This window comes from Aquarana catesbeiana, linkage group LG10, assembly GCF_042186555.1.
Source record: "Aquarana catesbeiana isolate 2022-GZ linkage group LG10, ASM4218655v1, whole genome shotgun sequence".
In the NCBI taxonomy this organism is placed as follows: Eukaryota; Metazoa; Chordata; class Amphibia; order Anura; family Ranidae; genus Aquarana; species Aquarana catesbeiana.
In genome coordinates this window covers 52,463,148-52,750,081 of record NC_133333.1, presented here as the reverse complement: position 1 = coordinate 52,750,081, position 286,934 = coordinate 52,463,148, and the positions used below count along the sequence as shown (strand labels likewise).

General features: G+C 43.3%; 4 protein-coding genes across 12 annotated transcripts; 3 read left to right on the top strand and 1 right to left on the bottom strand.

Moving 5' to 3' along the window:
• Nucleotides 1-31,127: 31,127 nt before the first annotated feature.
• LOC141110686 (interferon regulatory factor 3-like) lies at nucleotides 31,128-81,425 on the top strand. Its single transcript, XM_073602185.1, has 10 exons — nucleotides 31,128-31,270; nucleotides 41,192-41,390; nucleotides 45,252-45,429; nucleotides 48,249-48,343; nucleotides 53,280-53,334; nucleotides 57,679-57,831; nucleotides 59,506-59,589; nucleotides 67,647-68,009; nucleotides 70,476-70,594; nucleotides 78,695-81,425. Exons 2-10 carry the CDS (start codon nucleotides 41,226-41,228, stop codon nucleotides 78,869-78,871), a joined length of 1,389 nt encoding a protein of 462 aa, XP_073458286.1. The 5' UTR covers nucleotides 31,128-31,270; nucleotides 41,192-41,225; the 3' UTR covers nucleotides 78,872-81,425.
• A 10,901-nt stretch (nucleotides 81,426-92,326) lies between these two features.
• Nucleotides 92,327-146,890, top strand: LOC141110685 (interferon regulatory factor 3-like). Of its 3 annotated transcripts, XM_073602182.1 has the most exons (14): nucleotides 92,329-92,507; nucleotides 96,733-96,913; nucleotides 99,330-99,512; nucleotides 104,189-104,369; nucleotides 106,517-106,599; nucleotides 108,892-108,952; nucleotides 112,892-113,080; nucleotides 122,112-122,194; nucleotides 124,246-124,306; nucleotides 126,679-126,867; nucleotides 127,738-127,812; nucleotides 132,273-132,641; nucleotides 142,866-142,984; nucleotides 145,398-146,889. In XM_073602182.1, the coding sequence occupies exons 3-14, from the start codon at nucleotides 99,348-99,350 to the stop codon at nucleotides 145,557-145,559; spliced, it is 1,737 nt and encodes a 578-aa protein (XP_073458283.1). In that variant the 5' UTR covers nucleotides 92,329-92,507; nucleotides 96,733-96,913; nucleotides 99,330-99,347; the 3' UTR covers nucleotides 145,560-146,889. The 3 variants fall into 3 exon arrangements, with proteins under 3 accessions (XP_073458284.1, XP_073458283.1, XP_073458285.1); XM_073602183.1 differs by lacking the exon at nucleotides 96,733-96,913 and having other exon boundaries at nucleotides 92,327-92,507; nucleotides 145,398-146,890; XM_073602184.1 differs by lacking the exons at nucleotides 122,112-122,194; nucleotides 124,246-124,306; nucleotides 126,679-126,867 and having other exon boundaries at nucleotides 145,398-146,890.
• A 5,810-nt stretch (nucleotides 146,891-152,700) lies between these two features.
• Nucleotides 152,701-229,731, top strand: LOC141110684 (interferon regulatory factor 3-like). 5 transcript variants are annotated; one of them, XM_073602176.1, is made up of 9 exons: nucleotides 152,701-152,859; nucleotides 172,478-172,654; nucleotides 181,717-181,885; nucleotides 191,795-191,886; nucleotides 195,205-195,259; nucleotides 200,646-200,867; nucleotides 211,714-212,082; nucleotides 217,202-217,320; nucleotides 223,685-229,731. In XM_073602176.1, exons 2-9 carry the CDS (start codon nucleotides 172,496-172,498, stop codon nucleotides 223,844-223,846), a joined length of 1,347 nt encoding a protein of 448 aa, XP_073458277.1. In that variant the 5' UTR covers nucleotides 152,701-152,859; nucleotides 172,478-172,495; the 3' UTR covers nucleotides 223,847-229,731. The 5 variants fall into 5 exon arrangements, with proteins under 5 accessions (XP_073458277.1, XP_073458282.1, XP_073458278.1 ...); XM_073602177.1 differs by lacking the exon at nucleotides 152,701-152,859 and adding an exon at nucleotides 153,340-153,567; XM_073602180.1 differs by lacking the exon at nucleotides 152,701-152,859 and adding an exon at nucleotides 167,795-168,402.
• SCAF1 (SR-related CTD associated factor 1) lies at nucleotides 229,670-285,008 on the bottom strand. Of its 3 annotated transcripts, XM_073602175.1 has the most exons (12): nucleotides 284,723-285,007; nucleotides 281,872-282,068; nucleotides 280,983-281,037; nucleotides 267,434-267,543; nucleotides 262,292-262,422; nucleotides 257,316-257,440; nucleotides 252,549-256,112; nucleotides 249,372-249,454; nucleotides 243,850-244,128; nucleotides 241,673-241,801; nucleotides 238,874-239,038; nucleotides 229,670-234,001 (listed from the first exon to the last, which is right to left on the bottom strand). In XM_073602175.1, exons 2-12 carry the CDS (start codon nucleotides 282,043-282,045, stop codon nucleotides 233,984-233,986), a joined length of 4,833 nt encoding a protein of 1,610 aa, XP_073458276.1. In that variant the 5' UTR covers nucleotides 282,046-282,068; nucleotides 284,723-285,007; the 3' UTR covers nucleotides 229,670-233,983. The 3 variants fall into 3 exon arrangements, with proteins under 3 accessions (XP_073458276.1, XP_073458274.1, XP_073458275.1); XM_073602173.1 differs by lacking the exon at nucleotides 229,670-234,001 and having other exon boundaries at nucleotides 238,396-239,038; nucleotides 284,723-285,008; XM_073602174.1 differs by lacking the exon at nucleotides 229,670-234,001 and having other exon boundaries at nucleotides 238,396-239,038; nucleotides 284,841-285,008.
• Nucleotides 285,009-286,934: the final 1,926 nt, after the last annotated feature.

Genomic DNA, 286,934 nt, shown 5'->3' with positions numbered 1-286,934 from the left:
GCAATTATCAAAGTTCATGTGCCCTCTGACCTTCTGACTGCTTAAATAATGTTGGTTTACATATTTTGACTCTCACATGTCTCATTAGCGCTTCTCAAATTAGTCACATAACTACCAATTAAATGTGCAGTAACTGCTACACTTAAAGAGGTTGTAAACCTCCAAAAAAAAATTCCCCCCCCCCCCAAAAAAAAACCCTGCAAGACAAAGGCATAATGAACTAGTATGCATTGCGTACTAGCTCATTATGAAATACTTACCTTAGAGCGATGCCCTGGATCGGCAGCCGGCACACCGCTCACACAAGTTACTTCCAGGTTCCCGGGCTCCGGCTATGCAATTGGCCAGAGTCGCGATTACGCCACTCCCACGCATGCGTGCGAGTGCCACCGGTCACGGCACGGACCCTGAAGAAACGGCACAAGTGAGCCATTCCTTCAGTGCGCATGCACTGATGACATCGGCGGCAGCGTATATAGTATATATCACCTAAACGGTGCAAGTTTAGGTACAATTAAAGAGGAATACTTTACTTCCTCTTTAAAGTGGTTGCAAACCCTTAAGGTTTTTCACCTTAATGCAATTATGCATTAAGGTGAAAAACCTTTTCTGCTACAGCTGCCCCCCCAGCTGAGCACATCTGATCCAGCGATGTGCATGAGCATGGCGGCTCCTGCTGCTGTCTCTCTCCTCACTGGACAGATTTATAGCAGCAGGAGCCAATCTGTCCAAGCTCATGCACATCGCTGGATCAGATGGGATCAGGTAAGGAAAAAGAGAAGTCTGTCAATCAAATCCTGTGACACAGGAGTGGGGGAGGGACCAAGTTCCGCTGTCTGTCAATGGACATAGCAGGGGGACTCAGGAGCGAGCACGGCTTTCCCTGGGGTCACCCGATGAAGAGGAAGGATCTGGAGTGCCGGCGGGGGATCCCAGAAGAGGATCGGGGCTGCTCTGTGCAAAACCATTGCACAGAGCAGGTAAGTAAGTATAGGCATGTTTGTTATGTTATTTTTTAAACAAAGCTTTACAACCACTTTAAGTTATAAGTATAGGCAGTTTTTTTTATTGTAGATAGAGTGATAGGAACACCCTATTTTCATGTTTATGGTTATCACCGAAAATGAAAGAAAATCCAAAATTTTGGGTTTTTCCCAACACAGAAATAGAGGGGGAATCTTCCTTTGAGTATCGTCTTCGCCTTTAATTCTACTTTTTTTTTTTAACAAACAGATGTGCTTTATTAACAGATGCATGGTGCAAATCAATATACAGAGACAGTAGCTTTCCAGTTGCATATTTCATAAAGGTAATACAGTTAGAACGTAAACACGTAGGACAAGTCAGATGTTTGCAAGAACAAAAGACATCACAGTGTTCAGAACAAAACCGAAAAAATAATGCAAAGTATATATCGTTGCCAATAATACTTCCTATTTAAGAGAACAGAGTGTGACCATCACCCAAAGAAGATTCATCATTGTGCAGATCTCAAGTCAAGGTCCAAGAGGACCATACCTTCTCAAATTTCCAGTGACAACCCCTGTTGGAGTAGGTAATTTTGTATAGGGGTAAGGCTGCATCAACCAGAGCTTCCCAGGCAGACACCTCTGATGTGGCCAGAGATGCCCATTTTAACAGAATTTCATTTTTTGCATAGTACAGGAGATACGCTATGAGAAGCTTAGAATGATGGGAGCGTTGGTCGTCATCTGGGATTACCAAGAATGCTAAAGACAGAATAGGTACCAGGGTGAGTTGCAGTCTAATGCCCCGTACACACGATCAGAAATTCTGCCAGCAAAAGTCGGATGTGAGCTTTTGGTCAGAAATTCTGACCGTGTGTATGCTTCATCGGACTTTTGCTGGCAGAATTCCAGCCAGAAAAAGATTGAGAGCAGGTTCTCAATTTTTCGGTCGGAAAAAGTTCCTACCCAAAAATGCGTTTGTCTATATGCAATTCGGACGCACAAAAAAATCACGCATGCTCGGAAACAATTCGACCTATGCTCGGAAGCATTGAACTTCATTTTCTCGGCTTGTCGTAGTGTTGTACGTCACTGCGTTCTTGACGGTCGAAAGTTCAGAGAACTTTTGTGTGACCGTGTGCATCCAAGTCTTTTCTGACGGAATTTCTGATGATGTGTATGGGGCATAAGATTGATTTCAGTGAATACACCCTGCCAGTATGAAATAATCACTGGGCATTCCCAGAACATATGTATGTAGGAACCCGGGTGGAGTTTACAGCGAAGGAAGACGGTGTCCCTCTCAGGGAACAGTCTGTGCAATTTCTTGGGGGTATAGTATACTCAGTTAAGAAATGTAACTCGAATCAACTTATCTCTAGAGGAAACAAGTTTCAGTCCCTGTTCCAAGCTATCTTCCCAGTCTTCACTGTGTTCAGGGAGGGGATGTCTCCCTTCCAGTGGTCCCATAGCTACATAGTTACATAGTAGGTGAGGTTGAAAAAAGACATAAGTCAATCAAGTCCAACCTATGTGTGTGTTCAGTGCTTGCAACCTTTCTTCATAACTAAGATCCTCCAGACCCTTTATTAGCTTTGTTGCCCTTCTTTGTACTCGCTCTATTTCCAGTACATCCTTCCTGAGGAGTGGTGCCCAGAACTGGACAGCATACTCCAGGTGCGGCCGGACCAGAGCCTTGTAGAGTGGGAGAATTATCGCTTTATCCCTGGAGTTAATCCCTTTTTTTAATGCATGCCAATATTCTGTTTGCTTTGTTAGCAGCAGCTTGGCATTGCATTATCATCTACTAAGACCCCCAGGTCCTTTTCCATCCTAGATTCCCCCAGAGGTTCTCCCCCCAGTGTATAGATTACATTCATATTTTTGCCACCCAAATGCATTATTTTACATTTTTCTACATTAAACCTCATTTGCCATGTAGTTGCCCACCCCAATAATTTGTTCAGATCTTCTTGCAAGGTTTCCACATCCTGCGGAGAAGTTATTGCCCTGCTTTGCGTAGTATTGTCCGCAAATATAGAGATTGAACTGTTTACCCCATCCTCCAGGTCGTTTATGAACAAATTAAATAGGATAGGTCCCAGCACAGAACCCCGTGGGACCCCACTACCCACCCCTGACCATTTATCACCACCCTCTGAACTCACCCTTGTAGCCAGTTTTCAATCCATGTACTCACCCTATGGTCCATGCCATAGGGTGAGTACATGGATTGTACTCACCCTATGGCCAGTACATTTATGGGGAACTGTGTCAAATGCTTTTGCAAAATCCATATACACCACGTCTACGGGCCTTCCTTTATCTAGATGCGGACTCTGATGTAAGGGGGCTTTGTGCGGACTCTGATGTAAGGGGGCTCAGTGCGGACTCTGATGTAAGGGGGCTCAGTGCAGACTCTGATGTAAGGGACCTCTGTGCAGGCTCTGATGTAAGGGTCCTCTGTGCGAACTCTGATGTAAAGGACCTCTGTGCGGACTCTGATGTAAGGGGGCTCTGTGCGGACTCTGATGTAAGGGGGCTCAGTGCGGACTCTGATGTAAGGGGGCTCTGTGCGGACTCTGATGTAAGGGGGCTCTGTGCGGACTCTGATGTAAGGGGGCTCTGTGTGGACTCTGATGTAAGAGGGCTCTGTGCGGACTCTGATGTAAGGGGGCTCTGTGCGGACTCTGATGTAAGAGGGCTAGGTGCGGACTCTGATGTAAGGGGCTCTGTGCGGACTCTGATATAAGGGGGCTCTGTGTGGACTCTGATGTAAGGGAGATCTGTGCGGACTCTGATCTCTGATGTAAGGAAGCAGGGGACAGGGGGAGCTGGAGATCTGCACAGTGAGTAGAGAGTTAAAGGGGGGGGCATGATTGCAAGAACACTGTAATATAAAGGGGGATGCACTGTAAAGGGGCACTGTAAACATTACAGTGCAGTCACTTTTATATTTATATCAGTGTACCTGCACATTACAGAGTGGAGGACCTCCACCTCCCCATCCTTTGTAACCAGATGTCCTTCTGTCCTTCTTCATTCTTTATGGCACCAATATGGTCCCTTTTTTACTGTTTACATACTTAAAGCGGTGTTCCAGACTTTTTTTTTTTTTTTTTAAGTCAGCAACTACAAACACTGTAGCTGCTGAATTTTAATAAGGGCACTTACCTGCCGATCCGTCCATCGGATCGGGTGCCGACGCCGCCATTTCAACTAAGGGAAACCGGCAGTGGAGCCTTGCGTCTTCACTGCCCGTTTCCTACTCCGCATGCGCGAGTTGCACACACAGGTCCCAGAAGACAACAGGGGAGCTCGCCAAAGAGGAGGAAGTGACAGAACAGCTCTGAGGTCTAGGAAGAGGCAGATTAGGAAGACTGCCTAGCAACAGGGGTTTCTGTTAAAGTGGATGTAAACCCAATGTCATCCTTTCTAAACTACTGCCATAGGGGTTATCTATAAGGATATACATGCCTCCTGCCATAGGCGTGCGCAGGGGGTGTGCCAGGTGTGCCTGGGCACACCCTAATCACTCTGTGTGGCGCCGATTCCCCCTAATGCCTGGGCTTCCCCCTGTGTTGTGCCCCCCTACCACAGTGCTGCCAGCTTCCCTTCTCTCCTCTCCTCTCCTTTCCCCCCGGCTGCAGCGGGGGATGTTTCAGGTTGGAGAGCGGGGGGAAGGGGCTAATCAATATGACATATACTGGCCCCTTTCTTTTTTCAATGAAGACAGTGATCACACTCACTCACTGTGTTTAATCATAACTGAAGCATACTAAACTGTTTTTTACTATGCTTCAGTTTGTGAATGAACAGGAAGCTCAGCACAGAGCACTTCCTATTCATTCACAGTCCAATGCAGCTGAGGCTGCAGAGAAAGACATGTGTGTTTAAGATTTGGAGTGCACGCCCTAATGCAATAGGCTGCGCACACCTATGCCTCCTGCATGTATCTTTACCTGTCAAATGTCTCCCCCCTCTCTGTTATTAGACCCGAAAAACTCCATATTCTGTGGGTGGGTCTGTTGTCTGGAGCTCGGTGGGTGGAGTCGTGATGTCAGTAGACTCCCCGCCCTCCTCTACACTCCCCTTGTTAATATGCATTTTTCTCCTGTGTATTTCTTACATTGAACTTCTGCTATGATCTCTAACATCCAGTGAAAAGACAGGAAAGTAACCACATGACTTCAGCATGCCCAATTATGCTGAGGTGTGGAACATCCAATCCTGGCAGAGCAGCAGAAGGAAGGAGTGGGAGGGAATTAAAAAATAATGCATGTGTCTTAGGCTAGTGCACGAGATATGTAAATCACCTGTCACTCATAGCAAGGGGGAGTATTTGACAAAGTTTTTCTCTGTTTGTCAAGATTTACCTCACTGAACAATAAAAGATGATTGCTCAGAGATGGATTAACTCTTTGTGGCAAGACTGGGCTCAAATGATAGGAAATCGTACACTCTATATTATGACATAAAAAAAATTTCGGGTTTACATCCACTTTAAGTAAAAAAAATATTTTTTTTTCTATGTTTTTTAAATTTATTTCAAAGAAAATTTTAATGCATAAATGCTTTTTAGGGTGGACCTCCGCTTTAAAGAATTTATTGGGATTTTTTTTGCTCTCCTCCGCTATGTGTCTTTCTTTTTCTATCTTAGCCGCCCTAATTGCACCCTTACATTTCTTGTTACATTCTTTATAAAGTTTGAATGCTGATGATGATCCCTCAACCTTGTATTTTTTGAAGGCCTTCTCTTTTGCTTTTATATGCATTTTTCTACATTGGCGTTAAGCCATCCAGGACTTTTGTTCGCTCTTTTAAATGTATTATTCAATGGTTATTTATTACCCAATGGTTATTTATTACCCAATTTATTACCCTAAGCGAATGCCCTTATTTAATATGCTCTTAAAGCAAACCCATCTCTCCTACATGTTCTTTGTTCCTAAGTTTTTATCTCAATTTGTGTGATTTATACTGAAGCCAATTGACCTGTGATCGCTGTTTCCTAAATTTCCCTGTATTTCCACATCCTGTATTATTGGTAATCAGTAGATCTAGTAATGCTTTATTTCTAGTTGGTGCGTCTACCATCTGACCCATTAAATTGTCCTGCAAGACATTTAGGAACTGGCGAGCCTTAGACGAATGCGTGGTTCCCTCTGCCCAGTCTATGTCTGGATAATTCAAATCCCCCATTATGATAACACTTCCCATCCTTGCTTCTAATCCATATTGTGATAGGAGGTCCGCCTCCCCCTCCTCCCTCAGGTTACGGGGCCTGTAGCATACTCCCAGTATTATTTTCCCCTTAGCTTCACCTGTTTGGAGCTTTACCCATAAGGATTCCATCTCCTCCCTAGCTCCCTTAGTGATGTCATCTCTCACATTCACTTGTACATTATTCTTGATATACAGGCATACCCCTCCCCCTTTTTTACCCTCTCTATCCCTGCAATAAAGGATATACCCTTGAATGGTTGCCAGCCAATCATGAGAGCTGTTGAACCAAGTCTCTGAAATTCCCACAAAATCCAAATCCTCCTCGTACAACAGTATCTCTAGTTCACCCATCTTGTCCGCCAGACTCCTGGCATTGGTGAACATGCCACGTAGTTTTTCCCATTCTGGGTATGTTGCTGCATAGGAGGGCACCATAAAGGGATGATAATGGCTTATCTAGATTCCCCAGGGACAGAATTACTTCAAATATGATCTTTTTTAATAGTAGGAGACAAAGGGAACTGAGCCCCAACAGCATGACGCAGGTGGAAGTACCGAAACAACATCCAGCCCAGCGGACCGAACCTCTGAGACATTTGTGAGAAGCTTAATAGAGTACCTGTGGGCATAACATATCCAATGGTTTAAACCCCATAGCACACCCAGAGTTGGGGGTCCAGTATTGTACGAAGATGATGGAGTACAGGGTTACCCCACAAGGGTTGGGCAGGGGACAATTGGCCTGAGGTGTAAAAACGCCATGTAGCGGCCTTCCAAATTCTCAACGTTGGTGCGTGTAGGTCCCAGGACGAAACGTTGGGCCCGGTGGCCCCTGTAAATTAAGTCCTGGAGATCTATTAAAGATCCCAGAGAAGCTGCCTCCAAACAAATGGCGGCGTTAGCTCTAGATCCCTGGAACCACCATTATGCAGATACCAAAACCGCTGCCAAGAAATAAACCCGGAAATTTGGTAAAGCTAAGCCCCCCAACCTTGAAGGGAGAGACAATGTAGCTTTAGCTATGCGGGGGGGGGAGGCCCTATTCCATATAAAGGATATTAAACAACTATTTCTCCAAAGAAGGAAATGGGAACCCAGACCGGGCAATTGCGCAATATACAGTTGAAGCGTGGGAGAAGCATTATTTTAACCAGGTTTATTCGGCCTAGCAGGTTCAGTGGAAGCCCCAACCATGATGAGCAGCATGTTTTTAATGAAGCTAAAAGTAGCTGAAGGTTACGTTCAAAGAATTCCAATTTACGTCTAGTCACTAGTACACCCAAATGCCTGAATTCCTCAACCCATTCCCCGTAATGGGGAAGAGAGAGCCAGATCCATTGGTCTGTCATCAATCGGAAACAAGATAGATTTGGACCAATTAATCCGTATGCCAGAAAATTAGCCAAACGCATCAAAAATTTTCAGGGCTGCCGAGGGTGACGGGCCCGTATCGTTCAGGTGGAGCAGAGCATTGTCCACGTATAAGGACAGTTTCTCTTCCAGGTTTCCCACCCTCAGACCTCTGACGATTCCTTGATTAAATTGGTCAGGGGTTCCAAGGCCAGAGCAAATAAAGAGGGTGACAGTGGGCAGCCCTGCCGTGTACCCCTGTGAAGGGAGAATGTCTCAGACAACCAGTCATTGGTGCGGACCCACACCCTCGGTGCCCTATAGAGCCTCTGTAACCAACTGATGTATTTAGGGTCAAAACCATATCATCTCAAGACCTCCCAGAGATAGACCCACTCTATTGAGTCAAACGCCTTTTCTGCTTCAAGTGAGGCGATAACTCTGGTACCCTGATTATCATGGGAAATGGGAGGTTGAGGAAAAGGCATCTTAAATTAATGTCTGTTCCCTTGCCCGGCATGAACCCCGTCTGATCAACATGGATCAGGTCTTCAATAACAGTAGAGGGGTGATTCGCCAAGACCTTCACAAGGATTTTAGCATCAACGTTTAATAGCGATATCGGCCTATAGGAGGCACAATTCTGAGGGTCCTTACCGGGCTTGGGAATGAGCACAATAACCACCTCCTCCATAGACTCAGGGAGTGTGTCCAGGGAAGATGAGTCAGAAAAGAGGGTTGTGAGTTTGGGAGCCACAACTTCTGCAAATTTAGCAAAAAACTCAGTGGGAAACCCATCTGAGCCCGGTGTCTTGCCCGCCTGTAGTCTACTAATTGCCATTTGGACTTCTTCCAAGGTGATATCTGCATCTAAACATTCTCTGCCCACCTCATCCAGTGTTGAAAATACAATGGGATCTAAAAAGGTAACTAGTTCATCTTGCGAGTAACCCTGGTTAACCCTGGACCTATATAAGTCACCAAAAAACTGCATAAAATCCTTAATAAGATCTGCGGCCACTATAAAGTTTCCACCCGACTCCCTGATATTAGCAATACGTGTTGTTGGATTTTGTCTTTTAGCCAGCCAGGCCAGCAGACGACCATTCTTGCCTCCATATTCAAAAAAATTTTGTTGGGAGTGAAACGGGGCCTGGGGAGGAAACATACTCTGTCTCCAATCCTGCCGCCTCGGTCTCCAGAGATTCTAATTAACCCTTTTGAAGTGCCGCTATACGGGAGATGCCCTCCCAATCTATCCACACCTGGGCAAGGGACAAATTAAAGTCACCCATTAGGTAAATAGCTGGAGTGTCATAACTCAATACCAAAGGCATGATGTCATTCAGTGTGTTAATTGACGCTGGAGGGGGAAGATACACCCTCACAAATCACCATACTCTTGTCATATATCTTGGTATGCAGTATAATATATTTTCCATTTGGATCTGTACGCACCTCCAGTACTCTAAAGGGCAAGGACTTCCGAATCAAAATACTCACACCCCGGGCATAGATTGAGTAGGTTGCATGGAAATGCTCACCAACCCCGGGGGCGCCGAAGACCATTGATTTTAGAGCACTGGAGGTGGGTCTCTTGCAATATATAGACATGCGGTGTATACCTTAGGGACATTTAAAAACCAGGGACCGTTTCACTGACAAGTTGAGGCCCCGGACATTCCATGATATCATGATAAATCGCGACATAAGGGAATATGTATATATGGGGAGCCAGAAATGCATACGTTAAAGCTCATGAGTAGTATTGAGTGATATCCAGGTGTTATACATATTACATAAAAATAGTGAGTCATCACAGTGGAATTCAGGTACTGCAGTAACCAAAGGCACCAGGCAAAATAAAGCACAAAACAGGTAGAAAAGTAGAAAAAAACTTTTAAGGCAAAACTAACCCTCTCTCCTACTTCCCCCCAACTACAAGGAGCAAACGAACCCTCCCCCCCTCCCCACTACCCCATACCAAACATGGAGAGCATAAACCCCAAAACAGTTAGTCAAGCAAGGTAGAACCTAGAGGGGTGTGAGCCAGGTGGATCGGCTCACGTAGCAAGCAACTAGAGTGTACAAGAGATGCTGGCAGACAGTTAGCACAATGTGCTTGCAGTATTAATAACATTTCTCCTGGGCAGCAGTGTGAGTATGTCCAGGGTGAAAAATACAGGACAGCACTAGAATAGATTACCATATGGTACCAGGAGCCATCCTCCCCACAGGGGGGCGATAGTACGGATCTTCTGTATACTAAGAACAGTCTCTTGCAATGCAGGGTCACAAAAACCTAAACAATTAGGCTCCATTGGCCACAACAGAGCATCGGTTTTCTGTGTTAAGTGGCAACCCCAACCGGCAACAAGAAACATAGAGAACAAAAGAGAGGGGGGTAACCCCGTGTTACAACTCGTTCTTAGATTCAAAATAAAGGAAGGCAAACAGGTATGGAACCTCCTCCTCTAGATGGTCAGCGATGGGGAGGCAGGGTGTCAATCCAGGCTGATGCTTCCCACGGGGATGTAAAGAATCTAACCGATTCTCCGTCTTGAACCCATAGGCGTGCAGGGAACATGACACTATACTTGATGTTGTGGGCACGCAACGCTCCCTTCACCTGATCAAAGGACTTCCTGAGCTTCTAAATTTCAATGGAGTAATCTGGGAATATGAGCAGTTAGCTATTTTGGTAGGAAACTTCCTTCTGTAGCCGGGCGGCATAAAGCACCTCATCCCTATCCCGGAAATTGAGGAGTCTCAGTATCAGGGTACGAGGAGGGGATCCCAGGGGCCCAAGCCTGGGCGAAACCCGGTGTGCTCTTTTAATAGTGTAGTAAGGATAAAAGTGAGCGTTTGGTAGCAGGTTGCACAGAAAGTCCTCCACAAACACCGTGGGGTTAGTACCTTCCACCTCCTCCGCTAGCCCCGCAATGCGGAGATTATTTCTCCTGTCCAGAGCTTTGAGCTTAGTCTGTAGAGTGTGGAGAGCCGAAGAGTGCTCCGCTATCGTATCCTATGTGAGGTCTGCTCGGTACTCTGTCTTGGTGACATGGGACCGTTGTTTGTCCATGTCCTGTCGCATGACCCCCATCTCTAGCTGCACCTCTTCAAGCTTTGTAGTGAGCGTAGTTTGGCACAGAGTAATCGCTGATATGATGTCAGCCACAAAGTTCAGGTGAGGAGAGGCATCCAGCTCTGGCGGCTCCGTCTGCAACGCCATATTGGATTTCCGTGTAGCACAAGGCTACACACAAGCGGGAAGAGAAGGAGGTTTATTCTCCTCAGTCTTCGGAAACCCGGAGCCTTTTCCCCCTTCCAGACGTAGCCTGTGAGGAACGGCGTCTCATCTGGATGTGATCCTCTGTCCACAGGTGGTAATTATGCTTGAGAAGAGAATAAAAGCAGTTTTTGCCAGCAGAGCTCTGGAATAAGCAGCCACTCAGGTGGCCATCTTGGACACGCCGCCTTTAATTCTTTTAAACTTTAAAATTATTTTCAGAATTCACTTGGTAATTTAGTGCTCATAATTCACTTGGTAATTTAGTGCTGACACTTTTTCTGTAGCTCTTTTAACAACTTTGCCATCAAGGGATTTTGCAAGCAAATGTCCTTTCCAAATACGCATTAGTGTATGGGGTGGGAAAGGAAGGACAATATTGTAAGAATTTACAAACTCTATGCAGGTACTGTCCTTGGTGGAAATCAAACTCAGGACTGCCAAATAAGAAGAATGCCACAGCATGACCTATGTGGGATACACACTATAAGAAAATCAGGCGAAAATTATCATATGACAAAGGCTTTTTTTGTTGTATATTGTTTCTGATCATGTGCAGTCTTTCGTTTATGATTTTTCTAGTACGAAAATCGTATAAAAACATTACACAGTACAGCGAAAATCGTTTGTTCTGTTCCTGTACAAGAACATTTTGGAGCTTGTCCCTTCGAAAATTTTCATTCAGAGGGTCGGAATCGGCTGTAGATAGTTGTGTACACACTATAGGAAAATCGTATAAAAGTTCTGTGGATGAAAATTCTCACCCTAAAGCACTGCCCCCTTGGGGTCTGCTTGGATTTACCGGCTCATCTGCACCTTCATGACCCTGGGAACGTTCCAACCCACCTGACACTCTGGGTTCAGACATCTTTGCACCACCTTAAAGTAATAAGTAAATCACTCAATGAGTTAATATTCTATTAACGTATACTGAATAACTCAAGGAAGTTTTTGTTGCAAGAGGAGGGAATTGATCAACTGAACTTCGAATAACAGCCCTAGTTCAGAAGAAGAAATCCTCCACAATAATATACTTTAAAACAATCTGAAGATAACTGCGTCTTATATACACGTATGTACAATGGAGTACCACTTGAACATGACCTGAAAGGATAAACAAGAGTTAAGACATTATTTCTGGCCAGACTTCTAAAGTGGAGACCTAGGCCGGCCTTTTAAATTTTAATCCTAATGAGAGATCAATTGAATAAGAACAATATGAGGACCCTTTAAGTAGTAAAGGCAGTAATGTCCCAGTTACAGGCCTGATGGTCTTTGCTAGCAGTTGGAGCTTGTTAACAATATCCAATAAGGTGCAGTAACAAGCCAATAGTATTTCTTGGTAAGGTTGATGTGACAGGTGTATATATATATATATATATATATATATATATATACACACACACATATACTGTTCAAATAGAGATGCAGTAAAGTGTTTCCCCAGGGTGTCCCAGTGAAGCAACAAAGGAAGGTTTGTAAAGGTGGGCAATTGCCCTCTCACCAATGACAAGCCCCATTCAATGCCTTTGGAACAGTGATTCCTGAAGAGGCATCTTTGTAGCGTTTCCACTCATGCCGATCATCCGATGAACAGCCCAAAGCGCGTATCAGCATACCTCCCAACATTTTGAGATGGGAACGAGGGACACCTATTAGAAAATGTATGTAGGCATAGGACACACCCCCTGCCACACCTCCTTAAAAGAGAATTAACCAAAAAAAGTTAATTAAATCCACAAGGGCTGTTTTTTTAACAATACTATTCCTTAATATTGGCTTTTAAAATTTACAAATGCAAAAATTTAGAAATTGGATGAAAGGTTTAGCACTGGGAAACACTTTTTTGAAAGATAAAAAGTGCATTTTATATACAACTATAAAGATCAGACCAAAATGAGGGACAAATGAGGAGGAAAGAGGGACAGAGGCACATTGTTCCAAATCAGGGACAGTCCCTCCAAATCAGGGACAGTTGGGAGCTATGTATCAGGGTGATGCTGGATAGATGCCTGAAGATCAGCAAGCAGGGATAGGCCCTTCTCTGCTGGTTTGGAATCTTGTACACTGTGTGGTAAGCCACGACCTCACCCTCTCGGAACAGAGAGGTCCATCCACACCAGGCCCAGGAGGAAGAGAGCGTAGCGCGCGTCCCTGTTTTATTTTATGCCCTTCCCAGCATTCTCCCTGATGATAGCAAAGATCCCTGGGATATGAAGTCCGGGAGCATAATCATACCGAGTAATTGCCATTCTGAGGAACTACTAATCCCACAATCTCTTTGGGTCGGCTCACAGTTATGATGTAATTAGTGATGCTGGGCACTAGAGAGACAATACAGTACATAGAAACGGAGGGGAATCGCCATGCTTTGCAATTGTAGTCCACATTGCTACATCTGATTTTCTTATAGTGTGTATGAGCCCTTAGAAAATTACACTTTGTTTCCCAGTGTGGACTGTTCTCAAAAGAATAATGAAGTACGGTACAAGAAAGGAGATTTCAAAATAATAAAATGTCCTGGAACTAATAAAGATAAGATGGATTTCCTTATACTGGAGCTGTGTGCAGACCTCTTGTCTCTTATCTGAATAGCCTTGATAAAGAGACATAGACAGGAAGACAGAGGGTTCACAGGATCCTGATTTTAATAGGTTAATGTGTATTTAAAAAGGCTATTTCATGACTGTTAATTAAAAAGATGTTTACCTGATTACTACATTAAATGTCAGGGCAGACTGTGAGCACAGACCTATTAGGGGAAGGTTATCTCATGTCAATATATGGGAGAGGAGAATTCATCATATTTTATTGCTCTTTTTTAATTGGAGCATTTTGTATTCAGACTTGCTAATGATGAGATGTCTCAGTAGCACTTACTTGTGGCGAGATGTGCCGATCCTTGACCACCTTGCCACGAGGACCAACTACAATTTTCTCTTCAACATAATTGTAATCCAATGTCTAAAGCTGGCCATAGATGGATTGAAATTCAGCCAGTTCAGCAGGGACCAGCCGAGTATTGATCCATGTATGGCCATTTCTGGTCAACACAAGTCAATCTAACGATCAATTTTTGTTGAAGGGGAATGTTGGAAAACTTTTCTTGATCGCTGCTCTTAGCAGTATCTGGAGGCATGAAGGAAAGATTTTACATGAAGCAGCATGTAGGACATGGGGTACCCACCATCACAGGTAACTAATTGTTCTGGTGTTGTATCCCCCCAAAAAACTTCAGCTTTAAAAATGGTATGGTAAAACCCCTTATTGTTGGGTTTTTTGGGGGTTTTTTTGCCGTCTTTGCCTTATATATTGCACCAAATATTTCCAAAGTGAGAGGAAGTCCTCTTAGAGACAGTTATCACCCAAAGAGGCGTCCCCACTATCCTTGCTTCATTAACAACCAAAAAATGCTGCATTTGTCACCTTTTTCTGTCCCGGTGACAACAATGTGTGCGCAAAGGCCTGCAAAGTATTCAGTAGCGATCTATCCCTGCTGCTATTATTGCTATAATAAATCAGTTATCTTTGGGAGCCTGGTCCCCCTCTTGTCACTGGCAATGTTTATTGCTAAATTTCAGATTAGCCAATGCAGGTTGTGGTTTTGGGACACAGACACCTTATACATCCTGTTGCAGGCTGTCAGTAACATATACCTGTGTTTTATTAAAAGGCTCCAAATGTCCGTCCTGCCTGCCAGTGAAATCCAGGTGGGTCCTTATTGTTGCTATCTTTGCACCGTCTGTACAATTTTGTTGGTGGAAAATTGTACTAACAGTTCTCTCACTCTGGGTCCATACACCTACAACCAAACTGCTAGTTGAGTAGGATGCCATTCTCTAGTCATCAGTCCAAGTAGTTAGTACTGGGTGCTTCAGACTGTCTTGGGTGACATGACATCTAATCCTGCTTGTTCAAGCAACTGTAGTGGAAGGGAGCCATTTTAACAGTTTTAGGATGTAATTAAGGAGAAGTACAGCCAAAGCTCCTTTGACTGTACTTCTCCTGTGCATCACAGGAGTGCAGTTCATTCTGCACTCCTGTGACCCATTTACAGCAGACAGCCATCTGAAGCCCGCTGTCGGCTGCTGTTGCAGAGCCGGTCCAGGCTCGGGCAAGATTGCGACAATGAAGTCTGGATCTGGACCCGGCTTAGCCTCTCATCGAGCCACTGAGAGCCTGAGCCGGCTGCTCCTACCCCCTCCACAGCCCAGCACTCCAGTTAGCGAGGAGGGGGCAGAGCAGAGAGCTGGTGACTGACAGTGGCTGTGTTAGATTACTCGGTTTTAGGCCCCGTGTACACGGGGCGCTGCTAAATGCGTGTTCAGAGGCAGTTGGACGTTTTTTTCAACTTCCCCTAAACTCATTCAATGTTATCCTATGTGACCATGTACACAGTCTTGTTTATTGCCATTATTTTGCAGTTGCGTTTAACAGCGTTTCTTTGGAAGCAAAAAAATGGGTTCAGATGCAGAAGATTTCCACGTTTCAGACGCCAAACGCGGCTAAACCTGCGTTTAGCCGCGTTTGCGTTTATAAGCGTTTTTAAAGGTGCCCTATTTTTTTTTCATTAAACATCTAAAAAATTATGGCAAATGATGAAAAACCATTAAAAAAATATTTTTAAAATTTCATGCATTTACATGCCCTAATGAGCCCTTGATCCAATCCAATACACTACTAGCATTGCTGTTATCCGAAGTATAATTGGAATCTGACCCATATGTTGTTAGATTTGAACAAGCAACTTGTGGCAGGTGACGTGGAAAGGAGACAATCCACAACTTGTGGCAGGTGACGTGGCAAATGACAATCCGCAACTTGTGGCAGGTGACGTGGCAAGTGGACAATCCACAACTTGTGGCAGGTGACGTGGCAAGTGGACAATCCACAACTTGTGGCAGGTGACGTGGCAAGTGGACAATCCACAACTTGTGGCAGGTGACGTGGCAAATGACAATCCACAACTTGTGGCAGGTGACGTGGTACATGGACAATTCACAACTTGTGGCAGGTGACTCTGGACCTCTCACGCAATTTTCTACGTTGTTCTAGCCTCATCAAGAGCAATGTCAGGAGCATTTCCTCACATATGCTCATTATTGGATCCATTGCAAAAAAAAAAAGCACAGAAATAGAGGCAAATACAAGTAGACAACTGCTCTCTACCCTGCTGCTACTCACTCTGGTGAAAATGGCTGAAATAGTTAACTAACAATGTTCTTTGAGCTTGGGGAGGGTCTTAAATGAGGTAATCTTAATAAACGCTTCTAGACGCAAGCGCGGCTAAACGCAGCATGCAAACGCAGCTAAACGGGCGTTTTAAACGCAGATTTCAAGGTGTCAAAAAAATTTGTTCAGAGGACTTTGCCTCAGCGTCTCGTGTACATGGGGCCTTAGAGCTGGCGTGGGACAGATGCAGCATCAGACCGATGCTGCATCCACCTAGGTTAGTATGATTGTACAAAAAAGTCCATACTTCTCTTTTAATGAATATTATCTAAAAAAAAAAGTTCTCGAGCATATCTGCCTATAATTTAATAATGTTATTTAGCAAACACCAGTAATTTAAATAATGTGCAAACATAATAAATTATAATACGTATATGGTGGTGTTCTGCGCTTAGGACGGGCTTGTGACTGAACTGCAGCCCCCCAGATAAAGAAAGCCCCAAAGGTGCGATCCAGTAGTTATAAAATCTGAATTAGGGGATTGGCGCTGTTCACTAGTATGAGATAAAGAGATCCACTATAAACAAACTGCTACTCCAAGGAAAACATTTTACCCCAATTATAAATAAATGAAAAATGTAGCACAGTGTAAATGCTGTTAGAAAAATAAAAATAAGTGCTAGGAATGGTCACCAAAATGTGCAGACTACCCAAAGTAAAAAAGAATATAATACATAAAAAAATGGAACTCCAAACAATGAGTGATCGGTCAAGTGTGTGTAGAAAGTGGTTGTCAAAGTCCACTGAGAATGAATGATGTTTATGCAATAAAAAGTGCGATAAAAAATATAAGTGAGTTATACCTAAAAGTGGGGAAACACACTGTTGCCCACTATAAATAAGTGTGTATACTAGTGTAGCCAAATATTAAAAAATTATATTGTTTGAAAAAAATGTGTTGAAAAAAAATGAAAAAACACAAAACAAAAATAAAAAACAAAATAAACATAGGAAAAAAACAAAGTCCAGGTACCACAAAATTGTAATCAAAAAGCAACACAAAAACAACAGGTGCCGTGAATATTAGTTCTGTCGTTCAGTAAAACAGTTCTAGTGCAACAGGCTAGTGCATCTTCAGAGGTTACAGGTAAGTCCGTCCCAATAGTTGTATACTGTCCAGGGTGGAGTCCCCTCTAGTGCCCCCACTCACCAGAGTGCCCAACCCCTGCAGGGGTAATGAGCATGTAGATCCAAATCTGATGATCCAATCGGTCGGTGTCCCCCTCACCACCTTTTATCACTTGTGTCACCAGATCGTTCTCAGAGGACATCCATCCGGAACAGTTATCATATGCAGGGAAAAGAGAAGAGCCTCATAGTGTAATTCCGAAAGTAAATTTATTAAACTTAAGCTCACAACAGGAATGGATAAATAAAATCCGAAGATTAAAACAAATGGCACTCTGCCGGCTGACTCCACGTGAGAAGCCGCAGACAGAGCAGTGTAAGCGGCGTGCGTTCCACAGCCGTCTGCCGATGCCGGAAGTGCAGGACAACAACGAAAGGATAAAAAGACGTATGCGTACCAAGAGACCACGCCTTACGCGTTTCGTCATCAAGACGTCATCTGAGGCGCCTCAGATGACGTCTTGATGACGAAACGCCGCTTACACTGCTCTGTCTGCGGCTTCTCACGTGGAGTCAGCCGGCAGAGTGCCATTTGTTTTAATCTTCGGATTTTATTTATCCATTCCTGTTGTGAGCTTAAGTTTAATAAATTTACTTTCGGAATTACACTATGAGGCTCTTCTCTTTTCCCTGCATATGATAACTGTTCCGGATGGATGTCCTCTGAGAACGATCTGGTGACACAAGTGATAAAAGGTGGTGAGGGGGACACCGACCGATTGGATCATCAGATTTGGATCTACATGCTCATTACCCCTGCAGGGGTTGGGCACTCTGGTGAGTGGGGGCACTAGAGGGGACTCCACCCTGGACAGTATACAACTATTGGGACGGACTTACCTGTAACCTCTGAAGATGCACTAGCCTGTTGCACTAGAACTGTTTTACTGAACGACAGAACTAATATTCACGGCACCTGTTGTTTTTGTGTTGCTTTTTGATTACAATTTTGTGGTACCTGGACTTTGTTTTTTTCCTATGTTTATTTTGTTTTTTATTTTTGTTTTGTGTTTTTTCATTTTTTTTCAACACATTTTTTTCAAACAATATAATTTTTTAATATTTGGCTACACTAGTATACACACTTATTTATAGTGGGCAACAGTGTGTTTCCCCACTTTTAGGTATAACTCACTTATATTTTTTATCGCACTTTTTATTGCATAAACATCATTCATTCTCAGTGGACTTTGACAACCACTTTCTACACACACTTGACCGATCACTCATTGTTTGGAGTTCCATTTTTTTATGTATTATATTCTTTTTTACTTTGGGTAGTCTGCACATTTTGGTGACCATTCCTAGCACTTATTTTTATTTTTCTAACAGCATTTACACTGTGCTACATTTTTCATTTATTTATAATTGGGGTAAAATGTTTTCCTTGGAGTAGCAGTTTGTTTATAGTGGATCTCTTTATCTCATACTAGTGAACAGCGCCAATCCCCTAATTCAGATTTTATAATAAATTATAATGACTCCCAGTTTAGCTGTTGAGGAATCCCAAATATGGTAAAGTCATTAGGAATAATTCACCAATACGTGAGGCCAGTGCTGCTATTTACATATTGCTACAGAATACGTAGAAATACAATCTAAATAGTTACATAGTTAGTCATATAGAAAAAAGATACAAGTCTATCTAGTTCAACCAATAAAAGGGGGGGGGGGGGGGGGGGCGTCATACAATCTCATATACACAATCCTATACCCACAGATGATCCAGAGGAAGACAAAAAAAAAACTGCAAAGCATAATCCAATTTGCTCCAGCAGGGGAAAAAAATCCTTCCTGATCACCTGAGAGGGGGATTTTCCCTGGATCAAGTTTACCTATAAATGTTAGTACCCAGTTATATTATGTACATTTAGGAATTTAGTATGTACAATCTACATACTAGAGGGAACTGGCGGCCCTGGTATTTCTGACATTGGTGATGGTAATGCATATGGGAACGTTTGAATGTTTATGACCAATGTCAGGATAAATGGATGACCCCCTTTTCTTTTGAAAAGTATTGAGTTTTGCTCATTAATGCTACCACCAGCATGCATGTGATGCATTTATATTATAGATGTTGTGCATCTTTTAATATTTTATTTGTAATAAATTACATTTTAAGTGATGACATTGTTTTGTTTGATAGGTTACAATGCATCACAATAATATGAAAGAGTCACAGATGCTGCATCTGTCCCCCGCCAGCTATAAGACTGAGAACCAAGCAATTGAACACTACCGATTGTTCGGTTTCCAGCACTCCCTGAGCAGAGAGCTGGTGGCTGTCAGTGGAGTGCTGGGCTGTGGAGGGGGCGGGAGCAGCACCCAGCTCAGCCTCTCAGTGGCCCGCTGAGAGCTTGAGCTGCAGGCTCTCAGCGGCTCGCTGAGAGGCTAAGCCAGATGCTGATCCAGGCATATGGGTGAATCTTGACTTCATTGACATGATTTTGTCCAAGCCTGGACCGGCTCTGTGACATCAGCCAACAGCGGGCTTAAGCGGGTCACAAACGTGTGACTGAAAACAGGTCACAGAAGTGCAGAATGAATTGCACTCCTGTGATCTACAGGAGAAATATAGCCAAATGAGCTTTGGCTGTACTGCTACTTTAAATTGCATTTTTTTATTTTAAAGACCTAAACCTATTACTGTCCACCAGGGAGGTACTGCAATAACGATGGTATGAAACATTTCCTATAACTGCACAAAACATATCTGACACTTATATAATTTTGCCAAATAAGGTGTTTATCTGTATATGTATTAATATACAGCATTCACAAGATCAGCAGAAAGTGTTAGGAATAATGTAGAAAAATATCCAGTGACTTAAAGTGTACCAGTCATAAGTTAAGTATGGGGCTTGCCATAGCTGAGAGCCTTCTTCTAAGAATGCTAATTGCCTGGCAGTCATGCTGAAGCTTTGGCTTCCAAGTCATTTTGCAGGAATACATGGGAGATAAGGAAATCTGACTTTGTTTTTCTACATGTTTATGCCCATTCAGTGACTCACATTTATTAATGAAGGAAAATAAGAGTTTTAGGATGGTGGCCAGCAATAATGGCCTCCATATTTCTCCTACTTAAAAGAGAAATATGGGAATAAAAGTATGGGGAAAACAAACAAACATTCATACACACCTAGATGGCTGCAGCATCGATTCGGTGCTGTAGCTGTCCCACGCTGGCTCTACAGCGAGAACTGAGTAATCAAAGGCCGCTGATCGATCAGTTCTTGGTCTTCAGGTAGCAGGTGACTGTCAGTCATCGACTCTCTGCTCTCTCTCCCCCCATCAGCATTCACTGGAGCGTTGGGCTGTGGAGCGGGCAGGAGGGGCTGGCTGGCTCGGGCTTTCAGCGGTATGCTGGGAAGCTAAGCTAACTGCTGGTCAGGCATCTGGGCAGATCCCGACATTATTGTCAGGATCCTAACAGAGCCTGGACCAGCTCTGTGACATCAGCCATCAGCGGGCTTTAGCCCGCTGGTGGCTGAATATGTGTCACAGGAGTGCAGAACTAAAAAAGCTTTAGCCATATTTCTCATCTAAAGTATACCCACAATGGACTTCTCTGACTTGCACCCTCTTGGTTTCTTAAATGTGTAATTAAAAGCATTTTGTAATATCTGTTCGACAAGTACAAAAAAAAAATCTGTTAATCCTGCCATAGATCTTCTTGTGCTCTATGCCTGTGTTGCACTCTTATCAGTAACATTGTTCCTAGTTAACTTTGTGGACTACAGAACCTCTCCCCTTTATGTTATAGAGAAGAAAAGTGTGGAAGGTGTTTGTAGTTCTGTCCTAGGGTGTCAACGCTGCTCCTCTATAGATACAGTGCGGTGAGTGAACCTTGTGATCCTTGAACAGAAAATGTGTTACTGCCCGGATCACCAGGAGGTGAAAATAAAAGAAGGAAATCCTGAAAAAATAAATCATGCAGCCACCTCATCCAAGACTTGGTAAGATGCAGTATATTAATGCTTTGTTCTTAGATTTAGATATGCTTTAAAGCGGAGCTTCACCTTAAAAAAAAATATTAGAGCCAGCAGCTACAAATACTGCAGCTGCTGACTTTTAATAAATGGACACTTACCTGTCCCAGGGTCCAGCGATGTCGGCAGCCGAAGCTGATTGTTCGCTCGTCTCTCGGCTGCCCCCGCCGCCATCCTCGGTCAGGGAATCAGGAAGTGAAGTGTTGCGGCTTCACTGCCCGGTTCCCTACTGAGCATGCGTGAGTCGCGCTGCGCGTCTTTACTGGTCCCCGTTGGGTTCTTGGAACTGTGTGTTTCCCAGAACACAACGGGGGTGGGCTGGCATCTGCGGCTATTCTGCGGCTATCTATGCCCGGAAGTGGGTGCAGATACCTGTATTATACAGGTATCTGCACCCCCCTCCCCCCTGAAAGGTGCCAAATGTGGCAGCGGGAGGGGGGGAGGAATCTGATGAGCGTAAGTTCCACTTTAGGGTGGAACTCCGCTTTAAGTAATATGCAGTCATGGTATTATTGTCAATATTTGTATAGGCTAACACATTTTCCGTTACCCAGCCTGACATTTGTCTAATGAATCAAGCAATTTTTAAACATGTTTTCTCATCTTTTATTTACTTTATGACCTTGTGCTAATTAAGGTGGTGAATATTATAGAATAGCAAATAATGGAAGGTCTGTCATCATTCATCAGAGTGAACTTCATTATTTATTTTGTTAGGCAAATATTTGCTTCATCCAGTATAATAGTGGATTAAAAAGTAGTAGTTTACAAACTCACCATAATGCAGAGATGCCGTTGTCTTTCCATTGTAAAACATGTCACCTGGTAGGATCCAATGGAGATTCAAAGATTGGCGTCAGCCTACAATGTTAAAGAAGAATTATAGGCATTTTTTTTACATTTTGGATAGAGTAAGGGAGGGTTATAACCCCTGTTGGTTTATTGTTTGCCCTCTGTGCCCCATTGGGGAGATTTACCTTCACTTCCTGTCCCATAGCCAAAGCAGGAAGTTAGAGGAAATTCCGGCAAATTAGGAAAATCCATTGGGATCCCCAGGCCTTCAGAACTAGTGTCCACATTGGAAGATTTCCCCTCTATTACTTTTCTGGGGACAACCCAAAATTTGGGATTTTCTTCTACTTTCACTTTTTCAATACCAATGGTACGCAGGATGTATCACTTGCCCCTTTTCATCTGATAGGTATAACCTCTATAAAGGGAAAAAAATAACAATATTAAACCATTCTTACGGTACCTGGGAAGAGTACCTTCTATTGCTCTCAGCCTCTTCCAAATCTCCCAAATAATTTTTTAACTGCTGTAATCCGACTTCCTGGTAGAGGATGGCTATATTTGTTCTCCATGGTCCCACTATAAGGAAGAGCATAGCCTCCCTCACATTTTCACTCTGAAGATGGACTAGGACTATGGGATGTGTAGTGTGCCTAGAGCAGTGCACATGACTGCAACTAATGTACACTGCTAGTTGCAAGCAACAGAAAGTGAGGGGGGAAAGAAGGTTCAGGAGCTTACTGAGGATGTTACAAGGAGGCCAGAAAAACATAATTAGAAACAACTTAATGAAAATAGATTACAAGGCCATTAACCCATTTGTGCTGGCCACAGGGATGCCGGGAGGTGGGGTGGGGTGTGGTGGGACTTATGATCATGTGACCGCGGTGATTGGCTGTCACGGTGCTCACATGATCAGAAAGGCAAGTATGGAAAACTATTGGTGATTGCTATTTCAGATTCCCAGATACACCACATCCGTATATATATATGGAAAGCAAGAAATCCCCCTGGGGTGGGACTTTAAAAGAGTAATTAAAAAGTCAATTTATTTAGTAGATAATTATAAAATAGAAAACATGGAATACACATGACCTAAACAACTGGAAATGCATCATTACAAAGGTACATGGCGATACAGGTTGATATCCTTCACCCAACAGGTTTCAGAGTTTGTTATCTCCTTCATCAGGAAAGGCAAGTAGCGATCAGGAGCTTTCTGTTAGTGGGGTGGCACCGAGCAGCCGCATATTTGCGTGAAATGGTGTGAATACAGCCGTGCCAAAAGTGCACCCCTGCAGCTAACAAAAAGCTACCGTCTGCTACTTGCCATCAGGAGCTTTCCAATCATGTGACCGCTGTGACAGACAATCACATTGGTCACATGATCATAAACCCTGCCCAACCTTCCAGCGTCCTAAACCCCTTAAAGGACCAGGAGGCGCCAGCTCCTAGTGGTTAAGTATGGGGTGTATGGGTTACAAGTCGCATCACATTCTTTTTAATGGCACCCATTCAAATCGGCTTTAAGTTACAGCGACTTAAAGTTGGATCAAAATCGCACCAAAAGTAGCATCAAAGTCACGCACCAAAGTCGCACTGTAAATTGTGAGATATGCTAATGTAAGTGGAACCTCAAGAGCGAGAATCAAAGGATTCTGTACAAAATTGCCTAGACACTTGTCCTGATTTGCTAGTGCAAAGTTTCACATTATTATTTGTATAGTATTAGTGTAGTTACATTTTTATATTATATTATACTAGTAGTTGTAGTTATAGTAGAATCATTTATTTTAAAATGGATCTTATGCAAAGAGATTTCTCCAGTTAGATATTGATGGTGGCTTCTTATACTAAACCTAAGAGAAATATAGAAGTTTCCTTTTTTTACATGCTAGCTGCCTGACTCTCTCTGGGATCAATATTTTCCCAGTCAACGACGACCCAGAACACTCTTTTAAATTAGAAAGTCGGTGAAATGTCAGAAACTCCTGGTGTCAAGGATCATGAAAAAGGAGTGAGATGCGAGGCCAAAAATGTATTCACAATCAGTCATCTGGTGATCACAGAACACATTCCTCAACAATGTAGCCCCCAGGATTAAATCAATAAAAAAATCTACACACAGTATGACTTTTTCTGAATCACCTCCAGTCATTTACATTCCACTGGAAGACCTCTTGTGAGGAGGACAGGAACCTTATTAAATGTTTAGGCCACATACACACCCATCTCTTCTGGACAGGTAACAAACCGTGATGGCAAAAGCTTCTCTAAAACACCGCAATGGTCTCAACAATTCTTTACGAAACACAATACAAAATCCCTTATCAAAATCGTGCTTCTTGACACCTGGTCTGCATACTTGCTCCAGATAGCTTAATATCCAACTCTCCCTCATTTGGTGGGACTATCCCACTACAAAGCTCTCCTGAGCCAAAGATGGATTTTCTGGGAATTTCCACACTCTAAAGCCTCGTACACACAATGGGATTTTCCGCAGACAAAACCTCGGACTTTTGTTCGCAGGCGTGTACCTGGATTTTGTCTTGCATACCAACGGCAAGGAATTGTCGGCCAACAAACATGAAACGTAATGACGTACTACGTGGTTTTTCAGCTCTTTAGCGCCACCCTTTGGGCCCCATCTGCTAATTTCGTGTTAGTAGAAGTTTGAGTGTTGATTTGCACTTTTCATTTCACGCTTTTCATTTAGCGCATTTCAGTTTGCGCTTTTCATTTCGTGCTTTGCAATTCATTTCTGAGCGTCCGTTCGTCAACCAGCAATGTTGTGGAATCGGAGGAGATAACGTGTTATTTATCATTGGCCTTGGAGTTATTGCTTTGACCCAAGTCCAGTCCAGGAACAAGAGGAGGAGGAGTTCTTGGACCAAAAATTGGTTGCTTTATTAACCAGTTGCCGACCGCCTCACGCCGATGTACGTCGGCAGAATGGCACGGGCAGGCAGAATCACGTACCTGTACATAATCTGCCTCCCGCGGGCGGGGGGTCAGATCGGACCCCCCCGGTGCCCGAGGCGGCCGGCATTTGTTCGCGGGCGATGAGAGGTGAGGGGGAGGCCATCCATTCGTGGCCACCCCCTCCCGATCGCTACTGGTGAATGAAATCCTTCCTCTGCCTCTGTAATGTAAACAGAGGGAGAGGAAGTGATGTCATCCCTCCTTGAGCCGGTCTTTTTCTTTCCGGCGCCGAGGAGAGAAGACATCAATGTAAGTTACACCAACACTACACTAACAGTAGAACACACCAGGCACACTTTTCACCCCCCATCACCCCCCGATCACCCCCCTGTACCCCCTGTCACTATAAATGGAAAAAAACACCCACCATTTTAATCTGTAGGGCATTTGCTTTAAAAAATATATATATAATGTTTGGGGGTTCAAAGTAATTTTCTTACAAAAAAAATTATTTTTTCATGTAAACAAAAAGTGTCAGAAAGGGCTTTGTCTTCAAGTGGTTAGAACAGTGGGTAATGTGTGACATAAGCTTCTAAATGTTGTGCGTAAAATGCCAGGACAGTTCAAACCCCCCCAAATGACCCCATTTTGGAAAGTAGACACCCCAAGCTATTTGCTGAGAGGCATGTAGAGTCCATGGAATATTTTATATTGTGACACAAGTTGCAGGAAAAAGACAAATTTTTTTTTTTTTTTGCACAAAGTTGTCACTAAATGATATATTGCTCAAACATGCCATGGGAATATGTGAAATTACACCCCAAAATACATTCTGTTGCTTCTCCTGAGTACGGGGATACCACATGTGTGAGACTTTTTGGGAGCCTAGCCGCGTACGGGACCCCGAAAACCAAGCACCGCCTTCAGGCTTTCTAAGGGTGTAAATTTTTGATTTCACTCTTCACTGCCTATCACAGTTTTGGAGGCCATGGAATGCCCAGGTGGCACAACCCCCCCCCAAATGACCCCATTTTGGAAAGTAGACACCCCAAGCTATTTGCTGAGAGGTATAGTGAGTATTTTGCAGACCTCGCTTTTTGTCACAAAGTTTTGAAAATTGAAAAAAGAAAAAAACATTTTTTTCTTGTCTTTCTTCATTTTCAAAAACAAATGAGAGCTGCAAAATACTCACCATGCCTCTCAGCAAATAGCTTGGGGTGTCTACTTTCCAAAATGGGGTCATTTGGGGGGGTTTTGTGCTATCTTGGCATTTTATAGCCTTCGAAACTGTGATAGGTAGTGAGGAGTGAATCAAAAACTTACGCCCTTAGAAATCCTGAAGGCAGTGATTGGTTTTCGGGGCCCCGTACGCGGCTAGTCTCCCAAAAAGTCCCACACATGTGGTATCCCCATACTCAGGAGAAGCAGCAGAATGTATTTTGGGGTGTAATTCCACATATGCCCACGGCATGTTTGAGCAATATATCATTTAGTGACAACTTTATGCAAAAAAAAAAAAAAATTGTCACTTTTCCGCAACTTGTGTCAAAATATAAAATATCCCATGGACTCAACATGCCTCTCAGCAAATAGCTTGGGGTGTCTACTTTCCAAAATGGGGTAATTTGGGGGGGTTTTGTGCCATCTTGGCATTTTATGGCCTTCAAAACTGTGATAGGTAGTGAGGAGTGAAATCAAAAATGTACGTCCTTAGAAATCCTAGCAATATATCATTTAGTAACAACTTTTTTTTTTTTTTTGTCATTATTCAATCACTTGGGACAAAAAAAATTAATATTCAATGGGCTCAACATGCCTCTCAGCAATTTCCTTGGGGTATCTACTTTCCAAAATGGGGTCATTTGTGGGGGTTTTGTACTGCCCTGCCATTTTAGCACCTCAAGAAATGACATAGGCAGTCATAAATTAAAGGCTTTGTAAATTCCAGAAAATGTACTCTAGTTTGTAGGCGCTATAACTTTTGCGCAAACCAATAAAAATACACTTATTGACATTTTTTTTACCAAAGACATGTGGCCGAACACATTTTGGCCTAAATATATGACTAAAATTGAGTTTATTGGATTTTTTTAATAACAAAAATATCATTTGTTTTCAAAATTTTCGGTCTTTTTCCATTTATAGCGCAAAAAATAAAAATGGCAGAGGTGATCAAATACCATCAAAAGAAAGCTCTATTTGTGGGAAGAAAAGGATGCAAATTTCGTTTGGGTACAGCATTGCATGACCGCGCAATTAGCAGTTAAAGCGACGCAGTGCCAAATTGTAAAAAGTGCTCTGGTCAGTAAATCCTTCCGGGGCTAAAGTGGTTAATCGTGACCAATTATGTCATATGCCTATGCTGCGGGAGCTCCAGGAGAATAATCCAGATGTTTTTTGGAATTATCTCCGGATGACGGACCCCTGCTTTCACCAACTCTTGGCATTGTTGACCCCTATATTAAGAAATAGAACACATGCATGAGGCTTTTATTTTATTTTTTCGTATAATAATAACGATTTGGTTTGTTATATTTTCTATATTTTTGGATGCATAGAATGCACTTTTTGGTTAAGTTCTATTGGCAGATAGCATGTCTAATTTTATTTGTTTTGTTTTTTGTTTTTTTTTAATGCACAATAACAAAATTGTGGAGAATAATACTTGGCTATGTGTTTTACTTCAAATGACAGTTTGGGAGTAGGCAGTTACATTTTAAAAAATACAATGTAAAATTGACAAGGGACACCAACATAGTTGTATCTTTGATCTTAAAAACTACGGGATAATGGTGTTGTGGTAACTTGCCCAAAAAAAAAAAAAGCATAATAGTATTATTCTTGATATCACTAGAATAAAAAAACCTTTTAAAATTCGTTTGCAATAACTCCATCAGTATCACAAGCAAAACAGCTTCATTATTATCCCATTATAGAAGAAGAGAATGTGAGTTGCATTTCGAGATTTCATAATTTGCCACGTCACGAATGTTAATTCTCCATTACGAACACTAGTTTACAAGACCGACCGCTTCTGGCTCGTCCTTGCCTCCGAGCATGCGTGTTTGTCCTTTGAACTTTTGTCCAACAGACTTGTGTACACACGCTCGGAAAATCCGACAATAGACATTTATCCGCGGAAAGTTTTAAAACCTGTCATCCAACATTTGTCCACAGAAAATCCGACAACAATTTTCCAATGGAGCGTACGAACGATCGGATTTTCCGCCAACAGCCTGTCATCACACATTTCCCGTTGGAAAATCCGATCGCGTGTATGTGGCTTTAAGCTGCTGATGAGCCAAGCAAAATTTGGGAAGAACACTGTTCAGGTATTCTCACAGCAAGTGCAGGCTCTTTACAATACAGTAGAAGGCAGGAGAATTTTGTCCATCCACATTGTTTGGTGTGGACGGGGAAACCAATATATTTCTCTTATTCAGCCCATGGAGCTGAATGAAAGAAATTGTACAGTATAGGGCCAGGGTAACTGTTCGGATTCTGCAAGCCATGGCGTGCTCTCTGTGTTGGTTGTTTCCTTTTCTTCTCTGTAACCACAAAAATGTGGACCTTCGTTTCCAAATCTTCTCTGCGATGCACAAACTCAGAAACACTCAACTCTGAGCACTTCTGGTTTCAGAACTGTCAGATTTTGGCCGGTGCAGCTGGAAAAACAATAAATCAAGTACACCTTTAACAGGTAGAGTATAGAGGAGGCCTTGTGGTAAATGCCGATTGTGAAATCCGTATTGGGTATTGCAGCACACACTAGAAAAGAATAATTCTAGGGCCATCAGTTACGGTTAACACTAAATTGATGAGCTGTTTTCTTGTAAAAAAAAAAAAATGATGAGTTATACCGATTTTTTTAAAGTGGTCTTTAAAGTGGTTGTAAGAATTTATCCTGGTTGTAAACCCCGTTACACCACTTGTACCTACAGGTAAGCCTATAATAAGGCTTACCTGTAGGTACTGTAAATATCTCCTAAACTTGCACGGTTTAGAAGATATTTACCATATACGCTTGCGCCGACAATATCGCGCATTGCGCACTGAAGAAACGGCTTGCTCATGCCATTTCTTCAGCAGCATGCCATGACCGGTGGCTCCCTCACGCATGCCCGGGAGTGACGTCATCGCTGCTCCGGCCAATCACAGCGCCGGAGCCCGCGAACCCTGAAATAACTGCAGGAGACATGTTGCTGGTCACCGCGGTGTGCAGGCTGCTGCAACAGCTTCAGTCTAAGGTAAGTATTTTATAATGAGCTAGTATGTGATGCATACAAGCTCATTATGCCTTTGTTTTACAGGGGTTTTTTTTCTGTTTGTTTTTTGTTTGTTTTTATTATTATTTTCGGGTTTATAACCACTTTAAGCTTCACCTATGGTCAATTTTAGGTATAATAGTTTTTCACCATTTCGCAGACACATGCAATTTTAAGCCGTTGCCATATTTGGTATCAATTTAGTTGACCCAGTTTCATTGTATTTTACAGATGATTTGGAGTTTTTGTGGTGTTTGTGAGACCAAAAATTAAACACTTGCCATCCATAAGACATTTAAAGTGGTAGTAAACTCTGGATATTGATTTTAACCTCCAGGTAAGCTTATAATAAAGTTTACCTGAAGGTTCATTGAATATCTCCTAAACGTGCACTGTCTAGGAGATATTCACTTGGTTATCAGCTGATGACATTATCGGGCATGCGCTCTGAAGGAACGGCATACCCGTGGCTTTACTTCAGAGCTCTGTGCCATCGCTGTGACTCCTGCGTGCATGCGCGGGAGTGAAGTTATCACAGTTCGCCCATTCAAGCAGCCGCAGCCCATGTACCAGGAAGGAAGACCAGTTGAAAATGGAGGCCTCTGCAGCGGTCAGAGTGCACCGCTGGAGGGCTTTGTTTCAAGGTAAGTTTTTCATAACCTGCTAGCATGCAATACATACTACCACGCTATGGGGGTTATTTACTAAAGGAAAATCCACTATGCACTGTAAGTGCACTTGGAGGTAAAGTCGATGTAGATCTGAGGGGGACATGCAAGGAAAATAAAAAACAGCATTTTAGCTTGCACATGATTGGATTATAAAATCAGCAGAGCTTCCACTCATTTCAGATCTACCCCTCAGATTAAGAGAGGCTGCACTTCCAAGTGCACTTGCAGTGCAAAGTGGATTTGCCTTTCGTAAATAACACCTATGTCTTTACTTTGCAGGGAGAAAAATTTTTTATTTTTTTTTATTTTAAAAGTTTACTACCTCTTTAGAAAATGGTCCAGAATTCACGTGATTAAAACAAGCTCATAACTGTGCACTTTTACTGCGCTGTGTTTTTATAAAGAGAACCTGCCCCCTGTCTATGCTATCACACAGGGGGCTTGTTATCCCTAAAGTTATTTTTTTTAAAAAGGGCAAAAAATGTATATTATGATAATATAAAGCAACTCTATTGCTCCTGGCACACACATGTATGAAAACAGCGATTGCGCCACAATTTGCTCAATGCATCCCCATCTTTTATATTTTACCAACAAATTGGGTGTTATGTTGTGTTTGTGTGAATTCAAATTTTTGTGTTTTTTTTTTTTTTTTTTTACAGAAAATATACATTTGATAAACAGTTTTGCTAATATCATGCAACATAAAAAATACAACTATCGTCATTTTACTCTTCTTTCAGAAATAATATAATTGTTTGGGGGTTTTATGCAATTTTCCATGAAAAAAATATGTAGTGTGTGAAAAATTTAAAAAATTGCTATGGACGTGAAGAAATTTATTTGAGTGTATTTTTACAGCAAATATTGATTGGATAAACAGGTATGCAAAATAAAAACATTTAATTACCACAATTGAATTCTGTAAGTCAGAAAATATATAATGTTTTGTGCCTTAAAATTAATTTTCATGTAAAAAAATTGCCTTAAAAAAAAAAAAGAAAAAATGGTTAAAGACCACAGCTTAGAAAAACAAGGCAAATGTACAAATAAAATGTTTTCAGACCAATTCAAGGTTATCCTGAAATTAGTTTGAGATGTATGAGAAAAGTTAAAAATATTTTCACATTGACATTTTACATAAATGTAAAAACTGCTACATAACATTTGAATCAATTGCAATGCTACATTCCAAGTGCATCTAGAAAGCAAGAAAACTCAGAAGCAATTGTCTTTGTTCTTTTTCTTTTCTCTATTTTTCTGCACACATCTCAGGGAAATCCACAATGAGATCACTGTGTTTAGCCAACCAGATTGAAGCTGTGCAGTGACAGGGGCGGCCCAAAGAGGAAGGAGTTTACAGTAATTGAAACTGAAACCATAACCACCTCTGAGAGCTGAAGCAACCGTCTGCTGTCCACGCTAAGCTTTCAAGGTAAGATTGTATTATTATTATAAAATCAAAAAATATTTTCCATTAAGGGAACACTGATCTGATCTTTGTTCATGTATGCGGTTAAGCCTTTTGGAAAAATATTCTTTGATCACATGTTAGAAGGCAGCTGCATTCATCTGTACATGTTACAGACTAAATCTGTCCATTCATATCAAATGACAGCAGAACATTCGAGCAGGATCCAAATAATTGAAGTTGACTTTTTGGCCAGCTGTAAATATAATCAGGCGTGCTTAAAGAGGAGCTTCATTCAGATGTGTGCAAATTAATTGTTAGCAACTACAAAAACTGTAGCTGCTGACTTTTATCCACTTGCCTACTCAGCGCTTTCAACCCTTTCCTGCCCAGGCAAATTTTCAGCATTCCGTGCTGTCGCTCTTTGAATGACAATTGCGTGGGTAGTGCTACACCTTAAAAATATGTGGAAAAAGTTGCGCTACTGGTGAGACAAAGAAAAATACAAATCAGCAGCTAGCATCAACATTGTGATAAATTGTGTATAAAAATAAAAAATATAAAATACAGCGCTTATGAGAACACATACTCCCCAGGATGACCCTTATGCCGCGTACACACGACTGGACTTTACGGCATACTTGGTCCGGCGGACCGGAGTCCAGCGGACAATTCGATCGTGTGTGGGCTCCAGCGGACTTTTTTTCACCAAAAGTTCGACGGACCTAGAAATGAAACATGTTTCAAATCTTTCTGACGGACTCGAGTCCGGTCGAAAAGCCTGCTCGTCTGTATGCTAATCCGACGAACAAAAACCGACGCTAGGGCAGCTATTGGCTACTGGCTATGAACGTCCTTGTTTTAGTCCGGTTGTACGTCATCACGTACGAATCGGTCGGACCCGTTCCTCCCTCCCTCCTGAAAGGTGCCAAATGGGGTGCCGGAGGGGAGGAGGAGACAAATATCACTACTTGGGTCTTTTTTTGTATGCAAAACAAACAAAAAAAAGACCAATAATGCTGCGTAAAAACTGTTTTTCTTAGTTTCTGTTTTTAAATGTTGCAAATAAGTAATTTTTCTCCTTCATTAATGTGTGCTGATGAGGCTGCACTGATGGGCACTAATAGGCGGAGCTAATGGGCACTGATAGGCAGCACTGATGGGCATCACTGAGTGGCACTGATAGGCAGTACTAATGAGGAAACACTGATAGGTGGCACTGATAGGCAGTACTGATGAGGACACACTGATAGGTGGCACTGATAGGCAGTACTGATGAGGACACACTGATAGGTGGCACTGATAGGCAGTACTGATGAGGACACACTGATAGGTGGCACTGATAGGCAGTACTGATGAGGACACACTGATAGGTGGCACTGATAGGCAGTACTGATGAGGACACACTGATAGGTGGCACTGATAGGCAGTACTGATGAAGACACACTGATAGGTGGCACTGATAGGCAGTACTGATGAGGACACACTGATAGGTGGCACTGATAGGCAGTACTGATGAGGACACACTGATAGGTGGCACTGATAGGCAGTACTGATGAGGACACACTGATAGTGAGGCATTGATAGGCAGCACTGACGAGGAGACGCTGATAGGTTCCACTCATAGGCAGTACTGATGAGGACACACTGATAGTGGGGCACTGATAGGCAGCACTGATGGGCACTGATAGGCAGTACTGATGAGGACACACTGATAGGTGGCACTGATAGGCAGTACTGATGAGGACACACTGATAGGTGGCACTGATAGGCAGTACTGATGAGAACACATTGATAGTGAGGCATTGATAGGCAGCACTGACGAGGAGACACTGATAGGTTCCACTGATAGGCAGTACTGATGAGGACACACTGATAGTGGGGCACTGATAGGCAGCACTGATGGGCACTGATAGGCAGCACTGATGAGGACACACTGATAGGTGGCACTGATAGGCAGTACTGATGAGGACACACTGATAGGTGGCACTGATAGGCAGTACTGATGAGGACACACTGATAGGTGGCACTGATAGGCAGTACTGATGAAGACACACTGATAGGTGGCACTGATAGGCAGTACTGAAGAGGACACACTGATAGTGAGGCATTGATAGGCAGCACTGACGAGGAGACACTGATAGGTTCCACTGATAGGCAGTACTGATGAGGACACACTGATAGTGGGGCACTGATAGGCAGCACTGATGGGCACTGATAGGCAGCACTGATGAGGAGACACTGATAGGTGGCACTGATAGGCAGTACTGATGAGGACACACTGATAGTGAGGCACTGATAGGCAGCACTGATGAGGAGACACCGATAGTGAGGCACTGATAGGCAGCACTGATGGGCACTGATAGGCAGCACTGATGGGCACTGTTGAGGCTGCACTGATAATCAGGACACTAGAAGTCCCCTGTCACACTTGCCGGTTACCAGCTCTCCTCTCCTCACGCTGTAACAGCGCTCGAGGACAGGAAATGCTGATAATCGTCAAGCTTATTTACATGTGATCGGCTTTGATTTGTCTTTTACCCTGATCTGTGATCAGCTGTGTCCTAAGTTCACAGTGATCACAGAGCTTGCCAGATGCCTGCCACAGCGGAGGGCCTAGTTCTGGGAGGACATCAATTGACGCCCTCCCAGAACTGGACAAGCACACTGTAGCCGTCTTTTGGCTATAGCGCAATCAAGAACTGGTTAATAAACAGACATTCACCTGCCCAAGATCCTGCCCGGGGGGAGAAGACAATCCGAGCAGAAGTGGGAGCGAGTACCTGTCAAAACTAGGTACCCCCCCCCAAAAAAAATAATCCAAATATGGCAGAGGAGGGGGGAGGAGGAGGAAGAGTGGATCGTTCCTCTTTGGGTGAAGTTCTACTTTAAATTGCCAAAGGATTAATTTGTTTGTATAGCCAAACTTTTTCTTTGTTTTTCCCTATCATTTTAATTTTTTGCACTCTGTGTCTCACTGGGGAGATTTCCCTTCACTTCCTTTCAAGAGATGCAACAGAAAATAAGAGGAAATATCCCCATAGTAAGGGATTCCCCTTCTAAAGCTTCCTATGTTGCAGAAAAGGTTTAATATTGAAAAATACAAAATAACAATCTCGCTAATCAATTAATCAAATATATATATATATATATATATATATATATATATATATATATATATATATATATATATATATATATATACTGTATTAAGTGCTATGACACACTAAAAAATAAAGTGCAATGTGCCGAAATCGATAAACGACAAATCCACTGATTAAATAAATAAGTCTAATGAACATATAATCGCACTGATGAATTAAATGTACTGAGTGTTGCAACACACTAAAAAGAGCATAGAAAGTGCAATGTGCAAGAAAAATAAATACCAGATCCACCGAATTAATAAATAAATAAGTCCATAACATAATATCAAAAAGTCCAAGATGAATAGATGTGTATTCCTCCACAAGGTGATAAATACTGAATCTTCCGTGACACACCACAAGTAGTAATCAGGGGCTCTTACCGGATAGTAGAGACCACCTATCGCTAGGATGGTCAAACAAACAAGCAGAATAACCTCTGCGGGGTAATGGGGCAAAGCCCCTGAAGACATTAAAACAGCAGGTAAATCTTTCACTATAGCCTCCACTCACAGCGGTATCTCCAGATCATCCAAAGAAGTTTGATAGGGAGAAAGAAAGCTTCAATAGTGTGATACTATGCAAATAGTGTTTTATTGAAGAAAAAAGATGACTCTAGCATTGGGAGGAAACTATTTAATCTTAGGTTTCTAAAGAAGACACGTGGCCAGGGCCGACATCAGGGGGGTATAGCCATTACAACTGTAAGGGCCCGCCTGGGCCAGAAGAAGGCAGGATGGGTGAAGGGGACCACAGTGCAGAAACTGTGATCTCACAGTTTCTGCAGTTCTCATGTCACTGAGCTCAGGCATCGAGCTCTTTACTGCCACCTCTGGCTACTATGTGCATGTGCACCCCTCGTGTGACAGTGATCTGCCTGTACTATGCTTCTCAGCAACATGTCAGCTTTGTGAAAATGAGCTGGGACGTAGGAAGCCACAAGTAGGGGCTATGTAGGTAAGGGAGGGGGGCTGTTTGTGTACAGGGAGGGGCCAGAGGCTTGTGTGTGTACAGATTTGTGTATGTGGGGCTGCCATATATATATACAGGTGTATGTGTTGTGGCTGACATACAGTATCTCACAAAAGTGAGTACACCCCTCACATTTTTGTAAATATTTTATTATATCTTTTCATATGACAACACTGAGACCTGGTTCACACAGGGGTGACTTGTCAGGTGACTTAGCCGCCTGACAAGTCGCATTCCGTTCTGTACAATGGAACCGTTCTAATAAGAGCGACTCAAGTCGCTCCGACTTAGAAAAAGGTTCCTGTACTACTTTTGGTGCGACTTCAGGTGACTTGCATTGACTTCTATACAGAAGTCATTTTGCAAGTTGCCACTGAAGTCGTGTGTAGATCGCCTCTGTGAGTCGCGCTGCAAGTCATGCTGCCCCTGTGTGAACCGACTCTAAAGAAATGACACTTTGCTACATTGTAAAGTAGTGAGTGTACAGCTTGTATAACAGTGTAAATTTGCTGTCCCCTCAAAATAACTCAACACACAGCCATTAATGTCTAAACCGCTGGCAACAAAAATGAGTACACCCCTAAGTGAAAATGTCCAAATTGAGCCCAAAGTGTCAATATTTTGTGTGGCCACCATTATTTTCCAGCACTGCCTTAACCCTCTTGGGCATGGAGTTCACCAGAGCTTCACAGGTTGCCGCTGGAGTCCTCTTCCACTCCTCCATGACAACATCACGGAGCTGGTGGATGTTAAGGACCTTGCGCTCCTCCACCTTCTGTTTGAGGATGCCCCACAGATGGTCAATATGGTTTAAGTCTGGAGACATGCTTGGCCAGTCCATCACCTTTACCCTCAGTTTCTTTAGCAAGGCAGTGGTCATCTTGGAGATGTGTTTGGGTGTTGTTATCATGTTGGAATACTGCCCTGCGGCCCAGAGGGGATCATGCTCTGCTTCAGAAAGTCACAGTACATGTTGGCATTCATGGTTCCCTCAATGAACTGTAGTTCCCCAGTGCCAGCAGCACTCATGCAGCCCCAGATCATGACACTCCCACCACCATGCTTGACTGTAGGCAAGACACACTTGTCTTTGTACTCCTCACCTGGTTGCCGCCACACATGCTTGACACCATCTGAACCAAATAAGTTTATCTTTGTCTCATCAGACCACAGGTCATGGTTCCAGTAATCTATGTCCTTAGTCTGCTTGTCTTCAGAAAACTGTTTGCGGACTTTCTTGTGCATCACCTTTTGAAGAGGCTTCCTTCTGCGAGGACAGCCATGCAGAACAATTTGATGCAGTGTGCGGGGTATGGTCTGAGCACTGACAGGCTGACCCCCCACCCCTTCAACCTCTGCAGCAATGCTGGCAGCACTCATAAGTATATTTCCCAAAGACAACCTTTAGATATGAGCTGAGCACGTGCACGAAACTTCTTTGGTTGACCATGGCGAGGCCTGTTCTGAGTGGAACCTGTCCTGTTAAACCGCTGTATGGTCTTGGCCAGCCAGCTGCAGCTCAGTTTTAGGGTCTTGGCAATCTTAATACAGCCTAGGCCCTAGGCCATTTTTATGTAGAGCAACAATTGTTTTTTTCAGATCCTCAGAGAGTTATTTGCCATGAGGTGTCATGTTGAACTTCCAGTGACCAGTATGAGAGAGTGAGAGCGATAACACCAAATTTAACACACCTGCTCCCCTTTCACACATGAGACCTTGTACACTAACGAGTCACATGACACCGAGGAGAGAAAATGGTTAATTAGGCCCAATTTGGACAAATATCACTTAGGGATGTACTCACTTTTGTTGCCAGCGGTTTAGACATTAATGGCTGTGTGTTGAGTTATTTTGAGGGGACAGCAAATTTACACTGTTATACAAGCTGTACACTCACTACTTTACATTGTAGCAAAGTGTAATTTCTTCAGTGGTGTCACATGAAAAGATATAATAAAATATTTACAAAAATGTGAGGGGTGTACTCACTTTTGTGAGATACTGTACATACAGGTGTGTATGTGTGTGTGTGTGTGGGGGGGGCTGACATATATACAGGTGTGAGGGGGGCTGACAAATATACAGGTTTGGAGGGGGGGGGGGGGGCTGACAAATATACAGGTGTGTGGGGGGGGCTGACATATATACAGAATTGAGGGGGAGGCTGAGTGCGTAAAGGTGAGGTGGCTGGTGTGCGGATTCGGTAGGATGGCCCATAGGCAAGCCCTGGGGAATGTTGGTGGTCAGGCTCGGGGGGGAGGGGGGGCAGGCCTAAAGCTGTGAAAGGGGCCCAAAAATTTCTGATGGCTGCCTTGCACGCGGCCACACAATAAAGTTGGACGAGAAGCGGTTCAATCTTAAACTGTGTAAGGGATTCCTTACTGTTAGACCCCTTTCACACTGGGGTGGTTTGCAGGCGGTATTGTGCTAACAATACCGCCTGCAAACCGCCCCTAAACAGCCTCCGCTGTTTGTTCAGTGTGAAAGCCCAAGGGCTTTCACACTGAAGCGGTGCGCAGGCAGGGCGGTGAAAAAAGTCCTGCAAACCGCTTTTTTGGAGCGGTGAAGGAGCGGTGTATTCACCGCTCCTAAACCGCTCCTGCCCATTGAAATCAATGGGACAGCGCGGCTATACCGCTGCAATACCGCGGCTATAGCCGCGCTGTACGAGGGATTTTAACCCTTTTTCGGCCGCCAGCGGGGGTTAAAACCGCACCGCTAGCGGCTGAATACAGCTGCAAGAACGACGGTACAGCAGCGCTAAAAATAGCGCTGTTGTACCGCCGACGCCCCCACCGCCCCAGTGTGAAAGGGGCCTTAGAGCAGTGAGGATGTAGCACTTCTTTCCAAAGTTGGTGATGTCAGCAGGGAGTATAGATAATATAAAAAAAATGTTCTTAATGAACACAATGTACAGGGATATGGAAAATGGCAGTGACAAAAAAAAAAAACAACACACACTCTCAGGCTGAATTGGACGGACAGGTATCTTTATTTAACCACTTCAGCCCTGGAATGATTTACCCCCTTCCTGACCAAGCCCTTTTTTGCGATACAGCACTGCGTCACTTTAACTGACAAGTGCGCAGTCAAGCGATGTTGTACCCTAACAAAATTGACGTTCTTTTTTTACCACAAATAAAGCTTTCTTTTGATGATATTTGATTACCTCTGCGGTTTTTATTTTTTGCGCTATAAACAAAAAAAAGCAAACATTTAAAAAAAAAAAAGCAATATTTTTTACTTTTTGCTATAATAAATAACCCCAAAAAATGTATTAAAAAAAACAAATTTCTTCCTCAGTTTAGGCCGATATGTATTCTTCTACATGTTTTCGGTAAAAAAAAAATCGCAATAAGCGTATATTGATCGGTTTGCGAAAAAGTTATCGCGTCTACAAAATAGGGGATAGATTTATGGCATTTTTATTATAATTTTTTTTATTAGTAATGGCGGCAATCTGCGATTTTTATCGTGACTGTGTCATTGCAGCGGACAGATCGGACACTTTTGACACTATTTTGGGACCATTGTCATCTATACAGCGTTCAGTGCTATAAAAATGCACTGATTACTGTGTAAATGTCACTGGCAGGGAAGGGGTTAAACACTAGGGGGCGATCAAGGGGTCAAGTGTGTTCCCTGGGTGTGTTCTAACTGTAGGGGGGGTGGGCTCACTAGAACATGACAGAGATCACGGCTCCCAATCACTGGGAGCAGTAGATCCCTATCATGTTGCTAGGCAAAACAGGGAAATGCCTTGTTTACATAGGCATCTCCCCCTTCTGCCTCTCCGTGCCAGGATCGCGAGCCACCGGCAGACATCGAGTCCGTGGGACCCGCGGGCACGCGTGCCCGCTAGCCGCCGCCGAAGCGACATACGGGTTTGTGATTTCGCGCACCCTTGCAAATTTGCCGACGTATATCGGCGTAAGACGGTTGGCAAGTGGTTAACCTTACCAAGGAAGGAACTCGCCAGAAAAGGATGTTCCTTCCTGTATGTAGCATGGGCTACAAACAGTAAATTATTGATTCACCAAGCTGGCCAAAAGTAAAAGCTGGCCATACAAGGATCGAAGTTAGGCCAGTTCAGTAGACCAGCTGAATTTCGATCCATGTGTGGCCACTGTAGATGAACAGAAGTCAATCTACCAAGCAACTTCTGTTCAACCACCCTGACAGAATATTATCGCTCAATCATTGCCGCAGGAAATAGGCTAAAGAACTGATCTGTGTATTCTGAAAGCAGGGTTGTTTGTGGATGGGGGAATAAGGTCATTTTTTTCATTCAACCGACTGGTTGAACAAACAAAACTGACGCCCGTATAGGTAGCTTTATTGTGTAAAGTAATCGAATTACTGGAACTCTTCTTTAAGGCTTTCATACATGGCTTAAATTTCTGCCAATTCATGCTGATTCTGCCAAAATTCGAACCAAGGGTTCCCCTGATTGCACTACCTGGCTAAACAAAAGTTGATTGTTCAAAGGGTCCGGCAGAAAATTTGGAGCCAAGCAGCAGCTGCATCTTATTAGATGTACTGTAGGCACTGTTCAAGTATTCTAACTGGAGTCAGCTGTTATATAACAACAGCCAGCAGGGGAGATTCATAGATCCCTGTTGTTACCCTCAGGGTGAAATTTAAAAAATCTGGAAGTGTATGTCTAGCTTTGACATCGAACCATTTTTCCACAATGGAAGATTTCCATTACTGCTTACTCTGGTGGCAACTCTAAAATGTTGGCTTTTCCCATCACTTTATGTCTTGGCAACAATGGTCAATATTTTGATTGAAGGGGTGAGCTTTCCCAAAGGGGTCCCAGGTAGCAATGAAGACCTGGAAGTAGAAGAGGCACTGCAGTTAAATTATCAGTAGACTAATCTGATTGCAATAATGCACAGTGGCTCTGGTAAGGCCATTCTTAACAAAGGCTGGGCCTCCCTTAATCAAGGGGCCTAGAATAGAAAATTCAAGTGTACAAAGTACAATGAGTAAGGTCTAAGAATCCTAAAGCTGGGTAGACACTAGAAGTCTCTTTTCGCTCAACCCAGCGGGCTGGAAAAAAAAATATGGAGAGATCCCTATACTAACACAAGCGTTGTGGTGATCTCCCCTGATGTGCTGTTGTATTCTGAAAGGGGGAATGCCCAACCGCCAAAACACACTGATCAGCGCTCACAGCCATTGGGTGCCAGCGCTTGTCAGATGCTAGTCGGATGCTGGTTTTCCAGGATGCCCGTTCGACAGAAGCAGAAGAACAGATAGCCTAACCAGCCGATTTCTACCATTTTTTAGCCTTTAGACTTGTAATATTAACATTTGATCACAGAAACACAATGTAGAACAGTCAACAAATTTCTGGGGTTCATGCATCTCCCTCTTCTTTAGAGCTTAAGAATGGTGGGTACATTTGAGGAAATGAGTGTTCCATAAAAAAAGTGGCTATAACCAGGATCAGCAGATAAGATCCAATATGAATACAGCAAATAATTAATTCCTGGTGACTGTGCCACCCTTTATATTGATCCATCATGCTTAAGCCCTGAGGAAGGGGGAAATCCTTGAAACCTGAAATGGCTCGATGTTCCCATTTTTTTTAAACAAATATCAATATTAAGAGCTTTTGGGCAGTCAGACCTTTTGTTTGGGAATCTCATTGGACTTTGTTCAAAACTGTAGGAGAATTCTGAGACATTGGTTCCCAGCGTAGAGAAAGCTAAGGACCAGTGATGGAAATGGAACATTCTGAATCATCTATGGAGTTCTATGTTTAATATTTGTATGAATGTAAAAATATGGTTTACTAAGTAAAATCTCTTATGATCAGATTCCTTATACAGGAAAGCACACAGTTTGTGAGGATGAGCTTTCAGAAGCCACGTATAATTCCTTGGCTGGAAGAGCAGATCAACAGCCAGAGGTATCCAGGTCTCAGATGGACGAACTCGGAGCAGACACAGTTTGAGATACCATGGAAACATGGCCTAAGACAGGATAAATGTGAGGACGATGTGAAAATATTTGAGGTAAACTTGTCTCCTGACTTACACGAGGTGGGGGCTGCTGATGTTATTACCAAGTATGAAAGTAATAAGCTTATGAAAAAACGATATACCTGAAGTCAATGAATAACTTGCAAAGTCTGTGTTTTCCTATGCTCTTTGGAACTGTCCTATTACAAGGCTGCTGTACAATTTTTAGAATAAACCCAGCATCCTATATATGGTAATTAGTTTTACAAAAAATTTCTAATCCAAGTACCCAAAGATTTGAGAAAAAAGCAAGCTTGTGTGTCAGTTTTCGTTTGTGGGTAAGAACAAAGGATGCCAGACACCCAAAGCCAATCAGGATAGTGACCATCTTTGATGAAATGATCACTGGCAGCTGAAAGTTTCCCTCCCGTCGTCATTAAATTAATGTATGTTCTCAGCTGAGACTAGCCCAGAGAGAGGCAACCAGTAGGCAAAACTGAAAGCAGTCAGATTGTTTCTTCATGTCTGTCCATCCTCTAATATCTGTGCCCTTCCTAACACCTATAGGGCTTATACATATAGCCATTATTTCACAGCAAAAATTTTGTGTCAATTTTGTGACAAAGTATCCACATGTGTACCCATGGACGCATAAAAAAAAGCACCAGTATCACCTTACATTGAGGAAAACTGCTGCAAAGTTTTGGCGCTCCTGGCTGCCTAATGTGTCTTGAAAATGTTAAAAGAAAAATGCCCAGAAGAAAGCGCATCCCCGACTCTCATATACTTACCATACCCATGATCCTTTCCAGTTTCTTGTCCTCTGCAGCTGACACTGGCTGGGTCAGCAACGAGGGGAAGTGGCGATGTCACTCCCCCAGTCCAGTGCCCAGGAATAGGGACTGGCTCCTAGGCCCAGGCACCATCACAGAGGACCAGGTTACAAAAAAAAAAAGATATTTCAGTGTTTGGTAGATGCAGAAGGATTAAACAACCTGACAATTTCTTATAACTCTCAGAGACTTACTTGGTAAGGTATCTGCTCTTGAGTTCCTGAAACGGCACACTTAGTATGACCTCTGTAGCACTTATTCATGAAGAAGCTGCTGTTTCCTGGGTCCACTGTTCCCTGTGCCCACAACTCTGCAAGTAGTACCACACACTCTGACTTAACTGAGATGAAGAGGTAATATTTATTGCAAAATTATACAGTACCCCAACAGTTTAAAGGATAGGAAAATAGTAGGAATTTCTCAACAAATAGGTAAAACAATGGCAATAAGGATGTACAGTTGTTGACAAATGGGTGGAATAGAGAATAGTCCCTGAACCCTATACTAGGGGTAATCCAGCATAAAGGGAGTAGTACCACAATAGTAAAGCAAACTATATTAAACCCTTTTCCCCGCTGGCCAGCACGTTGGGTTCCAAATCTGATGTTGGAGCACTAATCATAAAGTTCTACCAAACACTGGTATAGGCACCTACACTGTGACCCACACGGGCAATGCTGTTCCTTTTAACAAGGTGTATTGGCCTTTCACTGACTCCTGTGGCAACAGATCACTTCTTTCCAGTCAATAACGGCAAAGTCTACAGCATTCTTTCCGAAAAATGGGCAGCAGGCTCAGTCAGCTAGAGTGATGATCTCAGGTATCAGAGAGTGTCCTCTGCAGTGCCTCTCCCTATCTCGGTGCAGTGGTAAGCTTCTCACGAGCAACCAGACACACACTTTCTCTCCCTTAATGTCCTCCTTGAATCTCCCAGAGCCCGGGAACAAACCTCCTCCTTTTCCTTCCCCCGAGAACTCCATTGACTCTGGAATCTGTAGTTCCTCTGCTTAGTCCACAAAGCAGGCATAGTCTGCATGGAAATACCTCTCTCAAAACCATCAGGTCCTCTCAGCATTCACAGCAGTTTAAGTAGTCCAGATCCTCTTCCTCTGTGTGGTGGGGGACTTACCAGGCTACACAAAGCCTTGTAACAACCACCTCCAATTACAGCTGTGCCTGTTCCTCTGTAAACATGGGCAGAGACAGCAGCAGAAACAATGAAACTGACAGCCAGATCAATGGCTTGATCCTAGACATTTGTTTGAATAGAAAGGGAGGCAGCTTTGTTGCAAACAAGTGTGCATTAAACATAACAAAGCATAGTGAAAAAATTGCTATCCTATAGTCCTAGAGTCCATACACTCTGAAGCGACACACCCACTTTTTCCACATATGTGTTTGGTAAGTGGTGCACATGGTACCCCACAAAGCCATCAAGATGTACCTTCCACTTACTTTCAAACATTGGCAACTCTAAATGAATGCAGCAGGAAATGCTGGAGCATACAGAATTTGGTGGGAAAACCCAAAACTCCCAGGTTGACATGAACAGAGTTGGGAATTATGACAGGGAGATCTCATTGTTGAAGTATTGAAGACACATGAGAAGCAAGGGTCTGACTCTATCCACCACTTATAAATAAAATATAATTTTTTGGTAGATTGTCAATGCTTTCTAAAAATTATAGGCAAACATGGCTTTCCCAAATGTAGACATTTGGTTAACCTGCACAGGGAATGTAGCAGCTGCAGTCTGATTGCTTGTTAAAGGCAACACAGGCAATTTGCCTCAGTTTATAACAGTAGTCTCCACATTTTCTAAACAAAGGACCAATTTACTGTGCTTCAGACTTCAGGGGGACCAGACCGTGGCCAGTGGGAGCAGAAACTGCCCCAGAATCAGTGTGAGCAGACCATGTGTCAGCCTTTGAGGTCAATTGAAGTAAAAAGTTATATAGCACCTGTGGTCAACAGGAGGAATAGGGCCCCATATTTGGCATTAGTAGAAGACACGCACCCACACTCACTCAGGTTGAACTGGATGGACTGGTGTCTTTATTCAACCTTACTAACTATGTAACTATGTATGTAACTATATGAATTCTACCCTATTACAGGTGTCAGTGGGAGGTATAGTGCCCAATTATTTACAGTATATCAGTGGAAGGGGTTATACCTCATTGTTGGTGCCAGTGGAAAGAATAGTGCGCCATTGTTGGTGTCAGTGGTAGGAAAAGTGCCCAATTGTTATTATCGGTGGGAGGAATTATGCCCTATAATTGGTGTCAGTGGAAGGATTAGTGTCCCATTGCTCGTGTCCGTGGGAAGAAAAGTATGACACTGTTTGTGTCAGTGGAAGGAATGGTACCTCACCGTTGGTGCCAGTGGATGGAATAGAACCTCATAGCAGTAGAAGGAACAGTGCCCTAAGGGTCTGAGAAGACAAGCAAAGGGCTGCAGTTTGGACACCACTGGTCTTTAAGAATCTTTATTTTTATTAGTTCTAAATTTGGTATATAAATATCACTAGAAGACTTATGACTCAATAACTCATTATTAGTTGATTATGTCCTGTTACATTTCAAGCACCACTTTATGCATGGACATACCGCCTTCGACCTTGGTCCATCCAGCTAGTATGGTGACCTGCTGAATAGGAGCCCTCCACAGACAGCTTAACTCTCCAAAAGGATATGGCAGTTTATTCCAGTGTAGTTTTACTTGTTAAAATGCAATACATGGAGACAAAGAGACAATAATCTTCTAAGCTTTGTGCCCACTATGTTGGCTGGTAGGTTACTGAGGGAACACGAACAAGAAGAAGAAGAAGAAGAAAGGGGTCTATCTAGGTACTATGCAAACTAGCCCCAACATATAGGGAAACTTGAATATACCATTTTGGACTTCAGTAATAACAAGTTGCAGTTACACAGAATTTCCACTTGATGTCACCACAAAACATTTATACATGCATAATGAAATCCAATGCAACAGTGGTGGATACATAAGTGTTTCATAACATTTATCATATTTGCACTTTTGCGGAAAAAATTAAGCAATAAATTGTTTCCTTGTTCCTCAGGCCTGGGCTATGGCCAGTGGTAGCTATAACCCCAACACAGACACAGCAAACCCAGCGGTATGGAAAAGGAATTTTCGCTCTGCTCTTAATAGAAAGAGTGAGATCCGTGTGTTCAAGGATAACAGCTCAGATTCTACTAACCCACATAAAATCTACGAGTTCAACAGAGTGGCCTCTGGTAAGTATAACTGGAACATTTCCATATTCTGTCGTGTTCCTTACTTTAACTATAGGTACATTTTTTTTTTAATGGAGACCTACTCTTAGAAAACTAAATGTCATCCAGATAGGACTGATGTCTACTTTAAAGTCCAACCCCAGGCTCATTGCTACCCATTGACCCTTTACTCGATGTGAGGCCCTCTCGCCAGCATCTTATTATTTTCTTTATTTACCTTTTTATGATGCCTTCTGGTTGGTCTTGTGATGATCTGGGTCCTCTTCCTCCTTGTTCTTGTCCTGGCGGCGGGTGGTCCTGCATGATGCAGAAAGCAGTGCTGATCTAATGACACCAGCATAGCTCACTGCACGACGTCCTGCACTCACAGTCTTTCCTCAGTCCTCCAGGTGACGCTGGGCATTATTCAGCCTGGAAGAATGTGGACATCTTGTGGCTAGGGGCTACGTTGGGGACAGTTTTGGATTTGTGGCTTGTTCACACCACAATGAACATGAATATACACAGAGAATACACGCATATTGATGTGCGATTTGTAACGCATCATGCTGTATTTCATAGTTGCCAACATTGTAAAAAAAAAAAGTGGGACGCTTTTTTGGCTGTAGGCGGAGCCGTACAATAATTAGGGGGCGGGGTATTCATTTGTAGGCGTGGTTTAGGAAACATATACAAGTGCGGGCGTGGTTTACGTGAAATAGTGGGCGTGGCTTTAATGGGCATGGCTCAAGAGGGTGTGTTTAGAGTCTGAGATGAATGAGGGATGGAGAGGGAAAGGGGGGAGAGGGAAAGGGGGAGAGGGGGAAGAGGGGGAAAGGGGGAGAGGGAAATGAGGAGACAGCAGCCCCAGATCCTACACAATAAAAATATGTGTATTCTAGAAAGTTTAACAATCAGCAGATAAAGATACTCCAAACACCTGGTGTTAGCATTTCAATCATCCTGATACCATGGTTGTTATGGTGTCAGGATGATTGAAGTGCATACAATGTCTCTGCCGGTCGCGGACCTCTAGTGGCGGCGGCGAAAATCCGTGAAGAACCGGATTTCTCGGGACACTTACCAGGACACAACAAATTCGGGAATGGAGTCTAAATCCCGGGAATGTCCCGGGAAATCCGGGACAGTTGGCAACTATGGTATTTTACTGCATGTTAAACTGTGATTTACATGTGTTTTTTTTTTTCTGTACAGGCCACATCAAGGTTTGAGATCTCAACTTGTTTTTCTTATTATTATAATAGGTGCAATTGTATTGCTGCGTGTTAAAATGTGTTTGTGTGCGATGCAGACATGCTGCATTTTTATACAACACAATGCAACACACCTATATAGAGTAAACAGGGCACAAAGAAAACAGTTGTTTTCTTTGTGTCCTTGAGCCTGCATCAGCACAGCCTAATGGACATGGTGTGAAAAAGCCCTGAAGGTGAGTGTGGACAGAAAACTAAATTAACATGGAGTTGAGCTTTAAGCTGTTATTACTGCTTTTCCAACTTCTTCTCTAAGCCTCAGTTCACACTAGAATGCGGTGCGGAAAACCCACGTTCCGTGCGCGTTTTCTGCACCACATTCAAATCGCACTGCCCCTGCGATCTGCAGCAGGTGTCAGTGCAATTTTAACCACTTCAGCTTCAGAAGATTTACCCCCCTTCATGACCAAGCCATTTTTTGCGATACGGCACTGTGTTACTTTAACTGACAATTGTAAAGTCGTGCGACGCTGTACCCAAATAAAATAAATAAATATGTCCTTTTTTTTCCACAAATGGAGCTTTCTTTTGACACTAATACAGTGATCAGTGCTAAAAATATGCACTGTCACTGTACTAATGACGCTGGCTGGGAAGGGGTTAACACCAGGGGCGATCAAAGGGTTAAATGTGTGCCTAGCTAGTGATTATGTGTACAGTGTGGCAGGTGCTTTTACTAGGTGAAGGCATGGATCCGTGTCCCTACAGGAACAGAGGATTCATGCCTTCCATACTGACAGACAGTGGCAGCTGGTGGAATATTTTTTTGGGGGGGGGGCAATCTGTCCGCTGCCGCCACCCGAACCCCCCCAGCCATAAGCCCACCCTTTTTTTAAGCCAATTATAGCATCAGGCTCTAATCTTGTGCTTCTAAAAATAAAAACCCCATTGGAATCCATGTGTCCAGCGCCCTGCATGTAGATTAGGGGCTGGGCGCATGGATTGGGGGGACAGCTCCCCTGCACCCCATATGGACGGGCCACCTCTGCTGACAGAACAGCAATCTGCCTTGTTTACATAGGCAGACTGTTGTTCTGCCTCTGTAACGAACGATCAGCGGTTGCCTGCGGACATCGAGTCCGCGGTACCCGCAGATCAGCTCCCGCTATGTATAATCACTTAGACCCCTTTCACACTGGGGCGGTTTGCAGTCGTTATTGCGTTAAAACGCTATTCGAGCGGTTTTAACCCTTTTTCGCCCGCCAGCGGGGGTTAAAACCGCACCGCTAGCAGCCGAATACAGCCGCAAAAGCGACGGTAAAACAGCGCTAAAAATAGCGCTGTTTTACCGCCGACGCCCCCACCGCCCCAGTGTGAAAGGAGCCTCAATGATTATATGTGCTCAGATTGCATCGTGCTGAATCGCATGTGAATTATACAGGGATGCGGTGCGGTTCCTGTGTGATTCATATGCGATTCATAGTGTGAACCGAGGCTAAAAGTTTTTTGTAAATTATGCAAATCCTAATAAAAGAAGTTGTAAATACACAGTATCCTTTTATTAGCTGTATGTAATATATATGTTTAGCATAAGACAGATACAATAATACCAATGTCCCATCACAGGTAATATCACCCCTGAAGATTTGTATTGCGGTGACAGTATCAGTCCATCTTCTCAACAACCTCCATTCAGTAGCCCAAGAAGCCAGTTCACTGTGGTTAGTAGATATACACCGGCAATTAAAATGTTTTCATCTTACCCATAAGGGTCCTTGCACATGGTACCGATCTATGAACATTAGATCACCCTGTGCACTGAAAGTGCACTTGGAAGTGCAGTCGCTGTAGATCTGAGGGGAAGATCTGAAATAAGGGGAATCTCTGCTGATTTTATCAGCCAATCATGTGCAAGCTAAAATGCTGTTTTTTATTTTCCTTGCATGTCCCCCTCAGATCTACAGCGACTGCACTTGAAAGTGCACTTGTAGTGCAAAGTGGATTTGCCTTTCATAAATAACCCCCAATCTATCTCTTTCCTTGCAGAAAGAGGGAAAAAAAGTGTGTGTAAAGTAAAATAAAAAAAAATAAATAGTGAAAAATAAAAGAAAAAAATAAAGAAAAAATACCCAGATCAAGGTTTGTGCCAAGGTTAGTGTTTGGGTCAAGTAAGGTCAAAGATAAGGGAAAGTATATTTTGGGCAAGATATTTTTTTCTTTTAATTAGCATCAGTGCTAGTTAGAGTACTTTCACACTGGCAGCGCCGGCCGTTAGCGCTAATGCGGCGCTCGTTTTAGCGGCGCTTTTGCAACACTTTTCGGCTGCTAGCGGGGCGATTTTTACCAAAATAAAAAAAGATTAGAAAAATTCCAGTTTTGCGGTGCTTTCAAAGCGCTTTTAAGGCACTTTCGTAACGCTGCCCATCTATTGCAATGGGCAGGGGGTTTTGGGAGCACTAAATACAGCGCTCCCAGCCCGCCCCAAAGATACTGCTTGCAGGATGCACCGCCCTGTTGTAAAAAGACACTGCACTGCATTGAACTGGAGGCGGTTTTCAGGCGCTTTTCAGAGGCTATTTCTAGTGCTAAAGCACCTAAAAACTGCCCCAGTGTGAAAGTAGTCTTATGCCCCGTACACACGATCGGACATTCCGACAACAATCCATCAGATTTTTTCCGACGGATGTTGGCTCAAACTTGTCTTGCATACGCACGGTCACACAAACTTGGTCGGAAATTCTGAACGTCAAGAACGCGGTGACGTACAACACGTACGATGACCCGAGAAAAATGAAGTTCTACAGCCAGTGCAGCTCTTCTGCTTGATTCCGAGCATGCGTGGCACTTTGTGCGTCAGAATTGTCTACACACGATCGGAAAATGTGCGATCGGAGCTTGTTGTCGGAAAATTTTAGAGCCAGCTCTCAAACTTTGTGTTTGGGAAATTCCGATGGAAAAAGTCCGATGGAGCCCACTCGGAATTTCCGACAACAAGCTCCGATCGCCCATTTACCGTCGGAAATTCCGAACGTGTGTACAGGGCATTAGTGTCAGTGTGTTTTAGGAAGAGCAGAAAAAAAAAGAGCAAAATGTGCACTATTGTTTCTGGTCTGTACTATGGGTAAAAACAACAACTGACATATACATATGTGGTATCCCTGCAATCATCAGGAGCAGGAGAATTTTTTTTGGGTTGTTCTTTGGTTGGGGTTAGGTTATGGTAGTAACAATAAAATATACAGCTAAATTAAAAAAAAAATACTTTTCTTACTATTGTAGGCCAGTTTTCCTTTGATAATAAAATAAATAAATAAATAAAATAAATCAGGAGATATCCATAACAATTTACTACCAAATGAAAGCCCAATTTGTCCTGAAAAAAACAAGGTATAATCCACCTGGATTCTGATGATATGTATGGTTTTACTAATACATGTAAAAATTGCAAAATTGTGCTTAGGCATTGAGATTTGTTAGGTGTGAAGGGGTTAACCTGCCCACAACAGTGTGCTAGTGTGGCAATCATGGGCTTAAAGCAGGCAGAGAGGAGGCAATACAGTGCCTCCTTGCCACCCGTCAAATGCTCTCTGAAGAGCGATCTAAATATATAAGGGGTCCATATAGTGAACTTGGTGTGGAGTTATTCACTTTACGGTTAACACTGAGGACAAGGGGTAACTCTTTACGCCTAGAGGAAAAGAGATTTCATCTCCAAATACGGAAAGGTTTCTTCACAGTAAGAGCTGTGAAAATGTGGAATAGACTCCCTCCAGAGGTAGTTCTGGCCAGCTCAGTAGATTGCTTTAAGAAAGGCCTGGATACTTTCCTAAATGTACATAATATAACTGGATACTGACATTTATAGGTAAAGTTGATCCAGGGAAAATCTGATTGCCTCTTGGGGGATCAGGAAGGAATTTTTTCCCCTGCTGTAGCAAATTGGAGCATGCTCTGCAGGGTTTTTTTGCCTTCCTCTGGATCAACTGTGGGTATAGGATTGGGTATATTGGATTGTACAATATTTTTTTTTTTGTTGTTTTTTTTTGTTTTTTTTGGTTGAACTGGATGGACTTGTGTCTTTTTTCAACCTGACTAACTATGTAACTATGTTAATCTCTCTTCAGAGACCAAAGCTCGTGTGAATGAGCCCTTACAGAGAAAGTGGAGTTACCCTGCTGGCTGTGCTGTCTGGCAGAGGTGTATGAATTCCAAAAAGGGGTTGTAGCGAATTACAAAACCTTTGGCAGATAAAAACGTTCCCATAGGTGTATTTAACTGATTACCTGGAGTTCAGTGAACTTTTACCGCTTTCTTTACCGTTAATAACACCGTCATGACGAAGGTAAAGCAAATCTTTACCCCTAAAACCAGTTTTGCAACTTTGGCGTGTGTTAGTAAAACTGTACATATCATCGCAAACATTTAGTGTATCCAGGTAAATCATACTTTGTTTGGTAATGGAAATCTCTTTTTTTTTTATATTCAAAGCAAAACTGTCTCTAAACAGTAAACAAAATACACTTTTTTGAAATGTAGTTGTATGTTTCCTGGCATTATCATGACCAACCACAATTCACAATAAATTCTTTGTTTGTACCCATAGATGGGCCTAGAAACAGTAGTGCAGATTTTGCTTTTTTTGTATCCTACCTAAAACACTGATCGTGACTTTTGACCCTAACTATGACCTAGATCAAGCCCCAATCAAACTATTTTATCTTTATTTTATTTTTTATTTTTTTACTCAACTTTTTTTTTTTTTTTTTTTACAAGTTTCTCCTCTAGTTTACAATTCATCTTTTTCTCCATTCAAGAGGAGAAAGAATACAGAGGTGGGCTGTACAGGTACTGATTACTGTGATAGCTAATCACAGGCTATCACGGTGATCATGTGATCAAGAGCCAGTCCTCCTGATCATTACTTGGAGCTGTTGGTGACAGCTTGGTGTCTGTATTGGCAAGCACAACACACAGGTGTGCACATATGCAGCTTCACAGAAGAAGACCCACACCAATGAGGCTGCATATATCCATGCATTGCAAAGGGGTTAAAGAAGAAGTCTCGCTTCTAATTTTATCAAAGTGTTCAGTTCCCCTGGAGACAAAATACATTACAGCACTTTGGCCCATCTTCCTATGTGCTGTCTAAGGTTAGACAGGTTGCTCTCCTTTTCCCCATGGCCATCCAACAACACAGCTAGCAAGTAGATGGCTGCTTTGACAGATGGCATTTTTCACTGTCTCCAAGCACTTCCCGAGACAAATGTCTCACAGGGAAAACAGGGAAAGGGGAGCATATTAGCTAAAATGTTCCAGGCAAAGGCTTGGAGATGGAGAAAAGTGCCATCTATCAATGCAGCCATCCCCATGTTAGCTGTGTGGTCAGATGACCATGCAGAAAAGGGGGGGTGGGGGGCAGCCTGTCGGACCTCACAGCTAGCTTTAAACAGGGTTCACAGACTGATGCTGGCCATACACTATATGAAAAATCGGCCGAACACATTTTCGAAAAACAAACGTTCAACCGCGACCGCAAACGATCGTGCCATCATGTAATGACCGATAAATTGTTCAGTGGACATGAATAAATAATTTTTTGTTCGTTTTTTTTACATATACCTAGTGCAGACAGTTCAGACGGGAAACACATTAACCTTGCAATTTATCGTACGTTCGGCAGAAATTTTCCAAACTTCCCGTTCGTTTTTTTTCCTCAAAAACGTCACAAACGATTATCGATTTGTGCCCATTATTTTGCCGAAAAACGAACGAAGTGTCTATACGAACGATTTTTCGTATAGTGTATGGCCAGCATAAGTTTGGACTGGTTGAAGTAAAAAAGCTCATTCCAAAATCCACACAATCAATGTGGATGCAGGGGTCTCCTCCGCTGTTCTATTGTATTCTGGCAGCAGGGACTCCCCCGTCAGAATACAATGATCAGCGTGGCAGCCATTGGCTGCAGTAGCTGATTAAATGCTGGCTTTACAGCAGGGCCAGCTTCTGTTGAACAGAGAGGAATACACATGTATCGAAATTTGACTGTTTCCTGCTGAACCAGACGCATCTTGGTGTGTATGTACCAGGCTTTAGACAGCACATAGGAAGATGGGTTCTGGTGGTGATGGGCTGTTAGGGCTGCTGTTAGAAATCATGGGGCCCCGTACAACCTTCCTGATGGGGCACTCCAACCCCCCCCACCCCCAGAGGTGCAGGAGAACAGCGAAACTGACTTTATCCACCTACGCCTCAAAAATGAAAAACAAAAAAAGTTCCTTCTCTGCTCCCACTTCCTGGGCCCCTCTGTTGACAGGATGGGGCCCAGGAAAATGTAATTTAAGGGGTGTTGTTCAATAAAATCTATTTATTTATTTAGGCAGAGTTGCATAAAGGCCTAAAGTTGCCTGGTCCCTCCTGTTTAGCTGATGAGGCCTGGGCCCAGTACAACAGGATCAGTTGTATTACCTTTTCAGCAGCCCTGTGGCTGATATGCAACGAAGGGATGAAAAAAAAGTAAAAAATAGTATATTAAGCTAAAGCCATTCAGTTAGGGTTTACATTAAACTTTACAAAGAGGTATAGCGGTATGGGAAGACACAATTGTGCGCAGTAATCTCATCCTTTGACCCTGATGTTAATCTTTTTGTGTTTTTACAGGACAGCAATCTTTCCCAGAACATAAACCAGATGCAGATTTCTGTCAGCGAAGATGGTAACTTTCTCATTTGTTATTGTCTATATTAATCATAGTAGAAGCGTAGGCTAAATAGGTTTGAAATACACGTATGTGAACAGTTTTTCCTGCCAAATAAATATGTTACTCTTCTGAACCTGTTTTCTAATCCAGGCACTCCTGCCAAACACTACACGAGGTCCTGATCATTTACTGCTCTTTCTTCAAGTCAAACCCAAACACTTTAGCGGCGCACAGCTATTTTTTTTTTCGTAGTATAAACTATACATATATTTTGCTATTAACATTTCTAATCATATGAAGTTAATCAGACATGGGGGTAAGTCACACATGTGCAAGTCACAAGCAAGTCTCAAGTCTTAACCTTCAAGTCATAAGCAAGTCCCAAGTTACTGTGGCAAAAAGCAAGCAAGTCAAGTCGAGTCCCTGCTAGAAGTCAAGCAAGTCAAGTCATTTATTTTGGTCAAGTCACAAATTAAGTCAAAATACTGATCTACCCCATTTCCACCCTTAAAATTAGTTAAAAGTCAGTTTTCAGGAAAGGTTTTGTTTCATTTTCAACATTAACAAAACTGCTTAGTGCTTTTTTCTTGGCATATTTTGCCTAGGCCAAGACACAGCACTGGTGGTGCCAAGTCATTGCAAGTCATTGCAAGTCAAATAGCCCAAGTCAAAGTCAAGTCGCAAGTCATTAGTGGCAAGTCAAAGTCAAGTCGAGTCATTTATTTAATTTTGTCAAGCAAGTCGCAAGTCCTCAAACAGGTGACTCGAGTCCGACTCGAGTCAAGTCATGTGACTCGAGTCCCCCACCTCTGAAGTTAATAACAAGAGTCCCCCTTTATATCAGAGTCCACAGAGTTCCCCTTTTACATCTGAACTCACAGAGTTCCCTTTCACTGTAAGGGAGGACTCTGCAGACTCTGATGTAAGGGAGAACTCTGGGGACTGTGACATAAGGGATGCTCTGGGAACCCTGATTTAAGGGGGAACACTGAGAACTCTGATATACAGAGAGGACTCTGATGTGTGCGAACACGCCGGAGCTCATCCTTATTACAGATCTGATTGTAGCACAATTTTATTTATCTTTTTGCACGACGTGTATTGACTCATAGAAATCAATGCACTGTGTTCTGATCTGTGAAAAAAATGCTGTACAAAAAGTGCTGCAACACTGCTTTGGTGATCTTTGTCCTCTAACCTCCAAACCTTTTTTATTTTTTATTTGAGGTATAGTACTTATCACATCAGAAATATACAAGAATATACTCAATCATACAAGTAAGGTCCTGCTCACACTGCCCTGCAGCCCATACCTTTGCTGCCCACACAGTGTTTTGGGCTGCGGAGCCAATCAGACGGCTCCCTTTTTTTAACAGAACTTTTATATGAAGTGTACAAAGTGACATATCATTCATATCACTGCTGTGTAATGTGCTGCACTTGCTGTGCGATGACAAACAGGACCATACAGAACGGTACAATGTTTTCTCTGTTATTACAGTTACCTGCATTTTTCCATGAGCAAAACGGCAGATAACTGCTCATAGAGTGAATTGGCCTTTACGGTTAGGTAGCGGATAAAATGTCTACAATGTAGTAGTGATAAGATAAAGTAAATCACAACAAGATAATCTTGTACTCAAAGTAAAGTAAAAAAAAACGCACATATTTGATGCTTAACCTCCTTCCAACCACCGACTTCAGGGGAGATTTCAGAGACATCTGTGCGGGTTGCTGCACAGATGTCAATGGAAATCGCACCTGAAATTGGCAAAAAGTATTACAGAAACTACTTTTGGGAATCAGTGCGGCGCCGCAAAGTCGGCGTCACACCAATTCAGATGGTCATATTGCCTGCAATTGCCTGCCAGTTTGGCATGCGATTTGACATGTCAAATCGCATGCCAAATCGCTTCAATGTAAACCAAGGATAAAAGCTCAGCACATATGCGTCAAAGGCGGCCTGAGAATCTGTGCTGAGAACATGCACATTGTCTGAGGCGTCTCCAACAGCTCTCTGTCACTGCTTCTCATTGGGAGCCAGAGAGACAGGCTCCCAATTAGGAATGGGCTCTGGTGCGTTCGGATTGTAGTCCCAACCCACCTAAGCAATCCTGCCAGGAAGCCCTCACTGTACACCGCCAATCATAGGCAGTGAGGGGTTTCCCCGGCTGCAGCTGCACATACACACGCTGCCTATGATTGGTGGTGTACAGTGAGGGATTCCTGGCAGGATTGCTTAGGAGGTTTGGGACTACGATCTGAATGCGCCTGAGCCCATTCCTACTCCCTATCATGAGACCACTGTGGGAACCAATCACAGTGGTCACATTATGTCGTCCAGGCACTAAGGCCCCTTTCACACTGGAGCAGTTTGCAGGCGTTATTGCGCTAAAAATACCGCCTGCAAACCGCCCCAAAACAGCCTTCGCTGTTTGTTCAGTGTGAAAGCCCGAGGGCTTTCACACTGAAGCGGTGCGCTGGCAGGAGAAGAAAAAATCTCCTGTCAGCCGCATCTTTGGAGCGGTGAAGGAGCGGTGTATTCACCGCTCCTTCACCGCTCCTGCCCATTAAAAACAATGGGACAGCGTGGCTATACCGCGGCTATAGCCGCGCTATACGAGTGGATTTAACCCTTTTTCGGCCGCCAGCGGGGGGTTAAAACCGCACCGCTAGCGGCCGAATACCGCGGTAAAACAGCACTAAAAATAGCGCTGTTTTACCGCAGACGCCCCCTACCGCCCCAGTGTGAAAGGGGCCTAAAGCTAACTTAAAGCAGAACTAAACCCTTCTATCCTTTTACAGCCAAAGAAGCTCCCATCTTCCCCTCTGTTTGATCTGCAACTGAGCTGGTGCTGCACATGTGTTCAGTTATGACACCAGCCATTTGATGGAATGACTGTTTGGTTGGGAGCACAAACAAATGTGACAGTTAGCATTCCGACATGCCATGAATGTAACTGTTTTTTTTAAACCGTTAAATTGATGGGTTTAGTTCCATTTTAACCACTTGCCAACCGCTGCACGCAGATATATGTCGGCACAATGGCAGCAGTGGGCAAATGGGCGTACCTGTACGTCCCCTTTAAGAGGCGGGGATAGCAGGCGCTGCGTGCCCGCCGCGTACAGCATGACCGTGTCTGTGGGACCGGCGGACTTGATGTCCGCGGAACCGCCGGACTCAATGTCCGTCGGTCTCTCAGTGATCGTGTCATGGAGCCGCAGAATGGGGAAGTACCTATGTAAACAAGGCATTTCCCCATTCTGTCTTGTGTCATAACAGAGATCACTGCTCCCTGTCATTGGGAGCAGCGATCGCTGTCATGTGACTGGAAGCCCACCCCCCCCACAGTTAAAATCACTCCCTAGGACACACCTAACCCCTTCATCGCCCCCTAGTGGTTAACCCCTTCACTGCCAGTGTCATTTACACAGAAATCAGTGCATTTTTATCGCACTGATCACTGTATAAATGACAGTGGTCCCAAAATAGTGCCAAAAGTGTCCAATGTGTCCGCCATAATGTCGCAGTCCCAATAAAAATCGCCGCCGTTACTAATAAAAAAAAATAATAATAAAAAAAAATAATAATAAAAATGCCATAAAACTATCCCTTATTTTGTAGACGCTATAACATTTGCACAAACCAATCAATATACGCTTATTGCGATTTTTTTTAACCAAAAGTATGTAGAAGAATACATATCGGCCTAAACTGAGGGAAATTTTTTTTTTTTTTTAATATTTTTGGGGGATATTTGTTACAGTAAAAAATATTGCGTTTTTTTCAAAATTGTCGCTCTTTTTTTGTTTATATCACAAAAAATAAAAAACGCAGAGGTGATCAAATACCACCAAAAGAAAATTCTATTTGTGGGAAAAAATGGACATCAATTTTGTTTGGGTGCAACGTCGCACGACCGCGCAATTGTCAGTTAAAGCGTCGCAGTGCCGAATTGCAAAAAGTGCTCTGATCAGGAAGGGGGTAAAATCTTCCGGGGCTGAAGCGGTTAAAGGGCCCCTGGGTGGAGGCAGCGTGAAGAACTAATCAAGCAGGTTACAATTGGCGAAATGACAAAATATTTACGACATAGCAATGACACTGAGGAATTAATCGTATCACCATACCATTACATTTGCTATGTAGTAATCCGTTTTGAATAGTAGCTGTGACTCTCATTCAATAAGATGTACAGAATTGTTTTGGATTGTTTGTAGTGCTTTATAGCAGGCAATCATATTCTATTTTTACTATACGGAAGAATGAAAGGCTTTTTGATTGGATTGGCGTCTCTAGCGTAACGTAGACATTAAATCATTATTCCCTCGCACACCAATGTTTTTCTTGCTCCCTTCCAGACTTGTATCTCGATCCTGAAAATCTGCCAAGCTCGGTGCCAACATTGGCTCAGGACTGGTATCATAACATCTCCTCCCCGGATGTGTTTGTAGCTGCAGCTAACCCAGTCGGCCCTGATATTTCTCCATATGCACTGTACCCAGATAATACCGGTAAGAAATACAGCACCAAATAAACCAATTCACTGAGCTGGCATAGGAGATTGTAGACTCTACTATGGGCCGGGGGATTCAGACTGAGGATATGATGAAAATCTGATCAGTACATCCAGAGGTACAGGCAGCTGAAGTTATGTGCAAATTTATATATTTTTTCTGTTAATTTTTAGGGCTCATTCAGACAGGCAATCAGACCCATCCTCTGATCTGAACCACTGCTTGCTGTGTGCAAGCAACCTATAGAAGTGGATACACATGCAGTGGCGGCCACACATAAGGGGCTCAGGGGAGCCGCCCCCCTAATCCATGCGCCCAGCCCCTAATCTCAATGCAGGGCACTGGATGCATGGATTTCAATGGGGTTTTGTTTTAAAGCACATGATTAGAACCCGAGGCTCTAATTGTCTTCAAAAAGGGGGGGGCATGGTCTGTGCCCCGAGTCTGCTCACTTGTGTGACATTAGCGAATTAATATTCACCAATGTCTTCCTGCTTCTCCTCCCGGCCAATCAGGAAGTGGGTCCTGAGATCTGATTGGCTGGGCATCCTAAGACCCGTTTGACTGGGAGGAGAAGCAACCGCCAGGACTCAGGAGGAGATGCAGGGGGGGGGTTAGCCACCAAAGCCACGACCTGGATGGGGAAAGTACGCGGCTGGCGGGCGATCGAGTAAGGGGGGCCAGGTTTGTTTGCCGACCCCCCCCCTGAAAAATTGAGCACCAGCCACCACTGATCACATGTCAACATTTGGCATGCAGGCAGAAGTGGGTGCAAGCACAGTCTGATCACCCATCTAAATGAGCTCTTAGCTTGTTCTGCCACTCCCACCTTCCCAGTCTGCCTTTTATTCATTATGGCCACCCAAACATAGAGGGACAATTTAAATCTTTGCAGTGTGAGAACTCATGTTGCATGCATTGACTCATTGCAGTCATTTATTTGTATTAGCACCTCAACGCACATCCATTGTTGCCATATGCTGCAATGCGTGGCAATGTACCATAGAGAGTTGTGTCAAAAATATTGTGACATGTCCGATATCTGTTGCTTAGGAAGCCTATTGATTTTAAAGGGCTGCCTTTTTTTTACTATAGGTGTTTATTTTACGTTTTTTGTTTTTGTAATATACAAAACAAAGGCCTGCCTTAATTGAATGCATGTTAACATGTGGTATTACAATTGTTAACACCCGTGTAAACGCAGCTCACAATTGTAAATCGCCCATAAAGAACCAGTAGGGAGGTCTGGGTCTTTATTATATAGTTTTGAATAGAGCAGAGAATAATTACAGTTGTCAGTAGGACAGGAGGTAAGGGGAAGTCTGCCAATGGGGACAACTCTTCTGGTTATAACTGTCAAAAAATTTGAAATCCCCTCACTTCCTGTTTTGTCTTCATTAGATGACGGCAGGCAATTGAACAAACAGCTTATACTTACAGACATCAATGGCACATAATGTATTCCTGTTGTCTTGGGGTTTATTACAAGCAGTGGGGTGGCCTTATACATTACAGATGCAAAGCAGAAGTCATGGATACGAGAATGAAGTAGCATTGTAGACATAAAAGTTGTAATCAATTTAAATGATAAAGGTTTGGAAATTTTAAAACATTGCTTTTTAAACTGCACTTTAAGTGAGTGATTTTTATGTGCATTTGCTGGCTTCACAGAACAAGTTCAGGGTTCGTCACAAGAGGTGGTCGATGCTACCCATCAACACCTGCTCAACCAGTTTTTCCCTAACGACACATTTGGTAAGCATGAAATCCAAGACATTATAAACCTTCCAACCCGCACCTTGTGTTTTTCAACTGCATGTGTATTGGTCATATATTTTTGTGGTGTAATTCATTGCCCTGTACACGCAACTTATATAAATGGCAAGGAAATTAGTTCAAATTCCTGTGTCAGATGTTTCTGATCAAATATGAGTCATGTGGTATGGCATTGCACAGATTAATGCATGATCTCTGTCTGTAGTCTAAGAACTGACACTTCCTGTGAAGAAACTACACATCCCACAATCCCTGGGTTTCTGAGTCTAGTATTCTGCAGGTCAGAGCTAATCCATAATTAGATCTGACACAGACACAAGCAGGCAGAGCAATGAAGGAAAGAGATGTGTTTCATCACATTAGCATACCTACATTTATGATGCAATGCAGAGGAAACGGCAAGGTATGGACTGGACGCTGTGTGACCCAGCACAAGAAATTGCCTGCTCCTTCAGCTAATAGGAACAAGCTAGGTGAATAAATACAGGGGAATTGATCAGCTATGACATTACGAAATGCAGCCACAACATGTGAGCCCATCATTAAAGGGTAGGGCAAATAAGTGACACAGGGAATACAATGCACCAATACCTAGTAAAACAATGAAAACATGTGAAAGTGTACAAGGAGCAGTACATCCCTCCCATCGTTTTAGTGCGGCCAGGATGGATAGGTGCAATGTCCGACCCTGTCGCGGGCAGCCTGTCAAACTCTATGACAAGCTGTGGGTGGATGGGGCTAAAGATCCCATGGTCCAAGTGGTGCTGCAAATAGTGCCCTGTGTGTGTTCAGGGATGAAGGTCCAGAACACAGGTCTTTTGCATTCCAGACCTTCATCCCCGATCACACAGGGCCCTAAAGGCCGGTACCAATTGTTCACTTTTTCCTGCCTTTAGATGTTCCTGCTTTAACCACTTTCCACCTGCAATATGCTGCGGAAGGGCGGCTAGTGTAGGCAAAGTGGCGTACCAGTATATTGCCTACTTTCAAGTTTAGGACATGCACATACTTGCCTTCCCGGGCGGCACCTACTGTGGATGTAAATGGCGAGAGCCTGTCAGTCAGTCCCAGCCAATGATTCACGGCCGGGATCTGCTGATCGGCTGTGTACAATCACAGCCCAGAGCTCTGTATTGACAATCAACACAGAGCTCTGTACAGAGAGAAAGATCTCTCTATTTCTTATCCCTGCAAGGCAGGGATGAGAAACTTATAGATCTATTAGTAAAAGCAGCACACTGTATTACACATATTTAGGCACACATTTAACCCCTTGATCGCCCTAGATGTTAACCCCTTCCCAGCCAGTGATATTAGTACAGTGACAGTGTATAATATTATCACTGATCACTGTATTAATGTCACGGGTGATGTCAGTGTCGGTTAATCAGATCCCCCCAGTGTCAGTTAGTGTCAGATTGTCCGTCGTACCATCACAGTCCCATTATAAGTCACTGATCACCGCCATTAGTAGTATAAAAAAAATATATAGACATTCCAGTATATATACCATAGTTTGTAGGCATAATAACTTTCATGCAAACCAAAGCTTTGTGTGAAAGCATTGTGTGAAAAAGCTTTGTGTGAAAAAAAGCAATCCAAATTTGGTTACAGCATTGCATGACTGTGCAATTACCAGCTAGATCCCTTTCACACTGAGGCGCTTTACAGGTGTTTTTGCCTGTAAAGCTCCTGTAAACTGCCTCTTCTGCAGCCCCAGTGTGAAAGCCCGAGTGCTTTCACATTGGGGCGGCGCACTTGCAGGACAGGGAAAAAAAGTCCTGCAAGCAGCATCTTTGGGGCGGTGTGGGAGCAGTGTATACACCGCTTCTCCTCTGCCCCTGCCCAATAAATGGCGCCGCTTTCAAAGCGCCTTAAAAGCACTTTGAAAGCAGCTCTAAGCGGGTACACAAACAGAGCGGCCGCATTAGCGCCGCCATTTGTGCATCGTTTTTCGCCCGCTAGCGGGACGCTTTTAATGCCCGATAGCAGGCAAGGAAAGGGTTAAATGCGCCCATGTAGCGCCGCTGCCGAAGCCTTAATTGAATGCATGTTAACATGTGGTATTACAATCATTAACACCCGTCCACTAACGCAGCTCACAATTGTAAATCACCCATAAAGAACCAGTAGGGAGGTCTGGGTCTTTATTATATAGTTTTGGATAGAGCAGAGAATAATTACAGTTATCAGTGGAACAGGAGGTAAGGGGAAGTCTGCCAATGGGGACAACCCTTCTGGTTATAACTCTAAAAAGTTGAAATCCCCTCACTTCCTGTTTTGTCTTCAGGAGGTGACAGCAGGCAATTGAACAAATAGCTTATACTTACAGACATCAATGGCACATAATGTATTCTTCTCAAAGCTTTTGGTTTATATAACCATGCCCATTTAAGCCCCTCCCATTGCTAACACAATCTGGCCATACCAACCGTTCGCTGTGGCGTGCATAGCGTACCGCATTACTGCTCTCCACCAATAAAGTGTTCAGGTTTGGCTTTCAAGAAAAGGTGGCAACCCTAAGCCCAGCAGCTATCCTTCACCTGGCCTGGCAATGCCTGCTCATATTTTACTAACAGCCAGAGAATTATGGGACATGCAGTCCCGGATACCAGCGGGCCCAGGACGATTCCCTGGGAGTGGACTGCAGCCCCAGCATGCCAAGCGTGAGGGGGAAGAGGAGGAGGAGAGAGAGGACCGGGAGAGGAGAAGAGGGACCATGAGGCAGTCCACGAGGTATGAATACTTTTTCAAGGTTTTTATATATATATATATATATATATATATATATATACACAGTATCTCACAAAAGTGAGTAATATTTTATTATATCTTTTCATGTGACAACACTGAAGAAATGACACTTTGCTACAATGTAAAGTAGTGAGTGTACAGATTGTATAACAGTGTAAATTTGCTGTCCCCTCAAAATAACTCAACACACAGCCATTAATGTTTAAATCGCTGGCAACAAAAGTGAGTACACCCCTAAGTGAAAATGTCCAGATTGGGCCCAATTAGCCATTTTCCCTCCCTGGTGTGATGTGACTCATTAGTGGACCCAAAGTGTCAATATTTTGTGTGGCCACCATTATTTTCCAGCACTGCCTTAATCCTCTTGGGCATGGAGTTCACCAGAGCTTTACAGGTTGCCAATGGAGTCCTCTTCCACTCCTCCATGATGACATCATGGAACTGGTGGATGTTAGAGACCTTGCGCACCTCCACCTTCCGTTTGAGGATGTTCCACAGATGCTCAAAAGGGTTTAGGTCTGGAAACATGCTTGGCCAGTCCATCACCTTTACCCTCAGCTTCTTTAGCAAGGCAGTGATCATCTTGAAGGTGTGTTTGGGGTCGTTATCATGTTGGAATACTGCCCTGCGGCCCAGTCTCCGAAAGGAAGGGATCATGCTCTGCTTCAGTATGTCACAGTACATGTTGGCATTCATGGTTCCCTCAATGAACTGTAGCTTCCCAGTGCCCCAGACCATGACACACTACCATGCTTGACTGTAGGTAAGACACACTTGTCTTTGTACTCCTCACCTGGTTGCCACCACACACGATTGACACCATCTGAATCAAATAAGTTTATCTTGGTCTCATCAGACGACAGGACATAATTCAAGTAATCCATGTCCTTAGTCTGCTTGTCTTCAGCAAACTGTTTGCGGGCTTTCTTGTGCATCATCTTTAGAAGAGGCTTCCCTCTGAGATGACAGCCATGCAGACCAATTTAAAGCAGTGTGCAGCGTATGGTCTGAGCACTGACAGGCTGACCCCCCACCCCTTCAACCTCTGCAGCAATGCTGGCAGCACTCATATGTCTTTTTCCCAAAGGCAACTTCTGGATATGACGCTGAGCACGTGCACTCAACTTCTTTGGTCAACCATAGCAAGGCCTGTTCTGAGTAGAACCTGTCTTGTTAAACTGCTGTATGGTCTTGGCCACCGTGCTGCAGCTCAGTTTCAGTGTCTTGGCAATCTTCTTATAGCCTAGGCCATCTTTATGTAGAGCAATAATTCTTTTTTTCAGATCCTCAGAGAATTCTTTGCCATGAGGTGGCATGTTGAATTTCCAGTGACCAGTATGAGAGCGATAACACCAAACTTAACACAACTGCTCCCCATTCACACCTGAGAACTTGCAACACTAACAAGTCAGATGACACCAAGGAGAGAAAATGGTTAATTGGGCCCAATTTGGACATTTTCACTTAGGGGTGTACTCACTTTTGTTTCCAGCGGTTTAGACATTAATGGCTGTGTGTTGAGTTATTTTGAGGGGACAGTAAATTTACACTGTTATACAAGCTGTACAATCACTACTTTACATTGTAGCAAAGTGTAATTTCTTCATTGTTGTCACATGAAAAGATATAATAAAATATTTACAAAAATGTGAGGGGTGTACTCACTTTTGTGATATACTGTATATTATTGCGTTTTATAGTTGGCCTCCCTACTTTTGTCCCTGTCCCCCCATGTGCCCCCCCTAAATATGAAAGCTAGAGTTCCAACTGAAACTCTAATAAAAGCAGGTTTGACAGTGTGAAGAAGCCCATAAAGTACTACTAAAGGCAAAACTTTTTTTTCTTTGTCTTATGTAGAGTGGCGAGGTTGTAGAACACCTGTCAGTTTTTCATTACCGTCTGTGTCCCCATTACGGAATTTTCTATTTGTCATGTTTACCATTATGACTGAAAGTGAAAGAAAATCACGATTTTTGGGAAGTCCCCAGAACAGCAATAGAGGGGAAATCTACCAATGAGGACATCAGTTCTGACAACTCTAGTGACAACCAGGTATTTCCTCGCTTTGAAGGGATTTCCTCACTTCCTGTTTAGGAGGTGGACAGGAAGTGAAGGGAAATCTCCCCAATGGGACACAGATTGGGGGGGGGGGGCATCAGAGGTTATAACCCTCTCTTACTCTATCCAAAATGAAAAACAATGTTTGCCTTTGGTTCTGCTTTAAGATGGTGTTAGGTTCTGATTCTATAGAAGCCCATTTTTCTGTAAATACTTCACCTATTGAAATTATGAATATGTTATTTTTCCTGGACTGAAATGATGACCTAGTACTACTCTGAATCTTAGATCTTTGAGATACAATGTTAAAAGATAAATGCACGTTCAAAGTGTACTAATCTTTTTTTGCCCATTCCATGTTCCTAATGTATCTCGCCCTCCCCCGCCTCAGATGCATACTTACCTCCGTAGCGTAAATCTGCCACAATCCTGCTGGGAAAATCCTCTTTAAATCCGGCTGCACTATACAGTCGAATCCTATAGACTTTCATGGCACCGTCTCACCAAGGGATAAGTGCACTTATCCTTTTAAGCCCTGGTTCACACCGAGCTGCGAGAATGAAGCCGATTTCACTCTCGCATGTCAGTCCCGATTTCGGCGGCAATTTCACAGACATCTGTGCTGCTTTCTGCACAGATGTCAATAGAAATCGCACCCCGAAATCTCAAAAAGTAGTACAGAAACTACTTTTTGAAATCCGTGCGGCATCGTAAATGCAGCGTCGAGCCGATTAGGACAGTGCCATTTCCGGCAATTGCCGCCGATTTGACATGTCAAATCGCATGTCAAAACGCACCAATGTGAACCAGGGCTAAATCTATATTTGCTTTCCTATTTTTCTACATTTGTTACAGCATTCCATTTTTTGCTTGCTTGTGATATATGCAGATTATTGATTTGTTTGTATGTTGCAGAAATAAAGCCGTAATGCCCGCTAGCCATGCTAATGGCTGGGGGATTTGTCTTTTCATATTCCTAAATTTGAGCAGATTGACTGTAAAAGTAGGTTGTTATTTTGCATGGAGCAAAATGACAAAATGTCCCTGATAGAGCCCTAAATTAACATATGGTGAGAGAGATTAAAGGAAATGACAGATTAACATGTTACGGTTTAATAAAAATCCAAACTAAATCGTACCAGGGTTGCTGGTAAACACGCTTAGCCTGCATTCTTTATTTTGCCTTAAACTGTCCTCTTTTTTAATTTGTTATGTTTTCAGTTGATTTGGTTCTTTTTTTCAGTGTTTCCTGTCATGTATTGCTCTTTTTAGCTTTTGTCTTATGAGGGACACAGTGGCTGTGGCCAATAGACAACAACAGGAAGCCAGCATGGGCATGCATGCAATACCTGTGCATCCCTGTGTGGGTAAAAGATGGCCCTGCACAGAGCACGCAGCTAATCGCTCCATGCGAACAAGGCCTTATATTGTAAAACAACCCATTCAATTTAAAATAGAAATGAAAGGCAAAACGTATGTATTTAAAAAAATAAATAAATAAAGTGATTTTCAAGTGATCACATGACCTTTGTTCATATTTGCATAATAGACTTGGAGATGTGGTGGTGTTGAAGAAACAGCAGTACACTGCTCTTACCAGTGAATGGCTGTGCAATGGGGTGTGTCAGCACAAGTCCTGGCCATTGGAGGACAGGCAGGCCATTTTCCCCAGCACGGCCAGAAAACTGATCATTCTGGGATGGATGTGCTTCTATGCCTAGAGTGGTCAGTTTTTATTAGGAAAGCAGGGGGACTGACAGAATCACCAGGTATTTCACACAAAGGATGCAAAACAAAGAGAACAGGATACATTTTAACACAAGTACATAGTACAGCAGACACATATCAGTAATATGAAATGCTGGGGTAACATTCATTTAAGCCCAAATCTGATTATGGTGTGTGTTTTTCTGTATGTATTAAAGAGGACCAATACTGTGGAAGCTGGATTTAAAAAGGCAAGCAGAGGTCAAAGGACTAGTCACTGGTATTGCCTGTAGGCTGTCTGCAGCCATGTCTCAGACTGTAGGTGGCCATCTTGGTAGAGGAGCAGGGTTTTGCTTCCTCATATTATTGCTGCTCCTTATTACTCGTGATCTGATTACTGGTAGGGAAATGTTCAAGAAGACTCTAAGGTGGTGCAGGAAGCAAATACTGTAAGAAGAAGCATGAAGATCATTACATTTCAGGATTCTCTCTGGCAAGGGAACCTTGTAAGCAGCACAGAAATGACTTCACCAAATCTCACTCCAAATTTCGTGTAACAGTGAGATGCAGCAGCCTCTAAGGTGATCTCACACAGCAGATATAGAGCTATGAGGCTAAATGGTTGAAACAACACTCCTAAGGCCACATCCGTATATTGTTAACTCAGAAGGGGAAAGGGGTAAAAAGCCAGGGGCCCTCGTTCAGACTTTTCAGGCAATGGACAAAAGTATAATAAAAATGAATATTTTATTAACAAGGTTACTTGTTCAATTCAGTACACATTGACAGAAAATTGGCACCGAATAGATGGTAGTGAGCCCATGTGCGTCAACGCATTTCGCTATAGCTTATTCAGGACACACTGGGTTTGGTTGAAAGAAAACAGGTCTCACTATTAAGATAAAACATATTGATCAGACATCTCATAACAGAGAACACATAGTATAAAACTTTTAAGCTGTTGCTATATCCACAGGACCTATGCATAATATACACGTATAGCTACCTCACAGACACACGATTGTCTACACCTGGAGATCTCCCGGACGATCCGAAGTAAATCACTATTTGTAACATAAGGTGGACTCTCATTAATATCAATAGCCGGAGGATAGACTGTAAGTATCAACATATGTGCCGGGGGTTGCCTACCCCTGTTCTAGACCCTCCCTACATAATAGCAATATTTTATTTTTTGAGTTCCTGTCTATTTTAAAACCTAATAAACATGAAGCCAGCCTAAAAGTAGTATTAAACCCTCAGCATTTTTTTTTAGCTTAAAGTCAGTCTGTTAGCTTGGAGAAGAGTGGGGAGGAGGAGGGAGGGGCAGGGGAGTGTCTTACCACCCTAGGATATGTGTGTTTCTATAGGTGCACAGTTTTGGAGGCACATATCACTTTAAATCACAATGGACTGAGCAGGAACTAATGTGAACAGCCTGTGTAACCTTTGAAGAGCTGTGGAACATGATGAAGTTATATAAAAGTATAAATTAACCACATTTACTTTCCCTACAGAAACACACTTTGAAGTAAAGATTTATTACCGGGGAACTCTGGTGAAGCAAAGTTTGGTAAAGTCGCGTGGCTTCCACCTCACCTCGAGGCAACTAACAAACCAAGAAAACTATTTAGAGGATGTGACTCTGCCATCACCGTCCATAATCTTTGACCTCAAAGTAGCTGCTGAAATCAATAAACTTCTACAAAACTTAGAACAAGGAACTCTGGTGGAAGTACGGAATGGAGCCATTTGTGCCAAGAGGCAAGGCAAATGCAGGAGTTTTTGGAGTATGACAGAGACACCAACAACGGACCAGCCCAGTCCAATAAACAAAGAGGCCTTCTCCGAGTTGTACAAATGTCAGCAATTTGTGAAAGGTACGTGATGGAATATTTTCCATACATCTTGTTGATTTAATACAGGGGTCTCCAAACTTTCTAAACAAAGGGCCAGTTTACTGTCGTTTAGGATTTAGGAGGGCCAGACTGTGGCCAGTGGGATTAGAAAATGCCCCAGCATTAATGGGAGTGGATAATGTCTCAGGCTCAGTGGGAGTAAAAAGAAATGCATAGCTCCAGTGGTTAGTAGGAGGAGAATAATGTCCATTCTTTTGTATTAGTGGGAGGAATAGTGTCTCATCGTTGGTATTAGTGGGAGGAATAGTGTCCCATCGTTGGTACTAGTGGGAGGAATAGTGTCCCATCATTAGTGAAGTGGAAGGAATAGTGCCCCATCATTAGTGAAGTGGAAGGAATAGTGCCCCATCGTTGGTTTTTGAGGAATAGTGTGCCATCATTGGTAGTAGGAGGAATAGTTTTCTATTATTGGTATTAGTGGGAGGAATAGTGTTCCATCATTGGTATTAGTGAGAGCAATAGTGTACCATTATTGGTATTAGTGAGAGGAATAGTGTGCCATCATTGATGAAGTGGAAGGAATAGTGCCCCATCGTTGGTGTTAGTTGGAGGAATAGTATGCCATCATTGGTATTAGTGGGAGAAATAGTTTGCCATAATTGGCATTAGTGGGAGGAATAGTTTGCCATAATTGGCATTAGTGGGAGGAATAGTGTGCCATCATTGGTGAAGTCGGAGGAATAGTGTGCCATCATTGGTATTAGTGTGAGGAATAGTGCTTTGTATCAGTGGGAGAAATCGTACCCCAAAGGCAAACAAAGGGCCGCATCTGGTCCGTGAGCTATGGTTTGGAGAACAGTGGTCTAATATGTTGGTGTTTGATCGGTCAATATAGAGGAAAAACGGCCACTACAACGGCCTCCAACAAATATGAATTGGTTGTTGAAATATTAATACTAAAAAATCACTTCAGCTAAGCATGCAGGCTTTTGCACTGTACAAACAGGCCAGAGGTGGACTGGAGGACAATTGCCCCCTGAGCCACTACTAATAAGATATATTGGGCTGGGGGTCTTGAGTGGAGACACTTCACCATTCAGACATTGATCAGAAAGGGGTTGCAGTCAGTGACTTACGTTGTCCATTATATTATAGCTGCCGGTTCCCTGTTCAGACCTGCTGTCACAGCTTAGCAGAAGCAAGTTTTCCAGCACTAACTTTGCGACTGTGAGATGTCATGTGACTAATGCCAAGAGCTGCAAAGAAAGCTGCAACGTGTAAAGGTGTAATGTAATAAACCAGATGTTTCACCATGCCCACCAACTACCGTAGCACTGTGGCACAGAAATCTGTTCCTACTGTGAAAGGGATGGTTGTTTGTGTTCTGTTTGCTCAACAGGCCATAGGTTTCTATCCCTCCCCAAATTAAACCCAGTGTTGGCCTTATCTCCTGAAAAATATCCACCAGCCAGGAAAACTCAACATGGCTAATCAGTTATTCTTTAATACTGCCCATATATGAATGGAAGTTCAAACTAATTGAAATTCAGGCTGCGGGTGGCCATGTTGGCTTGACAGACTTTGATGGAAAAGTTGACTGTGCTGGCTGGAAAATTGTAAGGCAAAAAGTGACTGAATTCAAACACGCTGGCAAACCAGCTGCTGACAAAGCATGTGCTTGTAATTACACTAGAAGAAATAACATTGAGCCTAGGTTCACACTGAATGCGGGTGTGAAATCGTGCAAGTTCAGCTGAACTCGCACAATTTTAAATCAGCATTTCAGTCCGACTTTGGGGCGATTTGAGAGACATCTGTGCCGGTTTATGTACAGATGTCTATTGAAATCGTCCCCAAAAGTAGTGCAGGAACTACTTTTGGGAATCGCTGTGGTGCTGCAAAGCCGATATGGATGGTGCCGTTGCCGGCAGTGGGCTCCGATTGGCATGCGATTTGACATGTCTAATCGCATGTCAAATTGGCCCAGTGTGAACGAGGGCTAAAGGTTCAGTTAACTTCTAGGCCATTCACATTGTTTCCAATTAAGCCCTAATAATGGGGCCTTTTTGGACCCCCAAAACGCATTGGATACTTTTTGGATTGTCCCCCTAACTCTTATTGGAATAAAGTTGTATCTGGATCTCTTAGCAGTAGGATGGCATGTCAGTTTCAATTGCAGTCACTGTTTGGGTATTCAGACAGCCTACAGTGCTATGGCTGTCTGGATGCAACAGAAACATTATGAAAATTTCCAAGAGCAGGAGATTCCTCCATCCCCACCGGGCTGAACAAGAGAAATTGATATGTGTATGGCTAGTCTAAGGATTCATTGAGCACAGGGTGTTTGTCCATACAAATACAAAAGTCACCTGATCAGGTTTAAATTAGGTAGGTTCAGTCGTACTGGTGACATACTGTATCTAACATGCCACATTGCTGTATTTGGGGGGGGGAAAAATCTAGTCTCTTGTTTTCTCTTCCCTTCAGAGCTGATTGAGTTCATAAATCACAAGAGGCAAGAATCTCCACAATATGACATTTGGATTTGTCTTGGGGAAATTTGGCCTGATGGCAGACCGTGGAAGAAGAAGTTAATTATGGTGCAAGTAAGTCCATTAATAATGTTACAGTGTGACCCCATGAATCTCATTGGACGAGTTTGACAGATGCTGCTGCCTGTCAAATTCTACAGCACAAATTAAAATGCAATGGCTGCACAGCAAAGCATCGGAGCCACGACATGTGTACAGCCCTGTCAGGCTGTAATGTTAGAGTTGCGGTGGGTAGCCAGGAAGCAGTAAAACCGTGGCTCGGCCACCTATTATTACCACCCCCCTGGATGCCATTGTGAAAGCACCCTTAGGGCTGTTGCACACAGGCAGGTGTAATTCCCAGCATATTTCCCCCACCCGCACAGCCCAGGTGCAGCAGTCAGTCTGTCATTAACATAAATGGCTGTGCGCTGCTGTACTTGTGTATACGGCGGTGCTGTTGTAAGCGTCAGTACAGGGTATAAGCCTATGCAAAAAGCTGAAAATGTTCATCCATACGTTGAACTTGTGTTTATGATAGCACCACCACATACACTAGTACAGCGGTGCACGACCATTCATGTTATTAACAGGCTGTATGCTAAACCTGGGCTGCCACGGTGAAGAAAATATGTTGAGAATTGCACTAAACAGGCTCAGCCAACCCACGTGCAAGTGCCCTTAGACAGTTGTCAATGAAACAAAAGATTTTTCTCTATTCCTGTTCCTGTGAAAAAAGTTTTAGATTTTCCTTTACTTTCAGTCATGGTGGCAATGGTCACCAGGGCACAGAGGCTGAATGTCCCCAGTGGGGACGCAGATAGCAATAAAAACATGACATGGGTTCTAGTCCTTTCCTACTCTATTCAAAACAAAAAGATCTTGAGGTAAACTTAATCAACTGATTAGCATAGTTGCCAACAGTGTCGAGTTGACGGGACATTCACGAATATTTGGCAAATGTCCCGGTGTGACCTTGTCCCAATCTAAGTCCCAAAAATGTTGCTTTGTCACAGACAGCTGAGCTTGCTGTGAACTGGGTGCTGCCGGGTGGGTGGGAACTGTCAACTGCGGCGCACACACACACACACTCACAGATCCCTCCTTCTACCTTCTCTGGCTTCCCCAGCTGCAGTCTTGTTCAGCAGCTCAGGGCTGTGATTGATGCAGAGAAAGGGTCAGTCGGTGCCCGCCTCCTTCATTGTAAGTGGTCTGGATTCATGAGGGGGTGTGGTCAGCCAAGGGGTGATCCCGCCTGTCACTCGGGGTGGGGGGCGGTGTGGCCAGCCTCAAGGACGATCACATGGTCTTCCTCCTGTATCTCACAAAAGTGAGTACACCCCTCACATTTTTGTATATTTTTTATTATATATTTTCATGTAACAACACTGAAGAAATTACACTTTGCTACAATGTAAAGTAGTGAGTGTACAGTTTGTATAACAGTGTACATTTGCTGTCCACTAAAAATAACCCAGCACACAGCCATTAATGTCTAAACCACTGGCAACAAAAGTGAGTACACCCCCTAAGTGAAAATGTCCAAATTGGGCCCAAAGTGTCAATATCGTCTGTGCCCACCATTATTTTCCAGTACTGCATTAACCCTCTTGGGCATGGAGTTCACCAGAGCTTTACAGGTTGCCACTGGAATCCTCTTCCACTCCTCCATGACGACATCACAGAGCTGGTGGATGTTGGAGACCTTGCTCTCCTCCACCTTCTGTTTGAGGATGCCCCACAGATCCTGAATAGGGTTTAGGTCTGGAGACATGCTTGGCCAGTCCATCACCTTTACCTCCAGTTTCTTTAGCAAGGCAGTGGTTGTCCTGGAGGTGTGTTTGGGGTCGTTATCATGTTCGAATATTGCCCTGCGGCCCAGTCTCCAAAGGGAGGGGATCATGCTCTGCTTCAGTATGTCACAATACATGTTGGAATTCATGGTTCCCTCAATGAACTGTAGCTCCCCAGTGCCGGCAGCACTCATGCAGCTCCAGACCATGACACTCCCACCACATAGTTGCCAACATTGTAAACAAATTTATAGGGACACTTTTTTGGCTGTAGGCGGGGTCTTATCATAATTAGGGGGCGGGCATGCATTTGTAAGCGTGACATAGCAAAAAAAGAAAACTGGCACGCGAGCCGGAAAGTGAGCATGGTTTATGTGAAATAGTGGGCATGGCTTATATGGGCGTGGTTCAAATTGGGGTGTAGTTAGAGTCTGAGATGAATGAGAGATGGAGAAAGAAAGGGGAAAAGAGGGAGGGAGGGAGAGAGAAAGAAGGAGGGAAGGAGAGAGAAGGAAGGAAAGAGGGATGGAGGGACAGCAGGCCCAGATCCTACACCACAATACAAATGTGTATTCCAGCGTTAAACAAACCAGCAGATAAAGATACTCCAAACACCTGGTGTTAGCGCTTCAATCATCCCAGCACCATGGTTGTTGTGGTGTCAGGATGATTGAAGCGCATTATTACAATTATTACATTGTAATATAGAATGAAATCATTCAACTCACCATAATCCAGAATCAGTGGGACCCCTGAGTGTGTCACCTGCCACGTCGCCTGCCACCAGATGCCATCAGGTGCCCCCAGCAGAGTCTGTCCTTGCATCAGGTGCCCTCGGCAGAGTCTGTCTTTACATCAGGTACCCCAGCAGAGTCCGTCCTTGCATCAGGTGCCCCCAGCAGAGTCTGTCCTTGCATCAGGTGCCCCCAGCAGAGTCTGTCCTTGCATCAGGTGCCCCCAGCAGAGTCTGTCCTTGCATCAGGTGCCCCCAGCAGAGTCTGTCCTTACATCAGGTGCCCCCAGCACAGTCCGTCCTTGCATCAAGTGCCCCCAGCAGAGTCTGTCCTTGCATCAGGTGCCCCCAGCAGAGTCTGTCCTTGCATCAAGTGCCCCCAACAGAGTCCGTCCTTGCATCAGGTGCCCCCAGCAGAGTCTGTCCTTACATCTGGTGTCCCCAGTGGAGCCTCAGTCCTTACATCAGTGTCCCCAGCCTCAGTCCTTACACCAGTGTCCCAAGCAGAGCCATAGTTACCCCCCTGTACATAGTTACCCCCCTCCCCCTGTACATAGTTACCCCTCTCCCCCTAGTTACCCCCCTGTACATAGTTAACCCCCCTGTACATAGTTACCCCCTGTGTATAGTTACCCCCTGTGCATAGTTACCCCCCTATACATAGTAACCCCCCCGGTACATAGTTACCCCCTGTACATAGTTACCCCCCCTGTACATAGTTACCCACCCTGTATATAGTAACCCCCCATACATAGTAACCCCCCCCCTGTACATAGTTACATCACTGGCCCGGGCTGTACACTGAGAGGGACAACGGCAGAGCAAACTCCACAAGCGGCGCCATGTGTTCAGTGGAGAGGGGAGGGGCTGATCCGTGCAGCTAACCCCAGCTTCAGAATTGTGAAGAGAGAAGCCGATTCATTGGCTGTACGGATCGAGCCCCCTGCCCTCTCCACTGAACACAAGGGGAAGAGATCTTGCGGCGGCGGCCATTTTGTTGCAGCCAGGAGCCAGTTCAACATCTGCAGAGCCAAACATTCCCGATTTCCCTCGACAAAAAGGCAAAATCCCGAATCGGGACAGCCTCCGATCGAGGTGAGGGTCCCAAAATCAGGATTGTGCCGGGAAAAGCGGGACTGTTGGCAACTATGCCACCACCAAGCTTGACTGCAGGCAAGACACACTTGTCTTTGTACTTCTCACCTGGTTGCCGCCACACACGCTTGACACCATCTGAACCAAATAAGTTTATCTTGGTCTCATCAGACCACAGGACATGGTTCCAGTAATCCATGTCCTTAGTCTGCTTGTCTTCAGCAAACTGTTTGCCGGCTTTCTTGTGCATCATCTTTAGAAGCAGCTTCCTTCGGGGATGACAGCCATGCAGACCAATTTGATGCAGTGTGCGGCGTATGGTCTGAGCACTGACAGGCTGACCCCCCCACCCCTTCAACCTCTGCAGCAATGCTGGCAGCACTCATACGTCTATTTCCCAAAGACAACCTCTGGACATGACGCTGAGCTTGTGCACTCAACTTCTTTGGTCGACCATGGCGAGGCCTGTTCTGTGTGGAACTTGGTCTTGTTAAACCGCTGTATGGTCTTGGCCACTGTGCTGCAGCTCAGTTTCAGGGTCTTGGCAATCTACTTATAGCCTAGGCCATCTTTATGTAGAGCAGCAATTCTTTTTTTTCAGATCCTCAGAGTTCTTTGCCATGAAGTGCCATGTTGAACTTCCAGTGACCAGTATGAGAGAGTGAGAGCGATAAAGCCAAACTTAACACACCTGCTCCCCATTCACACCTGACACCTTGTAACATTAATGAGTCACATGACACCGGGGAGGGAAAATGGCTAATTGGGCTCAATTTGGACATTTTCACTTAGGGTTGTACTCACTTTTGTTGCCAACGGTTTAGACATTAATGGCTGTGTGTTGAGTTATTTTGAGGGGACAGCAAATTTACACTGTTATACAAGCTGTGCACTCACTACTTTACATTGTAGCAAAGTGTCATTTCTTCAGTGTTCTTACATGAAAAGGTATAATAAAATATTTACAAAAATGTGAGGGGTGTACTCACTTTTGTTAGATACTGTATGTGTGAGGTAGAGAGCCACATGTAGGTAAGTCAATGTGGCGGCAGAGTGCTGAAATATTTGTAGGATGGCTGCAACTTTTTTGTCTTTGCCCATAATGAATGCCCCATCCCTAATTAACCGCTTGCCGACCGCCGCATTTATATATATGTCGACACAATGGCACGGACAGGCAAATGGGCGTACAGGTACGTCCCTTTAAATTTGCCGCTGTGCCATCGCATGCGCACCGCGGCAAGCTCCGTGAGTGTGATCGCGGGTCCCGCGGACTCTATGTCCGAGGGGATACCCGCGATCGTCTCACGGAGGGGAAGAACGGGGAAATGCTGATGTAAACAAGCATTTCTCCGTTCTGCCTAGTGACAGGACACTGATCACAACTCCCTGTAATCGGGAGTGGTGATCAGTGTTGTGTCACACATAGCCACGCCCCCCCACAGTTAGAATCACTCCCTAGGACACACTTAACCCCTACAGCGCCACCTAGTGTTAACCCCTTCACTGCCAGTCACATTTACACAGTAATCAATGCATTTTTAATCGCACTGATCTCTGTATAAATGTGAATGGTCCCAAAATAGCGCCAAAAGTGTCCGCCATAATGTCGCAGTCACGATAAAAATCGCTGATCACCGCCATTACTGGTACAAAAAAATTATTAATAAAAATGCCATAAAACTATCCCCTATTTTGTAGACGCTATAACTTTTGCGCAAACCAATCAATAAACGCTTATTGCGATTTTTTTTACAAAAATATGTAGAAGAATACGTATCGGCCTAAACTGAGGGAAAAAAATGTTTTTTTATATATTTGTTGGGGATATTTATTATAGAAAAAAGTAAAAAATAATGCGTTTTTTTCAAAATTGTCGCTTTTTTTTGTTTATAGCGCAAAAAATTAAAACCGCAGAGGTGATCAAATACCACCAAAAGAAAGCTCTATTTGTGGGGAAAAAAGGACGTCAATTTTGTTTGGGAGCCACATCGCACGACCGCACAATTGTCAGTTAAAGCAACGCAGTGCCGAATCGCAAAAAGTGCTCTGGTCTTTGGCCAGCCAAATGGTCCGGGGCTTAAGTGGTTAACCACTTGCAGATCGGCCGCAGTACATATACTGTGGCAGGTTATTGCGCGAACCTAATCTTTTCTCTTTTATTTTACAAAACTTGTCATATAAAATAAAATTTCTTCATAAATTTAAGCCAAAATGTATTCTGCCCTACGAGCCAAACGGTCTTTGACATATGTCCCTGCCCCATCCTCCCCATCAGGCTCAAAGATCCATTCGACTCCAGACCTAGCAAAAGTCTTTAGAGATTTCTATTCTACACTTTACAACCTAGACCCTACCTCACCTTCCTCTCCAAGCTTGACAAAGTTGTCGGATATGTCTAAATACGTGCAAGAAGCAAATCTCCCTATGCTTGATGAGGAGGAGAAAAACTCGCTATCCCAACCTATTTCAGTGGAAGAATTTTCTGCTGCTATAGCCTCTATCAAACCGCGAAAAGCCCCGGATGGTTTTACCAGAACCTGCTATAAGATCTTCCAAACTATCCTTGCTCCCCATTTTACTAAGGCCTTTAATGCCATTACTGAAGACAAACAATTTCAACCAGACTTGTTACGTGCTAGCATATCGGTCATCCCCAAGCCAGGCAAAGATCCCTTATGCCTCGTACACACGGTCGGATTTTCCGACATAAAATGTTTGATAGGAGCTTGTTGTCGGAAATTCTGACCATGTGTAGGCTCCATCGGACATTTTCCATCGTAATTTCCGTCACACAAAATTTGAGATCTGAATCTCAAAATTTCCAACAACAAAATCCGTTGTCTTAAATTCCGATCGTGTGTACACAATTCCGACGCACAAAGTTCAACGCATGCTCAGAATCAAGCAGAAGAGCTGCACTGGCTATTGAACTTCATTTGTCTCAGCTCGTCGTACGTGTTATACGTCACCGCGTTCTTGATGTTTGGAATTTCCGGCAAGATTTGTGTGACCGTGTGTATGCAAGACAAGTTTGAGCCAACATCCGTCAGAAAAAATCCATGGATTTTGTTGTCGGAATGTCCGATCGTATGTACAGGGCATTACTGTGTGCAAGTTACAGACCGATATCACTTTTGAACTGTGATGTAAAACTTTTTACTAAAATCCTGGCTACGAGATTGACCGCTCTGTTGCCATGCATTTTTTCTTTAGTAAATATAACAAAAATAAAATACTGCACTATCTGTAAAACAAAAGTAATTTACACTGATGTAAAAAATTTAAATAAAAAAAATCTCTGCTGCAACTTCATGTGAGGACACACACAATATCATACAAAATTAAAAATTCAAGCTGCACTGATTGGTAATTAATAATCTAAGTGATACCTTAAATTTGTGACACATAAACAAATTTATATGTAACCTGTGAAAATAAATTTTGATAATACAAAATGATGCAATTGGTGAAAAAGTCACTATTTAATCCTCAATGGAAAAAGAACCAAAAAAAGAGTGCATGTGTTGAAAGTGGTACATCAATGTATTCCTCCGCAGTGGCACACAAACAAAACACCACCGGAAAAGTGAAAAGAGAAATGGGATAGTGCCTCCACCTCTGCACACACTGCTGCTTACCAGCTGTAAATGATCTCCTGTTACAGGAGATCAGATACGCTTGTGGCTTATTACCCCGCCTGGGGTCTCTGTGTTGTGCACCAATGCTCCCATCGTCCTCACCAATGAATATCCTCATACACAAATGCATTCAATAGGTCCCCATGGAAAGACAATAAAGGCTTGCATAGTGTAAATCCTGGGTGCAGGGATTCATTGGTAGGGTCTGGTCATGGTGCTCAGATGCTGCTCATATTGTCTGAATGTTTCACACTGGTCTAATAGGGGGACATATTGGACCGCGGGAGTAAACCTCTCTTCACTGTCAGTGACACATGGCGTTTGTTTTTCTTACACTGATGACATCGGTGGGTGGCAGAGGGGAATTCAGCACACTTTATAGAGTTTTCCTCCCAATTCCTGATGCATTTCCAGAACAGGAAGTATAGAACAATTTCCCAAACGGAACAAAAACCTACACTCATATTTTCAAATAGGTGCTCCTTAGAAACACATGATATTTTTTCTTAAAGGGCTAGCAGACAGGTAAGTGGTAAGAGTGAAGACCCGTTTACACCACTTTCAGAGTGGGAGACGCACTTTTACTTGCATTTTCCGCAGTGCAAGTGAATACAAGTGTCAGCTTCAGGCAAGCGCAGGTGTCATTATTTCTTAATGGCACTCCCATGTATCTCACAATCGTAGCTGCATTCACAGCCACCAAGACGCACTGCAGTATCATGTGGTTTGGTGTGACGCGATTGTAAAGTTGCACATGCCATACTTTTTTCACGTTCCCGCACATTTGGAAGCCCATTGAAATGAATAGTCTGTCAAAAACGTGCCCATTATGGTGTGAACGTGCTCTAAATATGGAGGGATTTTTTTAAAGCACAGATTACAAATTCATGTTGGAATGTTCATTGTTTCCTAGATCACACCGATATCAATGCAGCTACTTCATGAGCTGAGTTACAGCACCGGAGCCTCATCACTACGCAGCAATGAGATCAACTTGCAGATCTCTGACTCGCTGTCCTCCTCTCTGCGTAGCACAAGTGATATACTGAGTTTCCTGAAGGAGTTTGAGGAACGGATGGACTGCGCTTAACAGACAATGCAGAACTCAGTGCCTTGGGCCTACTTGAAACAGGAAATTGGAATCTGTATATGTCATGAACCTTAAACTATGCCCTGCATGTGTATAAAGGACAGCAAGGGAGCCTCCTTTAGCTACTGAGCTAAACAAAGTGTCTGAGTGAAATTATCCCTTTAGCTTACCTTTGGTAGTTTTTAAATGTTGACATTTCAAGTGTTGTTAAAAAAGTACAAAAGACACTAAGGGGTGTATTTTTAAAAAAATAATGTGCATTGCTGTTCGTTCATCAAAACTGCATGAAAATTTGTTGTGTGTGAATGGGGCAAAATCAAATGTTTTCAGGCTATTTCTGCAGATCAGAAGTGTGAATGAGGAACATACCATATTATGACCACTAGATGGAGCTGAGGAACACACTCATTACTTATGATAATCAGTGCCATCTAGTGGCCATAATGCTACATTTACCCCATTTACACATTCTTGATCTGCAGAGAATATAACCTGAGAACATTCAATTTGCCCCATTTGCACAGAACAAATTTACATAAAGTTTTGATGGACAAACTTTTTAATAAATACATCCCTAAGTATCCATGTCATATATGTTGTATAACAATACATTTAACTGTGGTCTCGGTACAAATGTTCTTTGCTGAATTGCAACTTGAATTATTACACTGTATTGGGAGCAATGGGAGGAACTGTATTCTAAGCTAAAGGACTTTGGTGAGAAGCTGGAAGAAACAATTCAAAAGCCATGAATAGAATGAACAATCGGACTAGCTGATATGCAGATATTGACACCCAGTCCTGGGTAGTTATGTTTTAACTACTTCAGCTCTTGTATCCATATATTCCTAATGGACCAGAGCTATTTTTCTACTTCTGCCATTGGCCTGTTTATTTGGCAATAACTTTCCATTACTTAGGATAAGAAAGTAATATATACAATTGTCTTTTTGGGGGGGGGACTAGGCTTTTTTTTTTTTTTTTTTTTACAATTGTTTTACAAAATTTATTTTATGTTATATGGAACCTATAGACAAATATTTGACCATTGTTAGTTTTTTTTTTTTAAGTACTTTTGCTGTAAATAAAAAATAAACATTTCATTCTATAATTTGCCCTGTTTAAAATAACACTAAAATGTTTATTGTACAAAACATGACAAAGTTATTTGCAAATGAAAAAAGGTATTGTTTTTCAACTTTGCACATTTTTTTGTTATATGACACTGAAAAAAGTAACAAACAAAACTAATGAAAACAAATAAATGTTAATGGTAAAAAAACAGGAATAACAAAAAAAAAAAATCTGCAGAAAAATGAATAGTTTATAGAAGGGGAGAAAGGAGTTATATAGGGCTGATTAGATTTAATTAAGGGTTAATAAGGTGCTGTCTTTTCTTGTGTTTATATTGGTGCACCGTTAAAGTCCCTTTGATAAGGGTTAATACAGGGTTATAATATATATTAAAAAAAAAATAACTTGTAAGTTGTAACAATTTAACTATTGTCATATGATCAAAGATCTCCACAGAAATAGTAAATTCAATGAAATACTAGATTGTTTTTACTTGGTGACTATCTGCAGATGTAATTTTTCACTAGAGTGGATGCATTTTGTCTGCCATACCTGATGTGTAATGCAAAGCAATAAAAACATATTTTGGAATTTAACTGCAAAAAAAAAAAAAAAAGTTTTTAGGATGCATCTCTTATGCCCAGCTGGTAATCACCAATGACAGTGGTGCAGGGGCAGTGACAGGGGGAGAGAAGCCGGGAATAAGAGATTTAGCAGTTTATATTTACTAAAATAATTGCACTTCCATGTTCTGTGTACTGTGGAAGACCAGATGTAGTGAATGCAGGCTCCTGGGTACTTTAAAATAAAAAGTTGCTTATTTTGCAAACGTGACCTACTCTTTGGCACTGCCCCCCTCAAGATTTACTGTTTTATTTGGAGGACTGAGAACACCCTGTAAGTGCAAGATGTCATGAAACTGCTCCCTGATGGGGCATCAATATGACATCCTATACTTATATACATTGCTGTAGAAAGTGGGGCTGACTTTAGAGTCCCTTATGCTCCTGGATAATCTGCACAAAGAAATTGTTAACCCCCTCCTGATTGCAAGTGAAGATTCAGGCTGGGTTCACACTGCAGCACACTCTGGCTCACAGCAGGAATCCGGTGTGTCCCCATTCACCATTTCAGGTCCGATTTGAGCCCAAATTTTGGTCTGAATTTGGATCTGAAACGGACCAGAAGACGCACAGGACTTCTGTGCAATTTGCACCGGAGTCGCTGCGGAGATGTGTAAATGGCTTCATAGAGAGCTGGTCACAATCTCCTCCTATGTGAATTGGATGTGGGAAAACCTGCATCCGTATCGCAACAGTGTGAACCCAGGATCAGATTCCTACAAATGCTGATTCCTGGATGGACCTCTTGTGCTGTACTGCCAGGTTACCTTTTACTGTGTAATATGTGCTTGTCATAACCAAAATTAAATGGAAATGGTACATTGATTTACAGTACAATCAATAAATGTTTTACCAAATACTGTGTGCGTATTGATTACATATATTGTGGGATCAGTGCAGCTAGTGTAATTACCTGAATTCTGTCTTTATACTGGGTTATCACACACCACTTAAATCAGCCTTGTAATGTTGGTCCGTACTCTACGGAACGGCCTCTCTACCTTTTCCACAACAAGGAACTCTTGAAATAACTTTTTGGTCTCCCCTGCTAATAAATACAATGTCTACAGTTCACTGTTTATCATCATGGTGATCAGTGGGAAGAATGCTCCTTACATTGGTGATCAGTGGGAAGAACGCTCCTTACCATAGGTGTGCGCAGCCTCTTGCATTAGGGTGTGCACCCCAAAGCTCAAATACATATGCATGTGTATATGTACTGATGGTGTCAGTAGGGCAGTGGACAGTGTCATTAGTTTTATTTTATTTTTAAATAAATTATTTTATTTTGTAACATTTTTTTTGGGGATGAAATATCAGTGGTCTAAACAGGGGGGAATATGTACCACACAAGGTGATTAGGGTGTGCCCAGGCACACCTGGCACACCCTGTGCGCACGCCTATGCTCCTTACATTGGTGATCAGTGAGAAAAATGCTCCTTACATTGGTGATCAGTGAGAAGAATGTTCCTTACATTGGTGATCAGTGAGAAGAATGTTCCTTACATTGGTGATCAGTGGGAAAAATGTTCCTTACATTGGTGATCAGTGGGAAGAATGTTCCTTACATTGGTGATCAGTGGGAAGAATGTTCCTTACATTGGTGATCAGTGGGAAAAATGTTCCTTACATTGGTGATCAGTGGGAAAAATGTTCCTTACATTGGTGATCAGTGAGAAGAATGTTCCTTACATTGGTGATCAGTGGGAAGAATGCTCCTTACATTGGTGATCAGTGAGAAGAATGTTCCTTACATTGGTGATCAGTGGGAAGAATGTTCCTTACATTGGTGATCAGTGAGAAGAATGTTCCTTACATTGGTGATCAGTGAGAAGAATGCTCCTTACATTGGTGATCAGTGAGAAGAATGTTCCTTACATTGGTGATCAGTGGGAAGAATGCTCCTTACATTGGTGGTCAGTGAGAAGAATGTTCCTTACATTGGTGATCAGTGGGAAGAATGCTCCTTACATTGGTGGTCAGTGGGAAGAATGCTCCTTACATTGGTAGTCAGTGAGTGAAATGCTCCTCTTACACATAACTAAAAAGATCATTGGTGTCATAGGTTACAAATCTGAGAGGAAGAAATCGCCCATTGTTCAAGGAACCACCAAGCATCTTCTGGAGGAGCCCTGGTTGAAAAAAATCTGTTATAGGAGGATGATTGGCAGAAGTCCTACGTTGGGTTTACAAGAAGAGAGAGGAGATCTTGTTTGTTTATAGTCCATAGAGTAGGTAAGCATAGCTCCCAACTGTCCCTGATTTCGAGGGACTGTCCCTGATTTCGAGGGACTGTCCCTGATTTGGAACAATGTCCCTCTGTCCCTCATTCCTCCTTATTTGTCCTTCATTTTGGTCTGATATATATAGTTGTATATAAAATGCACTTTTTATCTATCAAAAAGTATTTTCCAGTGCTAAACCTTTCATCTTTAATCTTCTAAATTACTGCATTTGTAAATTCCAAAAGCCAATATAAAGGAATAGTAGTGGTAAAAAAGCACTTGTGGGTTTAACCAATCTTGTTTTTTTGTACAATTCTCCTTTAAGGGGCGTGGCAAGGAATGTGGCCTATGCCTGCGTACTTTTGCTGATAGGTGTCCCTCATTCCCATCTCAAAAAGTTGGGAGGTATGGGTAAGAGCCAGGGCAGTAACATAATTAATATTAGACCAAAGATATGGCATGAGGCAGGGCAATGTCACAGAGTCTACAAAACGTCAGCCTTTCAGAAATCACCATCCCTATGCTACACAGGTATGAAATCCAGCATTCTTTGATACATGTTGGCAGGCAAAACCTTTTCTATATACAGGCTTCGTCTGCAAATTATACTGTTTGGCTGGAATTCATACCTCCCAACTTTTTGAGATAGGAATGAGGGGCACCTATTAGTAAGGAAACCCCTATGCCCCCAAAAAATGATTAGTTACACCACAAGTGCTTTTTACCACTGCTATTCCTTTATATTGTTTTTGAAACTTACAAACAGCAATTTTGAAATTGAATGAAAGTTTTAGCACTGGGAAACATTTTTTGAGAGATAAATAGTGCATTTTATTTACAACTATATAGATCAGATCAAAATGAGGAGGAAAGAGGGACAGAGGGATATTTTTACAAATCAGGGATAGTCCCTCGATATCAGGGACAGTTGGGAGCTATGGAATTACCATTGTCCAGGGTTAGGCAACTTTAAAGAGGTGTAATTTTACCTGAACAACATGGAAGAAGTCAAAGATCACCTGGCACAGTGTCGCCTCCTCACACCTGCCGTACTAGCATGTAGCAATCGTGTGCATTACACGGCAATGATGGTTTAAATCAGGTGGTGAGGAGGAAACATGTCGCCTCTTCACCACCTGTCAAACACACTCGGATCGCTTTTCAGCAGAGCTGCACTTGTGAATGAGTCCTTAGTTGCCTTCGGCAGCGGCACTCTTAGGGCTCGTTCACACGTAAAGTTGGGGAGGGGGGTGGTAAAACCCTGCAGTTGAGGCATGGTTTTACCACCCCCAATCCCAAACTCCCTTAGCTGCTGAGGCAGCAGCCAAAGGAGTACACATGTCGCAAAAGCTGTTGCTTTTAGTGGGTGCTACCACCTGCCAATCGCGACCCATTCAAGTAAATGGGGCCATTGTGTAAGCACCCCGCAACTGAATGTTCTGCGGGGTCTAAGGGGTTAAAGCAGGTGGTGAGGCAACACAATGCTGCCTGCTTTAACCCCTTGTTTGCTGTACTGCACAAGGTTGCAGAGCTTTTGTAGAGTTGTCTCATTCACTTGAATGGGTCATGCTTGGCAACTGTTACACTCACTAACAATGACAGGTCATAAACCTATGCTGCGGCTGTGACATGTGTACACCCCTGGCTACTGCGGTTAAAGGGGTTGCAGTTAAAGGGGGTGATAAAGACACATTTTAACTATGGGGTTTTACCACCCCCCAAACTGTAAATGAACCCTCAGACCCCTTTCACACTGGGGCGTTTTTCAGGTGCTTTAGCGTTAAAAAAAGTGCCTGTAAAGCGCCTGAAAGAAGCCTCATCTGCAATTCCAATGTGAAAGCCTGAGCCCTTTCATACTGCCAGCACCCGAAAAACGCTGGTAAAGCGCCGCTTAAGACCCCTTTCACACTGGGGCATTTTTCGGGCGCTGGCAGTGTAAAAGGGCTCGGGCCATTGGCGCACCCAGCCCGATGACAAAAACACGACAGCGCTGCAGAGAAGCTGCTTGCAGGACTTTTTTTGACGCCCTGCCAGCGCAGCGCCCCAGTGTGAAAGCACTCGGGCTTTCACATTGAGATTGCAGAGGAGGCTTCTTTCAGGCGCTTTACAGGTGCTTTTTTTAACGCTACAGCGCCTGAAAAATGCCCCAGTGTGAAAGCGGTCTTACTGTTCTGAGCCCCCTATAAGGCTGCTTTCACACTGGTGTGCTGCAGTTTACCTACACCACGGGTGCAGCGCAGTGTGACTTTTCTGGGTTAGCTGCACTTTGCCATAAACTTCTATTATATCCTGCAGGTGTGGTGCACTTTCTGAAAGCGCACCAAAACTCCCGCATTCAGAAAGTGCACCAAACCTGCAGGATATAATAGAAGTCTATGGCTAAGTGCAGCTAACCAACAGGAAAGCTGCAGGAACACTGCACAGCCCCCCGTGGTGTGGGTAAACCACAGCGTATCAGTGTGAAAGCAGCCCTACAGTGCCTTTCAAAAGTATTCACCCCCTTGGCATTTTTCGTGTTTTGTTGCCTCACAACCTGGAATTAACATGGATTGTTTAAGGATTTGCATCATTTAATTTACAGAACATGCCCACAACTTTGAAGATGTTTTTTTTTTAATTGTGAAGCAAACAACAAATAGGACAAAATAACAGAAAAAGTCAATGTGCATAACTATTCACCCCCATAAAGTCAATACTTTGTAGAGCCACCTTTTGTGGCTATCCAGCTCCAAGTCGCTTTGGATAAGTCTCTATGAGTGTGCCACATCTTACCATTGGGATTTTTGCCCATTCCTCATTGCAAAACTGCTCCAGCCCCTTCAAGTTGGATGGTTTGCATTTGTGAACAGCAATCTCTAAGTCTGACCACAGATTTTGTATTGGATTGAGGTCTGGGCTTTGACTAGGCCATTCCAACACATTTACATGTTTCCCCTTAAACCACTCAAGTGTTGCTTTAGCAGTGTGTTTGGGGTCATTGTCCTGCTGGAAGGTGAACCTCCGTCCTAGCCTCAAATCACACACAGAGTGATACAGGTTTTGCTCAAGAATATCCCTGTATTTAGCACCATCCATCTTTCCCTCAACTCTGACCAGTTTCTCAGTCCCGACTGCTGAAAAACATCCCCAGAGCATGATGCTGCCACCACCATGTTTCACTGTGGGGATGGTGTTCTTTGGGTGATGTGATGTGTTGGGATTGCGCCAGACATAGCGTTTTCTTTGATGGCCAAAAAGTTCAATTTCAGTCTCATCAGACCAGAGCACCTTCCTCCATACATTTTGGGAGTCTCCCACATGCCTTTTGGCAAACTCAAAACGTGCCATTTTGTTTTGTGCTGAAAGTAATGGCTTTTTTCTGGCCACTCTGCCATAAAGCCCAACTCTATGGAGCGAACGGCTTATTGTTGTCCTATGTACAGATACTCCAGTCTCTGCTGTGGAACTCTGCAGCTCCTCCAGGGTTACCTTAGGTCTCTGTGCTGCCTCTCTGATTAATGCCCTCCTTGCTCGGTTTGCTGTTGTGCCATGTTCTTTCCATTTGGTTATGATAGATTTGATGGTGCTCCTAGGGATCATCAAAGATTTGGATTTTTTTTATAACCTAACCCTGACTTGTACTTCTCAACAACATTGTCCCTTACTTGTTTGGAAAGTTCCTTGGTCTTCATGGCAGTGTTTGGTTAGTGGTGCCTCTTGCTTAGGTGTTGCAGCCTCTGTGGCCTTTCAAAAAGGTGTGTATATGTAATGACAGATCATGTGACATTTAGATTGCACACAGGTGGACATCATTTCACTAATTATGTGACTTCTGAAGATAATTGGCTGCACCAGAGCTTTTTATGGGCTTCATAACAAAGGGGGTTAATACATACGCACATGCCAATTATCAGTTTTTTATTTCTGAAAAATAGTTTTATGTATATATTTTTCTAATTTTACTTCACCAACTTAGACTATTGTGTTCTGATCCATCACATATAATTCAGATTAAAAACATTGAACGAAAGGCTGTAATGTAACAAAATAGGTAAAAAGCCAAGGGGGTGAATACTTTTGCAAGGCACTGTATACTATTATGCCTGACTGAAAGATCTCTTCTTTCCTGCTGCTGGCACAACTCTGGAGACCGCTAGCTGGGATAAGTCGGTATCACTCCGCATGGGACAGGAGCCAGCACTACAGAGGAGGCTTCTGCTTGTGCAGCTCTTGCTCCCTACTACAGCTCCAACTTTACAAGTAGTCCCTCGGCATTGCACTCTGTTTGATGCTCTGTATAGCGAGTCAGCAAGGCCAGACCGCGATCTACTGGTACTGTAGATCACGATCTTCAACTTTACTGACTCCGCCACTGACCTAGTAAAATAAATTAGATATTTATTCTGACAGAAGAAAGGGAAAATGAAAGGGTGTTAATATAGGTGTAGACTCACAGTAGCTGTAGTATACTTACCAGAGCAATTAGATAACAAAAAAAATCAGACACCCATGTATACATCAAGGCCAAAGTTCCTCTTAAATATTCTCTTATGACTTTTCACCTAGCTTTGCCTTCTGACTCAAGATTACAAATATTATTATGGTTGATCTACAGTATGCACACATACAGTACAGTACTGTGCAAACGTTTCAGGCAGGTGTGAGCAAATGCTGTAAATTAAGAATGCTTTCAGAAATAGACGTGCTAATAGTTTAGTTTTTATCAGTTAGCAAAAGGGAAAGTAAATGAACAGCAGAGAAATCCAAATTAAATCAATATTTGGTGTGACCACCTTTTGCCTTCAAAACAGCATCAATTCTTCAATTCTTCTAGGTACACTTGCACACAGTTTTTGAAGGAACTTGGCAGGTAGGTTGTTCCAAACATCTTGGAAAACTAACCACATATCTTCTTTGGATGTAGGCTGCCTCAGATCCTTCTGTCTCTTCATGTAATTCCACACAGACTTGATGATGTTGAGATCAGGACTCCAAGGGGCCACCATCACTTCCAGAACTCTATGTTCTTTACTCTGAAGATAGTTCTTAATGACATTGGCTGCATGTATGAGGTTGTTGTCCTGCTGCAGAATAAATTTGGGGCCAGTCACAAGCCTCCCTGATGGTATGGAATGATGGATAAATATCTGCTTGTATTTCTTTCTCAGCATTGAAGACACCATTGATCCTGACCAAATCTACAACTCTGCAACTTTCAAGGAACCTCCACCAAGTTTCACTGTTGCTTGCAGACACTCATTATTGTACCTCTCTCCACTCCAGCCCTTCGGCGAACAAACTGCCTTCTGCTACAGCCAAATAATTTCAGATTTTGATTCATCAGTCCAAGAGCACCTGCTGCCATTTTTCTGCACCCCAGTCCCTATATTTTTGTGCATAGTTGGGTCCCTTAGCCTTGTTTCCACATCGGAGGTATGGCTTTTTGGCCACTATTCTTCCATGAAGACCATTTCTGGCCAGTAGATGGGTGTACCTGACTCACACTGCTTTCCGCCAGTTCTGTGCTGATGACAGTGCTGGACATGTAAGCATGACGTGTCTTTCATCTGCTGCATTAAATTTCCTTGGCCGACTACTGCATATACGATCCTCAATGTTGCCCGTTTCTTTGTGCTTCTTCAAAAGAGCTTGAACATCACATATTGAAACCCCAGTCTGCTTTGAAATCTTTGTCTGGGAGAGACCTTGCTGATGCACTATAACTAGAAACAAAAAGAAAAAAAACACTGGAATCCACTTGTGTTTGAGTGTCAAAAATTATAATAATAATGATTAATCGGCCGATACGTCTATATGACGGGGTATCTCCCTAGTAGCAGAGTAATAATCTAGTAAGTAAAAAAGGGGGGTTGGGACCAGAGCAGTCCCAGGACTGCAATCAATGGGAGAATCACAACGGTATGGATCAAATGAAAGATACAACTTTATTGATTATTGCACAGTACTATAAAAATATATAAATCTCATTCATGTGGCACCAAGGCCATATGAGTGAGATGGGTTCCCTCACAAAAAACACCAACACTAACATGTATAGCACACTGTAGAAAAAAGAGGTGATAATAAACAACGTTGTTACATTAAAAACAAGCATGCTGGCACACCCTCCCCCATATATGCAGATCGGCTCTGAGCGGTGGTCTCCCTGATATGATAAAGACCCTGAGCGTATGAAGATAAGAGTCCCATGTTTGGCAAAGTGGTATCAGCAGGCCCCCCAAAAACTGACTCCATATAACCTTGTACACTAATGCCCCGGCATGGGCTTGATGAATGAAAGGTAAAGGAGTTGGTAGGCGTGCACAATAGGCAGTGGAACCGTGGATTGTATGTGATAATAACAAGCACGTGGCTAACACTGAAAGCCAGACCAGTGCGGGATATGGTCCAATAACAATGTGTCCATGTATTAATCGATCAGCAAGTCTCCAGAATTCCAAAGAAAGATAGAGGCACACTTGAATATACACAGTTCATTCAGCAAATGCAACAGACTGTAAACACATGCCAGGGTGGTTCAAAACACAGTGCTGCTGCAGCCTAGCCTGATAGCATCAAGCTGTGACCCTAGGCTTAAGTGTGTGTAAAGACACAAATAGCGGGGAGGTATCTGTCCCTGTGGGGTTCTTACCCTTCCCTCGTTTGAAGTCACTGAGTCCTCACTGGGGGTGTCTCACACGATGTGGTCCCGGCTGGTCAGGCAAAGAAAAGCTGCTGACATGTAGACTTGGAGATTTCCATGTGTCCAACGGAGTAGCCACTCATTTGCATGGAAAGCAATGAATCAGTTTGTGTTTGGTTCATTGCACAGATGGTGTTGCTGTGTATGGCCACTGGAGGGAGTGCTTAGGTAATTCCATGATAACGCTGGTTTCTTCAGTATAAAAATAGCAAGGAACGTCCCGCTGCTGTCAGAGATAGAGTAGGGTGTCAGGGAGGGGCTGCCAGCGTCTATAGCATCGCTACATCAGCGCGTTTCGTGCTTTGAACAAGCACTTATTATTATTTATTTATTTAAGGTACTTATATAGCGCTGTCAATTTACGCTGCACTTTACATATACATTGTACATTCACATCAGTCCCTACCCTCAAGTAGCTTACAACCTAAGGTCCCTAACTAACATTCATACATACTAGGGACAATTTAGACAGGATCCAATTAACCTACCAGCATGTCTTTGGAGTGTGGGAGGAAACCGGAGTACCCGGAGGAAACTCACGCAGGCACAGGGAGAACATGCAAACTCCAGGCAGGTAGTGTCGTGGTTGGGATTCAAACCAGCGACCCTTCTTACTGCTAGGTGAGAGTGCTACCCACTACACCACTGTGCCGCCCTACTTTATCTGGGCTTGTTCAAAGCACTAAACGCATTGACGTAGCGATGCTATAAACGCTGGCAGCCCCCCCCCCGACACCCTACCCTATCTCTGACAAGAAAAAAGAAGAAGACACCCGGTACTAGTGTTAAGGATCTTTCTTGCTGCTGACGGGTATTTTTTGGCCAGTATAGGATATTGATTTAACATTAACTAATTTCCAAATTACCAAATACTAATACCATTACCCTATTACCAGCCAACAATTAGCAAGATCCTTCAGCGTCCGGACGTTGTTCCACGTTGTGTGTTAATTGTTTTCGTATAATGTATTGTTTTTCGTCTGTTCTGTCAGGCCTATTACCTAACCATAGACGCAGTAATTGGGCCCTACTGGACCCAACTACGCTCAACCTATGTTTATTTTAAATAAAGTTTGTTGCCTAATATGCCTAATGTATTTTAACCATTTAATAAAGTGAATTATTCAAATTTTTGGCAATTCAGCTAATAATTTGTGACAAATAATTAATATGTGTTGCTAAAGTAACCCCCTTACCCAGACACTAGTACCGGGTGTCTTCTTTTTTCTCGTGCAATTATGGTTACAGCATCAGTTCACATATGAACTCACTGGTCACTTCAGGATTGGACCATCCTTAGGTGTTTCTTGTTCCCATTTCTCCCCTTCCTTTAGTTTAACCTATCTCTGACAGCAGCGGGACGTTCCCTGCTAAGAAACAAGCGTTATCATGGAATTAATAAAGTTGTATCCTTCATTTGATCAATACCGTTGTGATTCTCTCATTGATTGCAGTCCTGGGACTGCTCTGGTCCCAACCCCCCTTTTTTACTTACTGATGCAGTATAACTACCTTGTGTTTTGTTGATGTGCTCAGTCTTGTCATGAAACGGTCTTCCACAACCTCACATTAGAATCAGAGTTTGGCTGTTCCTCATCCAGTTTTAAGCAGCTGTTTCTGTTTGAGCTAATGACTGTTTAAACCTACATAAAAAATTGATGATCATTGAGTCCACGTTCACATTGGGACGATTTGGCATGCGATTTGACATGTCGAATCACATGCTATAACGGAGCCTATTTTCGGCAATGACACTGTCCGAATCGGTGTGACTTTGCGGCGCCGCACCGATTCCCAAAAGTAGTTTCTGCACTACTTTTGGCGACTTCAGGGGAGCGATTTCAATAGACATCTGTGCAGGAACAGATGTCTCTCAAATCTCCCTCGAAGTCGGACTGGGATGCTGGTTTGAAATTGTGCGAGTTCATCTTAAAGCAGAGTTCCGCCGAAAAAAAAATAATTAAATGTCCGCAGCTACAAATACTGCAGGTTCTGACTTTTATTAATCGGACACTTACCTGTCCCAGGGTCCCGTGATGCGGGGGAACGAAGCCCCGCTCGTCTCCCCCTCCTCTCTGCCGCGCTGGCATTGTCACTGTGGGTGCCCGGGTGTGGCTTCTCCGCCGGGCATGCACTGCGTGACTGGCCGAACAATCATCTGGGACTTGTGACGTGTCCCAGATGATCGCCGAGAGGGAGGGGGGAGAGGTGAACTTTCTTCCGGCGCCGCGGTGCCCCTGGAGGAAGTGGGAGCTGGAACCCTCTAAAAAGAGGGTTTCCGCTCCCCCCCACCCCAAAAAAAATGACATGCCAAATGTGGCATGTAAGGGGGGGTCACCTTCCCTTGAAGCGGATGTTCCATTTTTGGGTGGAATGCCGCTTTAACTCGCACAATTTCAAACCCGCCCTCAGTGTGAACCTAGGCTAATACCTGTTTGGTATAATTGGTTTGATTTGATTTAGATGTTTCTTCTGTTCGCTCACTTTGCAGCCAAAGGGGTAGTCACACCAAATATTGTTTGATTTCGATTTTTCATCTGTTCCGTCACTTTGCATTTTGTAAATTGATAAAAATAAACAATTAAAATATATATTTTAGAAAGCATTCTTACTTTACAGCATTTCTTCACACCTGCCTAAAACCTTTGCACAGTACTGTATATACAAAAATATTTTGTCTTTCGTTTCTGTTTCAAACTGAATGGGTTGTTTTACTTGGTGACGGTTCACATATACATTAATGAATGTGAACACAGAGTGCAATCCCCAGTCTTGTAACCTAAACTTGCAGTGCCACCTAGGGGTGATATTTTGTATTACCAAGCTTCTCCAAACTGGAACTTCTTATGGGAGGAGCAGAAAGTCTGTAAAACAGCATGCAATATATAGGAAACTGAAACTGCTCATTCTGCTATAAAAGCTACTGCTGGCAGCCTTCCAATCCACCAGATTTCCGCACACTTCAACTGATCGCACACACCTGCAGGATTTCCAATAGAGTTGTTATCTTACCTGGCATTCAACTTTTCAGGTACGAAGCATAGGCATCCCTTTAAATGTTTATTGAATAAAAATGTTGGGACTTTATATGAGACAACGACTGCTGAGTTTGTGTGTCGCCAATGAAAAGAGGGGGGGGGGGGGAGGGGAATGTTGGGACTTTGTGTGAAGCACACCACCAGAAACAAATGAATCAATTACAATGTATTATTTATTGGTGCACATGGATGCATGTGGGACAATATATATAAATATACAATATATGATAAATTTCCCTAAGGGCTCATTCAGACAGGTGCTGAGACAGGTCCTGTATGCTGAGACACTTTTTGCTGCATCTGCATCCACCAGAGAGCTTCACCTATAGAAGTGGGTGCACAGATCCGAAAGCAGACACTGTACATGCATCCTTTCCTGTCTGCGTATCAAATTCCAACCATGTCCATGCAGCTGCTGCATCTCAATTGACTGACTGGACTGCCTGCACAGGGATGCACAGAACACCATGCATTCCCATGCGTTACACGGCCATCACACTGAGCATGGACGCATATGCTCTATGTGACTGAGGCCTAATTGTCATGTGGGCCAGATAGCAGGAAAGAGGCGATGTCGGGTAAGGATGAGCTCCGGGGTGTTCGCACACTCCATGTACAGAGCCCGCCAGAAAGTCGGCACGGTGCTGCGCTAATCACAGGCAGTGAGGCATTTTCCCGATGTGCGGCTGCAGAGATCGGGAAATGTCTCACTGCTTGTGATTAGCGCAGCGCAGTGCCGACTTCCTGGCGGGCTCTGTACATGGAGTGTGCGAACACCCCGGAGCTCATCCTTAATGTCGGGTATGGAATTTTTTTTCTAAATCATACTTATGTAGGTGGATGCTGCAGCTGTCCCCCCCGCCAGCTCTAAGGCTGAGAACCAAGTAATCAAACACGCTGATCACTCAGTTCTCAAGTGCTCCCTAAGCAGAGAGCTGGTGGCTCTCAGTCTCTGGCTCTCAGCTCTGACACCCCCCCCCCCCCCCTGCTGTCAGCTGAAAACGGGTCACAGGAGTGCAAAGCAATCTGCACTGCTGTGATCCACAGGAGAAGTACAGCCAAACAAGCAATACATCGATCACACAACCCGTCTCTCTGCTCCTGTTTGACATTACTTGCGACATTTGAATAATGTCCCTATTTATGTTGTGACTTGTGAACCCAGGGTCCTCCAGGGCCCAGGCAGGCTCTTCCTCAGCCCAGGTTTAGATGCAGACTCTTTCTCCCTGAAGCTGGCAGGTCCTTCAGGCATCCTCTTTCCTTGTCCAGAGGGCTTCCACCAGTGGCGTTGGCAGGGGGGGCTGACAGTGGCTGAAGCCCCGAGTGGGTCCCCAAAAAGCCCCGGGTCTCAAGTGGGCACTGTTCTATTATTAGCCCCAAGCGCCGCCACCAAGCGGGGACCGATCGGATTCCGAGCCCCATCGAGTGTGGCCGAGTCACATAGCAGGTCCCGCCTTCTGGAGCATGTAGTGCCTATGATGGACGCCCCACTGGTCCAATGGTGGGACCGCGGGGCGTGTGACGTCCATCATAGGCGCTGCAGGCTCCAGAAGGTGGGAATTCCAATGTGGCCCCCGCGCCACATCGAACCCCCCTTGGCGCTTGGGAGGATGGCTACCCTCCTCTTCTCTCCTCTGGCTCACCACGGCTGAGCTGAGCTGCTGCTGCAGGACACATGTAGTCTGTCTCCTGGTCAGGTAGGTCAGTATGTTTATGTCAGGTAGGTAGGTCAGTGTATGTCAGGTAGGTAGGTCAGTGTATGTATGTCAGGTAGGTCAGTGTGTGCATGTCAGGTAGGTCAGTGTGTGCATGTCAGGTAGGTCAGTGTATGTATGTCAGGTAGGTCAGTGTGTGCATGTCAGGTAGGTCAGTGTATGTATGTCAGGTAGGTCAGTGTATGTATGTCAGGTAGGTAGGTCAGTGTGTGTATGTCAGGTAGGTCAGTGTGTGTATGTTAGGTGTATGTCAGTTTCCGGGGATGATGTTTCCACAGTGCCTCCAGCTACTAATACTACCCATGTTGTATACCATAGCTTACATATAGGTAAGAGTGCTGGGATTAAGATTTGGATCCGACTCTTCCTGTTACATAGTTACATAGTACAGTGCTCATCAACCCTGTCCTCAGGGCCCACTAACAGGCCAGGTTTGCAAGATAACTGAAATACATCACAGGTGATATCATTTGCTGCTCAGTGATTGCAGTATTCTAGTCTGCATCTCCCCAAGGTAATACATGAAACCTGACCTGTTAGTGGGCCCTGGGGACAGGGTTGATGACCACTGACATAGTAGGTGAGGTCGAAAAAAGACACAAGTCCATCAAGTCCAACCTATGTGTGTGATTATGCGTCAGTATTACATTGTATATCCCTGTATTTTGCGGTCGTTCAGGTGCTTATCTAATAGTTTCTTGAAACTATCGATGCACCTGCTGAGACCACCGCCTGTGGAAGGGAATTCCACATCCTTGCCGCTCTTTCAGTAAAGAACCCTCTACGTAGTTTAAGGTTAAACCTCTTTTCTTCTAATTTTAATGAGTGGCCACGAGTCTTGTTAAACTCCCTTCCGTGAAAAAGTTTTATCCTTATTGTGGGATCACCAGTACGGTATTTGAAATCATATCCCCTCTCGAGCGTCTCTTCTCCAGAGAGAATAAGTTCAGTGCTCGCAACCTTTCCTCGTAACTAATATCCTCCAGACCCTTTATTAGCTTTGTTGCCCTTCTTTGTACTCGCTCCATTTCCAGTACATCCCTCCTGAGGACTGGTGCCCAGAACTGGACAGCATACTCCAGGTGTGGCCAGACCAGAGTCTTGTAGAGTGGGAGAATTATCATTTTATCTCTGGAATTAATCCACTTTTTGCCAATATTCTGTTTGCTTTATTAGCAGCAGCTTGGCATTGGCGTATATTCAATATATTTTTAATATATACCATGTACTATGTAGGAACACATATATATATATGTGTGTGTGTGTGTGTGTATATATATATATATATATATATATGTGTGTGTGTATTTACTTTATGTTGTATATATTGTCCCACATGCATCCATGTGCACCAATAAATAATACATACTAATTGATTCATTTGGTTTTGGTGGTGTGCTTCACACAAAGTTCCAACATTCCCCCCTTCCCTCCTCTCTTTTCATCCCTTTAAATGTGTCATATAGAAGAAGGATAGTATTTAGAATTTGAGTGTGCTTGCCAAACTTGTTACCACACACAAAGTGAGGGCAAATAACACATATGAATGCACAGATGGCAAAAAAGATCTGAAATAGGGTCTAGCCCTTTCCACTATTTAAAACTACAAAAAGAAAAAAAAATTGCTAGTGTTCCACTTTAAGCACATTGGTCACTAGTCAATGAGAGCATACTACTGGATTAGCTTTGGCTTAGGTCTACGAAAAAATACAGTCATTTTTTTTATGGGTTTATGCTTTTGTTATGGGATAAAGAAAGAATGGATGGGATGGATGGATTGCATAGTTTAGATTTGATGGATGGCTGGATTACATAGATTGCAAGGATTTTTAGGGATTGCATAGATTCGATAAAATATATAGGAATGGATGGATTACCTAGATTAGATAGGATGGATGTCTTACGTGGATTAGATTGAATGAATGGATGACATGGATTCGTTTAGATGGATGGATTATATGGATTGGAATAGATGAATGGATGGATGGATTCCATAGATTAAATTGGATGGATGAATTATATGGATTAGATTGGATGGATAGATGGATGTTGCAGTCAAAACGGAAAATATAGCCTTGGGATGCATACATAGAGTACACCAGACCTGCTAAGTACCGTAATTAAAGGTAAACTTCAGTTCATTTTAAAAATTAATCCATGCAGTACCCCCAAGTAAACAAGTATTTAACCCTTGCAGTTCAGAAGGGCCCCATTGTGTGTTTAATAATAACAGATGTCTGAAGCTGCGCTTTTTTACCCTTTTCCAGCTAAGGGTACTGTATGTACCTGACTTGGATATTTAAATATGATGCTGGATGTAGAGAAAAAAACATTATTACCCAGTGCAGGCTTCAGAGAGTACACTCCGACTGACAATGTATAGAGCTGTGTGTGTGCTGTGGTTGCTGTGGACTACCCAGAACTCTCCAAGGACTAACATACTTGTTTAAGTCTAGGGGGCTTCAAAAAGCAGTTATACTTACCTGATCTTCTGCTCCCACAGGTTTCCTCCAGGCTGTAAGACTGGACCTGCAGATTGTTCTCTTCTACGCTCCATTGGTCGCAGGTCCTCTGATGTAATCAAAAGTAATGCAAAGCACATAGCCCTGCACTGGACGTGAGGACATTTCACTGCCGGAGTGTAGGGAAGGAGAGCTCCAGCCAGCAGAGAAGCAAAGGATTGGGTAAAACTGCTGTTCCCTTAGACCTAAATGAGCATTTAATGCTTGCAGTGCACTGCAAGGGAAGATTTTTACTTATCCCGGATGTGAGGGACCCCCGTACTCAAGATGTCCACTAGTAAATGCTTCCTCTGTCCGGTACCACACAATCCAAGACCCCATAGCTTTCCCATTTACTAGTCGTAGCTCAGAGTAGGGTAACATCAGACCACACCAGTCTTGAAGTACATCAGGAATAGCCTTTTATTTGAGATTTCACACAAATATATACAGCAGGATGACAAACTGTAACCAGAAACCTAATTAACATGAGCTAATTATCTAATCCTTTAGACAGCCTAAGTGATTAAGAGCCGGTTCACACAGGGGCACCACGACTTGCAGCGCGACTGCCTTAGGCGACCTGCAAACGACTTCAGCGGCGGCTTGCAAAATGACTTCTGTATAGAATGCAATGCAAGTCGCCCTGAAGTCGTCCCGAAGTAGTACAGGAACCTTTTAATAAGTCGGAGCGACTTGAGTCGTTCCTATTAGAACGGTTCCATAGTACAGAACGGAACGCGACTTTTCAGGCAAATAAGTCACCTGACAAGTTGCCCCTGTGTGAACCGAGTCTCAGAGACATGACCTTTAGGACAGACTTGCCATCTTTAAGCTCAGAAGACACAATCAGCATTATCAACACTGAATTCCTTCATTTAATATCAAGGTTAATTAGCAAAACAACAATGGGTGAAATACTCTTAGAAGTAGACAACAGGAGACCCAGGGCTTTCCAGATCTCATGAATCAGCATTCCTTTCACAAACATCTGCTATATGAGTCCCAAGCATGAAGAGACCATCATGGCCTCCTTAATAATGTCTTTTTGCATTACATAACAGAATATCTTCCTAAATGCTTGTAGCTTCCTCAAATGCCAGGGCCCATAGTCGGTAGGCAGGAGGCTAGCATTCAGTCCCCTCCAAAAGCCTCTGTCCCGGCTAGGTCTATCACACTGGAATTGGGCTTTACTTTAAAAATGACTTGGGCTCCCCCACTGCTGTAGTAATATCTGTTTTTTTTTTTTTTTTTTTTTTTTTTTTTTTTATGAGGGGTGGCTATTTCCTGTGTTTTTTGTTTTTTTTTTACAATAGTCCCGCCTCCCTCCACCATTCTGGCCTAGGCCAGAATGATGTGTCATGCTCCAGCATCCCCCTGGAATAATCTTGTTACATATCCCAGGAGGCTACAGGAGCCCAGAGTGGAGCCGCACAACATCAGGGACCTGGACTGCCTGAACCCAGAAGAGCCAGACAGCTAAAAAGGTCCAAGATGGTGGTGTGGGACAGAGGCTCTGACATCTGAACAGGCGATTGCTTCAAAACAACGCTGGATCTGTTGAGTGGGTGAGTATGTTTTCTTAAAAGAACCTAGTATTATAAGTAAGCAGAGATGAAAAGGGGGGAAGGCAAGGGGTAATTAAGTCCCACGAATGGCCTAAGCATCTAATGACACCTTGTCTATGACTAATGCTATCTTAGGTGTTCCCTAAGCCAAGTGGCATCCTGTGTTTGTTTAGTTTGCCATCAGAGGAAACACTGCTATTTCATGTCATTGTAAACTGTATTTTACTTTTCAATAAACATGTATTGAAAAAAAAAAAAAAAAGTTCCATTAATGGATAGAAGTACTAACTCACCGTTTACTTGTTGCCTGGAATTGTTTTTTAAGCAAGTATATGGTATGGTTCACATAAACATTGCTAAACATTGCACTTTTATCTTTCTTCCCTTAAGTAGAGAGAAATACTAGACATTCCATTGCTAACTTCCTTTTTACAGCTTAATTTAAACATGGACTTCTGCTAACAAAAGAGAAGAAGCAGTTACTGAGTTCACTAATACCAATGGTCTGGTCCATAGACACCTGCACCCCCTGTAGCCCTAATATCAATGGTCTGGTCCATAGACACCTGCACCCCCTGTAGCCCTAATATCATTGGCCTGGTCCATAGACATATGCACCCCTGTAGCCCTAATATCAATGGCCTGGTCCATAGACATCTGCACCCCCTGTAGCCCTAATATGAATGGCCTGATCCATAGACATCTCCACCCCCTGTAGCCCTAATATCAATGGTCTGGTCCATAGACATCTGCACCCCCTGCAGCACTAATATCAATGGTCTGGTTCAAAGACATCTGCACCCCCTGTAGCCTTGATATCAGTAGTCTGGTCAACAGACATCTACATTCCCTGTAACCCTAATATTAATGGTCTGTTCCACAGACATCTGCACCACCTGTAGCCCTAATATCAATGGTCTAGTCCATAGACAGCTGCACCCTTCTAGCTAAGCACTAATTGGTTGAGATAACATATTATTCAAATTCCATTTTACATTTTTATTATCTTGTCCTTATCATTTGAATTCTAGCCGTTTGAGTTCTACAGAATGGCATCCAGCAGGCCCCTCATCATCCCCTGGCTGATTCGGAAGATCAATAGTCAGATGTACCCAGGAGTGGAATGGATCAACAATGAAAAGACTCAATTCAGGATTCCCTGGAAGCATGCCCTGAGGCAGGACCTGTCTGAGGATGACATCAAAATTTTTGAGGTATTAATTCGTATTTAATTCGTATTGAATCGTTTAGTGTAATTTCTATTGTGGATTATTTAATTTTGTTGTATAGTATTGGACAAATACTGAGGGATTTGTTGTCATAAGGACCATTATTGGGCCTCCTGGTATCTGACAATGGGCTAGAGTAATTTTTAGGGAGCATTGGCTACCTGGCTCCTGGGATTTGTCCAGCCCTGACACAACCAAACGTATTGTCGTTGTTCATGAATACATTGTGTAAAAATCAACTTTACACATACTGATCCAGTTATATCAAAGGGTCATATTGAAGTAAACTGATTTCAGCACAGTTCTCATTTTAAACAGTCGGCATCTAGATGGGGGGATATACCTGCCCAGGGCATTGATTTTGTTTTTGAACCCAGTATTCCACGGGATAGGATGGTTTTGGGATGATGCCTATGGCCTTGGTTTGGTGCTCATGTGTTAGCATGCAATGAGTGTGGTTTTGAGGCTGCAAGAAATTTTCTGTAAAAACCAGTAAGTTGTAATGAACCTTGCTCTAACTTTAGGTCTAGCCATGACATAGGGGTCGAAGGATGGAACCAAGATGCGCAGCAGGGGACACAGGCATCTGACACCTCTGGAAGTGTAAAATGCCTAAGATTCTTAAGCCTGCCACACATAATGTAGGGCCACTGATAAGGCAGTACATCTGGCCAGGGGCGGACTGATAACTCATGGGACCCCCGGGCAATAGGAGATTATGGAGCCCCCAGGCAATCAGAGATTATGGGGCCACACAGTATACACACACACAGTATACAATCACACAGTATACACATACATGTACACACAGATGTAAAAAAAAACACAGATTTATACATACTGTCCCTGGTTTTACTGAGGCTGGCAACCCTGATGGGGCCCCATAGTGGCCCAGGGCCCTCGGGCAGTGCCCGAGTCGCTCAATGGTCAGTCCACCCCTGCATCTGGCCCTCCTGTACCGGGCCCCATCAGTTCAAAAGGGGGGGATGGGCACTTGCCAATTAGGAGGGCCGGCTGTACTGCCTTGTAACTTCTGTGGATTTCCCTGCAGCACTGACGACTTTCTCCCTCTGGCTGCACTGCAGGGGGTACGTTCTAATATCTGAGTTTGTTTCCACTGGTAATAATAGGACTTTTAATATCTCTGAATTCATTACATGCAACACGACACATGTAGTGTATGTGCTGCAATGTCCTTGTAATTTAATGTATGTGGGGCGGACAAAAAGAAAATTGAAAGTCAGGCTCACTGAACACATACACAATATAGAAATTGGGTTCAAATACCACAGTGTATCTTTGCACTTTAAAAATCATCATCACCAAGACCCGTCTGGTCTCAAATTTTGGGGTGTGGATCGTATATACCTCAACTGGAGAGGGTCTAATTTGGTACGAGAAATATCGAAAAGAGAAACTCGGTGGATATATCTCATGGATACACTGTTGCCTAGAGGTATGAACATGGAATTAGATGTGAACTGCTTCATTAGTGACTATTAAAGGGTGATATTATAAGCATGGAATTTGGGAAGTAGTTATTATATGATTTTAACATGGTTTTGACCACCCCTCACGGGGACCACCACGGGTTTATCCTTGCAACTGGATTATCATCTTCTTCCACTTTTTACGTTTTGGAATATTAATGTTGAGTTTTAATACAGTAATTGTTCAATTATTACCAATATTGAATAGAGAGGGTGTATACATTTTAGTGCCATTGCAATCTCATTGATATTGCATTTTAATATATCTTATACAGGTCTATTATACCATAGTTCCTGTTTATATATATATATATGATTTTTTAATTTAGGTTCAGTTGTAGTTTTATATCTGCATTTTGTTTCTGTGCTCCATACATTTTAAAAATATTTTAAACATTTTACTCATGATTATTTTATTGGGCTATTTAAATCATGGAAAATGGATGAATTAAGATATCCACCCGCTCCGTTTGAGCATCTCATAAGGTGATATGGGATACTCTGTCTGCTATCAAATTGGAGCTCACTGTGTGAATATGCCTTATCTCTGATTTGGACATTGTAAGCCGAATGAGAGGGGCCTAGGTGATCGTCTACTAACCTCGCTCTCATAGGTTGACAGCGAGGGGAGGAATGGTTTATAATCCTGGCATGTTATGACGCTAAGCCACACCCTCAGATGATGTCAGTATGACGAAACGCGTCAGTGTTGGCTCTAGTGACTGTCAGTAAAGTGACGCCATCACGCCGATTGAAGCAGGAAGCAGGAATTCACGAGTACTGTATACAGAGCGAGGTAGGAGACGCTGCCTTGCAGCTGCTCCCATTCGGACGTGTTTGGATGTCAGATTGCCTATTTTAAAGTGTACATTGTAAGTGTTTTTTTATGAGGGTGGTATGGTTGCTTTTGATTAAAGTTTAAACGGAATTATGCTATGGATTTCATTTTTCTTTTGCCTGGGTATGAGAGCATCAGTACGACATCCAATCCCTGCATATGAGAGCGCCAGTGAGGATATCGTTGTATAGCGAAAAAATTCAGCAGGTTTGTTTTGAGGCTTATTTCCCAGGTCAATCTGGTAAGAGTACTTATATAAGGGGGAGGCCTGTCCCCCCCGTTTGCCTCACAAGTGGAGGTGTTGGTGGTGGATCGTTGCAGATAGCAGACCAAGCGACATCTTGGACCCCAATTGATTTATGCACGTCACACGGACTATGGGACAGTTACTTTTTTGATTTTTACAATACAACTACTGCTGGTTGCACTCCATTAATGATAATAGGAGTATTATGGTTTTGAACTCTAGCGCTGCCCTATATTGGATGTGTGTGAGTTCTCTAGCTATGCTTGGAACTCAGCCTGCTTTCCTCCAATGATCAGACTTGTCCTGACATGTCCCTATTGCACAGCCATTCACTGGGAAGCTCAGTGTGCTGCTGCTTCTCCTCCACCAGCTCTTAAGCAGCTGAGAACAGAAGGAATGTGATCACTTATAAAAAAGGGAAAAAGGTACTTATAATGTTTTTTTATATCTATTCACAAATGTTTTGCCTTTCATTGTTATTTTAAACTGAATGGGTTGTCTTACAAGGTGATAATTTAAAATTACTTTAAGCATAGTAAACTGTTTACTATGCTTCTGTTTGTGAATGAACAGGAAGCCGTTTAGCAAAGAGCACTTCCCATTCATTCACTGTCCAGTGCAGCTGAGGCTGCAGAGAAAGGGGCTTGAGAATCTCTGTCCTCAGTCCCTTTCTCTGTCTCAAAAGTGAGACATCAGTGGTCTGTTTAGACCCCTGATAGTTCACCAAAGCCCCCCAACAGGGCAGTTAAAAAAATGTAAAAAGTCTCGTTCACATGTGAAGAGCAGTCAGCATTTGGATCGCTTTTCAGAGAGCATCCATAGGCAACCATAGAAGTACTTAGAAGTTAAAATGTAATATTTTTATTTTCTTATGTTAAAAAAAAAAATGAAAAAATATCTTTCCATAAAATACAGTACATATCATGTAGTGTAACTTTAAGACAGACATCACCCGAACTCCTTACCGGACAGGCCACTCCCAAAATTAGAAGGCCATAGAGAAACTGTGCATCTCAATGCTGAGGAAAAGAAGTTTGAGCAGCCAGTATGTCTGTTGTGACGCGAGACCCCATGTATGGGGAATAGAGAAACTTTCGACAATCTTAATACTGCTACACAGCCAAAGTTCAGTAACCGGAATGGATAGTCAGCCAAGCCAGAAGTCAGGGATCAATGTAGTGGAACAGCAAGCAGGATCTGGAGCCAGAAGGGATGTCAGCAAAGCAAGTCTTGAACAGGATCGTAGGAGATAGTTTCTGTGATGTTGACCAAGGCGAAGGCAGAGCTCCTCTGGACTGGACGGCTTAAGTAGGCAGGACTGCCGAGAAGGATATCATCAACAGCTGAATAACTGTGGAGAGATAGGAGCTGGCAATTAGCCGACAGCTGAGTGGCCAGCTCCGAGAAGGAAGGGCTGAGCCCAGCCCTGACAATGTTATTAAAAATGACCTTTCCTTTTCAATCTGCAGCCACTGTCATTTTCTGAGAATGCATTGCAATATGGCTACCTGGAGTGTATACTGACCACTCCCCAGAAGCATAATTTCCTGCTTGTGTGATTGGCTCACCAATTTTCCCAGAAGTCTGCCTAAGATACAAGTCAGATTTCAGGCATCCCCTGCAACAAAAATGTCATTTTTGGTGAGATACTCCCGGTAGGAACACATCTACAGGGATGCAGGCCCAGCAGATTTCCTCATTGGTGCTGTGCAGATGCACACCTGATAGATAATTATGAAACCACTCCCATTAGACCCACTCAGCACAGAGGCAGAGAGGAACATACAGGGATTTCTTCAGAATAACAAAGGGTAGGAATCTGCAAAAAAGTTTGTTATAATCCATGAAATGAACATAGATCACCCAGAGTGGAATGTTTTTTTCTCGACAAAAAGCGCTTTAACTGTTTGTATATGGTTTCCCTTTAACCTTCCTTTTTAGAAGCCTTAAAGTATTCTCCCATTTTACCTTTTATAGCAAGGGTTAAAAAACTACAATATGGTATAATACATCACAAGCACGAAGCAAAATGAAAAAAAGTATGTTTTATTATGCATAATATACCTTTATTTAATGACATTTGTAGGACTGGGCTATTGATAGCGGCTGCTATGATCCACAAAGGCATAAACCAGACCCAGCAAGATGGAAGAGAAATTTTCGTTCGGCACTGAATCAGAAAGACAGCATCCGTATGGTTGCCAACTACAGCTCGGACTCCGCTGATCCTCGCAAAGAGTTTGAGATCACAAGAAGCAACAACGAGAGTAAGAACACATCATGGGTCTTGTGTTTTGTTTTGTTTTTATAGACAAAGCTACTTACACAATAACTCTAATATTCATACCTTTTAGCTTAAAAAGGCATATATAACACACCACAGTGTTTTTAGAAAAAGCAATACTTTTTTTAAAAAAAATAACTATTATGGGATGCCCACTATGCTTCTAATAATTAGGAGCAAAAGGATATGCTTGAAACCTTGATTCTACTCTGAAGACTCTGAAGTCCTCTGCTTCTCCATGTTTGATACTTAAAGCAGAGCTCCACCCAAAGGAGGAAGTTCTGCTTTAAGGCCTCCTCCCCTGCTCTTCTTTCAGTAATGGCACTTTTGGGGAGAGTGGGGGGGGAGCGGGTACCCGATTTTGAAAGGTATCCACTTCCCCTCCCTGCAGTTTTCTGGGAGACATGACAGGTCCAGAAGACTGTGGGACCATTCACAATCTGCAGCGTGGCCCGCACAGTGGGCAACCGGCTGTGAAGTAGCAAGCTGTCACAGCCGGGTGCCCACAGTTAAGATGCCGGTGTCAAAGGCAGAAGATGAGAGTAGAAAATGACTGGGGTAAACACATCACTGGATCGTGGGACAGGTGAATGGCTGTTTATTAAGCTAAAGTTTTTGTAGCTGCTGACTTTTAATTTTTACACAGGAGACTGGAGCTCCTCTTTAAGGGTTGATTATTAAAGAATTTACATTTGCCATTTGCCCAGTGAAATAGGGCTGTTCAAATGTAAATCATCGATTTTATCAGGAAAATACCACATTTTGCCACCTGATGGAGCCAAGTATCATAGGAATTTCTTATGATACTTAGCTCCATCCAGTGGCCAGAAGCAGTATTTTTACAGTTCAAATGACATAAAAAATTAAGAGTGTTATATGCAACAGGAATGTGGTGATGCCAGTTTCAGAAAACCCATGCTTTCCTGCTGCACTGAGAAGCAGGCAGACACTAAATCTTCAATGTTCTATGCGTTAACACACTGCATATTACATGTGTTGTGGTGCCGATTCATTTTGCAATGCACATACGTTGCAGCATGCCCCAAGGCACCATAGTGTATTGGTGGTGCACTGCATTAAATATATTGTAACATGTTCAATGCTTTGGGACATTTTGACGGCACATTATTTTTAGAGGGCTGCTTAAATACAACTCACGTTACATGCAACAAAAATGGAAATGGGCCCTTAGGGGTTTGGGAATCCAAGAGCTGGTGATTTTCTTATCATCAGCTGTCTCATAGCTAGAAAGCCAAATCATACAGAGTTCTATTTAGAGATTTCAACAGCAATTTCATGCAGATTATCATTTCAGCCTAAACACTCCCATCATATATTCCTGGCCATCCTGTGGTGCATGCCTGGGAAGCCTGAATTAAATACTGCTTTATAATGTCATTTTTTAAAGTTCGTACAATAATTCAAGAGAACCTGTACTGAAAGAAATATAGATGCTTTGCTAACCTTATTCTAAAAATGCTAGCTGCCTGGCAGTCTTTGGCTTCAATCATTTCTGAATCACTATGTGAAAATATGCAGATTGTGAAGTAAAAGCTCCTGAACTGCAAACATTATCTCGGTCAGTGATGGAAGTTTTTGGATCATAATGACAGCCAGGTAAGTAGCATTTTTAGAAAGAGGGCATTAGTGGCAACCTCTGCCTGCATGCTGGTGGATGGGAATTTTCAGTGATGCCTACTGCAAACAGCAAGTCTTAAGGTGGCCATATACTGATAGATTTTCTTTTGTTCAGCCTGCAGGCTGAATAAACAAAATCTAACAGATTCCTTCATCCACACTATACAGCACAGATGGACGGATCCCCATGCTGGGTTATTGTATTCTGAGGGCCTCCGCAGTTGGATGTCAGAATACCCTGGTGTTTGGCTGACAATTTCCTGCCTGGCTCCTTTGATCTTCTAAGGATGTCACACAGGAGGTGAGTGACAGGACCACCCATTATGATTTTCCATGTAGAATTGTGTATGGCCAGTTTTAATCTGTATCAGTGAGATTTCCTACCCTGTGAACCTGATAGCTACGGATGCCACTTACCACTTAAAGAACATACCTGCTCAGTTTGTGTTCTCTTTATGTCCAATTTACTTTTTACTTTTCCACCACTTACAGCTGAGCAGTATGCTGCAATGGGTGGCCAGCCAGCTTTTCAACAGTCGGGTTCCTGTAGCCATCAGGCTGGGGGCACAGTGGAGGTGAGTTTTTCGACATTGATTACCCTGAGCTAAATTCTAAAGTCTATAATCAGTAATGGATATCAAAGGGCCCCTGCCCTTAGATCTAATTATTAGATTTGATTAGATGGATGCATAGCTCCCAACTGTCCCTGATTTTGAGGAACTGTTCCTCATTTGAAACAGTCCCTCTGTTTGGGTGTTAAGAGTGATATGGACATGGCTCATAGAAGCCTCTTAAATTTTTTTTTCTCTCTCATAGTTTGGGTGAATTGGGAGCACATTTAATATAAGGTATTTGGAGGAGGGAGAAGGGAAAGTTTCCCCTTTTTTTTGGGGGGGGGGGGGATTGGGAAATGGATAAAGATGTGTTGACTCTTTGTGATAAATATAAATATGTTATGAAGGCAGTTTTAATGGATATGTCAAATTTAATAAAAATGTAATAATTTAAAAAAATGAAACAGTCCCTCTGTCCCTCCTTCCTCCTCATTTGCCCTAATTTTGGTCTGATCTATATAACTGTATATAAAATGCACTATTTATCAGAAAGTGTTTCCCAGTGCTAAACCTTTTATCTAATTTCTAATTTGCTGCATTTGTATATTTCAAAAGCCAATATAAAGTAATAGTAGGCTAATAGGTGTCTCTCATTCTCATCTCAAAAAGTTGGGAGGCATGTGGATGGATAGATTACATGGATTCGATTAGATTAAATTAGATTGGATGGATAGATTACATAAAATTGATTGGATGGCTGGATTACATTGATTAGATTGGATGGATAGATGGATGAATTACATAGATTAGATTGGATAGATGGATGGCATAGATTAGATTGGATAGATGGATGGCATAGATTAGATTGGATGAATGGATTACATAGATTGAATGGATGGATTGCATAGATTAGATTGGTTGGGATGGATGGGTTGCATAGATTAGATTGGATAGATGGATGGATCTTAGATTGTAAGCTCCTTGAGGGCAGGGACTGATGTGAATGTGCAATATATATATATACATATGTAAAGCACTGCGTAAATTGATGGCGCAAAATAAGTAACTGTAATAATAAATTACATAGATTAGATGGATGGATTACATAGATTAGATTGAATGGATGGATTATATAGATTAAATTGCATGGATGGGTTACATAGATTTGAATGGATGGATGGATTATATAGAATAAATTGCATGGATGAATAGATGGATTACATAGATTAGAATGGAAGGATGGATTACATAGGTTAGATTGGATGGATGGATTGCATAGATTAAATTGGATGCATAAATGGATGGATTACATAGGTTCAATTTGTGGATGGATGGACATGAGAGCAGTTGGGGTACATTGAAGAATGCCTCCCATGTGTGGTGCTGTGGTCTACAGAATTTTTTCTATAGACCACGAGACCTGTGTGTACCCCAGGAGTTACCATAAGCAGGTTCAGGTGATACTTCTTGCTATCACAATTACTCTATCAGTATATTAATACTCCATATATAAAACAGACCTGGGGAAGTATTAAATTATTAAAAGCAGAAAAGATGGCTTGAAAAACATTTATATACTATTGAGTGGAGGAGGTTGGGGGGGCACTAGTAAATAAATTACGTATATACGCAAGTCATAAGGTACTTGAAAAATAGTGAACTGCAGCATCCGGCATGTAGTAGACACCTTATCAAGGGATATACTGTACAAAGAATGGCAAACAATAATAGGCAGCATGCAGAATAACCATGTGTAAAAAAAAAAAAAAAGTGTAGATCAAACCAAATAGAATAGTAGAATGTATCCTTGTGTGCAATTTGAAATAATAAATACCTTCACCAATGTGTATCCCTGGGTACTGAGGGTCCAAGTCCAATCCCATCACCTTCTGGACCGGAGCTCATTTCATCAGACTGATCTTCTTCTGTTTTTGCTGCAGTAACCATTGTGGTAGTGACAATACTGGTATGTAAACAAACTCACAGCCGCTATAGCAGCCAACAGTTTGTTTACATTTCTACACAAAGCTTTTTATTTACATTTATTCAGCTGCTTAATCACTTCTAATCTAATAAAAATGCCACCCCACCCCACATCCGACACCCCTCTTCCTGTGCCATGTGTCCTGAGCTTACCAGCCCCTTCTGACTGCTCAGGACCTCCATGACGGGTGTCAGGATGGGCGGCAGTGAAGGATCAGAGAACTCTTCATCATCTAACCAAAACAAACAAAAAAATGATGGATGGAGTTTTGCTAAATGCTGATACAGGTTGCTCTGGTTCAAACTTATGGGTTTTTTTTTGTTTTTCAGTCTCAGCAAAGATTTATTTCAGAAAAAATGAAACACCTACAGCTTCTCCAAGATAACGCAGGTAAGACATTTTCTCATAGAAAAGGGATTTGCTACAAAAAAAAAACATATCATATATTCAAAAAACAAGACCAGGAACAATGGAAATATACAGGATGCATTAGTTATTATTAGATTCACTATACTGAGGAAGTCTAAATGAAGGTTTAAAGCGGTATTAAACCCAAAATAAAAAATGTAATATGATGCAGCTTACCAATCCTTAGATGTGGTGGCTGCATCAGTTTTATTTTCTTATGCTTTTTTCCCTCTGTTTTCACCTGGTGAGGGAAAGAGAGAGAGAGTGAAAACGTGAAAGAGAGGGAGAGAGAGAGAAAGAAAGAGAGAAAAAGAAAGCGAAAGAGAGGGAGAGAAATAGCAAAAAAGAGAAAGAAAGCGAGAAAGAACTTCAATATAAAACAAAGTTTGCTTTTGGGTTTAATATTGCTTTAGTTCTAATGGCCTAATATGGTCTCTATACATTAGTTATTGCCTTTTTAAAGTGGCTGTAAACCCTAGGACAAAAAAAACAAAAACAAAAACCACTACTAGCTCATTAAGAATTACTTATCTTAGATCAAAGCCCCTGCAGCCGTCCTCGTACACCACTCTGGTGGCCGACATCACTCCTGGAGTTACTTCCGGGTATCCTGGGCTCTGGCGCTGTGATTGGCTGAAGCCGCGATGACGTCACTCCCGCATGCGTGCGGGAGCCGCTGGTAACGGCACACTCACTGAAGTACGTGCTGTTGCTTCAGTTTGCTTCAGTGCGCATGTGCCGATGATATCAGCACATGAAAATACAGGGGATATCTCCTAAACCGTTCTGTAGCAAAAAGTGTGTTGTAAAGGTTTACAACCACTTTAAATAAGGATGGGTGCTTGTGTGCTTTCTTTCATTATACTTTGTTTGGCCACCACTAGAATCCACCAGAAGTGGAGGTGCTGGCAGCATTAAATAGTAGTTGTTCTCTTAGGCAGCTCATCTCCCCCTATTCCCCCTTCCAGCAGGGACTTGGCAACCTTTAAGCGTTCTAATTCTTGATGCAAACACAGAACAGGAGCTCTGGAGGAAAAAAATACTTAAATAACCTTAGTGCTTCTACAGTGAACTTTGAGGATGAATAGCTCCACAATGTCTGCATCTACAGAGGCCAGTTAGGGATTATTTTTTTAAAGCTAATTTGTGGCTTTTTAGGAATGTGTAAATATTTGAATGTCCACAGATTCACTTTAAACCTAACCTTTACCCTAACCCCTAACTTTAACTATTTAGGGTAAACTCCAGGAATGATCTTTTGTATTTAAACTTACATTGGCCAGCTTGGTTATACAGTGGGGACGGAAAGTATTCAGACCCCCTTAAATTTTTCACTCTTTGTTATATTGCAGCCATTTGCTAAAATCATTTAAGTTCTTTTTTTTTCTCATTAATGTACACACAGCACCCCATATTGACAAAAAAACACAGAATTGTTGACATTTTTGCAGATTTATTAAAAAAGAAAAACTGAAATATCACATGGTCATAAGTATTCAGACCCTTTGATGTGACACTCATATATTTAACTTGATTAGGAAAGCCACACACCTGTCTATATAAAACCTTACAGCTCACAGTGCATGTCAGAGCAAATGAGAATCATGAGGTCAAAGGAACTGCCTGAAGAGCTCAGAGACAGAATTGTGGCAAGGCACAGATCTGGCCAAGGTTACAAAAAAATTTCTGCTGCACTTAAGGTTCCTAAGAGCACAGTGGCCTCTATAATCCTTAAATGGAAGACATTTGGGATGACCAGAACCCTTCCTAGAGCTGGCCGTCCAGCCAAACTAAGCTATCGGGGGAGAAGAGCCTTGGTGAGAGAGGTAAAGAAAAACCCAAAGATCACTGTGGCTGAGCTCCAGAGATGCAGTCGGGAGATGGGAGAAAGTTGTAGAAAGTCAACCATCACTGCAGGCCTCCACCAGTCGGGGCTTTTTGGCAGAGTGGCCCGACGGAAGGCTCTCCTCAGTGCAAGACACATGAAAGCCTGCATGGAGTTTGCTAAAATACACCTGAAGGACTCCAAGATGGTGAGAAATAAGATTCTCTGGTCTGATGAGACCAAGATAGAACTTTTTGGCCTTAATTCTAAGCGGTATGTGTGGAGAAAACCAGGCACTGCTCATCACCTGTCCAATACAGTCCCAACAGTGAAGCATGGTGGTGGCAGCATCATGCTGTGGGGGTGTTTTTCAGCTGCAGGGACAGGACGACTGGTTGCAATTGAGGGAAAGATGAATGCGGCCAAGTACAGGCATATCCTGGGCGAAAACCTTCTCCAGAGTGCTCAGGACCTCAGACTGGGCCAAAGGTTTACCTTCCAACAAGACAATGACCCTAAGCATACAGCTAAAATAACAAAGGAGTGGCTTCACAACTCAGTAACTGTTCTTGAATGGCCCAGCCAGAGCCCTGACTTAAACCCAATTGAGCATCTCTGAAGTGACCTAAATGGCTGTCCACCAACGTTTACCATCCAACCTGACAGAACTGGAGAGGATCTGCAAGGAGGAATGGCAGAGGATCTCGAAATTCAGGTGTGAAAAACTTGTTGCATCTTTCCCAAAAAGACTCATGGTTGCATTAGATCAAAAGGGTGCTTCTACTAAATACTGAGAAAAGGGTCTGAATACTTAGGACCATGTGATATTTTAGTTTTTCTTTTTTAATAAATCTGCAAAAATGTCAACAATTCTGTGTTTTTCTGTCAATATGGGGTGCTGTGTGTACATTAATGAGAAAAAAAATGAACTTAAATGATTTTAGCAAATGGCTGCAATATAACAAAGAGTGAAAAATTTAAGGGGGTCTGAATACTTTCCGTCCCCACTGTGTATGTAGTTGTCCATGTGTCACATCCAGAAGGCTGCTGGAAATCCATTGTAGTAGTCCAGGGGTGTCAAACTCAATTTCATTGCCAGCCGCATCAGAATTACCGGTTGTATTTATAGGACTAGATGTCCAGAGCACCACACCCCCCACCTTACATCAGATGTCAAGAGGCCCCTCACCATCAGAAGTCAAGAGTCCCCCACCCTCCCTTAACGCTGTGGGCGTTGCTGGAAAGCAGAAATTGCACGGTCTATAAGAGGACCAGAGGAGGTCTGAAGTCTGATGAATGCTGAGACCAGGGGACACAGAGACAAGGGGGTGCTGCGGCTGCACAGAGGCACACGATCTGTAGGAGGAGTTCTGTCCTCCTATCTGCTGCCTACTGCTGAGACAAGATGGGGTTCTTAGCACGCAATGAGAGCCAGAGCAAACTTTCAATAAGGCAGCTCTGTGGATCCCAACAATATGGCTCTGTGACGTCAGCTGACAGTGGGCTATAGCCTGCTATAAGTTGACAATGAGGCTGGGTTCACACCTATGCGAATTGGATGCAGGTTTCCCCGCATCCAATTCACATAGCAGGAGAATATGACCGGCTCTCTATGGAGCCAGTTCACATATCTCCGGGGCGGCTGCGGAGCGCACTGCACAGTGCGTCTTTGCCTCCATTTCAGGGCTGAATTCAGGCAAAGATTCTGTCCTGATTCGTCCCTGAAACGGAGAACAGGGACGGACAGCGTTGCTGTGCAATCCACAGCCGGTTTAGTTGTGAACCGAGCCTGAGTCAAATGAGAGCAAAAGTAAGTGCACTTCTGTGACCCACAAGAGAAGCATGACTAAAAAAACTATGGCCATACTTCTCTTTCAAAAGGAAAACACACCTACTCCATAGTGCACCATAATGCACAGATGTGCATACTGTGTGCATTGTGGTGCACTGCATTCCCAAAAATAGGTACCTTTTTTTGTTTTTTTGTCCATGGGCAAGTATCTATACCCAAGACCTCAGTCATGGCTGAACCGACCTTTTAAATGATCCAGTGTTTACTTTGACAACTATATTTGTCGTTTTTTATACATTTTCAGCACTATATTGTGATCTGGAAGATTTCCAAAATCTTTATGCAATCCCGGATGCCATTACACCTGCTCAAAAAACTGATGACCATATTTTACCATCACAAGTACCTACCGAATGTGCTGCTGCCTATTATGAGGGTGCCTATGCTGTTGGCAGCGAAGTTCCACCTGGTGTAATCAGTGAAGTACAAGCTGGTAGGTAGTATACTAGGTAACCTTGAGACTGAGGAGCTTTGGCATTACAGTAACAAATGTTTTATCTAAATTATACCTTTTCAAAAGAAATGTGTCAGTGTAACTCTGGGCATGGATGGATCGAATCTTGGCTGTTTCAGCATGGATCGGATGAGATTCAATCCATATATGAACAGGCTGGTTGTACTGAAGTTGCTCTATTGATCAACTTCAGTACAACTAGCCTTTCAGATTTTTTTAATTCGATCACTGCCGGCGGCTTTAGCCGCAGCAGTGATCATTGTGGTTCTGCCTTTCCTGCCAGAAGATCATAACACCGACTGTGTTGATTGGGGGAAATCAAGCAATATTCTTTCCTTCCACCCATTGCTGTGTGGACCAGCCCCACTACAAGGAGGAAGTTTCAAGTTGGGCTTTAATAAAACAAATACCATAAAAAATACTATATAAAATCTAGTGGTGGTAAATCAAACAAAATTGGACTCTTACTGATTTACTAACACCATATATGCCATTCAGAAAAAGAATTTGGAAGGATAGCGCTGGTTGGAGCAGCCCAGACCAGCTTGGTCAAAAATGTATATTTAGCATCATATTTTGTACAATTTACCTTTCATTTGAAGCCCTGATAAAGGCCTGTTCTCTGTCCCCTGAGCCTCGTTTTTATCTAAACTTGGAATAACTCTACATGTAGACAATTACATTTTGGTATGGCTCTTCATTCTCAGATTCTATCATATGACATTTTAGCCCTTGACACTATGACATTCCTCATATTTGTGAAGTTACAGTTTTAGTTCACAAGACAAAAAGTGTAGCGCTAATAAATAAATACATGTATAAACACATATATATATAAATATAAAATATAATAAACCAAGTGAATAAAAATCAGCGTTTAAACAAAAAAGTCCAAGTGAATAAATCAATAAAATAATAAGGTGAAAAGTCCCATAGGTAACTTTGTGTGAAAATTTTGACAGGTGCAAACTTGAAATGAAGAGACACCACCATCAATAATATGGAGGCTTACCAGAACGTTTGAACCCAAAAGAACCTACATTCAATGGGTCAAACAAGCTTGTATAGTGGAACAACCACTACCAGTATGGAATCCTCTGGGAGCTGTACCAAGAACCCAGGACCGTTCATAGACTGGTGTATCTCATAAAGATGATGGCCCGTTAAACATGAATACCAGATGGATAAAGGAGAAAGAACAAAAAGGGCCACATAGCGTAATTCCGTAAATTACACAATGAATTTATTAAAAAATTGGAAAAACTCACATTTGAGCATTATTGATAAATAAAATGGCGGCAATGGAGTCCTACCGACGCATTTTGTCTCCTTAGACATTGTCTGGGGGGTCCCTCCATTGCAGCCGTCAAGATATATATAGATAATATGACCCCAAGATTGAGAATCAAGTCCCGAATGTGTATCGCACTACTTCCGGTTTTGGGGCAAGATGGCCGACCGGCGTGCATTGCAACCCTCACTATAAACCCTGTGTGATAGTAAGGAAGTGTTTCCGGTGGAGACCATGCGTTCCACGGATTATAAGTGTAATACATATGAAGTATAACTCCATATATAATGAACGAAGGGACTAACAAGTACCAGTATGTGGAACAAAAATATTCTTTTAAAAACAGACCAAAAAGATATGCACAGTGGTAGAGCTGAGAAGATGCCGCTCAGACACACAGTTACGACATCGCGCCTCAACGTCATGCGCCCCAGCAACGTCCGCACATTGCAGTCCAAGCACGTCGCCGCGCAACGACGTCATGCGCTCCAGCCACATCTGAAGCATGCGTTCCAACTAGCAAGAAAATGGATCACATAATTGCATGTCGGAAGTCTGAAAGGAACTAGAATATAACACTATAAAAGTGCTGTGTGATTGATAAACAATTGTAAAAATCAAATTTAATGGTAGAAAGGGCGTGCTCGAAATACTAAAGCATACTCCACGAGTAATCATATCTATAGTGTGATAGAAGGGCAATAAAATGAATGGTGTAAAGAATAGATAACCCATGTGGTGTAGCCAATACTTTAGCGAGGAGGGAGAGGCCAACGTGGTAGTGGTTTTCGCCGTCCTGGTCCCCACTCCTTTAGGGATTATGGTGGCCACACTTTTTAACAGCAAAAGGTTTTTATTTTACAGTAGCTACTGAGAAAAAAATAAAAAAATATCCAATTTGTTTACAGTGCACAGTTTAGTGAGGGATGCTGAAGAGTTGTAAAAGTGGGTGGAACTCCACTTTAAAGCAGAGCTCCACCCAAAAGAGGAAGTTCTGCTTTAAGGCCTCCTCCCCTGCTCCTCTTTCAGTAATGGCATTTTTGGGGAGAGTGGGGAGGGAGCGGGTACCCGATTTTGAAAGGTATCCACTTCCACTCCTATTGCCCCCCTCCCTGCACTGGGAGACATGACAGGTCCAGAAGACTGTGGGACCATTCACAATCCGCAGCGTGGCCCGCACAGTGGGCAACTGTGGGCTGCTTAAATACAACTCACGTTACATGCAACAAAAATGGAAATGGGCCCTTAGGGGTTTGGGAATCCAAGAGCTGGTGATTTTCTTACCATCAGCTGTCTCATAGCTAGAAAGCCAAATCATACAGAGTTCTATTTAGAGATTTCAACAGCAATTTCATGCAGATTATCATTTCAGCCTAAACACTCCCATCATATATTCCTGGCCATCCTGTGGGGTATTTATTTGAGAAAAAAATCAAAACATGGTGGGACATGGTCTCATTTGAACAATATCTCACAGCCAAGCTGATCCCTAGGAGACTCAGATGGGAAGTACCTCCCAATGATGGCCTTATGGATGAGCATTCGATGAGAGAATGGGAGAAATTTTTCACCGATAAAGGCCTTGAGCTGATCGAGTTTCTATTAGCACGCAAACGACGCAAGATGACCCTACTGGAAACCCAGATCGCTGAATTAAAAAGCTCTATTGAGTCTCATAAGGAGTCTGAAGAATTTCTTAGACTCGCAGCTGAGTTGAAAAACAAGCTAGTCAATTGGGACTATGAGACCCAAAATAAAAAGAAAAAGAAATATATAAGAGATTTTGAGGATTTTGGGAAAGGGAACATTTATAAATGGCAGAGTAAGCCAGGTGATTTAGTAACAGCCCCTTTACCACCAGTACCCACCAATAGAGAACCTCCATATACTCCTTTGCCTTCTCAGCGGGACGATGGTGATAATTGTGATCAGTTCGATTACAATAATCCAGCTACTCCTACCAATACCAACCCATTCAAGTCTGTACACAACAAAAGAGGTAAGAATAAGAAAGGAAGGGGGACAAGGAGGGAGGTCTATGAATCCCCATATAGACAATACCCTTGGAACCCCCCACATACAAATGATGTAACATATCAAGATGACACCTATTTTCCTGAAAGTGGGCAGAATTGGGGTTACAATGATAACCACTATTTTAATAAACCTCGTAGTATTCCCCCTAACAGAGGAAGAGGGTTCCAATCTTTTAGGAATCCAATTCCTACCCAGAATAGGTTTGCACCTCTACAGAATTCCGGACCTAGGAGGGGAGGGGATTTTTACAGGTCCCCAAGAGAGATGAGGAGGGGTGTCCCATTTATTCCACCCAACCCAGGGGGGAGGTCGAATGTGCCCCCACCCCTTGCAAATCCAGACAGTGGACTAAGAAAAAGAAAAATCAGAGAGGAAGGAGAGGAGGAAGGCGAACTCAAAAGAGTCAGACCACAGTAGGAGCGGGTATCTACAACCTTAGTGGCTCACCTTTGAGTGAGGACGAGATTAAGGTTTTAGATAAGGGCCTCAAGTATGCCCCTACCCGCAACCTAAATAAATTCCAAACCTACATCAGTTTGCAGAAATTTATCAGGTCTCTTAATATTAAGAAATACCATCTTTCTAATACCGCAGTACGGAATTCATCTAGTATCCACAAACCTTCAGTTATGCATTCAACTCTCCGTAACAAATCGGTCTTTAACCCCCCTAACCGAGATAATAAACATATGGAAGTGTTTAGGAATATGGTGATTAAAGACCTAGATACATTAAAAATCCGGAAAGTCAATGATCCATCATATATCAAAAGAGGTATCGAGTCTCTGATAGAACGTAAAGATCTGGTAATACGTCCAGCCGACAAGGGTGGGGGCTTGGTTGTCTTGAGCAAAACGTATTACAATAATGAAATGGAAAAAATGTTGGCCGATTATAATACTTATGTCCTACTTTCTAAGGATCCAATGCTCCAATTTAAAGAGGAGTTGCATTACCTTATAGCAAGAGGAAAACATATTGGTGTCCTTAGTGTAAAAGAAGCTTCTTATTTAGATCCTTTTTTTTGTCGCACTCCTATTATTTATTTCTTGCCCGAAATTCATAAAAACAGTACCCTTCCTCCTGGCCGCCCCATAGTCAATGGGATCGACTCAGTCTCTTCTAGACTGGGTCAATACATTGACTATTTCCTTCAGCCCATGGTTATGAAAACTCGATCTTTTGTAAAAGATACCAAACACATCATCCATATTTTAGAGTCTCTCCCACTTACATCTTCATGTGTACTAATCACAGCGGACGTCAGTTCCTTATACACTATCATTAGCCATGAAGATGCGTTAACTTCAGTACAGTGGGCTTTTGGTTCAGAGGATCTCACCAAAAGACATAAGAACTATATCTTAGATTGTTTGAGATTCTGCTTGGCCAAAAACTATTTTTGGTACAATAGACGTTTTTTTCTCCAAACAAGGGGTGTGGCAATGGGGGCTCGTTTTGCTCCCAGTGTTGCCAACTTGTTCATGGCACACTGGGAGGAAGAAGTGATTTATAAGGACACGCCTCCTGAACTCATCTGTTACCAACGGTACATTGATGATATTATTATGATTTGGGATGGCGATCGATCCGATCTTGATAGTTTTATGAAAAAATTGGATGAGAACAATAGAAATATTGTCCTTTCCTGGAATGTGGGTAAAGATCATGTCACGTATCTGGATCTTGATATTCATATAAAAGATAATGTGTTAGAGCTAAAAAATCATTTTAAACCCACGGACCGCAATGCGTACATTCCCCTAGGAAGTTGCCACCATTTACAATGGTTGTGCAACATTCCTAAGGGACAGTTTGTACGCATTAGGCGGAATTGCACACACGAGCAGGAATATCTTGCACAGTCTGAAGTTCTATCAGCTCGTTTTGTGCAAAAGGGATATAATAAATCTGATATTAAGAAACACATTAAGACCGTTCGTAAAATGGATAGAACGTCACTTGTTTCTAATAGACCTAGGGTCAAACAGGATGAAACAGGGAATATAAGAATCATTTTGGACTACAATGTCCAATACAAAAAATTTGAAAAGATCATTCGCAAATACTGGCCAATCTTGAAGCAGGATAAAACACTCGGCCCAGTTCTTCCCGAACGTCCACAGTTTGTGTACAAAAGGGCACCATCCCTAAGAGACAAGTTGGCCCCAGGTGTTATAGATCCACCTCGTGCGTTTCAAAATAGGATATCCAATATCTTGACAGGTTTCTATGCGTGTGGACGCTGTCCAGCATGTAAACAGGCTAGGGGGAACGTTAAGAAACGTAAAGAGTTTATCGCCACAGCAACTAAGAAGACCTATCAGATTAAAGACTTTATCACATGCTCCACGACAGGGGTGGTATATATTATGGAATGTGAATGCGGCTTACAATATGTGGGGAGAACTTCCCGACCTTTGCATGTCCGCATTGGTGAACACATCACTAATATTAAAAAAGGATTAGACTCACACAATGTTTCTAAACATTTTAAACTATGTCATAAACGTAATCCTACCAAATTAAAATTTTGGGGAGTCGAAAAGGTTACCCCCCATTGGAGAGGGGGTAATTTTATTAGACAATTGAGCCGCCGTGAGTCCTTCTGGGTATATGAGCTGCGCGTGGGAGTACCCACGGGGCTCAATGTTGAGTTCGATTTGAACTGCTTCATTTCTGATCGTTAAATAATCTATCAACAATTTTCCTATTCATTTTCTAGTGTCTCTTGATTTTTTATTTTTGTATTATGTTAATTATAGGACTGCCAATTATGTGTCTGAATAATTGATGATGACTATATTGTAAAAGGTGGCTGCAGGGAAGTGTTTTTTAAGTACATAATTTTATATATTTTAAAGTTCCATTTTTTATTTAATTTGTAACAGCTATGTTGTGGTAGCTTTTTTAATAATTATAATACAATTTTTCTCCAATTATGTTTCACTAATTGACCATAGTAAGGCTATTTTTTGTCCTGTTCACCAACGGAAAGTATCTCTGTACTGTGTGGCCAGCCAAACTGCTGCCCCTCCTATTTAGATCTGGGGCTTTGCAGAGGCTATGGGCTCGTTTCTTCCTCCTCTGCTTACACTTTTCTTAGCAGATGGGAGACTAACAGTATCATGTGACCCTTTGTCATCCAATCACAGCTCATCTCAATGTCCGTGTGATTGAATGAGGGAGGTACCCATAGACGAAGCGGTCACATGACCGGACGCAGCGTCAATGAGATGACGCGATCGCTTCCTGTATTTGCTTGTAATCACGCCCCATCCCGGAGCGTCAGCCTATGGCAGCGCCTTTATGCCCTGCCTGCATACTCCGGAGGGAGGGGCTGTACCATACAGGAAGTCATGTGATTCGGCGTCGAGTCATCATGACGCCGATCACTATGGTAACCTGTAAACGAAATTGAGCTCTCACCACTTCCTATTCCTGAGCGGTGCGTTCTGATTGGACGGTCACCGCTCGGGAGCTAATTAACAACAGATGATCAGATTAAGGGGGTTTATATAAATTACAGACTAGACCTAGGGGACCCTAAGACCGCTGAGGAAGTCCTGCTGGACGATACGCGTGCGGATTGGTTTTATCCCGGTTTAGACGTCACTGCAGCCACCTTATCACTCTTTGTCATCTGTAACTAATACGTGCCTTAACTCCCAGCACTGGGTATAGTGCTATATTTGTGAGTACCTGTCTTTAATAAAAGGATTCGTTTTTTAGCTACGCAGAGAGCACTATGTATTTTTCTTTATTTTATTTCATGCCTATTTTGGATGAATACTGTTGAACCCTAATAAGGAAGAGGTTACCGGTCTTTCCAGTCAAGATACCACCCTGACCACTAATTAGTGGTAAACGCTTATGAGACCTTCCTGTTAGTTCAGGGGTCCCTGCAATAAGGTGAGCGGTTTGACTGGCAAGAGGGGGAGCACAGATCTTAAGAGCACTGTGGATTTGCATGAAGCACCCTGCATCACCGCTGACACTCTCTATGTTTCTCCATTTATGGACGTTTAATGATTAGTATTTTCAGCGCTGCACTATTTATTTTTTATTGCATCCTGTGGTGCATGCCTGGGAAGCCTGAATTAAATACTGCTTTATAATGTCATTTTTTAAAGTTCGTACAATAATTCAAGAGAACCTGTATTGAAAGAAATATAGATGCTTTGCTAACCTTATTCTAAAAATGCTAGCTGCCTGGCAGTCTTTGGCTTCAATCATTTCTGAATCACTATGTGAAAATATGCAGATTGTGAAGTAAAAGCTCCTGAACTGCAAACATTATCTCGGTCAGTGATGGAAGTTTTTGGATCATAATGACAGCCAGGTAAGTAGCATTTTTAGAAAGAGGGCATTAGTGGCAACCTCGGCCTGCATGCTGGTGGATGGGAATTTTCAGTGATGCCTACTGCAAACAGCAAGTCTAATGCCCCGTACACGGTCGGACATTGATCGGACATTCTGACAACAAAATCCTAGGATTTTTTCTGACGGATGTTGGCTCAAACTTGTCTTGCATACACACGGTCACACAAAGTTGTTGGAAAATCCGATCATTCTAAACGCGGTGACGTAAAACACGTACGTCGGGACTATAAACGGGGCAGTAGCCAATAGTTCATCTCTTTATTTATTCTGAGCATGCGTGGCACTTTGTGCTTCGGATTTGTGTACACACGATCGGAAATTCCGACAACGGATTTTGTTGTCGGAAAATTTTATATCCTGCTCTCAAACTTTGTGTGCCGGAAAATCCGATGGAAAATGTGTGATGGAGCCTACACACAGTTGGAATGTCCAACAACAGGGTCCTATCACACATTTTCCATCGGAAAATCCGACCGTGTGTACGGGGCATTAGGCCTCTTTCACACGGACTGTCCGTTCAGGTCCGCCTGTCAGTTTTTTAGGCGGACCTGAACGGACACTCCATGGAGGTCTATGGAGCGTCGGATGTCAGCGGTGACATGTCCGCTGACATCTGACCCGCTCCGATCCGAAAAAGTGTAACGGAGGAAAAACCTACTTTTCCATCCGTTTTCGGATCGGATCGGGTGACGACGGACTCTACGGTCCGTCATCATCTGATCCCCCATAGGGGAGAGCGGCGCTCTGACAGGTCCGTTGCTGCACAGTGCAGCGACGGACCTGTCATCTTCCTGCTCAGCGGGGATCGGCGGAGCGATCCCCACTGAGCAAGCGGATGTTCACGGGGCGGATCATCACTGATCCACCCCATGTGAAAGAGCCTTTAAGGTGGCCATATACTGATAGAATTTCTTTTGTTTAGCCTGCAGGCTGAATAAACAAAATCTAACAGATTCCTTCATCCATGCTATACAGCACAGATGGACGGATCCCCATGCTGGGTTATAGTATTCTGAGGGCCTCTGCAGTTGGCTGTCAGAATACCCTGCTGTTTGGCTGACAATTTCCTGCCTGGCTCCTTTGATCTTCTAAGGATGTCACACAGGAGGTGAGTGACAGGACCACCCATTATGATTTTCCATGTAGAATTGTGTATGGCCAGTTTTAATCTGTATTAGTGAGATTTCCTACCCTGTGAACCTGATAGCTACGGATGCCACTTACCACTTAAAGAACATACCTGCTCAGTTTGTGTTCTCTTTATGTCCAATTTACTTTTTACTTTTCCACCACTTACAGCTGAGCAGTATGCTGCAATGGGTGGCCAGCCAGCTTTTCAACAGTCGGGTTCCTGTAGCCATCAGGCTGGGGGCACAGTGGAGGTGAGTTTTTCGACATTGATTACCCTGAGCTAAATTCTAAAGTCTATAATCAGTAATGGATATCAAAGGGCCCCTGCCCTTAGATCTAATTATTAGATTCAATTAGATGGATGCATAGCTCCCAACTGTCCCTGATTTTGAGGAACTGTTCCTCATTTGAAACAGTCCCTCTGTCCCTCTTTCCTCCTCATTTGCCCTAATTTTGGCCTGATCTATATAGCTGTATATAAAATGCACTATTTATCAAAAAGTGTTTCCCAGTTCTAAACCTTTTATCTAATTTCTAATTTGCTGCATTTGTATATTTCAAAAGCCAATATAAAGTAATAGTAGGCTAATAGGTGTCCCTCATTCTCATCTCAAAAAGTTGGGAGGCATGTGGATGGATAGATTACATGGATTAGATTAGATTAGATTAGATGGATAGATTACATAAAATTGATTGGATGGCTGGATTACATCGATTAGATTGAATGGATAGATGGATGAATTACATAGATTAGATTGGATAGATGTATAGATGGATGGCATAGATTAGATTGGATGGATGGATTACATAGATTAGATTGGATGGATGGATTACATACATTATATTGAATGGATGGATTGCATAGATTAGATTGGATGGATAGATGGATGACTTACATAGATTAGATTGGATGGATGTATAGATGGATGGCATAGATTAGATTAGATTGGATGGATGGATTACATAGATTGAATGGATGGATTGCATAGATTAGATTGGATAGATGGATGGACCTTAGATTGTAAACTCCTTGAGGGCAGGGACTGATGTGAATGTGCTATATACATATGTAAAGCACTGTGTAAATTGATGGTGCAAAATAAGTACCTGTAATAATAAATTACATAGATTAGATTAGATGGATGGTTTACATAGATTAGATTGAATGGATGGATGGATTATATAGAATAAATTGCATGGATGCATAGGTGGATTACATAGATTAGAATGGAAGGATTGATTACATAGGTTAGATTGGATGGATGGATTACATAGATTAGATTGGATGCATAAATGGATGGATTACATAGGTTCAATTTGTGGATGGATGGACATGAGAGCAGTTGGGGTACATTGAAGAATGCCTCCCATGTGTGGTGCTGTGGTCTACAGCATTTTTTCTATAGACCACGAGACCTGTGTGTACCCCAGGGGTTACCATAAGCAGGTTCAGGTGATGCTTCCTGCTATCACAATTACTCTATCAGTATATTAATACTCCATATATAAAACAGACCTGGGGAAGTATTAAATTATTAAAAGCAGAAAAGATGGCTTGAAAAACATTTATATACTATTGAGTGGAGGAGGTTGGGGGGGCACTAGTAAATAAATTACGTATATACACAAGTCATAACGTACTTGAAAAATAGTGAACTGCAGCATCCGGCATGTAGTAGACACCTTATCAAGGGATATACTGTACAAAGGATGGCAAACAATAATAGGCAGCATGCAGAATAACCATGTGTAAAAAAAAAAATAAGTGTAGATCAAACCAAATAGAATAGTAGAATGTATCCTTGTGTGCAATTTCAATAATAAATACCTCCACCAATGTGTATCCCTGGGTACTGAGGGTCCAATCCCACCACCCTCTGGACCGGAGCTCATTTCATCAGACTGATCTTCTTCTGTTTTTGCTGCAGTAACCATTGTGGTAGTGACAATACTGGTATGTAAACAAACTCACAGCCGCTATAGCAGCCAACAGTTTGTTTACATTTCTACACAAAGCTTTTTATTTACATTTATTCAGCTGCTTGATCACTTCTACATCTAAAAAAAATGCCACCCCACCCCACATCCGTCACCCCTCTTCCTGTGCCATGTGTCCTGAGCTTACCAGCCTCTTCTGACTGCTCAGGACCTCCATGATGGGTGTCAGGATGGGCGGCAGTGAGGGATCAGAGAACTCTTCATCATCTAACCAAAACAAACAAAATATTATGGCTGTAGTTTTGCTAAATGCTGATACAGGTTAATCTGGTTCAAACATATGTTTTGTTTGTTTTTTTCACAGTCTCAGCAAAGATTTATTTCAGAAAAAATGAAACACCTACAGCTTCTCCGAGATGACGCAGGTAAGACATTTTCTCGTACAAAGGGATTTGCTAGAAAAAAACCATATCATATATTCAAAAAAACAAGACCAGGAACAATGGAAATATACAGGATGCATTAGTTATTATTAGATTCACTCTATCATATAATATGATGCAACTTACCAATCATTAGATGTGGTAGCTGCATCAGTTTTCTTTTCTTATGCTTTTTTCCCTCTGTTTTCACCTGGTGAAAGAAAGAGAGAGTGAAAAAGTGAAAGAGAGAGAGAGAAAGAAAGCGAAAGAGAGGGAGAGAAATAGCAAAAGAGAGAAAGAAAGCGAGAAAGAACTTCAATATAAAACAAAGTTTGCTTTTGGGTTTAATATTGTTTCGTTCTAATGGCTTACTATGGTCTCTATACATTGGTTATTGCCCTTTTAAAGTGGTTGTAAACCCTAGGACAAGAAAAAAAAAAAAACACTACTAGCTCATTATGAATTACTTACCTGGTGCTGTGATTGGCTGAAGACGCGATGACGTCACTCCCGCATGCGTGCGGGAGCCGCCGGTAACGGCACACTCACTGAAGTACGTGCTGTTGCTTCAGTTTGCTTCAGTGCGCATGTTCCGATGATATCGACACGTGCAAATACAGGGCATATCTCCTAAGCCGTTCAGGTTCAGGAGATTTCCAGGGTAGCTACAGGTAAGCCTTAATATAGGCTTACCTGTAGCAAAAAGTGTGTTGTAAGGGTTTACAACCACTTTAAATAAGGATGGGTACTTGTGTGCTTTCTTTCATTATACTTTGTTTGGCCACCACTAGACACTTGTAGAATCCACCAGAAGTGGAGATGCTGGCAGCATTAAATAGTAGTTGTTCTCTTAGGCAGCTCATCTCCCCCTATTCCCCCTTCCAGCAGGGACTTGGCAATCTTTAAGCTTTCTAATTCTTGATGCAAACACAGAACAGGAGCTCTGGAGGAAAAAAATACTTAAATAACCTTAGTGCTTCTACAGTGTACATTGAGGATGAATAGCTCCACAGTGTCTGCATCTACAGAGGCCAGTTAGGGATTATTTTTTAACAGCTAATTTGTGGCTTTTTAGGAATGTGTAAATATTTGAATATCCACAGATTCACTTTAAACCTAACTTTTACCCTAACCCCTAACTTTAACTCTTTAGGCTAAACTCCAGGAATGATCTTTTTTATTTAAACTTACATTGGGCCAGCTTGGTTATATATGTAGTTATCCATGTGTCACATCCAGAAAGGCTGATGGAAATTCATTGTAGTAGTCCAGGGGTGTCAAACTCAATTTCATTGCCAGCCACATCAGAATTACTGGTTGTATTTATATGACTAGATGTCCAGAGCACCACACCCCCCACCTTACATCAGATGTCAAGAGGCCCCTCACCATCAGAAGTCAAGAGTCCCCCACCCTCCCTTACCTCACAGTGCACCCCCCCTTACCTTGTGCTTCTGTCAGAAAGAAGCTGGGGGCGTTGCTGGAAAGTAGAGATTGCAGGGTCTGCAAGAGGACCAGAGGAGGGCTGAAGTCTGCTGAATGCTGAGACCAGGGGAGGCAGAGACGAGGGGGTGCTGTGGCTGCACAGAGGCACAGGATCTGTAGGAGAAGTTCTGTCCTCCTATCTGCTGCCGACTGATGAGACAAGATGGGGCTCTTAGCCATGCACTGAGAGCCAGAACCAGCTTTCAATCAGACAGCTGGGTGGATCCCAACAATATGGTTGGGATCCCTCCAGAGCCTTGAACGGCTCTGTGACGTCAGCTGACAGTGGGCTATAGCCTGCTATAAGCTCACACTGAGGCTGGGTTCACACCTATGCAAATTGGATGCTGGTTTCCCTGCATCCAATTGGCATAGCAGGAGAATATGACCAGCTCTCTATGGAGCCAGTTCACATATCTCTGGGGTGGCTGCGGAGCGCACTGCACAGTGCGTCTTTGCCTCCGTTTCAGGGCCGAATTCAGGCAAAGATTCTGCCCTGATTCGTCCCTGAAACGGAGAATAGGGACGGACAGCGTTGCTGTGCGATCCATGGCCGGTTCAGGTGTGAACCGAGCCTGAGTGAAATGAAAGCAAAAGTAAGTGCACTTCTGTGACCCACAAGAGAAGCATGACTAAAAAAGCTATGCCCATACTTCTCTTTCAAAAGGAAAACACACCTGCCTCATAGTGCACCATAATGCACATATGTGCATACTGTGTGCATTGTGGTGCTCTGCATTCCCAAAAATAGGTACTTTTTTTTGTTTTTTGTTTTTTTGTCCATGGGCATGTATATATACCCAAGACCTTAGTCATGGCTGAACTGACCTTTTAAATGATTCAGTGTTTACTTTGACAACTATATTTGTTGTTTTTTTATACATTTTCAGCACTATATTGTGATCTGGAAGATTTCCAAAATCTTTATGCAATCCCGGATGCAATTACACCTGCTCAAAAAACTGATGACCATATTTTACCATCACAAGTACCTACGGAAGGTGCCGCTGCCTATTATGAGGGTGCCTATGCTGTTGGCAGCAAAGTTCCACCCGATGTAATCAGTGAAGTACAAGCTGGTAGGTAGTACAGTAGGTAACCTTGAGACTGAGGAGCTTTGGCATTACAGTACCAAATGTATGTTTTATCTAAATTATGCCTTTTCAAAAGAAATGTGTCAGTGTAACTCTGGGCATGAATAGATCGAATCTTGGCTGTTTCAGCATGGAGATTCAATCCATATATGAACAGGCTGGTTGTACTGAAGTTGCTCTATTGATCAACTTCAGTACAACTAGCCTTTCAGATTTTTTTAATTCGATCACTGCCGGCGGCTTTAGCCGCAGCAGTGACGATTGTGGTTCTGCCTTTCCTGCCAGAAGATCATAACACCGACTGTGTTGATTGGGGGAAATCAAGCAATATTCTTTCCTTCCACCCATGCCTCTGGACCTAAAGGAGCAGTAAACCCTTGCTGTGTGGACCAGCCCCACTACAAGGAGGAAGTTTCAAGTTGGGCTTTAATAAAACAAATACCATAAAAAATACTATATAAAATCTAGTGGTGGTAAATCAAACAAAATTGGACTCTTACTGATTTACTAACATCATATATGCCATTCAGAAATGAATTTGAAAGGATAGCGCTGGTTGGAGCAGCCCAGACCAGCTTGGTCAAAAATGTATATTTAGCATCATATTTTGTATAATTTACCTTTCATTTAAAGCCCTGATAAAGGCCTGTTCTCTGTCCCCTGAGCCTTGTTTTTTTATCTAAACTTGGAATAAATCTACATGTAGACAATTACATTTTGGTATGGATCTTCATTCTCAGATTCTGTCATATGACATTTTAGCCCTTGACACTATGACATTCCTCATATTTGTGAAGTTACAGTTTTAGTTCACTAATACCACATTTGTAATTCTAATATCTTCATTCTAAATAGGACATGTGCACCTGGATCAAGAACAGGAGACGTTTCAACAAAAAATATTGAGACACTTTACCTACAACTCCTTTGGTAAGAATTTACAAACTACTTGAGGAACATTGGTAGCAACCATTGGTCCCAAATTCTGAGAATGTCTGACAATTTGGTGCTTGGTAGTCACCACGGGTAGTTAAAAAAGATTTGTTAGTGCATAAGTGGTTTACTTACTCATGAGTACTAAGTAAAGATAGTTTAAGAAGGCCTGCACTAAAGAAGCTGTGCTAAAAAAATGCAGGCAGAGGGCAAAGGACTAGTCACCAGTCCCGCGTGAGGGCTCCCTACAGATGCACCTTGGTAAAGAATCGGGGCTTTCCATCCTTCCATTGGAAGCCCATCTGACAGGGTGACAATGCAGGGACATTGTTGGGAGACAGCGACAAAGTGTTGTAACCCTCTACCAGGATTTGCCTGAACAAAGACCTTCATGGCAGGACCACAAGGGAATATTTGAATGACTCCAGATTTTACAATAGTAAAAATTACTTGTGAAATTATTTGAAGATTTTAAATCTTATATGTCCAAAGTTTGGCCCGCGGGCCAATCGCGGCCGCGTTTTCCAGTTTTGAACGGCCCGCCTGGTTATCTGGACATATATATCTTTTGTTGCCCCCAACAATCTCCCAGCGCCAGGGCCACAAAAGATATATATGCTGGCTGCCTTGGAGGGGACAGGGAGGAGGCGGGACGAGTGCCATACACACAGGAGTATTTCCTGTTTACATGGCAGCCTCTGTAATAGGATGTCCCGTCTCTGGCGCTGCCATTGGACGACTGTTCTGTCCATCAAAGGACGCGGGACTTTCTATTAACGAGGCCGCCGAGAAAACAGGAATTTTTCCTGTATGTAATCTTTTGGCGCTCGTCCCGCCCCCTCAGTGTCCCCTCCGAGGCTGCAGATGGATGGACATCAATCAGGCTGCACTGATGGCAATGGTGGGTGCTGCATTCCTGTCAACGGTGGGTGCTGCATTCCTGGCAGTGGTGACCGCTGCATTCCTGGCAGTGGTGGCCGCTGCATTCCTGGCAGGAACACCAAGGATTTCTTACAAAGGAAGTAGTACAAAGAGAACTGAATACATTTTCATAAAAGTACATGGTACAGCAGGCACATATCAGGAATATGAAATGTTGGGTTTTATATATTCTTTAACTTGGAACCACATATCTAATAACCTTGTAATTGGGTTGTGATATATGCTACATATGCACTACCTATAGGGCTTCATGCACAAGGACTGTTTGAGACTTAAAAAATGGTCTAGCCTAAAACCTGGGCACCTTTCCTCACCTGGGTAGCTGCAGGTGGCACGCACAGCTGGCTATAGAAGTGAATGGCTGTACACTGGCATGCTTGAGTATATGCTGATGCTTTCGTGCATCACCGCAAACACATCTATGCGCATATGCAGAGGCGTAACTAGAAACTTCAGGGCCCTGGTGCAATAGACCATGAAGGGCACCCTGACAGTTGGCTGGGGGCCCTTCCCTCTGAGCCTGAGGCCCCTACCTCTGAGCCCATTTTTGGAATGCCAGGACCCGGTCATAAGTGCAACCTTTGTAACCCTGTTAGTTCCGCCGCTGGTGTCAGTATTTTTTTTTTTTTACCATTTCATTTTATTTTTATTTTTTACAATATTATTTTTTATAATTTTTTACAATTTTTTTTAGGAGCCCCATTGGGGGACTTTGGTGAGATATCAGGGATTTACACAGACCCCTGACATCTCACCTTTGAGACAGAAAAAGGAGATTAAGAAAGGAGATGGACACAGCCCTCAATGTCCATCTCTGCAGCTTCAGCAGCACAGAACGAATAGATAGGAATCACTCTGTACAGAGCTTCCCACTCATTCATAAACTGAAGCAGAGTAAACAAAGTTTACTATGCCACAGTTATGAATTGACAGTCAGTGATCGGTTCTGACTTTGTCATTCCAGACAAGGAAGGGGCTGGTAAAAAACATATTTACCGGCCCCTACCCCACTCTCCATCCTGACATATCCCCAGCGGGAGGGGGGGGCAACCCGGTAGCGCTGTGGAGCAGGAGGAGGGGACCAGAAGAGAGCTCAGGGTGGCCGGGAAAAATCTTGGGGGGAGCACAAGGGGGGAGAGCAGGGGACCGGATAAGAGCACAGAGGGGGACCAGAGAAGAGCACGGGACCAGAGAAGAGCGGGGGGGCAGGAGCGGGGAGGAGAACAGTAGGGGTATGGAGAAGAGCGGAGGGTTGGGAGAGAGCAGAGATGTTGCCAAGGAAGATCACAGGAGGGCCAGGAGAAAGCAGAAGGGTCCGCGGGCAGCAGAAGAAAGCTGGACAGAAGGGCGGCATATAGAGAAAATGATGTCAGAAGCTGGCAGGTGATCTTTAAGTGGTTAGAAAATGCAAGGAGTCCTATGAATGGTGCCAGTGCCAAACGAGCAACCCCCTGTGGTCTGTGTGCAGAGGGGAAGCCAGTTAACACAAAACGCCAGCAGGACCCAAAAGATCGCAGTTACCACTGTAGTAGCGCAGATTACTACAGTGATTGCCAACTACCTCATGTATAATTAATGTACTGTATACTTACATTGTTGCAAAGTGGACTAGTATAAATATGCAATCCAAATAATTCCTGAAGTTCAGCTTTATGCAAAGGCTTCGTCTAAGTTGAACCTAACCTCAAATACTAAAGCTTGGTAAACACTAACAGTTCTTTTTCTTTCAAGCCAGGGGGCTGAACAAAAAACTGAAGAGCTTGGAAGGAGCCGCTGTACTCGATCAATCCAATGTTAGTACAGCGATCTCCCCTGCTGAGCTATTGTGTTCTGGCAGGGGGACTCCCCCCCCCACCAAAACACACCAATCAGCGATCTCAGCCATTGGCCAGCTTCTGTTGGACCGGTTGCCATACACGTGGGCCGAATGTCACCTGACAATGAGCACATGCATATGGCCCTTAACCCTTAAGGCAGGCCATAGATGCTGCGATTTTCTTTCCTGCAACCCGTGCACCCCTGCCGGGAGAACACAGTTCCATCAAGGTTGGACTTGATGAACTTGTGTCTTTTTTTCAACCTCACCTACTATGTAACTAAGTTGCTCTGCAGGAGGGATTCCCCCATCAACACTGCAGGGACGTGCGGTGAGGTCAGTGGCTGGGGAGGCACTAACTAGTATCAGAGCCAGATACACACAGGTTACATACGCCACGAACGTTAGAGCGAGAGCAATAATTCTAGCACTAAGACCTCCTCTGTAACTCTAAACAACCTGTAAACATTTTTAAAGCGTTGCCTGTGGAGATTTTTAAGTACCGAAGTTTGGCGTTATTTCACGAGTGTGTGCAATTTTAAAGCATGACATGTTAGGTATCTATTTACTCTGCATAACATCATCTTTCACATTATACAAAAAAATCGGGCTAACTGTAGTACAAAATATCAGTAGCACCAAGTGTAACTGATCCCAGCGCTTCAAGGATTTAAAAGTCACGCACTATAGCAGCTGACAGTTTCTGACAGGCTGCACAAGAAGCCCTGTATCTCCGGAACTATAGGTGGTAGGAGCCTCAAGTGGTGGGGTAGGACTTCAGCTACTTACCCCCCAAATTTGGGATCTCTGTGACCCCAGGTCGCCAAGCTATGACCATCAAAGCTCGATCGTTTTTTTTTTTCTGGTATATATATTTTTTTATGTTCATGGCAGGTGAGGCTCTGCCTCACCTGCCTCCCCTGACTCCACATCCCTGCAACACTAATGCCCCGTACACGCGGTCGGATTTTCTGAAGGAAAATGTGTGATAGGACCTTGTTGTCGGAAATTCCGACCGTGTGTGGGCTCCATCACACATTTTCCACCAGAATTTCTGACACACAAAGTTTGAGAGCAGGCTATAAAATTTTCCGTTGTTGGAATTTCCGATCGTGTGTACACGAATCTGACGCACAAAGTGCCACTCATGCTCAGAATAAATAAAGAGATGAAAGCTATTGGCTACTGCCCCGTTTATAGTCCCGACGTACGTGTTTTACGTCACCGCGTTCAGAATGATCGGATTTTCCGACAACTTTGTGTGACCGTGTGTATGCAAGACAAGTTTGAGCCAACATCCGTTGGAAAAAATCCTAGGATTTTGTTGTCGGAATGTCCGATCCATGTCCGACCATGTGTACGGGGCATAACTGTGTTGATGGGAGAATTGAGTGATTGTCTTTTCTGCAACCCATGATTGCTACTAGCTACTATAGCAGCTGGCTGAAAATCCTACATGCTGGTTGTACCCAAGTCAATTGATGGATCAGAGCAATACCACCAATGACAATACAATCCCAAAGAAAATATGCCATGAGAGTTTTGTAGGTTTTTCAGTTCCAGCATCCCCCTGTGCTAAGCTTTCTACGTCACAATCAAGAGTTCCAATTGGCTGGTGGAAAACCTCATGATACATGTATTTGCTGATTGACAGGTCTTAGTTTGAATATAACGTCTTTTCTCTCTCTGTTCGCTACAGAAACTGATTTTGAAGTCAACATTTATTACAGAGGAACCAAAGTTAAAAGCACCACGGTAACTAACCGATTTGGATTCTGCCTGACTTCCAAACAACATTCGCCTCCGGAAAGCTATTTGGAGGATGTGATTCTGCCCCTGGTTCAGGAAAAAGTGAAAGATCAAATACTGATTGAAGCAGTGAACGGCTATCTGCCCAACCTGGGTCATGGAACCCGCGTGGAAGTCCGCGATGGGGCAATATGTGCAATTAGATTGGGCAAATGTCGTAGTTACTGGTCCATAACAGATACACCTACCACAGCTCTGCCCAGTCCAATAGACAAAGATGACTACAGCGTTTTGTACACTCTTCAGCAGTTTGTTTTTGGTATGTATAAAGCTGGCTACACGCATTACAATTCTAGAGATCAGAGTGATGGAGAGATGAGCTCATCAGTGTGCTGTTTCTCCTTTCACCAATGTCCAGTCACAGGCTGGGGTGGGGAGGAGACCTGTAAGTGTTAGGGAGCTGAAGCAAAGAAAAATCAGCTGTGTAAATCTTGGGACTGGCAGGTAAAGACATCCTTCATATGTATTTCATGTGTTTTAAGCTGTTTGCCTGGTGTTTGGCTTTAACCGCTTCCCGCCCGCCATACGACAAATGACGTCCTCGGCTTTGAGTGGGGATATCTGAGTGATGCCTGTACCTACAGACATCATCCAGATATCGTCTTTTAGAGCCGGCGAATCTGCGCACAATAGGAATGATCATAGCGGCTGTTCCGCCGCTTGATCGTTCTTACGGGAGGCGAGAGGGGACGTCCCCCCCCTCCCCTCACCCTCCGGTGCTTGTACCGACTCACCGCTACGATGGGTGAGTCGGTCACAGGATCCGCCAGCCCTGGATGTTAGGCATAGAGATTTCTGGCGGACTAGATGGTCGCCAGAGACTCTATGATCGTTCGGAGGCCGGGCGCGATGTTATGACGTCACGCCCGGCCTCTGTATTAAAAAAAACGGCGCCGCTTCGGCTGGGAAGCGGTGATCCTTTTTTTTTTTTTTTTTGATCTCAGGCTTCTAAGCCTAGAGGTGAGATGTGGGGTCTTATTGACCCCACATCTCACTATAAAGAGCACCTGTCATGCTTATTCCTATTACAAGGGATGTTTACAATAAAAGTGATCAAAAACATTTTTTTTTGGAAAAAAAGTGTCAAGCTAAAATAAAGTAAAATTAACAGTAAAAAAAAGAAAAAATGTTTAAAGTGCCCCTGTCCCCGTGAGCTCGCATGCAGAATCGAACGCATACATAAGTCGCGCCCACATATAAAAACGGTGTTCAAACCACACATGTGAGGTATCGCTAGAGTGAGAGCAATAATTTTGTCCCTAGACCTCCTCTGTAACTCAAAACATGTAACCAGTAAAAATTTTTAAAGCGTCGCCTAAGGGGATTTTTTAGTAGCGAAGTTTGGCGCCATTCCACGAGCGTGTGCAATTTTGAAGCGTGACATGTTGGGTATCTATTTACTCGGCGTAACTTCATCTTTCACATTATGCAAAAACATTGGGCTAACTTTACTGTTTTTTTTTTTTTTTTTAAAGCACAAAACTGTTTTTTTTCCCAAAAAACGCATTTGAAAAATTGCTGTGCAAATACTGTGCTAGATAAAAAGTTGCAATGACCGCCATTGTATTCTCTAGGGTCTTTGCTAAAAGAAACATTATATAATGTTTGGGGGGGTTCTATGTAATTTTCTAGCAAAAAATTACATGTATGAGAGAAATGTCAGAATTGGCCTGATAGGCAAGTAGGTAAGCACTGAGGCTTTACACCCCAAATGTCATAGTTATCTCCTCCTAATAGTTATCTCTAACTAATATAATATAAGTATATATACAGTTGTGATCATACGTTTACATACCCTGGCAGAATTTATGATTTCTTGGCCATTTTTCAGAGAATATGAATGATAACACAAAACTTTTCTTTCACTCATGGTTAGTGTTTGGCTGAAGCCATTTATTATTAATCAGCTGTGTTTACTCTTTTTAAATCATAATCACAACAGAAACTACCCTGATCAAAAGTTTACATACCCTGATGAATTTGGCCTGATAACATGCACACAAGTTGACACAAAAGGGTTTGAATGGCTATTAAAGGTAACCATTAGGGATGGGCCGAACACCCCCCTGTTCGGTTCGCATCCAGAACATGCGAACAGGCAAAAAATGTGTGCGAACACCATTAAAGTCTATGGGACACGAACATAAAAAATCAAAAGTGCTAATTTTAAAGGTTAATATGCAAGTTATTGTTATAAAAATAATTTGGGGACCTGGGTCCTGCCCCAGGGGACATGTATCAATGCAAAAAAAAGTTTTAAAAACTGACGTTTTTTCAGAAGCAGTGATTTTAATAATGCTTAAAGTGAAACAATAAAAGTGAAATATTCCTTTAAATTTCGTACCTGGGGGGTGTCTATAGTATGTATAGCAAATAATTCAACGCTTAAAGATAGCAGCTAACACACCAAATTGGATAAATGGCAAAATAAGCAAAAACAAAAAGTGTAGCGCTAAGAGATATTGTGACACAAAAAACAAAAATAAGGGCAGTGAGCCCAAATAACACTCAAATGTACAAAAACATAAATGCGTATATGAATAAAAGTACCATATTTATCGGCGTATAACACGCACTTTTTTCCCCTTAAAATCAGGGGAAAATCGCGGGTGCGCGTTATACGCCGATCCCCTGCGATCCCCCGCTGACAGATCGAAAAAATCGATGACCGCGATTTGAAAATGATGCCGCCGGCGCCGAAATACACAGAGCCGGTCCTCGGCTCTTCTCGGCCACTTTCGGCTTCACTCGACGCCGCGGCTAGGTTCGGATAGCTCCACTCACAGTCACGCCCATCCCGGGCGGGACTACGAGTGGAGCCGAAAGTGAACGAGAGCCGCCGAGAAGAGCCAAGGACCGGCTCTGTGTATTTCGACGCCGGCTGCGCCATTTTCAAATCGCGGTCGGCGATTTTGAAGCCCAGGATGGCAGGGGATCACTGGGGAAGGCTGCACTGGGGGAAGGCTGCACTGACAAGGCTGCAATGATGGGCATTTAAATGTAAGTTTTTTTCCCTTCAACTTCCCTCCTAAAAGTTTTTTTTCCTTAAAATTCCCTCCTAAATTGGGGTGCGTGTTAAACGTATATTCTGCGTGTCAAACAGGCTTGTGTTGTGATACAACCAACAAAGATGGACACTGGGCCGTCAGTAGCCTGGAATAGAAACTCCCAATCTTCATCAAGGTGGAGATATATGAACAGATGTATCTCATGCAGGACAATATTCAGAGGGCCATAGATGTATTGGCAATGGTAAGAGGAGAAAAAACAAAGGGGGGCCACATAGTGTAATTCCATTGAGTAAAACATAGTAAATTTTAATGAAAGTAGGAAAACTCACATTTTTGCAGATAAAAACAGCGCTTGTATAAAATCAAATGGCGGCAGTGGAGACCTTCCCGACGTCTATAGTGTCTATAGTATGGTGTCTATAGTATGCCTGTAAAGTAGCACATGTTGCCCATGTTTATAACAGTTCGACAGCAAAATTACATTTCTAAAGGAAAAAAAAGTAATTCAAAAGTGCTAGCGCTGGTGCTGGCTATTAATGAATTGTCGGTCCCGACAATACACATGAAAGTCATTGAAGTCATTGAAAGAAAAAAAAAATGCGTGGGGGTCCCCCAAAATTCCATTACCAGGCCCTTCAGGTCTGGTATGGATTTTAAGGGGAACTCCGCACCAAAATTTTTTAAAAAAATGGCGTGGGGTTCCCCCAAAAATCCACACCAGACCCTTATCCGAGCACGCAACCTGGCAGGCCGCAGGAAAAGAGGGGGGGACGAGAGAGCGCCCCCCCTCCTGAACCGTACCAAGTCACATGCCCTCAACATGGGGAGGATGTCCCCATGTTGATGGGGACAAGGGCCTCATCCCCACAACCCTTGCCCGGTGGTTGTGGGGGTCTGCGGGCGGGGGGCTTATCGGAATCTGGAAGCCACCTTTAACAAATGGGACACCCAGATCCCGGCCCCCCCCCTATGTGAATTGGTACCATTTCACAAAAAGAAAGTGTCAAAATGTTAAAAAAAACACAGGAGACGGCTTGGGACAAGTCCTTTATTAAAAATAAAAAAAGTAAAAAGAAATTCCAGTGATGTAATCTAATAAATCCATGCAGAATAAATTAAGGAAAATCTGCTGCGCCAACCAAACAAACATCAAGCAGCCAACACCACCAATTAGACTAATTGTATAAATTAATGAAAGAAAGAAAAAGTGTAGCGCTATAAATCCATGCTCCTACTCCAGCGATTCCGATAATCCAATTCTCGATCTCCAGTGATGGGCGATCTCCAGCGAGGAACACGCACAGGATCCTGCCTCCACCGGAGGCACCCAGCCAATGACGCGGCGCCAGCTGGAAAGCTCTTATGTAGCTGAGGGCGGGGCCACCCGTCACGTGACCCCGTCCCCCTCTGACAAGGGGAAACGCCTGGATTTCCCAGTGATGTGTACGGGTGACCCCGCCCCCCTCTGATGCAACGCAGGATTCCCCAGGATGCACAATAAGGAGGCATTTGAAGAAAGATGGGCTGCATGGTCAAGTCGCCAGAAGAAAGCTATTACTATGAAAATGCCACAAAGTATCCCACTTACAATAAGCCAAACAGCACAGAGACAAGCCTCAAACCTTCTGGCACAAAGACATTTGGAGTGATGAGACCAAAATGTAGCTTTTTGGCCACAACCATAAACGCTTAAATTGGAGAGAAGTCAACAAGGCCTATGATGAAAGGTACACCATTCCTACTGTGAAACACAGAGGTGGATCTCTGATGTTTTGGGGATGTGTGAGCTACAAAGGCACAGGAAATTTGGTAAAAATTGATGGCAATATGAATGCAGTATGTTATCAAAAAATACTGGAGGAACATTTGCATTCATCAGCCAGGAAGCTGCACATTGGACGTACTTGGACATTCCAACATGACAATGATCCAAAACACAAGGCCAAGTCGACCTGTACTTGGCTACAGCAGAAAAAAGTGAATGTTCTGGAGTGGCCCTCTCAGTCTCCTGACCTCCATATCATTGAGCCACTCTGGGGAGATCTCAAACGTGCAGTTCATGCAAGACAGCCCAAGAATTTACAGGAACTGGAGGCTTTTTGCCAAGAGAAATGGGCAGCTTTACCATCTGAGAAGATAGAGCCTCATCCACAAATACCACAAAAGACTTCACGCTGTCATTGATGTTAAAGGGGGCAATACATGGTATTAGGAACTGGGGTATGTAAACTTATGATCAGGGTCATTTGGGTAATTTCTGTTGTGATTTATCTAAAAAGAGTAAACACAGTTGATTGATAATAAATTGCTTCAGCCAAACACTAACCATGAGTGAAAGTGTGTTATCATTCTGCCAGGGTATGTAAACTTATGAGCACAACTGTGTATTTTTTTATATATATATAAATATATCCCTAGCCATTCTTAATCAGGGTTCAGGATTCATGGATTCCTTGAGCTGTGGCTGATTTACCACTTGACGATTCCTGCATAGTTCCTTATCTAACGCCACTTGACGTGGCATGACATCAGCAATCCTTTTAGCTGTCTGTAGCGGTGTAATTCCAGCCACTACTGTAATTCGGCCATTCTTCCCAATAACCACCAATGTAGGAGTGGGGCTTTCTTCCCACTGACTACCAATGTAAGGTGTATTTTTCCCGCTGACCCCCAATATATTATTTAACCACTTGCTACCCAGGCCAATTCTGAAATTACACAGAACTCCTAAACGTTATATGTTTTTAGCAGAGACCCTAGAGAATAAAATGGCGGTCATTGCAACTTTTTATCTCGCACAGTATTTGCGCCGCAATTTTTCAAACGCTTTTTTGGGGAAAAAACAATTGTTTCATGCATTAAAACAAAACAGTAAAGTTAGCCCAATTTTTGTGTATAATATGAAAGATGAAGTTACGCTGAGTAAATAGTTACCTAACATGTCACGCTTCAAAATTGCAAACGCTCATGGAATGGTGCCAAACTTCGGTACTTGAAAATCCCCATAGGCCACGCTTTAAAAATTTTTACAGGTTACATGTTTTGAGTTACAGAGAAGGTCTAGGGCTAGAATTATTGCTCTCGCTCTAACGTTTGTGGCAATACCTCACATGTGTGGTTTTAGCATTGTTTACATATGTGGGCGCGATTTACGTATGCATTCGCTTCTGCGAGCGAGCACGCGAGGACAGGGGCGCTTAAAATTTTTATTTGTTTTTTTATTGTTCATTTTACTTTAATTTTTCTAGTTTGATGCTTTCTTTTTACATTTTTTTTTGGATCACTTTTCTTCCTACTACAGCATGACAGGTCCTCTTTACAGTGAGATCTGGGGCCAATAAGTCCCCAGATCCCACCTCCAGGCTGGAAAGCCAGAAATAAAAAAATAAAGAATGTCCTAAGCTTTCCAGCAGAGGTGACAGCAGAGGCCGGGCGGGACGTCATAACATCGTGCCCAGCCTCCGAACGACAATAGATACTCCAGGGACCATCTGGCCCACCGGAAATCTCTATCGTCAGCATCACGCTCCAGCGTTTCCTTTCTCCGGCTCACCGATCGCAGGGGTGAGTCGGTAGAATCACTGCAGGGTGGCAGGAGGGGGGGCAGGTCCCCTCCTGCTGCCTATAAGAACGATCAAGTGGCTGAACAGCAGATATGATCGTTCTTATGGTGTAGGGAATTTCCGGCACTAAAAGAATCTGAATGATGCCTGTAGATGCAGGCATCATTCAGATATGACCGATAAAACCCGACGACGTCATATGACGTTGGCCGGGCGGCAAGCAGTTAAGCAGGGATTCCCTAAGATCTGAAAATTATTTCAGGGGTTCTTCTGGAGTAAAATAGTTTAGAAAGCCTGAGTTATTAATTACATTTACTGTATGTTAATATTTATGATCACGCCTTCTGGAAACTACCAGACACTAGGCCTCATGCATGTGTTGAAAGTCTACACAAATTCCTTATCTAAAGAGTACTGGAAGTTGGGTTTAACAGCAAACTATAATGGTTTGGAGTGCTTTTTTATTTAACATTTTTACATTTACAATTTAAATGTTTAAACAGTTTTATATATTTTTTAGACATTATGTACATCAATTGACACCAGGTTGCCATATTGCATTACATTTTACAGAAAATTACAGCAGCTGCAGATTGAAAAGTAAAGGCCATTTCGATATCATTGAATTACAGCATGGCTTGTATAGCAAATACCTGTAATCTAATAGGGATATACCAAAAAAAAACAAAAAAAACAAAACACATGTACATGCACATTATATTACCAAAAGTATACATGAACTTTAAAAAAAAAAAAAAACTAGACTTTACAATCACTTTAAAGTTGTTGTATACCTTTTTTTGTTAACTTTTACCTACAGGTAAGCCTATAATAAGGCTTACCTGTAGGTAAAAAAAAAAATATTCCCCTCACAATGAGCCGCTGAATGCAGCGGCGCATGCGCACAGGGGATTCTCGGCTGACAGCCCGGCAAACTCCGCAGCTTGCCGGACTGAAGTCTCCCGTGCGCACGCGTGGGAGTGACGTCACCGCGGCTCCGGCCACTCACAGCGCCGGAGCCGCGATACCCAGAAGACACGCCGAGGGGAGATGTCAGCTACCTCGGCGTGGACAGGATGAGATGCCGGCGCCTCGTTCTGAGGTAAGTATCTCATAATGAGCTAGTATGCGGTGCATACTAGCTCATTATGCCTTTTCCCTTGTAGGTATAGGAAAAAAAAAAAAAACGTGGGTATACAAACATGTTATACTTACCTGGTCTGTGCAGTGGATTTGCACAGAGCAGCCCAGATCCTCCTCTTCCTGGGTCGATCAAGTGCGCCCCCCCCACAGCAAGCAATTTGCTATGGGGACACCCAAGCCGAGCTGCAGCTCCGTGTGTTCATTCAGACACAGAGCTCTCATTCGGTCCCGCCCCTCTCTCTCTTGACTGGCTAAATTACTTTGACAGCCATGGGCTGTGTCTCAGCCAATCAGGAGGAGATTTCCGGATGGCCGAGGGACTCGTGGACATCGCTGACCAGAGATGGGGCTCAGGTTAAGATTAAAAACCTTCTGCCTTTACAACCCCTTTAACCACTTAAGGACCAGAAGGATTTACCCCCTTAATGATCAGGCCATTTTTTGCGACACTGTACCCAAATAAAATTAATGTCCTTTTTTTCCCCACAAATAGAGCTTTCTTTTGGTGGCATTTGATCACCTCCTGAGGTTTTTATTTTTTGCGCTAAAAACAAAAAAAGACCGACAATTTTGAAAAAAAAACTATATTTTTTATTTTCTGCTTTAAAACATACCCAATAAAAAAATGTAAAAAATCTAATTTCTTCATCAATTTAGGCCAATTTCTTTTCTGCTACATATTTTTGGTAAAAAAAAAACCCCAATAAGCATATATTGATTGGTTTGCGCAAAACGTATAGTGTCTACAAAATAGGGGATAGATTTATGGCATTATTATTATTTTTTTTTTTTTTTTTACCAGTAATGGCGGTGATCAGTGATTTTTACGGGACTGCAACATTGCGGCCAGATCAGACACCTGACATTTTTTTAATTATTTGGGAACCAGTGACCTTATTACAGTGATGAGTGCTACACATATGCACTGTCATTGTACTAATGACACTGGCAGGGAAGGGGTTAACATCAGGGGCGATCAAGGGGTTAACTGTGTTCCCTTAGTGTGTTTACTAACTCTATGGGGGGTGGGCTGCTTTGGACAACACACAGATCAGTCTTCCTGCATAGACAAAGATCTCTGTGCCATCCCCTGACAGAATGGAGATCTGCCTTTTTTACCTGAGTGGCTCCGCGCGTGCGCCCACAGAAAGTACAAGCCCGACGTACACCTACAGCTATTCGCACAGCCGAGCCAACTTGCCACAGTATAACTGAGGCGGCTGGTCGACAAGTGGTAATGGCATCCCAGTCTTAGTCCTTAGGGTTCAATATTGTATAGGCCCACCCTTTGCAGCTATAACATCTTCAACTCTTCTGGGAAGGCTGTCCACAAGGTTTAGGAGTGTGTCTATGGGAATGTTTGACCATTCTTCCAGAAGCACATATGTGAGGTCAGACACTGATGTGGACAAGAAGGCCTGGCTCGCAGTCTCCGCTCTAATTCATCCCAAAGGTTTTCTTTTTTCTGGTTGATGTCAGGACTCTGTGCAGGCCAGTCAAGTTCCTCCACCTCAAACTCGCTCATTCATGTCTTTATGCACCTTGCTTTGTGCACTGGTGTGCAGTCATGTTTGAACAGGAAGGGGCCATCCTCAAACTGTTCCCACAAAGTTGGGAGCATGAAGTTGTCCAAAATGTCTAGGTATGCTGAGGCCTTAAGCGTTCCCTTCACTAAAATTAAGGGGCCAAATCCAACCCCTGAAAAACAACCCCACACCATAATCCCCTCTCCACCAAATGATTTGGACCAGTGCACAAAGCTAGGTCCATAAAGACATGGGTGAGTGAGCTTGGGGTGGAGGAACTTGACTGGCCTGCACAGGGTCCTGACCTCAACCCGATACCTTTGGGATGAATTAGAGCGGAGACACTGCGAGCCAGGCCTTCTCATCCATGTCAGTGTCTGACCTCACAAATGTGCTTCTGGAAGAATGGTCAAACATTCCCATAGACACACTCCTAAACCTTGTGGACAGTCTTCTCAGAAGAGTTGAAGCTGTTATAGCTGCAAAGGGGGGGCCAACTCAATATTGAACCCTATAGACTAATGCTGGCCATACACTATATGAAAAATCGGCCGAAAAATCGTTCGTATAGACACTTTGTTTGTTTTTCGGCAAGTTAATGGGCACAAATCGATAATCGTTTGTGACGTTTTTGTGAAAAAAAAAACGAACGGGAAGTTTGGAAAATTTCTGCTGAACGTACGATAAATTGCAAGGTTAATGTGTTTCCCGTCCGAACTGTCTGCACTAGGTATATGTAAAAAAACGAACAAAAAATGATTTATTCATGTCCACTGAACAATTTATCGGTCATTACATGATGGCACGATCATTTGCGGTCACGGTCGAACGTTCGTTTTTCGAAAATGTGTTCGGCCGTTTTTTCGTATAGTTGTATGGCCAGCAAAAGACTGGGATGCTATTAAAGTTCAGGTGTGTGTAAAGGCAGACGTTCCAATACTTTTGGTAATATAGTGTATTTGTATGATGCACTAGTTCAACAATCACTGTCATTTAATACAACAGGAAGCTTCACCTGCAGTGAATGTTTGGTGAATGTCAGATCCTCTTTATAAATATACCCCATAGTGTCCAGACGAAAAGATTTTTAGAAGACCTGTTCTGTCTTCATACACTGGCCCACATAATGGCCAATATGCTGATTAACTGGCCCCTGGATGAGCACCTCTTGTAAGATTAGTTTGATATGTTGGTAACTGTTCCATACGATTGTGTAAATGCTTTTATTATTTCCTACCAGAATTAATTGAATTTGTTGAAAGGAGGAGAAAAGAATCTCCACAGTATTCCATATGGATTTGTCTTGGGCAACCATGGCCAGATGGCAAACCATGGCGTGAGAAATGCATCATGGTTGAAGTGAGTGACAAGTATTGTAGAAATGGTACTTTAACATACATGGGGTTGGGGCAATCAAGGACAACAATTGTTTGGAGCCAAATGTTTTGTTTTGTTTTTTTATTTTGATTAAGTAAAGATTGCGTCCAGGGCTGATCATCTGCCCGTAACCATAGGTAACCAATGGGTCTACGGATCCATGCAAACAGTGGTGGGCAGCTGCAGCTCTAGTCAGCCTGCCATTGCTTTGTACAGGCCAAGCGGCTGCCAGAACCACCTGACATTCCAAACCATTAGAATCCTCTACCTGGACCATATAAAAGACAGTGTAAATGACGTTTCTAAAGCATATAATGATTTGAAATGTTATAATTCACGCTGTGACTTGTTCACATGGGCCGCACTGCAGCATAATCTTTGTGAGGCCATGTTTACCTGCATGGGAATGCACAGGTGTTCAGTACGAGTTTGGGGGCATGCACACGTTGTGTTCTAATTGACAGAAATGGGACTGTCCGCATGGGGATGCACAGAACATTTATGCATCCCCATGCAGGTAAACAAGGCCTATGCATGGGCATAGGCTGTAGTACACCCCATGTGATGGAGTCCTTTAAGGTGTGCTTAGTTTGGCTGTGTTTAGAGAAATTAACATTGTGTGTGTGTCCAGATTAGATACTCTGAATGCATCTAAACACAAATATATTCATGCCTCCTAATGTTTCGAGATTGGTATGAGGAACACCTACTAGCAAACATATGTAGACATAGGACACATCCCTGTCACACCCTGTTAAAGGAGAATTAACCCCAAAAAGGTTCATTAAACCCACAAGGGCTTTTTTTTACCACTACAATTCCTTTATATTGGCTTTTAAAATTTACAAATGCAGCAATTTAGAATTTGGATGAAAGGTTTATCTTTTTTTTTGAAAGATAAAAAGTGCCTTTTATATACAACTATATAGATCAGACCAAAATGAGGGACAAATGAGGAGGAAAGAGGGACATTGCTTCAAATCAGGGACAGTCCCTCGAAATCAGGGACATTTGGGAGCTATGTATATTGAAAGGCAGAAGAACCTCTCCTTTAGACCCCTTTCACACTGGGGCGGTTTGCAGGCGTTATTGCGCTAAAAATACCGCCTGCAAACCACCCCAAAACAGCCTCCGCTGTTTGTTCAGTGTAAAAGCCCGAGGGCTTTCACACTGAAGCGGTGCGCTGGCAGGAGAAGAAAAAATCTCCTGCGAGCTGCATCTTTGGAGCGGTGAAGGAGCGGTGTATTCACCACTCCTAAACCGCTCCTGCCCATTGAAATCAATGGGACAGCGCGGCTATACCGCGGCTATACCGCGGCTATAGCCGCGCTATACGAGTGGTTTTAACCCTTTTTCGGCCGCCAGCGGGGGGTTAAAACCGCACTGCACTGTTTTACCGCCGCCGCCCCCTACCGCCCCAGTGTGAAAAGCAGCCTAAGTTTATATAAAATATATGCAGAAGGCTGATGTCAGCCGCATGATTCTGCCAATGACCATTTGTCAAAGTCGCCACAGTGACAGGATGGCTAAGAGGGTTCCTTGCTGTCTGTCCCTATGGAATCGCTCCCTCTGACATCTTCCCTGCATAGGGATGCATAAATGTTCTGTGCATCCCCATGCGGACAGTGCTGTCAATTAGAGCAGAACGTGTGTGTGCCCCCAGACTCACGCTGAAAACCTGTGCATTTCCAGAACAGCAAAATGTTGTCAGTCTCTTTGGCGATTCTGACATTAGCGATACTCACTGCAGCAAACTGTCATTGGCAGGGTCACTAACCACACAGTCTTCACTAGCAGCACATATTGACATACGCTAATTTATTACACGTACTTATACAGTGCTGTCAATTTATGCAGTGCTTTACATACATACAGTATATATATATATATATATATATATATATATATCATTCACATCAGTCCCTGCCCTCAAGGAGCTTACAAACTCAGGTCCCAAACTCCCATTCATACATATCCTAGGGCCAATTAACCTACCAGCATGTCTTTAAAGTAGGAGGAAACCAGAGTACCACGTAGGCACAGGGAGAACTTACAAACTCCAGGTAGGCTGTGTCTTGGTTGGGATTTGAACCAACAACCCTAGAGATACTAGGCAGAAGTGCTAACCACTTAGGCACTGCACACGTTGCCTCAAATCAGAAAATGAAAGGTTCAGATTCACTATGCATTAAATGGTATGGATCCTGAGGGTCAGAGTATATCAGCATCCATCTAGGCTTTTCATACCGGTAGTCTCATACATTGCAGCATTTCTAAATGTACAAAATGCAAAAGAAATAGATCCCTCTCTAATGGCGTTCCCCTAAACTTATATGACCATCAGTAATGTATGTGTTTGTGGTAACTCTCTCTTTTTTTTTTTTGTCCTGTGTAGATCATACCGGTGGTCATGCGTTTGCTTCATGAGTTAAGTCACGAGACTGGAGCCTCATCACTAACCAGCAGTGATCTGAACCTGGAAATCTCTGACTCACTATCCAGTCAAAGTTCTGTCCTTTCAGTTCTGAGGAGCATTGAAGAAAGGATGGACTGGTGACAAAATTAGCTTTGTTATAATTGTAGAAAAGTACAGGACCATTACTGTGTGCGGAAAACGTGATGGTAATTTCATGCCACTTTTATGTAGAGACTTTTCTTTTTTCCCCTAATGTGTGCTTACTCCTTGGGATAGCACAGATGATCTGGACTAAACCATGAAAAACTCAGCCTAATTAACAATTTACACAGCACTTTACATATTGTACATATACATCAGTCACTGACCTCTAGGAGCTTACACTCAAAGATCTCTATTTCACATACTAGGGCCAATGTAGACAGGAGCCAACCGATCTACCAGTGTGGGAGGAAACTCGAGTACACTGATGAAACCCACGCAAGCACAGGGAGAACTTGCAAACTCCATGCGGACAGTGTCCTGGTTGGGATTCGATTCTGTCCCCCCAAACATTATATATATATTTTCTTAGCAGACACCCTGGGGAATAAAATGGGGGCCGTTACAACTTTTTATGTTATTTGCGCAGTAATTTTTCAAGCACATTTTTTTTTTAAATAAACTGTTTCATGAATTTAAAAAAAAAAACACTAGAGTTAGTCCGATTTATTTTTTTTGTATAATGTGAAAGATGATGTTACGCCAATTAAATATATACCTAACATGTCATGCTTTAAAATTGCGCACACTTGTGGAATGGCGGTAAACTCCGGTACTTAAAAATCTCCATAGGCAACCCTTTACATTTTTTTTATAGGTCACATGTTTAGGTTACAGAGGAGATCTAATGCTAGAATTATTGCTCTCGCTCGAACGTTCACAGCCCGTGTGTATCTGGCTCTGATACTAGCCAGTACCTCACCAGCCACTGATGTCATCTCACATCCCTGATCTGTAAGGGGATCTTAATCCCAAAGGCTGGTAAGTGGCCTCCTGATCATGTGATCTGGATTCCATCCTACCAGCTCCTGATTCAAAACACTGACCTGGGAGCTATTGATGCTGATTGAGTGCGCTCCCAGCACAGAACAGCGCTAGCTGTGGATGTGTATATTACTGTTGTGGTAAAGTCAACCACTATGCTGCCACATATATACACATGGCCGGTAGGAAATGTGTTAAAGCTGAGGCTACACAAACAATTTTTAATCTGATGTTCATAGAAATTCTTGTTAACAGCAGTGGCTGATAGGGAAGCAACTGACAGACCTCACGAGTCATCTCAGCTCGGACTTTAAGGCCAAGAAATGTTATTTGATAAGGCAAATAAAGATAGACAGATATATATATAAAATAAACCTTCACAATTGTAATTTTAGAATTTTATTTAAAGTTATTGTATAATACAATGGTAATAAAATATTTAACAATTATATACAATATGTATTTTCCCTGTTTTTACATTTTTAACATAAATCACATAAAAAAGGGAAATGGTCATTCAGATTTTGATTTGTTTTATAATTTTAATCATGATGTGTCTATTTTTTTATTAATTCATAATTTTTTTCCCCACTTGGACTTGTCAAAAGTGTGTTTTACACTAATGCCCCATACACACGATCGTACATTCCGACAACAATATCCATGGATTTTTTTCCGACGGATGATGGCTCAAACTTGTCTTGCATATACACGGTCACACAAATCTTGTCGGAAATTCGGAACGTCAAGAACGTACAACACGTATGACGAGCCGAGAAAAATGAAGTTCAATAGCCAGTGCGGCTCTTCTACTAGATTCCGAGCATTCATGGAACTTTGTGCGTCGGAATTGTGTGCACACGATCGGAATTTCCGAAAACGGATTTTGTTGTCGGAAATTTTGAGATCCGGATCTCAAATTTTGTGTGACGGAAATTCCGATGGAAAATGTCCGATGGAGCCTACACGCGGTCAGAATTTCCGACAACAAGTCCCATCGTACATTTTCCGTTGGAAAATCGGACCGTGTGCACAGGGCATTAGGCCCCTTTCACACGATCAGACTGATTGGGTCTGCCTGTCTTTTTCAGGCGGACCCAAACGGGCCACACATTGTCGTCTATGGGGAGGCAGATGTCAGTGGACATGTGTCCGCTGACACCCGCCTGGCATCCGATCCGACAAAATGCGCTGAAAACAGATGTATGGTGATACGTTCGCCACCCATCCAGCGGGTCACATCGGATGACATGCAGTTCGTTTTCATCTGACCGCCCCATAGAGGAGAGCGTGCTCTTTACTTGTCCGCCCTGTATAGCGGAGCAGACAGGTCTTGTCATCCGCCTGCTCAGCGGGGATCAGCGGAAAGATCCCCTGCTGAGCAGGCAGACTCCACTCGGATGGATCCACCCCGTATGAAAGGAGTCTTACAATTGCTTTGACTTATGCGATGTACACAACAGCTTACTCTCCACACTTTACTGGTGTCAAAGCTGCACCCATAAATTTTTACTGCAGCCCCACTTTGCATCCCAATCCACAAGTTGAACATCATGCATGCAAAGAGGCAGAGGCAGCAGAATGAGAGGTGGTTGAGAACTGACACTGGGACTTCAGCTATCAATTATCCTCAAAACTAAGGGTGAACCGAATGGAAATTTTGGTACCGAAAATTCAGGATGCACTTTGCCGAAACCCAAAACCGAAAATGAAAGTTTTTAAAAAATATTAATATTTTTATATATAATTGTATTATATTCGACTTTTTAATTAATACCATCATTTTAAAATAATATGAATTTATTAATTGATAGCAGCAGGAAATTGGGATTATGGCGGTACTCAAGTAAAGAAATATACATAGATAGTAAAATTTCAAGTTTTATTACATAAAACATCAACGTAGGGGTAGGGTTCAATAAAATGATTGACAGTGCATATTCAAAAATATTTTTACTGGTCGCTGATGTCCATAGAAAAGAGGTGGTCAACAGTAGATGTTATATCCCAACATGTTTCGCAAGCATTGGCTTCTTCAGGTTATTATTTAAGACCACCAATATCCACACAGCTCTAGTAACAATAAAATACAAATAATGGTGGTAAAGGATTTCTCAGTAATATATAAAAAATTATACATAGAGAAAAAAAGGGGAGGGGAGGAAAAAACACACAAAAAACATTTGTCACAGTTCAAAAGCGCCCCATATTTCCACCAAACTTACCCGGGGAGCACCAAATGAGGGCACCAGGCCAATCCGCAAAGGACAGCAAGGGAGGCTGTGCATGACCACAGGGGGCTTAAAAGGGCCAGGCTACAGGCAGAAAGGAAAGAATGATATTCAGTATTTCATATTGGGCATACATCAATGTACAATTTAAGGGGCTAATATAGCCTCAACTTGTACTTACTATGGACAGTTCCAGCCTTCCAGTGCCTGTCAGATGCAGCCTACCAGTGCATGTCAGATGCAGCCTACCAGTGCATGTCAGATGCAGCCTACCAGTGCATGTCCGATGCAGCCTACCAGTGCATGTCCGATGCAGCCTACCAGTGCATGTCAGATGCAGCCTACTAGTGCCTGTTAGATGCAGCCTGCATGTGCCCGGATCAGAGTGGTGATCTCAGTGTGTCACACAGCTGGATTTGAATTCCCTGGCTGCAGTAACAATGTCCCGCCTCCTGTGATCACATCATACTGATTCAATGTCCCACCATTGGATCAGTGTGTTGTCTATCACAGGAGGCGGGACATTTTTGTGTTTCTTCTTTCGGCCGATGCCTAAAAACACAGTTTTTGGCCGAAATTTCGGTGCACCACTACTCAAAACCAATGTTTTTAGTACAGAAAAAGGTGGGAAATCCAAAATGTTTGGGTTGTAACAGACACAGAATAGAGGGAAAATCCTAAACTGGGGTTATCTGTTTAAAAGGGGATACCCTTTGCTTTAGAGGGATCTCCTCTTACTTCCCGCTGTGTCTTTGGGACGGGAAGTGAAGGAAAATCATGATGTGAAAGACAGTCAACAAAAGCCTGTTTTGCTGCACCAGGAATCTGGCATAATCACAAAAAATGAAGAAAACGTTTTGTCTTTATATACAGTTTTATTTAGGATATAGGCAAATCATCTTGTGTAAATCAAAACAACATGTAGTCAGCAAAGGCAACATTCATATTTTACCCAGCATAAGCTTTCTATAAAAGGAACTCTCCAAAGCTAAAAAAAAAAGCATGGAAAGACATACTGAGAACAACATGGACCCGCCCAATATTTGTGTTTCCTTCACGCATTGCTTTGGTGCACTATGACACTCCATGTTCCTTCTGTCCATGATCCAGGAAAAACTTTGAACATATTTACATGTTGAATCATTTATTGGACACATCCCTCTCTGGGTATCTGAGAACTTTGTGTAGAATGATTGTGAACCCCCAGCCATATTAAAGTACAATATATATATAGATGAGATATATATCTTCAAAACATTAAGGCCCAAAGACCTTTCTGGTGCAGCAGGAGGGATCCGCACATTCCGAAGGGATGCAGAGCCTGCTGGCCAGTTAGGTTCACCCCCTGTTCAGTCAGTGTTTTCACGTGCGATGCCAGGAACATCAGCCCAGCAGTTTCCACATAGGTAGAAAAATTCCATGGAGGGGCATGAAGGCCATCCTATAAACGCCTGACACTGACAGTCCAGAACTGCAGTACATAATGGGACCCAAGAGGACGAAGCGTAGCTGGAGCATGGGGAAGTCACCTCCCGCACTAGGTTCTCCGCCTTCCCCTGCACACCGCGTGTTATGAGGTCTGGGTGGATAACTAGCTGTCCAGTTGACAGCAAGGGAGATTGGAGGCTGAAGACAGGAGATGGGCGCAGCACCTCATTGTAATTGTGCACAGCATCAGCCAGCTGTACGTGTCGGCTGAGCCACCAATGTCAGAGGCTTTAAGCTGCGATATAGTGGTCCCATCTGATGGTGCAGACTCAAGCATTAGAGAAAATGGACAAGTAGAGTGCTGCGGAATGGGATGGACAAAGATAGCAAAGAAGATGGAAAGGGAACCATTTTCAGTATACAATGTTTTTGTTAACTCCACCGTGGCTGGTCCCAAGTCTGTGCTGAGAACTGAGGAGGGTTGAGAGCTGGGTCATGAATTCAGCCTTGTAGCAACATCAGCCAGCTGAAAGTGCTGGCTGAGCCACCAATGTCAGAGGCTTTAAGCTGCAAACTAGTGGTCCCATTTGATGGTGCATGCTCAAACATAAAAGAAGAAGAGGGCCTGTTAAAGTGCTGAGCACCCCCATTCTGTGGAGGTTGGATAGCAGCACATCATTATAATTGTGCACAGCATCAGCCAGCTGAATGTGTCGGCTGAGCCACCAATATCAGAGGCATTAAGCTGCGAACTAGTGGTCCAGCTTGATGGTGCACGCTCAAGCATAAAAGAAGAAGAGGGCCTACTAAATTGCTGAGCAACCCCATTCTGTGGGGGATGGATATCTGTGCACAGCATCAGCCAGCTGAATGGATCCACTGAGCTACCAATGTCAAAGGCTTTAAGCTGAGAACTAGTGGTCCCATGTGATGGTGCACGCTTGAGCATAAAAGAAGAAGGCCTATTAAAGTGCTGAGCACTCCCTTTCTGCGGAAGATGGATAGCAGCACATAATTTTATTTGTGCACAGCATCAACCAGCTGAAAGTGTCGGCTGCGCCATCAATGTCAGAGGCTTTAAGCTGTGAACTAGTGGTGCCGTTTGATGAAGCACGCTCAAACGTAAAAGAAGAAGAGGGCATATTAAAGTGCTGAGCACCCCCATTCTGCAGAGGATGGACAGCAGCACATCATTATAATTGTGCACAGCATCAGCCAGCTGTATGTGTCGGCTGAGCCACAGAGGCTTTAAGCTGCGATATAGTGGTCCCATCTGATGGTGCACATTCAAACATAAAAGAAAATGGACAAGTAGAGTGCTGCGGGATGGGATGGACAAAGATGGCAAAGAAGATGGAGAGGGAACCTTTTTCAGTATACGATGTTTTAGTTAACTCCACCGTGGCCAGTCCCAAGTCCTTGCTGAGAAAGGAGGAGGGTTGAGAGCTGGGTCATAAATGCAACCTCGTAGCAACATCAGCCAGCTAAATGTGTCCACTGAGCCACCAATGTCTGAGGCTTTAACCTGAGAACTAGTGGTCCCGTCTGATGGTGCATGCTCCAGCATAAAAGAAGGAGATGGCCTATTAAAGTGCTGAGCACCCCTATTCTGCAGAGGATGGATAGCAGCACATGATTATAATTGTGCACAGCATCAGCCACCTGAACGGGTCGGCTGAGCTACCAATGTCAGTGGCTTTAAGCAGGGAACCAGTGATCCCGTCTGATGGTGCATGCTCGAGCATAAAAGAGGAAGAGGGTCTATTAAAGTGCCGGGCACCCCCATTCGGCACAGAATGGATAGAAGCACATGATTATAATTGTGCACAGCATCAGCCAGCTGAACGTTTCGGTTGAGCCACCAATGTCAGAGACTTTAAGCTGTGAACTTGTGGTCCCGTCTGATGTAAAATCGATTATTTATAAATCTTCACCAGAATAGTCGAAACATGTAATAAGAAAAAGGCTTAGATGGATCATCAGAAATCTCATAATCAGTGAATTTTTGGATAATTTTTCGGATCTCTGTCCAGAAGTGTGAGGTTTCACAAACTGTACCTGTATACTTTAAAAGAGAAGTAAAGGATTTTTTATTTTTATTTTGCAGTTTTATACTTACCTAGGTCCGATGCTGCATCTGTCCCCCAGTGCCTCTACACTGAGAACCAAGTGATCGAACACTGCTGATCGCTCCGGTTTCAGAGCTCCGTGAGCAGAGAGCTGGAGACTGTCAGTCACAGCTCTCTGCTCTTCTCCTTCCTCGCTCATCGGAGCGATGAGCTGTGGAGGGGGCGGAGCAGCCGATCCAGACTCCGTGGTCAGGATAACGTAGTGCCTGGACTGACATTGGTGACATCAGCAGAGAGGGGACTTCAGTCCCCTCTCAGCTGAAAACGGGTCATAGGAGTGCAAAACTAATTGCACTCCTGTGATCCATAGGAAAAGTACAGCCAAACGAGCTTTGGTTATACTTCTCCTTTAACGAATGTGAAAGGAGAATGGAATCCCCAGCTTTGAAACCTGAACTTGTTACACCACCTAGGGGTGATATTTTGTATTACCAAGTTGCTTCAAACTAGAACTTCTATGGGGAGGAGCAGGAAGTCTGTAAAACAGCATGCAATATTTAGGAAACTGAAACTGCTCATTCTGCTATAAAAGCTACTGTTGGCAGCCTTCCAATCCATCTGATATCTGCACACTGCAAATGATGCAGGATTTCCAATAGAGATCTTACCTGGCATCTAACTCTTAAGGTATGAAGCATACACATCCCTTTTAATTTGTCATATAGAGGGATAGTATTTAGTATTTGAGCAAGCCGGTCAAACTTGTGAGCACAAACAGACCGAAGGCATATAACACCTGTGAATGCACAGAAGGCAATATAGATCTGAAAGAGACTCTTACCCTTTTCACTATTCAAAACTAAGAAAAAAAAATGTCTGGAGTTCTACACCTTGGTCACAAATCAATGAAAGCGTACAGCTGTATTAGCAATAGTTTGGCATAGGTCTATGAAAGCATACAACCTTTTTTTTTTTTTTTTGAAAAATATTGAGTTTTACAAAATACAGTAGTATAAAACAGAGTACATAATAGCTATTAAGCATGTACACGTAAATTCTCTAAGCAGTAAGAAAGTTTTATACCTAAATACAGGAAGGGGGGGGGGGAGTGAGGGGGGGGGTCAGTAATTCACATTTACCATCGTATCAATGTTATTAAGCAATACAGTGCCTGAGAGGCTGTACCTTACACCTTTGTACCTTCAGAAGTGGAAGCAACGTTAGGACATAACAAACTAGAGATCAGATAAACAGTGAAACTAAATGATAATACTGAGGTCAAATAGAAAAAAATAGTGGATGTCAAAGAGCATTATGGGTTTACGAACATCTTACAGCGGCTTAAAAGTAGAGGGGTCAGAAGCGTGAGATATTTTGAGGTTGCCCAGGGAATTGGTAAGATCTCTCTTTAGGTACCAATCCGTAAAACGGAATGGGTGCATTATATCTTGCATTGCTTGTTGAGTGAATGTGGCTTCCATATATCTTCTCCATCTCTTGAAACGAAAGTTCAATGTGATGGTGTCTAATCTCTCTAAGTAAAAGAGTCATGGCTTTTTTAACCGCCGGTAAATTAGGTGGTGTTGCTGTGATCCAGTGAGACATAATAGTCCTGCGGGCAACTAAGAGACATAGATGAGCCCATTGTGGAATATTTTGTAGGTCCATCGCTGATGAGGAGGATGATGGTGGTATACTGAACAAGCATAAGAGACAATCTTTAGTTATCCGCTTTTATTGATTTTGTTGATGTAAGCTATCACAGCATTCCAATAAGTAGTGATAGTAGTGCAGTCCCAAAGTCGGTGGAGCAGTGTGGGGCGAGGCATGGAACACAAGGGACATTGCGCTTGAGTTGGGTCTGCTTTGTTGAAGCGGAACGGGAAGTAGGCTCTGTGAATAATTTTAAATTGCGTCTCACGCCATGCTTCTGATGTTGTAAGTTTGCGGATATGCCTGTATCCCTCAAGGATTTTTCTCGGCAGATCGTTGTCACCCAGTAAGTGAGACCATTTTTGGAATGGTTTGAGGCAGTATTTCCGTGATTGGTGCTGTATGAGGTAGGAGTGGATATTGGAGATAGAATAGTCGTTGCTTTGAAGTACAGTGTCGATGAAGGACGTTTGAAGGGGATCAGATTCAGACCCATAGCAAGACTTTAAATAATCGGTGAGTTGGTGATAAAAAAAGATGTGTGTTGGTGGTAGCGAGAATTCACGCATCAAGGTTTGGAAAGGTTTAAATTTGCCTAGTTTGTCATGGTAGATGGATGTTATGCTCGTAAGGCCCCTGAGTTTTCATTGGCTAAAAGCTTTATGCAAAGTGGATGGGAGGAACATAGGGTTTCCTTGGATTTTTAGGTGGCAGGAGATGCTAGAGGGCAGTCCGAGTAATTTTCTGACCTCTCTCCATGTGATGACTGTATCCCTGAAAAGCACACTTGTCTTGAGGTGGGGAGGCAAAGTATTAGGATTAGAATGAAGGATGGCTGAAAGGTCATATGGGGAGGCCATAGCGCCTTCAAGTGCAAAGTTGAAGTATTTAGATCCTCCAGTCAACCAATCTAGGCCCTGTCTAAGTAAACAAGCTAGGTTATAGAAACGTATATTGGGTAGTCCCGCCCCGCCCTCGCCCTTCGGGAGACATAATTTTTGTAGCGCAATGTGTGGTTTCTTGCGAGACCATATAAACACAGTTAACGCTCTCTGGATTTTTTGAACATCCGAGTGTCTCAATAGGAGAGGTATGGTCTGCATTGGGTAAAGCAGGCGCGCAAATGACACCATTTTAAAAAGGTGGCAGCTCCCAAAAAGCGAGAGAGGGAGGGCCCCCCAAGCTTCCAACTCCTTCACAATTTTGGTTATTAAGGGGGGATAGTTGAGTAAATATAAAGAAGATGGTTCACGTCCTATACGAATACCCAAGTATTTGATGTGTTGAGTAGCCAGGACGAGTGGAGATAGATGTCTCCATTTAATAGATAGGCGTGGGTGTATTGATAAAACTTCACTTTTGTCAAAATTTATGCGGAAGCCAGAGCAAAGATGGAAGGCCGTAAAGAGTTGTTTGAGTCTGTCAAAGTCTGATATGGGATCGGTAGAGAATAAGAGTATATCGTCTGCAAACAGAGCGGAGCGGAGAGTTTGGTTACCTAAAGTGATGCCACTAACCCCATTAGATGAATTGAGTATTCTAGATAAGGTTCAATCTCAATGTTGAACAACAACGGGGACAGGGGGCATCCCTGCCTCGTTTCCTTTGCTAAGGGGATTGTGTCAGAGATAAAGTCAGGAGTGACAAGACGCGCCGTTGGGGAGGCATACATTTGTAATAAGAATCGCATAATTTGACCCGAAAAGCCGAATTGTTCCATTACACTTAAAAGCCAGGAGAAACTGATGTTATCGAAGGCTTTTTCAGCGTTGAGGGACATGATAGCGACGTCTTGGTCAGGGTGGGTTTAAGCGTATTCTAAAGCCATTAAGACCTTGCGAATGTTCAGGATAGCTGAACGTCCAGAAACAAAGCCAGATTGGGCTGGGTGTAACAACTTTTTTAATGTGTGTTTTTTTTTTGTTTTTTGTTTTTTTTTTGTTTGTTTTTGTAATGAGATAAGGTGAAAGCAACGTATAGATATAGATAGAGGATGGATGAATTACATACATTAGATTATATGGATAAATGGATGGATGGGTGGATAATATAGACTAGATTGGATGGATGTATGGATTGCATAGATTAGATCAAATGGATAGATACATAGATTAGATTGAAATGATAGTTTAGATTGGCTGGATTACATAGATTGGATGGATGGGTGAATAACAAAGATTAGATTGGACGGATGGATGAATAACATAGATTTGATTGGATAGATGGATGGATTTAGGGTTGCCACCTCATCCCTTTAAAACTGAACACATATTAATTACACAGGTTCTGTGGCTCATTAGGGTGGTAATTAAACTCACTTAGGGCCTTATCTGCATTAAATTAGCCTCAGAACCTGTGTAATTCATATGTGTTCGGGTTTAAAGGGATGAGGTGGCAACTCTAGATGGATTACATAGATTAGATTGGGTTAATGGATGGATTACATAGATTATATTGGATGGATTACATACGTAGATAAATTTGGATGGATATATTACATAAATTAGATTGAATTAATAGTTGGATTGCATAGATTAGATTGGATGGATGGATTACATAGATTACATTGAATAGATTCAATTTGATATAAGTAGGGATGGATGGATAACATATGTAGCACCCTGATAGTAGGCAGGAGCACATCATTATAATTGTGCACAGCATCAGCCTGCTGAATGTGGCGGCTGAGCCACCAATGTCAGAGGCATTAAGCTGCCAACTAGTGGTCCCGTTTGATGGTGCACGCTCGAGCATAAAAGAAGAAGAGGGCCTATTAAATTGCTAGGCACCCCCATTCTCTGGGGGATGGATAGAAGAACATCATTATATCTGTACACAGCATCAGCCAGCCGAACGGATTCACCGAGCTACCAATGTCAGAGGCTTTAAGCTAACAAATTTAGCTTGCTAGGTGGTAACTGGCCTGGCTGATAGTGGATTCCCTGACTTTTCACTAACTCTGGATTTGATGCACTTCTCTCTTCTGTCACTAGGTGGCATTGTTGCCTGTGGCATTAGGATGACCAGGGCAAAGTTAATTCTGACTAGGAGTGGATGAGTTGTTTCATCCAATTGGAAGGGGTTTCTTTAGTCCCTTGGCCTGCTGGGAGAACCTATTCATTCGGGAGGAGTCAGGTGATCAGGGGTTCTGTGCCACCTGAATGGCTGTCTGGGTGGACATGTGTCATAAGGCTCTGGGTTGCTAGGCCAGAAGCCTGAGGCCTATCCAGGGAGCACCTGGCTGCTAGGCTGTCTGAGGCCTATCCAGGTTAGAGAGAAGCAGCCTGGGGTTGGTGCTTTCGGCCAGAAGCTCAACCAAGTTGCAGAGGTTCCACCAGTGGGGGACCTGCATCGTTGCCAGCCGTGAAGGAGAAGCAGTTGCCACAAGGGACGACCACTCCTGTCTCCAGGGGCAAGTGATGATCAAGGCCAGAGTTAAAGGGAGGAATAGTTGCCAGCAAGGGACAACCATTCCTGTTATCAAAGGCCAGCGTATGGAAGTCTGAAGAAGTACCAGAGCAGCCTTTTCACCAGCCCGGGATGACGAAGAAGTGGGAAAGCTTCAGCAAAGTGCCAAGCCAGGGTTAGCAGGGGCAGCGCTTGAGGAGAATACAGCGGGTTAGCTGTGGAAGAGCTCAAGAAATCCAGTGATGACTGGGATCTTGAAGTCTAGTGAGAGACCGGGAGCTCAGTGAGTGACGATCTACACTGGGATACTGTGAGATGTGAGAGAAGATCTATAATGGGATACTGTGAGTTACCTGTATGGATCTCTATTGACTGTTCAATGTTCAGTTGCCATAGGAGACAGCAATTCTACAAATACAGTTGCTGCATCCAGCTTAAAGGCCCATGTTTCCAACTTGCAATACACCCACTATGCCTAATAACTAGGGCTGCAAATAACGATTATTCTCATAATCGATTAGTTAGCCGATTTATTATTTTGATTAATCGATTAATCGGATAATATGGAAACGTGTCCCATAGGAAACCATATTAAATGAACTGTAGTGCGTTTCTGCAAAAAGCACCAAAAAACGCATAGGTGTGAACCAGGCCTAGGATGTTTAGTAGCAGCAGCATGCTTTTTTTTTTTTTTTTTTAATCACCTGTCATAATGGGGTTAAAAAAACTAAAATTAGCCCTTTGTAGCACAAAAAGAGCAGATAATCGCTGCTATAAGGGGTTCATTCATACTGTGAAACAGTGAAAGTAATAATATATATTACTTATATCGGATAATTGGGCGACTATGTGGCAGATGAGGTTTAATGTTGATAAATGTAAAGCTATGCACTTGGGGGCTAAGAATATGCATGCATCATACATACTAGGGGGAGTACAACTGGGGGAATCCATAGTAGAGAAGGATCTGGGGGTTTTGGTAGATCATAAGCTCAATAATAGCATGCAGTGCCAAGCTGCGGTTTCCAAAGCGAGCAAAGTCCATTCTTGTATTAAGAGAGGTATGGACTCCAGAGAGAGAGAGAGAGATATAATTTTGCCCCTGTACAAATCATTAGTAAGACCTCATCTGGAATATAGACAAAAAAAGCCGCGCTTAAAAAATATGTTAATCAATCAATTATTAAAAAAAAGTAAAGTCCTTATAATAAATGTCCAACACCAATATATTGATTAGATAAATGGTGAGAAAAAAATGATGATTGATGATCAATGACTAATATCCAGGTATCACACTTCCTGTAGAATAGAATGCTTACCAAATAGCAAGCAAAATATGACAGGTGGCTATAAACCCAGCCTGGGCCTTTAGGAAACCTTCCCAGATCCGGACAGAAAAGCTCTCACAGAACAGATCGAATCCACGGAGGTTGAACCCAGAAATTTTTTTTTAAATAACATAGCGTAATACTGACATGGATGGGTATTGAAAAAAAATTGGAAAATGAAATTAAAACTGACACTCCACCAGTGATAAATCATAAACTCATACAATATATAGTGCCATAAGCCCAAAAGAGGGACAATGGAGTGAGTGACATCAAAAAAATTTAACATCAGTGTTAAAGGGCTAGTGCAAAAAAACATCCAAAAAAGCCACTTACCAGAAATTGCAACCAAAAGGGCATGTGAGAAAACACCAGATGATAGATGAAAAAGGGATATGAAGCCGCTTACCAAATTAAATTAGAGATGAAACATATAGCTAATGAGCAGAAGAAAGGATGCCAAGGTACAGATCTGAGGCCGCTTACCAGATGCAACAAAGGTTGGAGCATATCATTCAAATGAAGGAAAAAACCCAAGTGCTGTAAACCATATATAAGACCTGCTTACCAGACAGCAGGCTCTTTATTAGCAGATAGATTCAATCACAGGACCGGCTTCCAGACATGGGGTTAGCGGGAATCCATTGTGCCATCCATGACTTGTGCTCCGCATTACATGTATATAAAAGAGGGATGGCGAATAGTGTAATATGTACAAACTGGTTTATTGCACAAAAAAGAAACAAACTTACAGTGTAGTAGGATAAAATCAGCCGGCATACAAAACAAAAATCCCGTCCTCTGTGAGGCAGCGTGGTGACGTCAGCACGTCCCCCCCAAACGTGTTTCGTCATAGGCTGACGTCCCCATTGGATTTTTTTTGCACTAGCCCTTTAACACTGATTTTATATTTTTTTGATGTCACTTACTCCATTGTCCCTTTTTTGGGCTTATGGCACTATATATTGTATGAGTTTATGATTTATCACTGGTGGAGTGTCAGTTTTAATTTCATTTTCAAATTTTTTTTCAATACCCATCCATGTCAGTATTACGCTATGTTATTTAAAAAAAAATTTCTGGGTTCAACCTCCGTGGATTCGATCTGTTCTGTGAGCGCTTTTCTGTCCGGATCCGGGAAGGTTTCCTAAAGGCCCAGGCTGGGTTTATAGCCACCTGTCATATTTTGCTTGCTATTTGGTAAGCATTCTATTCTACAGGAAGTGTGATACCTGGATATTAGTCATTGATCATCAATCATCATTTTTTTTTCTCACCATTTATCTAATCAATATATTGGTGTTGGACATTTATTATAAGGACTTTACTTTTTTTAATAATTGATTGATTATTAACATATTTTTTAAGCGCGGCTTTTTTTGTCTATTTACTTTATATGTGTGGTTCACGTATAGCTGCAGCTTTACGTTTAGATTTCTAGCGCACTTTTTTCTTTTTCATCTGGAATATGCAGTTCAGTTTTGGGCACCAGTTCTCAAAAAGGATATCGGGGAACTGGAGAAAGTGCAGAGAAGGGCAACCAAACTGATAAGAGGCATGGAGGAGCTCAGCTATGAGGAAAGATTAGAGGAACTGAATTTATTCACTCTTGAGAAGAGGAGAATAAGGGGGGATATGATCAACATGTTCAAATATATAAGGGGTCCATATAGTGAACTTGGTGTTAAGTTATTCTCTATACAGTCAACACAGGGGCACTCTTTACGTCTTGGGATAAAGAGATTTCATCTCCAAATACGGAAAGGTTTCTTCACAGTAAGAGCTGTGAAAATGTGGAATAGACTCCCCGCCAGAGGTGCTTCTGGCCAGCTCAGTAGATTGCTTTAAGAAAGGCCTGGATACTTTGCTAAATGTACATAATATAACTGGGTACTAGCATTTATAGGTAAAGTTGATCCAGGGAATATCCGATTGCCTCTTGGGGGATCAGGAAGGAATTTTTTCCCCTGCTGTAGCAAATTGGAGCATGCTCTGCTGGGGTTTTTTGCCTTCCTCCGGATCAACATATATATATATATATATAAAATATGATAAATACACCCAGAAGAAGAATATATGGGCATTTTAACAAGGGGTCAGACATGAAGGGTGGAAGGGAGATATAAATCTTTTATATTAAAGCAGTACTAAAAGCTGAGACTTTTTTTTTCTTTTCATGGATATGATCATTTTAAATTTAGTGCACAATACTGGTAAAAGTTTAATGCCTTATATTATCTCCAGTCTATCAGCCTCCACCTTCTCTGGGTTCAGATGATGATCTTCCCTGCACAGAGTCTTTAAAGTGATTTTTTTTTTAAAACAACAAACATGTTATGCTTACCTGCTCTGTGTAATGGTTTGCACACAGCTGCCCTAATTCTCCTTTTTGGGGTCCTCCTCCTGCCTTCAGAGTGCCCCAATAGCAAGCTGCAAATTATAGTATAGAGTGCCCCCTATAGCAAGGTTTAAAAAAAACTTCTGCCTTTAGAATCACTCACTTCCTGACTACATATCCCATGAAGCATTGCTCCTCACACATTCACAGGTTCTCAGGCACTTACTGACATGTATGAACGGTGTACTGAGCTGTATGTGTGCTGCACTGTATTTCCTGATATGTAAACAAATGTATTCTGTATGCAGGCCAACTAATCGGCTAGCCGATTAATCGATTATGAAAATGGTTGACAACGATTAGTTGTCGATTAATCGATTAGTTGTTTCGGCCCTACTAAAAACTTATACTACAAAGGGGCTGCTATCGCAAGTGGGGCACCTGCAGGCTTCCTCACTGTACAGCTGATAGGAAGCCTGTAAGCAAGGGATACGAAATTGCTGCCTATTACCCCCCCCCCCAGCTAATCGGGAATTTAACCCTTCCAGTGCAGGGGCCCCACTGCATGATTCATTTTATAAGATGTCTGGAGCTGGGCTTTAGCCCCTTATTACCGAGTATATGCAAATTTGGGGCCTCACTGAAGTGGGTCTTCTAATGTAGGGCTTTATATGTGTGTACCTGTGTACTAACGACCAGGGCTTGGGATCTGGGAGGACTGTCTCTGAATCGCTGTTTTGTGGTTGGCTATCACAGTGAACCGAAAGGCCCCTTTCACACAAGGCGGACTTAGTTGAGATCAGCAGGGGATCTGTCCACATTTACGTGTTGTCCACTCAGTTTGTGCAGAGCAGACATGGACCAAGCCTGCTTTGCTCTATGGGTGGCCGGGAGCAAATGGACTCCGCTGTCTGTATACACCAAGCTGCCCTCTGATCCGATCTGCACAGAGGGATCCCCTTCTGTCTTTTTTACTGGACTGGATCGGACCAAACACAAGTCTGTTTACAACCCCCCAGTCAATAGGGGTGAATGGACCATCTGATCACGTCTGCCTGACAAATGACAGGTGGACCTGATTGGACCCGCCATGTGAAAGGGGCCCGACTGTACAGCCCACTCCTTTACTCTTTCTGCTATAGAAAAATATACATTGTATACTAGAGGAGAAGATTGTAAACAAAAAAAAAAAAAAACCTGTGCAAAAAAAGTAGAACAATTAAAGATAAAATTACGAAAACACAGTTTGTTTTAGGTCAGGGTAAGGGTCAAACATCAGGGACTAAAAAAAGCATTTTTTATTTTACGGTCAGTGTATTTTAGGTAGGATAAAAAAAGCAAAATGCACACTCTTCTTTCTGGGCCCTACTACAGGTACATAAAACAAATAACATACACATATGTGGTGTAACTGAGATCGCAGGAATAGAAAAATGGGTTGTTCTTTGGTGGTAATGTCAAAATAATGGCAATAAATATAAAGCTAAATTAAAAAAATAAAAAAAATAAAGATATATATATAAAAAGAAGGCCAGTATGGTGGTCTGAATTTATGGGAGGAGCCCGGGGGGTATTTAGGCAGACCACCCACCTGTGCTCTTTGTCAGTTCCAGTGTGTGATACCACATGTCACTAGGCCGACTCTTCCCAGCTCATTCCGTGTTCGAGAGTCTGTACGTTCGGTTACAAGGGTGTTGCAGCTTCTCCGTTCATGGTCTTTGTTGGTGGTTCTCGCTCACTGTTGCAGGTAGGATTTGAATCTTTTTCATATAATACACAATGTTGCGATTTGTTATGTTTCCTATCCCACATCCCTTATGTACTTAGCTGCCTCCGACTTGTTGTCGCTCGTGTCCCGACATCATTCAGCACAGGTGTAGTAGATTCGTAGGTTCCCTCTGCCTTGGGTGTCATACCATCCACAAACATACGATTTGTTCGTAGATCCAAGCCTCCAAGTCGTTGTCCGACATCACTTGACACAGGCTGCACTGGTTATAGGATTCACTGTCTATGGGGTCGCAGCCTCATCCATTTGGAGATTAGCATGTTTGGCTGCACAGGTTCTGTGGCTAATTAAGGTGGTAATTAGACCCACCTGGTGCCTTGTCTGCACTTTGCTTAGCCTTGGGGGCTGGGTGGTTGGTATGTGTTTGGTTTTAGAGTAGGGGCAGCACCCTAACACTCTCTCCACAGTCTGATTCATGTTGGACTAATGTCATACACTCTACAACCGTTGCGTATCGGATTCGTTGCATACACTTTACAACCGATACTCTCCACAGTCCGATTTATATTGGATTCAGTTCATACACTTTACAACCGAATTATATCAGATTCATTTCATACACTCTACAACCGATTCATATCAGATATATTTTATTTCACTTGCAACCGATTCGTACCGGATACATTTCACTTTACAACCAATTCGTGTAGGATTCATTTCATGCATTTTACAACCGATTCGCATCAGATTTATTTCATTCGCCTTATAACCGTTTCGTATCAGATTCATTTCATACAGTTACAAACGATTCCTATCGGTGTCATTTCATTTACAAGCAATTCGTATCAAATTCATGTAATTTCCCTTACAACCGTTTAGAATCGGCATCATTTCATGCATTTCACAACCGGTTCGTATGGGCATCATTTCACCTTACTACCGATTCGTATCGGATTCATTCAATACATGTTCGTATCGGAGTCATTTCAGCTACAACCAAGTCGTGTCGGATGTATTTAATTTCACTTACAACCGATTTTGTATCGGATTCTTTTTATTTACAACCGATTCGTATTGGACTAATTTCTTACACTTTCAGCCACGGTCACTATCGTTCATGGTAATAGTTCATTCCTACATATTCATTTATCTGCTATCCTTTTCTTTTTTCGCCTCTCAACAAGGCCACCTTTCTTGCAATCGTGGCAAGCACTTATCCAGAGGCACAGACTTCTTGCAACCACTGCAAGTACATTTCCAGTGACACAAACTTCTTGCACTCGCCGCAAGCACGCAGCCAGACACAACTTCTGGCAATTGTTGCAAGCACATTTCTAGTGGCACACAATCCAGCTACACATCATTTTTAGTGGCACATAATCCGCCACACATCATTTTTAGTGGCACATAATCCGCCACACATCATTTTTAGTGGCACATAAAGGGCCACACATAATTTTTAGTGGCACATAATTGGCCACACATCATCTCCAGTGGCATACAATCGAGCCACTCGCTGTTTCTGTCTGTCATTTCTCCTTTAGGCCAGTCGAGTTCAGGTTCCATCCTGCACCAGGTTCGATTTTTTTTTTTTTTTCTTTTTTTTAAACAAAGAAAAACAAAAACAAAGGATTTGCATCTTCACCAGGGCCAGTAGCATAACAGGGGTGGGCTGGTTTGTTAAAAAAAAAAAAAAATATGTATATACACTGGACTTATTTCACCCTTACTACAGGTTTCCGGTTGACAGAGTTCTCAATCTCAACTAGGACTTTGCTACTAGGGAACCAGTCAGGTTTAGTACACGGGTTCTTCTATCAAATTATCCTGTAGCACCCTTTCACTAACGTTCACTTCACATACACGATTTGGGATGCTCATCGGGCATTAGTTATTGTCACATGTGTCTCTGCATTACACTCTGTTTTCGAAGGGTGACTCTTCACCTACGCAGACAAGGTCGCTAAACATTGAGCTTGCTGACAGTGCAAGCGTTAGCAGACTGAGCATGCATCACCAACTACAGACCGCAACATTCCTACGTAGGCCGTACCAGACTTCAGCTTTGTTAAATCCAATTTAGGGGTCTCAAAACAAGTCAGATGATGAGATAGTGAGTCCAGATCTTAAGATAAGATAAGTAGGTGCTTTTTTATTATTATAGACACTGCAGTGGAGAGACACAACACACATTGATATTCAGCACTACCAGGCCGAACATAGAAGAAAGTGTCTCTGACATAAAAACATCAAGTTTAACAATATATACTTTATGAATATGCATAAGCACTAGGCGTGTTATAGGTGTGATCGTATAGTTTAGTCCAATCAGCATTCATATCTTCTTAATAGCAAGGGAACAGTTAAATGGGTGGTTACATCATGTGACTACCAAAAAAATAGATTCAGCAGTATCTGGTCAGTTCAGACTGGTTTTGGTATGAAGGCCTATTTTGAGCAGCTTTTCTGGGTTTCTTATCAGTGTTTGTGTCATCACATATCCTGTAGTTTCATTTTCCAAGGAATTGAAACACAAGTGGAGAAGGAGTAAAAAAGAGGAGAACATCTAGAAGAGAAAATATAAAACAAGTGAATTACCAATTCTTAAATTGATATTCTATGTAGCATATATAACTCAACATTATCAGACCCCTATAATTCTACTCATTTCCCTCCTCTTGACCCCTACGGTGGGGTCACTACCATATCTTCCCTACCTAGTATGACATCAGAGGGTCCACAGTACTACTTCACATCTAAGTGGATATAGTTCTTCTTAGGGTGTATGTGGATACATATCTTTACTCATTCGCATCACCCATCTCGGCATCATACGAATCTGCTAATCTGACTATCTTATAACACTCTATCTCTTCCTAGGGGTCATCTTCCTCAGTTCTAACTGCCATTGTAGTAATCCTTGTATTTCACATTTAGCACACCTGGAAAAAAAAACAAGCAATCCTATAACGATGATTCCTATGAGGCCAAAAAAATAAAAAAATAAAATTCAATCCATGAAAATTTACCATTTCTAAACAAAGTGTAATCTGGGTTTGTCATATTTCCTATCATAATGTCACATTGTATACCTCTTTCCCTTACTAAACAAGGTAATATTCCCAAAGTCCTTAAATTATATTTAGCATAACATGTATTTTCACAATAATAGAACATTTGTGGTATTTCTACTGGTATTTTTGGCCAGCTTTGTATGGCTTAAACTCAAAATGAAAGTAAATGAGTACCAGGTGTGTGCTTTTTTTCTTTTTTTTTTTTAACTGTCTGGCCTATGTGAACATATCTAGCAATTACTCAAATTGCTCCTTATGCCTGTTAGCATGTGTAATTTGTATAGGTGATTTTCCTCTATAGCCTTGACTGCTAAGATCAAGCAAAGGCATAACAGTAGTTTACTAATTTTTTGAAATTAGCTGTACTTTCTTGCAATGGCTGGCATGTATCACATCACTTTACAGCTGTAGCAGATGTCAGGAACACTTGGTAGGGTCCTTCAAACTTTGATCCCAAAGATACTTTCACATGTTCTTTTACTAGGACCCAATCCCCTGGCTGTAAATCATGTGTTCCAGTTGCTTGATCTGGATTTGGAATTGAATCAAAAACAAACTTGTGCATCTCAGTTAGTTGCTTGTATTAGATGATTACATAACAAAACATAATCATTATACATTACAGCAGTCTGATGTGGAAAATACAACCCTGTCTTAGATGGCCCCCCAAACAAAATCTAATAAGGGCTTGAGTTCTCTGACCTATAAGTGGGTGTAATCCTGATGTTGTAAAGAACCAGAGGCAACAGTCCTGGCCACTGTTTCTTTACTGACCCTTCCTCCCGTTCCTGCATTAATTTAGCTAGCCTTTAATGATTCTACTATATTTTTCTACCTTCACTGAACTCTGAGGATGATAGGGGCATGGAAGGCCTGCTCAATTGCCAAGTCCTTGCATATAATTTGTATGATCTGTCCAGTGAAATGTGTTCCTCTGTCACTCTCTATGGTTTCAGGGACTCCAAAGCAGCATATTACTTCGGAAAGGAGCTTCTTTGCTGTTGTCTTGGCATCTGCATTAGCCACCAGGAAGGCTTCCATTCAGCTTGAAAACATGTCTATGCACAACAAAACATATTGATATTGGCCTGAGATGGGCAATTGGATGTAATCATTTTTAAGTCTTTGGAAAAGGAAAAGTGACTTGGCCAAATGTCTTTGTGTTACTCTGTTCGGTTTTTCCTGGGTTGTTTTTAGCACAGATTATGCATCCCTCAACAAAGTCTTGACATGCATTTCTAGAGTATCGAATAAACCATCCAGCCTTGCTTATGTTTCTCTCCATTGCCTTAGGGCCTACATGACTCAGGCCATGGGCTAGTTACATGACCATCTTTTCCGTTTGAGGTGGGACACATATTCCATTTTCCTTGCACAAAAGTCCTTCTTGGTTCTTCTTTGCTCTGTCCCTTTCCATGATTTCATTCCAATCATCAGGTGCAGATTCTTGCAATTTCTTAATCAGTTCTTTTACTTTGAGTATTTGTTCTCTTCTTTTTCTTCAATCAGTTACGGGCTTCTTATTCCTTTGCAAAATCAGTGATTAGGGTCATCATTGCTTCCATTGGTCTTTCAGCAGTCTTCCTGGCAGTATATGCCTTGACCGTCAGGATGGCTACTTCCTTTGGGAGGGTGACTGCTTCAAAAAGTTCTTGAACATAGTTCCAGTTTTGAATTGGTTCTCTTGCAGCAGTTGTGAATCTTCTATTCTTCCTTATGGGTCCATAATCATGGACTACTTTGAGAGCATACTTGCTATCAGTGTAGATGTTGACTGTTTGATCCTTTGTGGCCTCACAGGCTCTTGTAAGTGCTACCACTTTGGCAACCTGCGCTGAAAGTGATGAAGGGAGTAGTTGGGTTTCAATCAGTTCCTCCAATGTTGTCACTGCATATGCCATTCTTGGGTACTCCATCTTTGTACAGGCGTGAACCTTCTGCAAACATGATCAGATCAGAACTTTCAAGAGGAGTGTCCTTTACTGTGGAGATTTGCTGCATTTCTTCTTTCATAAGTTTTAAGCAGATGTGGTCACCCTCTTCTTCGAGGTCTTCTTCTCTCTCTATGTAAAAAAAACTGGCAGGATTGATTGTAGTACATCTTTTCACTTCTATTTCTCCTAATTCAAGCAGGATTGCTTCATACTCGTTCAGCCTTGCTGATGACAAATGTTTTGTCCTTGTTCTTTCAAGATTTCATTTGCATATTTCTTCATAACATCCGTTCTAAAACATATCTTCCCTTTTGTACAGCACCACTGGCACAGGTTGCAGCTGCAGTTTTCTTTTTGTGTTCTTGCCACAACATGGATCTTGGGGCATCCACCAACCGGATCTATTTCATACACGGTTTGGAAGGGTTTGCGGTCAACAGAGCAGGATGAGGAGGTTTCACATTTAAAAATGCAGGATATACAGCAAACGTGACAACATACTTCTGGAAAGCCAGCCTCCAGGGAAAAACTGTTCAGACAAATTGGACACCTCTCTGTTAAACTTAATGCTAAAGTACTGGCACCAGTCCCATCTTTGCCTTTGTCACCATCTTTTTCTTCATGTTGCTGGTCTCTAGCATCAGATGAGCATAAACATTTGCTCCTTCAAACCAGAAAGTAAAGAGTTCTTGGCTCTCTTCATCCAAGGCAACACTGAAGAAAACATTTGCCAGTTCTATTACGGTGTATACCCATGTTCCTGTAGGTATGTCATTGCGCAAAGTACTGGAATTTGGGACAGCAGGAGTGCCTTCCTCAATGATTTGATCGATGACCATTCGATATACTGGCTTTTCTCCCTTTTTGACCTTTTTTCTTTACAGGAAACAATGGCGTCTGTGCTCTACTTTCTGTTTTCTTTATGACACCTGCTTCAAGTAATTCTTTTATTTGTACTCATACACCAGCGAGATCTGGTGACAGTGAATACTGTGGTATGCGTGGGATTTGAGCTCCTGCTTTAATTTTGACTTTAACCAGAGGACTTGTAGAGGGGAGGGAAGTGAGGAGTGTGAAGGGGAGCCATGTCGCTCGCAGGCCGGTAGTGAAGACTTCACACCTGCCCCTCTGTCTTCCTCCCCGGGCTCAGAGAGCGTCAGCATGCAGTCCCTTAGGGGATGGACCATCCCCAAACTCATAGCAGAGCTGAGGCGCAAGGGTATTCCCTACCCGATATGGCCAGAAGATCAGAGCTCTAATCCTCGGTTTCACTCAGTCATTCTTCCAGAAGGAACCCGAAGCTGACCCAACAACTACTCCTATCCCACCTTGGTCACATATAATGATGGATTAAAGCCACACCTGTTCAACGTGACCCAGCTCATTAACAACTCGTTGTCCCGCAACACACTGAAGGCCTAACACATGGCTTGGAACGCCTACCGCAGGTTTCTAGCCTCATGTCCTGGAGCAATGACAGCATCAGCCCATAGCCAACGGCAAACATTTGCCCATCACAAGTGCCATCTTTAGGGACATGTCTAAAATCCTTGCGTGTTCCCCGCTCGGGGCTCTGCCCAACGTGGTCCTCCAAGCCGCCATCTACCTGGCGTTCTACGGCTTCCTACGACCTAGTGAGTTTACCTCTAGTGGCACTGCCAGGCAGAGACTATACAGACGCCACCTGACTCACTGTCCAAACCACTATGTTCTTCACCTCGTAGTCTCCAAAACTCAACAATCTGGACCCAGGGTCAATATCAACCTCTTTCAGGATAATAACGCCTGGTGCCCAGTAACGGTTCTCGACCGGTTACTGACTCCCTTACCCAGCCAATCAGACTCTAGCTCCTTGCTGCCCTATCCCTCCAGCCCCCTTGAGTGGCAGCCAATTCATCAGGCACATTAGAATCCTACTGGTTAACCTAGGCCTTGACCTGGTCAGATTTTCCAAATATTCCTTCCGGATCGTAGCAGCCTCAGCTGCAACCCTGCATCGAGTACCAGACGATGTGATCAGGTAATTAGGCAGATGAAAATCCGCCTGCTTCGCTCGATACATTCCAAACCCTCAAGTATTAATTGCACAAGCCTTTACCAAGCTTGCTCAATGATAAAACAAATCATTAAAGAATTACTTCCCTATCCAAGTATTTTTGCCCCCTTTTCTTGGCATACCGACCAGCCAACCAAGTGTAAGTCTTGTCACGTGTTTTTGTGATCCATATTTGTCTCAGTCAAAGGGATTCGTCCATAAATATATTTATATTACTATTGGGGGCAGATTTTCCTTTTGATAATAATAAAAAAAAAAAAAACTAGGAGATATTCATTACCATTTACTACCAAATGAAAGTCCAATTTGTCCTGAAAAAAACAAGGTACAGTTGTACTAACACATTCTAAAGTTGAAAAACTGGTTTCAGGGCACTGGTGGGCACTGCTGGGCAGCACTGATGGGCGGCGCTGATGGACACTGCTGGGTGGCACTGATGGGCATTGATGGGCAGCACTGATAAGCAGGCACTGATAGGCACTGAAAGGCAGCAGTGACTGGCATTACTAATGGGCACTGATTGGTGTCACCGATTACCGGCAACTCTGCATTTACATATGACCGGCTGTGATTGGACACACGGAGGGCTGTCAGTCTGTCTTGGAGGACAGGCAGGCTGAGTTCTTAACCCAGCTAGAGAACTGATCACGCTGTTCTTTCCTGCCTAGTGTGGTCAGTTTTTTTTATAGGAAAGCAGAGGGACTGGCAGGAACACCATACCTCCCAAATTTTTGAGATGGGAAAGAGGGACACCTATAAGCAAAATGATGAAGGCATAGGACGCACCCCCGCCACTCCCATTTTTAAAGGAGGATTATACAAAATAAAAGATTAGTTAAACCCATAAGTGCTTTCTCTTTACCCCTACTATTCCTTTATATTAGCTTTTGAAAGTAACAGATGCAGCAACTTAGAATTTACAAGAAAGATTTAGCACTGTGAAGAAAAAAAGTACATATTATATAGATCAGACCAAAATGAGGGACAAGTGAGGAGGTAAAAGGAACAGAGGGACTTTGTTCCGAATCAGAGACAGTTGGGAGCTATGGGAACACCAGGGATTTCACACAAAGGAAGCAATACAAAGAGAGACAGATACTTTTTCATACATGGTACAGCAGGCACTAATCATGAATATGAAATGTTGGGTTTACATATTATTTAAAGAGAGACTATTGCAATAAAAAAATTCTGCTTTGCAAAATACTGTAACATAGTTGGGAAATGTAAGAATTATACATGTATTTTATATAGCAGAGTTTTTTTTTTATTGTTTTAAGACAGCAGTGTCTCTTTTAGACACTATTTTATCATCCAAACATGGATACAATGGACCAAGCCACTCTGGTCCCAGTGCTTGATAATTTGGTGATCCTGGAATGTACCTGCTTGTGATGCTGAAACATCAACCACAGGCACCTTGCTGCCCCAGTTATAAAACCTTATATTAAAAAATACAGTACTAAGATGTTTTCAACAGCCACCCATCATATTTAAACCTGCCTTGGATGTTTGACTGTGAAACAAAAGGCAGAGAGGGAATGTTACACAGTTTAGGGCTTCAGGAAGTACACTCCCACTGTTGCTGTATATAGCTGTGTGTGCTGGATTACACAGAACTCCTCACTGCAAGGGTTCAATGCTTGTTTTAAGTCTAGGGGCAACAAAAAACAGTTTTACTTACACGATCTTCCACTCCAGGGTGTAAGACCGCTCCCACAGCCTCATCCTATCTACGTTCTGGATGAGAGGATATTGAAGGACATTTAACAGTCAGAGTGTAGGGTAGGAGAGCCCTGGTTGCTGGGAAAGCAAATTATTAAGTAAAACTTCTGTCCCTGGTCCCCTGGACCTAAGTGCTGCAAGGGAGGATTTTCACTTTCCTCGTTTGGGCTTTAAAGTGAATTTTTACATTTAAAATGACTTGAGGTGCCACCACCTCTGTTTTTTTTTTGGGTAGGGGTGGCTATTTCTTGCGGTTTTAATTTTTTACAGTAGCCTCGCCCACGCCGCCATTCTGGCCTAGGCCAAAATGACTTGTCATGCTCCAACATACCTGAGATAACCTCATCACATATCCCAGGAGGCTACAGGAACCCATTCCCAAAGTGGAGTTGCACGTCTCCAGGGACAGGGCTGCCTGATTCCAGCGTCATATTGCTGAAAAGGACCAAGATGGTGGTTAGGGACAGAGGTTCTGACACTCAAACAGTGGATTTCTGCAGGACAAAGCTTGTTTGACTGGGCAGGTGAGTATGTTTTCTTAAGAGAACCCAGCATTACAGGAAAGCGGAGATGAAAAGGAGGGAAGGCACATGGTAGTTAAGTTCTGTTTTAATGGATAAAGTTACTAAGTCACTGATTCTTTGTTACCTGTAATTGTGTTTTAAAGAATATATTGTATGGTTCACATAAACTTTGCACTTTTATCTCTCGTCCGTTAAATGGAGAGAAATACTTTTTAATTCATTGCTAATTTTTTTCTATCAGCACAATGAAACATGAGCACGGACTTCTGCTAATAAACAGAAAAAAGCAGTTACGCCGAGTTTCCTGATAACAATGGTCTGGTCCATAGACATCTGCATCCCCTGTAGCCCTGATATCAATGGTCTGGTCCATAGACATCTGCACCCTCTGTAGCCCTAATATCAATGGTCTGGTCCATAGACCTCTGCACCCCCTGTAGCTAAGCACTAATATCTTGGGACTACCCATTATTCAAATTACATTTTACAGATAAAACTATTGTACATCCCCTGATATCATGCCCTTGTCATTTCAGCCATTTGCATTCTACAGAATGGCATCCAACAAGCCCCTCATCATCCCCTGGCTGATTGGTAAGATTAATAGTCAGATGTATCCCGGAGTGGAATGGGTCAACAATGAAAAGACTCAATTCAAGATTCCATGGAAGCATGGCAAGAAACAGTCTGAGGATGACATCAAAATTTTCAAGGTATACATTTGCGTTTTGTATAATTTCTATTGTGTGATATTACATTTTGTTTTATAGTACCAGTTGGATTTTGGACAAATACTGAGGGCTTTGTTATCATAAGGGCCTTCTGTTTCCTGGCAATTCTCTTCACAACCCAGGGGTGGACAAATCAATATGGAATTCAGGGGCCAGCAGGACTTTTTAGGGGCCAGCTCGATTGATAACTAGAGAAACCAAAAAGTTTGGTGCCAGCAGTAATTTTTAATGAGCACTGGCCACGTGGCTGCTGTCCAGTCTTGATACAACCAAGCAGGTTGCTCATGAATACATTGTCCTGAGATTTACCCTTTTCCAAGGCAGACAACAAGTATATACACAACAAATTACATTGTTTTCTACTGTAGCTGGTTTTACCTGTACAGTGCATTGGTAAAAAGCCCAGCATTTAATGGTTTCATTAACTCCGCACAAGGTAAACCATTGGCAATTGATTGGCAATCTTCAATAACACAACTCACACTAATGCATGCATTTTCAATAGCATCTGATAAGAATAAGCCCTAAGGTCCACACAGATGTGGGAAAGCAGAAAATTGAGCAGGAATCTCATATCTGCGGGCAGTGGCGTAGCTAGCACATCTGGCACCCCCCCCCCCCCCAAGAAAAATGGTATGTGGCAATTTGGCGGCACTGTGCCAAAACTGTGGGTCTGGTCAGATTTCATCAACAGTGATTGACTTTTGGCTCCCGCTGCTGTCAAAAGCCAATCAGGAGTGCGAGTCCCCGGAGAGCCAAGGCTTTAATTGACATCACTGGATCGAGAGGGGGCTCAGGTAAGTATTAGTTGGGGCTGGGGGGCACTGCTGCACACAGAAGGTTTTTACCTTCATGCATAGAATGCATAAAGGTAAAAAACCTTGTGCCTTTACAACCACTTTAACAAAGCATGTACTGTACTTAGAATGCAGTAGTCAGGAGTAAGAAATGTAAAACACGGTGAGGGGTATTTATCAAAACTGGTGCAGTTACAATTTGGAACAGCTGCGTATGGCAACCAATCAGCTTCTATCTTCAGCTTGTTCAGCTTTGAAAATGAAAGCTATGAGCTGATTGGTTGCCATGCACAGCTGCTCCAGATTCTGTCTGCTCTAGTTTTGATAAATTCCCCTAATGCTGCGTACACACGACCGGACTTTACGGCATACTTTGCCCGGTGGACTTTTCGATGGACTTTCCGAATGAATATATATATATAAGTGTGTCTGCGCTGAAAAATCCAGAAAGTGCTCCGTGCAAAAATAAATAAATCAAATAAATATATACTGAATACCAAATAATCAAGGCTAATTGATTCTTAGTGCTAAACACACATGACCCCCAAAAGTGCAATGTGCAAAAAATATGCCCAAAATCTGAGTGTCAAGATAAAAATGAAAAAATACAAAATATAAAAAATATATATATAACCATTTATAAAAAGTCACTTTTTATAAATGGTTATATATATATTTTTTATATTTTGTATTTTTTCATTTTTATCTTGACACTCAGATTTTGGGCATATTTTTTGCACATTGCACTTTTGGGGGTCATGTGTGTTTAGCACTAAGAATCAATTAGCCTTGATTATTTGGTCTTCAGTATATATTTATTTGATTTATTTATTTTTGCACAGAGCACTTTCTGGATTTTTCAGCGCAGACACACTTATATATATTTTTTCAACTACTGCACGACTATGAAACGTGATTAGTGTTTGCAGCTGATCTGCACTTAGGATTGGTTTTAAGGCATTAACCCTTCGGTGGCTCACAAGGCTTGTTAATATCATTTCCGAATGAATATACTTGGCTACACACGATCAACCAAAGTCCGACGGATTCGTACGTGATGACGTATGACCGGACTAAAATGAGGAAGTTCATAGCCAGTAGCCAATTGCTACCCTAGCGTCGGTTTTTGTCTGTCGGATTAGCATACAGACGAGCGGACTTTTCGACCGGACTCGAGTCCGTCGGATAGATTTGAAACATGTTTCAAATCTAAGTCCGTCAAACTTTTGAGAAAACAAAGTCCGCTGGAGCCCACACACGATCGAATTGTCCGACGAAATCCGGTACGCCGGACCAAGTATGCCGTAAAGTCCGATCGTGTGTACGCGGCATAAGGGCTCATTCAGACAGGTCCTCTATGCTGAGACAGTTTTTGTTGCATCTGCATCCACCAGAAAGCTTCACCTAAAGAAGAGGGTGCACAGATCTGAATGCAGACACTGCGCATTCGGATACATGCATCCGTTCCTGTCTGCATGTCAAATTTTGACATAGACTAAGTCCATGCAGCTGCTGCATCCCAATTGACTTTTGACTGGACTGCCTTGCACAGGGATGCACAGAACACCAAGTATCTGCATGCGGTACACAGCCATCACACTGGGCATGAACTCATATGCTCCATGTGAATGAGGACTAATTGTCATGTGGGTCAGCAGGAAAGAGGGGATGTCAGGTATGGGAATTTTTTTTTTTTAAATCATATTTACGTAGGTGGATGCTGCATCTGTCCCCCTGCCAGCAGAGAGCTAGTGACTGTCAGTCTCTGGCTCTCTGCTCTGCCCCCGCCCCCGCACTCACTAAAACATTGGGCTGTGGAGGGGGCAGAAGCAGCCAGCTCAGGTTGCGATCTTTCCCCAGCCTGGACCGCCTCCATGACGTCAGCCGACAGCCCGCTGTCAGATGAAAACGGGTCACAGGAGTGGAAAACAATCTGCACTGCTGTGATACTCAGAAGTACAGCCAAACAAGCAATACAGCTATCGCATGACCTGTCTCTCTACTCCTGTTTTGGCATTACTTGCAACAATTGACAAATGTCCCTATTTATGTTGTCAACTCATCCTCCAGGGCCCAGGCAGGCTCTTTCTCAGCCCAGGCTTTAGATCCAGGCTCTTTCTCCCTGAAGCTGGCAGTTCGTTCAGGCACCCTCTTCCCTAGTCCAGAGGGCTTCCGCTATCCCACTCTCATAGTCCAGGGCCTACAGACACCAGCTGTGTTAGTCCTGGGCCTCCAGACACCCCCTCTCCTAATCTGGGATGTCCAGGCACCCCCTTCACATAGTTCAGTATCTATCTTGTACCCCCCCATTCAAGGGCCTTTGCTACACCAAACCCCCACCCCAGTCCAGGGCTTCCTCTGCACTCCCCTCCTAGGCCAAGGCCTCCTCTATGCCCCCCCCTCCCAAGTTCAGAGCCTCCTCTGCACCCTGCCCTTCCGAATCCAGGTTCTTTGCCACACCAGCCCCACTTTTCAAGTCCAGGGCCTCCTCTATACCCCCTAGTCTAAGGCCTCCGGTGTACTCCCCCCCCCCCCCAACTCCAGGGCCTCCTCTGCACCACCCAGTCCAGGGCCTCCTGTGTACTTACCTCCTAGTCCAGGGCCTCTTTTCCTAATCTAGGGTCTTTACCACACCAATCCTTTTGTCTCCTCTGCACCCCCCCAAATCCAGGGTCTCCTCTGCACCCCCCCCCCAAGTCCAGGGTCTCCTCTGCACCCCCCCCCAAGTCCAGGGTCTCCTCTGCACCCCCCCCCCCCAAGTCCAGGGTCTCCTCTGCACCCCCCCCCAAGTCCAGGGTCTCCTCTGCACCCCCCCCTAAGTTCAGGGTCTCCTCTGCACCCCCCGAAGTCCAGGGTCTCCATCAGCCCAAGGCCTCCACTGCACCCCCCAGTCCAGGGCCTCCTCCACACCCCCCCCTCAGCCCAGGGCCTTCACTGCACCCCCCCAGTCCAGGGCCTCCTCTGCCCCACCCAGTTTGGGGCCTTCTCTGCACCTCCCCAGGCCCCCCAATCCTTTCCATACCAACCCCAACTTCCTAGTCCAGGGCCTTCTGCACACAAACCCCTCTCTTTGTCCTAATAAATGCCTTCCAGTTCTGTGAAGGTTCTTCCATTTGGAGGCATCACTCTGGAATGCCTTTCTACATCGCTGGTGAGCGAGAGGAGCAGAGTGATTCAACGCTAGTGAGCACGTTGCAGTCTCCCTCCCTTTTGGTTCTCCAGTGTTTGGCAAACTATGCAGCGGGCGGAGTGACACCTTTTAGGGCAGCACTTCCCAGTGCAGGTGGTGGTGACAGAACCCTTGGCAGCGCCCCCCTAGATGCGTCAGCCGGGGCGTGTGCTCCCTCTGCCCCCCCCCCAGTTTCAGCCCTGTCTGTGGGTAGTAACTGCTGGTCAACCACTCTCTGAGGACAATCAGTAGGACAGGTTAAAATATCTGTCTTTATTCATTTGCCCTGCCACCAATGAGCTTAGGAGAGCACTGCTGACAGATATAGGACATGAACACTGGTTCTAGTGATCAGAGGCATGCTCAGCCACACATGCACCAGGAAAAGTAAGTTTTTACTGTCATTTACTACCATCATAGCTGTTTTAGCTTTTCCTTCCCTTTTTAAATTTATTTGTTTTGTGACAGGGTGTTTTAAGGGGTGCATGCTTTCAGGTGGGGTAGCAGAAATAACTTAGCTATCCTCTCTTACTGTTCATTCAGGGACCCAATATGTATATGTACAGAAATTGCTGGATAGCATCATCCTTGGGCTTAAAGCGGAACTGCACCAAAAAGGGGATGTTCCGCTTTATGTCCTCCTCCTCTACCACATTTGGTACACTATATATTTTGGGGGGAGAGCAAGTACCTAGTTTTAACCCCCCCCCCTTTTGCCAGCAGCCTTCTGGGACGCATCACAGGTCTCAGGGGGTTGCCGGACCATTTACAAAGCACAGCACAGCTCCCACATGCGCAGTGGGAAGCTCGCCATAAAGCCACAAGGAGTCACAGCCTGAATCCCACATTAAACATAATTCATCAGGGACCCAAAGATGGGCAAAGACCAGCCCAGGTGAGGACACCACTGGATCCCTGGACAGGTAGGTGTCCTTTTAATAAGTCAGCAGCTACAGCATTTGTAGCTGCTGACATTTCTTTTTTCTTTCTGAGGTAAAGATCCTCTTTAATTGGGCTTAGTTAGAATCAATCTAGGAACTAAAGATGGCACCCAGGTCAGGGTTTGGGAAATGGGAAGGGGAAGTAGTATGGGTGAAAACGGAGCCTCAATGTAGCCAAAGTGACCCAAGCTATCCTGTCTAGTTTTACCTACGCATTGTGGTTGTTGTATGCTCTATTTTAGCTGTCTAGCAATCCTTAGATAAAAGTTATGAAACTCTGTGAAAAAATCAACTTTACGCATACTGGTACAGTTAGATCAAATGTCAAAGGGGTGTTTTAGGGTAAGCTACTTTTAGCACAGTTCTGATTTTAGACAGTCAGCATCTGGATGGCAAAGTGTACCGGCCAAGGGCATTGATTGTGTTTGTGTACCCAATACTCCATGGGATTGGATGGTTCTGAGATGCTGTTTATGGCATTGGTATGGTGCCAATAACTTAAAGTGGTTCTAAAGTCAAACCGTTTTTTTTACCTTAATGCATTGTACTCACTAAAGTAAAAAATGCTTCTCTACATTTTCTCCCCCACTCTGTCCCTAAACAATTACCTCACCTGTCTTATCGCTCCAGCGCTGTCCTGCCTGCAGCACTTCACTTCCAGGACAGCTTACTGACCAGTATGGTATCAGCAGATTGGCAGAGAGCTAACTTGGTGCCAATATTCTAAAAACGGACAACATACATACCAAAAAATTACAGGCCAGTCAGCCATATATCAATATCCAAGAAAAAGGAGCCCACAAGTACTTGAGACAGGGGCAGAACTCAGGCCCTTAAAACATATATTCATTTATTCAAGCTTACCAACTATGTAACTTCCTGGTCTCGCAGGAGACACAGGCAGCAGCGGGAGCCATAGGCTCCTTTTGCTGTCAGTCAAAATCCTGTGAGCAGGGAGGGGGGGCAGGGCTTACTGGTGGTGTGTGTATGCGTGTGTGTGTATGGATGTAAACAGCCCGGATCAGGGAGCATGCATGCACGGGTGCCCCTATAGCAAGTGGCTTTCTATGGGAGCACCCACAGGAAGAAGGAGCAGACAGCATAGGGGAACACCAAAGAGGAGGTAAGGGACAATACCCTTGCACATAAGGGACAATACCCTTGCACACCCTTAGAGCAAAAAAAAGTTTTGCCTTTAGTATCACTTTAATGTGTACTTAGTGTGTTGTTGAGGCTGTTAGAAATTTTCTGTGATGTCCAGTAAGTTATAATGACCCCTTCTGTTGCTCCAGGTCTTAGTGTTGACATAGAGGTCAATAGATGGGACCATGACACCTAGCAGGAGACACAGTCACCTGACCCTCCTAGAAGTGTAGAATGCCTAAAACTCTTAAGCCTGCCATACCCGGCTTAAATTTTATCATTTGCTGCTGAGTCCACCAACATTCCAGCTGTGGGTGATCCTCTTGGCACCACTTAGCTTGACAAACTTTGACTGAAAAATCACAATTACGTTGTCAGCAGATGCAGTCACTGTTCCGGTATTCAGACATTGTGTGTTGGCTGTCTTAAAACAATAGCTAGCAGGGGAGATTCCTCTATCGAGGTTGTTTTGTTCCTCTCCTCCCTTGCTTATAGAATGGAAGACTGACTTGGCCCTTCGCTTGTACCAACTCAAGTAGGCTCCTCGCAGAAGTTCAGTAAGATTTTTGGCCCCGTAGTTTACCTCACCTCTTACAGTTTTGGTTTTGATAGTCAGTAGGCTGGGGGACTGTACTATCACTACTGCTCTGTATGTTATTGAAGATTCCGTTTATTTTATATGGTTTACCATGCCTGTCATAGTACTATGAAAGACAAAATATGGCATTTCTGTGTATTTTGTAGGAGGGTACTTCTATGTATTTCAAATGTGTATTTACCTGTTTGTTTGGGGTCTCCAATTAAGCTTCCTTTTAAGAAGCCTTCGGGCTCATTTACACTTGCTTCAAAATGTAGCATTGAACACACTTTTTTAAATGCACTCTGAATGCCAATCAAAGCACCCTTCACTAAATAAAATGGTTAGCTTACAGTCCTGTTCACACTGTTGTGCTTGCTTTGCTTTGTTTAAAAAAATATACCCCATGTTGCTTTCTTGGTGCTTCAAAGCATCTCCAAAGCCTCCATGGAAGTCTACGACAATGCTCGCTAATAGCACCTGCAGCTTTTGAGGGGCTTTTATTCAGAGTTGGCTTCTCTTTGTTTTGGAGATATTGCAGGTATGAGAGATCCCAGGATGCACTGGGAAACCAACAAGCAAACCAGAAAGACATCACCAGCAGCCACTTCTGGTTCATGTGTATATATTCTTGAAGTGTCTGGTGCAGATGTCACATCTGGTGTGCAGCAGGAAGGTGAGAGGGGTTCGGACTAGAGCTGACCAACTAGCAGATGGCACACATGGTGTGCAACATGGGAACTCTATAGCTGAAGGTGAGTGGGGACTGGAGAGAGCACTGAGCAGCAGAGGCTCAGCAGAGCTAGGGGACCGGAGCAGGAAAAATAAATGTCACACATGGTGCACAGCATGGGAGCATTATAGCGGGAAGTGAGCAGGGATCAGAGAGGAGGATCAGCAAACCAGAGGATCAGCAGAGCAGGGAGTTACTACTGAGTGGGGAATCAGCACAGCTGGGGATTAGTACTAAGCGGTTGATGAGCAAAGCTGGGGGATGAAAAGGAAAAAAGGCGCCTCCTAAGTGCAGAAGTAAAAAAATTATATTCCCAGAAGGGTTAAAAACACTTACAAAAGGGTGGATGGGTAGGAGCACATCGTATTAGTAATATATCAGGTGGTCCGGCGCTCTGGTAGTCCCAAGGATATCCGGAGATGTAATTCTATGGTAGCATATTCTGAAGTGGCCGGCAGATGGAAGCCACAACTCTCCTGGATACTGGGAGGACAGCTAGGCTGTCTGAGTAAGCATGGAAGCCGAATCCAGGAAGTGACGTAAACGGGAAGGGAGTTATTGCTTGAAAGAACCAATTAGCTGTTCTGAAACATGTCACATGTTGATGACATCACTTCCGGTTTGCTGTCCATGCTGGTTGTTGGTCCCTTCCCGTTGACGTCACTTCCTGGATTCGACTTCCATGCTGTCTCAGACAGCCTAGCTGTCTTCCCAGTATCCAGGAGAGTTGTGGCTTCCATCTGCTGGCCACTTCAGAATATGCTACCATAGAATTACACCTCCGGATATCCCTGAGACTCCTTGGGACTACCAGAACCCTGGACCACTTGTCATATTACTAATATGATGTGCTCCTACTCATCCACCCTTTTGTAAGTGTTTTTAACCCTTTTGGGAATATAAAGTTTTACTTCTGCACTTGGAGGCGCCTTTTTTTCTTTTCATTTTACTTCCAGAGTTTGCTTCTCTCTTCAAGTGCTGCCGGAAGTGCATGAAGACCCTATTTCTACATAGACTGATATCTGCTTGGTCTGTTATTCAGAGCGCCCTTATACACACTTTTATCAGCAAAGCTGGGGGTACTACTGAGTGGGTCATCAGTAGAGCTTGGTGGTACTACTAAGCGGGGGATCTGCTGAACGAGGATACTAATAAGCTGGGGATCTGCCATACAGGGATACTAATGAGCTGAGGATCTTCTGAAGAGGGGTACTAATGAGCTGAGGATCTTCTGAAGAGGGGTACTAATGAGCTGAGGATCTTCTGAACATGGGTACTAATGAGCTGGGGATCTGCTGTGTGGGGGTACTACTGAGCTGGGGTTCTACTGGGCCCCTTTAAAACAAATGGAAAATCAACACACACAGGACATTTGCCGGGCTTCAAAAAGCATCCCAGAAGCATCACCGAAACACCAAAAAAGCATGTTCAAGCAGTAGACCCTAATGTGTGTGTGTAGGTCAAAGCAAGTGTAAATGAGCCCTTAAGGTATTCTCCTATTTTACCTTTTATAGCAGGGGTTAAGAACTGAAATATGGTACATTATATCGATTATATTTTTGTCCGACCCAAACATGCAAGCACATAGCAAGATGAGGACAAGTAGTTAATTCAGATATTTTTTACTGTAAAACAACTCTATCTTTTATTACCTTAATATTCCTATATCTAATGTCATTTCTAGAACTGGGCTATTGTCAGTGGCTGTTATGATCCACCAGACCAAAAAAGATGGAAGAGGAATTTTCGTTCAGCATTGAATCAGAAAGACAGCATCCGTATGGTTACCCACAACCACTCGAACTCCGCTGATTCTCACAAAGTGTTTGAGATCATAAGAAGAGACACAGAGTGTAAGGACACATCATGGATCTTATGATATGTTCTATAAACAAAGCTCTGGATAACAGAGCCAGGAGGAAACTGGTCAGAGAGGCTACCAAGAGGCCTACAGCAACTCTGAAGCAGTTGCAGGAATTTATGAAGAGTGGTCATTGTGTTCATGTGACAACAATATTTAAAATATGGCATGTATGGGAGGGTTGCAAGAAAAAGCCACCCCTCAAGAAAGACAACATGCATGACATTGTATAACAGATGCTACATAATAAACTAACTCTGCCAGACCAATAGCCAGCTCTGCTTTACCTTGCCCTTACCCACACCAAGCTGGAGTAAATATTGGCTGTAGCAGCCATTTTTTATTAACACTCAAGTAAATTTACATGACTTTATAAAAACAACCGTTAAACCACCATCCATCAGTTCCATACTTGCGTTGGTCTTTTGCAGGAAAACCTCAAGCTTGTCACATGATCCAATCCGGCACTGCAGTACCTTAAACTTAAATAGGCCTCCAACTGACATGCTAGCTCGGAGACAACCAAACACTGACCGCAGTGCACCCATTAACCAAATTCCAGCTGAACCACCGTTAGCTGAAATACCACCAACGGGACCCATACCACCGATGGGTCCCGAACTCTTCCGTATCCGAGGTTACTTCCTTCACCCACAAAGACCAACAACCCGCCACTGCCACGACATCCTGCGTCAACTGTACTGTGGGAAAAAAGACTTATCGTGTGTTAGCAAGCAAACAATGCATATGCAAACCTACTTCAAGGGAGGGAGGGTGGCAAGCTCGCTCTCAATGCTACCACTGAGCTGGGGAGGAACACACGTGCTGCTTCATGCAGGTAGCTCCTCCTGCCTAACCTACCAATCTTCTAATCTTTTACATAAACTCTATTCTCCCTGTGCCCTGCTTAACCCTATCATACCCGCCCTTCACTTATGTAATTTCATTTCCTTTTGCTCCGGGCTTCTGTTGACATTGTATAACAGATGCTACATAATAAACTAACTCTGCCAGATCAATACAACCAAACACTGACCACAGTGCATCCATTAACCAAATTCCAGCTAAACCACCGTTAGCTGGAATACCACCAAGGGGACCTATACCACCGATGGGTCCCAAACTCTTCTGTATCTGAGGTTACTTCCTTCACCCGCAAAGACCAACAACCCGCCACAGCACAAAAGGGGAAAACCTTACACTTATGTGCGCCACCACACCCTCAACACTCTCTGTATGCCATCTTGCAAACCTAGAGCCCACATATCAATTCCCACAGCATTGAGGTGCACCCCGTCTCCACGAAGGTAACGACATGTATCGACTTCCAGCTCCAAGTGTCTGATCCAAGTGTCCCAACCCATTCCGAACCACAAATCTGCTGACTTTCCTGTTTACTTTCTTCCTGGCCTTATTAATCCACTCTATTGGCCTCGCTAATCTCCAAGTCGTCCGTGCCACAATGTCGGACCACACTATTATCATCTCTGGAAAGGCCATGCGGAGCCGCAAAAAAAAAATCAAATTTAAAATCTCACACAATATCCAACATGGACCTTAGCCCCAAGTCATTTCCCCCCACATGCAAAACAAGAATGTCAGGAGGCCTGTCCAAACGTGCAAATCTGTGCACTTCTGGAATGGTCCTATGCCATAGCATCCCAGGAACCCCCAGCCACCTAATACATGCCTCACTTCTTGGAATGCCTAATTGTCTACCCTCTGGCCGTACATCTGCCCTCCTTGCTCCCCAAAAGACATATGAATGTCCCAATATCCAGACCAATCCTTGGGTTCCTCCTTAAAGAGAAGAAACAACAACCCATATAATAATAATTGTTCACCTGAGAAGGTATATATAAAAAACCACACACACCCCATGCACCCCCACTACCCAGCTAAACTGTCAACAGGTGGGGTCTAACATATAACTTAAACCGCCTAGACTCCCATCTCCCAATGCATTTTACCGCTCCCTCGTCCAACCCCCATCTGACTTCATAGCAGCTCCAATACGAAACGAATGAGATGAAAATTTTTGATCACCCAACCCCAGGGCCGCCAAACATTTCTTAAAGACTGCAATAAACTGAAATCTTGATAACGAACTGCCGTCCCTATGTACCAAGAATGACCCCATCACGTCTGGACGTACTGCAGGGAATCCCTTCACCAACCCCACTGAGCACAAGGCGAATCCGGTATTGCAAATACCTGCACATTTTTCCCCTTGCCCCGTTGATCCGTTTTCGATCTGCTCACCCATATGGACAATCATCGATAATCACCACAGATGACCTTGGCATCTTGGCATGGATCGCCTGTATCCCTTCATTGCCTGCCTTACCCAAAAATCTTTAGTAAAGTCTGGGGAACCCTGGAATTTAAACCAAAAGGCCAGCCCCACCAACTTCTTTTCCAACCCTGATACCGACACCCCCTCTTCCAAATTACGCAAAACAAAGTACAGTACCATCAATCTCAAGTCTAACTCCTCCCGGTCACTCGTGACCTCTTGCAACAGGGACAACCATTCTCGCCATACCCTAATATACACCACCCATGTCGCCGAGCTCACCGACTGCCTTATCTTACTCTTCCAAGGCAACTCTCCACAGCCCTTCGGGACAAGCAACCCCTCGTTGCTCCGCCTCTGGTGCCAACTCCCAGAACTTGTCCCACTGAAAGCGAGACAAAGCGTCAGCAATGACGTTTTTTACTCCCAGGAGGTGCACCGCATAAATAACAACATTCAGCTGTAGACAACGCTAAACTAGGTGTCTGAGTAGCCGTACAACCGGTGAGGATGCTGCCGACACTTTGTTGATGACCTGCACCACCCCCAGATTATCCCCGTGAAAACGCACCTTCAAGTTTCTGAATGACTCCCCCCATAACTCCACTGCTAATACTACTGGAAACAGCTCCAGCAACAACATGTTCTTCAACAAACCTGCCTCTTTCCACGAATCCGGCCAGGGCCCCGCACACCACTAACCTTGAAAGAAGGCACCAAAACCCGCCAATCCAGCTGCATCTGTGTACAATTCCAGATCAAAATTGCTAACTGGCCCTGACAACTATAATGCCCTTCCATTGAAATCGTCCAAAAACGCGTGCCAAATCCTTAAATCATCCCTATGTTCCCATCTCAGTCGCACATAATGAGTGGGGGCCGTAATGCCTGCCGTGCTTGCTGACAGCCGTCTGCAGAACACTCTCCCCATCGGAAGGATGCGACACACAAAATTCAACTTACCCAATAGTGACTGCAATGTCCGAAGTTGCACCTTGCGTAGTCCCATTATCCCCCGAATCTCAGCCTGTAGCGCCAACAGCTTATCCTCTGATAGTCTGCAATGGCGTCCGAATCCAGGACAATGCACCGTAGTTGGCCCTTCCTTCTTCTCTGGGTCCAACGGGATGCTGAAACGAGCGGCAACGTGTTCCAGCGTAGTCAACAGGACTGCACAAATGCCCGATGAGGCCGGGCCCATACACAGAAAATCATCCAGGTAGTGTATGATCTAATTCACTACCGTGATGTCTCGAACCACCCACTCCACGAATGAACTAAGCTGCTCAAACAACGCACAAGAAATAGAGCAACCCATAGGCAGGCAGCGGTCTACATAAAACTCCTCCTGCCAATGATAACCTAGAAACCTAAAACTATCCGGGTGTACCGGAAGAAGTCTTACGATTATTTGCCAGCTTTTGCCATATGGGCGCACTGCCCGTACTTGCGAACCCAAAATACAGCCGCATCAAAAGACGTGTATGATACTGCACATATTTCCGGGTTAATCGGGTCATTGACCGATCCCCCCTTTGGAAAGATGATGGATAAGCCTAAATTCGGCTCCTTCTTTGGCACTACCCCCAAAGGTGAAAACACCAAATCCGGTAATGGCAAACTAGGGAATGGGCCACCCATGCGGCCCAAAGCCACTTCCTTCCTTAGTATCTCCGAAACTACGTCCGCATGCTGTAAAGCTGAGCGCAGATTGCAAGCCACCGTAGCTGCATCGACCAGGGTCAACGGAATCCTAAACCCCTCTAAAAACCCCATGCTCAACAATCTGGCCACTACCCTATTTGGGTACCTATCGAGAAATGGCTGCATCTTTTCCACTTTCACCGGTGTCGTCCCTCTTACTAACAGACTCCCCGGCACGGCCCTTTCCTTCCTTAAATCAGCGGGACAATGGGTGCCCACCTCCGCATCCTGAGCATTCTTGTTTGTACTTGCAGGACCCCCCCAAACTTGCAGGAGCCCCCGTTTTATTGCCAGCACACCCCCTTTCTTCTTGTAGCCGATTGTCTGGGGTTGGATGAGCCACCGGCCCCCCCTGGAAAAAACTGACTCGTTGTCCTCGCCGATGTCATAAGTCGCATCCACAGACTAATATCTTTGTGATCCCACCGTAGTGACGGCCGTATCACCCTCCTCTGCCTGAACTGCTCATCATGGCGCAACCACGCCATTCCCCCGTAGACTTTATGCGCCTCACCCATGGCGTCCAAGCAGCAGAACAGCGCCGAACAATGTTCAGGGTTCTTCTCACCGATCACACTAGCCATTATGGCGAAAGCCTGGAGCCAATTCTGGAAAGTCCGCGGAATAAGCCTGTATCTCCTCTTCTCCTCATCATCTTTCTTATGATCCTCTGGCTTTACCCTATCTAAATTAAATTTCTCCAGTGGCAGAAGTGCGAATATCTCCACGTACTCACCTTTCCATATCTTCTCCCTAACCTCCGGCTTCAGGTGCGCCCCAAGAGGTCCCTCGAAACACACATACACCTCACATTTTGCAGCATCTGCCAACCTGACCAGATCCTGTTTTTTAGCTGCCTCCCCTGCTGTGTCCCCCGTTGCCATCTTGGGAGACTCCTCCTGTCCTACCACCGCCGATACACCCACCGCAGGCGTTGCCGCTGCCGTGGGAGGCATGGGCGCAACCCCTGCAATGGAATTCCCCACTACCACGACCCCCCCTTTCTTCTGAGCCACACATGGCGTAGCCAGCGATGGGACCCCGCTTGTCCCTGGCTCAAACTGTTTTACCAAGTCCTTTAAACCTGCCAGAAACCCCTGTAACCCCAGGTCCACCGTTGCGTGGTCGCTGACCAACGCGGCCAGAGTGGGGGAAACGCTGCAGGGAGATCTGGCTACCAGGCCTAATCCCACCACCCGCCCCGACCCAGCATCCCCCACAATACACATTTGAGAAAAAACTGAATGTAAGAAGAAGTAATCACAGCTCCAGAAAAAAGTCCAAACAGACCAAAATAAATCCTTCTTGGTTCGGAGGTTAAAGGTGCTGGCTATTGCTGGTAGTAGTAAACGGGAATGAATTCTGAACAGCCGCACTCATAGATTAGCCTTGTTTATTAAGAAGATGCACATCAATTACAGGGTAACAGCAGACAGGAATAGAGCTGACGTTTCTCACTAACGTTAGTGCTTACTCATAGCTAAGAGAAAAAACTGACTTACCCGGCAACCTAGGAAGAGTCCCACCAGCCGACGGTCCCGCCTCCATCGCCGCTGGACGACATTCATCCCCGGATGACGAGGATCCGCGCTGATCTCTGCCACGTTGCCGTGCGCCAGATCTGCCCACCGACTTTTTGGACGCTTTTCCTGGGCCTCTGCCGCCTGCACCGCTCTGTCAACCTGTTTCTCTCCTCTCCTCTAGCTCTGTCTTCTGCCCCACCACCGTCTGGGGGCCGCCGGCTGCAGATGGAAAAGCCCGGCAGCCGCTGCAGATCGCATCCCATGCCGGAGCCCCGCCCCCGTTGCACTATCGACAGGGGTGGAGCCCACATGTTTCGTCTCCCTCCGCATGTCTGGCCTAGTGGGGGCTGCAGATCTGCCAGCAGCCCCACTAGCCGTGCTCCGGCCCTGCTGGGGATTCCTCCCAGCACCCCCCCGCTGTGCGCATTGCTAATCGATTTGCAGGGGGCCCTCAAGGGACTCCCATGTTGCCGCTGAGCCCTAGGGGGAGTCCATTGACAAGCACTCCGGCGGCCGTGACCGCCGAGCTCGTGCGGACTCCCTCCCCGCTATATTCAGTTCTGGGGACCCCTCTCCTAATGCTGCTGTAAGCCATCCCTGCAGCCATCCATCCCCCCTTGTCACCGCTTCCGCCCTAAGCCTGTCCAGCAAAGCCTCTACCTCAGCCATGGCCCTGCAGCTCCTCACAGCTCGCTCCCAAGGCTACCACTGAGCTGGGGAGGGACACACGTGCTGTTTCATGCAGCTAGCTTCTCCCCCCTGCCTAACCTACCAATCTCCTAATCTTTTACATAAACTCTATTCTCCCTGTGCCCTGCATAACCATGTCATGCCCGCACTTCACTTATGTCATTTCATTTCCTTTTGCTCCGGACTTCTCTGTCATGCCTGAGTTTTGCCAAAACTTGAAGATTCTGAGGCAACATGGAAAAAGGTGTTATGGTCAGATGAGAGTAAAATTGAATTATTTGGCCCCAAACACCAAACAATATGTCTGGCAGAAATCCAATACAGCTCACCATCCAAATAAAACCATTCCTACAGTAAAGCACGGAGGTGGTTATCTCCTGTTATGGGGGTGTTTCTTTGCATCAGGGACTGGAGCACTTGTCGGGATAGAAGGAAAAATGGATGGGGCAAAATACCATCAAATCCTTGAGGAAAATCTGCTGCCTTCTGCCAGAAAGATATCAATGGGAAGAAGGTTTACCTTCCAACATGACAATGACCCAAAACACACAGCAAAAATTTCCACACAGTGGTTGGAGGAAATGGTGAATGTCCTTGCATTGCCTAGTCAGAGTCCAGACTTAAAAGTGAAGTAAAGAGTTTTTGTTTTTTTGCAGATTCATACTTACCCAGGTGGATGCAGCATCAGTCTGATGCTGCATCTGTCCCCCGGCGCTACTACACTGAGAACAGAGTGATCGAACACCGCTCGTTTCGTTTTCAGATCTCCGTGAGCAGAGAGCTGTAGACTGTCAGTCACAGCTCTCTGCTCTTCTCCCTCCTTGCTCATTGGAGTACTGGGCTGTGGAGGGGACGGGGACAGCCAGCTCAGGCTCTCAGTTGCTCGGTGACAGGCTGAGCCGGGTGTCAGTCCAGGCACCTAGTGGATCCAGACTGCCTGGACTGACATCCGGGACGTCAGCAGAAAGCGGTCTTCAGCCCGCTCTCTGCTGAAACCAGGTCATAGGAGTCCATAGGAGAAGTACAGCCAAACAAGCTCAGGCTGGACTTCTCCTTTAAACTCCATTGAAAATCTGTGGAAGACTGTCCACAGATGGTCACTATCAAATTTAACTGAACTTTGAGCAGTTCTGCAAAGAAGAGTGGGCAAATATTGCAAAGTGTAACTGTGCAAAGTTAGTAGATATATCCCAACAGACTAAAGGCTGTAATTAAAGCAAAAGGTGGTTCAACAAAATACTGACATACAGGTGATACTCAAAAAATTTGAATATGGTGCAAAAGTTCATTTATTTCACTAATGCAACTTAAAAAGTTGAAACTAATATATGAGATAGACTCCTTACATGCAAAGCAAGATAGTTTAAGCCGTGATTTGTCATAATTGTGATGATTATGGCTTACAGCTCATGAAAACCCCAAATCCACAATTTCAGAAAATTAAAATATTACATGCAATCAATAAAACAAGGATTGTACATAGAACAATATGGGACCTCTGAAAAGTATAAGCATGCATATGTACTCATTACTTGGTTTGGGCCCCTTTTGCAGCAATTACTGCCTCAATGCGGCATGGTATGGAAGCTATCATCCTGTGGCACTGCTGTGGTGTTATGGAAGACCAGGATACTTAAATAGCGGCCTTTAGCTCTTCTGCATTGTTCGGTCTCATGTCTCTCATCTTTCTCTTGGCAATGCCCCATAGATTCTCTATGGGGTTCAGATCAGGCGAGTTTGCTGGCCAATCAAGCACAGTAATCCCACGGTCATTGAACCAGGTTTTGGTGCTTTTGGCAGTGTGGACAGGTGCCAAGTCCTGCTGGAAAATGAAGTCAGCATCCCCATAGAGCTCGTCTGCGGAAGGAAGCATGAAGTGCTCCAAAATCTCTTGGTAGACGGCTGCGTTGACCCTGGACTTAATGAAGCACAGTGGACCAACACCAGCAGATGACATCGCTCCCCAAATCAACACAGACTGTGGAAACTTCACACTGGACTTCAAGCATCTTGCAGTGTGTGCCTCTCCATTCTTCCTCCATACTCTGGGTCCTTGGTTTCCAAATGAGATGCAAAATTTTCTCTCATCAGAAAAGAGGACTTTGGACCACTGAGCAATAGACCAGGTCTGTTTTTCTTTAGCCCAGGTAAGACGCTTCTGACATTGTTTGTTGTTCAGGAGTAGCTTGACAAGAGGAATACGCCATTAGAAGCCCATGTCCAGCATCCATCTGAAAGTCCCCAACACTTTTGAATGGCCTTTTCCTGACAATCCTCTCCAGGCTGCGGTCATCCCTGCTGCTTGTGCACCTTTTTCTTCCACACTTTTCCCTTCCACATAACTTTCTATTAATGTGCTTTGATACAGCAATTTGGGAACATCCAACTTCTTTTGCAATTACCTTTTGAGGCTCCATGCACACTGGACGTTAAAGTAAGGTTATAAAAACACCAGTAGCTTTGCAGTGAGTCTTTCAACGTTTTTTAGCATTTTTTGCAATAGTGTTTATTAGCGTTTTTGCGCGCTAGCGTTTTTTAGCATTTCTTTTTTTTTTTCAATGGATCAAAAACGTTAAACACTGGTTAGCCACATAGAGTTTATGAGCGTTTGGCGTTTTTTGTGGTCAGAAAAACTACTGAACGCGATTTTATAACGTTCAGAAAACTCCACTGCTGATAAAAGTTCAAAAACGTCTATGTGTGCATGGACACATAAGATAACAGAGTGGAGTTTATGGGCTGTTAAAAAAAACACCCAAACTCCAAAAAAATTGCCGTTTATGAGCTCCAGTGTGCATGGAGCCTGAGGCTTTCCCTCCTTATGGAGGGTGTCAGTGATGGTTTTCTGCACAACTGTCAGGTCAGCAGTCTTTCCCATGATTGTGATTCCTACTGAACCAGACTGAGAGACCATTTAAAGGCTCAGTAACCCTTTGCAGGTGTTAAGGCTTAATTATCTAATTAGAGTGGGACACTTTGAGCCTAGAATATTGCACCTTTTCATAATATTCTAATTTTCTGAGATTGTGGATTTGGGGTTTTCATGAGCTGTAAGCCATAATCATCACAATTATGACAAATCACGGCTTGAACTATCTTGCTTTGCATGTAATGAGTCTATCTCATATATTAGTTTCACCTTTTAAGTTGCATCAGTGAAATAAATTACCTTTTGCACGATATTTAAATTTTTAGAGTATCATCTGTAAGGGGGTGATCCTTTTTCTAACTAGATGATTCTGCTTTCTGACATGTTGGTGTTATATCTTTCACTTGGATGTTATAAGCTGCACTGAGCAAATACAGCTGGATAAAACAAAAGCTGTGTCTGTCTTCATTTCAGGCTTCAAAGCAACAAAATGTGATTATTTTAAGGGGGTGGGGGGACTTTTTTTTCTATACCCACTGTAATTGGATGCAGCTGCTTTTCGTCTGACAGTCTTTTGCCTGGCTCCTTTGATCTTCTATTTCAAGGATGTCATGCAGGAGATGGGCGACATGGCCACCCATTATGATTTGCCATTTAGAACTGTGTATGGCCAGCATTAGTTTGCATTAGTGAGATTCCCCAACCCGTGGACCTCTGTTAATGATAGCTTAGGCTGCCACCTACCGCTTAAAGAACATATCCACTCAGTTTGTGCTCTTTTTATGTCCAATTTATTTTTTACTTTTCCACCACTTACAGTTGTACCCGGTGAGCAGTGTGCCACAATGGGTGGCCAGCCAGCTTTTCAACAGTTGGGTTCCTGTAGCTATCAGTATGGTAACACAATGGAGGTGAGTTTTTCCTACATTCATTACACTGAGATAAATTGGAAAGTCTATAATCAGTAATGGACATCACCAATGGGCATTGTGACAGACTCACCCAAGACAGAGGCTTTTGAAGGGGACTGAATGCTAGCCTCTTGCCTACCGATTATGGGCCCTGGCATTTGTGGGAGCTACAAGCATTTAGGAAGATATTCTGTTATGTAATGCAAAAGGACATTATTAAGGAGGCCATGATGGTCTTTGCCAGCTTAGGACTCAATGGATAGATGTGGTGGAAGGAATGCTGATTAATGAGATCTGGAAAGCCTAAGTCTTTCACCAAATAGTTTATTGTGCTCATTAACACACCTTTGTCTCCTAGAAAACTATTGGGGGATGTGTTTATACTTATGTGTATTGTAAGTTGTGAATGAGGAGACGGCAAGTCTACCCTGAAAGGTCATATCTCCGAGTCACCAAGTCTGTCATCTCAAATAAATTAGTTCATGTTGAGCAACCAAACGAGTATTGCCTTGTTGTGGTTGTCAGTGGTTGGAATATCTGATAGCTATATTCAGACTGGGAGGAAGTGGTATATGACGAAAGCACTCAAGCGGAGTGTGGGACGTTTTGTTACAGGCACCAGCATGAGATTAATTTTTGGGCCACTAATTCAACTACTACCCAAGACCAAACACATTTTACTGGATGACTGGATAGAGATTGATACAGTAGCTAGATAACGGATGGATAGATGGATTAGATAGATTAGATGGATGGATTGTATAGATTAGATTGGATAGATGGATTACATAGATTATATTGGATGGATGGAATAAATCGAGATGGATGGATAGGTGGATTTCATAGATAAGATTGGATGGATGAATGGATAACCTAGATTCAATTAGATTGGATGGATTATAGATTAGATTGGATGGATGGAATACATAGATTAGATGGGATGGAATGATTACATAGATTAGAATGGATGGATGGAGAGTTGTTGGGGTACCATGCAGAATGCCTCCCATGTGTGGTGCTGTGGTTTAAAGCATTTTTTTTCTATAGACCACAAGACCTGTGTGTACCACAGGGGTTACCATAGGCAGGTTCAGGTGATGCTTCTTCTTGCTAACGTAATTACATCATATCAGTATATTAATAGACCTTATATAAAACAGACCTGGGGAAGTATTAAAGTGGAACTACACTGCATCTGAGCACCACAAACCAAAAAAACGATTTAATTCATTTTTAATATTCAAAGCAAACTCTCCCCTCCATCCATGTCTCCGTGCTTTATTTTGCTGAGAAATCACACTGACCCCCCCCCCCCACACCCTAGCATTTCTAGCTGTGGCAATCTTGAGTAATGGCAGATGATTCATGTAGCATTTACTTCCGGTGTTCCGTCAGATTAGGCGACCCATCAGAACGTGTAACGGAAGTGACGTTTTGCCACCGCCATCTTGCTACAACCCGCACTCCTCCACAGTAAGGATACAGCGAGAAGGGAGAAAGTGGACATCTTGTTACACTCACTGGAGTTTTGCATTTTACACTTACTTAACAGTAAAGTGAGTTTATATAGTGAAATACAGTACTTAGACCTCCGTATGAATGTTTAGATGTTGAATTTTAAAAGCGACGGCATGCCTGCTGATCTCACAGGTTTGATAATCTGACAGAAGTTGGTTGCATTTAAAATTCAACATCTAAACATTCATACGGAGTTCTAAGTACTGTATTTCACTATATAAACTTACTTTACTGTTAAATATAAGTGTAAAATGCAAAACTCCGGTGGGTTTAACAAGATGTCTGCTTTCCCACTTCTCAGTGTATCCTTACTGTGGAGGAGTGTGGGGTCTAGCAAGATGGCGGCGATGGAACGTCACTTCCGTTACCATTTATGACGGGTCGCCATATTTGACGTAACACCTGCAATCCATCTGCCCTTAGCTCAAGCATGCAGGCAGGAGGGTGTGCTTAGCTGGGAAAATCCCCCTCCTCCTCCCCTCCTCTAAGGACTCCTGGGATGTATGCCATCATTTGCCTGGACCTAGAAACCAGGAAGTAACTGAAGAAATGTAAAAAAAAAAGTTGAAACCAAGTAAATATGATATACTTTCCATTCTATTTACTAAAGCTAACAGCATAAGGATTAGAAATAGTCAATGATGTATAAGACAGTGAAGTACTGCTTTAGGTTACTAAAGCAGAAAAGATGGCCTGAAAGACATTTATATACTATTAGGTGGGGGGTACCACTAGTAAAATAAATATAAATATAAATATATATATATATATATATATATATATATATATATATATATATATATATATAGTGAACTGCATATGGCACATAGTAAATACCTTATCAAGGGATATACAAATGATGGCAAACAAACATTAATCCTACCTCCCAACCGTCCTGGATTCCACGGGACCATCCCGCAATTTGAAGTAAGTCCCACGGAGCCCAGGGCTGGGACAAGTTACAGCACTGGGCTCCACGCAATAGTGGTATTCTCAATGGGTGCAATGGGTGTTCTCACACACAGCACCAATTGAGGATTCCTGGGAAAAGATCTGGCCGTAATCTCTGTCCCCCCCTTCTCAATGCAGTCACCGGTTGTTAGGACCGCCGGCGTCCTAACAACCGATTACATCATTTTCAGGCCTTTCAGCCCCGCCCCCGTCTTCGGCTCTTGATCCTGCCTCTTAGCAGCGCCTATGAAGTTCAAAAGTTGGGAGGTATGTAATAATAGGCAGCATGCATAATAACAAAAAATAAAATGTGCAAATCAAACCAAATAGAATAATAGTTTGTATCCTTGTGTGCAATTTGAAATAATAAATACCTTTACCAATGTGTATCCCTGGGTACTGAGGGTCCAATCCCACCACCCTCTGGACCGGAGCTCATTTCATCAGACTGATCTTCTTCTGTTTTTGCTGCAGTAACCATTGTGGTAGTGACAATACTGGTATGTAAACAAACTCACAGCCGCTATAGCAGCCAACAGTTTGTTTACATTTCTACACAAAGCTTTTTATTTACATTTATTCAGCTGCTTGATCACTTCTATATCTAATAAAAATGCCACCCCACCCCGCACCCGACACCCCTCTTCCTGGGCTTACCTGTCTATTCTGACTGCTCAGGACTTCCATGATGGGTGTCAGGATGGGGAACAGCGGCAGATCAGAGAACACTTCTTCATCTAACCAAAACAAAAACATTTTGGCTGGAGTTGGGCTTTAAAAATGCTGATACGGGTTGCTCTGGTTCAAACGTATGTTTGTTTGTTTCTTTGTTTTTTTTCTCGGTCTCAGCAAGGATTTATTTCAGAACAAATGAAACACCTACAGCTTCACCAGGATAGTGCAGGTAAGATATTTTCTCATACAAAGGCATTTGCTAAAAAAAAAAATCATATCTTATATTCAATAAGACAAGGCCGGGAACAATGGAAATATACAGGGTGGGGTGATTAAAATTAGATTCACTCTACTGGGGAAGTCTAAATGAAGGATCAAAGCGGTATTAAACTCAAAATCAAAAATGTTATATATTGCAGCTTGCTACATTTGTTTCTTTTATTAGGGCTCTTTCACACGGGGCGGATCAGTGATGATCCGCCCTGTGAACACCTGCTTGGTCAGCGGGGATCGCTCCGCCGATCCCCGCTGAGCAGGAAGATGACAGGTCCATCGCTGCACACTGTGCAGCGACGGACCTGTCAGAGCGCCGCTCTCCCCTATGGGGGATCGGATGATGACGGACCGTAGTGTCCGTCGTCACCCGATCCGATCCGAAAACGGATAGAAAAGTAGGGTTTTCTTCCATTACACTTTCCGGATCGGAGCGGGTCAGATGTCAGCAGACATGTCACCGCTGACATCCGACGCTCCATAGGGATACATGTATGTCCGTTTTTCATCCGAAAACGGAAGGATGAAAAACGGACATACAGATCCCCCGTGTGAAAGAGGCCTTAGGCTTTTTTTTCCTCTTTGCTTTCACCTGGTGATCTGACCCGTAACACACCTCCTGTATTAGAGTACTTTGGAGGAAGGAGCACAGGGGATGCCTTTAGACAGCAACATTGTTAACATGGGGGAAGAGGAGTGTTAGATGGATTAGCAGATTTAAATACACTAACAAATTGAAGTCAAAGTCAGTGGCAAATGGTTTGTTTCAACAATCTAAACTGCTACATTTGCAAGAGATCTTTATTAAAAAAAAACAACCGACTTACTGGCCAGATGACCGGATGAAGTGAAAGAAAGAAATCACATCTAAGAATTGCTGAGCTGCAATATAAATACACTATATTACCAAAAGTATTGGGACACCTGCCTTTACACACAGGAACAAACTTTAATGGCATCTCAGTCTAAAGCCTCGTACACACGGTATTATTGGGGGGGGGGGGGGGTAACGCAGGGGATTGTCTGTTGACAGACTGTTGTCCTAAAATCTTACCATTAGTATGCTCCTTTTGACAATTGTTGTCCAATTTTCAGCCAACAAATGCTGGATGACAGGCTAGTAAATTTTCAGTGGACAGCGGCTCAACGTCACACAAAAGTCAAAAGTACAAACACGCATGCTGGGAATCAGTGCTCACCAAACAGAAAATTAGCAGAAGGGGCCCAAAGGGTGGCGCTCAAGAGCTGAAATTCCTCATAGTACATCACTACATTTGTGTTTGTGGCATGACAATTGTGTACCGTTATTATGCTAGATAAGATCCTGGCACACGCCCTTTTGACAAAAATCTGGCGCTCGGTTGGCCAACAATCGTACCGTGTGTACGAGGCTTTAGTCTGTAGGGTTCAACTCTTCTGGGAAGGCTGTCCACAAGTTTTAGGAGTGTGTCTATGGGAATGTTTGACCATTTTTCCAGAAGTGCAATTGTGAGGTCAGGCACTGATGTTGGAGAAGAAGGCCTGGCTCGCAGTCTCCACTCGAATTCATCCCAAAGGTGTTCTATCAGGTTAAGGTGCAGGCCAGTCAAGTTCCTCCACCCCAAACTCGCTCATCAATGTCTTTATAGACCTTGCTTTGTGCACTGGTCCAAATCATTTGGTGGAGAGGGGATTATGGTGTGGGGTTGTTTTTTAGGGGTTGGGCTTGGCCCCTTAGTTCCAGTGAAGGGAACTGTAAAGGCATCAGCATGCCAAGACATTTTGGACAATTTCATGCTCCCAACTTTGTGGGAACAGTTTGGGGATGGCCCCTTCCTGTTCCAACATGACTGCGCACCAGTGTACAAAGCAAGCTTCATAAGACATGAATGAGTGAGTTTGGGGTGGAGGAACTTGACTGGCTTGCACAGAGTCCTGACCTCAACCCGATAGAAACACCTTTGGGATGAATTCGAGGGAGACTGCAAGCGAGGCCTTTTCGTCCACATCAGTGCCTGGCCTCACAAATGCGCTTCTGGAAGAATGGTCAAACCTTCCAAAAGACACACTCCTAAACCTTGTGGACAGCCTTCCCAGAAGAGTCGAGGCTGTTATAGCTGCAAAGGCTGGACCAACTAAATATTAAAACCTACAGACTAAGACTGGGGTGCCATTAAAGTGGAGTTCCACCCAAAAATGGAACTTGTGCTTTCCTCCCCCATCTGGTGTCACATGTGGCACCTTTCAGGGGGGAGGCTGGAGCAGATACCTGTCTAATACAGGTGTTTGCTCCCACTTCCGGCGATAGATCGCTGCAGATTCCCCGGCGAAGTACGTCATGTCCTCCCCCCCGCTTTCTTCTGGGAGACACACAGGTCCCAGAAGACAGCAGGGACCAGTGAGGACCCTCATGGCAATTTGCGCATTTTCCCTTACTGAAAGTGCCGGTGCCTGCACCCGGAAGCCGAGTGACAGATCGGCTTTGGGTGAGGACATTGTGGGCGCCCTGGACAGGTAAGTGTCCTAATATTGAAAGTCAGCAGCTGCAATATTTGCAGCTGCTGACTTTTATTTGTTATTTTTTTGGCGGAAATCCGCCTTAAAGTTTGTGTGTGTAAAGGCAGGCTTCCCAATGCTTTTAGTAATATGGTGTAAATGTTTGCTTTTAGGTTTAATATTGCTTTAATTCTAATGTCTTACTATGGTCTCTTTTTTTTTTAATTGCTTTTTTAAAGGATGGGTGCTTTTGTGCTTTCTTTCATTGCCCTTTGTTTGGCCACCACTATACACTTACAGATTCCATCAGAAGAAGTGAAGGTAGGTGTTGGTAGTAGTAGTACCGTATATACTCGAGTATAAGTCGAGATTTTCAGTCCTTTTTTTTGGGCTGAAAGTGCCCCCCTCGACTTATACTCGAGTCACCGCCGTCTGCCTACATGATCAGAGTGTCATGCAGGCAGACGGCGGCCAGCGTGTGCTACATACCATTCGGCAGCCTCTCACTGTTCAAAAGCCGCGCCTCCTCCTCGTCTGGAGGATAGGCAGAAAACTCCATTTCCCAGCAGCCTATCACAGACATTCTCTCATCCTCGTCCATGGTATGAGGATTAAAGAGAATGTCCATGATAGGCTGACCGCTGACTACTGGGAAATTGAGTTTTCTGCCTATCACGGACGAGGAGGAGGCACGGCTTTTGAACAGTGAATGGCCGCCGAATAGTAATAGCACACGCTGATCGGTGGATGCAGAGCGGCACACGGAGGCATGCACAGGACACAGGTAGGTTGCACACATATACAGGACACATGCACACATACACAGGGACACATGCACAGGACACAGGACACATGCACATATACACAAGACACAGGACACATGCACATATACACATGACACATATACACAGGACACATGCACATATACACAGGACACATGCACGGGACACAGGGAGGTATACAGCTGGAGATGGGCATTGTTGACCCTCTTTTTCCACTTACAGTAGCTGCTGCATTTCTCACCCTCGTCTTATACTCGGGTTAATAAGTTTTTCACATTTTTTTGTGGTAAATTAGGGCCTCGACTTGTACGCGGATCGAGTATAAATGGTAGTAGTTTTTCTCTTAGGCAGCTCAACGCCCCCTTCCAGCAGTGACTTGGCAATCTTTAATTTCTAATTTCTAATGTAAGCACAATTTTAAAAAATACTTGAATTATGTTAATGCTTCTACAGTAAACTTTGAGGATGAATAGTTCTACAATGTCTGCATCTACAGAAGTCAGTGAAGGGTTCTTTATAAAAGCTAAATTTTGTGTTTTTTGGAATGTGTAAATACTTGACTGTTCACAGCCTGGACACAGATTCACTTTAAGGCTGAGTTCACACTATCTTCTGATGCGGCTCACAGCAGTAGTCCAGTGTGTCCCCATTCACCGCTTCAGGTCCGATTTCAGCCCAAATTTTTGGCTGAATTCGGACCTGAAATGGACCAAAAGACGCACAGAGCTGCTGTGCAAATTCGCAATGGAGCCGCAGCGGAGATGTGTTAACCGGCTCCATAGAGAGCCAGTCAAAATCTCCTGCTATTGCAAATTGGATGCGGGTAATACGCATCCAATTTGCAATAGTGTGAACCCAGCTATCACCTAACCTTCACCCTAACCCCTAACTTTAACTCTTTTTTTTGAAATATAAAAAATAGAAATCCACTGGAGTAGTCTGTGCAACAGTCAGCACTGCTCTCCGCTCTGCCCCTCCAGTGCTCACTTGAGCACTGGAGAGGAGGCAGGTGCAGCTGGCTCAGGCTCTTAAGCCCCATACACACTATTAAATTTTCTGCAGGTTTTTATCTTCAGATTTACCAAAACCATGTAGTGCAAGAGCCTGCCTGATTGCATACAAATTGAAACTCTTAAGGTTTGACCTCATATTATATGGTTTTGGTAAATCTGAAGACAAAAATCTGCAGAAAATATAATAGTGTGTATGGGGCTTTATGGGACGTACACACGGTTGGACTTTTCGGCTACAAAAGTCCGACGGACGCCGACAGACCAAATCCGGCGGACAATCCGATCGTGTGTGGGCTTCCCCGGACTTTCAGCGGACTTTTCCAGTCGCAAATCTGACGGACTTTGGAACTTGCTTCAAATCTTTACGTCGTAACTCCGCCGGACCCAGAAATCCGCTTGTCTGTATGCTAGTCCGACTGACGAAAACCCACGCTAGGGCAGCTATTGGCTACTGGCTATCAACTTCCTTATTTTAGTCCCGTGTACGTCATCACGTACGAATCCGTCGGACTTTTGTGTGATCGTATGTAGGCAAGTCCGTTCGTTAGAAAGTCCGCCGCAAGTCCGCCAAAAGTCTGTTGAAAGTTTGTCGGACGGGCTGTCGGACTTTTGTAGCCGAAAAGTCCGACCGTGTGTACGCCCCATAAGACACACTCTGAGACGGAGCCAGCTGTCAATTAGGCAGCTCGATGGATCCTAACAATATGCTTGGGATCTTTTCAGAGCCTGGAGTGGCTCAGTGAGGTCAGCCACCAGTGGACTATAGCCTGTTATAAACTGACTGTGAGTCAAAAAATAGCAAACATAAGTGCACCCCCTGTCACCCACAAGAGAAGCATGACTAACAAAGCTTTGCCCATACTTCTCTTTTAAAAGGAAAACACACCTGCTCCATAATGCATCACAATGCATACTGTGGGTATTGTGGTGCTACGCATTCTCAAAAATAGAAACTTTTTTTTTTGTCCCTGAGCATCTATCTATAATTAAGAAGACCTCAGTCACGGCTGAACCGACCTTTTAAACGATTCAATGTTTTACTTCGATTTTTGTTGTTTTTATACATTTTCAGCATTATATTGTGATTTGGAAGATTTAAAAAATTGTTATGCAATCCCGGATGACAATACACCTTCTCAAGAAACTGATGACCATATTTTACCATCACAAATACCTATGGAAGGTTCTGCTGCCTACTATGAGGGTGCTTACGCTATTGGACACGTTCACCTGGATCACGAACAGGAGACGTTTCAACAACAAATAATGAGACACTTTACCTGCAACTCCTTTGGTGAGAATTTACAATGCAAAGAACAATAGCAGCAACCATTGGTCCCGATCCTGAGAACTACTGATGCTCTGGTGCTTGGTAGAGTTACTTAGTTGTGCATAAGTGATTTACTTACTTATGAGTAACTTCTAAGTAAAGATAGTTTAAGAGGACCTGTGATCAAAAAATGCAGGCAGAGGGCAAAGGACTAGTCACCAGCAGCGGCCGGTTCATAAGGGGCACAGAGGCTCCATGCGGGGCCTCGGATGCATAGATTTCTACAAGGGCGACCTAGGTTTGTGGTAAGTGCGGGGCTGGCGAGCGGGCAGGTTGGCGAGCGGGCGAGAAGGTTTGTTGTAAAATGGAGCACCAGCCGCCACTCCTAGTCAGAAGTACTGCTCCCTACAGATGCACCTTGCTGAAGAATCGGTGCTTTTGATTCTTCCATCAGGAGCCCATGTGACAGGGTGACATAGTTGAAAGACAGGGACAAAGTGTTGTCACCCTATACCAGGACATGCCTGAACAAGGACCTTCATGGCAGGATCACAAGGGAATATTCTAGCCACTTGCTTACTGGGCACCTAACCCCCCCCCCCCCTCCTGCCCAGGCCATTTTTCAGCTTTTAGCGCTGTCACTCTTTGAATGACAATTGCGCGGTCATACAACACTGTACTCAAATGAAATTTTTATCATTTTTTTCCCCACAAATAGAGCTTTCTTTTGGTGGTATTTGATCACCTCCTGGGTTTTTTATTTTTGGTTAAAAAAATTAAAAAGACAAATTAAAAAACAAAACAAAAAAAAACAAAACCATTTTATATTTTGTTAAAAAATTTTGTAAACAGGTAATTTTTCTCCTTCAATGATGTACGCTGATGAGGCTACACCGATAGGCTGCATTTATGGGCACTGATAGGCTGCATTTATGGGCACTGATAAGGCAACACTGATGGGCACTGATAAGGCAGCACTGATGGGCACTAATAGGAGGCACTGATGGGCACTAATAGGCGGCAATGGTTGGCACTGATGGGCATTGATAGGTGGCACTGAAGGGCACTAATAGGTGGCACTGATAGCTGGCACTGATCGGCACTGGTAGGTGACACTGATAGGCAGCACTGCTAGGTGGCACTGATTGCTGGGAACTGATTTGTGGCACTGGCAGGCGGTACTGGGGGGCACATATGAGGCGGCTTCGCCCTTCCTCTTCAGGACTGATGTCCCTTCAACAGAAGCCTGTGAACGGCTTTTTTTTCTCCTCACGCTGTCAGCGTGAGGAGAAAACAACAAAGGAAGCAATACAAAGAGAACAGGAGACTTTCTCATACAAGTACACAGTACAGCAGGCATATATCAGGAATATGAAATGTTGGGTTTACATATTCTTTAACAACTTGGAACCACATATCCAATACGTAACCCAGTAATCAGGTTGTCCCTTTTTGTTCAAACATATATGCTACAGATGCACTACCTATAGGGCTTCATGCACACAGACTGTTTGAGGCTTAAAATATGCTCTAGCCTAAAATCCGGGCAGGGGCGTAGGCTGTGTTGTCAGCGCCCAGGGCAAGGCAGGTAATTTGTGCCCCCTAACCCGTGGTCTTACCTATTTTCAGCTCGCTCCAATCTGGTCCCCTATGTTAGTCAGTGGTGGCTGCAGGGGAGAGGAGAGAGCGCTTGACAATGGCTGGTAAAGCCTGGAGCGGTGACATCACCCATAGGTTCCTTGGTGGGTATTGGAGGAGTTATTTAACCCCTTTGTGCTGCATTAGTGGCCACTGGCAGTGTTGTTTAACCCCTTCATAATGCAGCACAAAGGGGTTAAATAATGGTCACTAGTCACTAATGCATCAGTGACCAGTGGCAGAACATTGACCCCTTGCTGCACTTTAATGACTAAAGACATTGTTAATGAATTAACCTTTTCCAGGAGTTAACCAGTCCAGTTCACAGGAAAGAGAGACAGGGGGATGAGAGAGAAAGAGGGAGGGGGTGAGAGGGGGAGGGGGGGCGAGAGAATGGGAGTAAGTTAGAGAGAGAGAGAGAGAGAGAGAGAGGGCTGAAAGAGAGGGGCGTGAGAGATGGGAGAAGGGGGCTGAGAGAGAGAGAGAGGGGGTGAGAGAGGGGGAGAGAGAGGGGCATGAGAGAGGGGGGCTGAAAGAGAGGAAGTGAGAGATAGAGGGGGCCTGAGAGAGAGAGGGGGTGAGAGAGAGGGGGGGCTGAGAGGGGTGCTGAAAGAGAGGAAGTGAGAGATAGAGGGGGGCTGAGAGAGAGAGGGGGTAAGAGAGAGGGGGGGCCAAGAAAGGGGGAGAGAGGGTGGCTGAAAGAGAGGAAGTGAGAGATAGAGGGGGGCTGAGAGAGGGGGAGAGAGAGGGGGCTGAAAGAGAGGAAGTGAGAGATAGAGGGGGGCTGAGAGAGAGGGGGGTAAGACAGGGGGGCTGAGAGAGAGGGTCGTGAGAGAGAATGGGCTGGGAGAGAGAGAGGAGGGGCTAAGAGAGAGAGAGAGGGGGGCTGAGAGAAAGAGAGGGGGCACAGAGGGCTGAGAGAGAGTGTGGAGGCTGTGAGAGAGGGGATTGAGGGGGGCGAGAGAGAGACCTTAGAAGAAAATCACACGCCAGGCAGCGAGGCGGGACTCCGGGAGCAAGTGGCTGCACATGCGCCAACCGTAATCACCCATGGGCCAGCCCCATCTCTGCACGTGACCAGCTCGGCTGGGCCAATCACAGGACACCTATGTCTGCTGCCTGCACATGACCCTGTAAGGCCAATCACAGGGCGCCCATCACGGAGCTCAGACAGCCGGGCCGGCTTAGAGAGCAGCGGTCAAACTCAGAACGCAACGGCCGACTCTGCAGTGAGAGTGTGAGACAGTGTCAATGACAGACAGTGTAAATAACTAATGACCCGCTCCTCTAGTTGTTGCGCCCGGGGCCACTGTCCCAGCTGCCCCCCCACGCTATGTCACTGAATCTGGACACCTTTCCTCACCTGGGGAGCTGCAAGTGGCATGCACGGCTGCCCATAGAAGTGAATGGGTGTACACTGCCATGCTTGGGAATATGCTGATGCTTTCGTGCATCAGCGTAAACATGTCTATGCGCATATGACATGTGCCCTGAATGCTGATTTCTCACATTTGGGAAATCTGCATGCAGGTCTTTATGCCTATGCATAAAACTATACCCGAGTACGGCTGCATACAGCCGTTCACTCCGGTGGCTGGCTGTACAGGCCTTCTGCAGCTCTCCCCTGCAGAGAAAAACATCAGAATTTTAAGCTAGACCACATTTTAAGCCTCAAATGGTCTATTCACTGGACTGCAACTTGTATATTGCAGGCACAAAAGGGAATATTCAGGTTGCTGGATATGTGGGGTCAACCAAACCATGGTTTTAATACATGGGTAGGCAACCTTTTGAGCACAGTGTGGTAAAATGTTTTCAAAGAAATTTATCGTGCTGATTTTATAACAAAAAAAAGTCAACCTGACCTCCACACCTCAGATCACTATACCTCCCTGTACATCTGTCCCACCACTGAACCTCCCATTCATCTGCTCCACCGCAGTACCCTCCCACTCATCTGCTCATCTGCTGTACCTTCCCCCTCATCTGCTCCACCGCTGTACCCTCCCGCTCATCTGCTCTACTGCTGTACCCTCCCGTTCATCTGCTCTACCGCTGTACCCTCCCGCTCATCTGCTCCACCGCTGTACCCTCCCCCTCATCTGCTCCACTGCTGTACCCTCCTGCTCAACTGCCCCACCACTGTACCCTCCCACTCATCTGCCCTACCGCTGTACCCTCCCGCTCATCTGCTCCACCGCTGTAGCTTCCCGCTTATCTGCTCCACCGCTGTAGCCTCCCGCTCAACTGCCCCACCACTGTACCCTCCCGCTCATCTGCCCTACCGCTGTACCCTCCTGCTCTTCTGCCCTACCGCTGTACCCTCCCACTCATCTGCTCCACTGCTGTAACTTCCCGCTCATCTGCTCCACCGCTGTACCCTCCCACTCATCTGCCCTACCGCTGTACCCTTCCGCTCATCTGCTCCACAGTTGTACCCTCCCGCTCATCTGCTCCACCGCTGTACCCTCCCGCTCATCTGCTCCAACGCTGTACCCTCTCACTCATCTGCTCCACCGCTGTACCCTCCCGTTCATCTGCTCCACAGCTGTACCTTCCCCCTCATCTGCTTCACCCCTGTACCCTCCCGCTCATCTGCTCCACCGCTGTACCCTCCCGCTCATCTGCTCCACCGCTGTACCCTCCCGCTCATCGGCTCCAACACTGTACCCTCCCACTCATCTGCTCCAACGCTGTACCCTCCCGCTCATCGGCTCCACAGCTGTACCTTCCCCCTCATCTGCTTCACCGCTGTACCCTCCCGTTCATCTGCTCCACCGCTGTACCCTCCCACTCATCTGCTGCACCGCTAATCTATGAAATGTGCAATATGCAGAATGGTGCAAGGAAGCAGAAATGAGGCACATCTACTTGTCCTGGCACAATTATCCCCACTGATCCACCTCTCGCATCCAGCCCACGTGCTTTTTGTGTTATGTATGTGATGTATGTGATGTCACATACAAGCATCTGGAATGGATGCGCAATGATGAGCTCAGGTCAAGGGCATTTTCAGAAAGCAGTGGGCCTGTGTGTAGGATCATAAGTTGGGCCCCCGCAGCTGAGAAAAAGTACAATACAGAGCGACGCAGTAAAAGTTGGGTGTGATTTTCATTGCGCTGAATACTGGCTGTGGCTTAAAGGGACAAAGAGTGCCGGGGTTCAGTGACACAAAGGTTCAGGAATAAGTAACGCAGAGTTCAGGGGTCAGGTGTACGTGACGCAGAGTTCAGAGGTTGGGAGTAGGTGATGCAGAGCTGAGGGATCAGTAGTAAGTGACACACACAATTATATTTACTATATATATATATATATATATATATATAATTAATTTCAACAAAGTTCCCAGAAGCTCAACAGCAATTACACAAACTGGTTTTCTCAATCACAGTGAAATCCCTTCTTTCTGGGCTTGGTAGTGGCAACAGAGCAAGTCAACTTCCTCCAGATGGTGATTGGCTTTAGCAGTGGCCAATCATCGTCGTCCTCCTCCTGGAATCAGGGACCGCCCCCCTAGCAGAACTGCACCCAATCTCTTCCCCATCACAAGAGCTGACGATCGCAGCTACAGCAAATTTAGAGAACCAAACAATGTTTTCCATCTTTCACAATGTGTGGGGGCGCGAGCAGGTGTGACGTGCGGATTTCTGAGATTGGAATGCATTAGTGCTGCAGAATCCGTGTCTCACTGACACTTCCCTGCGTTGTTCTGCTGATGAGGAGGGAGTCGAGTGAGAGAAAAAGTGGCTTTGCGTGCCGCTTGTGGAACCTGTGCCGGGGGTTGCCTACAGCTGTTTTAATATATAAATTGTTACTTAAAGTTTTATGCCCTGTACACACGAGTGGAATTTCCATCGTAAAAATCTTGGATGGCTTTTCTGACGGAATTCTGCTCAGGCTTGGCTTGCATACACACGGTCACACAAAAGTTCTCTGAACTTTTGACCATCAAGAACGCGGTGACGTACAACACTACGACGAGCCGAGAAAATGAAGTTCAATGCTTCAGAGCAGGTGTTGAATTGTTTCCGAGCATGCGTGTTTTTTTTGCACGTCGAAATTGCATACAGACGAACGGAATTTCCGATAGGAACTTTTTTTGATGGAAAAAATGAGAAACTGCTCTCAATCTTTTGCTGGCAGAAATTCCGCCAGCAAAAGTCAGATGGAGCATACACACGATCGGAATTTCCTACCAAAAGCTCACATTGGACTGGTGAATTGCAGTTCTACTAAAAATCACTGATCACCACCATTACTAATAAAAAAAATAATAATAAAAATGCCATAAATCTATTGCCTATTTTGTAGACACTATAACTTTTGCGCAAACCAGTCAATATATACGCTTATTGCAATTTCTTTTACCAAAAATATATAGAAGAATACATATTGGCCTGAAAAACTGATGAATAAATTAGTTGGATTTGTATTATAGCATAAAGTAAATTTATTTTTTTTTTAAATAATTGTCGCTCTTTTTGTTTATAGCGCAAAAAAATAAAAAAACGCAGATGTGATCAAATACCACCAAAAAAAGCTCTATTTATGGGGAAAAAAAGGCCATCAATTTTATTTAGGTACAGCGTTGCACGCCCACGCAATTGTCAGTTAAAGTAACGCAGTGCCCTATTGCAAAAAATGGCCTGGTCATTAAGGGGATAAATCCTTCCGGGGCTGAAGTGGTTAAATTGGTCCAGCTTGGCACAATTTAGGTAGGCATATCTAATTCCTGATAACCTGCTGGGAAAGCTGGAAATCACAGTAGTGCTACTTTGGCACTGTCTCCATTCATAGAATACCTTGTATTATTTATTTATTTTTTTAATGAATAGGAGTTCTTAGATTAGACAAGGTGGAAACGAGGGTCAGTTATGTCACAATCTCTGCCTCGTCCAATCAGAAAATGCCTTGCGTTCGTTAACCACCTCATCTCCAGAAGGTTTTACCCCCTTCATGACCAGGCCATTTTTTGCTTCTTTAGCTGCCAATTATACAGTTATGCAACACTGTACTCAAACTAAATTGATATAATTTTTTTTCACACAAATAGAGCTTTCTTTTGATGGTATTTGATCATAACTGAGTTTTTTATCTTTTATAATATAAACAAAAAAATACCAAAAATGTTGAAAACAAAACCCAATATTTTTTACTTTCTGCTATAAAACATATCCAATAAAAAAATTAAAAAAAAAATTTCTTCATAAATTTAGCAAAAATGTATTATTGGCAAAAATCCCAATAAGTGTATATTGATTGGTTTGTGTGAAAGTTATACGGGTTGATTTACTAAAGGCAAATCCACTCTGCACTACAAGTGCACTTGAAAGTGCAGTCGCTGTAGATCTGAGGGGAAGATCTGAAATGAGGGGAAACTCTGCTGATTTTATCATCCAATCATGTACAAGCAAAAATGCTGTTTTTTATTTTCCTTGCATGTCCCCCTCAGATCTACAGCGACTGCATTCCAAATGCACCTGCAATGCAAAGTGGATTTGCCTTTAGTAAATAAACCCCATAGTGTCTACAAACTATGGTATATAGTGTGTGTATGTATGTATATATATATATATATATATATATATATATATATATATATATATATATGTATGTATGTATATATATATATATATATATATATATATATATATATATATATATACATACACACACACAGAGTATCTCACAAAAGTGAGTACACCCCTCACATTTTTGTAAATATTTTTTTTTTATCTTTTCATGTGACAACACTGAAGAAATTACACTTTGCTACAATGTAAAGTAGTGAGTGTACAGCTTGTATAACAGTGTAAATTTGCTGTCCGCTCAAAATAACTCAACACACAGCCATTAATGTCTAAACCGCTGGCAACAAAAGTGAGTACACCCCTAAGTGAAAATGTCCAAATTGGGCCCAATTAGACCTCTTCCCTCCCCGGTGTCATGTGACTCGTTAAGTGTTACAAGGTTTCAGGTGTGAATGGGGAGCAGGTGTGTTAAATTTGGTGTTAACACTCTCACTCTCTCATACTGGTCACTGGAATTTCAACATGGCACCTCATGGCAAAGAACTCTCTGAGGATCTGAAAAAAAAAATGTTGCTCTACATAAAGATGGCCTAGGCTATAAGAAGATTGCCAAGACCCTGAAACTGAGCTGCAGCACGGTGGCCAAGACCATACAGCAGTTTAACAGGACAGGTTCCATTTAGAACAGGCCTCGCCATGGTCGACCAAAGAAGTTGAGTGCACGTGCTCAGTGTCATATCCAGAGGTTGTCTTTGGAAAATAGACATATGAGTGCTGCCAGCATTGCTGTAGAGGTTAAAGGGGTGGGGGGTTAGCCTGTCAGTGCTCAGACCATACGCCGCACACTGCATCAAATTGGTCTGCATGGCTGTCATCCCAGAAAGAAGCCTCTTCTAAAGATGATGCTCAGGAAAGTCCACAAACAGTTTGCTGAAGTCAAGCAGACTAAGGACATGGATTACTGGAACCATGTGCTGTTGTCTGTTGAGGCCAAGATAAACTTATTTGGTTCAGATGGTGTCAAGTGTGTGTGGCAGCAACCAGGTGAGGAATACAAAGACAAGCGTCTTGCCTACGCTCAAGCATGGTGGTGAGAGTGTCATGGTTTGGGGCTGCATGAGTGCTGCTGGCACTGGAGAGCTACAGTTCATTGAGGGAACCATAAATGCCAACGTTTACTGTGACCTACTGAAGAAGAGCATGATCCCCTCTCTTCGGAGACTGTGCCGCAGGGCAGTATTGCAACATAATGACCCCAAACACACCATCAAGACTGCCTTGCTAAAGAAGCTGAGGGTAAAGATAATGGACTGGCCAAGCATGTCTCCAGACCCTATTGAGCATCTGTGGGGCATCCACCAGCTCCGTGATGTCATCATGGAGGAGTGGAAGAGGACTCCAGTGGCAACCTGTGAAGCTCTGGTGAACTCCATGCCCAAGAGGGTTAAGGCAGTGCTCTACAATAATGGTGGCCACACAAAATATTGACACTTTGGGCCCAATTTGGACATTTTCACTTAGAGGTGTACTCACTTTTGTTTCCAGCGGTTTAGACATTAATGGCTGTGTGTTGAGTTATTTTGAGGGGACAGCAAATTTACACTGTTATACAATCTGTACACTCACTACTTTGTACAAAGTGTCATTTCTTCAGTGTTGTCACATGAAAAGATAAAATAAAATATTTACAAAAGTGGAGTGTACTCACTTTTGTGAGATACGGTATAAAATTGAAATTAAATTGTTTTTTTTTATACTACTTATGGTGGTGATCAGCGACTTATAATGGGACTGCGATACTGCAGTGTGACACTAACTGATACTGAGGGGGGGAATTGGCTGACACTGACATCATCAGTGACACTAATAAAGTGATCAGTAATAATACTGTACACTGTCAGTGTACTAATGACACTGGCTGAGAGGGGGTTAACAGTTGGGGCAATCAAGGGGTTAAATGTGTGCCTAACATTGTGTAATGTGTGCTGCTTTTACTATCAGATCTCTTTGTTTCGTATCCCTGCTTTACAGAGCCCTGTGTTGATTGTCAACACAGAGCTCTGGGCTGTAATTTGACGCAGCCGATCAGCAGGTCACAGCCATGAATCATTGTCCAGGACCTGACAGACTCCCGCTGTGTACAATCAGCCCTACACCCAGAAACGCGCAGTGATGTACCAGTATGTCGCTTTGCCTATGCGGGCTGCCCGTGCACAGTACATTGCGGGTGGGTGGTCTCTATGTGGTTAAATGCAAGGAGTTCTATGAATGGCACCAGCGCCAAACAAGCAACCCCCTGTGGTCAGTATGCAGAGGGGAAGCCGCTCACATAAAACACCAGCAGGACCCAGAATATTGCCGTTACCACTGTAGTAGCACCGACTACTACAGTGATTGTCAGTTTCCTGATGTATAAGTAATGTACTGTATACATACATTATTCCAAACTGGACCAGTGTAAGTATGCAATCCAAATAATTCCTAGAGTTCAGCTTTAAGTAAAGGCTTGGTTTAACCTGAACCTAACCTCAAATACTAAAGCCTGGTAAACACTAAGGCTCTGTTCACACCTGAGCGATCAAAATCGTGGGCGGAATCGCTGCAATTCGAAAGAGCGGCAAATCGCAGAACGCCCCACCACAATTTTGCAGCGGTTTTCACCTGACGAATTGCAGTAAAAATTGCAAAAACTGAATCACAGGGCGCCTGTCACCCAAAAAAATTCCAAGAACTTCTTTTGGCCAACAGGCATCCTGTGATTCCGTTTGTGCAATTTTACCAGGTTTGGTCAGGTGACAATCGTGGCAAAATCACGCCGTGATCAGGGTGTCATTGGAAGTGTCTGGGATCGCACGGGTGTCCTGCCAATTGCCAATATTACAAATTGTGGGCAGAATCGCAGTGATTGCGCCTGTGATGCGGATCACTCAGATGTGAACGGAGCCTAAGTTTTTTTTTTTTTTTGTTTAACCCAGCAGGCTGAATGAAAAAAGCGGGAGTTCTGGAGGAGCCGCTGTACTAACTATCTAATGTTAGTACAGTGTTCTCTCCCGTTGAGCTATTGTGATCTGACAGGAGGACCCCCCCCCCCCCCCCCCGGCCAGGAAACACTAGTCAGCCCTCTCAGCCAATCGGCCAGCTTCTGTTGGACCGGCTGTCAGACACACAAGCCAAATGTCACCCGACAATCGTCCCATGTGTACGGCCCTTAACCCTAAGGCAGGCCAAAGATGGTGCAATTTTCTGTTTCTGCCGACTGTGTTGATGGAGGAATCAAGTGATTTACTTTCCTGCAACCCATGATTATTGCTAGCTGCTATAGACGCTGGCAATAATCGCATGCTGAAAATCCGACATGCTGGTTGTTCCCAAGTCAAATCGATGAATCGATTTGAATACATTCAGCCTGCTGAGCCGGCCGAGATTCAAACCATCTATGGCTGGCTTAAGCTTTAGACAACCATAATTAACACTATCACAGCAATATCACCAATGACAATACAATCCCAAAGAAAATGTTATGCAATGGGAGTTTTGTAGGTTTTTCAGTGGCAGAACTCCCCCGTGCTTTCTACGCCACAATCAAAAGTTCCAATTGGCTGGTGAAAACCATCATGATACAATCACAGTGTGATAATGTATTTGCTGATTGACAGGTCTTAGTTTGGATATAACGTCTTTTCTCTCTCTATTCGCTGCAGAAACTGATTTTGAAGTCAACATTTATTACAGAGGAACCAAAGTTAAAAGCACCACGGTAAACAACCGATTTGGATTCTGCCTGACTTCCAGACAACATCCGCCTCCGGAAAACTATTTGGAGGATGTGATTCTTCCCCTGGCTCAGGAAAAAGTGAATGATCAAATACTGATTAAAGCAGTGAACCGTATTCTGACCAACCTGGATCGAGGAACCCGCGTGGAAGTCCGCGATGGGGCAATCTGTGCAATTAGATTGGGTAACTGTCGTAGTTTCTGGTCCATAACAGATACACCTACCACAGCTCTGCCCAGTCCAATAGACAAAGATGACTACAGCGTCTTGTACACTCTTCAGCAGTTTGTTATTGGTATGTATAAAGCTGGCTACACGCATTACAATGCTAATAGGAGTAGAGATCAGAGTGATGGAGAGATGAGCTCATTAGTAGTGTTGGGTGAACGGTTTGGCCCGAGCATCAGTTCGGGTGTAACATTTGCCTGTTTGGCCATTCGCTAAACACTCGAATTTGCAGGCTGTACGTCGGGTGTTTGCCCCGCCAAACACCTTGCAATGCACAGTGCATGCTGCTCCCTGATTGGGCAAAGCTTTGTCCAATCAGGGAGCAGTGTAAGCTGGTTTATAAGAAGCGGTATAGATTTTTATGGGAACCCCACGCCAAAAAAAATGTTTAAATGGCATGGGGTCCTCCCCAAAATACCCCCTACCTATTCACATGGGGGGCTGGGATTCCAGATTCCGATAAGGCCTCCACCCACAGACCCCGACAACCACAGCCGGGGTTGTCAGGAAGAGACGCTTGTCTCCGTAAACATGGAGAAAAGGTGCTTTGGGGTGGTGGGCAGAATTCCCAAAGCACCCCATGTTGAGGGCATGTGGCCTGGCACGGTTTAGGAGGGGGGACGCTCGCTCATCCCCTCCTTATTCCTGACCTGCCAGGCTGCATGCCAGGATAAGGGTCTGGTATGGTTTTTGGGGGGTCCCCACTCCGTTTTTTTTCTTTAATTTTTTTAAAACCAGGTGCCGGCAATTGCAGTCATTTTAAATGGCATTTGACTCACTATGCATGCTCCAGGCAGACTAAGGGGACCCCCCCAGGCACTATATTTAAATGAATTTTTCATTTTTATTGTTGCACTTTAAACAGCATTAAAATCACTGCTCCTGAAAAAAACGATTGTTTTTAAAAATAATTTTTGCATTGATACATGTCCACCAGGGCAGTACCTGGACGTTCATACCCCTTTTATGGCCAATTACTTGCATATAAGCCTTCAAAATAGGCACTTTTGATTTTTCCTGTTCGGCTCCCATAGACTTCAATGGAGTTCACTGTTCGGGAGTTCTGCTGCGAACCGAACAGGGGGTCGTTTGGCCCATGTCTACTCATCAGTGTGCTGCCTCTCCTTTCAATGTCCAGTCACAGGCTGGGGTGGGGAGGAGAACCTGTAAGGGTTAGGGAGCTGAAGCAAATAAAAAATCAGGACCTCCGCCCTGCCAGACAGGGCTGTCTTGTGTAGCAGAGCCATATTAATCTTGGGACTGCCAGGTAAAGACATCCTTCATGTGTTAAGCTGTTTGCCTGGTGTTTGGCTTTAAGATACATCTCAAGTACTGAGGCTTTACACCCCAACTGTCATCGTTATCTAGAACCTCTATCCTGAGAAGTTAAGACTAATATAATAAACTAGCCATTCTTAATCATGGTTCGGGGGTTGGATGGATTCCTTGAGCTGTGGCTGATTTACCATACGATGATTCCTGCGTAGTTACTCTTCCAACGCAAAGACAGTGGCATAACAACAATCCTTTTAGCTGTCTGTAGCGGTGTAATTCCAACCACTACTGTAATCTGGCCATTCTTCCCCATGACCACCAATGTAGGAGTAGGGCTTTCTTTCCACTGACTACCAACGTAAGGTGTATTATTCCTGCTGACCCCAATATATTATTTAAGGAGGGATTCCCTAAGATCTGAAAATTATTTCAGGGGTTCTTCTAAAGTGCAATAGTTTGGAAAGCCTGAGTTATTAATTACATGTACTGTATAGTAATATTTATGATCATACCTTCTGGAAACTACCATACACTAGGCCTCATGCATGTATTCAACGTCTTTTACACAAATTCCTTATCTAAAGAGTACTGGAAGGTTGGTTTGACAGCCAACTATAATGGTTTGGAGTCCTTTTTTTATTTAACATTTTTACATTTAAATGTTTTTAACAGTTTTATATATATTTTTTTACTATTTATTTACAAACTTTATTAAAAAAAAAAATCAAAACTTTCCTGTTGCAATGGGTGTCTAAAATCTGACTTGTATCTTAGTACAGACATCTGGAGAGATCAGAGAGCCAATCATACAAGCAGGAAATTACATTTTTGGAGGCATTATGTACATTAATTGTATAGAACACCTCCAGGTTGCCATATTGCATTGAATTTTACAATAAATTACAGCAGCTGCAAATTGAAAAGGGAAGACAATTTTCAATATCATTAAATTTACAATATGGCTTGTATAGCAAATACCTGTACTCTAATAGGGATATACAGTGCCTTGAAAATTATTCATACCCCTTGAAACATTTCCATGTTGTCATGTTACAACCAAAAACGTAAATGTATTTTATTGGGATATCATGTGATAGACCAACACAAAGTGGCACATTATTGTGCAGTGAAAGGAAAATGATAAATTACACTTGTGTGACCTGAAAGTCGCACGATTTTTTTGCTGAAATTTTGATGCGACTTGAAGCAAAGCCTGTGTAATGTTGAGGTCTAGGGACCTCAAGTTGCCTCAAAGTCGCGCGACAGTAGTGCAGGGACTACTCTGAAGTCGCACGGATATGAATGGTACTCATTGAAAAGCATGGAGTACAACTTGTCATGCGACTTTGCAGTCCCAAGTCGCAGGACAAGTTACACAAGTGTGAAATTTGTATTCAGCCCCCTTTACTCTGATACCCCTAACTAAAATCTAGTGGAACCAATTGCCTTCAGAAGTCACCTAATTAGTAAATCGAGTCCACCTGTGTGTAATTTAATCTCAGTATACAATCAATAAAGCTGTTCTGTGAAGCCCTCAGAGATTTGTTAGAGAACATTAGTTAACAAACAGCATCATGAAGGCCAAGGAACACACCAGACAAGTCAGGAATAAAGTTGTGGAGAAGTTGAACCTCCCTGGCGGTATTCCCGAGTGTGGCTCGGGGTGAATTTTCAGTACCAAAAGTGGTAACCCCGAGCCTTACTCGGGATCGCATCGCAGGATCCAGGCAAAGTTACTTACCTTGTCCCCAGGATCCTGCAATGTCTCCCCACTGTGTGTGTGCGAGCCATGTCCTCCACCGGATCTATCACAGTGCTGAGCTCTATTCTTACATTACATACAGTAATGTAAGATTACAGTGTACTGTATCACATTATTTCACATCCCTTTTGTCCCTAGTGGTCTGTCCAGTGCCCTGCATGCAGTTTTATATTATAAATACTGTTCTTTCTGCCTCGAAACTGGAGATTGTTCATAGCAACCAAAAAGTGTCCCTTTACGTCAAAAGTGGTTTTAGACCAGCTAAAAAACAGCGATAATAAATTAGAATCACTTGCAGAATTGAGCGATAGTGATTTGTGGGGAAATTCATCATCAAACACTGAAAGTAATGACAGCGACAATTCTGCAACTGAGCAAATTTCTGTGTTTTTGATTTGATTACATTATTCAATAATTTTTATTATTATTATTTGTTATATTTATTTATAGTTATTTATTATATTATAATTGATGATTTCATGTTTCAAACTTTATCATATCTGGGTTTGTCTACTAAACTCTTGTTTGGACAGATTTAAGTGCGTTATTCCTAAGAATTACGGGCCTACAATATAAAACGCCAAATTTCCATGCAAAACATTGTATCGCTTTGAGCATCAAAAATCTGACATAATGATACCGCCAGGGAGGTTAAAGCAGGGTTAGGTTATAAAAACAAAACATCCCAAGCTTTGAACATCTCACAGAGCACTGTTCAATCCATTATCCGAAAATATAAAGAGTATGGCACAACTGCAAACCTACCAAGACATGGCCGTCCGCCTAAACTGACAGGCCGGGCAAGGAGAGCATTAATCAGAGAAGAAGCCAAGAGGCCCATGGGAACTCTGGAGGAGCTGCAGAGATCCACAGCTCAGGGGGGAGAATCTGTCCACAGGACATCTATTAGTCGTGTGCTCCACAAATCTGTCCTTTATGGAAGAGTGACAAGAAGAAAGTCATTGTTGAAAGAAAGCCATAGGAAGTCTCGTTTGCAGTTTGTGAGAAGCCGTGTGGGGGACACAGCAAACACGTGGAAGAAGGTGCTCTGGTCAGATGAGACCAAAATTGACCTTTCTGGCCTAAAAGCAAAACGCTATTTGTGGCAGAAAACGAACACCGCATATCACCCTGAACCACTGTGAAACATGGTGGTGGCAGCATCATGTTGTGGGGACGCTTTTCTTCAGCAGGGACAGGGAAGCTGGTCAGATTTGATGGGAAGATGGATGGAGCCAAATACAGGGAAATCTTAAAAATAAAACCTGTTACAGAGTCTGCAAAAGACTTGAGACTGGGGCTCATCCTCCAGCAGGACAACGACCCTTAACATACAGCCAGAGCTATAATGGAATCAAATGATATTTATGTGTTTAAACGGCCCAGTCAAAGTGCAGACCTAAAAATCAAAAGTGAGAATCTGTGGCAAGACTGGAAAATTGCTGTTCACAGACACTCTCCATTCAATCTGACAGAGCTTGAACTATTTTGCAAAGAAGAATGGGCAAAAATGTCACTCTCTAGATTTGCAAAGCTGGTAGAGACATCCCCAAAAAGACTTTCAGGTGTAATTGCAGTGAAAGGAGGTTCTAAAAAAGTATTGACTCGGGGGGGCTGAATACAAATGCACACCACACTTTTCACATATTTGTTTGTAAAAAATGTTGAATATAATTTTCCTTCCACTTCACAATGTGCCACTTTGTTTTGGTCTATCACACAAAATCCCATTAAAAAACATTTACGATTTTGGTTGTAACATGACAAAATGTGGAAAATTTCGAGGGGTGTGAATACATTTTCAAGGCACTGTACCTGTAATCTTTGTTACAAAAAAAAAAAAAAAAAATACTTTTCATTACATATATATGCATGTTGCACAAGTTCAACAATCACTGTCATTTAATACAACAGGAAGCTTCACCCGCAGTGAATGTTTGGTGAATGTCGGATCCTCTTTATAAATATACCCCATAGTGTCCAGACGAAAAGATTTTTAGAAGACCTGTTCTGTCTTCATACACTGGCCCACATAATGGCCAATATTCTGATTAACTGGCCCCTGGATGAGCACCTCTTGTAAGATTAGTTTGATATGTTGGTAACTGTTCCATACGATTGTGTAAATGCTTTTATTATTTCCTACCAGAATTAATTGAATTTGTAGAAAGGAGGAGAAAAGAATCTCCACAGTATTCCATATGGATTTGTCTTGGAGAAACATGGCCAGATGGCAAACCATGGCGTGAGAAATGCATCATGGTTGAAGTGAGTGACAAGTATTGTAGAAATGGTACTGTAACATACATTGCAGGGGCAAACAAGGACAATGGTTTGGAGCCAAATGTCCTTTTTTTTATTTTTGCTGTTGATTAAAATACAGATTGCATCTGTCCCCAACCATACAATGGATATAAAAAGTCTACACACCGCTGTTAAAATATCAGGTTTCTGTGATTTAAAAGAGACAAAGATAAATAATTTCAGAACTTTTTCCACCTTTATTGTGACCTATAAGCTGTACAACAATTGAAAAACAAACTTAAATCTTTTAGGCAGAGACTAAAAATAAAAAACTAAAATAAATGTGGTTGCATAAGTGTGCACACCCTTTTATAACTGGAGATGTAGCCGTGTTCAAAATTAAGCAATCACATTCAAACTCATGTTAAATAGGAGTCAGTAGACACCTGCCATCATTTAAAGTGCCTCTTATTAACCCTAAATAAAGTTCAGCTGTTCTAGTAGGTCTTTCCTGACATTTTCTTAAGCTGGCCATACATTATATAATTTTCTTGTACAACTTTCCTTTAGATTTACCAAAACCATACAATATTAGTCGCATCCTAAAGCAAAAATCATGGTCCGTAGAGAGCTTCCAAAGCAGCAGAGGGATCTCATTGTTAAAAAGGTATCAGTCAGGAGAAGATACAAAAGAATTTCCAAGACATTAGATATACCATGGAACACAGTGAAGACAGTCATCATCAAGCGGAGAAAATATGGCACAACAGTGACATTACCAAAAACTGAACGTCCCTCCAAAATTGATGAAAAAATGAGAAGAAAACTAGTCAGGGAGGCTGCCAAGAGGCCTACAGCAACACTAAGTACTGGCTGTGTGGTACATGTGACCACAACCTCCCATATTCTTCATATGCCTGGCTAAATTTTGCAAAAACTCATCTGAAGTCTCCCAAAAGCATGTGGGAAAACGTGTTATGGTCTGATTAGAGCTGCAGGATTAAATCGTCAAGAATCGTTATCACGATCTTGACTAAAGTGTTTCCCACTTTTTTCTATGCAAAGAATTGCTCTTCTCTTCTCTCTGCTCTTCTGAAGCCACAGGAAAAAACCTGGCAGTCTGCCAAGAATCAAAAGGTTCCTTCTTTATCAGTTGAACTTAAAGTGGAGTTTTTTTTTTAGATGTCAGCAGCTGCAAATACTGCAGCTGCTGACTTTTAAAATAAGGACACTTACCTGTCCCGGGGTCCAGCGATGTCGGCACCCGAGACCGAACCGTCCCTCGGTCCTCGGGTGCTGCCGCCGCCATTCTCACTGAGGGAATCAGGAAGTGAAGCGTTGCGGCTTCACTGCCCGGTTCCCTACTGCGCATGCGCGAGTCGCGCTGCGCGTCTACACTGGTCCCCATTGTGTTGTGGGAACTGTGTATTTCCCACAACACAATGGGGGTGGGCGGGGAGTCTGCGGCTAGCTGCGGCTAGCTATACCTGGAAGTGGGTGCAGATAACTGTATTATACAGGTATCTGCACCCCCCTCCCCCCTGAAAGGTGCCAATTGTGACACCGGAGGGGGGGAGGAATCCGATGAGTGGAAGTTCCACTTTAGGGTGGAACTCCACTTTAAGTGTAAACATTGTAACAATTTGTCAATGGAATAGACTTTGGTGTAAGTGAAAAAAGTTTAACCACTTAAACACTAAACCTTTTTCTGGCATTTGTTGGTTTCTAGTTAAAATCTCTTTTTTTTTTTTTGCTAGAAAATTACTTAGAATCCCCACACATTATATATAGTTTTAGTAAATACCCTAGAGAATAAAATGGTGGTTGTTGCAATATTTTATCTCACACTGTATTTGCGCAGCGGTCTTTCAACTGCAATTTCTTTTGGAAAAAATTACTTTAATGAATTAAAAAAAAAAAACAGTAAAGTTAGACCATTTTTTTTTTTTTTTGTATAATGTGAAAAATTTTACTTTGCGAGAATTGCGATCTTTTTATTCTAAGCAAAAAAATTGTGATTCTCATATTGGCCAGAATCATGCAGCTCTAGGTCTGATGAAACCAAGGTTGAACTTTTTGGCCACAAAAACAACACTGCACATCACCAAAAGAACACCATAACCACCGTGAAGCATGGTGGGCGCAATATCATGCTTTGGGGCGTTTTTTCTTCAGCTGGAACAGGGGCCTTAGTCAAGGTAGAGGGAATTATGAACAGTTCCAAATACCAGTCAATATTCGCACCAAACCCTCTAACTTCTGCTAGAAAGCTGAACATGAAGAGGAACTTCTTTCAGCATGACAACGACCCAAAGCATACATCCAGATCAACAAAGGAATGGCTTCACCAGAAGAAGATTAAAGTTTTGGAATGTCACAGCCAGAGCCCAGAACTGAATCTGATTGAAAATTTGTGGGGTGATCTGAAGAGGGCTGTGCATAGGAGATGCCCTCGCAATCTGATAGATTTGGAGTGTTTTTGCAATGAAGAGTAGGCAAATATTGCCCAGTCAAGATGTGCCATGCTGATAGACTCATACCCAAAAAGACTGAGTGCTGTAATGAAACCAAAAGGTGCTTCAACAAAGTATTAGTTTAAGGGTGTGCACACTTATGCAACCATATTATTTTAAATCAAAATGTGAAAGGAAAGGTGCTACCTAAACATAAAATTCAATATAGTGGAAATTAACAATAAAGTGTACATCAATTAATACAAATATCATCATATGCAGATCCATATAGTAAATGAGTCCAGAAAAGATAAATCTCCAAAAATAAGTGTCCAATAAATAATGAATACTGTATACTGTGGAAAGTGCTCCAATCTTCATAAAAGGTGCTTCACCCAAAGTGCAAAAAATCAATATACGCGCACCAGAACTATTCGGCCACCGTGTGACTATCAAGCATGTATATATTTATTTCCCCTTCTTAAAGAGAATAGGCAATTCCTCCACTAGATCTCCAAACTCCTCTTCTCAGATTCTGGCACTGTAAAAAGGCTCCAAAATGGACCAACAAGAGGGACGTATATAGTGCAATATTGTTTCATAAAATGAACACATTAAAATCGCAATTTTATCCACTCACAGGTTTACAAGAAAATACGGGCATAAGACATGTGCAGCTTTCCCGGCCGATAGCCCCTATCCCATTCACCGACAATAGGATCCGGTGTGCCTTCCACTCAGGGAAGGTAATGTAAGGAATATCTCCAGTCACTGCGTGTCATGCCTACACTGAGGCTCAGTTCACACTAGGACGACTTGTCAGGCGACCTAGGTCGCCTGACAAGTAGCGTCCCGTTCAGTACAATGGAACCGTTCTAATCGGAGCGACGCAAGTCGCTCCGACTTAGAAAAAGGTTCCTGTACGATTTTGGGGGCGACTTGCATAGACTTCTATACAGAAGTCATTTTGCAAGTCGCCCGGGCATTCGTGTGCAGGTGTGAACCGAGGCTTATTATTTTAGTGTTTTTTTTTTTTTGTATTTTTTAACTTCCCTCCACCTAAAAAAATTTCAGTTTGTTGTTCAACTGAGTTGTACAGTTTTTAGGTCACATTGAAGGTGCAAAAAGTTCTGAAATAATTGATCTTTGTCTCATTTTTTTACATCATAGAAACCTGACATTTTAACAGGGGTGTGTAGACTTTTTATATCCACTGTAGGTAACCATTGGCTCTACGGATCCATGCAAACCGTGGTGGACAGCCGCAGCTCTAGTCAGCCTGCCATTGCTTTGTACAGATCAAGCGGCTGCAACCATCCGAAACCACCTGACGTTCCAACCATGAGAATCCTCTACCTGGACCATATGAAAGACAGTGTGAATGAGGCCACATTTCTAGACGCATATAATGATTTTAAATGTTATAACTGACACTGTGCATTTGGCCTTGTTCCCACGGTCCGCACTACAGCATAATCTTTGCGAGGCTGCGCTTACCTGCATGGGAATGCACAGGTGTTCAGTATGAGTTTGGGGACACGCCCACATTGGGGGTTATTTACTAAAACTGGGAGAGTGCAAAATCTGGTGCAGCTCTGTATAGAAACCAATCAGCTTCCAGATTATATCGTCAAAGCTTAATTGAACAGCTGATATTAGAAGCTGATTAGCTACCATGCACAGCTGCATCAGATTCTGAGTGCTCCAGTTTTAGTAAATCTCCCCCACTGTGTTCTAATTGACAGCAATGGGGCTACCTGCATGGGAATGCACAGAACACTTATGCATCGGGGAAGGGACTTTAACAACTTGCTGACTAGCCGCTGCAGTTTCACTGCAGCAGAATGGCACGGCTGGGCGAAACAACGTTATGTTACGTCGCTTCGCCCTGTGGCCACTAGGGGCGCGCGCCCTCTGCTCTCCCCTGGAGCCGATGCGGGTGCCCGTCGGTCACGATTACTGCCGGTCTCCCGTGATCGCTGCTGACACACGGAGAACCGGGATCTGTGTGTGTAAACACACAGTTTCTGGTTCTCTGAGGGGAGAAGAGACTGATCGTCTGTTCATACAGAGTATGAACAGCGATCTGTTATCTCCCCTACACAGTCCCCTCCCCCCTTCAGTTAGAACACACACTAGGACACACAATTAACCCCTTCCATGCCAGTGTCATTTACACAGTACTCAGTGCATTTTTATAGCACTGATCGCTGTAAAATGCCAATGGTCCCAAAAATGTGTCAAAAGTGTCTGACATGTTCGCCATAATGTTGCAGTACCCCAAAAAAATAAATAAATAAATAAAAATCGCAGATCACCACCATTACTAGTAAAAAATTAAAAAAAAAATAAGAATGCCATAAAACTATCCCCTATTTTGTAGACGCTATAACTTTTGCGCAAACCAATCAATAAACGCTTATTGCGTTTTTTTTTTTTTTTTTTACCAAACATATGTAGAATAGATATCGGCTTAAACTGAGGAAATATATATTTTTGGGGGCAATTTATTATAGCAAAAAGTAAAAAATAATGCGTTTTTCTCAAAATTGACGCTCTTTTTTTGTTTAAAGCGCAAAAAATAAAAAAACGCAGAGGTGATCAAATATCACCAAAAGAAAGCTCTATTTGTGGGAAAAAAAGGACGTCAATTTTGTTAGGGTGCAACGTCGCATAACTGCGCAATTGTCAAAGTGATGCAGTGCCGAATCGCAAAAAGTGCTCTGGTCAGGAAGGGGGTAAAATCTTCTGGGGCTGAAGCGGTTAAAGGCACCAACAGACTTGCCTTGAAAGTCCCTTCCCCTATCCAGTTTGTTCTTTGCATATACTGGGATGTGGCTGAACAGTTAGGCTTTTGATAAATAATTTTTACACTTATGCATCCCCATGCAGGTAAACACGGCCCTCCCATGAGCATAGGCTAAGTATGTCTCATGTGAAGGAGGCCATTAAGGTGTGCTCAGTTTTGCTGCATTTTGAGAAATTAACATTCCGTGTATCCAGATTAGATACTCTGAATACATCTAAAGTTCTAAACACAAATACATTGAAAGGCAGGAGAACACAGAAGGCTGATGTCAGATGCATGATTCTGCCACTGGACATTTGTCAAGTCGCCACAGCGTAAGGATGGCTAAGAGGGTTCCTGTCTGTCCCTGTGGAATCGCTCCCTCTGTAGACAGATAGCAAAATGTTGCTGTCCTGACTCTCAGTCGCTGGTCATGGGGGCAATATCTCACTGTCTCAGCCACAGAGGGAACAATTTAATAGGGAAAGACAAGGAGTCTCTTTAGCAAATTCTGACACTGGTGATACTCACTGCAGTAAATGGTCAGTGGCGGGGTTACTAGCAGCACATAATGACTTACACTTATTTATTACAGGTACTTATACAGCACCGTCAATTTACGCAATGCTTTACACACACACACACATATATATATATATATATATATATATATATATCACATTCACATCAGTCCCTGCCCTCAAGGAGCTTACAATCTAAGGTCCCTAACTCACATTCAGACACATCCTGGGGCCAATTTAGACAGAAGCAAATTAACCTCCTAACATGTCTTTGTAGTGTGGAAGGAAACCACAGACAGGCACAAGGAGAACATGCAAACTCCAGGCAGGTAATGCCTTGCGATTTGAACCAACAACCCTAGTGATATTAGGCAGTAGTGCCAACCACTTATCCACTGTGCACATTGCCTGAAATCAGAAAATGAAAGGTTCTGATTCACTATGCAGGAAATAGTATGAGGGTCATTATCCATCGAGGCTTTTCATACCGGTAGTCTCATACATTGCAGCATTTCTAAATGTAGAAACCGCAAAAGAAATAGATCCCTCTCTAATGCCAGTCCCCTACACTTATATGACCATCAGCAATGTGCGCGTTTGTGGTAACTTTTTTTTGTCCTGTGTAGATCGTACCGGTGGTCATGCGTTTGCTTCATGAGTTAAGTCACGAGACTGGAGCCTCATCACTAACCAGCAGTGATCTGAACCTGGAAATCTCTGACTCACTATCCAGTCAAAGTTCTGTCCTTTCAGTTCTGAAGAGCATTGAAGAAAGGATGGACTGGTGATAAAATTAGCTTTGTTATAATTGTAGAAAAGTACAGGACCATTACTACACAGGGAAAAAGTGATGGTAATTTCATGCCACTTTTATATAGAGACTCTTTTTTCCCTAATGTGTGGTTACTCCTTGGGATAGCACAGATCATGGACTAAACCAGGAAAAACTCAGCCTTATTATTATTAGAGGTATTTATATATCACCAACAATTTACATTCACATCAGTCACTGACCTCAAGGAGCCTACACTCAAAAGATCTCTACTTCAAATATTGGGCCAATGTAGACAGGAGCCAACCGATCTACCAGTGTGGGAGGAAACGCGAGTACACGGAGGAAACCCACGCAAAGACAGGAAGAACTTGCAAACTCCATGCAGTGTCCTGGTTGGGATTCAAACCAAAGACCCCAGTGCCGCAAGGTAGAAGTGCTAACCAATAAGCCTCTGTTACCCAATAAAGCAATAGCAACATTGGGCCCATTCACACTAACACATTGCCATCTTAATCATTTTGAATGACAGCCCATTGCACCTCCAGAATGCAGCTGTTACAATGCTCTACAACAACATGTGCTGCTGTTATTTAGATGGTCCTACAGATCATCCACCAGGTATAGGTGCTTATCTACTGAAATCCATGCCTCCTGGCAGTATCCTGTACATTCTTTTTTTTTTTTGGTTATCCAACAAGCTTTAACTTAAGTAGTGCATCCAGTGTGCTACATCGCTTCACTTCACCCTCAGACCCTCTCCTGCCAATTCGGGTTGCACCGATACCACTTAACCACTTGCTTACAGGGCACTTAAACCCCCCTCCTATCCAGACCAATTTTCAGCTTTCAGCGCCGACGCACTTTGAATGACAATTGCGCAGTCATACAACACTGTACCCAAATGAAATTTTTATCATTTTTTCACCACAAATAGAGCTTTCTTTTGGTGGTATTTGATCACCTCTGCAGTTTTTACTTTTTGTTAAAAAAATGTAAAAAAAAACTGAATTTAAAAAAAAAAAAAATTTTTTAATTTTTTTTATATTTTGTTATAAAAAATTTAAAACGGGTCATTTTTCTCCTTCATTGATGTACGCTGATGAGGCGGCAGTGATGGGCACTGATAGGCGGCAGTGATGGGCGGCACTGATGGGCAGCACTGCCAGGTGGCACTGATTGGCACTACAGGTGGGCATTGATAGGTGGCACTTGTTGGCACTGTTAGGTGACACTGTGGGCACTGTTAGGTGGCACTATTATGGTGGCACTGATGAGGCAGATGTGCCTCTTCCACTTGGGGACCAATGTCCCTTACATCCGAGCCGGTGATCAGCTTTTTTTTCTACTCACGCTGTCAGCGCGAGTAAAAAAAAAAAAAAAAAACGATTACCGATCTTTTGTTTACATCATGTGATCAGCTGTCATTGGCTGACAGCTGATCACATGGTAAGGGGCAGGGACCAGCCCCTTACTCGGATCGGCTGTAGGGCGCGCGCAGGGAGCGTGCACAGGGGAGGCCGTCATATGACGGCCTCCCGGGAATTAAGGTCCGCGCGGTGGCCATCATTCGGCCATAGCGTGGATGGCAGGTGGTTAAACTGAGTACAAGTACCAATACGTCCCCCCCCCCCCCCCCCCCCAAGTACTCGCTGACACTTTTTTTAATGTCATGTGACAGTGGAACTAATATGCAGCACTGATGGGCCCTGTTGAGGCGTGGACTGTGTCAGTAGTTTTTTTATTCTTAACAATTTTATTTTTTGCAATTTATTATTTTTTTACAAGTTATATAAATTTTTTGTTATTTTTTTTTTACAATGCTTTCTTTTTTTGGGGGGGTGGGGGGGAGATGGATGGTGTCAGTGTTTTGTTTTTTTTTTAAATCTTTTTTTTTTACAATTTAACTTTTAAATAATTATTACAATTTTTTCCTTTGCTCTGAGATAGATATCAGAGACCCCTAATATCTCTCCTTTGAGACATGGAAAGGGACTGAAGATAGAGATTCCCCAATCCCTTTCCCAGCTGCACTGAAGTTGAATGGACAGGAGACAGAGGGGTTGATTTACTAAAGGCAAAATCCTTGAAAGTGCACTTGGAAGTGCAGTCGCTGTAGATCTGAGGGGAAGATCTGCTGATTTTATCATCCAATCATGTGCAAGCAAAAATGTTGTTTTTTTTATTTTCCTTGCATGTCCCCCTCAGATCTACAGCGACTGCACTTCAAAGTGCCTTTTCAGTGAAAAGTGGATTTGCCTTTAGTAAATAACCCCCAGGCTCCTCTCCATTCATAAACTGAAGCATCGTAAATACAGTTTGCAATGGTCAGTTATGAATGGACAGAGTTAGTGATCACTGCATTCGCAAAAGGATGGAGCTGGTAAATCACAGATTTACCGCCTCCTTCCTCCATTCTCCATCCTGAAAGATCCAGGACAGGGGGACCCAGAAGAGGACGACACAAAGAGGACCTGGAGGACGAAATGGATCAGGACCCGGAGGAGGACATGGAGAGCCAAGGAGGATGCAGGGGGACCCGGAAGACTAAGTGGATCGGGACCCAGAGGAGGACAGAGTGAGACAGCCAGGGGTGATTGGTGCGGCAGTTACAAGTACCCATTTCCCTGACAGCCACAGAAGGGAGAGGAGGAGAAGCGGCTGTCAGAAAAGCTATACAGGGAGTTTGGTGCTTGTAATTCCCCCCACCACTGCACCAATCATGTCTGAGGCTGCCCAAGTATCGGGCCAAGCATTGGAGCATTTGCACGATTACAAGTACTCGTGCAAATGCTCAGTATCGGTGCAATCCTATCCCCAAGAGAAGCTTAGTCATTGGGTGGAACTGAGACCATCATGATTAAAGCTGGATTCACACTGGTACGACTTACGCTCCGACTTTTGGAGCACATGTCGCATGACGTGTACAAATCCATGGATCCCTATGAGAGCTGACTTAACTGGTCTGACTCAAGTGGATCTGACTTTGAAAAAGGTTCCTGCACTACTTTGGTCAGTTTTCAGCCCATTCAATATAATTGAAGTCAAATCCTTGTCCTAATCATCAGGCTTGTGACATCTGACATGGTGATTACAGCAGCAGAAAAAGGAATTTATGTCACACTTGGAATGTTTTGATTGGTCAAAGGACAAGTGAGACTATCTCAAAGTCAGAGCTAAATCATATCTTGTTCATTCAAGCCGGACGGAAGTAGGACCGATGTTGCAGGGCAAAGTCAGATCGACAGTCGTGTTGTACCAGTGTGAACCCGGCCCAAGCCCCTATTAGGGAGAAACATGTCCTGCAGTCTGGCTTTGTGAGTTTGCACTTCTAGCAATAAAGTTTGTTAGATATTAAGAAACCAATAGTGGAAGTGCAGCCTACTTGTATCTGACAACATGTTGCAATGCAACTAAAAGCACAAAAATGCATCACTGTGTTCTGGTGTGAATGGGCCCCAAGCTGTGCGGCTGATGGGAAGGATAAACACAGACACATACTTTGAGAGGGGATGAAGACCTGACAATTAAATCTCAAAGTATATAGAAGGCATATTATCCGTTAGGCATTGCTTTGCTGCCAGGTATACTTGTTGAATAAACCATTAAACAAGGGATAGGGGCACTTCCTCATCCTCTACAGCAGGGGTCTCCAAACTTTCTAAACAAAAGGGCCAGTTTCAGTGGCGGCCCATCAATACAGGGTGCAGGGGCGCTGCCCCCCTAATCCATGCGCCCAGCCCCTAAGCTACATGCAATGCCCCAGACGCATGTTTTCAAATGGGTTTTTTTTTTTTTTAGAAGCACATTATTAGAGCCATAGGCTTTAATTGGCTTCAAAAAAGGGTGAGCTCGGGGCGCAGAGCACTACCTCATTGTTGGTGTCAGTAGAAGGAATAATGCCCACAGGGTTTGATAAAGGTAGGCAAAAAGGGCCGCACTCAACTCACTTTCATTCACTTTGGAGAGAATTACTGTCACTTCCTGTTAGGTGTACAAGGCGGGAAGTTAAATGGATTCTCCCCTTTGGGACACAGATGAGAATAAAAAAACAAAAACAAACAACTGATAGGTGTTATAACCATTCCTACTTTATCCAAAATGAAAGTGATTTAAATTCACTTAAAAGAAAAAAAGGGGTTTTAACTTTATGGTTTGATGCAGTATTCACTTAGGGGAGGGGTGCCCAACCTTTTGAAGGGCCACACTAAGCAGAGTAGGTGGATGAGAGGTGTGTGTGCACTCTGCATGTGCAGAACAGACTGCTCCACTCTATGGGCCCTCCGATCCGATCTGCCCTGATGGAAGGGGACAGATCCCCTTTTGTTTTTTAGCAGCTAGAATTGGAAGTAGGCAGATGTTAGTTTACATCTGCCGCGTCGTAGGTGAATGGGGGGTCCGATTGGGCCCGCCTGAAAAACAGACAGGCGGACTCAATCGGACTGATCACGTGAAAGGGGCATCAGGCTACTTTCACACTGATGCTCTGCAGTTTATCCACACCTAGGGTGCAGCGCAGTGCAATTGTGGCAATCCTGCGGGTTAGTTACACGTTGCCATCGAATTTTAATATATCTTGCAGGTGTGGTACACTTTCTGAATGTGCACAAATCTCCTGCATTCAGCACACCAACCCCGCAGGTATAAAACAAAAGTCTATGGCTCAGTGCAGGTAACCTGTGGGTGCACTGCACCTGCAGATCAGTTTGAAAACCCAGAGTAACCAGTGCAGAGAACAGATATGCCCATTGCTACTTAATTAAAAACTGACCTCCACCTTGACTTCCGGAATCCTGCAGGTATCACTGGCTGTTGCTGTCCCAGGTGGAGTGCATTTGGTATAACTCTGCCTGTGACAGGAGCTAGCACTATACCGGAAGCATCAGCTCCGCTCTCTACTACAGCCGCATGCTTCCTCTACCGCCAACTCGATTCTCAACACTGATGTTTTTGGATGGTGTGTCGGGAAACTGCGCTCTGCGCTTGCCAACCTGCCATCCCAGAGGTCACAGGCTTCATCAGGGTGCTGGCTGTGGGCCAGCGGTTGGGGCAGCCTTGACTTGAGGTGATTTCCTCTTTTCTTTTTGGCAGTCGCTGCCAAAATGGCTGCTGATAGCAGCTGCACTATACAGAGCAGGACCTTGGCTTTCAAACTGACAGCAAGGTCCTTAACCACTTCAGCCCCAGAAGGATTTGCCCCCTTAATGACGGTAGTCAGAGCTCAGCAGCCATGATTATCATGGTCAGCTCACAGAGGGGGACACAGGAAGTGGCAGGATCAGCCAGGTTTTTTACAGTTTAGAGAGGGGCAGATTAGAAAGCATTAATCTGCTATAAGGGAACAGGTTTTTTTTTTTTTTTTTTTAGGGTTACAAACCCTTTAACTGGTCCAGGAGCTGGACCTGTAAGGGGATCTTAATCCCAAAGCCTGGTAATTGGCCTCCCGCTTATGTGATCTGGATTCCATCCTACCAGCTCCCGACTGTAAACACTGACCTAGGAGCCTTTGATGCCGATTGAGTGCGCTCCAAGCACAGAACAGCGCTAGCTGTGGATGTGTATATTACTGTGGTGGTAAAGTCCACCATTGTGCTGCCACGTTTATACACAAGGCCAGGAGGAGAGGTGTTAAAGCTGAGGCTACACAATTTTTAATTTGATGCTCATTGAAATTCTTGTACCTGTCAGACCTCACGAGTCATCTCAGCTGTGACTATAAGGTTAAGAAATGTTATTTGATAAGGCAAATATAGACAGATATAAATCAATAAAATCAACCTTCACAATTGTAATTTTGACTATTTAAAGTTCTTGCATAAGACATTTCTGTTCTCCAAGCTATTTGCAAGCTATTTTTAATAATAATACAATGGTAATAAAACATTTGACAATTATATACAATATGTGTTTTCCCTGTTCTTACATTTTAAACATAAATCACATGAAAAAGGGAAATGGTCATTCAGATTTTGATTTGTTTTATAAATCAATGTGTTTCTAAAATTTCATTAATTCATAATTATAAAAAAGAAAAAATTACATTTTCCTCCTTGAACTCGTCAAAAGTGTGTTTTACTCTAATGCCCTGTACACACGGTCGGACATTGATCGGACATTCCGACAACAAAATCCATTTCCGACGGATGTTGGCTCAAACTTGTCTTGCATACACACGGTCACACAAAGTTGTCAGAAAAACCGATCGTTCTGAACGTGGTGACATAAAACACATACGTCAGGACTATAAAACGGGGCAGTAGCCAATAGCTTTCATCTCTTTATTTATTCTGAGCATGCGTGGCACTTTGTGCGTCGCATTTGTGTACACATGATCGGAATTTCCGACAACGGATTTTGTCGTCGGAAAATTTTATAGCGAGCTCTCAAACTGTGTGTGTCGGAAATTCCTATGGAAAATGTGTGATGGAGCCTACACACGGTCGGAATTTCCGACAACAAGGTCCTATCACACATTTTCCATCGGAAAAGCCTATCGTGTGTACAGGGCATAATGGTTTGGATTACAATTGCTTTGACTTGTGCAATATACACAACGGCTAAAAGCCTGTACACATGATATGAAAATCGGATGTAAAAATTTGTAGGACGAGCTGTCTGCCGATTTTCGGATCGTTAGTACTGTGCTTTCGACAGCCGATTTTGCTTTTTCATCAGACAAAAGCTGGATGTGCAGACTATAAATTTTTTGTCGGATGTGAACTCAACGTCCAATTTTCAATTCATTAATATGGTTTTCGTAGGGAAAAAATCGTAAGAGCAAGACTATGCATGCTCAGAAACGAAAGAATACATACAAAACTATTAGTTTTTTACACTTCTGATGTTGTATTCTGTTGTACGAAAATTTTTGTATTGTAACCTCTTCACTTTCGAGAGACTAGCATGTCACAAAAACCAGACGTTCAGTCATCCGAAAATCGAAGCGTGTGTACGAGGCTTTACTCTCCATGCTTTCCTGTTGTCAAAGCTGCACCTATACATTTTTCCCGCAACCCCACTTTGCATCCCAATCCACAAGTTGAACACCATGCACACAAAGAGGCAGAGGCAGCAGAATGAGAAATGGCCGAGAACTGACACTGGGACTTCAGCTATCAATTATCCTCAAATCCAATGGCTCTAGTACAGAAAAGGGTGGAAAATCCAAAATGTTTGGGTTGTAACAGACACAGAATAGAGGGAAAACCCTACACACTGGTGTGATCTGTTTAAAAGGAGATACTTTGCTTTGGAGGGATCTCGTCTTACTTCCCCCTGTGTCTTTGGGACAGGAAGTGAAGGAAAATCACAATGTGAAAGACAGTCAACAAAAGACTGTTTTGCTGCCCCAGGAATCCGGCATAATCATTGCAGTAAATAATTTTTACTTATGGTAATTTTTCCCATTTTAGAATTCTTATGATTACTCCTGTTATGTTTAAGCCCTGAAGAATCAGGATTTCTTTGATCCCGCAATATGTGCTGGCTGTTATAATTGACTTGCAAGTGACAACCTATTTTTAAAGGTTTTTGTACGATCAGACTGATGGCTGGCCTTTGTGCATGTGATTCAGAAAAAAAAAAAATCCTGGAGGGGGCTTAACTATATCCTACTCTATACAAAAATAAAAAAAATGTTTTGCCTTTATATACAGTTTTATCTAGGATATAGGCAAGGCATCTTTCAGGCTAAGTGTGCCAGAAGTGAGTAAATCACAACATGTAGTCAGCAAAGGCAACCTTCCTATTTTACCCAGCATAAGCTTTCTATAAAAGGAACTCTGCAAAACTAAAAGTAAGGCATGGAAAGACATACTGAGAACACCATGGACCTGCCCAATACTTGTGTTTTCCTTCACGCATGGCTTTGGTGCACTATGACACCCCAGTCCCTTCTGTCTATAATCAGGAAACACTTTTGCTTACCTATTTCTAATGCAGAAGACACATTCCCAAACAATCCCTTGCTGTCTTTTATATGCAGCAGGCCTTGTGTATACAATACATTGAAATCTCTCACAGCCTTCAGACAGATACAGGCCTGCCTGGGAAGTCTGAGTCTGATTGGTGATGCAGGAAAAAAAGGAAGTCAGATAGCACAGACGTAAGAAAGCACACTGAAAGCAGATCAGAGAGCACAGATCAAAATAAAGCAAGTGAACTTAAGAATAGGTGCAGCATTTGCTGGACAACAACCCACTGTACACCAATAAGCTTTACTTGCTGCCTGCAACTCATTACTGTTTAAACATTTTTTCTCCAGCATATGGGTTCGAATGATAAATGGACACAGGGGCAGCCGTGTTTGTTCATTATACAGACATGGACAAATTTGTTGGTAATCATACAGCTTGTTGAGACGATACTTCATTGCTCCTGAAAAGTCTTAAAATTAAAAATGTACTAAACTTTAGAATAAAAAAATAAAACAATAAAAATAAATCATTCTGCAAAATAATATAATGTGCTAGTATGCATTGCATACTTGCATATTATGAAAGACTTACCTTAAAACTAAGCCCCCCAGCGGCATGTTGTTGCCGCTGACAGAGTTTTCATCTTGACCTCTTCCTTCCAGGTTTCCACGTCAGGGCCGCGGTACACAGCTCTGAAAGAACGGCATACTCCATCAGAGAACATGCGCCGGTGACATCACCGGGTGCCAAACAAGCGAATATCTCTTAAATTGTGCACATTTAGAAAACATTGATTTTTACCTACAGGTAAGCTTTATTATAAGTTTATCCGTAGGTAAAAATCCCAAAGCAGAGTTTACTACCACTTTAAAAGCATTTGTCTTATGTATAAGAATTAGCGTCACACGTCTTCAATCCTGTAATCAGATAGTCTATTTAAATGGAGTCACTCGCCTGTGTGGTATCATGTGTGCACCATAATAAACATGGCCCAGAGAAATAAAAGACGAGAGTTGTCAGAGTAAAAATAAAATGATAGACAAGCATGCAAAAGGCTAAAAGACCATCTCCAAGCAGCCTAATGTTCCTATTTACAATTGCAAACGTTAAGAAGTTTAAAAGGTCCATGGGGATGCAGCCAATCTCCCTGGACATGGCTTTTTAAGTAAAATTGACCAGATTGCATTTGTTAGACAAAGAGCAAAAGAACAACTTCCAAAGAGATACAAGCTGAACGCCAAGGGCAAGGTACAGGAGCGTCTGATTGACAATATGTTAAGCGCCAGAGGGCTCAAAGGAAAACCCAGGAGTACTCGAGTGTTGAAAGAAAAAATGTAAAAAAAAGCTAGACCAGAATTTGCTAAAATGCATATTAACAAGCCACAATGCTTCTTAGGATAGATGGGACAAAACTGGGAAGTCGCATCAGCTCTTTATTCATAGATGAAAATATAAACCGTTCAAAAAAAATAAAAGGACACTATACCTACTGTACCGATATTAAAGAGAAAAAACGAGAAAACCAGCTGCAAGCACGTTAGGCGATATCTGCCTTAGTCACAAACCTCTATAAACAATGTGCTGCGCTTCAATATGATAAAGTGCTTATGGTGCGTACATGAAATAAACAGTGTCCTTACCTATTGAGAGGTGACTGCCCCACGTGAGAAAGCTTGGGTCCTCAAACAGGATAAGGACCCAAAACACAGCTAAAAACAACCAAAAACGGCTAAGAACAAAACACAGGACTTTTCCAAAGTGACCTTTTATGGACCCTGATCTGAATTCTATTGAACATCTATGGAAAGATGAAACATGCAGCCTGGAGAAGACACTCTTCAAATCCAGGGCAGCTGAAGCAGTTTGCTCAAGAAGAAGGCCAAAATAGCTGTTGGTGAAGAATATCGGGGTAAGAGTCCCAGCATTTTTGTCCTTACCATTTATATTTGTTTGATTTATAAAAGTTTGTGTTAAATCAAAAATGAAAAAGCACAGTTGGAATTTATTTTTTTTTTTTAATAAAATTTCAAATCAATCGAGGAATTATTTTTTCTCTTTTCGTGGAAGGGTACCAACAAATTTCTCCATGCTTGTATATGCAAACTCTGCTTTGTCTCAATAGTTCTGTGCAGAGACCGTGCTTCATTGCTTCTCCTCCTCGGTTCAAATCTATCAGTCAGATCTGCTGTGACGAAAGGAAAATGTTCTCCAAAAGGTAGTTGCGTTTTTCTGAACAATCACTGATCAAGTATCCACTATAAAAAAAAAAACAAAAACAAAAAAAAATTATAATAATAAATCTCAGCAGGTTTGTTTTTGGAGCCACATGTCTGGTATGGCCTTTAGATCCAGAAACAAGTTAACAATGAGCCATAGCCCAAATGCTCATGAATCCTAACATCCCAACACTTAATATCAGAACCATCCTGAGCATAACCTCAGCCAAATTTTTTTTCAGTTTTGGGCAGAATAGGGAAGAGCAAGTCCTTGTTAACAGGACATGCAGGGAAATTTCCACATTAACACAGAAAGCAGCAAAATCCTGAGAGGCGCAACTCTTTCACACTGTCCAAAACAAAATTAAAACTTTTTGCTGAAATTGGGCTTTTACCATATCCTCTCACTTGGACCCTAAAACAATCTTGCAATTAAAGTGACATTTAAAAAAAACGAGTCAAACATACAAAAGAAAAGACTAGAAAGAAAGAATATTCTGTCCTGCTGCATATTCCTTTCTTGCAGAGCTACTGCATCCAGAGGAACCTTTACATATAACACACATCCATGTGCATCAGATTGCCAGGTCCACCTCTGTGCATACCATCTGCTGGCACTACATCACATACACTTTCTATCGATGCTTAAAGCATGAGTTCACTTTTTGGAAAAAAAAAATGCACATTTTTATGCAGGTAAAAAAAAATGTGCATATTTTTTTTTTCAGGAGCCTGTAAAGCATTGCACGCGTGATCGGCAGATCGCTGGTACCATGCAGGTCTCCAGCAGATCTGCTTGCCCGTACATCTGTATGGGTAAGCGGATACAATCTGACAGGAAGCATGAATGAACTACCACAGCGCCGTTAGGAAGGTCCGGGGGCCGGTCCATTCATAGCATGTACCACCCTGAATATGGGTGTAACATGTTATGAAAGGTGAACTTCTCCTTTAAAGAGTTGGTGAAGCCTTCTATACCAGCCATAGCACTGGTATGGCTGGGTGGTGGGGCTTAGTGGCAAATGAGACAGACGTATAGTGTGACGGGGGATGCAGATATCAGACACAGGCAGAAGCTTGTTGGATGTAAAGCTTCTAAATGAGGGAAGATTCAAGAACAGGCAAGTGGAACAGGCGAGTATCCTGACAATTAACTTCTTTTATTTGCTCCCTTTTGATTCGTTTGTTTGCCAAAGCATTTTTGGCTATACTTCTATGGATCACAGGAGTGCAGTTTGTTCTGCCCTCCTGTGATCAGTTTTCAGCCAACAGTGGCTAACGCCACTGAGCCGGTCCAGGCTGGGGAAAGATCCCGTCATCTTTACAGTCTGGTTCCACCCTGATCCCTGGACTGGCAGCTGGCTGAGCCTCTTAGCAGCGCCGCTGGGAGACTGAGCTAGTGGATCCCTCCTCTACCCAGCCAAGCGCTCCAGTGAGCGCTGGAGGGGCAGACCAGAGAGCTGCTGACTGACAAGTCACCGCTCTCTGCTCAGAGAGGAGGGGAGGGGAGAACTGAACGATGAGTGGTGTTTAATCGCTCAGTTCTCAGTGCAAAGGGGGGGACAGATGAAGCATCGGAACGAAGCACATAGGTGAGTATAAGGTGTTTTTTTTTTTTTATAAACCCCATACTTATCTATTAAATATACCACTGACAGTGTTTTGTATTATCATTAATATAAGTGAAAAATATATCTGCTGATCCTGTCAGAAATATTGCAAACATAATAACTTTCTGTGCTCCCTTTCTCTGACGATTTATCAGTTACATTGTTCTCAGCTATCGTGGATTACAGCAGTGGTCATCAACCCTGTCCTCAGGGCCCACTAACAGGCCAGGTTTGCAAGATAACTGAAATACATCACAAGTGATGTAATTTGCTGCTCAGTGATTGCAGTATTCTAGTCTGCATCTCCCCAAGGCAATACATAAAACCTGGCCTGTTAGTGGGCCCTGAGGACAGGGTTGATGACTACCGGATTACAGAACACCTCCTCCTGTGTTTTGGGGTGTTCTGCAGTCCTGTTCTAGGGTGACAGCATTGCTTCTTCATCAATACGGTGCAGTGATTGGGCATTGTCACCCTAGGACAGGAAGTGAGTTACTGGCCAGATCAGCAGCTGAAAAGGAAAAAAAAAAGAAGCCTGATAAAAGACAAACTATTAAAATCATCAAATATAAAAAGGCTGGTAAGGTACATTACTACATTTTTCTTTCTTGGTTTAGAAGCGCTTTAGGTCTTCTCTTTTGTAGGAAAGGCATCACTTATCTCCCCCCCACCCATGTCATACAGGACAAAGCAACATGATCACTTAATTGTCTGCAGGCCATGATTTATGAATGGCCTGGAGGAAGGGACACAACACCAGCAATGGAGTCTCAGAGACCCATACTGCTTATATGTGCAGTGTAGCAAGAGCTGTACTAATCACAACAGCTAAGAACTTTCAACATTTACCTGCATGATGGAACTTTATATCTCAGGTAAAGGCATAATGATAGAGATTTTTTTGTGGCATTTGATCACCGCTGTGTTTTCATAAATTTAGGCCAATATGTATTCTGTACATATTTTTTGTAAAAAAAAAAAAAAAAAAATCCCAATAGGCGTATATTGATTGGTTTGCTCAAAAGTTGTAGCATCTACAAACTATGGTATATATACTGGAAATTTTATTTTTATACTAGTAATGGCGGCAATCAGCGAATTATAGCGGGACTGCAATATTGTGGCACACAGTTGAACACTGACAATTTCTGGGAACCAGTGACACCAATACAGTGATCAGTGCTAAAAATGTACACTTTCACTATACTAATGACACTGGCTGGGAAGGGGTTAAACATCTAGGGCGATCAAAGGGTTAAAAGTGCATCTCACCAGAGTTTAACTATACGTGTGCTGCTTTTACTCAGGGAAGTAATGGATTTTATTCCTTGCTTTGCAGGGACACAACATCCATCCCTCCCTCCCCCCCCTTATCAGAACAGAGATCTCCATAGGCAGAGCTCTGATCTGTGTTCCTACCTGAAAATCGGTGGATGCCGGCGGACATTCAGTGGCCAGCACCTGCAGATCGGCTTTTGCTGTCAGTAATCACAGCAGCAGCAGTGCGCCCCTTAGGTGAAAGTGCAGAATCACACATACGCACGTGTTTCTGCACAGGAGGGCTTCCCTGTAGCTATAAGGCGGTCCTTAACTGGTTAATAATGTAAAAAAAAAAAAAAAACAGATCTTTACCGGCACTACACAACAGACACCAGCCTGCACAACCCAGAGTTTATTGGCTGGTGGGAACAAGACCTTAGGTGAGCCTGTTGCTTTGTCTTGATTGGTCACATGTTCACTTTTACCTTATTTACTCATTAAGTGTACATACATTACAATAATATAAAATATGGAACAAGGTTTAAAAAAAAAAAAAAAGTGAAATTGAGGTCAAAAATTACTTTGATAAAAGTTACAATAGCAGCTCAAAAATGTGTTCCTTAAATATATAAAAGCACAACCGATATAAAATAACGCTAAAAGGGAGCACCTTATTATTAAACCTCCAAAACAGTCTTTATAAACTTTTTTTTTTTTTTTTTAAATAAGCGCCAACATCTCAGCTCCGCTTTAACCAACAATATATTAAAATACCTCTAAAGTCAAAACTTTTTTTTCCATTTTGTAGTACTATATGTAGGGGAAGGTTATAATTATTTTAAATCATTTATATAGTGGGTTTCGCCCTAGGGACTCAAAGCACTTTATCTGCTTTTGGGGAAGATGAGGCAGCCATGTCGGGCATGCTCAGCAAAGTTTTATCCTAGGGCCAATTTAGACAGGAGCCAATTAACATAAGATGTTCTTGGAGCGTGGGAGGCAACTCCCACCAAGGAAACCCATGCAAGCACAGGGAGAACATGCAATCTCCATGCAGATAGTGTCCTGGCAGAAATCCAAACCAAGGCATGGCAGAAGTGCTAACCACAGAGCCACGGCATTTATAACTGCCATCTACATTCAATTACGGAGCTTTCATTTAACTTCCTGTCCTGCAACTTAATTGGAAGTTGGAACTAATGTCTCCGTTACAAGATTTCCCCTCCCTTCCATTTCTGGTGGAAACTCAAAATTTTGAATTTACCCTCACTTTCATTCCAGGCGACATTGGTGGTGAGAATGAATAGAGACAGTAAATCTCCCCACCAGAAACAGACAGAAATAAAAACTTAACAGAGGTTTTAACCCCTCACTACTTCACCCAAATCCTTTAAAAAAAAAAAAAAAAAAAAAAAAAAAAGTTTTGCCTCTAGTTATACTTTTGGGTTTGTTTTTTGTTTTTTTAAACAGAAACCAAAAAAAACCCTTTACAATTAGACTCACCAGGAGGACAACGCACTAGACACAACGTCCTCAACAAAAAGGCCAAACAGGGAGAAAGGCTTACAGGATGGCAATTTAATACAGCTAACAGTAGGAGGTTACAACAACAACCTGCTAGATGCTGATACGGTGGAGGGGTGTCCTTTCATGCAAAATAAAATATAATAATGGAAGTAAAACCGTGTAAGAGTTAAAACCTGGTACAGAAAGAGTAAAGCTGCAAATCTGAAGCAAATGTAGTATTTACAAGAGACGACTATTTAAAACGAGTCAGCAGGGAACCCGAGCACACCGTGTGACCCTGCCGAGCCAGTCCCAACTCTGCCGGTATGAGGGGGGGGGGGGGGGGGGCACGACTGTTTTTAGGAGTCACATATATTTCTAAAGATAGGCATCTCTAAAGATTGACAGATAGTTGCATAAAAGCATCCCTTGTCCCTCTTAGCCACTAGCAATAAAAAGTTTTTACAGAAACTGATGAGTTATGTCAAGGTGCGCAGTCCCCTTGGGCTCATATTAATGGTAAAGGAGGCATTGCCTTTTCAAGGGCCCCTGGGTCTTTTGAACCACGGTAACTGCTGCCGCTTTCGTCATCTTCCATTTTCTTCCCGTGTTTCCGGAAATACTTGTAACGCTGGACGTAGGCTTTCACCAGATTGTTCACTTTTACTGGATTGATTTCTCCACTCTTGCTGTGGCAAATCTGAGGTTGAAGAATGCAGAACAATCAAATTAGAAGCCTTTAAATAAGGCGCTTAATTTATAAAACCATACTAGACCACAAGCATAAGTGTCTGAAACCCAAAGTGGCCCAAAGTAGCAAAGCTCATTTCAAATCTCTAGCACTGGTTAGAAAATTAATGTAAATCTGATGGGGTGCTGTGAGTATTAAGGGCTCCTGCACACTTGGACAGATTTGTAATTTAAATGGATCTGAAAGTAGCAGTTTTGCAAAACGATGGACCCACACAGACCTTATTTTTATGCTGTACACATACTTTTATGCTGTAAACACTTGTGCCAATTTTTACATGCGTACAGCATACACAGACCCTACTGGTCACCACTGCTGCTCAGAACCAACATGTAAATATCAGCGAAGTAAGCATGTGCCTTTTTGGCACCTAACGCCATAGATTCCACGAGTGAATGCCCCCGAATGGTGTACCACTTGTTTTCTCCCCCCTCCCATTTTCTTTTATTATTGTTCTGCATTTCTAAAAGCCTTAAAAAAAAAAAAGAAGTATTAAAAAAATTATTATTAAAGTGTAGCCAGCAGTACGCCAACGTTAATTACACATTAATATTTACACTTCCCCCTAAATGCACCATCCATGCAGCACTGCCACATGCACAGAATGATCCTGCCCTTCAGTCATACAAAATCAGCTGAGGTCATTCTGTGCATGCGCCATCACTACATTAATGAGCCATTCAGGTGAGGATGTAATCAATAGAACGTACTCAGTGGTGGGCAACGTTGGACACACATTGCCGATTTGTTTTATTTATTACATGTACTTCTATTACACTGTAAATTTACGCAGCGCTTAACATTTTTTTAATATATATATATATATATATATATATATATATATATATATATATATATATATATATATATATATATATATATATATATATATATATATATTTACACACGCCCCAACATCTCAGTCTCTCCCCTCAAGGAGCTTACAATGGAAGGTCCCTAACTCACACATACTAGGATAAATTTAGACAGGAGACAATTAACATACCAGCATATCTTTGGAGTGTGGGAGGAAACCCACGCAGGCACAAGGACAACATGCAAACTCCAGGCAGATAGTGCCATGGTTGAGATTCGAACAGAAAATCCTAGTGCTGCTAGGTGGAAGTGTAACCACTTAGCCACTGTGCTGCCCAGATTTACAGGTCGGCCCTGAACAGCGGCTGGGCCAACAGGGTCACTGTACACGTGTAAACATTAGTACAAACCTCACATCCATATGGACAATGTTTTAGTCACGATCTTGCTGGCAATAATACTTCCATGTACATGAGCCCTAACAAGTTTAGTGACTTGTGATCAGAAAATCTGTCCCACAGATAACACAAAAACAGGAAAATATCTCCTCAACTAGGACAGATGCCCTAAAATGCACTTATACCCAAAATAAAACATTGTCTGGAGTTCTACTATATCCACAAATGTACAGGAGCACAATACAGCAGCCTCTCTCTCTATGTTCTTTGCATGACGCAGGGGAGGGCCAATTAAAGCAAAGTTCCAGCCGTTTCTATGTTTATTAAAAGTCAGCAGCTACAAAAAGTATAATTGCTGACTTTTAATAAACACACACTCACCTGTCCCAAGATCCAGCGATGCGGCCGTCCGAAGCCTCAGGTCTCTCCCCCACGCCAGCATCACTAGTGTGGGCACCCAGCTGTGACAGCTTGCGGCTTCGAAGCCGGGTGTGCACTGCGCATGCGCGAGTTGTGCTGGGCATCCTGAATGGTCAGGCAATCTTGCTGGATGGGAGGGGGAGCGGAAAACTTATGCTCGAGCCAACTAGGCATCCCGAGCGGAAGTGGGAGCTGGGTACCTGTCAAAACCAGGCACTTGCTCCCCCCGAAAAAAATGACATGCCAAATGTGGCATGTCAGGGGGTCAGGAGTCCTTAAAGCAGAATTTCCACCTTTTGGGTGGAACTACACTTTAAGATTTTGTCAGTTGATCACAATTAAACTGTAAAAAGGTTTTAAAGCCAAACTCCAAGCACAAAGAACTAACTTGTGTTAGAGCATTTAAAGACTCTTCTTAGCCAAAAGCTCCCTCCCATGATGAACGTTATTCTTTTAAATCTTGCAAATCTTACCTTGTTTACATGCGGGTAGAAGTACAGCTACAGTTGTACTTCTGTGCCCACTCAGAGCTGCAGATCTTTCAGACCCCAATGCTAAGATTGAATCTCGATCTCCTGGCCATTCACAAAACAAATAGCCCCTGGATCTGTTTTGCGAGTAGCCAGGAGGAGAGGGTGATGGAAGATCGGACCATAGTGCTGAGGTCTAGGAGACCTGCAGCACTAACATCTCAGTGGGCACAGAAATACAGCTGTACTTTCATCTGTATGTAAGCAAGAAGATTTATTGGATTTAAAGGATAGTGTCAAAGGTGTTAGATATCATAGGAGGTAAATTTGGTCTTCTTTAACACTAGTAAATTCATTATGCTTAATATTTGGAATCAATGTCATATTTATCCATGAATGACAATAAACCCCTTTTACACAAGCAAATTGATGAAAACGAGAATGCATGTACATGTAGCACTGCACAGTCAGTCTCTCACCTTATGTACAGCTTTCCTAAGGATATCTTTATAATCTTCCTTTGTGATCTCCTTTCTTTGATAATAGGGTTTAATGGCCAGTTTTACCTCCTCTACTGCTCTCTCCTGTGTATGCAGTTTCTTCAGATACTGGTAGAGAATAAAACGATACAAGTTAGACAAATCTTTACGATATTCTTTCTAAAAAGGGTGGCTTCACACTGTCCTGCTGCGCTTTTGCTAAAGAGCAGCTAATCCGTGGTTTTCTTGCGCTTTCCTGTAGACTGAAATGAGGTTCTGCAGTTTGCACCAAAACTCCTGCATGCTGCATCTCCTGTGCACTTTCTAAAACCACGAGACCTTATAAAAGTCTATGGGAAAGGGCAGTTAATCTGCAGGTTAGCTGCGCTTTGTGCATAGTGCAGCGAGACTGCACTGGGTCAATTTGAAGCCACCCTAACTGAAAAGAAAGACGTGGGCATAACCTGGCAGGACCTGGAAAAACAAACTATCACATTTAGGATGTAAGGAATAGCCAACGACCACCAACTATCACCATGAAAAAATGTTCTCTAGAGGATCTGCAATCTGGACTCTCACCATCTGAACCAGACTGCATTTCACTGCTCTAAATGGGGCTTACACCTGACATACACCTTGCTACCACGAGCTTGACTTGTTTTTGCACCTGAGAGGTAAACGAAAAATCCTTGACAGCCGCACTCAAAAGTAATCTTCGATCTTTATTTAAGTATAATCATAAAAATACATGCCACAGCATCACAAAGAGGAAAGCTGATGCGTTTCACACTGTAGTCAGTGCTTAATCATAAGCTATGATTAAGCACTGACTACAGTGTAAAACATGTCAGCTTTCCTGCTTTGTGAAGCTGTGGCATGTATTTTTATGATTATACTTAAATAAAGATCGAAGATTACTTGAGTGCGGCTGTCCAGGATTTTTCGTTTACCTCTCAATTACCAACATTGCCTGCACCTGTTACTTCCAGCATGGAGAAAATGTTTGTTCCTCAGAGCCCATTCACACAGGGACGACTTGTCAGGCGACCTAGTCGCCTGACAAGTCGCCTCCCGTTCTGTGCTATGGAACCGTTCTAAGGGGAGCGACGCAAGTCGCTCCGACTTAGAAAAAGGTTCCTGTACGACTTCGGGGGCGACTTGCATAGACTTCTATACAGAAGTCGTCTTGCCAGTCGCCCGGGCAGTCGTTTGCAGGTCGCCTCGCTGAGGCGACCTGCAAGTCGTGTTGCCCCTGTGTGAATGGGGTCTAACAGACCTCTTTCAGAGCGGTGATATTTTTCTCGCTTTGTTTTTGCACCTACAACAGTATGGAAGTGTGCCTATTTATTGTAGCTCTTAGAGATTATATTGCAATAAACATTAAAACTGAAAAAAAGTATAATTTAAAGGCTATTATGTCACGTTATACCAAGTAGACCTGTCATCCATCTAAACTCTATAAAACACCACCTGAATAAAAAGGTTCTGCAGAGTTTTATATTAAACTACCCCCCAAAACCCGGAGCACTCAATGCAAACACCAACCAGCTACAAAGTGCACACTTTGACCCATTGCCTCCTGCATCTCATTACTAGTTAATGAGTCCACCTAACAAAAAGGTGGGCCAAAATGAAGTCAGCGGGAGAAGCCAAAGCTGATCATTTTCAGAAATTCTGATAAAAGCCAAGGGTGCACAGTAGGTGTTCACATTCCAGTTGATTAGGGACAGAATGAGTAAAGGTATGATTTTATTACATACCAGAGCTGCTAGTGTCCCCTGTATGCCCTCCAAGTCTTATTTTCCCTGTGAACTGTATTGCAGGGGAGCAATATTTGAAAATCAGACATGTAAGTAAAGAATTTTGTTTTTTGTGCCCTACTTGACTATGAAGGTTCTCAGGCACAAACTCCTAACAATTTCCAGGGCTGAAGAAGAGACTGCTAACATCACACATCACAGCGTGTGTTGAAAGCATGTTTCTACATCTAAAGTGACACTAAACTAAACTGTACAAAAGCATACCAAAAATCATGACAAGCATACACAAATTGCAAGTTTTTTCAAATATATGAAGCATCATTTTTAACAGAACAGGGGAAGCTGGATTCCTATCAATGTCCAGAACACAGTCAATCAGCATGGTCACTACTAGACAGATCCAATACATATCAATACCTTATCAGTGTCTCCTCTGCCCTCAGAGCTGGTGCTGCCTTCCCGTTTTCCCAGCTCTGCAATTGTAGTAGTGTTGAAAAAGGAGCTGGAGGTGTGACTGGGAATTGCTTGTGAGTTTAGACTTGAGATTCCAGGTGGGGTCGGGGGGCTGGAGTTGCCACTAAGGGGTAAACTAGAATAAGGAATATAGGAAGGAGCCGAGTGACCAAGAGATGGTATGACAGGCGGAGGAGGAGGCTGGGTAACCAGTGAGGTAGAAGGCTTGCTGTGACTGAGGATCTGTGAGGGAAGAAAAATGTAGTGGTTATTAACCGGCCATACATTAAAATGTTACGAGGAACTATTAGAAAACCATTGATCGTTGTCATCCTGCTAAATTAAAAGGACACTAGTAAATTTTATATAATTTTTTTAAGGTTTACACTATTACAGACCAATGTATTATACCGTACACACCTCACAATTTTATAAATATTTTATTATATATCTTTTCATTTGACAACACTGAAGAAATGACACTTTGCTACAATGTAAAGTAGTGAGTGTACAGCTTGTATAACAGTGTAAATTTTCTGTCCCCTCAAAACACACAGCCAATAATATCTAAACTGTTGGCAACAAAGGGGAGTACACCCCTAAGTGAAAGTGTCCAAATTGGGCCCAAAAAGTGTCAATATTCTTGTGGCCACCATTATTTTTCAGCACTGCCTTAACCTTCTTGGGCATGGAGTTCACTAGAGCTTCACAGGTTGCCACTGGAGTCCTCTTTCACTCATTCCACTACGACATCACGGAGCTGGTGGATGTTAGAGACCTTGTGCTCCTCCACTTTCTGTTTGAAGATGCAGCACAGATGCTCAATAGGGTTTAGATCTGGAGACATGCTTCGCCAGTCCATCACTTTTACCCTCAGCTTCTTCAGCAAGGCAGTGGTCATCTTGGAGGTGTGTTTGAGGTTGTTATGTTGGAATACTGCCCTGTGGCCCAGTCTCCGAAGGGAAGGGATCATGCTCTGCTTCAGTATGTCACAGTACATGTTGGCATTCATGGTTCCCTCAATGAACTGTAGCTCCCCAGTGCCAGCAGCACTCATGCAGCCCTAGACCATGACACTCCCACCACTATGCTTGACTGTAGGCAAGACACACTTGTCTGTGTACGCCTCTCACCTGGTTGCCACCACAAACGCTTGACATTATCTGAACCAAATAAGTTCATCTTGGTCTCACATCAGACCACAGGACATGGTTCCAGTAATCCATGTCTTTAGTCTGCTTGTCTTCAGCAAATTGTTTGCGGGCATTCTTGTGCATCATCTTTAGAAGAAGCTTCCTTCTGGGACGACAGCCATGCAGACCAATTTGATGCAGTGTGCAGCATATGGTCTGAGCACTGACAGGCTGACTATGGTCTGAGCACTGACAGGCTGACCCCCCACCCCTTCAACCTCTGCAGCAATGCTGGCAGCACTCATACATCTATTTCCCAAAGACAACCTCTGAATATCACGCTGAGCACGTGCGCTCAACTTCTTTAATCGACCATTGCAAGGCCTGTTCTGAGTGGAACCTGTCCTGTTAAACCGCTGTATTGTCTTGGCCACGGTGCTGCAGCTCAGTTTCAGGGTCTTGGCAATCTTCTTATAGCCTAGGCCATCTTTAGGTAGAGCAACAATTCCTTTTTTTTCCCAGATTCTCAGAGAGTTCTTTGCCATGAGGTGTCATGTTAAACTTCCAGTCACCAGTTTGAGAGAGTGAGAGCGATAACACCAAATTTAATACACCTGCTCCCCATTCACACCTGAGACCTTGTAACACAAACAAGTCACATGACACCGGGAGAAAAAAATGACTAATTTGGCCAAATTTTTTGTGCACATTTTAACTTAGGGGTGTACTACACTTTTGTTGCTTGCAGTTTAAACATTAATAGCTGTGTGTTGAGTTATTTTGAGAGGACAGCAAATTTACACTGTTATACAAGCTGTACACTCACTACTTTACATTACATTTCTTCAGTGTTGTCACATGAAAAAATATGATAAATTATTTACAAACATGTGAGGGGTGTACTCACTTTTGTGAGATACTGTATTTGTATAAAATCTTGATTTTTACAAACATTTAAAGGGGTTGTAAACCCTAGTGATTTTTCACCTTAATGCATCCTATGCATTAAGGTGAAAAAACACCTGGCAGTAAGTGGCTGGCCCCCTAGCCCCCCATTTTACTTACCTGAGCCCCGAATTTCCCTCGCCGGGGACGCACTGTTCCTCTCTCCACGGGGTCCCGGGGCTTGATTGGATAGATTGATAGCAGCTAAGCCATTGGCTCCTGCTGCTGTCAATCAAATCCAATGATGCGGGCACCGGGACCGAGTATGGCATTCGTGTCTATGGACACAAATGCTGGACTCGGGAGCGTGCTCGCAAGGTAGACCCCCCGGGAGGGTGCTTCTCCTAGGGAGTTATCTGATGTGGGGAGGAGCCGCCGAGGGACCCCAGAAGAGGATGTTCGTGCCACTCTGTGCAAAACGAACTGCACAGTGGAGGTAAGTATGACATGTTTGTGGTTTCTTAAAAATAAAAACGAGCCCTTACAATCACTTTAATACTGAGTACTTTCATAAAACTCGTACTTCTTATAGCCTATGGGGGCTATTCCATTTTACACAATGTCCCAGTATAAGGCTTGGAGTGCTGCTCTAAGCAAGAGGAAAGGTGAGATCTTCCTGGTCCTCAGAACTAGGGGGTCATGTTAAGCTCACTCATTCAGCAGTAACAAGAGTAGTGTAAACAGAGAACACCGCACTCTCAACCCGACTGGAGTGTAGATGGAGATGTCAAACGACCTCAGCCACTGAGGCGGTTTGACATCTTCATCTACACCCCGGTCGGGTTGAAGGGTGCGTTCTTTGTTTACACCATGATGTAAGTCCTGTGAGTATCTTCGTCATTACAGGAAGGAGCCATTTCCTTGTAAGGTCTCATTTATACAGGCCAGTTGTGATTCATACTGGCAGAGAAACAAGCCCCATCCACATGTCGTATGCCAACAGCACAACTGCCACCGCACGCATGTATGCATTCATAAGTGGTTACATGAGACTAAGGCCTCTGATTGGCCCTGGATTCAGCTCTGCCCACAGCTATTTGCCCAGCTTGTACGTGCCCATAGCAAAGAGCGCTACTGTGTCCATATCCGGAGTTTAGCCGCATCTGAATTCTGCAGTCTAGCTACCAGTATGAAGGAGACTTCAAAGTGCCCATACACATTGCAATTTGATGTGAAGACTCAGGCTTTCCATGTTCACCTAGTCTTCCTTACGGGTTCAAGGGCTCCTGCTGTTTGAAGGGCCGAGACACGATGATGTCATTCCCACGCATGTCCATGGGAGGCACAGCCGCAAGAGCTCTGAAGGGACAGCCGCACGCCGTCCCTTCAGAGCGCATGAGCCGGTGATGTCACCAGCTGTAGAAACAGTGAATATCTCCTGAACCGTGCAAGCTGAGGAGATATTCCTTGTACCTACAGGTAAGATTTGTTTACTACCACTTTACCAGCAAAGTTATAAACATCAGTGGTGCTACGCCTGCTTTGTGAATGGCACAGCAGAGGGGTCTGGCAGAAATACAAGACTGAATTGCTGTCTGTAACAGACCCCATTGTGAAGCATCTGGGATCCAAAAGTATGGTTCATACTGTATTTTGCAGCAGAGGCTTAGTGGGGTTTTACTACCAAATAAAGAAAAAAAAAGAAGACTTAAAGGATAAGAGCACTTTAAGGCAAAGAAAACTTATTCCCCCACCCCCCACCCCCACACCTAAACTAAGCCACCCTACCTGTCCACAGATGCACCCTTACACTTCAATCAAACAGACGCAGCCTCTAGCGATTGTTTTGAATCCTGGCCATGCCAGTGTAAAACAATTCTATAGATTTTCATTCTTTCGTGTCCAGGCTCAGGATAGCCCTACAGAGATTGATGGGGCTGCAACGTACATGCGTGGTCAGGCGATACAACACTAGATGTAAACAATCCTCAGAAACCACGGCCGTCAGATCAAGGAAAATATGCATCTGTGGAGGGGGTTAGATTAGGTAGAGGGAGTAAAAAGATCAAGTGTGCTTTGTCTTAAAATGCACGCATCCTTTAATGGCAGTCATAGAAAATATTTTAAGTAACGAATGAGGGATGTCACTGTGGGACAGAAGTGTGTTACTTGCATGATCATTAAGTAAATATAAAGAAGGAAAAAAAAAATTTGAAAAAAAAAAAGGAAAACGAATGCAACCACCACATCTGAGGACTGTTAAGCTGCAATATACTAGAAGAAGGTTTTATCCCCTTCGTGACCAGGCCATTTTTTGTGATGCAGCATTGTGTTACTTTAACAATTGCGCGGTCATGCAACGCTGTACCCAAACAAAATTGATGTGACAATTTTGAAAAAAAAAAAAAAACTATTTACTTTCTGCTATAAAACATATCCAATTAAAAAAAAGTTAAAAACAATCAAAATTTCTTCATCAATTTAGGCCAATATGTATTCTGCCACACATTTTTGGTAAAAAAATCCAAAGCAGCGTATATTGATTGGTTTGTACAAACGTTATCGTGTCTATAAACTATGGAATATCTTTATGGCATTTTTATTCATTTATTTTTTTACTAGTATTGGCAGCGATGAGCAATTTTTAGTGGGACTGCGACATTCCGGCAGACAAATCTGACACCTGACATTTTTTGGGAACCAGTGACATTACAGTGATCAGTGCTAAAAATATGCACTGTTACTGTACTGACACTGGCAGGGAAGGGGTTAACACCAGGGGCAATCAAAGGGTTAAATGTGTCCCTATGGGATGCTTTCTAACTGTGTGGGTGATGGACTGACTGGGAGAACACAGATCAGTGTTCCTGCTTTGCGGGAACAAAAGGTCACTGTGTTCTTCCCTGTCAGAACAGCGATCGGCCTTGTCTGCAAAGGAAGACCACCGTACTGCCTTCTCTGGGGAACATTCGGTGGGTCCCAGCGGACATTGCGTCCGCCGGACCCGCTAATTGGCTCCCCCTCTGGCCAATAAGCGTGCGCCTACCGCTACCTATTGCACAAAATGACTTACAGGTACGTCGTTTCTTACAATACAGACGCCCTGCTGCAGTATATCTGCGATGGGCGGTATTTAAGTAGTTAAGGAAACTTGAACTTTGAGAATAAAAGTAGCCTGCCACTATTGACCTTTCTGAATAGCATAGTTCTCTAGCTGTCTGGCACAACTACTTTTGAGTCAGTGCCCTGAACATGCAAGTAAACCGTTAAGTCAGAACCCCTGACATATTTGCTCTGGGACAGCAACTCAAAATACCAAAACCATAAGATCAACACGAGAACTGGGGAACTAGCATTTATACAAGGGGTCAGCCATAGCAACCTCAATATTTTTATAAGTACAAATTTCCCTTCACAAAGATTATGGTATTTGTGGAACAATGAGAAATAAAACTATTGACTAAACACCTGATTGGTGGCTTGGATTAGCTCCTGTGCCTTGGCTCGGCTTGCCATGTTCGCCTCCTCCATCTTGAACAGGAGTGCAGTTACTGTAATCACACAAACAAATTAATAGAGTAATAGGGAAGAAAATAAATAAATAACAGGTCACATCTGTATCACAGCTGGTCAACGGTGCTCCTCTACTGAGCCCCATTTACATCTCAACTATTACCGCCATAAAACACCAGTTATATTCTATGAGCAAACAAAATACTGCGGACCAAAAACCTTATTCATACTAAGCGTTCTATTGTGCTGTGTTATGGCACACATTAATGTGTGGTTGGTTAATGCAGTCCATAAACTATACACCTACTCTACAACGCATTGGGGTGCCATCCACAATGACAGAAAGTGTAAATGGGCCCACGTTTGTCCACTTCTCCACAGCATGACTTCCAGTGAACAGGATATTTTTCTAGCAAACAAATTATTCTGCACAGACACTATTAGCACTATGCATATTTGCAGCATTAAAAGGTTAAAGCGGAGTTCCACCCTAAAGTGGAACTTCCGCTCATCGGATTCCTCCCCCCCTCCAGTGTCACAATTGGCACCTTTCAGGGGGGTGCAGATACCTGATACAGGTATCTGCATCCACTTCCGGGTATAGCTAGCCGCAAACCCCCCGCCCACCCCCGTTGTGTTGTGGGAAATACACAGTTCCCACAACACAACGGGGACCAGTGTAGACGCGCAGCGTGACTCGCGCATGCGCAGTAGGGAACCGGGCAGTGAAGCCGCAACGCTTCACTTCCCGATTCCCTCATCGAGAATGGCGGCGGCAGCACCCGAGGACCGAGGGTAGATTCGGCCTCGGGTGCCGACATCGCTGGACCCCGGGACAGGTGAGTGTCCTTATTTTAAAAGTCAGCAGCTGCAGTATTTGCAGCTGCTGACATCTAAAAAATTTATTTTTAGAGAAACTCCGCTTTAATTCCACTTTTTGGAGCATGTTACACTCCTATTTAGGGTGTAACATGAAACAAGGTGCAAGCCCCCAAACCGATACCCCCATTTCACAGCCGCATCATCCATTCACAGAGATCTGTAAATGAATAAACTACCATGGCAGATAAACTTGTGGTTATCAATGGAACACAAGTGTGGGGACTACCACAGTCCACAGACACTTCCTCCAGCTCTCTAACAAAATCAGTACCTCAGTATGGACAAAGCGCTAGAGAAGGATTATGCAGGAGTCTGTGTATTGCACCTGCGATCCATTGATCATATTTACAATTCTTTGCAAAAAAAGTAAATAAAATGCACATTTTTTTCTGCAAATTTGACTGCATTTATTTATTTATTTTTGCAAAAGGTGGACTTTAAAAAGCACTTAAATCTGAATTTCAGGCGAAAAGCTTAAGGCTGGGTTCACACCTATGCAAATTAGATGTGGGTTTCCCCGCATCCAATTCGCATAGCAGGAGAATGTGACTGGCTCCCTATGGAGCTGGATCACATATCTCCGTTGCGGCTGCGGAGCGCACTACACAGAAACACTGTGCGTCTTTGGCTCAGTTTCAGGACCGAATTCAGGCATAGAATCAGCCCTGATTCTTCCCCGAAACGGGGAACAGGGACACACAGTGCTCCTGTGCGATCCGCAGCGGGTTACAGTGTGAACCTGGCCTAAAACACAGATGAAATGCATATAATAGAGCTGTAATATTGCTACCAAAAGATTTGTATTTCGGTGCATCGAGCCATAAGATTTACACAACTCTGCTGCACAGTACAGCCCTGTCTAGCAGCAGGGGGCCGTAATATTTCTCTGCTGCAGTTTTTCCTTCACTTACAGGTCTAATCCCACAATATGACTAGACAGTAAAAGGATTAGGCCTCATGCACACTGGGTATTTGTATTGCTGCTCTTAGGGGCGTCTGGCTTTTTTTTTTTCTGCCTCTAAACGCCCCTGCGTGTTAGCATATGTGTCCATGCGCACACAGGCTTTTAGAGGAGTTCAGAGGCAGAAAAAAAAAAAAACCTAACTGAAAGCGTATCCAGAAGCAGCAGTGTTTTGACAGAAAAAAAATAAAAACACACTTCACGCATAAAAATGCGTTTGAGCATTAAATTCTTTTAAAAGGCCAGAATAAATTATTATTCTGGCCAATGAAATGAATTAGCGTCCAAGCGCTCGACACGCCTAAACATGTTAAACACGTTTAAAAGCGTCAAGTGTTATTTTTCTGCCAAAATGCCAGGAGGAAAGGCATCTAGGAGAAATGGTCAAAGTGTCTAGTGTGCATGAGGCCTAAGCAACACACTGAAGAGACAAAATATTCATCATCTCCCCCTATCAGTATGCTCCTTGCACTCCTGGCTCTTCAAACAAGATCTTTATGATATCCATTCCTCCCGCAGTCTGAGCTCAACTGCACAGGCTGTACACCAAGACTGCAAGGTGACATGTCAAATTCAGGTAGTTACACTGCTTGAATTTAAAAAAAGGGTACTCGACATACCAGCCGTGCTTCAGAAGCAGAATTGCCAACAAACATGGAGTGATTGGAATTATATTTCAGGTCCTGGTAAATCGCACATAACTAAACCACAAATCAGTTTCATATAATATATTTAGGAGACATCTGTGCTTGAGGAGTTCTTAGGGCTGAACACCTCCTGTAGCCATAGTCTGAATTTTGTGCATTTTATAAAGAATACAACAGGGGCTGTAATGAGCACAGGGCTATACCTGCACTGCATTGGCTAACTGCTCATTTTTGTTTAGGGGAGAGGAGAAGGGCACTATACTTACACAAACCTCCAATCTCCCCAGCACAAAACTGGTCCGGCACTCCAGAGGTCTTGAGTTGTGGACTGTTCCTGAAGTCATCAAGTCCAGAGCAGGCTCCATAGACCATGAACAGTCCTGCTGGACTGTGAGGGAGCTCCATTTTCCGGTGGAACGATGGATTGGGCAAGTATAAGCCATTTCCACAGCCCTAGACAAAACAAGCAGCTGACCAAAGTAGTGCGGGTACAGGCACACTGCATTGGAAAACTTTTTTTTGCCTGTAATTGGGCTTTAAAACTGGAAAAACATTTTTTCCTTGATATACAGAGTAACCAGCTCCATAAGAATATATTCCTAAAGATAAAAAAACAAAACAAAAAAAGGAAAATCAACTTACATGCTAAGACCCCACTTGTGGTGCAGTCCACGCCTGACTGGAGGTTCCATGGTATCGGTGCTGGGGGTGGTGGGGGAGGAGGCGGTGGACGGGGTGCCTCTTCCTTAGCCTCAGAAATACTGTCAACCACCAAGTCAGTAATTCTTTCTGAGTCTATAGGGAGCTCCTCGGGCAAGAATGAAACATCTGGAGTCTTGCAGCTACTGTCTACAGTCTGGGAATCAGGGGTCAGCTCTTGTTCATTGGCTGGCTTGGGAGGACTTGGAGGTTTTACTTTAATCTCTGTTTTCTCATTGTCAGACCATAATGATTCTTCTTTGGGTTCAATTGGGCTTAATATCTCCTGACTGCAGCTATCTGCTTTGGACTTTTTTAATGAGGCTTTTGTCTTCAGCTTCTTTTTTTTCTTTTCTAGCGTTCCCTTAGGTTTAACAAGAATCCCCGCAGCGCCAACAGGCTTCATTTTCTTAACACCCGTTTTCATTTTTAAACCCTTCATTTTTTTAGGCCGTAGAAGAGGTTCTTTGACATCAACTGTTTCAAGTTTAGGTCGACCACTCTTAAGATTAGTTATCTTTTCATCAGATTTTAGGAATGGGGAGCGGCTTTCTCTATCTCTGCTGAATTTGACCCCAATAGATCCAGCTTCTTTGACAGTTGTGGTGCTGCTTACACCTTCACGGATCAACACAGCCACTTTAGACTGAAGTTTTACTTTCCTAGTTGAGCTTCCTTTGCTGTCTTTATGACTTGCTTTAAGTTTCTTTGGAGTTTTATCCTTATCAGAACGAATTTTATCTCGGTCTAACTTCAAGGGCTCAGGTTCTGGATCAGAACATTCTTTAAAACGTTTTTTATACCGGTCGCGGCTGTCATCTGGGTAAGCTCTTTTTCTATCTCTATCTTTGGAAGCTCTCTGTCGGTTTTCTCTTTCTTCTTCTACCCGCTTTGTTGTAAAGTCCATGGGTATCCTTCTCTTGTTGGAATCAGACTTCATAGAATGCCTTTCAAAAACCCTGTTAGATTTTCCGTCCCGGTCATCAACAGTTTCTCGGTCAGAATAGGTGTCAAAACTCAGTCCTTCTGAATCATACAGAACCTCTCTCTTCCCAGAAAGTTCAGGAGTACGAAGCAATTCTTCACGCTCTAGTTTCTCTTCCGGGTTCACAGTAATAGTTCTCTTTATAGTAAAAAGATCTGCATTATTGAGCTCTTGTATTGAGGGAGGTACCACTGAGCGGCTGTCTCGTCGCCTCCTCTCCAAGAGTGGAGGATTGTCAACCTTGGGTTCATCTAAAGTGTGCCTGGGCCTTGCCTTCTCCTTTTCTCTCCTATCATTTGAGTGCCGAGAAGATCTTCGATCTCTATCTCTGGACCTTGAACGGGATCTTTTCTTCTTTTTCTTTCCATCTACCCGATGCTTGTCCTTATGTTTATCTTTTCGAGACCGCTCTATACTGACAGAGCGTGACCGACGCCTCTTCTCCTTCGATTTTGATCTGCAACTTTTTCTCCTTTCAGCTGAAGGACGTGAAGACCCTACGGCAGACAAGCTAGTGCTAATGGAAGGGGACCAAGAACGTGACCTCCTACGTTCTCTAGAACGTGAACGAGAAACCTTACTGCCCTTATAAGACCGTGACCTAGAGCGCTTGCGGTCTTTGTTATCTTTCGTTTTTTTCGAACTAGACCAGGTAGTAGTAGTAGTAGTAGTTCGTGGTTCCTTGGACCTTTTCCTTTCCCTGGATCTTTTTCTTTCACGTTTGGACTTCTTGCGACTATGAGAGCTAGATGGAGAGCGAGATTTGGAACGTTTTTTTGATTTTGGTGGAGTCTCTGATTTCCTACGATACCTCTCTCTGCGTTGGTTTGTAATCTTTCGTCTCAAATCCAGTCCCTTCCATCTGTTGTCCATCTGATTTTCTCCAAAGTCAATTTGCAAAGCTCCTTCTTCATCTGAATCTGCATGCAGAGAAAGGAAATCATCACCTTCAACCATTCTAAGTGGTCTGTCTATAACACGACATCGGCTCCGGAACACAGGCACAGGGCTAAAACAATCTTCATCTGGCTGGACTATCTCCCCTTCTTCAATTTCAGAATCATATTTCCGATCTGAATCATCATCACGATCTCTCCTTTCAGATGAATGTTTCCGTTTATGCCGCGATCTAGACTCACTTCCAAGCTTGGCAATTTTTTCTAACCGTAAATATGATTTCATATCAGGCTTGGCAAGAGATTCCAGAGAAACTTTTATTTCAACCTTGGACTTAGATTCGGCTTCAGATGTAAAGTCAGTATTCCTGTTAAAGTCCATACCTGGATCCACTGTAAATACACGCCTTATAGGCTCTGCTGATGCTTCTGCCATACTTGTTTCTTCAAGTGTAGAATCAGCAACTGGTGGTTCTGGAATACTTTTCTCCTCTGATGCCTCTGGTGACACTTCATCTACCTCCCCTTCATCTGGTGTGTCCATGTCTATACTGGAGCTAGGACTGTAGGGTTCAAAATCTAGCTTTGAAACATCCTTTGAAACAGAGTCAGAACGTTCCTTAGAACTCCTCTGCTCAGCTTTGTTACTTTCCACTTCAGTACTTCTCTCATGTTCATCATTTGGTAGGCCATTATCAGATTCTACAGAATTAAAACCTTCCTTTGTTTTCTCAGAGCCCGGAATGTCTTGGCTCAAACTGTTTTCATCATAAATACCAGCCAATACTTCAGAGATTCGACCTTCGGGGGGAGTCTCACTCCCAATTTCATCATCATCATCATCTTCATATGGCGAAGGGCTGCGTTCAGAGGAACTTGCATTGGAGCCAGTGGGCTCAAACGGGTCATACTTTTGATCTTCCTGGTCATCCATTTCCTTCTCTGGGGAGTCTGCATAAATATAGTCTCCATTCACATTTTCCTCATCTGTGGGGTGGAAAGGGTCATAAATATCTAGATCCTGGGATTGGTTTGACTGTACCTCACTGCCACCTGCAGAAAGCATAGGGTTTTGGGAACAAGAGGAGGAAGAGGATGAAGAGCCACTATCTTTTTCTAAAGAGCCATGAGATTGAGTATGCTGGCTGTTTACTGTGGAGCTCTCTCCTCCAAGAGGTCTTTGCTGCCCACCTGTTACCCCAGTCCCATTTCCCAAAGCTAGTCCCCATGACTCTAATGCGTTTGGTGTATTTTTAACTAATGTATTGTCATTTATTAGACTAGTCCTCTCTGTGCATGTGTCATTTTGTATCCTATTTGCAGAGAAGGCATCCAGCGGACCTTTAGGTGTCCAGTGAATTCCAGGGAGCATGGGTTCTACTGAAGCATTTACATGGAGGGAAGTTCTGTCTGCAGGTTTTTGGAAAGTACTATGTATGTTCTGTCCTGAACGAGAGTCTGCACTCATTCGAGTTCTATTCAATTTTCTGGGGGTACATGGGTTTATGTTGATATGAGACATAGGGGTTCCAAAGAATTCCTCAAATCTTGAAGGCCTAATTGCTGTCTCTTGGTGGACTGTTGATTGTCCTTGTGTGAACTCCTGCCCTGTGGTATTCAGGCACACTAGAAGAGAGAAAAAAATATATATTTTAAAATGTTAAATTTCATGTTTTAAACAACTTTTTTTCCCTACTAAACTATTGCTATCAAATGGGGGCTGTCAAGGGGGGGGGGGGACGGGACAGGTTCTTGACAAGGAGACATTCAGGGTCTTTTAGATACCAGATGTCTCCCCAAGCAGATCAAGCAAAAAATGTGCCCGATTGACTTGTCTACCTGGCCAGAGCTGCCAGGGTTTTACAGCATTGAACCTGGAAGCACTCGGAACTAAGTGATTATGGGTTCTCGCCACAGAGTGGGTGGGGGAAAATCAGTGATTGAAGGGGTTGTAAACCCTCATGGTTTTTCACCCTAATGCATTCTATGTGTTAAGGTGAAAACCTTTTTTAGTGCTGCAGCCCCCCATTTCACTTACCTGGATGCTGTCATCCTTTGTGCGGGAACGAGCACACCAACTGTATCTGGCGTGTCGTGTCCCGATTGGATAGATTGATAGCAGCGCAGCCATTGGCTCCCACTACTGTCAATCAAATCTAATGACGGAGGGCGGGGCTGAGTCCTGCATTCGGTGTAAATGGACACAGATGCAGGACTCGGGAGCGGTGTCCACCAAGGAGAGCGCTTCTCCAACAGACACTCGATGCGGGGAAGAGCCACCAGCGCTGCCGTGGGACCCCAGAAGTGGAGGTACGGAGCCACTTTGTGCAAAACGAACTGCACATGGAGGCAAGTACGACTTTTTTTTTTTAAATAACAAACAACACGAGGATTTACAACCCCTTTAAAGTTTCTCTGATCTTTCTCCACTGGCTATCCTGAGTATCAGTCCAGGGCTCCCAAGATCATGTGGGGACACATTCCAGCCTTGTAGAAAAACACTGACAGCCTAGAACTAGCCATATAATTTTAAACAAGCTAACATGCCATGAGCCTGTTTTAACCCTTTTAATGTCATGACATGTGAGACATCATCAGCGAAAGGGTTAAACTGCACAAGGCATTGATACATTTTGTTGTGCAGGCTAGTGCTCCATTGTGTTTTGGGTAATGCGAAGAACCTCTTAAACATTCAAAGTTTCTATGCAAATACTGACTATTGGAAAGCCCACATTTGGCTTGGAAGCACTTGGCTGTGTCAAAATCTGCATAAGTAGGTATAGTTTACTAATCACTACTTGTATTGTTACATATAAAAAAAAAAAATACCCGATTTTTGAAATCTCCAGGGTCTTGCTCTTCTGAAGATTCTTGGCGGGACATTGGCGTAAGCGCTGGTATCCCCGATATTAATCTCTGCAACCAGCTCGAGTTCATCTATGCCCTCCTCAGCACTGAAAAGATATTAAAAAAAGGCTTGTATTATATGGGTTTTGAAAGGGCAAGACTGCTAAATCTAAAGAAGCCAATGCTCCTGGTTCTAAGCACTATAAGGCCTCGTTCACAAAAGGCAAACTATACCGTATGCCTATACAGGGCCTTGTTTTTTTAATGAACAGAATGTTCCTTTATTAAACCAAAGACATGATACAAAGTCAATATAGAAAAATGTAATTAGTCAGAAACAACATAATGTACAGCGACAATGAGGGCGGGGGGAATTGGGCGGTCGTTGAACGGGAATTCCATTTAAAGGATAATTCCTCGTTTGGCATAATAGAATAGATACCAAAATAACAATTTTGTGTGTCTAGGCCTCTGCTCGTTATCTTGAATCTCCAGCAATATCAACTCCATTGAAACCGGGAGCGACAATTGCAGGCGTGTATTCACATTTTCCATTACCACACCCCAATATCGGGCCACTCGTGGACACTCCCAAAACATATGTAGGTATGTGCCCATGTCATCCCCAAAGCATGTACCGTTCTGCGTTCTATGTGGATACATTTTATGCAGCCTCTTGGTGGTATAGTAGACTCTGGAGAAACTTTGCCTGGTTGAGTTTATACCAGGAAGACAGATCAACAGTCTGGTACTGTCCTCAAAGCAATTCTCCCTATCTAGGGCAGGTAAGTCAGCCTTCTACAGGGCCGTGTTTAACTGTACAGGGATGCACAGGTCTTCCTTGCATCCCTGTTCAGGCAGTCCCATTTATGTCTATTGGGACACAGCGGCTGCACAGACACAGCCATTGTGTCCCAATATGATACCATATAGATGCCGTGTCAGTAAGCGTGAGTCTGAGGTCATGTACTGTGTCATCAATGGGGCTCTCTGCACAGTGATGTACAAACACCTGTGCATCCCTGTGCAGGTAAAGACGGCCTTGCAAGAGCATATGGTATAATACGTGACGCGTGAACGAGGCGCAAGACAAAACAATAATTTCCTAACAAATGCATAAGTGGATATACAGTTAGGGAAAAAAGTATCCGATCCCCTGCTGATTTTGTACATTTGCGCACTGACAAAAATGATCAGGTCTATAAAATTTATTGGTAGGTTTATTTTAACAATGACAGACAGAATAACAAACAAATCCAGAAAAACACCATTTCAAAAAAGTTATAAATTGATTTGCATTTTAATGAGTGAAATAAATATTTGATTCCCTATCAATCAGCAAGATTTCTGGCTCCAAGGTGTCTTCTATACATGTATACATGTAACAAGCTGAGATTAGGACCCTTTTTTTTTGTAATTCCTTTATTTATTGAACCAGAAGTTGCATTATGCATATAAAAAAAAAAAAAAAAAAAGAAGAAGGAGTGCTGCAAAAATACAATTACATCGGTATATTGGCAACATATACGGCATCAGAGCTACACAGTCAGCTCAAACAAAACAGAGCATGCACAAGAAAAAAAAAAAAAGGGGACCAATTTTAAGTTGGGCAGGTAAGAGACATATCAGAGAAAGCACAAGGGAGAATATCTCCAGGATTCCCAACATATAGAGCAGGGATATACAATTAGCAAACCTCCAGCTGTTGCAAAACTACAAGTTCGATGAGACATAGCAAGACTCTGACAGCCACAAGCATGACACCCAGAGGCAGAGAAATTATGGGACTTGTAGTTTTGCAACAGCTGGAGGTCCGCTAATTGCATATCCCTGATATAGAGGATAGCCCTTTCTTAGTGATGCAACCTTGTGGGAAATATAATGAGAAAGTACCAGGGTTAGGAGAGGACACCGGTGGCTAGTAAATCCCAATAAAGACGTAGAGTACAAACATTCGAATCAAGTGCACAATAACAGCAAAGAACTGCATGGAAAAGATTCCAAGCTGACTGAAAGGGTATATTAAAGGGGAAAAAACAGAAGAATGTAGGGGAATAGATAGGAAAGGACAAATTAAAAAAAAAAAAAAAAAAAAAAAAAACACAAAAACACACACACACACACACACACACACACACCATAGGGAGACAGGGCAGAAGCCCAAAGCAAGAGGGAAAAAGACATTAAAGACGAAAAAGACATTAAAGACCAGAAAAGCAAGTCAGGATCTTATAACCGGTCTACTGGACCTTGGTGGCCACGGAGGACTTTCTCTTTTTGTGACTCGGTAAACTGTATAGCAAGGTCGGATTCCCACCAAGAAATGTAGGAGGGGGTGAAGTTCATCTCTGGTCATATCAGGGCAGTGTAAATAGTAGAAAGGCTGTGTCGAATCGGTTCCCTCCTATGACAAATACTCTCCAACTCTATAAGCCGACAAGAGATGCCTGGGGAATGGGAACATTGGCGGATAGGAGCACTCCCTTAAAGATAGTGCTCCTAATCCCAGCTTGTTACCCGTATAAAAGACACCTGTCCAAAGAAACAATCAAATCAGATTCAAATCTCTCCACCATGGCCAGACTAAAGAGCTGGCCAAGCATGTCAGAGACAAGATTGTAGACCTACACAAAGCTGGAATAGACTACAGGACCTTAGCCAAGCAGCTTGGTGAGAGGGTGACAACAGTTGGTGCAATTATTCGCAAATGGAATAAACACAAAATAACTGTCAATCTCCCTCGGTCTGGGGCTCCATGCAAGATCTGACCTTGTGGAGTTTCAATGATCATGAGAACGGTGAGGAATCAGCCCAGAACTACATGGGAGAATCTTGTCAATAATCTTAAGGCAGCTGGGACAATAGTCACCAAGAAAACAATTGGTAACACTACGCCGTGAAGGACTGAACTCTTGCATTGCCAGCAAGGTCTCCCTGCTCAAGAAAGCACATGTACAGGCCCATCTGAAGTTTGCTAATGAACATCTGAATGATTCAGAGGAGAACTTGATGAAAGTATTCTGGTCAGATGACACCAAAAATCGAGCTCTTTGGCATCAACTTAACTCACTGTGTGAGGAGGAAGAGGAGGAATGCTCCCTATGACCCCAAGAACACCTTCCGCACCGTCAAACATGGAGGTGCTAAGGGGACAGGACAACTTAGACTTGAGTCTTTTTTAAACCTCACCGCATCAAAGGAACGATGGACGGTGCCATGTAACGTCAAATCTTGGGCGAGAACCTCCTTCCCTCAGCCAGGGCATCGAAAATGGGTCGTGGATGGGTATTCCAGCTTGACAATGACCCAAAACACACGCCAAGGCAACAAAGCAGTGGCTCAAGAAGCACATTAAGAGCCTGGAGTGGCCCAGCCAGTCTCCAGACCTTAATCCCAAAGAAAATATGTGGAGGGAGCTGAAGGTTCGAGTTACTAAACGTCAACCTCGAAACCTTAATGACTAGGAGAGAATCTGCAAAGAGGAGTGGGTTAAAACCCCTCCTGAGATGTGTGCAAACCTGGTGGCCAACTACAAGAAACTTCTGACCTCTGATTGCCAACAAGAGTTTTGCCACCAAGTCATGTTTTTTTGAAGGGGTCAAATACATATTTCATTCATTAAATAATGTGCTAGTATGCAATGCAGGATTTTTGATTTTTTTTTTTACCACCAGCGGTTTACAACCGCTTTAAGTTTAGCCTAGAAGAAAAGAAATCGAGCCATTTCAGAACAGAAAACACTGATGTTCACACCGGTGTGTCTGCCTAGCTAATTAAAAAAATAAATAAATAAAATTAGAAACTTTAAAGACTGTATTCAATCTACTCCACTGCACTGTGGCGTGTTATCAATCATGTGTTTATGTGCTTTGCAGCAAAGGTAACCCAATAATTTTGCATGGACTGTTGCACAACAATTCAGGCAATAATGTTCCTGCAGCACTCTTTTCATCACAGCAGCACAATGCAGATCACATTTGTGCATTGTGGTGCACTGCGCTTACTGGTGTATCAATGAAATGTATTGCAATTCCCTGTGTACCATCTGTTATCATGCATTGCAATAATGCACTGTGTTACATGTTCTAAGTGGCCACTGTGATGGGTCGGTCTGTGATGTAAAAGGGGGACTGAGGACACCTCTTTACATGAGGACACTGATGTAAGGGCTTGCTCACACACAAGTGATTGCTGCTTTTCTGCAATAGAAAAACATAGGTCTCTGGCAAGGGCAATAGAAAACAATTGTGTTCTGTGTGTTCTGTTCACACTGCAATAGCTCCCCTGTAAAAGCATCTTTTTTTTTTTTTTTTTAACTCAGCATATGTGCATGAGGCTTTATACAAGCGCTCCCCCACTGATCCTTCCTCTAACACAGTGAGCCAGTGTGCCTAGTGACCCCATCGCTGCTCCCCCTGGTCTCCAATACCACTGATTTTAGAGCTGGCTACAAGGGACCTAGGAGCAGTGAGGTAGCGTAGACAATGCAAATATAAGAAGCACCCCTTTGAAAAGACAGTTTGCATGGGCAAGGTGACATTGCCTCCTAGCCAACACATATTGATGTTTTAGAGCAGTTGAAAATTAGACCAGTTTAGGTTTCCAACTGATCAAACTGTATTCAGCCTGTTGATTCTAAAATGTATTGATTGGTCAGAGCACTTCAGCAAAATGCAGTGTAAGCTATATAGGAAAGCCAGTTAACATGATTTTCCATTCCTGCTAGAGCTCCAGTATATTTCCCATACAAGAAAAAGACATCATTGCACAATCATCAATTAGTTTCTAAACCAATGGAATAGACATGGGGGGGTAAAAAAACAGTAAACGCCCTGTTACTTGGAGCAGGTGCATTGTGCATATAGAAGGTAGGAAAGACGACCATGAAAACAAGTTTCCACAGCTATTAAACATCACAAATAAAAAAAAAAAAATAAAAAAAGTAAAATTATACTTACTACAAGTCTTCAAAATCTAGACTTTCTTCCACAAAGTGGGGAAGGCGAGACCCTGGTGTAGTTGTATTGTACACCTTTTCTATATACTCTAAAGCACTTGCAAAGTTAAACAAATCAGAAGCTTCCGGAATCTATAAAACAAAAAGAAAAAATTCCAATCACTAAGGGTACATTAAATTTGCACTTGCATTTAGAGGTGAATTTTTGCGTAGGCATGTTGACATGCATTTTCATGCACGTTTGCACAACATTCCTGAATCTAAGGGGGGATTCACACATAGTGCAGTGACAGACATTATACTGCATTGTAAAACACTTGTTACTGCAAGGACACACAGAAAATTGTTTTGTGTGTGTCACATTCACACTGCAAAGTAGCACAGAGCTGCGCTACAATGCAGACAGGATTCATGTGGTTGCAGCACACTGTACAGAACCGCATGGCACTGTACAGCAGCGCATGGCAGCGCAGCTCATCGCGCTGCTGTAAAGCACCATGAATGAAGTGCTCTTCAAATAAAGTTTGAACAAAAAAAAAAAAAAAAAAAAAAGAAGGGGGAGCTGCATGATATGCTGAATTGCACACCACACTGCCCCCTACCGCAGTCGGGATAAGTCAGCTGCCAGAGAGGTAAAGCACTCCAGCAGCTATCCGTTATAGTGTCTATTTGCTCTAAAATTTGGAGTGGGTAGGATTAACGTTGACTAAGGTTTGTTAATACCTCTTATCAAAATGCACAAGTGGAGCTTACAGAAATATGTCTGGGTAACAGTAGAAAAAAACAAAAACAAAAAAAAAACATAATATTCTACACATCAGTAGTTCTGCACTAACCACTACTACTCATCAGCCTGTGGCCAACCATGCACAAGACAATTTCTTCATATAGGGGACACAGCCTGGCTAGCAGTAGAAGTGCCCAGTGTGAGATTTTAAAATGTTGCTGAGATACATCACCCTATTAAATTGAAGACATATTGTATTTTATGTTTCTTTTCAAACCCTTAAAAGCTGGGGTTTTGGCACTCTCCTTGCCTGCTGTAGGTTACTGCGCAACAAGCCACAATTACCTGCCTACAGAGGTCTATAGGGATTATCCTGGAAAAGATAAAACAATAAATAAAAAGACCAAAGGCTGCACAGAGAGCAGATTTCCTGGGTCGAAAGAACAAACAATTATTCTACTGACTCATAATCCTCCAATTCATTCTTAGAGTTAAAAGGAGACTTACAGTCAAAGCTCGTTTTGCTGTACTTCTCATGTGGATCACAGAAGTGCAATTAGTTTTGCACTCTTGTGACACGTTTTCAGCAGATAGCGGCTGGCTGAAGTCCGCTGTCTGCCGACGTCACAGAACCGGTCCAGGCCCAGGCAAGATCACAACACTGGAGTCGGGATCCGCCCACATGCCTGGACCGGCAACCTGGCTCAGCCTCTCAGCGAGTCGCTGAGAGGCTGAGTCGACCACTCCCTCCACAGCCCAGCACTCCAGTGAGCGAGAAGGGGGTAGAGCAGAGTAACAGTCAGAAGCTTTCTGACCCTGGGAGCTGTGAAAACTGAGCGATCTTCAGTGTTAATTTGCTCGGTTCCCAGTGTTATGGCCAGCCGGGAACCAATGCTGCATTCACCTAGGGAAGTATAAATAATTTTAAAAAATTTAAATTAAAAAAAAAAAAACATACTTCTCCTTATATCTGTACTTCTCCCATACTATGGGTTCTCTTTACAGAATGGACCATAAGCAGCCAGAATGTATCGTCCATGCATGCCTCTCCTGCTCCGTCAGCTGCCAAGCTGTTATACTTGCATTGGCTGCTTATGGTCTTTCCTGTTTAAGAGAACCCCTTGATTTGGTTCGCATGGGTAAAGTAAAGGTTCACTTTAAAGTCTTTTTAAAGTGGTTCTAAAGGGAGGAGGTTTTTACACCTTAGGTAAAAACCTTCTGGGTGCAGCTTCCCCCCAGCTCCCCCTCATGCTTGCCTGAGCCCCATCTTGATCCAGCGATCTGCATAAGAGCAGCAGCTCTCCTGGGTATCTCTCTCCTCATTGGCTCACACAGAAGCGGGAGCCATTGGCAGCCAGTGTGTCAATAAGGAGAGAGTGAATAAAGAATGTCCATTCACAGGAGAACAGCTCAAGAGCGAGCCTGCTTGAGTGCCCCCATAGCAAGAGGCTTGCTATTGGGGACACTCGGCAAGGGGGAGGAGCCAGGACCCGAGAAGAGGAGCATTGGAGCTGCTTTGTGCAAAACCATTACACAGAGCAGGCAAGTATAATATTTTTTTTTTTTTTTTAAATAAACACACAACCTTTAAAATCACTTTAAGGATAAGAATACTTTCAAATGTAGCCACTTTTTGCTAGAGGCGCAGACAGCATAACCGACTGCACAGTAAATGAAACGAATGTCAAAATTCTCAGTTTCTGCAGAGACATGGGAAATGTTACATACATGCTGTGCAATGTTATTAGTGGCTTTTACAAAAAAAAAAAGTTTTAATTTTTTGCAGTACAATCAAAGTGTAGCCAGTAATCACACGCAATACGAAAAATGAACAGTAGGAGATAAGACTGTGGGGGCTCAAATCAGGCTTTCAGAGCAGAAACTTCACCCTGTAATTGAGTTTCTGCCCTAAAGCTGTTCCCCAGCCACATAATAAAAACCCAGATATCCACTGATTGGTTTCTTTGAAGAGAATCAGTCATGAGCAAAATGTGGAGGCTGCCAAATCCGAGTTCACCTCTTGAAAGTACAAGATTTACAAGTCACTGATCCAGGACAGGTATGCAGATGAGGACTTTCCTGACCTGCATTATTGTTCTGAGTCATTGTCCGTAAAAGTATTAAAGTCTGTGAGCTAGTAAACAGGAAGGTAACTAGTAACATACAGAAGTTGGACAACAAAAACAGACCCATATATTTGCAAAAATGTATTACTTCCTGGATGACATTAACAGTATCTTGAAAAGCTTTTAATTGTTTCCTGCATTTTCTTTATAATGTGATCAATTATTCCCTACAGTATCCATCCTTTAAAGGGCAACTACCCTTTGGTGAAGTTGTCTTCTAATAAAGCCTACCATTCCCTGACCGCAGGCAGCCTGGGCTTATATTTACCCTTCAGCTACAATCCAGTATCTTATTGCCAACCCAGGTGGCTTCAGTTCATTCTGCACATGCATGCAGTGGCCCATTCATGTCTATGTGCAGCTATACTCATGCTGGCCTCCATTGGTTGCACAGAATACAACTATCTCCATAGGAATGAATGTTGGATGTAAAGCGCTGGATGTACACATATATGTGGCAGCTTGGCATTACCACTTGCAGTCCAGCATTTGTATATATACACATCCTGGACAGCAAGTGGTTATACCAGGATCATGGCTACCGCCATGATCCTGCTGCGGTTTTCTTTTTTATAGTAGAGACAGCAAATCGCCTCAGCTATCATTCCTGGGCTCTTGCTTGGGACTGCTGGAAGCAGATAGAGTAAATCTGGTCCCCAATCTCCTCTGATGAATGAAGGCAGAAGCGACAATTTGTCACCTGTGGTTTCAGAGCTTTCCCTAGCTGTTAGCAGCTGATCCAACAGATCTGTGTTTGCGCAGCTGTCTTGGAGGGCAGGGGAGGCATCAGGGGTCTAATAGACCCCAGGTGTTAAAAAAAAAAAAAAATGAATACCTCACACTGCTCAATCCCACCACTTGGGGATTTATTCATCCAAACGCCGGATACACATATGTGGCAGCTATTAGGGTTGCAACTAACGATTATTTTCAAAATCGATTAGTTGGCAGATTATTGTTTTGATTAATCTGTTAATAATCTTAAAAAAAAAAAGTGTGGTGTATAATTTATAATGTAAAGTTTTAAAAAAGGCAATTTATTCTTAAACATCTCTATGCAGTGGTAAATACAAATAACTATATGGTTAGGGAGCAAAATCTCTAATCCACTCTGAGAATAACAGACAGAAGAGATATACTGTATATACTATTGGAGGAGATATATACTGTATATACTGTTAGAAGTTGAATCTGGTAAATATCAGACTCAGATCAATTTTTTTTTTTTTTTAAGAAAAAAAAAAAGTTATAGACTGTTTTGCAGATTTTCAGACAGTACTGTAATATACTATATGCTGGCCATACAAACAAACAAAGACAAGGTCTTCCTAAAAAAAAAAAAAAAAAAAAAAAAAAGGTAATGTTAAGAACGTTCGTTCGATTTTCTAATTGTTAGTTGGGTCCAACGATTGGTAATCGCTACGTTTCATAATTGATTAGTTGTCGATTAATTGTTTCGGCCCTAGGCAGCTTAGTATTAACCACTTGTCGTTCAGCTTATGTACATATTAGTCCTGGACAGCAAGTGATTATACCAGGATCAGAACTGCAGCCATGATCCTGGTACTATTTTTTGAGTCGGTGGCTGCTTCCGTCCCTGGGCCCTCCCATTGCACCGGAGAGCTCGAGACCGCTGTAAGCAGTCAGGTTGGACAGAAAATCTGTTCCCCAATCTCCTCTAATGAATACAGTCAGAAGTGACAAAGATTTTGTCATCTCCAGTTTCAGGGATGCCTTTGCCTAGCTCTTCACTATGACTTGTGAGGCACCTGATGATGATGATATAAGGTTGGTAGGACCAGACCCAGCTTATGTCAGTGACCCAGAAGGCCAACACTGGGTTCGCTGGCCAGGTTAGTATGTGAATTGTGCACATCGCCAAAAAAAAACAAAAAAAAAAAAAACCATGGGGTAGGGAGGATGAAATGCAATCTAGCTACTTCAGCAAATCAGCTTACAATGTATCATTTACACCTCTCACCTCCTCACCATATATTCAGCATCACCACAATTGTCAGATAGCACAGGACTTCTTCCCAACAAGCGGTAATGCCAACTCAGGGAATAGCAGAGTGATCCGACTAGCAGAGATGTGCGTTTCGCAAGAATGGCTGACAGAATTTGACAGAATTTACAAATCCTATGTCAGATAAGAGGGTACATATATATGTATTTCAAAAGGGTATTTAGACATGTGTCTAGAATGAATCCTGAATCTATGAAGGCGTTGATCATACAATAAAATTGCAGGGAATATTAGAAATTGTCACCAAAATGAAGACATGCATACATTGTTCTCATTCTCCACACTTAGATGTTTAGCTTCTTCTGCATCTGCAAGCCTTTTCACTTGTTTCTTTTTACATGTCTTTTTCAGCTTAGGACATTTTGGTTTGGGATCTAAAACAGAAGAAGAAAAATATAATGTATACAGGAGATACAAGGATATTCATGTCCCCTTTGCCCACCATTTACCATTCCTGATATAAATTAAATGAAAAGAAGGTGACCCAAACAACTGAGCTCAGCCCGACCCACTAAAACACATCCAAGTAATAAGCAAAGTCCATTTTACATCAGCATCATTCAAAAGTAGACTTTTTCTATTCAAACTTTGATTTTACACACATTTCTCTGCTGTTCACACGGTGATTCTAGCCAGTAGGTTTGCAGGCTTTATAGTGTCAGTAGCGTTGCTCAACAATGCAGCATACACCTTACAATGGGGAGCTATTCGGGAGTAAATCCTAGTACACACTCTTTTTTTTTTCATTCAACCCAGCAGGGCTGAACGAAAAAAAAACTGACAGCTCCGGAGGAGCCGCTGTACTAACTATCCAATGTTAGTACAGCGACCTCCCCTGCTGAGCTACTGTGTTCTGACTTGGGGATCCCCCCCACCAGAACACTATGGTCATTGGGAGCCAATTGGCAGACCTTTTTCGGTCATGCCCCATCGACAGAAGCCGGGCCACATGTTGACCAGTTTCTATTGAGCCGGCCAATGCCGCCCGACAGTCAGCCTGTGTGTATAAGGCTTAAGAGGACTCTGCTAAAATCATAGCAATCAAACATCACAGTTTGTTTCCATTTCAGAATTATGCACCATGGTACAAAGTCTTCACTTTCAATTTGTATGCAATCAGGTAGGCCCTTGCATTACATAGCTGTAATGTAAAGTAAATGTAAAGTAAATTGAACACCACAAATTGTATAGTGTGTATCCACCTTTAAGCAGGTGACTGCCATAGTTCTTGATAAAGCAATTCAGCTTCCGATGTCACCTCTCTGCCTCCGCACTCTAGACACTCAATCAGTCTAATCACTTCTTACCAGTGAGCATGAGCAAATCTAGGAAGAAGGAAACTGTAAAGCTAAACCAGATAGTAGGAGTAGCCTTACTAAATAGAATATGTGCTTGACTTACGAGAATAGCTGGTCAAAATGAAAAAATTCCTCGGCAGGTAAAAACACATGTATATCAACTTTTAGAGTAAAGCCTCAAAGAGCGGCACAATTAATCATTAAAAAAATCGTGATCTCGATTCAACCCCACTGACATCTCTGTTGCAGAGTTTGCCGATTCTTTCATATAACAAGTGGAGAGACTTTTCTGCTCACTCAGCTGTCAAAATAAAACATCTGGGCAGTCTGCCAAGTTTTTAAAAAGAAACATTGTATAACTCTTCCTTCTTAGATCAAAGGGAAACTTCTGTGTGTAAAGAAAAAAATCTGGGCAGTCTGCCAAGTTTTTAAACAACTGTAAATGCAGGAAGTTTAACCACTTAAAGTCTAAGGCCTCTTTCACACGAGGGATCCCTATGTCCATTTTTCATCCTTCCGTTTTCGGATGAAAAACGGACATACATGTATCCCTATGGAGCGTCGGATGTCAGCGGTGACATGACCGCTGACATCCGACCCGCTCCGAAAAGTGTAACGGAGGAAAATCCTACTTTTCCATCCGTTTTCGGATCGGATGACCGCGGACACTACGGTCCGTCATCACCCTATCCCCCATAGGGGAGAGCGGCGCTCTGACAGGTCCATCGCTGCACAGTGTGCAGCGATGGACCTGTCATCTTTCTGCTCAGCGGGGATCGGCGGAGCGATCCCCGCTGAGCAAGCGGGTGTTCACGGGGCGGATCATCACTGATCCGCCCCGTGTGAAAGAGCCCTAAATCTTTTTCTGACACTTAAGTTAAAATTAATATTTTTTGCTAGAAAATTACTTGGAACCCCCCTTTCAAACGCAAACTTTTTGGGAAAAAATACACTTCAATGAATAAAAAAAAAAAAAAAAAAACAGTAAAGCTAGCCCAATTTTTTTTGTTTTAATGTGAAAGATGATGTTACGCCGCGAGAATCGTGATCTATCTCCTAAGCAAAAAAATCGTGATTGTCATTTTAGCCAGAATTGTGCAGCTCTAAAGCCTCATGCACGCTGGGCATTAAAAAAAACGCCACTTTCAAGAGCGTCTGACCTTTTCTCAGCCCTCTCAATATTAGCCTGTGTCCTTGCACACAGACATTTGTAGGTGTTAAGAGGCAGAAAAAAAAAAACCCACTGTCAGTGCATTGAGGAGCAGCGTCTTGGCAGAAACAATTCACAACGTGTCATAGTAGGTAAGGTCGAATAAAGACAAAAGTCCATCCAGTTCAACCTGTGTAGGTGTCTGTGTAATTATTTCCTATATCCCAATATGTCATGCTTCTTAAAAAGCACATCTACGAGTCTCTTAAAACTATCAATACTCCCCGTAGTCACCAATAAATGTGGAAGAGAGTTCCACATCCTCATTTCGCAGACAGTGAAGAACCCCCTGCGCAGTTTAAGGTTAAACCGCTTCTCCTCCAATCTCAATGTGTGGCCCCGTGTCCTCCTACACTCCTTGAAACTGAATAATTTTTTTCCTATGCTGGGATCGCCATTGAGGTATTTGTAAATCGCTATCATATCTCCTCTCAAGTGCCTTTTCTCCAGCGAGAAAAAAAAATGTAGTGTTTGCAGTCTTTTCTCGTAATTGAGGTCCTCTAGTCCCCTTATTAGTTTTGATGCCCTTCTTTGGACTCTCCCCAGTTGCAGCACATTCCTTCTGAGGACTGGTTACCAGAACTGGAAAGAATACTGCAGATGTGGTCTAACCAATGTTTTAGAGTGGTAGGATTATAGTCTAAACGTGAAACAGTAGGCACATTTAGCACTTGAGTATTAACTCATTTCAATGACCAGAATAAACGATTATTATTATTATTATTATTATTATTCTGGCCAATGAATTGAGAGCCCAAGCGCTGGTGAGCACCTTTGTAGTTCATCGATTCTTATTGCTCTCAAGTAACTGCCTGCCCATACGAGGTACAGGAAGACAGCTATCTTGAAGGTCTGCAGGAGCCTTGCATTGCAACCATGATTGTGAGTTCAATGCTCTGCAGGCTCTTTAGGGAAAAAAAAAAAAACGTACCTGCAAAAAAATGTGTATTTATTATTTTTTTTTTTACGAAAAGGGGAACTTTAAAGTAAAGCAAAAGTTCTATTACAGAAAAGACCATCAGTGAACAAGCTATAATTACCACATTGTCCCAACTAATATGAATTGTACCAAAAAAGGGTGATCATCAAACTTCACTGCAGTTTTTGGGCAGGATTAACGTACAATGTTAGTCCCAAATTCATTGGAAATACTTCCTTTCGATTTTAAATACAAATATCCTCTTTTGGCATGTAAAGAGTGAAGGTCACAGCTGGGGTCACGGAACACATTTGTCTTACAAAGAGTGAAAAGGATGTCATTTAGGGACAAAAAAGTGAATCTCTGTCATCTTTCCACATTCTCAGTGAGAACAGACACCTGCTCTGTTCAGCTGGTAACACTGGTTACATCCGTTTACTATAAGAGCTCCTTTATGGCCCCAGTATAGTTTAAGAATGGTTTGGTGAATAATTTTTCCTGGTGCTCGCTGCACGACAGGCTGACCATGGAGACAGGCTGGCTTAAAAATACTATTCCCCTATCTGTCATGCGGATTCCAACTACTAGTATTTTCCACATCACTGACCTGGAACAAGGATGCAGATAAGAAGTTGTGGATTCACTATGAATTCCCTGATATTCATATTTGTTCCAGGTGAGTGTCTCCAATTATAATAGCCAGGAAGAGCCAGACACCTCGCATTTCCAGAAGGTCAGGAATGACAGTCTCCTTTTGTCACTCAGTATAGTTTTCCTTAATACCTGTAATACCCTTTCATTTCTCAGCTCTGTGATAGTTGGCTATCAATCATGTAATAGAGTACCCCAATTTAATTTTATATTATTTTTTGAGACAGAGCTTTCTATTGGTGGTATTTAACTACTTACTGACCATCCACAGTACATTTTACATATCAAAAAATTAAAAAAAAGGAACACAAGATACACACCCTATTGAGTAAACTCCACAATGAGTTATTGAAAAATTCTAAAAAAAAAAAATAGCATCAAGTAAAATATGTCCTCCCTGACCCCCACAACACCAAATCCCCCCACCTCCCAGTAGCAGACCTCAATCCTACCTCTACTGACCAGATCCCCTCCCAATCCAATACACTAACTGGTCTAAAACACAACCAGGATGGGAGCTGGTGGAGCCTGACGAAGTTCCGGTGGGCGGAACGAAACATGTAGACGGAAGGATGGGTCCCCACACGTTTTGCTTTTGATTGCAAATTTTTTGGCTATGCTTCACCTGTGGATCAGTTTACCAGCATGAGGGCTATCTGGAATGTTTGGACTCAGTGTCACCTTTGACTGTATCATCAGCAGGGATTGAACCTCAGAAGTGTACCCTACCTAAAGATCAAAGCTCAGAGCAATAGCACCTATAATGGCTGCTGGATTACAGGACTGATTCTGCTGCAGGACTGTGAGTAGCATACGCCATAAAGACCCCAGATGTACATATAGCATCATATCAGCTGCAGTTGATTTCGGGATCAGTTACCCATATATATGGGATCGTCCCCACTCCGCAGGCTGGATCTCATATGACTTTATACCTGGAGAGTCTCCTACTGTCTCACTTTGATGCATGGACTACCTGAGCAATCTCCATTTTTTTGCTCCAAGGTTGACCACAATTTAATCCAGCAGTAATCTTACCATCTCTGATGTGACACTCATCCTAGCTGCTTATATTTTCATGTAGGAATTCATGGACACTCTATTGTGCATAAGTGCCAATATTTTTGTCATCCACTTTAACTCAAAGCTAAGGATTCATGTTGCCAACTCTTTATATTTTCAGCAGGATTTCGTTATATGACCTTGCCAACATTTTCATTGATATCACGGCCCCTGGACTGTTCTTTATCTTTCGGTTGTAACAATATAGGATCTTCTCTGAATCAGAGAGTTTTGGTGTCCCCGAGGATTCCAGCACTCCTTTCACCCATTGAGGTTTTAAAGGAGGGGTGCCGGGCCCTTTGAGGTGGTTTCATTAGCGGCTCTTGTGGTGCAGGTGTTTTATCACAGGGAGAGGGACCCCATTCTGGGAGGATCGTATCTGGAGTGTGTTTTAGACCAGTTAGGGTATTGGATTGGGAGGGGATCTGGTCGGTATAGATAGGATTTGGTGTTATGGGGGCTGGGGTCAGGGAGGAAATTTTTTACTTGATGCTGATTTTTTAGAATTTTTCAATAAATCATTGTGGAGTTTACTAAATAGGGTGTGTATATCGTGTTCCTTTTTTGTTTTTTGATAGACTTGATGTTAGATGATCGCCCCCCTCTTATAATGGGGCGAGTACTCCTCCCAATTCACATTGGTTACAGAGCAAGGTTCCCAGGCCTACTCTTTTTTTGTTTGCAGTACATTTTACAGGCAGGTTGGTTCAGGTACATGTATGTTGTCCAGCCTGTACCGGGTTAGGGGCGCACTGCCTGACTGCTGTGTCCACCGGATGCCGGTACCTGCCCGCCTTAAACAGCAGAGAGATCATGTGATCACTATGCAATCACAATGTCCACAAAGCTATTATGAATGAATTTCATTCATAACAGCTGTGCTTCCTGCAAAATGATGTTTTGATTGGCCCAGGTACCATGAGATAGCCGTGGGCCAATCACAGCACCCTGTAGCATGTGATTAGCTGTAGCCAATCACTAGTAATCACAGCTGTCATAAATGCAACCCGTTCACGACAGATGAAAACACTGCTGTTACCATGATCATCATTGTAACAACAAAGTGTGTAAAATAAAATCCCTGATGACACTGAACTACTCTGATGAGAGTATGTTTAAAAAAAAAAAAAAAACTTTTTTTTTTTTTTTTTCCCAATACTGTCACCAGTATCACTGACCACTGCTACACCAGTCATATGGTGATGCTGTACTGTACTATTATGTAAAAACAAAAAGTGAGCAAAATTATTTCCTAATTTTCTCCAAAATTGTGACAAAAAAAATTGCAACTTCAAAAACTCGCCATGCTTCTTAATAAATTCCTGTCTACTTTCCAAAAAAGGGGTCATTTGAGGGGAATTTATACTGTTCTGGTATTTTAAGGGTCTCAAGAAATGAGATAGGCAGTCAATACATCAGGATTGATCAATTTTAAGATACCGTATTTATCGGCGTATAACACGCACTTTTTTCCCCTTAAAATCAGGGGAAAATCGCGGGTGCGTGTTATACGCCGATCCCCTGCGATCCGGAGCTGCCAGATTTTCAAAATCGCCGACCGCGATTTGAAAATGGCGCCGCCGGCGCCGAAATTCACAGTGCCGGTCCTTGGCTCTTCTCGGCCACTTTCGTCTTCACTCGAGCGCCGCCCGAACCTAGCCGAGTGTACTCGGCTAGGTTCAGATAGCTCCGCTCAGGACTTCGAGTGGAGCCGAAAGTAAACGAGAGCCGCCGAGAAGAGCCGAGGACCGGCTCTGTGTATTTCGGCGCCGGCGGCGCCATTTTCAAATCGCGGTCGGCGATTTTGAAAGACAGGATGGCAGGGTTCCAGGATCACGGGATGCGAGGCTGCACTGGGGAAGGCTGCACTGACATGGCTGCACTGACATGGCTGCACTGGGGAAGGCTGCACTGACATGGCTGCACTGGGGAAGGCTGCACTGACATGGCTGCACTGGGGAAGGCTGCACTGACATGGCTGCACTGACATGGCTGCACTGACAAGGCTGCACTGACAAGGCTGCACTGACAAGGCTGCACTGACAAGGCTGCACTGACAAGGCTGCACTGACAAGGCTGCAATGATGGGCATTTAAATGTAAGTTTTTTTTCCTTCAACTTCCCTCCTAAATTGGGGTGCGTGTTATACGCCGATAAATACGGTATATACCATAGTTTGCAGACGCGATAACTTTCACACAAACCAATTAATATACCTATTGGGATTCTTTTTTTTTTTTAACAAAGACATGTAGAAGAATATATTTTGGCCTAAATTTATAAAGAAATTTGATTTTATTGGATGTGATTACAAAGTGGAAAATATTTTTCAAAGTGATGATTAAATACCACCAAAAGAAAGCTTTAATTGTGTGAAAAAATAGAAAATTTCATTTATGTAAAGTGTTGCATGACAACGGAATTGCCAGTTAAGCCAGGAATGCCAAGAGCACAGTGCTGAATAGCAAAAAATGGCCAGGTCATGAAGGGGGGTTAAAACTTTTGGCACTGAGGTGGTTAATAACAATTGCTTATTTTTTTACTACATAAAAAGGACCAAATATATTGAAACAAAAAAGAAAACCCATTTCCCGTGCTTTCTGTAAAAGAACATTAAAGCAGAACTTAACTCTAAAGGGTAAGTTCCACTTTATGTCCTCCTCCCTCCTACTGTACCATATTTGGCACATTACATTTTTTGTGGGGGGAGCAGGTACCTGCTCCCACTTCCACTCGGATCGCCTACACAATCTACAAGAAATAAATAGCCTGAACTTTAGAGTGACAAAATCTCACCCCTGTCCTGCCCCAACCTAGACACTTTTGTCTACAACAGCTCACTGTCTTCCTCCCTAGACAAGCTTGCCCCCCTCACTACACGCAGAATCAGGTGCCGACCGCTACAACCCTGGCAAACAGACGACACCAAAAGTCTCAGAAAACGTAGCCGCAAGTTCCTGGAAGACTTCAAACAATATAAATCTGCCCTCCTAAAATACTATTCCTGCCTTCACACTCCCAAACAGACCTATTCTATCACACTCATTAAACCGCTTGCCGACCAGCCATCGTCATTATACTGCGACAGGTCGACACGATCCCATGAACCGTCTTAGCTGTACGTCGGTCCCTTTAAGCGGGATAGCAGGCGAGCGCCCGCTGCACTGCAGGGGTGCCGATGTGTGCGGCCAGCCACGCACGATTGCGGGCACAAGAGCTAAAACAGGGACGTGTGTTTGTAAACACACAAATCCCTTTTCTGAGAGGAGAGGAATATTGTGAGTTCCTACTAGCTAGGAACAACGATCAGTCATTTCCTCCAGTCACTCCCACCCCCCTACAGTTAGAACACACACTAGGGAACACAGTTAACCCCTTGATCGCCCCCTAGTGTTAACCCCTTCCCTGCCAGTGACATTTATACAGCAATCAGTGCATTTTTATAGCACTGATCGCTGTATCGCTGTATAAGTGTCAATGGTCCCAAAAACAAGTCAAAAGTGTCTGATGTGTCCACCATAAAGTCACAGTCAAAAAAAAAAAAAAAAAAAAAAAAAAAAAATCGCACTTATATATACACTTATTGCGATTTTTTATTATCAAAAATATGTAGAAGAATACATATAGGCCTAAACTGAGGAAAAAATTGGGGATATTTATCATAGCAAAAAGTACAAAATATGTTTTTTTTTTCAAAATTGTCACTTTTTTGTTTATAGCGCAAAAAATAAAAACCGCAGAGATTATCAAATACCACCAAAAGAAAGCTCTATTTGCGGGGAAAAAAAAGGACGTCAATTTTGCTTGGGTACAGCATCGCACGACCGCGCAATCGTCATTTAAATTGATGCAGTGCCGTTTCGCAAAAAATGGCCTTGTCATTGAGCAGCCAAGTCTTGGTGCTGAAGTGGTTAAAGTGGATGTAAACCCGAAATTATTATTTCTTTTTTTTAATTAAGGCTTGCACTTTGTATAGTATAGGATTTCATGTCATCTGTGCTCAGTCTTGCCACGAAGAGTTAATCTAGCTCTGAGCAATCCTCTTATCTTTTTTCAGCGAGAGAAAAACAGCCAGAGAGAAATAGGAGTCCATTTCTCCCCCTTGCTGTGAGCGACAGGTGATATACATCTCTCAGGCTTGTGCACGAGATAGATATTCTGTGTAGAAAAGATCCTCTCCAGCTCTCCCAGGATTGGCTGCTCCACACCTCAGCATGATTGGGCATGCTGAAGTCATGTGTTGACTTCTGGGTTTTGACTGGATATTAGAGATTATAGCAGAAGTTCAGTGTAAGAAATACACAGGAGAAAATGCATTTTGACAAGGGGAATGTAGAGGTGGGCGGGGAGTCTACCGATAGCACGACTCCACCCACCGAGTTCCGACAACAGACCCACCCACAGAATCTGCCGTTTTTCGGGTCTCATAAACAGACAGAGGGGAGATATTTGATAGATAAGGAAACATGCAGGAGGCATGTATATCCTTATAGATAACCACTATAGCATAAAGGATGAGAGTGGGTTTACATCCACATTAACACCTTCTCATCCAGTCCACGTCAACTCTTCTCTACCTTTAACTCTCTACTCTGTCCTCTACCCTCTAATTCACTCACTACCCAGGAGATCACCAATCACTTCCAAAATAAGATTGAAACAATTCATGAGGAGATCTCTAATGCGCAGAAACCTCCCCCATTCAACACCCCATATCCACAGATGCAATCATTACTTCCCCCATTCAACCCTGCTAGTATTAACGAGGTTGCTAAACTTTTATCTAACACTCATCTAACCACCTGCCCCCTGGATCCTGCTCCCCAAATGCTACGCTCACCTCTGACTCGATTCTACACACTAACTGACATTTTCAACCTCTCCTTCTCTTGTGGCATCTTCCCAAACTCTCTAAAACATGCTCTAGTCGCCCCTATTTTTAAAAAGCCCTCACTGAACCTCACCAATCTTAACAACCTACGCCCCATCTCCTTACTCGCCTTCTCCTCCAAACTTCTTGAAAGACTGGTCTACAACCGACTGAGCGACCATCTGATCATGAACAAACTTCTTGATCCCCTTCAGTCCGGATTTCGCCCTCAAGACTCCACAGAAATTGCTCTCCATAAACTCACAAATGACCTACTAACGGTTAAAACCAACGGACACTATTCTGTACTACTTCTCCTGGACCTCTCTGCTGCCTTTGACACAGTGGACCACCCCCTCCTCCTCAAAAAACTCCTTTGGTCTCCGTGGCTGGTTCTCATCCCACAGCTCCTTCAGTGTCACTTACAAATACTCCCCCCTCTCCTCTTCCTTTCTCTGTCAGGGTGCCCCAAGGTTCTGTTTTTGGACCTCTCCTTTTCTCAATCTATACCACCTCCCTGGGTCAGTTGATTGCCTCCCATGGCTTTCAATATCATCTCTACGCTGATGACACCCAAATCTGTCTCTCCACCCCCCAGCTCTCTACATCTGTCTCCTCACGCATCACCAACTTACTATCAGACATATCGGCCTGGATGTCACATTACTTCCTCAAACTCAACCTATCCAAAACCGAGCTCATGATTATTTCCTCCCCTAGGTGCCACTTCCCCTGTTTTCTCTGTCAATATCATCGGCTCAACTATCAACTTGTCCCCCCGCGCCAAGGTCCTAGGTGTAATCCTGGACTCTGAACTAACCTTTCGGCCCCACATCCTATCGCTATCCAAAATTTGCCGCCTCAACCTCCACAACATCTCCATGATATGCCCCTTCCTAACCAATGTCACCACAAAGCTTCTAATCCACTTCCTGGTTATCTCTCGCCTCGACTACTGCAACTCACTCCTCATTGGTTTACCTCTAAATAGGCTATCCCCACTTCAGTCCATCATGAACGCTGCTGCCAGGCTCATCCACCTCAAAAAACACTCAAGAGTCTGCTATACCCCTGTGCCAACCCCCTTCATTGGCTGTCACTCAACCAACAAATTAAATTCAAGATACTAACAATAACTAACAAAGCCATCCACATCACTAACCTTGTCTCAAAAAAACAACCTAATCGTTCTCTTCGCTCCTCCCAAGACCTCCTGCTCTCTAACTCCCTTGTCACCTCATTCCATGCTTGCCTTCAGGACTTCTCCAGAGCTTCTTCCACCCTCTGGAATGCTCTACCCCAATCTGTGACTTTCTCCTACTTTGTCTACTTTCAGACGATCCCAGAAAAGTCATCTATTCACAGAAGTCTATCTGCCCCCCCCTAACAACTGTACATTTATTTTCTCCATCAGCACATCCCCCACAGTTATTACCTCTTGTATCTCTTGACCTAACCTCTTAGGTTGTAAGCTCTAAGGAGCAGGGCCCTCTGATTCCTACTGTATTAAAGTGCATTTGATTTGCACTGTCTAGCCTCAAGTTGTAAAGTGCTGCGTAAATTATTGGCACTATATAAATCCTGTATAATAATAAATAATTAAATCATTAAAGTGTAATTAAAAGACATTTTTTCATTTAGGATAGAGTGGAGAGGGGTTAGAACCCCTGAAAAGTTTTTCATTGCTCTCCATGACCCCTCTCTATTTGACCTGAGGGGAAATCTTCCAATGGTGACACCCCAGGATTTCCTCTCTTTGGAAGGATTTCCTCTCACTTCTTGTTTGCGCTATGCGAAAGGAAATTAAGGAAAATCTCCCCAATGGGACAAAGATGCCAAAAAAAAAAAAACCTGACAGGGGTATAACCCTCCCTTACTCTATCCAAAATTAAAAAGTAAGTTTTGCCTTCAGTTTTACTTTAACAGCAAAGTACACAAAGGGAAAAATCTGTAAAAGTGTATTATGCTGCCAAGAGCAAAAGAGATACAATTCTCAGACTTGGCAAATGTACAGATGTAGAAGATGCAAGTAAATTTAAACTCAAAGAGAAAATGGTAGTTTACGGAGAAACCAAAGAAATTGTCCACCAAACTGTGCAACTATAAGCACATTGACACTTGCACAAAGGGTAACACCTAGGACTCATTTACACCAGCAGCAAGAACTGCTGTTCCTCCCAACAAGCAATCCATGCTCAAAACCTATTCCAGAAATGCTTGAATTTGATAGGTCGCCTCCTCGCAGTCTGGTTTAACCTCTAGAATGCACTGCATGCAGTTGCAGCACAACCTTCTGGCGCCAGGGGAGGAAGTGGGAGCTGGGTGCCTGTCAAAACTGGGTACGCGCTCCCCCCCCCCCAAAAAAAATGACATGCCAAATGTGGCATGTCAGGGGGTCCCCAGTACTTAAAGTGGAAGTTCCATTTTTAGGTTGTACTACGCTTTAATGATTTTATGCATCACTCCCACTGGCTTACTCCTCTTCATGTGACCAGTGCATCAAAGCTGCTTTGCTGCTCAGTCAGTCTAAGAACTCTGACATCATCACATTTAGGACAACAAGGGCCTACCAACATGTGCAGGGCAGCAGAGGAAAGCGTTGACTGCCAGCAGAATGAGGTATAGGGGTAATATTTGTTCTTATTTCTTTTCCCCCCGAGCCAAACATTTACCCTGCATGGGTTAATTTACATCAGGACTTTAAAGATGAACTCTAGGCTGATATTAACCACACAAAAACGAATGAAGCTCTGTAGTCATTAATATATCATTAACTTTAATCTTGTTTTTCAAGCAGTGCAATTATCTAAATTTGAAGCAGAGCGCAAACTGGGAGAAGGAGAAATAGAACAAGGAGCCAGTCAGCTGTGCTGCAGTGCTCATAAGGAAAGAAGAGTGACAATGTGATGAGCTCATCAGCCTGCTGCTTCTCTTTTCAATGCACAGTCACAGGCTGGGGAAGGGACATTACTTGTGTTACTTAACTGCGGTAAAGAAAAATCAGGTCTCCTGGCCAGACAGGGCAGAGCTGCAAAAACCTAAGAACTGGATGGACAGATATACAAATCCTTTGTGAAACAAAACAACTCCTGCATTTCATCTGTGCATTTAGCCATTTGCCTGAAGTTCAGCTTTAATTGTGGGTGGGAAATATAAAAAACTGAAGAGGGAAGAAAATATAAAATGCCAAGAAGGAAATGACACTGGCGAAAAACATCCTAAGGACCCTAGTGTGGCAATGTAAAAATATTAACCATTGAACTAACATGCCACGCATCCAGACTGTGGGAACATCCTTCTTAAAGAGGAGCTCCAGTCATTTTTGTGTTTATTAAAAGTCAACAGCTACAAAAAGGTGTAGCTAGTGACTTTTAATAAAACACTCACTCACCTGTCCAACGGTCCAGCGATGTGGCCGTCAGAACCCTTGGTTCTCTCCCCGCTGCCGGCATTACAAGTGCGGGCACCCGGCTGTGACAGCTTGCAGCTTCACAGCCAGGTGCGCACTGCGCCTCCTCAATGGTCTGGCAATCTTCTGGGACCTGTGACGACGTGTCCCAGAAGATTGCAGGAAGGGAGGGGGAGAGGAGAATTTCTGCTCGGATCGCCTAGCGGTTACCTGTCAAAACTAGGTACCTGCTCCCCAGCAAAAAATATTACATGTCAAATGTGGCGGGGGGGGGGGGGGGGGGTGGGGGGGGTTGGTGCTTAAAGCGGAACTTCCCCCTCTGGGTGGAGCTCCGCTTTTAAAGTAAAGCGCCAAAAAAGCACATACAACATTTTTTCAAAAAAATGGCATTTACCTGTAACTCTGCACAGCTTCTTCTTGCTCTTACTCACAACTTGCTGTAAAAATTTCTACAATAAGAAAGAAGCAGCAAGGTCAGGAAATTATTATGACTGATGTAGTGTTGTAAGCCTACCTGACTGAAAATAACTTGAATTGATCTTTTGAGTAGGCCCTTGTGCTACATAAATTAGTAAATTTCTTAACTGATCAAATATATAACAAAGGGATCTGTTCATGGTAGAAATCAGCTATAACTGTCTGCTAGATTTTATTAACCATTCAAAAAATTCAGGCTAAGATATGTTTCCTGCAGTGGCCTACTGAGATCTTGATACATAATGGTGCACAGAAAAATCTGTGATTGCAGGAGAGGCCGGTCAAGTGATGTTGACAGGTCAAGCGACAGGGCTTTTCTCCTTTGGCATTTTTTTCAGTCCTTTATTGGAATGAATAGCACCCCCCTTCAGATGACACGTGGTAAGAACACTGCTGTGTATTATAAATGTGTCAGACTGATGCCCACACTGACATTATTCTGATAAAGGGGGAGTTGAGCGCTCTAAACATGTTGGCTTTATCCACTAATCTTCCATGAAGACTCATAAATCTATACTGGACTTATCCTTTTTTTTTTGCTTTTTTGGACTAATCAGGAGACCCATAGGGATACTCTGTATGTTGAAGAGTTGGCTTCTTAGGCTGAAACAAACACCAGTTAATGCTTGCCTTTGGGCCCAGTGCCCCACCAACATGCATTTAGTGTTTTTTTTTAAGCAGTGGTATTGGTCATACAGCTGCTTTATAAATGGGGCCCAAATTCTCATTGTTTACTACTGGTTACACCACATACTGTACACTTGCCCCCTATATATCTTGAGCTCAAAAGCCTAAAGAAGAATTACCAAAAAGATGTCTGGGTTCAGCACTTCTGATGTATCATATTCGGAGGAATCGCTGCAGTGGATTGCTTGTTCATCTTCTGTTTCAGCAACATCCAGTGCCCTATTAGAGTCTGGTGTTGCCTCCTTATCAGCATCCTCCTTGGTTTCTTTTGGTTCCTGGCGGTCTCCTGCCATCACTACAGCCTGGAGTAACAGACCTAACAGAAAAAGAATGGACAAAATCTATTACAACTGTTAAGGGTAATTTAATAAAGCATTCCAGAATACAAAATTTCAATCCAACTTTTGTTCCACTTGATAAAAAGATAGGGATGTCAGTGCTGGTATTATTTATATCAGCTTACAGGCTTATACCAATTGAAAAGAAACAAAATTGAATTCATAGCTGGGCCAAAAAATAAGGTGATAATAAGGGTTTAATAAAGTTGGATGAGATCTGTTATCATTGGTGTGCGATGCCCTGCTTTTCTACTAAGTTTATTGGGCATGGTCAGGCTCTCTTGGGTAAGCACCTGGATTTCCAGAAGGAAAGGAGGGAAACTTCATGTGAGCTTGGAGTGGTTAGAACAAGAGTAGAAGCACAAGGTGAAAAAGGTATGCGGTGACTTGCTGAAATGTTCACTAGGAAAGTTTGGGAGTGCTTCTAAGTATTCTATACATTAAATCCGCTCATAGATCTGCACTTGAGTGCAGTAGACCAGCTACAACAGGGATAGGCAAAAAGTAATGGAAGCCAAAGCAAGCGCACATTATTTTTAGTAGCACCCGGAAGATTGTAAAGCGATATGTGCGCAGGCTCAGACTGGTCTGGTGAAGGAACCTCTGATGGGCCTCTGCTTCCTAAAAATACAGAGCCATTGCCATAGGCTGTAAATGACAGCTCATAAGGCTGTCAGTTATAAAGCCTGACCTGCTCATTAACATTTGTGGCCCGCCAACCTTCATGATGTTTCAGAGGCATGATTGATAGGTTTAGATTTAAGGGACAGTCCTTCTGCCAATACTAGCGTAGGTCTTGTGATGGTACCGGAATTAAGTCTGATGGTGCAAGAACTGTCTAATCTGAGGTGTGACCCGAGGTTCCCATGGTGCAAGAACTGGGTCTGACCCGAGGTTCCCATGGTGCAAGAACTGGGTCTGACCCGAGGTTCCCATGGTGCAAGAACTGGGTCTGACCCGAGGTTCCCATGGTGCAAGAACTGGGTCTGACCCGAGGTTCCCATGGTGCAAGAACTGGGTCTGATCTGAGGTGCGATGGAGGAAATGGGTCTGATCTGAGCTATAATGAAGGAATTAGATCTGGCCTGAGATTTAATATTGCAGAGATTGGGACTAACCTGATTTCTGATGATACAGGAACTGGGGCTGATCTGAGGTTTGATGAAGGATTTGGATCTGGCCTGAGATTTAATATTGTAGGGATTAGGACTAACCTGATGTTCAAATATATAAGGGGTCCCTATAGTGAACTTGGTGTTGAGCTATTCTCTGTACGGTCAACCCAGAGGACAAGGGGTCACTCTTTACGTCTAGAGTAAAAGAGATTTCATCTCCAAATACGGAAAGGTTTCTTCACAGTAAGAGCTGTGAAAATGTGGAATAGACTCCCTCCAGAGGTAGTTCCGGCCAGCTCAGTAGATTGCTTTAAGAAAGGCCTGGATACTTTCCTAAAAGTACATAATATAACTGGGTACTAACATTTATAGGTAAAGTTGATCCAGGATAAATACGATTGCCTCTCGGGGGATCAGGAAGGATTTTTTTTTCCCCTGCTGTTGCAAATTGGAGCATGCTTTGCTGGGGTTTTTTGTCTTCCTCTGGATCAACTGAGGGTATAAAATTGGGTATATTGGATTGTACGATATTTTTTATTTTTTTTTTTTATTGTTTTTAAGGTTGAACTGGATGGACTTGTGTCTTTTTTCAACCTGACTATGTAACTATGATTTCTGATGATGCGGGAACTGGGTCTGATCTGAGGTTTGATGAAGGAATTGGATCTGGCCTGAGATTTAATATTGCAGGGATTGGGACTAACCTGATTTCTGATGATGCGGGAATTGGGTCTGATCTGAGGTTTGATGGTGCAGGAATCGGGGCTGTTCTTATAGAATTTGGGGTGATCTGAGGTTTACTTTGCACTATGATTCATTATCTAATTTTAATAAACGGACACTTTGGCCCCTTTCACATGAGCATCGTCCGGTCCGGTCAGCCGGCGATGGATCTGTTTACAAAGTGGAGCAGATTAAGAATTCCTTTCTGCATTCCCCTCTATGGACCCATCTCAGATCTATGGCCAGCCGACTAAAGACAGCCCTGAGTCCGCTCACACCACCTCCGATCCGTCACATTTAGGCCCAGAAACACCGGGAAGGCCCCAGAACCTCCAATTTTTGATCTTCTGGACCTTCCCATAGACTTAGATGGAGCCTGAGGAATTGTGAAGTGGAGATGATGGTGTGGAAGGGGCTGGTGACCCCAGAGATACAATGTACAACCACCATGGCTGCTCAGAGCAGGGGGACGTCTGATCCTGGGGGGGGGGGGGGAGAGGTGATGACAGACATGACACCCCTAACAGACATTGTATATAAAATAATGATCTATAGTAGGAGATGTCACCTCCTCCATGACACTGGTGTCACCCAAATCTGTAGATTACAATGCAATCCTCAGATCTGCACACAGACCTATATATTGTATATACATACAGCCGCCCCGGATGCGAAGCCCCCTCATCAGCCGGCCATGTCATCTCTATGCAGAGACCCCGGCCCCCCACTATACACGATATAACGGAGATGCGCCATACACACACAGCCGGCTCCCCGGCCTTTCTCTCTCTCACCTCTCCCTCCTCCGCGTCTCCCCTCTCACGGCTGTGTCAGTCAGGCCTTGTAATGGACTTCCCCAGGCGCTCTACAACAATGGCCTTTTTCCCGTCCCCCTAGCGGCCGCCATCTTACCCCGCTGCTCCAGCGGCTCCTAGCAGCCACAAAGCATGCTGGGCCTTGTAGTTCCGTGCCGCACACCTCCGCTGCGTAGTCCGGGAAGCCTCGGCCGCTGGGCGTACTACAGCTCCCACAGGGCACCGCGGCCCTGCGTACGCTACCGGCACACGCACAGGCGAAGGGAATGCCGGGAGGTGTAGTTTGGAGTAGAGGAAGGCAAGGATTGGGTTGCGGCAGGGCGGGGGGCCGGACGTACTGCTGCTCCCACAATGCAGCGCTGTGGGGCGGATGTGAGTCATGGCTCATCATCCGTGATGGCTCAGTCAGGGTTGTAGTGGAGAGGAGAAGGGGTAGGGGGTGTGCTGTGAGGGAATCGAGTCCTAGGCTGGGCATACACGGTGCCATAGTACAATATTCTTTAGATTTACCAAAACTATATAATAGGGAGGCAACCTAAACAATCCAGTCAGACAGGCCTTAGCAGTATAGAGTTGGTAGAGCTAAAGGAGATTGTGTAGTGTATGGCCAGCGAAGATAGCAGGGGCTGATGTGAATGTACAATATATGTAAAATGCTGCATTCATTGTCAGTGCTATATAATTTCCTGTAATAAATAGAATAATAAACAGTGGTGAATGAGCTCAGCATACATCCATGTGAGGCCATTGTTTACCCACATAGAGACGGACAGCTGTTCCATGTATCCAGTCACATTCTTGGTTGCATGGACAGCCACTGCATCCAATTGAATATCCACGACTGTGCACAATGCCAAACACACACTGTCTGTGTTCAGGGCGTTGCAACCACATAGATGTCAAACTGGGAGAAGCAATTGTGTCCATGCAACCACTGCATCCCAACTGTAATGAATGGGACTGGATGCATGGAACACCTGTGCATACCGCTGTGGGTAAACACAACCCTTCCACGGGCCTGGGCTGTAGTACGCCTGGTGACCGAGGCCTTACCAAGCTGTCATACCCACACCCTGGCTTCAGTCCTTTTAGAGTCAATGATTGCATACAGTAAGGGGAAAATAGGATTCGATCCCCTGCTGATTTTGGACATTTGCCCAGTAACTAAGAAATGATCAGTCTATAATTTTGATGGTAGGTTTATTTTAACAGTGAGAGACAGAATAACAAAAATATCTAGAAAAACGCATTTTAAAGAAGTTATAAATTGATTTGCATTTTAACCACTTCCCGCCGGCCGTCAAATGACGGCTGGGCGGCACGGCTCTGGTTCTGGGTGGACGTCATAAGACTGCCCTCCAGAACAAATGCTCTTGCACGCCTGTGGGGGCGCGCATCGCAGCGATCGGTGGTGTGGTGTGTCAGTCTGACACACCGATCTCAGACGGAGGCTCTTTACCACGTGATCAGCCGTGTCCAATCACAGCTGATCACGATGTAAACAGGAAGAGCCGTTGATGGGCTTTTCCTCACTCGCGTCTCACAGACGTGAGTAGAGGAGAGCCGATCGGCTACTCTCCTGACAGGGGGGGTTTGTGCTGAATGTTTATCAGCGCAGCCCCCCCTCAGATGCCGCCAGGACCACCAGGGATTGCCACCACACTGGACCACCAGGTATGCCACCCTAGACCACCAGGGAAATGCCAATCAGTGCCCAGGCAGCGGCCAATCAGTGCCCATCCCCAATACCTGCCAGTGCCATCAGTGATGCCTATCAGTGCCACCCATAAGTACCCATCAGTGCAGCCTTTCAGTGCTTATCAGTGTCATCTATCAGTGCCAACCAGTGCCGCCTATCAATGCTCATCAGTGCTGCATATCAGTACCACCCATCAGTGCCGCCTACCAGTGCCATCGTTAGTGCTCATTGGTACCACCTCATCGGTGCCGCCTTATCAGTGCCCATCAGTGAAGGAGAAAACTTACTTATTTACAACATTTTATAACAGAAACAAAAGAAAATCTTTTTTTTTTTCAAAATTTTCGGTCTTTTTTTTATTTGTTTAGCAACAAATAAAAAACGCAGAGGTGATCAAATACCACCAAAAGAAAGCTCTATTTGTGGGAACAAAGTGATAAAATTCTGTTTGGGTACAGTGTAGCATCACTGCGCAATTGTCAAAACAGCGAC

Coding starts and splice junctions, on each gene's coding strand:
- LOC141110686 (XM_073602185.1), top strand. CDS start 41,226: ATGAGCTTTCAGAAGCCACGTATAATTCCTTGGCTGGAAGAGCAGATC. Junction 41,391..45,251: donor ACGATGTGAAAATATTTGAG/GTAAACTTGTCT, acceptor CTTGTTCCTCAG/GCCTGGGCTATGGCCAGTGG. Junction 57,832..59,505: donor ACTGTACCCAGATAATACCG/GTAAGAAATACA, acceptor CTGGCTTCACAG/AACAAGTTCAGGGTTCGTCA.
- LOC141110685 (XM_073602183.1), top strand. CDS start 99,348: ATGGCATCCAGCAGGCCCCTCATCATCCCCTGGCTGATTCGGAAGATC. Junction 99,513..104,188: donor ATGACATCAAAATTTTTGAG/GTATTAATTCGT, acceptor TGACATTTGTAG/GACTGGGCTATTGATAGCGG. Junction 108,953..112,891: donor GCTTCTCCAAGATAACGCAG/GTAAGACATTTT, acceptor ATACATTTTCAG/CACTATATTGTGATCTGGAA.
- LOC141110684 (XM_073602176.1), top strand. CDS start 172,496: ATGGCATCCAACAAGCCCCTCATCATCCCCTGGCTGATTGGTAAGATT. Junction 195,260..200,645: donor GCTTCACCAGGATAGTGCAG/GTAAGATATTTT, acceptor ATACATTTTCAG/CATTATATTGTGATTTGGAA. Junction 200,868..211,713: donor CTTTACCTGCAACTCCTTTG/GTGAGAATTTAC, acceptor TATTCGCTGCAG/AAACTGATTTTGAAGTCAAC.
- SCAF1 (XM_073602173.1), bottom strand. CDS start 282,045: ATGGCAGGAGACCGCCAGGAACCAAAAGAAACCAAGGAGGATGCTGAT. Junction 281,038..281,871: donor TGAACCCAGACATCTTTTTG/GTAATTCTTCTT, acceptor TTCTTATTGTAG/AAATTTTTACAGCAAGTTGT. Junction 257,441..262,291: donor CTAGATTTTGAAGACTTGTA/GTAAGTATAATT, acceptor ATATCTTTTCAG/TGCTGAGGAGGGCATAGATG.